This window comes from Xenopus tropicalis, chromosome 2, assembly GCF_000004195.4.
Source record: "Xenopus tropicalis strain Nigerian chromosome 2, UCB_Xtro_10.0, whole genome shotgun sequence".
Taxonomy (NCBI): Eukaryota; Metazoa; Chordata; class Amphibia; order Anura; family Pipidae; genus Xenopus; species Xenopus tropicalis.
The window spans coordinates 149,216,941-149,489,046 of NC_030678.2; the positions used below are offsets into that span (position 1 = coordinate 149,216,941).

Below are 272,106 nucleotides of genomic sequence, written 5' to 3' on the forward strand. Positions count from 1 at the left end.
GATGCCTGCATGCTTTCCTAATGAATAATAAAGCCAGTGCCTCGTGGTGCAAGCAGCAGAGCAGAATGCAATACATAAATTAGGGTGCTTTTCATCCATGCCATGCCGTTTTTAGATGATAAAAGAGGATGTGGTCTTCCAAAAAGATAAATGCTGCTTAGCAAGGCTAAATTGCAAGCTGGTCTAGGAATAGTGTTAAAGACGCTTGACAAAATACAACAAATACTAAATAAATACACAATCAGCTCAATACACGGAATAAATGACTAAATATTATGGTGTAGTGACCATAACTTCTCTTCTAAATTCCTTGGGTTAGAGTACATACAGTGGCTTGCAAAAGTATTTGTCCCCCTTGAACTTTTCCACATTTTGTCACATTACAGCCACAAACATGAATCAATTTTATTGGAATTCCACGTGAAAGACCAATACAAGGTGGTGTACATGTGAGAAGTGGAAGGAAAATCATACATGATTCCAAACATTTTTTACAAATAAATAACTGTAAAGTGGGGTGTGCGTAATTATTCAGCCCCCTTTGGTCTGAGTGCAGTCAGTTGCCCATAGACATTGCCTGATGAGTGCTAATGACTAAATAGAGTGCACCTGTGTGTAATCTAATGTCAGTACAAATACAGCTGCTCTGTGACGGCCTCAGAGGTTGTCTAAGAGAATATTGGGAGCAACAACACCATGAAGTCAAAAGAACACACCAGACAGGTCAGGGATAAAGTTATTGCGAAATTTAAAGCAGGCTTAGGCTACAAAAAGATTTCCAAAGCCTTGAACATCCCACGGAGCACTGTTCAAGCGATCATTCAGAAATTGAAGGAGTATGTCACAACTGTAAACCTACCAAGACAAGGCCGTCCACCTAAACTCACAGGCCGAACAAGGAGAGCGCTGATCAGAAATGCAGCCAAGAGGCCCATGGTGACTCTGGACGAGCTGCAGAGATCTACAGCTCAGGTGGGGGAATCTGTCCATAGGACAACTATTAGTCGTGCACTGCACAAAGTTGGCCTTTATGGAAGATTGGCAAGAAGAAATATGGCACACAGGCAGCATAGTCCAGGCAGTACATACAATGTCTGTGTGCCATACTCTGTCTGTCCTATGCTGCCTGTGTGTGCTATACTCTGCCTGCCCTACTCTGCCTGTGTGTGCCATATCCTCCCTGGCCTATGCTGCCGGTGTGTGCCATAACCTCCCTGCCCTATGCTGCCTGTGTGTGCCATACCCTCCCTGCCCTATGCTGCCTATGTGCCATACTCTGCCTACCCTATGCTGCCTACACACAGGCAGCATAGTCCAGGCAGTACATACAATGTCTGAGGTGTGAACAGGAAAACAATGTGGGTGATTACAGCCTGAGTCTGAGGTGTGAACAATGCAGTGGTGTAACAATACAGAGATTAAAAGGTATGAACAGTACAGGGGATTACATGTTTAAACAATACAGGGGGATTACAGCCTGAATCTCAGGTGAGAACCATGCAGGGGGCCAGTACTCAGTACTTTATACCATTTAAAGCTTACACAAAGTTAAGCAATCAAAGCAGCCAGACAGGTGGGGGGCCACACAGAGGGGGGTCGCGGGCCGCCAGTTGGACAGCACTGATCTAAAGCAAAGAGCCAGCAAATAGCATTTTATTGGTTGATGTGTGTTGTGGTACTTGCTCCTTATGTGCATGCAAGTGCCACAACATAGCTGCCCGAACTGGGAGCTTCCTCTTGTTATAGTCAGCATAAAACTGTAGGGGGCTATTTTTAAGACTATTGGTTGCCCCAACCAGAGTGCGGACTCTTAGTAGCCCACACTTCTGGTGGTTGAAGCCATTTTAAAGTAATAGGTACCCTTTGAGGACTAAAGGAAGGTCTCATGGTGGCTCTGCTGACCAGATAAAGATGGAACCATGTCAAAGTTTGCAAATTGCTATATGTGTGTGGTGCGTTAATATTTTGAATTTTATGGAGGTCCAAATTTTTAGGTGATGTAATATAATGAGATTTGTTATATGATGTGATTGTATGTTTTGTGTAACTGTCCATAGTAGGGCTGATGTTTGTAAGGGGGATATAGAGACATTCTCAAAATCAACCCAAGGTATAATGTTCACCATGGCTTTTTTTAAGGTAACCTTATGCCTTTTTAGATCCTTGCTGATATTATACAAGTGTCTCAGAGATAGGATAAAGAAAATTTCTGTCAGGTTCTGTACACCAGTTGAAAAACATGTTCCAAATTCATTAGTAAGTATGGGATGTAAATACTTTCCTAGAAGCTAACCAGATCTTGATAACACTATCTAAAATATCTTTCTCTTCCAAGATCTGTTTTTCAAGAAGAGGTCCCTGAGTAAGAAGGTGAGGAATAATAGGAAGCTTGAATGGGTGGCCTATGGCCATCAGGAGTTGCTGAGGAAACCAGTCTCCTTGGCCACCACGGTAACACAATAACAACATCTGCATTGTCCTATCAGATCTTCCTGAGCACCTTTTGAGTCCAATTTTTTGAAGGAACTCACCACAGTAAAGGGGGAGCTCAGGTGCACCACTCTAAGTCTTTAGCTAGGGGAGCAGAATCAACTTTATACATTTCTTCTTTGGTTTGTTACACACCTGTCTGAAGGATTGCTCATTAATTGGAACACTTCCTGATTCAATTCCCATTCTACCAGGTTCATCTGGCTTCAACTGCATCAACTTTAACCATCCCAGAATGTGCATTGCCTTCAGGTTGCTTACCGTAGATGTTAAAAAGTAGGAATGCAACTTTTTGTTCCCCCTTGTTTGTTGATGTGTTTGACCACTGTAGAATTGTCTTACACATTTTTGAGTGGTGTGTCCAAAATCTGACTTTGAAATGCCTAAAGCCCACCCATGCTACCATCAACTCATTCCTGATAGATGACCATTTTAATTTCAATGACAATTTTTGGTATAAACTCCATCAAGATGACCTTATGGACAATTTAGTATCTTATAAATGTTTGTATCTTTATAAATGACACCCAGTGTAGTCTGGTTTTAAAGTCTCACTGAGTGTGAGTCTCTCCCCCTTCTTTTTGTTGAACAATTTAGTATCTTGCCTGCTCCACATGAGGCTCTTCACCATAAACTGCATATGTATTTGCATATAAAAAACCTTCTGGTTTATTTGCCGCTGCTTCTATATGGCTAAATTATAGACTTCTACCAGCAGCAAACTGGTTTTAGCTTGGACCTTTATCGCTTTCTTATGCGTTATCTGCTGTTGCTGCAGATTATTGAATTGCTAACATTAGACTGAACAAGTTGTTTGGTTAGTTCCTCCATTTTTGTGTTTTATAACCATTAAAACAGGTGCATGTCTTTTCACAAAGGAAATCTCTGCTCATACTAAAGGTGGCCATACCCGGCCTATTGAAGCTGCCGATATCGGTCCCTTGGACTTATTCGACAGGTTATCGGCCCGTGTAGGGGAAACAATGACTGGCCTGCCCGACCGATATCTGGCCTGAAACTGGCCTGATATCGATGGGAGCAGGTTAAAAAATTAAGTCGGATCGGGGACCACATCAGCTCGTTGATGCGGTCCCTGAACTGACTGCACCTATTCCAGTCGTTATGATACGATCGTTTGGCCTCAGGGCCAAATGACCGAATTAGCCTAAATTCCCCCGATATCGCCCACCCGTAGGTGGGGATATCAGGAGAAGATCTGCTCGCTTGGCGCCCTCGCCATATTCTTTGTTTTTCAGGATGCCACAGCCATGTGACCTGTGATCTGATAAACTTCAGTCACACTTTACTGCTGTGCTGCAAGTTGGCGTGATATCATCCTCTCCCAGCAGCCGATCAGCAGAACAATGGGAAGGGAGCAAGATAGCAGCTCCCAGTAGGTATCAGAATAGCACTCAATAGTAGGAGATCCAAGTCCAGCTCGGGACTCCACCAGTTACATTTATGTGCACAAATGAAACATATTTTAACCCATTAGGCCTATCTTACAAATATAAATGTGATAAAATTATATGTATTAATACAGTATATATGAATAAATAATATTCCATGATATCTGTTGCCTATTATCAAATTAATTAACAGAAATGTAGATCTCTGACCACTAAGTTTCCTCAAGTCATTTGTTTTCATCTGTTAAAAAAAACAAAAAACTTTAGCCCCCTATTAGTAATTTTATGAAAGGTCTATAGGCAGGATGTTTAGGCAAGTAATGTGAGTCCCCTTATCTGGAGGCATGAATGTTGATCCTGAAGTAGAGGGAGGCCAAGCACTGCAAATGTTGATTGGCTGCCACATAATGTGGGAATATTACAGTGTAACCTTTAGGCAAAAGGAACTCACTGAGCTGCATGGAGGCAATTCTTGTTCAGAATTTCTTTAAATCATCCCATTGTGTCTGCCCAGGTACAGGCGGCGGATATCGGCTCTGTATTGCAAACTCTCACATTTTTTTCCAATATCAGCCATGTGTGCCTACGACTGACAGGCACAATGGTTCTGGGTACAGGCAAGATAGGAGGCTGATGTCAGTGGAGAAGTTGATTCTCAGCCTGTGTTTTTCAACCCTGTGTGGCATCAGTCTAGGGTTGTCCACATGTACTCAAAGAAGCTTTGCTAGCGCTACAGGCACAAGGGTACTACTTTCCAACTGCTCTCTAAGGCAAAGCACTACTATATATAGCACCTCCCACAGCTTGGCCCTGCAATAAGTATTGGAGGAAGGGTTTCTATGCTGAACTATGATGCACACATATACTTTCATAAAGCATTTTATGTGACCAGTAGTTAATACACAGGAACAATAATGCAAAACAAATGAGGACATTACCTCACTTGGTACATAGAATATTCATGGCAGAAAAATCACATTCCATCAGATTTCCACATGGTATTTTGACACCACACAATTTGATTTTCATCATTATCTTTGCATTTGTAAAAGCTGCAAAAAATCTTTTTGTTAAGTTCTGTAGATTTTAGGACATGCTAGTGGGAGTTAAGGGCACACAGCTGATATATAACAGGCAATGGCAAGGGGGTGCCGAAACACACACACTTAGGGTTGCCAAGTTGGTGGTTTCCCGCCAAATTGGGCTACTAATTTAAAGCCCTGGCGGGTTTCCAAAGTACAAACCCGCCAAGGTACAGTTTTGGGCTATTTTTTGGAGCCTTGGAAGGTTTGTAGTTTGGAAACTAGCCAAAGTTTTATTTCCCCTAGTGAGCCTGTTCCACTGCATGCTGGGTTATGCAGTTTGTTTCTAACAATTAGCCTACAGCTAGGACTAATATAAAACTACAATACCCAGCATGCAATTGTACAGTATAGACAGAGGCTCCATTTTGTATTTCTTTTTGCTCTTTCAGGCTCAACCTGTTTGCCCTACAACCTGCTCTCTGCTCTATAGGGTATGTGATTGTTACATTACTTTCTACTGTGATGTGGGGGCAGTTCTGCAGTTGATCCTTAAGCTATAACTCTCAGGATATCTTGGGGCTCTAAAAGTTATAGTTTAACGCACCCATATGTGTATCAAGTCTGGGGTAAATGCACCATTCAGAATCTATTTCTATAGTGACTTCCCAGCTGGACTGGGCACAGAGGGCAGGGAATTATCAGCCATCCCAGTAACTGGAGAGGGGGCACAGGGCATGGGTAGTGATTATACACTTTGAAAGACATGTTTTCCTATGTATACTAGTTTTGGCCTGGTTTTAGAACGGACTTTAGCTGGTTTGGAAAAATAAATCTGGCAACCCTGCACACACTGTGGCCAACGGCAGTGAAATGGACACGCCTGCTGCACTCGGGAAGTGAAAGTGAAAGTGTTAGGAGCTTTTTATTAAGTCTGAGGGCTACAAAACTGATTCAGTTTCCTACTCTGAGCTCGACTGCCGCAGTCTCTGTGCCATCATGTCAAATTCTACACCAAATCGGGAGGTGTGCGCCTTCTGTCAACAAGGGGAGCAGAATAAGAAGACTGGAGACTTGCTACAGACCAGTGATGGTGAAGTAACAGCCCATTATTACTGCATGGTGAGTTACTGGGTCTGGGCTTAGAGTCACTAGTAGCTTCATTAGCAGAGTTAGAGGCAGCAGAGCGTTATGCAGGGCCTTTTGCCCTTAGATAAAAGATTTAAGTCTATACATTTTCAGTAGAAATATCTGTTATGTATCCCATTTCCCTTGTTCAATATGTGACTTATTGATTGCATATTATAGTTTGCTTCCTAAACTTGTATTTGCCAGCACTGTATAACAACCCACTCATCTTGTAATGCCACTGGGGATATGTGAATGGAGATTTTCAGAGGCTGCCTTTCCTGTTAGTGTTATTTAAATGAATGTAGTGCTAAGACACCGGGATACTACTTTTCCACTGTTCTGTAAGGCATAGCGCTGCTACATATGACTCCTTTGCTCAGCCTGGCCCTATTGCAAGTACAGGTATAGGACCCATTATCCAGAATGCTCGGGACCAAGGGTATTCCGGATAAGGGGTCTTTCCATAATTTGGATCTCCATACCTTAAGTCTACTAAAAAATTAATAAAACATTAATTAAACCCAATATGATTGTTTTGCATCCAATAAGGATTATTTATATCTTAGTTGGGATCAATTACAAGGTTCTGTTTTATTTCTACAGAGAAAAAGGAAATCAGTTTTAAAATTCTGAATTATTTGCTTATAATGGAGTCTATGGGAGACGGGCTTTCCGTAATTCGGAGCTTTCTGGATAACGGGTTTCCGGATAAGGGGTCCGATACCTGTACCTATTTTTATGCTAGTTTATATTCTGAACTATGGATCTACCCCACACTACAATCTTTTCGTTGGAACACAGTATACATCACAGTATACTGTACATCACATATATTAACACTGGGCAAATTTGCCTGTGGGCATAACCCATAGCAACCAATCAATGATTGGCTTTTTTCAGCCAGCTGCATGTAGAGTAACGAATGTAACAATTTGATTGGTTGCCATAGTTTACTGCCCATGGGCAAATTGGCCCAGTGTTGATAAATGACCCCCAGGTTCACACCCCTGGAGTATTCTATCTAAAACTCTTATTAATGGGTTGTACCCCTGGGCTAAATGGGAACAGCTCCTTTCCACAGGGAACAAGTTACACTTCCTCAATGTGCAAATTCCGAATCCGAAAATACTCCAGCTAAAACCTTTCGCGGTCATGTAGACGTCAATGGTAGATGTCCCTTTTACAATTGGAAGATCTTTCTTTCTTTGCTTCATAGTTTTAGAGGTTTTTGTTTTTTTGTCGCTGGTTTTTGTGCGACAATAAAAAAGTTGCTGTTATCGTGCGACAAGTCGAAAAAGTCACTACTTTTCCGCAACTTCTTTTGTGCTTTTTCAGTTCAGAACTTTTGATAAATGACTATTTGTGGAAACGAGTTTATTTGTGGTTTCAAACAATAATAATAATGAGAAAACTTTTTAAGTTTTAGTAAATCTGCTTCCACATGTTCCACAGTCCTGAATAACTGATGCCCATATTCACAGGGAAACTTAATGCAATAATTATACCAAAAAATAAATTAAAAGAATTTGTGTCCCAGCCATTTTTATACCATGGCAATGGTCGTTTAGTTGATCAAACAGGTTAGAAAAATTCCGTCAGATAGTGATAATCTTTGTGTATGTATTGCCTATCTTATGATATCCATGGGTGACCTGCAATGTATTTCCAGAACATGGGTCTCGTACAGTTGTTGTCTGGCAATTATTATATGGGCATAACATCGTCAGATTTGTTGTTCCAATTTAAATGTTAGTTTTAGAACATTGCATTAAAACATATGATCAGTATCTGAACGTTCGTCGTAAGATGCTAAAATCTAACATGTATGGCCAGCTTGAGTATTGAGAACAGTGTGAAGGATCCTGAGAGCAGATATATAATTGTGGTAATTACCTGTAAAGGGAAACTGGTAACTTTTACCAGTTTATTTGCACCAAATGATTCACACAACATTTGTTGAAACTTCTAGAACAACGTAATGATGGACAAACCATATTAGGAGGGGATTTTAGCTAGTGATGCAAACTCTTTCCCTAAATCAAAATTATGGACTCTTAAGTCTTTGTTAGCTAACCTCCAGATCTTATCTACCCTGCACCAATGTATTAAAGAATATTTTCTGCTTATAGCCTCTTCTTCCTGTCCTGACTGCACCCTAATTGACCCTCCTGGCCCCCCACCCCAACTGGTGCCCACACCATCTGGGGAAGAATAAGGGAGCGCCGCAGTGCTCAAAGTCTACCGACTTGCAGCCTGTTTCCTTCCAAGATGGCGGCTTTTCTCCCACTGCAGGACAAATTAACACGGAGGAGGGACACGCAACTCTCAACACTACAAGGTGAGCTTCAGTGCAGCACAAACATAAGCAAATATGCTACACAACCTACATCTAGCACCTAGGCACAACTGATCCCTAAAGTATATACGTAAGTAGTTCGTAACCAATGACTCAAATAAAAATTCAGGAAGCTGCAACTATCATACTCAATGTCCTTTCCAGTACATCTCTGTGGGATAAAGGATAACAAGGACCATTTTTTCACTTTACCTAAAGAAATGCTCAAATGGCTGGAAACATGTTCTGCACCGCCTCACTTCCTGTAAGGACGCGCGGCATTTAGCGCATGCGTCTAAGAATGCGCCAGACAGACGTCCAGTTAGCACGCACAAAGACACGCGCACGTTGAAAAGGTGCGCGTGTAAAATCGCACGCACGGTGAAGGGGAGCGCGAGCAAAATCGTGCTTGGCGAAAGATCGCACGCGTCCGTACGTTGCAGCGTGCGTCTTGACGCCACATGCACTCGCGCTTATCGCCACCTTTAAATAATCGCCATTTTCCAGCCATCATTGCTTGGTTATCAAGTTTACTTGTGCCTGGCGTTTATTGTATCCTGATTCCTTATTGAGACTTCTGCTTGGATCTTCGCTTCTGAAACTCTTCTGCCTGCCCCGACTCGGACCCGTTTGACCTCTCCTCTGCTTGATCCTCGGTACCTCGTTATTGGCTCTCCGGCCTCTCTCCACTGCCGTGCTCCCTGTCCTCATCCTCAGGCAAGCCTCCGGTTAGTGGGAGATGTTTGTGGGCTTACTCGCTACAGATCGTCTGCCGGCTTGAATTACCTCCCACAGCCTGTTATCATTCCGCGGCCTGACAGAATAACCAAGCCATGGATAGAGAGGAAGAACTTTCTCCTCTCACTACCCTCACCCAGCAGATCACCTCTCTCACACAGGCTGTAAGGGAGCTCCAAGGAGGGTATAGTCAAGTGCAGGAACAGCTCCGTACTCTGCAACCTCCTGTACCTGCTCCGGCTGTCTCACCGCCTCTTCCTACGGTTGGAGCTTCCGCTTTACCTTCTCCTGAGCCTAACGTGGCTATGCCTGAGAAGTTTTCTGGCGATCGTAAGACTTTTAGAACTTTCAGTAATGCCTGTAAGCTTTTGTTTACCCTTAAACCAAGGATGTACTCCACTGAACAAATCAAGGTGGGAGTTATAATTTCACTGCTTCTTGGTGAACCCCAGTCTTGGGCTTTTCATCTCATGGAAACACGCAGTTCCTCTCTTTTATCTGTGGATTCCTTTTTTCAAGCCTTAGCAGTATTATATGACGATCCTCACCGCACGGCTGCAGCGGAGGCATCTTTAAGAAATCTGCGTCAGAGGTCCAGACCTGTCGAGGATTATACCGTTGAATTTCGCAAGTATGCCTCTGATGTGGATTGGAATCAAGCAGCTTTGAGACATCAGTACCGTTTGGGTCTTTCCGACAACCTTAAAGACGAACTTGCCCGAGTTGGAGTTCCGGCCTCCCTTGACGAACTCATTCATTTGTCTATTCAGATTGATAGACGCTCCGCAATTGCCCTACTCGCCCGTGTAAGAAATCTACCGATAAGACTAATACTCTCGTGTACAGGTTTGCTCCATTATTAACTTTGTCTATTTCCTTACAGTTGGGAAACAAGATCCTAAACCTCCCAGCAATCCTTGATTCTGGAGCCAGTGGTTGCTTTCTCGACTCTTCAGTTGCGGAGATCCATCAAATTCCTTTAAAGAAGAAACAGTTTCCAGTTTTCTTGCGAGTTGCTGATGGGTCACCCATAAACTCTGGTCCTTATTTTGTTCATCGTATTTACGACTGTCCCATTGATCTGTTACCTGGTTCGCAAGTGCCTTTTGGAAGAATCTATCCTTTGGCTGAACCCGAGCATAAGGTTTTGCGAGAGTACATTGAGGAGAACCTTGCAAAGAAATTTATTCGTCCATCTACTTCTCCTGCTGGAGCTGGAATATTTTTTGTGGAAAAAAAGATCATTCGTTAAGGCCCTGCATTGACTATCGAGAGCTCAATAAAATTACTATCAAAAATCGATATCCACTGCCTCTGATACCTGAACTGTTTCAGCGCTTTAGAACTGCTACTGTTTTCTCCAAACTAGACTTAAGAGGAGCCTATAATCTGGTGAGAATCCGCAAAGGGGACGAATGGAAAACAGCATTTCGTACCAGATATGGACATTTCGAATACCTGGTGATACCTTTCGGCTTATGTAACGCTCCAGCAACTTTCCAACACTTCCTCAATGACGTGTTTCGAGATTTTTTGGATATTTTTGTTATTATTTATCTCGATGACATCCTTATTTTTTCTAGCTCCCTTTCGGAACATCAAGTTCATATGAAAAAAGTTTTCTCCTGTCTTCGGTCCCACCAATTATATGTCAAGTTTGAAAAATGTGAGTTCCACAAATCTTCGATAGAATTCTTGGGATTCGTGATTTCTCCGGGTGGAATACAAATGGATCAGAAGAAAATTTCGGCTCTCTTAAATTGGCCTGTTCCTACGTCCAGAAAGGAAGTCCAACGTTTTGTCGGGTTCGCTAATTTCTACAGGAAGTTTATTAAGAACTTTTCACAAGTCATTCTGCCTATTACTAAACTTACTGCCTTGACCTCCAAGTTCCAGTGGACATTTCAAGCTCAAGAAGCATTCGATACTCTTAAATCTCATTTTACCTCTGCACCTGTTCTTTGTCACCCGAACCCATCTCTACCTTTTGTTCTGGAAGTAGATGCCTCAGAAAATGCTGTTGGAGCAATCCTGTCTCAAAGATTAAATCCCTCTGGTTCTCTACATCCCGTGGCATTCTTTTCCCGAAAATTAAGTAAATCTGAACAAAATTATGATGTCTCTGATCGGGAACTTTTATCAATTAAATTAGCCTTGGAGGAGTGGAGATATCTGCTGGAGGGTAGTCCTCATCCCATTTTAATCTTCACGGATCATAAAAATCTGGAATATCTTCGTACTGCCAGAAGATTGAGACCTAGACAAGCTCGTTGGGCTCTTTTTTTTATGAGGTTTAATTTCCACCTCACATACCGTCCCGGCTCCAAGAACACTAAAGCTGACGCCCTTTCTAGAATGTTTCCTTCTGAAATAGACTCTGGCAGTCCCTCTGAGACCATACTCCAACCTCATCATTTTTTATGTGTTCAGTTCTCTCTTATCGACCAGATTAAACAAGAATGTAACTTGAATGTTCCTTCTGAAGCGGATCTTGTGGCCAGAAATGGACTATTTTTCTTCAAAGATAAGATATTTGTGCCCAAGAAATTTCGCCTAGAGGTTCTTCGTACGGTCCATGACTCCAAATTGGCAGGACATCCTGGGATCAAAAAAACCATTGTTCTGGCAAAGAGGTTCTTCTGGTGGTCGAATTTATATTCTGATTGTGTGGCCTATGTAAAATCTTGTGACACCTGTTCGAGAACTAAGAGTACGCATTCCAAACCAATGGGATTGCTTGTGCCGTTACCAGTGCCTGCTAGGCCTTGGGGGTCAATTTCTATGGACTTTATTACGGACTTACCTCCGTCCAATGGCTACACTGCTATTTTTGTCATCATTGACAGACTAACCAAGATGGCTCATTTTGTTCCTCTGCATAAACTCCCGTCAGCCGCGCTCACTGCTGAGACCTTTATTAAGGAAATCATCAGACTTCATGGATTACCTGATGAAGTAGTATCTGATAGAGGAACACAATTTACTTCCCGATTTTGGAAAGTGCTAAGTGGAGCTCTGTAAATCAAGGTCTCATTTTCATCCGCTTTTCATCCACAATCTAATGGACAAACTGAAAGAACGAATCAAACTTTAGAACAATACCTAAGGTGCTTTACGTCATATCTCCAAGATGATTGGTTGACTTTACTTCTGTTAGCAGAATTTGCCTACAACAATGCACACCACTCTTCTATCCAGCAGTCTCCGTTTTTCGCTAATTATGGTCTTCACCCTGCAGTTTTTCCGTTGTCCACTCCAGAGGTTCTCCTTCCTGCTGTCCAGGATCGATTAACTTTTTTGAAGGATAACTACAAGACTTTGCAAGCTACTATGACCAAAGAGAAGTAAGGACCCAGAATTTAAAGTTGGGGACAAGGTTTGGCTGTCAGCTGTTAATCTTAAAGTCTCCTGTCCAAGTAAGAAACTTGGTCATCGTTTTCTGGGCCCTTTTGAGATTGTGCGTCAAGTTAATCCTGTAGCCTTCCAACTAAAGCTTCCGGAAGCCTGGCGGATCCATCCTGTCTTTCATTTGGCATTACTCAAGCCTGTGGTTCCCGATCCTTTTATTGGCCGAGTCGCAAAGCCCCTTCCTCCAGTGTCATGTAATGGGGAGGAGGAATTTGAGGTTGAAGATATTCTAGATCATAGAATCCGGTGCAGACAACATCAATATTTGGTGAAGTGGAAGGGTTATGGCACGGAAGAGAACTCTTGGGAACCGGCACAAAATATACATGCCTAGACTGTTACGGAATTTTCACCGGAAACACCCCAAGAAAAGGGTTATTCGCGCCCGGAGGTCGCTCCTCGGGGGGGGGGCAATGTAAGGACGCGCGCCATTTAGCGCATGCGTCTAAGAATGCGCCAGACAGGCGGCCAGTTAGCACGCGTAAAATCGCACGCACGGTGAAGGGGCGCGCGAGCAAAATTGCGCTCGGCGAAAGATCGCGCGCACGCGTCCGTACGTTGCAGCGTGCGTCTTGACGCCACATGCACTCGCGCTTATCGCCACCTTTAAATAATCGCCATTTTCCAGCCATCATTGCTTGGTTATCAAGTTTACTTGTGCCTGGCGTTTATTGTATCCTGATTCCTTATTGAGACTTCTGCTTGGATCTTCGCTTCTGAAACTCTTCTGCCTGCCCCGACTCGGACCCGTTTGACCTCTCCTCTGCTTGATCCTCGGTACCTCGTTATTGGCTCTCCGGCCTCTCTCCACTGCCGTGCTCCCTGTCCTCATCCTCAGGCAAGCCTCCGGTTAGTGGGAGATGTTTGTGGGCTTACTCGCTACAGATCGTCTGCCGGCTTGAAATACCTCCCACAGCCTGTTATCATTCCGCGGCCTGACACTTCCCTCGTTCACCAGGAGGTTTTAGACCCCCCAACCCTGCAAGACTACCTTCTGGGGCACGTACCCTCTCAAGTTCAACATCCTTTAAAGGATCAATACAAGGACTTTTCCAGAAAAGCTGATACTACTTTAAACACCCAGATTTAACAAACCTAACATGGTTTTGGAACCATGGGATTAATTTCTGCTTAACATATTACACAGTTTTGGGACTTGCTCACGTTTGGACAGTGCAGGTGGGGTTGACTGGGTTCATGTTCCACTACAAATACTTGTGCACTGTTGTGTACCCCTTTTCTCAGTTTTTCCTACTCCCAAGGTACATTATGCCACAAACTTTTGACGGCATAAGACTTTTCTCACATCTCTCCGATCTCACAGGCCCTATACAAGATTTTGTCTTGAAATGTTGGTTAGGTGCATATTATTACTCCACCTACACTACTTATGCCAGAGGAGTATCCATTCTTGTCTCCAGAATCTGTGCATTTATGCTAACTAAACTAATCACAGACCTTGAGGGTCATTATATTAAGCCTTATATAATATCGAAGCATTATTATGTCTGGTTATGGATAAAATCTTATCTGTCCCCTAGCCCCTCTTGTAATAATGGGGGACTTCAAGACTGTGATGTCCAAACAAAAGGACAGGCTCTGTCCTAGCGCTAAAATTTCAACAGACTTGCCTAACTGGGCATTCACCTTCTGCCTGATCTCTGGAGGGAAAAACATTCATAAGGAAAAATGATTTACATGTTTCTCCTCCTCCCAAAACACAATGCATTGTATAGATTTAACCTTAGGTTCCTTAGAGGTGCTAAAACAAACCACCCAGGTCAATATACTTCCTGGAGACATGTCCACTCTTCTCTGGAGCTAACTGTAAAACTTGCCCCTAGAGCCTCAGACAAGCGTAATAGCTTCTAGCTCCAGCAAGAACTGCTGTGGAAGAAGATGGTATGGCAGTGCCCATCTATTAAAAAATTCTGGACAAAAGTGAATAAGAAATGAGTAACCTATTAGCACTTATTGTTTCCCTGGACCCAACTTACTTAATCAAGTAGAAGATACAGCCCACACTACAGTGGAAAGGACATTACTATTCTTCCTCTTTATCCAAGCCAAGAGATTCATAGCAATTAAGTGGAAATCAGAGCAACCGCCCAAAAAGAGACAATGGATAGAACTGGTCAACAATTTTGTCCCTTTATATCAATTAAATTATATTAATGGACAAAGTTGTTGACCAGTTCTATCCATTAGAAGGCTGCCCCCAAAAAATTGAAAAAGTATGGTCCCCATAGATAACAGAACATCTTCCCTCACTGTTACCCCAAAATGTTTCAAATCTATAATCAACCCTGTCATGAAAATGACCTAACAAGTGTAGGCTAAAACACTGGAGAGAAACCGTGTAGCATTCCAGCACTTTATTTTTGTAAAGTCCAATGACATCACACAGCGACAAATCCTTCTAAGAAGTAAAATAGCAAAAAGGCAGTTCCAAAGTCCCACAGAAGTAACTCCACAGTCTGAAGAAAATAATGGCCGAAGAGTAACTGAAGCGGTTGATCCGAAGTGCAGTAATCCTTTCCTCTCTCTCTCTCTGGAGACTGACTTCCAAGCTCTCTTTGGGGCTCTTTTTATGTCCCTGTGGGCCCATTCTCCCAGCAAGCCCCTATTGTTTCTATGCAGGGGTGGGGAGACATATAGGTGCCAGGGTAACTGGATTATCTGCCTATTGTTTCCAATCAGGCCAGGGCAGATGTGTTGGAGCCTTTGGGTATCAGTCCCTAATCTCATCAGAGAGAAATTAAATCAATTCCGCCATTGTTTAAGATAAACCCGTCACAAACCCCTCTTGCCAGCCCCCCTTTCTTCTTTCCCTCTCTGGACAATCACAACAACACATAATACAAATTGGGTGATATGTTATTTATTGGTTGATTATGGTACTTAATTTTCATTTTACAGTAACCTGCCTCCTGTGCAATTGTATTTATTGCCTCTGGGGAACCCTAGAGTTACTGGCACCTCTAAGGTGGTGGCAGCGCCAGCAGGGTTCCCATAGCTGCCAGTGTCAAATGATGCAAGCGTGCGTCTAAAGTATTGGGTGCACATATCATTTTGATACTGAGCACCGGAAGTGACTACATTCTGTTTTGCCAAATTGTCAGCGCAATTGCAGTAAATTCCTGAATGAAGTCAGACACATCTCTTCCATGTGACTGGGGTACTTTTCAGTGAGCATCACAGAGCTTCTTTGCTTCTTCGTGAGGGTGCATATGCATGTGAAAAGCCAATTTAAAAAACAAACAAACAAACAAAAAAAACCCAGCTTTTTCACTCTACTGCCCATGCATTGGCTCTGGGGCACTGAACATAAAAGAACAGGAAGAAGATCACTCTGTGGTGCTCACACAGTGCAGTTTTCTGCTAACAAGAGCACCAGCCCTGGGTATCAGGTAAGTGATATAGCATTTTAACTTCACTGCTCCTTTCAATTATGTTTTACCAGACTAAAGGCATGGTGATCCAGAAAACTCCACGTTCTGAGCATTCTGAATAATAGATCCTATAAAAAAAAACTATGTGACAGGTTTTGATGTTTTCTCCTAGCTCTTTTCGCCCAACGTGATAACAACAAGTTCACCTGATGAGGAGTTTGGTGGCTTTGATAGAAGAACTGTAGAAAACGAAATTAAACGTGGAAGAAAAATGGTAAGATTATGGCAGTATGTTGGTAAAATGCTATTAAGGGTACTGTGTGTAACCACAAGATTGAACAATAGCTATTACCTACTAAAATCCTTGTTTATGCACCAGGAGATGTACAGACCCCTTATCCAGAAACCCATTATACAGAAAGTTCCAAGTTACAGAAAGGCTATCTCCCATAGAATCCATTTTAATCAAATAATTCACATTTTTAAAAATGATTTCCTTTTGATGTCTGGTCTATACCATTCCTAATATACATTAGAGGGGTCAGTTACAACTGCAAGCTTCAGGGTTGTGAGCAGAACAGGAGGAGAACAGGAGGTGGGACAGACAGAGCAATGCTGAGTGCAACTACAAGGAAGTGCAAGGGGTGACTGTCGATACATGTACATTTAATGCATTGTATATTTTCATGCAACAACTGTGGGGAAATTTGCACAACTGTAGCTTAGTTTTTCTATGTTATTGAGCCCCCAGGTATATGTGTAAACTGAAGAGTAACTGTGCTTTATTCAGTAATATAGTAATTTCTGCAGGGGCACTCCAGCCATGAGTTGAAAAGCTTGCCTCAGGTGGTAATGCCCTAGCTAAAAAGGTAAACAAGAGGGGTGAGGTGGGCAGCATAATTTTGGCTACATTGGGGTGGCAGAGGAAGCAAAAACACCCCCGAGCTGCTGAGTATGAGCAGACCCAGTGTATTACCACTTGCATAACATCATATTGAACTGCAAATTAATTGATTAATTTTTGATAGGTATTTAATATTTCTTGCACCTCTGTTACATGACTGCCTCCCCCAAAAGCAAAAATTCAACTTTGCCTGTTAAAGTATATGATGTTTATGTGTTTCAACTTTCAGAAATGCAGCAGCTGTAACAAAGTCGGAGGAACTATTGGCTGTAATAAAAAATCTTGCCGAAAAACCTATCATTATATGTGTGCTGAGACGAATGGTGCATTAATTATTGAAAATCAGGAAGAAGAAAACTATATGTGAGTATAGCACAATGGTAAAAGATCCCTATTATAAGTATTATAAGGCAAATGGCAACATGTTATAGCTCTCTGCTCCTATTTTTTCTTCTAATCTTTCCACTCCCCCCTGTGTGCCATACACACAGGCAGCAAAGGACAGGCAGTACACAATGCTAGTACTGCTCCTACAGTCTGAGGTGTGAACAGGTGAACAGTCTGAGCCTGAGGTGTAAACAATGCAGTGTTAAAAGGTGTGAACAGTACAGGGGATTACATGTTTAAACAATACAGAGGGTTTACAGCCTGAGGTGTGAACAATGCAGGGGGCCAGTTAATATAACTACTGATACCATTTAAAGCTTACACAAAGGAAAGCAGTCACAACAGCCCGACAGGTGGGTGGGGGGGGAACAAAGAGGGGGGTGCCATGGGCTGCCAGTTGGACAGCACTGCCCTAGATCTAAAGAAACAACAACAAAAAGGCACAGTGAAATCAAGCATTTTTTTGAGGTCCCTTCATATTGATTTATTATTGATCTGTTATGAGAAGTTCTATATTACACTGTAACTGTATAACAAGAAAAGAATGGTAGTTCAGGGATTACATTTATTACCGTCCAGCTTTTAATGCAAAACTGTACCCCCAGAATGAATACTTAACCAATACTTTATATCATATTAAATGGCCTCTTAAAGAATCTTACCAGACTAGAGTATATATTCTAGTTAATATTGCCCTCATACATATTTTACCTTGAGCCACCATTTTATCTGTGTCCTTCCTCTGAGATCATCTGACAGGAAATAATGCAGCTCTAACTGCAACAGGAAGTAGTGTGGGAGTAAAAGACAGAAGTTTGCCCATTCATTTGCTGATGTGGCCTAGCATGTATGTGTGCCTTGGCTTGTTTGTGTGTACCATGAATTTTATGATCTCAGGGGGCAGTTCTTAGTGCTAAAAATGGCAATATTCTATTTAGGATTACCCAATAGCACATACAGGTATCGGACCCCTTATCCGGAAACCCGTTATCCAGAAAGCTCCGAATTACGGAATGCCCGTCTCCCATAGACTCCATTTTAATCAAATAATTCAGAATTTTAAAACTGATTTTCTTTTTCTTTGTAGAAATAAAACAGTATCTTGTAATTGATTCCAACTAAGATATAATTAATCCTTACTGGATGCAAAACAATCCTATTGGGTTTAATTCATGTTTTATTGATTTTTTAGTAGACTTAAGGCACAGAGATCCAAATTACGGAAAGACCCCTTATCCGGAATACCCTTGATCCCGAGCATTTTGGATAATGGGTCCTATACCTGGTACTACCAAAAACTATATTTTTATGAAAATGGTTTATTTAGATGAAGCAGGGTTTTACATATGAACTTTTTTGTTATATATTTTCATAGAGACCTACATTGCTTGGGGGTATAGTTTTTTCTTTAAGCTGTGATCTGTTCTTGGTTTGCATAAATAATATTGGTCTGTACAACATGGCTTATCTTGTTTCTTATTATTGCCTGTTTTTCAGAATTTACTGTACAAAACACCGAAAAGGTAAGTAACACCAATTGTGCCACATTTCAACTTATTACTTTTTTATTAAATCATTCTGTGAAATGATTTTTCAGAGTCTGCTTACAATATCAAGGAAACATCTGTTTTTAGCACTAGTGAAATCAGGAGTCAGAATTACATTTTGAATATTTTAGCTTAGATTATTAAGTTTTACAGACAGAAACAAACCAACAACACCTATGCAGAACTGAAAAAACAATAAAATGTCTAAAAGTGCATAAAATCACAAAAAATGCACCGAAATTACCAAAAATGTAATATAATCACTGAACTATCATACAAAAGGGAATGGAATGGTAATGGAAATTAAACCATTTTTTAGGCAAAAAAAACCCAAGATGCAATAAAAAAAACAGCCACAAAATTGTATAAGTGTGTATTTGTTTGTGTACACTTAGCAAATTGTGTGTTGTGTGTGTACAAGTGTGTGAGTGCTGTGAATGTGTAAAAGCCCTCCCTGGTCCTCCCAAAATGTATGTGTGTGCATAAGTGTAAATGTGAGTGTGTATTAGTGTAATAAGTGTGTTTGTGTGTGTTAACCTGGGGTAGCAGCCAGGTAGTTCCATCTGAAGGAGGAGAAAGGTCCAGGGGGTGAAGAGGAAGGCGTCTGCAGCAGAGGATCCAGTGAATGGACAGCACTGGGGGGTCCCAGCAGGTATGTAGTTTGCAGGTGCCTGCTGCTGTTTTGGTGTCCCTTGGCAGTCGCACCCCAGGGGCCACTTACTTGTTGCCTAGGGGCTACTTACTTGTTGCCTAGGGGCTGTGGAATGAATAGGGAGTGAAGGAGACCTGGAAGTGCAGCACAATATTTTTTGTGGTGACCTTCGTGGTGTTTTGAGTGTACTTTTCCCTGTTCTGATGTTGATGGATTAAATATCCACTTGCCTGTCAAAATGACCAAATCTTTGGATTTCCAACTTAAGTCTTCTTGTGGGTGGTAGTCCCTAATACACTAGGAAATGCTATCTGCTATTAATTTGATAACCAAATATTGCAAAGCTGTTTATTATTTTGTTTCATTATTCTTTGTCATGGAAACTTGTGGTTACAGGAGACAAGCAGGATGATCAGTACAGCTCAGATAGCACTGATCCCAGCCCATCTTCAAGGCATTCTGATGCATCCAACATACAACAGGTACAAAAGGTGGTGAGACAAGAACCTGAATCAGTCACATTCATTGAATTATATTTTGTACTTTGCTTTGGTAGACAGTAGAGCTAAATACAGGCTATGAATGAAAAAGAACATATAGATATCTATATTAGTGTTACTCTAGTGATGAAGTACATGAGCGCACTTGTTGCACTCTGTCAACATAAAAACCTATACCAAAAATTAAAACCGAATTATCGGAATATAGCATGCAAGTCATATTCCCAATTCAGACTATAAATATTGAGTAATAATAAACATAGGTGCATGATTTTTTTAAGGAATTTAAGATATAGAAGTTATTACGTCTGAATTATTATTCTGTCTGAATCAGGGGCACTGCCACAAGGTGAGTTGAGAAACGTGCCTCAGGCATCAGCGCCCCATAAATTACCAGGTGTAGCAAAAAGTCACTCCTAGTAACTTTAAGTTTCGTTTTTCAAACTGAAAACTCAGCTCTTCTAGTGCAGGGAGCGCAACTGTGCTCTCTGCACTAGCAATGCGGCCCCCCTAGACCCCAAACATTAGGTAATGGTCGGAATTATATAATAATTATATGATTAGATCATGCTCCTTCCAGAAAAGTAGGCAATGAGAAAAAACAAGGAGCTGGGTTTTGGAACAAATTTATGTCTGTGTAGGTGTGCCCTGATCCTCAGATACTCAATAATTCATTTACACATGTATTTTTTACTAGAAGCGGAGGGACCCTGAGAATAAAACTCCAAGGTAAAGAAATATTTTCTATAAAAAGGCTTCTGCATCACTAAGCGAATCAGACATATTCCAATAAAATCCAAAGGAATGTGCCAGTATTTCTGGGGGGGTTTGGGGATCATTTTTTTTTCTATTTAAAAATGTATTGAAGGCACCCCCTGGCTTCCTTCCCCTGCTACCTGCTGTGCTGTGGTCATCTCTTCTTCTTCTTAAAGGGAAACTATTTTGAAAATTTTAATTCAATATAAATTTCATCCTATGGACTTAAGAAACCTACATATAATCAGTGACACATTCTGTACATTATGTTTCTGAAATAATAATGTTACTCTTAGCCTCTGTCTTTCTACATTCTCTCTTCATGCAGGAGTTAGTGTCATATTTTGATTGACTCTTCTTCTTTACTCAAGCCTCCTGTCTCACACTTTCCAGCAGCATCAACCACCATCACATAGTATAAAGTGGAAGAATATGGCTGCACCTCCCTTTTTATACCAAGGACTATTAATAACACACTAGGGGCAATGGGAACACATCCACATTACAATTTCCAGCGCTGAATTTTTTATCCGTCCACCCCGAGGCCAACCCCCTTCACCGTCCCCCCGCACGCATGCGAGTTCGCAACTCACCCCCCCTTACCCCCTGAGGGCACACATGCATACTCGCGCGGGCGCCAATTTAAACTCATACGGAGCAGTTGGGAGAGGTCCCCATTGCTCCGTATGGGAGTAAAACCTCGGGCGGCATGTCGCCCCTAAATTTTTGCCGCCCTAGGCCCGGGTTTGTGTCCTCACCACAATTCCAGGCCTGACAATTTCCACAGTAGGGGAATTCTTTTACATTCCCCAACATGCACAAACAGAAACATATATGTAAATATGAATGCATGTACACATTAGAGAACACTCTCACACACACTTAAACATAAATCTGTCTTCTCTGCATTCATCTATTTGCATGATGCTTCCACTTTCACAAAAGAAACGGCACCAGAATTAGCATTATTACAATATGCTCTGCATGAAATTGTATCTGTGTAGTAAGCTTACTACGCAGATACAATTACTTACCTTATATTAAATGTAAAGATATTAATTAATTAATCCATTTTACCAGGTGCAAAAGACGTCTAATCTCTTTAGAGTTGCCAATGTGTAACGACATGACTCCCTCTCCAGGCAGTAAGTATATCTGGATAAGATTAAATGTTTGATTGAAAAAGCAATCAAATGACACCAAATTAACTATTTCATTTTCTTGTAAAACACTTTTATTTAAAGAATGGGATCAGGAGCAAAGAAGGTCTGTGCTTTAATGTCATGACACTTATTGACATGTACAGTAAATACCAGCCCTCTGAGCAAGGTTGTGGAGACAAGGCAGCGCTTTATGGACATGACATGACATAACATAACATAGCTCAGAATTATGGAAAGGCTATCTCCAAGAGACTCCATTTCAATCTAACAATTCACTTTTTTAAAAATGATTTCTTTTTTCTCTGTAATAATAAAACAGTACCTTGTACTTGATCCCAACTAAGATATAATTACCCCTTATTGGGGGCAGAACAGCCCTATTGGGTTTATTTAATGGTTAAATGATTCCCTTTTCTCTGTAATAATAAAACAGTACCTGTACTTGATCCCAACTAAGATATAATTACCCCTTATTGGGGGCAGAACAGCCCTATTGGGTTTATTTAATGGTTAAATGATTCCCTTTTCTCTGTAATAATAAAACAGTACCTTATACTTGATCCCAACTAAGATATAATTACCCCTTATTGGGGGCAGAACAGCCCTATTGGGTTTATTTAATGGTTAAATGATTCCCTTTTCTCTGTAATAATAAAACAGTACCTTATACTTGATCCCAACTAAGATATGATTAATCCAAATACGAAGCAAAACAATTTGATTGGGTTTAACAGGTCCTATACCTGTATTAGTATTCCAATTTTAAAAAATTGTCAAAAGTTTTTACTGGTTGATGCCTAGGGAGGGCGATTGCATCCCAGAGGCCCCCCCTCATTCCCCGCCTCTACTCATTGCCTAGGGGGCTCCCAGACCCGGAAATGCAGAAGAACGTAGAGTCTACGATCTGTGGCACTTGAAGCGTCCAATAAATGAATATGTTTTTAACGAATTTTTTATGGTGACCTTCATGGTGTTTTGAGTGCCCCTTATTCCCTGTTTTGATGTCGATGGATTAAATATCCACTTGCCTGGCACAATGATCAGATCTTTGGATCTTACCAGCTTAAATCATCTTGTGGTTGTTGCTCAGCTCGCTAATACCCAGGAGGAAATGCTATTTGAAGCTTTATACTTTCAGCACACTGCAAAGAGAGCTCTCTAGGCATAATATCCTCTCATTCATTTTATTAATGATTCAGTTTTAAATAAGTACTTTGATTACCAAAAATTGCAAAGCTGTTTATTATTTTATTTCATTATTCTTTGTCATGGAAACTTGTGGTTACAGGAGACAAGCAGGGGGATGATCAGTACAGCTCAGATAGCACTGATCCCGGCCCACCTTCAAGGATTTCTGATGCATCCAACATACAACAGGTACAAAAGGTGGTGAGACAAGAACCTGAATCAGTCACATTCATTGAATTATATTTTGTACTTTGCTTTGGTAGACAGTAGAGCTAAAATATAAGCTATGGGGCTGATTTACTAAGACACGATTTCGAATCCAAATTGGAAAAATTCCGATTGGAAACGAACATTTTGCGACTTTTTCGTATTTTTTGCGATTTTTTCGGCGTCTTTACGTTTTTTGCGTAAAAACGCGAGTTTTTCGGCGTCTTTACGATTTTTGCGTAAAAACGCGAGTTTTTCGCCGTCTTTACGAAAGTTGCGCAAAGTCGCGATTTTTTCGTAGCGTTAACACTTGCGCGCAAAGTCGCGCCTTTTTCGTAGCGTTAAAACTTAAAAGGCGCAACGTTTCGCACAAGTTTTAACGCTACGAAAAAATCGCAACTTTGCACAACTTTCGTGAAGACGCCGAAAAACTCGCGTTTTTACGCAAAAATCGTAAAGACGCCGAAAAACTCGCGTTTTTACGCAAAAATCGTAAAGACGCCGAAAAAAATCGCAAAATTACCGGTCATTACGAAAAAAACGCAATCGGACACATTCGGCCCGTTCGTGGGTTAGTAAATGTGCCCCTATGTGTGCAAAAGAACATATAGGTATCCATATTAAGTGCATATTAAGTGCACCTGTGGCACTCTGTCAAACCCAGGGCAAAACGTAAAACAAGGCTTCAGTTATTTGTCAGTAATAAACATAGCTGCATGATTTCTTTAAGGAATTTAAGATATAGAAGTTATTACGTCTGAATTATTATTATTTTGTCTGAATCAGGGGCACTGCCACGAGGTGAGTTGAGTAAGCTACAAGAGTTACAAGAGGCAGCAAATAGTCATAACTTTAAGAGACGATTTTCCTATGTTTAAACCAGATACTTGGCTCTTCTAGTGCAGGGAGTGCAATTGTGCTCTCTGCACTTGCGATGTGGCCCCCGTTAAACCCCCTTTGGTGCTGTAAATATAAGCATGGGGGCCCGAGGGAGGCACAATCACAAAAGCCTCAGGCAGCATTAGGTATTGAAACGCTGCTGGTCTTAATTATATAATAATTATATGATTATATCATGTTCATTTCACAAAAGTAGGCAATGTAGGTGCGCCCTAATCCTCAGATACTAAATAATTCACTTAGATATTTTTTATTGTTTACTAGAAACAGAGGGACCCTGAGGATACCACTCCAAGGTAAAGAAATATGTATTCTATAAAAAGACTTTTATTCTGCATCACTAAAGCAAATCAGACATATTCTCATATAATCCATAGGAATGTGCCAGTATTGGGGGTATTTGGGTATCAACTTTTTTCTATTAAAAAATGTATCGATAGGGCCCCCTGACTTCCTTCCCCTGCTACCTGCTGTGCTGTGGTCATTTGTTCTTAATGGGAAAGTGCTGTGAATATTTAAATTTAATATAAATTTCATCCCATGGACAACATAGGCAAAGAAGGTACTTCACTTGTTAGACTGAATTATTTCATTATTTTAAAGTTTTCCATAGAAATATATTCACCCTCATCTGATGGACCTCACAGTGGGGGGATATGACTTGTGTTAATATCATCGCAGGTGTCAGCCCCAGTATACCAGATAAATTGAATGGTGCCTCTCCAATGGAATGCACTCTGAAGACTAAAATTCCTACTCTATTGTGTATCCCATGAGGAATTACCCCACACTGCCCCTCCTTGGTAGAGCATAGACCTCATACTAACTACCCTATCTCCCACATGGTAATATGGCAATCACTATCACCTCACTCCCTAAAAGGGCCTTACTCAGGAGATTCCCTTTTCCCAACTTACACTAAGGTGGTCATCATATCTTAGGGTCCTGGCTTCTCCTTTACTCAAGCCTCCTGTGTCAGCATCAACCCCTTCACAGAGCAATATCAACCCCCTTCACAGAGTCTAAAGTGAAAGAATATGGCTGCTCCTCCCTTTTTATACCAAGGACTATTAATAACACACTAGGGGCAATGGGAACCCAGCAGGGGTGTAACTTGGTCATGCTGGGCTCCCCTGCAGAAAAATCTTTTAAGAGAACCCAGCACAACCAGTCCCTCCTTCCTTGCCCTCCCCGCCTCCTAGCCCTGACTGCGCCACTATATTTAAAGTAGGAGAGGGGCTGGGGAGGGGGGAATAAGGTACAGCAGACCCCGTGGTTCAGCCCCCCGTGCTGCCTAGGCACGGGGTATGTTGTATATATAGTTACACCACTGTTCCTCAGTAGGGGAACTCTTTCACCTTCCCCAAAATGCACACACAGAAACATTTATGTAAATAATAATGCATGTACACATTAAAGAACACTCTCACATTGATCTATTTGCTTGATGCTTCCACTTTCACCAAACGGCACCAGAATTAACATTATTACAATATGCTATTAAATATGCTATTAAATTGTATCTGTGTAGTAAGCCTAGCAGATCATACCATTTACTTACAATATATTAAATGTAAAGATATTAATTGATGAATCCATTTTACCAGGTGCAAAAGACATCTAATCTCTTCAGAGTTGCCAAGGTGTGATGGCAGGACTCCCTCTCCAGGCAGTAAGTATATCTGGATAAGATCAAATGTTTGACTGAAAAAGTTTATAAGCTGGTATGTATGCAATGAATGTACAGTTATAAGTTGAGCACTCAAATACAACCGCCCTCCATTATAAGTAAAGACCTTAGTCCATGTGAATGTACAAACAAAGTAGAGGAAGTCTATCTGAGAGCCTTTCCTACTTATCTTCCTTTCTCATTCCTCATCAGGCCCGGATTTGTGGAGAGGCCACAAAGGCCCGGGCCTAGGGCGGCAGAAGTTTAGGGGCGGCACGCCCCGCCGCAAGAACATTTTTTAATTTTGCTCCCATACGGAGCAGTCGGGACCTCTCCCCACTGCTCCGTATGGGAGTTAAAAAGAGCGTTCGCGCATGCGCTGGCGCTTTGCGCAGTGGGGAGCTGGCGCTTTGCGCATGCGCACTGGGGGCGCGTTTGCGCATGCGCACCGGGGGCGCGTTTGCGCATGCGCACTGGGGTGCGCGTTCGCGCATGCGCATGGGGGACTCCCACAGGGGCGGCCTCGGGGCGCACCGAAGAGAAATCCGGCCCTGTTCCTCATACTGAATATTTTTTTTACCACATGTGGAAATCACTGCATTTGAGTGGCTGTAACTTCTTGCCAGGATTTATTTGTACACACTGTGCATGTAAGAACATAATCATTGCCTTAGCCTGGAGTCAGAGAATGATATCAAGTTCAGGCCTGAATTTGTGGCGGGGCCACAAGGCCCAGGCCTAGGGCGGCAGAAATTTAGGGCGGCGTAAGTGATAGGGATTATTTGTTACGGTAATGGTCCATGGTGAGATTAGTTACCCAGGGTTAATCTCGGCTAGGCATACGCATGCAGGGGTAAACTTTAGAAAACAAAGGAATGCATATGCCTTCACTTTATTGCCAGTGGGAAGGCATTTTGGGGAGATTTAATTTTGGTGACAGTTCCCCTTTAAGCCAAACTTACTATTTCATCCTCTTGTAACACACTTTTATTTAAAGCAGCGTTTCTTAACCTGTGGGTCGGGACCCCTTTGGGGGTCAAACGAGCCTTTCATGGGGGTCGCCTAAGACCATCGGAAAAAACACATATTTCCAATGGTCTTAGGAATAATTTTATGGTTGGGGGTCACCTCAACATGAGGAACTGTATTAAAGGGTCGCGGCATTAGGGAGGTTGAGAACCACTGATTTAAAGAGTGGGATCAGCAGCAGAGAAAGTATGTGCTTTAGTGTCATCACACTCACTGACATGTACAGTAAATACCAGCCCCCTGAGCAAGGTTGTGGGGACAAGGCAGCAAGTACCTTGCACTTGAACCCAGCTAAAATATAATTAATCCTTACTGGAGGCAAAACAATTTTAATTCGACTTTAGGTATGGAGATTCAAATTACAGAAAGGCCCCTTATCTGGTAAACCCCAGGTCCCCAGCATTTTGGATAACAGGTCCCATACCTGTATTAGTATTCCAATTTTAAAAAATTATCAAAATTTTTTTTTACTGTTTAGATGCAAAGTTTATCATATCCAGCTGTTTGGCATATTCTAGGGGTTAGCACCTCAGCCTAAGTTGCAGATAATGGGATAAGCCCCTCACCTGACATCAGTGGATAGATTTAAGGATAGATTTATGGACATCCAATATCCAAAGTGGGTGATCTTGATAAAACCACGGCCAGTGTGTCAGGCAGAATCTCACCCTGAGCTGAGCAGAAAAAAGAAACCCAGTATTTTCCACATGATAAACAATGTGAATGTTATGTTTCCATATTTAAGTTACACGTGTTCCTTTATTATTTTAAAAGAACGTCCTATTAATGAAGATCAGGATGCAGACAATGTCACATCAGAAATTCCACATTTTGAGCAGGTATATAGGGACACTCTCATATTTTCCTTTTTAAATAATGCATTATTTTTTCATTCACTAATTAGTACTTGACTGTTTTTTTGTACTTGAAGAATTAAACTATAAAAATATATATGATTAAAAATGCCAAATTGTTATATACTGTACTTACTGCACTTGCCTAAAGGTTCAGCGTCTCAATAGCAGCAATGATTCAGGTCTTTACAGCTGCCACAGGAGCTCCCCATCTTGGAGTGACACCCACATGCTGAGTATGCTCTGGGTGGCTAAGTGAGGGGTCGTCATAAAATATCCAGCAGAAACTGAGGTTGACCTGTAATATAAGCTGATGCTACAGGGCTGATTATTAAATTCTGATGCTATTTGCAAATTTCACTGGTTTCCGTATTAATTACCAATCAGCCTTATATTCTATATATACAGTATATTGTGACATTTATATTCTATATACAGTATACAGTATAGTGTGACATTTATATTCTATATACAGTATACAGTATAGTGTGACATTTATATTCTATATATACAGTATATTGTGACATTTATATTCTATATATACAGTATAGTGTGACATTTAAATTCTATATATACAGTATATTGTACCATTTATATTCTATATATACAGTATATTGTACCATTTATATTTTATATATACAGTATATTGTGCCATTTATATTCTATATATACAGTATAGTGTGACATTTATATTCTATATATACAGTATATTGTGCCATTTATATTCTATATATACAGTATATTGTACCATTTATATTCTATATATACAGTATATTGTGCCATTTATATTCTATATATACAGTATAGTGTGACATTTATATTCTATATATACAGTATATTGTGCCATTTATATTCTATATATACAGTATAGTGTGACATTTATATTCTATATATAAAGTATAGTGTAACATTTATATTCTATATATAAAGTATAGTGTGACATTTATATTCTATATATACAGTATATTGTACCATTTATATTCTATATATACAGTATAGTGTGCCATTTATATTCTATATATACAGTATATAGTGAGTCGGTCCCTAAGTGACAGCAGCACAGAGCATGGGCAGTGAATCAGCAGAAAAGAAGATGGGGGGCTACTGGGGCATCTTTGGGGGCACAGATCTTCCCTGCTAAAGGGCTGTGGGTGCCTTGGGTTGGTACAACATGTACAACAGTTCTAACCGACTTAAAGGAACAGTAACACCAAAAAATTTATTTATTTTAAAGAAATTAAACTATAATGTACTGTTGCCCTGCACTGGTAAAAGTTTTGTGTTTGCTTCAGAAACATTACTAGAGTTTATATAAACCCTGTTGTGTAGCCATGGGGGCAGCCATTCAAAAGAAGAAAAGGCACAGGTTATATAGCAGCTAACAGATAAACCCTGTAGAATACAATGGGGTCTTATCTGTTATCTGTTATGTATCCTGTGCCTTTTCTCCTTTTTTTCCAGCTTCAATGGCTGCCCCCAGGGCTACACAGCAGCTTATTATATAAATTATAGTAGTGTTCCTGAAGCAAACACCCGAGTTTTACCAGTGCAGGGCCACAGTACGTTATATTTCAATTACTTTAATTAATACTTTCATTTTTTGGAGTTACTGTTCCTTTAAGCTTTAATTCTCCTTTACTCTACTAATTTTTTTTAAATATTACAAAAGCCATAAAATGAATTCCTCTGCCTTCTTATCTCTGCCGATGAATCCTGATGAACATTCTGTGTGCCGATAGTCTGAGAGCCCAAAAGTTTAAATAGGATCTGGGACCCCAGTGGTCTGAATGCTCTGTTATTAAGACAACTTGAATCATGAGAGAATTCCTGTTTTGTGAGAGAAGCAAAGGGGAAATAATCATTTGAATCCATCCCAACTAAGATATAATTAATCCTCTTTGGAGGCAAAACAATCCTATTGGGTTTATTAAATGTTTAAATGATTTTAAGCAGACTTGTAGATTCTATTTCATGGGGGGGCTGTGCCAAAATGTTTTTTCCCCAGGCTGGTGCGAGGAGAGAACTGCACCAAGTGCCAAGTAATATGGAAGTAAGGGAAGGGGATGTGCAGTTTTTTCCACAGACTGATGCGGTTTTACTAGGGGGTGAACAAATGTTATGTATTGCTTTCAGGCACATAAACACACATTATTCTTAGATAGTATTTCTTCAAATCCTCCAGATTTATCATTGGATAAAGTGTCCCTATCACTTAACTAAGCTCTGTGGTTAGAAATGTTGCCCCCTTCCGACTTCCCTATAGACTCACATTAGCAGGGATTCCTTTGGCAGCTCTTCTACTGATGCCCAATGTCAGGTAGACACAAAAGAATTCTACTCCTATCAGATGATTCAGTGCTAAACGTTTGCCGGTGCTCGGGTGCCTTCAAAGATAAAATCAGTGAGTGTATGGCCACCTTAAAGGAACAGTAACATCAAAAAATTAAAGTGTTTTAAAGTAATTAAAATATAATGTGCTGTTGCTCTGCAAAAAACTGGTGTTTTTGCTACAGAAAAGCTACTATATAAATAAGCTGCTGTGTAGCCATGGGGGCAGCCATTCAAGCTGGAAAAAAGGAGAAAAGGCACAGGTTACATAGCAGATAACAAGTAGATAAGCCCCATATAATGGGGGTTTATCTGTTATCTGCTAAGTAACCTGTGCCTTTTCTCCTTTGAATGGCTGCCCCCATGGCTACACAGCAGCTTACTTATATAAACTATAGTCGTCTTTATGAGGCAAACACACCAGTTGTAGCAATGCAGGGCAACAGTACATTATATTGTTATTACTTTTATACACTTTAATTTTTTGGTGTTACTGTTCCTTTAAAGGAAGAGTTCAGGGTAAAAATGAAACTGGGTAAAATAGATAGAAATATTTTTATTTTGCACAGTCTAATATAGTTAGTAGGCAAACATGTAATCTTTTGAGGCTGGAGTGAGCAGATGTCTAACATAATGGCCGGAACTTTAATTCCTGCTTTCAGCTCTCTAACCTGATAGTTAGTCAGTGACTTTAGGGGGGCACATGGGACATAATTGGTGAGTTAGTTTATGAGCACGCAGGTCAGATTCAAATGCACAGTTATGTCCCATATGCCCCCCCCCCCTAAAGTCACTGACTAACTAAGATGTTAGAGAGCTGAAAGCAGGAAGTAGTGTTCTGACTATTATATTAGACATCTGCCCACTCCAGCCTTTATAGATTACATTTTTGCCTAACTAACTATATTAAAACCATGTTTTATTGTGCACAGTGTCTATTACATTTAACATTTATTTTACCCAGTTTCATTTTTACACTGAACTGTTCCTTTAAGGACAAATGTACTGTATATGGTGCCCCAAATAACCCATATTGCCTGGGAAAAGGGAAAAAAGTGTGTAGGAGTGGATGGCAGGACTTTAAATGTGTATTAAGCAGAAATAACAAATAATAATAACTGGAATTTAGGATTGGCTCGATCTATGGACTTACAGATCTTAACATATATTTTTTTTATTTACAGTCTGAAGGGCTGCATGTCGGAGACAGACCAGGTGAGCACAATGCTATTGCTGTCAGTACAGAAGGTAACTCAGCAGATGATTCCTATGCCAAAAGAGCCAAGCTAGCACGTAACTGCTTAGCTGAGGTTCCCAAATGCTCTGCTTATGCAAAAAACTGCTCTAATAGCAAATCTTTACTAAATTCATGCCGTGCAAGCTCCCCCATTGAACAAAGCACATCAGTAGTACAAAACAGAAATTCCACCAATGAAAATAACATTACAGTGGCACAACATAGAAACGCATCTAGTGGAGACCTACAATCAAAAACACAGTTTGTCACAAGCTCCCAAACTGGTGGTGCATCTCGGCCTGTGGTACCAAACTGTCTGAAAGATTTACCAGTATCAAAAACACCAAAAGTCAAAGTAGCGCAACAAACAATCATTCCAGATGCAGAAATCACCCCGGGGGAGCAAGTTATGGGTGAAATGACTGCAGTTCTACCATCGGCCCTTCCTGGTGTACAAACCCAATCAGCAGAGCCAAGTGAGAACATTCATGGAATGAACAGCAGACTGTGTGAGCAACCAGTGATTGTTCCTGGAGAAGGCAGCAAACCCACAAAACACATTAGAACAAATGACATAAACATGGAGCATTCTATGAGCATTTCTGACTGTACTGCCACCTTAGAAAGGAGCTCTGAAGGTTTCTCTGAAAGTAACAGTGCATCAGCAGAGGAGGACATGCACTATGTTGAAGTAATATGTATACCAATGTCACAAGAGAGCACCGCTGCAAAAGATTGCACAAATGTGAAAATATCATCAGAAGTGGAGGCTTCCTGCTCATTTAAAGGTAATACAGAACCCCAAGAAGTACACTGCACCTCATTGCAACAAAGTGCAGACTTTCTGCCATGATCGGCAGAAATATAGTTGTGGCACAGAGTACAGGATCTCCCAGGAGAAATGACACAACATGCAGCTGTTCCTCCCACATCCAGGGAAATTGAATGTCCAATCCGTTATCTGGAAACCTCTTATCCAGAAAACTTACGGGAAGGCTATCTCCCATAAACTCCATTTTAATTCCCTTTAATTCACATTTCTATGTAATAGTAAAACAGTACCTTGGAGTGAGACCAACTGACGTATAATTAATCCTTATTGGAGGCAAAACAATGTTTAAATGATTTTTAAGTAGATTTAAGATAAGACAATCCAAATTACAGAAAGACCCCTTCCCAGAAAACCCCAGGTCCAAAGCATTCTGGATAACAGGCCACGTATTTGTGGTTGGTGTGTACATTTTTGTATGGTCACGTTAGCAGATATATTGCATAGCTATATGGTTGTCATTAAGTTTCCTCACCTTATCTTAACTTCTTAATTTTTTTTTATCATTAAGTTACAGCAAGTTAGGTTATTATTGTTACATATTTGTAGTACTTCTTATTTACCATTATCTGTACCACTGCTATTTACCTATTCATTTAACCCTTTTCCTGCCAACAACGTAGGTACTACGTTGTTTTAAAAAAAGCTGTTAAGTGCCAACAACATAGTACCTACGTTATTGGTACCTAAGTGATTCTCTCTGCACCGGCGGCAAAAGCCCCCAACCCCCCAACCCCCTCCACAATGAGCCCAGGGGGTTGGGGGGTCGGTCCTGCAATGCACTGCTTCCCCCCCAGTGCCGCCTCCCACCTACTTCCTCCCGAGGACTGCAGCATGGCAAGCGATCCGTGCTTCAGGACAGGTAAGTACGATTTTATTTTCATGTATACACACTTTTACACACACTTACAGTATATACATTTACATACATTTAGACACACATACAGCACACAATTTAGCACAGGTTTTTTTTTCCAATTTGCACACTTACTGTATATACACTCATATACACTCATATACACACTTGCACACTGTCACACAACTTTTACATATGCACATGTATACACAAACTCACAAAAATGTTTTTGTTTTTTCATTTTACTTCTTTTTTTTTGTTTTTTTCCCCTAAAAAAACTGTTTATTTTGACAGCGTGACTATGGGATCAGATATTTTGACCACTATTCACACTGTCATGTGACTTATTTTGTTGTTTCATTGATTTGCACAATTTTTGTGGTTTTATTTCATTTTTATCCCTGTATTAGTGTTCCTGATCTGTTTTTAGCATAGCTTTGCCATGTGTAACTTTGGTGTAGAAAAATTACCCATTTTGAATTCATCAGAATGTGTACTTTCCAAAACTATATGCTTTTCTGGGGGTCTCTGTATAGTTAGGGGGTGTTATGGCACATAATACGCTGTCAGGGGGCAAAAGCTGAGTTGGCAGGCGAGAAATCCATGTGCGCTATTTTCATTTTGGGTTCAGTACATACCGCAGACTTTGGTATATCTATGCATATTGGGCATCAAATTGTTCAGTAGACCTTAGGTGTTCCTATTTGGGGTGACTTGCCTTTGTATGCAAGAAATTGTGTGAGATAAATGCAGCAAACTGCAACAATTTTAGGCCTTTTTCAGAAAAGTCATAAAAACCATTAACTTTAGGAAAGCTTTGCAGATTGGTACTTTGGTGTAGAAAGGACTCTTTACCCTTGTTGGATTTGTCAGAACGTGTACTTTTCAAAAATATATGGTTTTTAGGGGTCATGCTACATTTCTGCAGCTTCTACCCCTCATAAAACTGCCCTGTGTTTGTGAATTAGGTAAAGCTAAGCCATGAAATTAGTGTGCACAAGGTATATTTGGGGGTCTCTAAGTGCCATGTGCTTTGATAAACCTATGTACAGTGAGCATCAAACTGTTAAGTGGACCCCTGGGGTTCATATTTGTGTGTTTTATCTTGGTACCTAATAACCTGTAGAAAATAAGATGCTGCATAGTGGAAGTTTTGAGGTGATTTTTGGAAATCGTCAAACTTAGGAAAGCTTTGCGGCTTGGTACTTTGGAGTAAAAAGAAATGGGTACCCATTTTAGATTCAGGGGAATGTGTACTTTCCAAAAATATATATGGCTTCCTGTGGTGAGCTTACTATTTTGTAGCATTATCCCACATAAAGCAAATGTGTTGATTTTGCAGGAGCTGAAATGACAGTACATATGGGGGTATGTTCACATTGGGGCCCCTACATGCCACATACTTAGGTAAACCTATACATATTGGGTATCAAACTGTTCAGTGGACCCCTGGAGTTCAAATTTAGGGTGTTTTATCTTGGTGCCTAACACTATGTGGGAGATAAGATGCTGCAAAGTGGAAGCTTTGAGGAGATTTTTGGAAATGTCATCAAAATTGCCAACTTTAGGAAAGCTGTGCGGCTTGGTACTTTGGAGTAGAAAGACATGGGTACCCATTTTAGATTCGGGGGAATGTGTTCTTTCCAAAAATATATGACTTTCTGGGGTGAATGTACTTTTTACTAGCTTTATCCCACATATAATGATGTAAATGTGTTGACATTGTTCACATTGGGGCCCCTACATGCCACATACTTAGGTAAACCTATACATATTGGGCATCAAACTGTTATCAAAATTGCCAATTTTAGGAAAGCTTTTTGGTAAATACGTGTTTCATCCACCACCCTTTTGATGTTACCCCTAAATTAATCTGTTTTTGTGAAACAAAGGTAAAAACTAAGTAAGCTTTATCAGAAAGGTCTATGTAAATACAGCCATAAGCGCTCACAGAAACGCTGAACTGACTCCTCTGTCAAAAGATTTCTTGTGTCTGTAATTCATGTGCCAGAGACACGCAGCTCTCTGCTGTCTACTCTCTCCTGCTCCCCCCTCCCTCAAGAATGCTAAGAACCCACTCACTCCCCCCTTAGGAATGTGGATCTGAGCCAATCAGCAGGAAGCTGACTCATAGCTTTATTGACTGAGCATGTACACTTGGTCTGGGTGTCTGTGCAGGAGTGAGGCATTATGGGAATCTTCTTTACGCAGCTCAGCGTTTTTTCTTCCTGTTTGGCTTCTGATCATCTGAACAGGTGAAATATGGGGAGACTTAAGGGCACTATTAAGAGAACTGAAGGTATGCCTGCAGCTTGAGATTAACTCTTTATTAGCCTTTCCTTCTCCTTTAAGGAACTTTGCGTGAACATATTCAAATCATATTATTGTCTTCATTTTTTACGTGGAAGATAATCTCTAGTATATTTCTGTGGGGCTTGTGTTGAAATATATATTGTATCTACTTTTATCACTTTATATTTGGCATGGCATGTCACTAGTAAGCTGTATCCAGTTAGTGATGAATCCATATTGGTGACAAAACAGTCCTATTGGGTTTATTTTGTATTTAACGGGTTGCCTAAGGGCCTGGCCAGCTTGGCCTGGCACCACATAAACCTATCCCACTGTGCCCCTGTGTTCCCCTTAGTTCACTAAAGAAGCTGGCAAAAAACTTAATTACACATGGAAGACAATTCACCAATGAATATTCTAGTGACCAATAAAGTAGTAATAAATATGAGCATTCAGTAGCAAACATGCTGATTTTCATCACTATGTCATCCATCTGCCAGTTATCTTACATACAGAGATTTTTATGTTGGCTTTGTTATATAATACTGGAATCAAACATGAGGATAAAGGACACATTGTTCAGTTTTAGGAAATTGTGCTTAATGCTTCTAACGCCAATGCTAACACAAAAATCATGGAGCAAGATTTACACAGATCAGCTGGGATTCTCATTGGAGCATTATTTTGCATCTAGTATGCCTGCTGGTCCTGGAAGGCCATAGACTCTATTTTAAACAAATAATTCACATTTTCAAAAAATGTATTTCCTTTTTCTCTGTAATAATAAAACAGTACCTTGTACTTGATCCCAATTATGATTTAATTAACCCTTACTGGTGACAACACAAGCCTATTGAGCGTAAATACTGTTTAAATGAATTTTAGTAGGTGTGATGATACAAATTATGGAAAGACCCCTTATCTAAAAAAAAACAGGTCCTGAGCATTTTGGATAACAGGTCCCATACCTGAACGTTGAAATACAACAGTAAGGTCCCTAATGCATTTTTTATATAGGAAAGGGGGAGTCAAATGTAAATCTTACATGAGGGAATAACTATGCTATTAACAGTAATGCTAAAATGATATACTTAAACAGATTTAAAGGAGAAGGAAAGGCATTTTGGTATTTAACTGCGAATAGATTTGTCACTTTAGTGCCACAAATCTATATTTATTCTGCAGAAAGCTTTATCATACCTGAGTTAAGAACCCTAGAATCTTTCTCTGTTTGTTTAAGACAGCAGCTTCCATCTGCAGCTCTAGCCTTGGTAGCTCAGATTACACATTCCTAAGGGAGGGGGGAGTAAATTTATTGAATTCTTATGGGAGGGGAAAGCAGGAGAGGAGAGAGCTGCACAGACTCTGGCCCAAGGAATGAAGGATTTTTCTGAGAGAGGAAGCCAGATACCCTAAGAACATGTTTACAAAAAGCAGACAAGAAATCCTGTGTTTCTTTTGATAGAAGACTCCCTTTCCTTCTCCTTTAAAAAATTAAGCAGAAGTTAAGCTATCAATTCTATTCAAGGTAACATATACATATCTTTCTCTTTTGACAGCAAATAAAAAAAATGACACTTACCCAGCAAATTCTGTACTAACTGGGGTTCCTGGAGTCAGCACAGGTACTAAATATTTTATTTTAAGTAAATATCAGTGATTGGATATATTTTGGCTTATTGTACCCAAGTTTGGGTTCCACTGGTTTGAGATTCTTATAGACAGTGCGGCAGAAATAGAGCCAGACTGCACTCTCTATTATTATAGCAGATTCCCCAGTGATACTGAATGCTGAATAGCAACATGGTTATGGCTGAATCATTTCTGGGACCCCCTTCCCATAGAAATATTGATCCATTCAGTTAATGAATGTCATGTAATAAATTCTGTTTCCTATGTTGGAACTTAAATGACCTTATTGTACCAGGAACCCTTTGTATTATAAACACAAGAGCACAATTTGTGCAACTGACATTTTTAATCCTTAATGCTCAAATACTGGAACAAGACTTACTTTCTAGTAAAAATACTAATAAAATGATTTTCTTGTCCATTAGTACGTGATACAGAAAAACAAGAAGGGCCATTTGCAAACATTGATTATTCTTCAAAAGTAAGATTATTTTAATTAATCATTATTTGTGTTGGTTCAGGTCCTTCAAGAATCCATCCTTCACGCCTTGCTCTTCTCTTAAACCTGTAGTAATCACAGCATCTGACTGGGCTGACGGGGTTTTTCCCGGTGGGCCCCATCCTTAGTGGGCCCGTTGGGCCAGACTGCAACCCCCAGGGGCGCTCCCATAATCCTTCAGTCGGAGGGTGTTGGGGGCCCCTGCAGGGGGGGTGTGAAGGCAGCGGGGGCCATAGGGGGCTGCATGGGCCCCTGAGGCAGAAGCCCATTGAATACCATTTAGACTAGTGTCACATGTGGGGTGGATTTGATTATAAACCAACTGTTTCTTATCATTGAGAAAAAGGGAGTAATTCCTTTATTTTCCAGCTTAAAGTCTTCAGTGAATTTGTAAGGATTAAAGACCAGATAAATACAGGTAGGTTATTATTTTTAAAAAAAAAACATTTTTTTTTTACAGAAGTCTGAAAGCCAGGGGTAACCGTACAGTAGATCGTAATGGCCATAAGATTTTCATAATGGAATAGATAATTAAAACATAATATCGCTTATGCATCTCTGTTTTTTTATTTGCCTCAGCAACTCCAGCTTTCTCTCCAACCTTTTTCCAGTACTCTCCCTAGTCCTATGACAATTTTATGTTTCAGCAAGATATTTATGGCATTTAAAAATAATGTGTAACACCATAACCATAACCCTACGCTGCTTTAAATGAAAGTTCCATTTCTTTTATCTAAAGGGGTGGCCATCAGTGTGTTGATAATTTTTATGGTAAAAAAGAACATCCAGTATTTGCCTATAATCCCTTTTAATGTTCTTATACAGAGTAATCATGTCCCCTCGCAAGCACCTCTTTTCCAGAGAAAACAACCCCAACCGCGACAGTCTAACCTCATAGCTTAAATCTTCCATCCCCTTTACCAGTTTAGTTGCAGTCTCTGCACTCTCTCCAGCTCATTAATATCCTTCTTAAGGACTGGAGCCCAAAACTGCACTGCATACTCAAGGTGAGGCCTTACCAGGGACCTATAAAGGGGCAAAATTATGTTCTCATCCCTTGAGTCAATGCCCTTTTTATACAAGACAGCACTCTTCCAATTTAGCTTTGCACCATTTAGTATCGTCAGCAAAAATAGAAACAGTGCTTTGTATGCCCCCCTCTTTGGACCCCTTGATGGTGGAAATTTGTATCCATGTATTTCCATAATTCTGATGCAATAAAAGAATAAAAGATTAAGGAGGTTATGTAATAAAAGACACTAAATTTGCCCAGGTGCAGTAACCCATAGCAACCAATCAGCAGGTAAAATTTATACTGGTCCCCAGTTTAAAAGTAAATGTCTTATTAGTTGCTATGGGTTACTGCTATTGGCAAACTTAGTGCCTTTTAGGCAGTCCATTTAATAATGGGTCTGCCCTCAGTTCTTAGGATATACACATGTTGGATCATATACTACTCCTATGTAGTAGTGTACAGTAGTCCAAGATGAAAGCTGCTGGGCAAAATAAATTAATACATATAGGTTTCTGCCTGAACCCACTTTCACACTGAAGCAAAGAGAGCATTTCCATATGTGGCAAGAAATGAACCAGGTTATGGCATGCAATAGTTAAGAGAAAATAATGTATTTTAGCTGTAAAAAAATGTTTTTTAGGTGCTGCCAAACAATTCTGGACTATGTGCCAAGAAAACCAATGCTGCAAACCTTTGCTGGAAATGATTGAGAGCTCGGTAAGATCAGTCACTCAGAAAGTCCTTAACAGAGAGGCTGAAAATGAGGGTATGTATTTTTTATTTAGTATTTATTTGAGACAACGGCTGTACAAATCAGTGAATATCAGTGAATAAGCATTTATAAGGGTGGCTCACCTTTATGTTAACTCTCATTTTTTATAGCATGTCCTATTGTTAGCAACTTTTCAATTGATCTTAATTTTTTTATTGATAGTTATTAAATTATTTGCCTTCCACTTCTGCCCAGGTGACGACTGGGTTAACAACTGTGGCCCCAGAGGAAGGGCCCTACTGCCTTTGTTGTATGGGACCCTGTGAATTCTGATGCCAACCCTATATATATAGATATAGATATAGATTCTAGGTGGGGGGGCATTTACCAATGCTTGATTTTTTTGGTTTGAGGTTTTTGTCGCAAAAACAAGATTTATTATGTAACAGAACTGCAACAATTCCAAAGGTTTTATAGGTTTTCGGGGTTTTTTGACTTTTGTGTGACAAGTAAAAAGTTGTGGTTTTCAACTTTTTTTCATTCGTGCTTTTTCAATTCAGATTTTTTACTAAATGCCATTCTTGGAAATGATTATAAATAAAGATAAAACCATGAAAATTCTAAATCCCGAGTAATTTCATACATTGAGATACATATATTGTACTGAGTTGCAGCTTCCTGAAGTAAACAACAAATTCATGAAGTATAAGCAGTTGTAGAAAGAACATTTAGAGGAACATGCTTTAGGAAAGACCTATATGTATTAATGCTTTTGAACAAGCAATAATACATTCCAAATGAATATATAAAGTGCCTCTTTTTCTTTTAAAAAAAGAAATATCTATCATTTTTTGTTGTTGCTTCTTATTGAAGTACTGCAGAGAGTCTGGAAACAGCAATACTTTAGAACTCATTCAAGCAGAGATAAGTAGCGCAGACCATTTCCAGGAGCAGCATGTGGACCCGCTCAATGAGACGCCATCATGTTCAGGACCTGGGGTTTTCCGGATAAGAGGACTTTCCCTAATTTGGATCCCCATACTTTGTCTACTAAAAAAATTATTTAAACTAATAATCCCAATAGGCTTGTTTTGCCTCCAATAAGGATTAATTATATCTTAGTTGGGATAAAGTACCAGGTACTGTTTTATTATTACAGAGAAAAAGGAAATCATTTTTTTACATAATTTATTTGCTTATCATACAGTCTATGGAAGATGGACTTTCTTTAATTCTGAACTTTCTGGATAACAGGTTTCCAGATAACTGATCCCATACCTGTATATCTGTGTATATATATCATCTGTTTGTTCACGGGTCCCAGCTTCGCTAGCTATTGTTAATAAAACACACTATGTATATTTAGAATTAACAACTATTTTTCTTTTTCATAAATGTTAAACTAATATTTTTACAGATTATGAGACAGCATTTAGATACCTGTGCGCAAGCAGAAAAATGGAAAGTGTCTTTGTACAAGGTAAATATCCTTTCAAATTAGCCCAACATTATTTGTCCTAAAACTTGACTGCAGTGCAGTATTTAGTTCTAGCTCTAGGCACCAGATCTCAGGCAGTTTTCTCCTGTCAGTTGGAGTTGTGCACACAGTCATGCGCATGTAGGGATGCCACCTGTCAGGTTTTGACCCGGACGACCCTGTTTTCCAAGGGTGCATTGACTAATGTGTAGGTGCGTGTGGGCACTAAGCGTGGGCCGCTTACTGCCCAAATATAGGACTTTTCTTGCAAGTTCCTGGGTACTCTCTAAATTACTTTCTTAGATTGTTATTCTGTTTTTCTGTTTCTGTGATCCTTGTTTTTTGCTGCCTGAACTGACCAGTGCCTGGAAATCAACTAAGACTCTTGTTAACCCTTCTGATACTGGTCTTGGGCCGGTATTTGTTTGCCTGTACTCAGGCTTTCTCCTTGGTCTTTACCACAATCCTGACAGGAGCCCTTTTTTAATGCAGTAGGCTTAAAAAAATCAAGACACTTTACAAAGGCAACTTCTGAGCCATACCTGTGTGTGAAAGAGTTGTTCAGTTTCTGTTAAGAACATATTATTTAAAATAAATTACTGTATGTATATTAATATCTGTTCCCTTCTTGCTAGAAATTGAAGAAATAATCCAGGCTCTTAACAAAGCTAAAGAACTTCTGCAAGCAGTGACACCTTGCTGAATAAACAGGAAATCAATATGATGGGGAAATGAAACCATCACCAGGCACATAAAGTGGTTGCGACAGTTCCTTCCTAAATTCTATGAACTGCCCTTTTGTGTTTTTTGTGGTTGTACATTTGCACACGCACATTGCCCCATACCCCCCCAGATTTTTTATACTACTTAATTCCTTGATACTGATATTTTCGGAAGCATGGGTTTTTACAGAAATATTACAGTCATGAAGCAAAATATGTTATTTTCTTTGACAATTAAATTGTATTGGTTTGGTGCAATTTGTCTGAATAATGACATGTTGCAATGTTGATGGTTTGAGTTGCAAATTCTGTGAATGTGCTGGTACCATGAATCTGGCAGGCTCTGCATGTACAGAAGCAAAATCCTGCAGGTCTCTGGGTCACTGTGCTTCAGGACTCATACATACAGGTCACAATGATTTAATAGGCAACGATTGAATGCAAATCCTGGTAAAAACACAACTCACAAACTCATGAATAAAACAAGGACCTTGCAGTTAACACATGGTTAATCTGAAAAACACAATAAGAAAGGGAGAGGTGGGACCACAGTAACCAGAAACTTTCTTTTTCTAAATGTTTAAATATACATTATTTCTAGACAGCTAATGGCAGCAGCTTTATAAGCTCTTTTTGCTTCTCTTGCTTCTTATTTTATCAGACACCAAATGATAAAGTTGTTCATATGTTCTTTTATTTGCAACAGATTGTGAGAAAGTAGAAATAGGTGATGCTAAGGAAGAGTGTCAGTAGGGTTATTATCCAGTAAGCCAAAGAAAAGTTCTGATTTTTATCTGGTTTAGAGTAGAGGAAATGTGGTGGATATGTATCAAAATCTGGTTGGTCGTGATCTATTGTTGCTAAAAGAGAATTCTGTGGCATGTAGAGGACAAAGCAATTTAACTTATTTACAGAGATTTGTCATTAAGCAGTTACAGTATATAGTGAGGAATGTACCCCCTATTGTATAATATAAGGATATTATAAGTCACCAAGGAGTTCCATGACCTAGCATGAGGCTAAAGTCTGAGATCATGGAGCTTATGACTGGACAGGTGGCATTCCCCAGTGGCAGGATAATTATGCATGGGGTCCGGTAGACATAACCTTGCTGTACTCAAACATCCCACATAAAGAAGGTATATTAGCAGTAAAATATATTCTAAAAAGTAAAGTGACTACACTGTGGAGGTAAAGCATTTCATACTCAGAGCCATCTGGTATTTGTTAAGTAATAATTTTTAATGTCTGATAAGACATAATAAATCCACAAATGCAGAGCATATTTGAAAACCTCTTCAATATTTTAGCAATTGAAAGCTATTGCTATTAAAATAAACAATATTGGCAAAATTTAAAGTGTTTGTACAAGGTAAATAACCTTTCAAATTAGGCCAACATTATTGGTCCTAAATCTTGCCTGCAGTGCGGTATCTTATCTAATGTTGCTCTAGGCATCAAATCTCAGCCCATTCCCTCCTCTCGCCATTCTGCGGATGTGTCCTGCGCATGCACAAAATACGGAACAGAAGGGTGACCCCCCCCCCCCCCCGCTCCATCAACAGATTTAGCCACAACTATTTGTCTGATGGCGAGATTTTTTTTAAAGCTATATATATAAACTGAGGCCCGGGTATGGGCTCTTTGGTGGCTATGTAGAAATATGGCCCTGCCTGCTTGCCCAAACTAAAGGCATTCTTGTGGGTTCAAAAAATCAACAACAATCGACAATTTACAATGGCAATCTCTGAGCCATACCCAAAGAAGGCATACTGTGTGAATTCACTCAGTCATTCTGTGGCTACTAAAGCAAATAATATATATAATAATACAAGTGCTGTCTTGTATAAAAAAGGGCATTGACTCAAGGGATGAGAACATAATTTTGCCCCTTTATAGGTCCCTGGTAAGGCCTTACCTTGAGTATGCAGTGCAGTTTTGGGCTCCAGTCCTTAAGAAGGATATTAATGAGCTGGAGAGAGTGCAGAGACTGCAACTAAACTGGTAAAGGGGATGGAAGATTTAAACTATGAGGTTAGACTGTCAGGGTTGGGGTTGTTTTCTCTGGGAGTGAACAAGTACATTAGAGGGGATTATAGGCAGATAGGGGGTGTTTTTTTCCCATAAAAATGACCAGCGCACAAGAGGCCACCATTTAAAGGAACAGAACTTCCATTTGAAGCAGTGTAGGGGGTTTTTCACGGTGAGGGCAGTGAGGTTGGGGAATGCCCTTCCTAGTGATGTTGTGGTGGCAGATTATGTTAAATGGTAAAGGAAAGTCATGATATCTAGGGGTGGGGGGTAGCCAAAATACTAGGCACCCCAGTGATTGCAGTCACTTACCTGATTCCCCAGGCCAGTGCTCCTGTTACCAGAAAAAACGTACTGATTCGGGGTACCTGCGACCAAGAAATCCTCTTACTACTTCTGCCTTCCCATAGCCTGTTAGCTATTCCCTTCCTACCGTGCTTCTGGCAGGGACTGTTAGGACACATCCACCCCTCATTTAAAACAGGGACAGGGGCCATAGCAGATCTATAGGGAGATTCAAAGGGGCCATTTTTAAATGTAATGATAAATTTTAGCCCAAAAGAAAACTAGCACCATATATTATACATTATTGCCAACAAGACTGGACGGGTTTAGTTATGCTATGTCTCCTTTAAAGAGTTGTTCCGCTTCTGTTTACAGCATGGTGTTTCAAATAAATATCTGTATGCATTTAATTTCCATTATCTATTCTATTTTTACTAGTAATAAAAAACACAGTCCAAAGAACTTCTGCAAGAACTGCCCTTTTGTGTTTCTTGTTGTTGTACATCTGCACATGCCCCATACCCCCCCAGGTTTTTTATATTAATTCCTTGGTACTGGTGCATGGAGAGTGAAATAAATATTTTGGGAAGTATAAATATTATAGTCAAGAAGTAAAATATATATTTTTCTTTAACAATAAAATTGTATGGCCAATTTGTCTGAATAATGACATGTTGCAATGCTGATTGAGTTGCAGATTCTGTGAATGTGCTGGTACCATGCATCTGGCAGGCTCTGCATGTACAGAAGCACAATTCTGCTGGTCTCTGGGTCATTGTGTTTTTTTGTTTGTAATTGACCTTGTTTATTACATCTCATAGAAAAAAAAAAACATTGGCCACTGCTGCCCATATATTACACATGTCTTCAGTTATTACAAGTGTAAGAGGTTCTCTGATAAAAGCTGTAGTGCAGGGGATGAACATAAACATCCCAATGAATCAGGGTCCCACACATCTTATGATGTCAAGGCTTAGCATTTAAGTGGGGGGCACATGGGACATAACAGTTAGTTTGCTTTTGGAACCTGACCCCTTCTAGTCTCCGACTGACTAACAGGTTAGAGAGAGTCCAGGCTGCAGAGAATGACACACTTGGCCCAAGGGGTAGAGATTTAAGAGCTACATTTGTCCCTAATGAAGCTAGATGGATATTTAAGTCGTTAACAAGACAACCATTAAGAATTGTCTATAAAGAAGTGCACAAAAAACAATAGTACAGTATGTCTAAAAAGTATGTCTAAAAGCACTTCCTTAGAGGAATAAGAGTAATGAATCTCACTTTACCCTGCAATGGCTTAGACCCCCTCCAGGGAATTCTCTATCCTGATTCCACTGGGATGTTGAAGCTCAGAACTACTCTTAACACAACCCTAACTGCCTTACACTCCTAGGGGCATACTTATTATAGTGTGTAAGCCAACATTACCGCTGATGTTGCCCATAGCAGCCAATCAGATCTTTGCTTTTGTTTTATAACTTGTTGGTGTCTGTTCTAATCTAATTCCTGATTGGTTGCTATGGGCAACATTACCAGTGATGTTGGCTTACACACTTTAATAAATATGCCCCCAGAGTGTGCTGGTAAGTGAGCTACACCTGCCACAGTGCCACTATCTAATACCTCTGCCCTGTCCCTCCCTATATACTTTCCTGGGACCCTACCCTTCCTCCAGAACCTTCTAGGGGGTTTCTCTACCACCACCAGTAATAAGATTCTGCAACTTTTCCTGCGCTGACTTTTTCAATTCAGACTTTTTAGTGAATGTAAGACATTCATGGAAACAAGTTTAACGAATTTTAAAATGTAAAAAATGATAAATGTTAGAAATGTTAAACAACTAATGTTTTAGTAAATCTGCCCCTACGTGTTTTACTGGTTGCAGCTGAGATATTATGGGATTTTTTGCATTTTCCCCCTTCCCTTCTACCCTCCGGCCATGAATACAAATCACAGCAGTGAGATGGACACGCCTTCTGCTCTTGGGAATTGAAAGTGAAACTAGTTAGTGTTTTCCATGTTACGTTTGAGGACTACGAAACAACAACAACTTTGTTGTTTGGCTTCTTCCTTGGTGTTTACCACAATCCCAACAGGAGCCGAGCAGGCCCTGAAAAGTCACACGCCATGAACGTCATCATACATGTCCCCTTTGTCTGGGTTTATCACCTGACAAAGATGGCAACCCTATGTGCATGCCTGACTGGGGGTATTTCTTTCAAGTTCTTCTCTCTCTCTCTCTCTCTCTCTCTCTATATATATATATATATAGAGAGAGAGAGAGAGAGGCTGCTGCCCTAGGCACAGTCCCTCCGGTGCCTATATAGAAATATGGCCTTGCTTGCCTGCCCACACTAAAGGCATTCTAGCACTTTTTTTTAATGCAGTAGGCTTAAAAAGATCAAGACAATTTACAAAGGCAACCTCTGTGCCATACCTGTGTGTGAAAAAACAGTTTCTGTTTAGAACATATTATTTAAAATAAATTACTGTATGTATATTAACATCTGTTCCCTTCTTGCTAGAAATTGAAGAAATAATCCAGGCTCTTAACAAAGCTAAAGAACTTCTGCAAGCAGTGACACCTTGCTGAATAAACAGGAAATCAATATGATGGGGAAATGAAACCATCTCCAGGCACATAAAGTGGTTGCGACAGTTCCTTCCTAAATTCTGTAAACTGCCATTTTGTATTTTGTGTGGTTTGCATATTTGCACACGCACATTGCCCCATACCCCCCGGATTTTTTATAATCCTTAATCCCTTGATACTGATGCATGAACAAAATGAAATAAATATTTTAGAAAGCATGGGTTTTTACAGAAATATTACAGTCATGAAGCAAAATTAAATTAAATTGTATGGACTTGGTGCAATTTGTCTGAATAATGACATGTTGCAATGTTGATGGTTTGAGTTGCAGATTCTGTGAATGTGCTGGTACCATGAATCTGGCAGGCTCTGCATGTACAGAAGCAAAATCCTGCTGGTCTCTGGGTCACTTTTTTTTTTTTTTTTTTTTTTTAATTGACCTTATTACATCTCATAGAAAAAAAATCTCATTGGCCACTGCCGCCCATACATGTCTTCAGTTATTACAAGTGTAGGAGGTCCTCTGATAAAGCTGCAGTGCAGGGGATGACCCTATACACATCCCAAAGCGCCAGGGTCCCGCACATCTTATGAGTTATTATAGTATTCAGAGTTTTATGGAGCTACTTTGGAGCAGCTTCAAGCTTTAGTAATCAACTGACCCACAAGGCTTAGCATTTAAGTGAATCTTAAGGGCATCTAGAAGGGTTCTGATGGACAATGCAATTAACAACATTCTAAACATTACACTAGGCAAATACCCTCTTAACTAATAAATGTTTTTAATATATTTAGTAAGGCAAAAATGTAATGTAAGCTTTAGTGAGTGGATGTCTAACATAATAGCCAGAACTCATTGCCCTTCTTTGCAGCTCTCTAACCTGTCAGTTGGCGAATAAAAGGGGGGCCACATGGGACATAACAGTTAGTTTGCTTTTGAAACCTGACCCCTTCTAGTCACTGACTTACTAACAGGTTAGAGCAGGGGTGGGCAAACTACGGCCCGCGGGCCACATCCGGCCCCTTGGCCTTTTTAATCCGGCCCGCCGCCGACGCCAAGTCTCATCACGCGAGACTTGGTGTCATTGGCGGGCCGGAATTAAAGAGACGAAGGGGGCGTAACGCTGGCCTGGCCCTGCCCGCCCTGGCCCGGTCCGGCCCGGGGGTAAGTAAATGTGGCCCGTGAGCCAAAAAGTTTGCCCACCCCTGGGTTAGAGCATATATGTCAAACACAAGGCCCGGGGGCCAAATCCGGCCCACCTGGCTGTTTTATGTGGCCCTTGGTGAGTGTGCCTGACCATCCAGCCTGATCAATTTCCATTTTCCTCACATAGTAACTAAGACTAAGGGGTATATTTATCATGCTGTGTAAAAAGTGGAGTGAAGCATTACCAGTAATGTTGCCCAAGGCATCCAATCAGTAATCAGATTTCAATAGTAGCAAAGCATCTATTGGCTGCTATGAGCAACATCACCGGTAATGTCTTACTCCACTTTTTACACATTGTGATAAATATACCCATTAGTATCTTACTAAGTATATTAATAAAAAAATTTGGCCTGCGACTTAGCCTGTGTTTTAGATTTTGGCCCCCTTATGTGATTGAGTTTGACACCCCTGGGTTAGAGAGAGTCCAGGCTGCAGAGAATGACACACTTGGCCCAAGGGGTAGAAATTTAAGAGTTACATTTGTCCCTAATGATAGATGGATATTTAAGTTGTTAACAAGACAACCTTTAGGAATTGTCTATAAAGAAGTGCACAAAAATCAGTAGTACAGTAAGTCTAAAAAGCTGTAATACCTGTGTGTCTCTATGGTTGAGACACTTACTATGTGCAGTTACACCAGAGTAGTTCATCTGCTCACCAGAATGAGTGTGGGCTAAGGCCAAACGTCGGGTCTCAGTGCAGCAATGTACACTTCACAGCCAGTCAAAAGTCAACGCAAATCATGAAGGAGATTAAAAAAAAACAAAAAACCTTTATAGTGTAATAACATTATTTAAAGAGCTCAGGCTACTGAGCAATTCTAATCATTATTTTATTTTCATTTTAGTTCTAAATGTAAGACAGTAGGTGGTGGTGAAAAAATACACCATCTAAAAGCTGTCGGGGTCCCTTCCCTAGAAGAGCTTTCTTTGCTTCAAATTTTTTGTGGTTTTCAGATTTTTGACGCTGGAGTTTGTGCAACAACACGAAAAAGTCATAGTTATCTTGTGACCATTTGAAAAAGTTGCAGTTTTTACGATTTTTTCTTGACTTTTTCCCACACTAGGTTTTTAAGTTCGGATTATTTAATAAACGTCTGGCATATGTTGAAATGAGTTTATTTGAAGTTTCAAAAAAATAAATGTAGGGACCCTAAGATTTAAGTCCCTTTACTTAGGTTCCCCTTTAGGCAGGCATGCCAGTCACGTGACCTTTATTTAGATGTGGACACGTAAAGGTGGTCCTAATAATGTGCTTACTATAACTACCTTTCCAGGTAAAAAGAGAGTTTCCCCTGCAGTTCAGGAATGCCCACTAGGTGGAGGTGTTCCCCAGTATAAAAGGGGATGACTCACATGTCCATGAGGTCTTCTTCCTGGGACTTCACGAGGAGAATAGAGAGGTTATTACCTCACGGCATTACTTGCTGTAGTTTCAGGGAAAACCCAGTGTTTAGCTCAGGGCTTAAGTAATACCTGAAGACGGGGGGCGGATAATTTGATGAAAAAGAATTCCCTGGTTGGGATATCAGTAAAGGGAAACCTGTGCCTGCTTATAATACTACTGAATGCTGTTCTGGAATGAATAATGAAGATATGGTTGGTTTGCAAGCAATCCCCAGTGTCGTGGTCATTCAATTCACAGGAAGATCCTCAACTATCTGGTAAGCACACTCAAATGGGCGCCAAGGTCCCAGGAGTTGCACATGCCTGTAGCCTGTCCAGAGGCCTACATAAATCTATACAGCTCTAACAACACACATGCTTCCAGACAACACTCACGGGTGTGCTACATAAAGAAAAATTTAGTAAATCTGCCTCCACATAACGACATCATACAATGAAGGGGCACTGCTAGGGTTGCCACCTGTTCGTTTTTGACCTGGACTGCCCAATTTTTGGAAGGGATGCCCAGGTCAAAACCTCCTGCTCGGTTTCCCTAATTAGATCTCAGTAAAATTGACACTACACAATTGGCCGCCCCATGATGTCACGGCCCCACCTCCTCCCCGCCACAAAATACCTATTTTTCTTACTAGAAAAGTCAATATTTTGTACCATAAAAAACACTGTTAAGCATAGATATATTTGCATTCACCCTGCAGGCCCATCAGTTGGTAATCCCATGTATATCAACCTCCATCTATGGGGATGAGCTCACTCAGACTAAGCCTATGGAGTTACTTACCCTGTAAGTACTTACCCTGTAGTGACTTAGATCCCCTCCAGGGAATTCTCTATCCTGATTCCACTGGGATGTTGAAGCTCAGAACTACTCTTAACACAACCCTAACTGTCTTACACTCCTAGGGGCATATTTATTATAGTGTGTAAGCCAACATTACCGCTGATGTTGCCCATAGCAACCAGATCTTTGCTTTTGTTTTATAACTTGATGTCTGTTCTAATCTAATTCCTGATTGGTTGCTATGGGCAACATTACCAGTGATGTTGTCTTACACACTTTAATAAATATGCCCCCAGAGTGTGCTGGTAAGTGAGCTAGACCTGCCACAGTGCCACCTCTTTCATGGGGCCCTTTTTCCCAATCTCACCAAGGGCCTCCCTACCCTTGGGCCTCTTCTTTACTGGGCCCTAGCCCAGGCTCCCATCAACATCCACCCTGTTTTTCAGGTGGAAGCCAAAGAGGAAGCGCCATCCCTTTCTCAGCACTATATGAAGGTGTTTGCTCCCCACTGATCCCTCCCCACCCCTCCCCTGTTGCCATCTCCATGCCTGCTCACGCTGGGGTGGGGCGAGGTGGGATGGAGGGAGGTGGCTGGATGGGTTGCCTGGGGCTCCCAGTCAGCCTGGCCCGGCACTGTGTTTGCCATATATGTCCTATATGAGTCATTATGTCTCGGTTTTCTGCTGCTTGAGGCCAATAAAGTATCTATCTGCCCTGTCCCTCCCTATATACTTTCCTGGGACCCTACCCTTTCTCCAGAACCTTCTAGGGGGTTTTTCTACCACCACCAGTAATAATATTTTGCAACTTTTCCTGCTTTGACTTTTTCAATTCAGACTTTTTAGTAAATGTAAGACATTCATGGAAACAAGTTTAACTAATTTTAAAATGTAAAAAAATGAGAAATCGTAGAAATGTTAAACGGCTCATTTTTTAGTAAATCTGCCCCTACGTGTTTTACTGGTTGCAGCTGACATATTATGGGATTTTTTGCATTTTCCCCCTTCCTTTCTACCCTCCAGCCATGAATACAAATCACAGCAGTGAGATGGACACGCCTTCTGCTCTTGGGAATTGAAAGTGAAACTAGTTAGTGTTTTCTGTTTTAAGTTTGAGGACTACGAAACCGATTTAGGACAATTGTACTTACTGTGTGTTACTGAATCTCTGTGCCAGCATGGCAGGTTCTACACCTAATCGGGGAGTGTGCGCCTTCTGTGGCCTGAGGGAGCAGAATAAGGAAACCGGGCGCTTGCTAAAGACCAGTAATGATAAAATAACAGCCCATTTAAACTGCACGGTGAGTTTGCTTTCCCAACTTGTATTTACTAGCACTGTATAGCACCACACTCACATGTAACAGCATTACATTTACATTATATTGCCCTTCCATTACTGCTAGGCCACCCTGAAACTCTGTACCCCAGTTCTCCCTTGTAGGCAGATAAAAGAGCTGACATTTAAAAAAGACCATTTCAATTCAGCTTCCCACTAAGGAATCTATATTTTGCTGACTTTCATTTGTGTCCCCCTGACTTCTGATATAGGTTTAGTTAGCAGTACTGATTTGTTTACTAGTTGTCTTTAACCAGCTATAGGGAGGGGGGAAAGTAGGGGGCAATATCCAGTGGATGGGAATGTTTTTCTGTTGTAGAATAAGAGAGAGCCAAATCTGTCATTATGTGCTCATTCAGGACACCCTGGAGACCGATTAAAGGAATACTGTCATGAGAAAACTTTTAGTATAATGTTGCAATTGATATTCTGAGACAATTTGCTATTGGTCTTCATTTTTTATTATTTATAGTTTTTTAGTTATTTCATATTCAGTTCAGGCGCTCTCCACTGTGGGGTTTGAGCAGCTATTTGGTTGCTAGGGTCCAAGTTACTTTAGCAACCAGGAGTGGCTTGGATGAGAGATTGGTGTATGATTGGGAGAGGGCCTAAGTAGAGGAAAAAGTTACAAAATGTACCAATGACAATAAAACTGTAGCCTCACAGAGCAATAGTTTTCTGGCTGCCGGGGTCAGTGCCCCCCATTTAAAAACTACAAAAAGTTGGTAGAAAAAAGCAAATCATTTAAAAACTATAACAAATAACTAATGAAAACCAATTACAAAGTTGCTTTGAATTGGCCATTCTATAAAATCCTAAAAGTTAACTTAATAGAGCTTCTCCAGTAGAATCCTGCATTATTTCATTCTGAAATTTTACATGTGGCTAGCCATAGTCTTTATTTCCCAGGGTGCCACAGCCATGCGACCTGTGCGCTGATAAACTTCAGTCACACTTTACTGCTGAGCTGCAAGTTGGGGTGATATCATACCCCCCCCCCCAGCCGATCAGCAGAACAATGGGAAGGGAGCAAGATAGCAGCTACCAGTAGGTATCAGAATAGCACTCAATAGTAAGAAATCCAAGTCTGGCTTGGGACTCCTCCAGTTACATTGGAGTAGGAGAAACAATAGGTTACCTGAAAGCATATAATATACTGTTGTCCTGCACTGGTACAACTAGAGTATTTACTTTAGAAACATTACTATAGTTTATATAAACAAAGCTGTGGTGTAGCTATGGGGGCAGCCATTCAAATTAGAAAAGGCACAGGTTACGTGATAGATAACAGATAAAACAACATTGTATTGTTCAGAGTTTATCTGTTATCTGCTATGGAACCTGTGCCTTTTCTCCTTTTCCAGCTTGAATGGCTGCCCCCAGGGCTACACAGCAGCTTATTATATAAAGAAGTGTTTCTGTAGCAAACATGCTCATTTTACCAGTGCCAGGCAACAGCGCATTGTATTACAATTACTGTTCCCTTGAGCTGTACCTGGTCCTGTAAACAATTTTATAATGTTCTATGGACAATTTAATAGACAATGTATGCTGTATTGTACAGTTTACCCTGTTTTTTTAAGATTTAACCCATTTGAAGTCAGAGCCTCCAATTTGCAGATCCCCCAGGCCTCCCTATACAAAAGCTTGTTAACCCTGTATCTTCTCATGTTGGGAATTGCATGAGTAATTGGAAACTTTGGCTGATACAGGGGCAAAGGGGGACATTGATATCACAGTTTCCATCTCTGGATTAAAAGCTTAAAAAATGTGATATGTATAACAGGTTCTTGTTTGTTCTACTAGATCTTTTCACCTAAAGTGATAACAACAGTTTCATCCAATGAGAACTTCGGTGGATTTGATATTAATAGTGTGAAAAAAGAAATCAAACGTGGAAAAAAGGCGGTAAGATAATTGCAGCATGCAAGTGAAATGGTATTAGGGATAGAGAACACTTGTCAGTCTCTTGCACGTCTCTTCCATCCTGACCCACTAGCACGCTGACAGACTGACCCACTTGCACGCTGACAGACTGACCCACTAGCACGCTGACAGACTGACCCACTTGCATGCTGACAGACTGACTCACTTGCATGCTGACAGACTGACCCACTTGCATGCTGACAGACTGACGCTGACAGACTGACCCACTAGCACGCTGACAGACTGACCCACTAGCACACTGACAGACTGACCCACTAGCACGCTGACAGACTGACCCACTAGCACACTGACAGACTGACCCACTAGCACGCTGACAGACTGACCCACTAGCACACTGACAGACTGACCCACTAGCACGCTGACAGACTGACCCACTAGCACACTGACAGACTGACCCACTAGCACGCTGACAGACTGACCCACTTGCATGCTGACAGACTTGACCCACAGATTTATTGCTTACCTTTTGACCATTGTTTGGATATCCCTGTTTGGATTTCCCCCAATCTGATATCTATTTAGCCTTGCCAAAAATTCATTATTAAATGTTACTGCAAAATATTCCATAGACACACAGAACTGACAATATACAGTATATTGCCGACACACATACCACCTTCAATCTCACATCATCTCCTAACCCAGGGACCCCCAACCTTATAAACCCGTGAGCCACATTTAAATGGAAAAAGTGTTGGGGAGCAACACAAGCATGAAAAAGGTTCCTGGGAGTAGAAATAAGGGCTTTAATTGGCTATTTAATAGCCCCTTTGTAGACTGGCAGCCTACATGAGGCTCTGTTTGGCATTATACTTGGTTTTTATTAGGGATGCACCAAACCCCCAAACTCACCCTGATGGATTCTGCCGAATCCCAAACCGAATCCTAATTAGCATATGCTAAGTAGGACCGGGAAGGGTTAAAAATTGCAAAAAATTTTAAACTTTAGTGATTATGTGACCAAAAGTCACGTAATTTTAAGGATTCGGATTCAGTTCGGCCAAGGGCTTGGATTTGGTTGAATCCTGCTGAAAAAAGAAGAATCTTGGCCGAATACCAAACCGAATTCTATATTCGGAGCATTCCTATAGTTACTAGATCACTTGAAAATTCCAGGACATGTCTAGAAAATCCAGATAGAAGGGGCATTGATTGCAATCTATTTTCAATACAATCAGTGCAGCCCTGCAACATGCATTTATTAGTCTGATCATGAATTTTCAAGTGATCTGGTAACCCAAACCAAGGCCAGACTCTTCCTTTATTCCCAGCTGTCCTCTTTTCTCCCACCATGGTCCAAGTAATTGAGCTTCCTCCTGGCCAATCATATGGCTCCCCATTTATGATACTGTCTAATTACATTATTGGTAAGTGGGGCTAACGCTCTGGTGTTTGATAAATTAGGAAGAGTTACATAGTTACATAGTTACATAGGGTTGAAAAAAGACCAGTGTCCATCAAGTTCAACCCATCCAAGTAAACCCAGCACACCTAACCCACACCTACCAATCTATACACTCACATACATAAACTATATATACAACCACTAGTACTAACTGTAGATATTAGTATCACAATAGCCTTGGATATTCTGATTGATCAAGAACTCATCCAGGCCCCTCTTAAAGGCATTAACAGAATCTGCCATTACCACATTACTAGGAAGGGCATTCCATAACCTCACTGCCCTCACCGTGAAAAACCACCTACACTGCTTCAAATGGAAGCTCCGTTCCTCTAATCTAAAGGGGTGACCTCTGGTGCGCTGATTGTTTTTATGGGAAAAAAGAACATCCCCCAACTGCCTATAATCAGGGCTGTAGGGCCTCAGGAAATAGGGGTAAGGATCCTTCGACCCTCTACAACATTCATGTTGTAAAGCTTTGAATATTGTGGAGGTTTAGTTGCCACTTGATATTATACAGCCACATCCCCCCAACGCAATCATACTACAGTATTATCATTTAAAATATAAACATGTAATTGTGTTTTTTCAACTTTCAGAAATGCAAATTGAAATCCTGCAGAAAGCGTGGAGCAACTATTGGTTGTGATATTGAAGATTGCAAGAAAACCTATCACTATATGTGTGCAAAAAATGATGGTGCCAAAATTATAAACAATGAAGAAAAAGAAAAATATATGTAAGTTTATATTTAAGCTGTACTGCACAGTGGTAGAAATTTGCCAGTAATAACCTTGCAAGACCCTAGATCACTGCTGTCTAACCACAGCCCCCCTCTGCTTGGCCCCCCAGAGTATGGCACACACAGGCAGCATAGGGCAGGCAGAGTATGGCACACACAGGCAGCATAGGGCAGGCAGGGTATGGCACACACAGGCAGCATAGGGCAGGCAGAGTATGGCACACACAGGCAGCATAGGGCAGGCAGAGTATGGCACACACAGGCAGCATAGGGCAGGGGTTTGTTCTGGGAGTTTGTTAGCATTTGGAAATAGTCATTATGTTCCTATGGTGTGCAATTATATGCCGGGGGTTGCTGTGCTATCCACAGGGGAGGAAGAGGCATATGGATTTAAGGGTGTGTCTTAATATGACATAATATAATTCTTTCACATATGAATGAAGGGTATATATCCCTAAAGTGAGCACCAACCATTTGGGTTTTTGCTGCGCTACCACCAATAAAGGGTGTGGTTTTAAAAGCTCTTGTGATAACATGGGTGTGGTTTGAAGTGGAGGCAGTTTAAAAAAGGGGAGTGGTCAAAACTGGCTTCCATTTTTGGCACCATTATTAACACCTGCTTCAATGAGACTCATGGTACCACTGGATGCGGGTAAAAGACAAAATCAGCCAAACACTGGTGCCTATTGTCCCGTTAGACCCTGCACTAATATTGCTAAAGCAAGTGGAGGACACAGCCCCCACCATAGCTGTTATGTTTTCTGTGTATCCAAGTAAGAAGACTTATAGCCCCTAAATGAAAATCAGGCAAACCCCCCAAACTGGTCAACAGTTTACTCCCCCTATACCAGTTATATAACTCAGGAAATAAAAAAAATCAACAAGATTTGGTCCCCTGTATATCTGAACATCTCCCCTCCTTGCTGCCCTAAAACAGAGCAGAATAGCCACTCGTCTTCCCCTTGATCCCTCCCCCCCATTCAAGGAGAAAAATTTGTTTATCTGTTAGTTTAATACAGTTGACTTTATGTTGTACTTTATGTTGTTACGATAAAAGGGACTCCAAATGTATTGCCTTGAACTAGATGCTCTCTTCTCTCTGACTCACACATACATACATAATGGCAGCTGTTGTTGGCTGTTTGTGTTCAGTTTTGCTCTCTGCACTAGAAGAACCAAATTGGTGGTTTAATAATCAGACATTCTGCTCTTAAAGTGACCAGGATCAACTTTTTGCCATCCCTGATAACTACTGGGGCACTGCCACCTGAGGCGAGTCTCAAAGCAGCAGCTCCCCTGATTTAATTGACAGTTGTAAATAGCTGTTTTAGTTTTCAGTGTTGGACTGGCCGCTAGGATGCTAGGAAAAATCCCAGTGGGCCCAGATGCCAGTGGGCCCTCCTGCTTCTAACAATAAAGTCAGACTTACGGGCCACTTCCAGCCCCTATTCTTCTTCTCAGCCCTCACCCACCAATGGCAACTAACAGCAGATACAAAGCTCTGAAAAAGAAAAAAAAACAAGATTTTATTGTTAATTGTTTCCACTGCTAGGTTGTTCACTTATTTTCTTTTAAAGTCTTTTCAAAATGTCTAAATATTTTTCACATGATAAGAGCAGGAGGGTAGTGCAAGTGATATATTAGACAGGATACTCTCTAGTCTAGTTTAGGTAAATAAAGGTCCTGAATTACTCACTGTGCCTTCTCTCTCTCTTGTAAACATAGATGTGAAAAGGTTTGAGTGTTTAGGGGAGGCTTGCTGGCAGTTCACAATATTTATGCCATTACAGTATTACAGCAATTTGTAGTGTGAATAAATGACAATTTGGAATCTCCAGGCAATCTAACATAGCAAAGTTCTTCCCAAGAACACAATGTCAGTTGAATAACAGGCACTCCACAAGCCTTATGCAGAGTTTAGCTCAGCTGGAAGGTTAATTAAAGGAGAACTAATCCTTACCCCCTTCTCAGCCTCCACTTCACCCCCTCCACTGCTCCCCCCTCCAAGCTTCCTCCTCACAAGTCCCCTTGTATGACAACCTGCTATAAATCTTTAACGGTGCCATTTTCTGTCTGTCTTCTGATCCTCTTCTGTCAGTTGTTGATACAGATCTCGTGGGAGCACGCACAGTTGAAGCTGATTCAGGCCATGGATTCAACTGCACATGCTCCTCCAAGATCCCAGTCAGTTCTCTAACAGAAGAAGATTAGAACATGGCCCCTTTGAACTCTGCTGCTAAACTTTGCAAATTAATGGCAGGTCAGGACACAGGGAGACTTCTGAAAAGAATAGATGCTGTGGGGAGGGAGCTTGGAGGGGAGCAGTGGAGGTGGACTAGGTTTTGGTTCTCCTTTATTTTTTCTTTCTTAGCCAGGCGGTGGGCAGGGTGACAACACGGGGGGAGGTGGTGGGGGTGTGGAAGGAGGCGGGGCCGTGCCATCACTGGGTGGGGCTATGACGTGGCCCAATCACTGCATTAATGTTAATGTGAAGTCCTGCCCAGTTTTCCTAATTTGGGTAACCAGGTAGGTTTTGACCGGGGCAGCCATTCTGGAAACTGGGCTGTCTGGGTAAAAACCGGACAGATGGCAACCCAAATGGCTGATACACTGTGGAATGTTTTTATTGCATTTGTTAGAGTGCAAAGCCAAAATGTTCCTTGCCATGTTTCCTAGGTTTGCACAAATAAACTCAACCTGTATATCATGATGGCTTATCTTTATTTTTCTTATTATTCCCTGTTTTACAGAATTTTATGTAAACATCATAGAACTGGTAAGGTGATCTTAAAATATTGATTGATGTGCATGAAATGAATGCATAACACTAATGTATTTTGCATGTATTATTCTGCATTTTATTGATAAGTATCAATTTATTTGTGGGTTCAAGTAACACAGCTGACTGTACTTTACAGATGTAAAACTTCAATTATTTATAAAAATGTACCTAGAACACAAATGTTTTTGTGGTACAACTTTGACTAAAAACAACGTTGATTTTGCATAAATTTGCACTGAATCTCCCTTGCTAGTTCAGACCTTCTGAAATATTATCCGTTATGGGAAAGTTTGCTTAAATGCTATTGAAATAACTGAATGTCAGTATGACTTTGACAATATTGTTGTTACTACATAACTCTGACATCACTCAGATTTTGCTGGAAACTTTTGGAAGGTTTATAAATTGGCATTTCCAGCACTCATGGCCTGGGCAAGCAACCTACTCCTTTGTGCTTTGCTTTGGGGACTGAGGTTTTATCCTTCAATGTGAACAATGGCTTAATGGAATGCAAACATGTACAGTGTTTGTTCTGTACCTGTATTCGCTTAGGGCTCCTGGCAGATGGGACATTTTTTCTCCTGTGCTTCTCTAGCTCAGGCGCCAAAACATTCATAGTTACCTTTATACCAGCATTAATCTAAATCACCGGTGGTAAAACACAGGGTCAGACTGGGGGGTGCAGGGCCCACTGGGGCTGCTGCCCCAGGAGCCCCGCACCCCCCAAGGTGCCCCTGCTGGCTGCATCACCCGCACTCCTCACAGGGGCCCCCGCTGCACCCCCCTAACCCCCTGCAGGGGCTCCGCCACCCTCCCCTGAGAGCACGTAAGTGAAATGGGTCAGGGGTGGATATCGGCAGCCAGGGGAAGCACCAACAGGGATCGGGTCTGGGCTGCCGGGGCCCACTGGTTTTTTTTACCGGTGTCCTGGCGGCCCAGTTCGACCCTGGTAAAACATATTCATTGCGTAGCAGAAGAAGTTGCCTTGTGAGGCAACATTGGGTTTCTCGCAATGCATATGTTTTCCTATTTGTGATTTCCCCTCTTGCAAAGTTCTCATTGGAGTCGTGCAATGTTAGCATAGAATATAGTTTTAAGAGTAGCTAGAAACAAATTTCTTTTTAGTTTTATCTTGATTTTCATAATTTTTTTTAATGGAGAAATAGAGCCTAAAAAGATTATGCCATGAACGGCTGCAAAACTTCCTATACTAGCCCAGAGGTGTGCCTAACAGAGATCCCAGAGCAGCTCCCCATGTTTGATCATTTGCATGTTTTGGGCTATTGAGAAGCTCAGAGGTTATTGTGCTCAGGTTCTTTTGCCTCTTCTAATAACTTTATTAGAACTAAAGGGAGAACTAAACACACCCAATATAGAACCCCTGCACTGTTCTTCCCACCTTCCTGAACCACCTCAGTCTCCCTCCCCAAAATGTCCCTGTTTCCCTGTACCAGTCTTCCCAAGGCAGAATTCTGCAGCAGGGTGGGTGGCTGCCATGTTCGGCTGCATCACTTTCTCTCTTTTGCTCCCCAGTAATGAAAAGGAACATGAGCACTAGCAGCCAGTTTGGTCCTGCCCTCTATTGCCCATGCTTGTGGTAGTCACTAGTAGGAAGAAGAAGTGAAGCAGCCAAACGTGGTGGCCCACTACTGCACAACTCTGGCTTATGGAGACTGTTATAGGGGAACAGCGCCATTTTAGGGAATAAGGTTGAGGCAATTTGGGAAAGGAAAGGACGACCAATGTAGGGATTAAGTTTCCCTTTAGTTTAGAAAAGCAAGCTGTTTTCACTGTTTGAAATACTGCATTCTGTGTAGACAAACAGGATGAAGCTGGAGATAGTAGAAGATCAGAGACAAGCTCAGATTCCAGCACCAGTTCATCTACAGACGATTCTGACACTTTAGGCACACCAAGAGCAAGGAAAAAAAGGGTAAGAGAGATTTACACCTGACTTCAACAGTAATTATATTTTGCTTTATAATTATAATTTGCTGCTTTGTCAGACAGCAGTGCTGAAAGTCAAATGAGAAGGATAATTTACAGTTTGATACAATACTATATATGCACAATGCTAATAGGCTAAATTATTCTGGAAGTTTGGTCAATAAGAGCATGCTGAGAGTCATAAAATATTTAAAATGGCTGCAAATATGGCTCCAGGACTTTGCATTCATTCACACATCTTGCACATAGCAGCACACTGGTATTTGACAAAACTTTCTTAGCCAGTCATAACTAGGGGAAGGCAGGTAGCTAAGTTACGTTCCTAGCACACCACTTACATACATGTTCTCAAAGGGTGCTTAACTTCCACAGCCGCTCCCAAGCCTTTTTTCCATATATCAAAGGGGAAGAAGCACTCCAGCACCTGCTGTTTGTTCATCTCTGCAAATAAATGATTTAAAGGCATCACCTGAAAAGGAAAACACATCAAGGCACATTGGCAAGAACATGCATTAAAAACTCTCTCAAGTGGGTTCTACCACCAAGCTAAATCCCTTAGGGGTCCCCCTACATACTCATACAGCATGGGCCCCAAACCTTCACCTCAGGGCCTAGTCCCTACACATTACCAAACACTTTATTTAACTTTTTACTCAAAACTTAGTACATCTTTGCACATTTTAACCTATTTGGTTCAACTCTCTGGAGTCCACCCAAGTACAATTGCTCATCTAGAAAGGAACATTTAAACTTAAAGTTTTTATTTTCCAGTCTATCACTTAAAGTTCTAATCCTTAAGGAATTACACAATTGTAAAGGAAAGGGGTATGGGAAACCATCTACCCAGCTGGGTCAGGCCTAAAAAGTTAGTCATGCAATTGACTGGAATCTACTCCTTACATTAATTCCCTGTGAGAATCCAGTCATCCGGCATGTACTCCATTCTCTCATACACTCAGAGAGGGGTGTAAGGCATGCAGTTCCCCACACTTTAATTTTGATAACTCGTTTCATTTGGGAAACAGATGTAAAAACCTCTGGGTCTGCCCATGTGTGCGCCCTCTCTCCCGTGTGTCCCAATTGGTTGTTTTGTTTGTCACTCAGCACTTGGGCCTCACACCCTCAGAACACCTTTGCTGCCTTTGGCTGTTTCTGTTCTCTTTTGCTGAACTCTGCACACGGTGCCTTTTTCTGTTGTATCCTTCTCTGCAGGTTCTGTCCCATTTTTCTCTCATTTCGGTGAACAATTTAACCGTTTGTGCCCCACACTGGACACCAAAAGTAACTCCTGTTCACACTGCTTACACTCTAATACCTTCCTGTTGACTGTCTGAAATAAAGGCTGACAAAACCTTTACCCTCTAATTTATTTACAGAATTATATAATATACCAGTTTTTTTTGTTTTTTTTTTAAATTTAGAAAAAGAAAGGAAATGAAGGCAAAACACCAAGGTAAAGAAATTTTCTCTGTAAAAAAAAAAGTCTTATGCTGCATATAGTTAATGAACATGTATATTTCTGGCCTTTGCATAAGCAGCATGACTTTAAAAAAACAAAATTACCTCCAGTGCTTTTAATGACTTTGTTTTTAGCTCACAGCTTCGATTTGTTTTTTTTTTTTTTTTCCAATTTTTTTAAATTTTTTTTCTAACTAGAACACAACCCTGTGCAAAAGTCTAGTGTGGGTACTGTTCTAAATTGGTTACTGTTTGAATAAAATATCTACTAGAAATGACAGCTGCTGAAAAAGCAACTCTATAGTAGCTGTGGAGTAACACAGACACAGAAACAGAAAATTGTCAATTTTAAAATTATGATTTATAGACAGGTCAATTGGATTGATCTAAATTGTGCTCTTAGGTTAGATCTTGGCCAATTCCCAATACCCATCAGCTGGCAAATAACGAATGAAGAAATTACAGAAATTATTCTTTTTGTCTCAATAATTGCAATGAATTTTATCTTACAGAAAGAAAACAAAAGCAAAAGGGGCAGATCATAATGGTGAGAAATCACAACAGTTGACATGGCTGTAATGGGATGCCGGGGATGGCATATGTATTTTTGCACCGAAGCAGTCCCTTTAATACAAGCAGTTTTAGTAGCATTAAGGTGGCCATAAACAGGCTAAGCAAGAACATTCAATCTGTTCCACTGACCTGGCAGAACAAACTGAATGATTTGCTTGTAGATAGATAACTTGTACAGGGCCCCTAAGTTTCTGATGGTGACCCTGTATCCCACAATAACCTGATATTTTCCTGTACAATTGTGCTGACTACTGCTGCTTCTTCTGCTGGCACAGATGTAAGTGTCCCAAGGTTTTGTCTATGAGAGAACGTTACCCATCACCTTATGTGTTAAACTTGATATCTGACATGGCTACCAGCATATCATCCATTTTAGTAATATAAGCTAAAGTGCCTCTTTAATCAACAGATGCAAAGTTGTTTATAACTTCCTTGCACTTTTTTATAATGGAACCTTATGGTTACAGGAGACAAGCAGGGAGATGCTCATTACAGCTCAGATAGCACTGATCCCGGCCCATCTTCAAGGCATTCTGATGCATCAAACAAAGAAGAGAGACAGAAACAGGAGGTGAGTTTATTATATTCATTGGGATATATTTTGTACATCCAGCTTTGCCAGTTATGAAATTCAAGCTATATATGAAAGAACATATCTGTATCTATATTAGCATTACGCTACTGCATGTGCATGGATGCAAACTGTTCCCCAGAGCCAGCCCATCCAACACAGCTTGGGTGTCTACTTCAGATACCCAGTACCCTATGTATTTCAAGGCAAGTTCTGCCTTGAGAGACCAAGTGGCTTGAGAGAAATGAATTGAATGGCCTGTATGTGAGCATCAGCGAGTAGGTGAGGAGGCAAGATGGAGAGGAGAATGTGGAGGAGAGGGGAATGGAAAAGTACAGAAGTATTTGTTGTCTTAGGGCTGTTGTACCTCCTGGCATGACTAGCTGAACCCCAGGGCAGAAATTAAAACAAAGTTTTAGTTTTGTTTCAGTATTAAACATAGGTGAAAGATTTTTCAAGGAATATGAGACTTTAAGGTTTTAACAGTTTAACATGCATTTTGTATTATTACTGATGCATGCATAGCTAACATTAGGCAATGAGAAAAATAAGAAGCTGGGGGTGTGCTGTAATCCTTATCTGCTAAATAATTCATTCAGACATTTTGATTTTTTACCAGAAGCAGAGGGACCCTGAGGATACCACTCCAAGGTAAGGAAATATTCACTATTATAAAATGAGCACTGTTTAGAAATGAGCAGTCAGAATGATGTTCAAAGTAGGGGTAGGTAGGGAATGGAGGGAAGGGGGTCTGCGTTCCTCCCCTTTTGAATCTAGTGCAGCCTAACGCAGGTCTCTGCACTCGAAAACAGAGCTCAGGGGCCTGCGGCTATTTGCACAACAGTCCATGCAGTGGGCATAGTGCAAAAAAAGGCCACAATTGGCCAGTAGTGTTGGGCACTGAAAATCAGCCCTATTATATTTGAAAAAACTGGTGGTGAACATGTCTTAGTGGGTCCTGGGCAAATGATACAATAACATTTCTCTCTCCAAACTCACTGATATGACACTACATTTTCTGTTCCAGGGAGAAAACAAATGCAAGGAAGAGTCTTTTTGGTGAGACACCAATGAAGATTTAGATACTATAAATGAACTTACTAAACAAAAAAAGCATGCTTATTTATTTGTCATAGGGGTGTGTTTCTTAACACTGGAGACAAATATCACTGGTGATGTAGCCCATGTACAGTATGTATATTGTGTATACTGTATGTGTGCGCTTGTGCCTTCTTTGGTAGCACGCCTGGGCGTTTGTAGATAGGTGTTTATTAGACAGGACTGATAACTGTAATGAATGATCTGATAGTTACTTGGTAATAGTAACTTTACACCACAAACATGGGTAACGCCTGAGATAAATCAGCAGTGTTTTTATTTACAACTCACTACAGGGCTAATGATAAAGGGGGTGATCGGTGCTCCTTGTGTCAGTATTATGTTTACAGATAGAGGAGAGGTTAGAACTCACCAATGACAGTATGAAGCTTGTAGATAAGGGTGAAGTTATGTAATTACCATTGCCAGTATTATGCTTCCAGATGGGAGGCTAGGTACTAACCCATGTCAGTATGAAGCTACCAGATGATGGGAGGCTAGGTACTCACCCATGTCAGTATGAAGCTACCAGATGATGGGAGGCTAGGTACTCACCCATGTCAGTATGAAGCTACCAGATGATGGGAGGCTAGGTACTCACCCATGTCAGTATGAAGCTACCAGATGATGGGAGGCTAGGTACTCACCCATGTCAGTATGAAGCTACCAGATGATGGGAGGCTAGGTACTCACCCATGTCTGTATGAAACTACCAGATGACGGGAGGCTAGGTACTCACCCATGTCAGTATGAAGCTACCAGATGACGGGAGGCTAGGTACTCACCCATGTCAGTATGAAGCTACCAGATGATGGGAGGCTAGGTACTCACCCATGTCAGTATGAAGCTACCAGATGACGGGAGGCTAGGTACTCACCCATGTCAGTATGAAGCTACCAGATGACGGGAGGCTAGGTACTCACCCATGTCAGTATGAAGCTACCAGATGATGGGAGGCTAGGTACTCACCCATGTCAGTATGAAGCTACCAGATGACGGGAGGCTAGGTACTCACCCATGTCAGTATGAAGCTACCAGATGACGGGAGGCTAGGTACTCACCCATGTCAGTATGAAGCTACCAGATGACGGGAGGCTAGGTACTCACCCATGTCAGTATGAAGCTACCAGATGACGGGAGGCTAGGTACTCACCCATGTCAGTATGAAGCTACCAGATGACGGGAGGCTAGGTACTCACCCATGTCTGTATGAAGCTACCAGATGACGGGAGGCTAGGTACTCACCCATGTCAGTATGAAACTTCCAGATGACGGGAGGCTAGGTACTAACCCATGTCAGTATGAAACTTCCAGATGACGGGAGGCTAGGTACTCACCCATGTCAGTATGAAGCTACCAGATGACGGGAGGCTAGGTACTAACCCATGTCAGTATGAAGCTACCAGATGATGGGAGGCTAGGTACTCACCCATGTCAGTATGAAGCTACCAGATGATGGGAGGCTAGGTACTCACCCATGTCAGTATGAAGCTACCAGATGATGGGAGGCTAGGTACTCACCCATGTCAGTATGAAGCTACCAGATGATGGGAGGCTAGGTACTCACCCATGTCAGTATGAAGCTACCAGATGACGGGAGGCTAGGTACTCACCCATGTCTGTATGAAGCTACCAGATGACGGGAGGCTAGGTACTCACCCATGTCAGTATGAAGCTTCCAGATGACGGGAGGCTAGGTACTCACCCATGTCAGTATGAAGCTACCAGATGACGGGAGGCTAGGTACTCACCCATGTCTGTATGAAGCTTCCAGATGACGGGAGGCTAGGTACTCACCCATGTCAGTATGAAGCTACCAGATGACGGGAGGCTAGGTACTCACCCATGTCAGTATGAAACTACCAGATGACGGGAGGCTAGGTACTCACCCATGTCAGTATGAAGCTACCAGATGACGGGAGGCTAGGTACTCACCCATGTCAGTATGAAGCTACCAGATGGGAGGCTAGGTACTCACCCATGTCAGTATGAAGCTACCAGATGACGGGAGGCTAGGTACTCACCCATGTCAGTATGAAGCTACCAGATGACGGGAGGCTAGGTACTCACCCATGTCAGTATGAAGCTACCAGATGGGAGGCTAGGTACTCACCCATGTCAGTATGAAGCTACCAGATGACGGGAGGCTAGGTACTCACCCATGTCAGTATGAACCTACCAGATGGGAGGCTAGGTACTCACCCATGTCAGTATGAAGCTACCAGATGGGAGGCTAGGTACTCACCCATGTCAGTATGAAGCTACCAGATGACGGGAGGCTAGGTACTCACCCATGTCAGTATGAAGCTACCAGATGACGGGAGGCTAGGTACTCACCCATGTCAGTATGAACCTACCAGATGGGAGGCTAGGTACTCACCCATGTCAGTATGAAGCTACCAGATGGGAGGCTAGGTACTCACCCATGTCAGTATGAAGCTACCAGATGACGGGAGGCTAGGTACTCACCCATGTCAGTATGAACCTACCAGATGGGAGGCTAGGTACTCACCCATGTCAGTATGAAGCTACCAGATGACGGGAGGCTAGGTACTCACCCATGTCTGTATGAAGCTACCAGATGATGGGAGGCTAGGTACTCACCCATGTCTGTATGAAGCTACCAGATGACGGGAGGCTAGGTACAAACTGGCAATACCACATCTATGTTTATGAAGGAAAGTACGTTGTTCTGACCACTTAAATATAGTGTTTGCTGAGTTTTGCTAGCAAAACAAATCAGCCCAATATTTTATCATATTTATTAAAGATAAAAAGCTCCATATTACAGATGACGTTACAAATATGATTTTTGTAACTTAATGTGCATTCTAATAGTTTTATTAATGTGAAACACACAGATGGTATGTTTTATCTTGAAATGCAGTTTATTTTTTTCCTCTAACATTTTAGCCATGGTGACCGAAAATGAAAATCAGGATGCAGACGAAGTTCCGCTACCTGTGCAGGTATGAGGCGCACCCCCAAACCCCACTTTTTATATAGTACTTTTTCTAGTGCTGGCTACTACCCAGCTGGCATAAAACTGTAAAGTTGATTCCTTTGTCTAGCTAAGCTTATTTTATCTGTCATTCTTAATCCTACAGGGTAAACAATGATCTGTGATACTTTTATTTTACAGCTCGGAAGCACAAAGTTAGTTTTTTAATGTAAAATGTTTTTTGTTAGAAATGTTTTATTAAAAAAATATTAAAATGCTGTTTGCATAAGTGTTCAATCCCCACTCGCAATGCAGTAACTGTATAACAAAGAATATTAAATTGCAAAATGCTAATTTTATTATTTGTGTGAATATTTTCCCCTTTAATGACAAACTCTTTGGTTGTGCTCAAACCTAAGAATGAAGTGTTAAAAGTCAAGCCGCCTGCAGTAAATGTCTGAGCTGACAGCTGGGGGAAGTACGATGGCAGGCAGAAGGGAGCTTTGCTCAGTATCGCTGGATACTGTTTTGTAGAGTGTTAATGTTTGCACTTTACTAATTAGAAATGTAAAAGTGCTCATTTAAGTCCGCAAGCAACGTTGCAGTCCCCACAATTCCCCCCCAGTCAGTTGCTCTTAAAACCACTTTCATTAAAGGTTCTTGTATCTTCGCACTTTAGTATAGTTGCGCTAGGCTTGTCACTGAGTCCATCCTGCCTTAAGTTCTGGATCAGGTGCTGCTCCACCTATTGACGCAGGGGAACCCTGGAGCTACCGCCACCTTCTGACCAGACTGTAGCTCCTGGGTTCACTAAGTGCCCTGTGTCAATAGGCGCAGCACACTTGTGCCCAAAGTATAGGGTGCACACATCACTTGCAATTGAACTTTGCTAACTAGTAAATAAGGCCAAAGATATCAGAAGACACCTACACTCCTTCTTCTAGGCTGTGCCTGTTTCAGTAGACTATATGCATATATGAAAAATACTGGGAACTGGGATTTTAGCGCAGTGCCTCCACCTAGTGGACACAGAGGAGCACCCCTCAGGGGAATTCCAATAGGAAATAATCACACACAGTTTTGCAGCAAAGATAAAAGTTGAATAACTATAAAATACAAACAGTATGGACCCTGCTTTAGCAATCCCGTGTGGATTAGCCAACTCCGGGCTCAGTCCCTCCTAGGGCACAGTCCCAAACTCCACTACTGGTAGAAATACCCTCGCCCAGTTCAGTCTCTGGTAAAGTTCCTACCCCAAGAGTTCTTTAGTTCCCCCAGGTAGCGCTACCTGCCCCAAAGTACCTCTCCCTTTGGATAGGCAGTTGCTTTCACTTAGCAGGCACTGAAGAAACACCTGTCCTCAATTTCTTTTTTCTCTTTTTTTTAAACTAGGGAACTTCTCATGATACATCATGTGATCGGTGAGATACTTCATTTGTTTCTTCTTAACTTCTAAGACTTGAAAACTGATAATTCCATTTGAAAGACAAAAAGTTCAACCCAAGTGTGAGTAGGTTCCCAACACAATCGTGGGACAAAGATGGAGAAAGACAAAACCTGAAAGCAATGGCAGAAATTTTAACAGATATACAATACAAATTCTTTGGGAACTTATGTTTGGATTATAAATATCTAATAAATCATTTATAATTGAACAAGATCAATTAAATAACAGATAAGGTATAGATTTACAGAAAGGTATACATTTACAAAGCAAAGCAAATTTACAGCATCCCAAGATAATAAATCCCATACCTGTATGAGCTTCAACCAGGAAACACTTTATGTTGGATGTAGAGATATTGGTTATTATATAGAATACAGTGTAATCCTGGGGTGCCCAACTTTCCCCTCTCGCTCTGATGCTGAACAAGTAAGGACTAAACTACACGGGAGATATTCATCAGACTTTATCTGACTCACAAAATCTTGTTACACAACAGCATGAGGTTATGTAGGATGCTACAAAGTCTGATCCCTGCAGCTGTAATGCAAGTTGGATTAGATAAAGTTGGATGGTGGGTTTTGTTCCTGCATCTACATCCAGCATCAATGTATTTCAATAAGAGAAAAATGAGGCCCATCAGATTTTATTTTGTCGGATGCAGGCACAGCATGCCGTGTTTCCTTCTAAAAGGCGTGCCCCATTGGATGGAAAAGCTTCCATCTAATTTACACATCAGATTTTTTTTTTATCAGTCCCATTATTTTTTAAGCCATACAAATACATGTCGCTGGCAGGATAAGATCTGTCGATCTGACACCATCCTATAATATTTCCTGTGTAGTTTAGCTCTTACTTGTGCCATTTAGCCAGTGCCGGTCCAAGCCGGCCCTAGGCAACCTGGTCGGCTTGGCCCGCCCTAACCAGCATCCACCCACCCGTGTGAATGCGCGTCTGCGCAAGGGGGTTGCCAGGGCCACTGCAGTGGGGGAAAAGGGTACGGAACTAGAGGTAGGTCAAAGAAGAGGTACCTGCCTGGTGCCCCCCCACCGTTGCGCCCTAGGCAGGTGCTTGCAGGGGCTGATTTATTAAAGAGCTGCTAAATTTGGCCAGTCCACATGGAGCCAATCAGCAATTAGTTTAGCCAACTGAAAGCTGGAAAATTAAAGTAACATTTAAAGGCACAGTAACGCTAAAATATGAAAGTGTATAAACGTAATTACAATATAACGCACTATTGCCCTGCTCTAGTGCAACTGATGTGTTTGCCTCAGAAAGGCTGCTATAGTTCATATATACAATGCTGCTGTAGCCATTGGGGCAGAAAAGGCACAGGTTACTTAGCAGATAACAGATAAAGCCCCATGATATTCTATAGAGCTTATCTGTTATCTGCTATGTAACTTGTGCCATTTCTCCTTTTTTCCTGCTTGAATGGCTGCCCCCGTGGCTACACAGCAGGGTATTTATATAAACTAAAGTAACATTTCTGTAGCAAACACACCAGTTTTACCAGTGCAGGGCAACAGTACATTATATTTTAATTACTATAAAACACTTTCTATTTTTGGGTGTTACTGTTCCTTTAATCTGCTCTGGGCAACTGCAGTGGTTTTCATATTTTATACTGCCTATAATTTGAGCCAGGTGTCATTTATAACATTTACTTGCTTTTTCATTTTGTGTAGATCATCGAGTGAAGGCGAATTAAGCGAATCCTTATTGAGTTCACAACCTGTGTTACTTCATCCAGTGTCTTTACGTAAGTACTATGCTATGGAAACGAGATGCATTGTAATGTTTTGAGTATCCAACGGCATTTTCTTTTTTTCTTCATGTTTTAATTTTCCCCCTGACGCTGCCACCCTAGGCACGGCCCCTTGAGTGCCTATATGGCAAATATAGCTCAGGTTGTAACTAGTGAGGTACAGGCATAGTAAAAACTGGGAATTGGATAACGGGGAATGAGGCAGTTGAAACTGGAAAGTGCAATGGAGTAGCAACGATTAGAGAATAATGTGGAAATAGAACACAGTGGTCTGTAAAATAAGAGAGAGCAGTAAAAACAGAGGACAGTGGATGATGCTGGAAGGGGTAGGGGAAGGGAAGCTGATGAAGAACATTGTCAGAAGCCAGAGGAGGCTCCCAGCTAAGCCAGGAATATGAAGACACCAAATTAGACAAGTCAGGTCATGGTCTTATATCCAAAGAGAGCAAGTCAAGCTGCAAAATAGTGCAGATACCAGGGGTTCATTGATACACAATGGGCAGAACTGAGGAGCCAATGCACAGGTAACACAGAGCAGGGGCGGGCCAAGCCGACCGGGCGCCCTAGGCAACCCGGTCGGCCAACTCCGCCCACCTCCCCGCCCCCCGAACGGCGCATGCGCGTTAATGCACAGGAGGAGGTGCAGGGGGGCGGGGTGGTTAGTCGGTCATTGCTTCCGCCGCTAATGACAAGCGGCGGAGGCAATGACAAATTAGCACTAGGGGTAGGCAGGAGAGGCTCCTGTCTGGCGCCCCTAAATCGTTGCGCCCTAGGCAGCTGCCTCTTCTGCCTACCCCTAGTTCCGGCCCTGACACAGAGGGAAACGGGGAGGGTAATGATATGGATATGCTGCATCTGAACAGTAGGAAACCTCAGAGAAAGAACACTTTTAGACCTTCCAGTACTTTTGCTTGCCCACATGTTGTGTAAAGGTAGTAAAATAAGGAATTATCTCTGGACTGAATCTAACAGCATTACCAAAATCTACCAAATTTATATTGTTATTTCTCATAAAAATTGTTATTGTAATTGTTTCTCATCTAAAGGTGACTTGAAGAAAAAGCAAAGGAAGAAGAGAGCTTCGAACGTGGAAGCAAGTTCTCAGGTAATTACATGAAAGAACATCCAAATGTTGCTTTGTTGTGCAAGACACCTCCTTAATTGGTTGAAGATATAACATTTGTGGGCTCAGATTGCACATAATTGGTTTATGTCATTAGAACTGAACTGCAAGGATTGCTGTCAACCAGAGCTGTGGGGCATTTCTACTGCAATGATTATGAATCCAAAGATGGCCTGTCATGCAGCCTTTTCCCCTTTATAGATAAGGTTTCCTGTCTTGTTGTTATCTTTAAACTCATCCCTCCTTCTCAGTTCCTTCTTTTGCAGTATATGCAGTTCTGCTACTCCACCCCCCCATGCTCGTGTAGCTGTTATTAGAAGACCTTGCACCACATCCACTACTACATTTTCCCTTGGCTTCGAATCATGGCTGTCCTTTCTTCTCTGCACTGAAAACCCTCCAATTATTTTGTGATTTTAATGGCCACATTAATGACACCTTTCAGTCCTGGTCTTCCAACATTCTCCTGCTCCTTTCTCTAATTCTTTGATCTCCAGGAGCTGTAAGAAACAACCACCAATGAGAATGCCCACGTCCTTGAACCGGTCTTCTTTAGGAATGTTAAGATGGTCATACACATGCCAATAAAATTGTACAACATTATATGTTCCCCCTGGAAGTTCAGTGACCGCTGCCCATCCTACTCCCTGGTGCTCTGAGGGGCAGCAATTCCAGAACAAATATATAGATATGTGAGGATTAAACACCCTTGACCCCTGTCTAACAGTTAAGCATCAAAGTGGCTGCCAATTAATCACATGTGAGTAGGTTGGGCAGGGGCCCCTGAACTTCAAGGGGGATTGCGATCAAGGGAGAGAAAGGAAAGCAGAAATGATCACTTCTATCTCAGAACAGGTACAACATTTTTAACAGACTTTTATTACAAAGTTGTAGAATTTAGTGCTAAGAATCTATAAATGTATTTTAAAAAATGGTTTTACATCCCCTTTATGTACTATGGATATCCCTTGGTTCGTTGATTGGGCGGGTTTGAACATTTAATCTGCCAGTAGTCCAAGTCAGCTGGTACATTGGCAATATAGTAACATTCCCAGGGGATCCCTGAATAAGGCAAGTTAGATGGTGATGCGATGCCTACCATGTCTGTGAACCATATAATTAACTTTTCCTTGTCTTTTAAAATACCGAGGATATATGCCCTGCTCTACTATAGGCTAAATATGGCTTATAATGCTTAAGGCCATGCCACTTTTAAGGCTGGCTGATATTCAACTCATTATTCAGGTTTTAGCCCTTATCTTAAATGAACACATTCAATTATTTGTGTGTATTAGATGGCTCATGGTATCTGGATTGCAAGTTTGTGATTTTTTTTTAAATGCTTTTTGCCACCCCTAAATTTGTGCGTTCCTGCACCACCCACTCACATGGACTGCAGCTGCTGTGTCTGCTGGTGTCTCTCCTGCAGATCCTCAGCTTCTTCTGTCCAGGTAAGTGCCAAATACACACACAGACACACAATCACACACTTATTACACTAATACACACTTATACTTACACTTACACACACACACATACATTTTTGGGGGGGGGGTTGGGGGGTTTCACACATTCACAGCACTTACAGCACTCACACTTACTTGCACACACACACACATGCACACAAAACACATTTTACCTAGTACACACACACTTACACAATTTTGTAATTTTATTTTTTATCGCATCGTTTTTATTCTTGCCTGAAAAAAATATTTAATTGCCATTGCGGATAGTGTATTCACTAACTGCACTGCGCAATACCTTTTGTGTATTATTTTCTTGTTTCTACTACATTTTCTGTGATTTTGGTGCATTTTTAGGTATTTTATTGCATTTTTAGCCTTTTATTGCATTTTCAGTTATGCATAATTGTTGTTCGTTTGACTTTGTTTGTAAAACTTATTTGCCCAAGCCAAAAATACTCAAACTGTTATTCTGATCGCAGATATTATTAGGCAAAAAAAAATGATTTTAGTGATTTTTTTTTATTTTTATCAATTTTATTGCATTTCACATTGTTCTTTATTACTTGTCTTTGCACATGGACATTTTGTCTGCTGTATTTCAATTTGGCATCCTCTGTACCCCACATAGTTTGGTAAATCTATGCATATTGGGCATCAAACTGTTCAGTAGACCCCTGGCATTCATACTTACAGTGTTTTATGTTGGTATGTTACTAAATGTGGGGTACATAATGGGGCAACATGCAAGCTTTGTGACGATTATCAGAAATGTCATAAAAATCATTCTGTTTAGCCTAGCTTTGTAGTTTGCAGTAGAAAGATGTATTTACCCATTTTTGTTTTGTCAGAATGTGTACTTTCGGAAAATATATGGTTTTCTAGGGTCTTGGTACTGTTAGGGGGTCTTATGGCACATAATACACATACCGGGTGCAAAATTTGCACGAGCCGGAGCGTCTTATGTGAAAATTCATATGCACTATTTATATTTAGGTGCCCCTGTACCCCACATAGTTTGGTAAATCTATGCATATAGGGCATCAAACTGTTCAGTAAACCCCTGGCGTTCACATTTAGAATGTTTTATGTTGATACGTTACAAAATGTGGGGGTACATAATGGGGTAAACTGCAAGCTTTGTGACAATTTTCAGAAATGTCATAAAAACCGTTCTGTTTAGCATAGCTTTGTAGTTTGGTAGTTTGCAGTAGAAAGATGTATTTACCCATTTTTGTTTTGTCAGAATGTGTACTTTCGGAAAATGTATAGTTTTCTAGGGTCTCCGTACTGTTAGGGGGTCTTTCTGGCACATAATGCACATGCCGGTAGCTTATATTGCAACGTATACACTTTGTATGCACTAACTTCATTTTGGGGTCTCTAAATGCCAGATACATCAGTGATCCTATGCACATTGGGCATCAAACTATTCAGCAGACCCTTGGCTTTCATATTTAGGGTGTGTTTTCTTGGTACCTAATGTTATGTGGGAGATAAGGTGCTTGAAAGTGGAAGATTTGATGTGATTTTCAGGTATTTCATAAAAACTGGCAATTTTGGGAAAGCATTGCGACTCTGTAGTTTGGAGTAGAAAGACATGGGTACCAATTTTGAATTCGACCGAATGTGTTCTTTCCAAAAATATATGGTTTTGGGGGGTCAATGTATTTTTTTGTGTTTTTACCCCACAGAAAATGCAGTAAATGTGTTGAATTTTCAGTAGCTAAAGAGACCTCTGGGGCAATCTCTATGCACTAACTTCTTTATGGGGTCTCTAAATGCCAGATACATCAGTGATCCTATGCACAATGGGCATCAAACTGTTCAGTGGACCCTTGGCTTTCATATTTAGGGTGTGTTCTTTTGGTACCTAATGTTATGTGGGAGATAAGGTGCTTGAAAGTGGAAGATTTGATGTGATTTTTAGGTATTTCATCAAAACTGGCAATTTTGGGAAAGCATTGCTAATCTGTAGTTTGGAGTAGAAAGACATGGGTACCAATTTTGAATTCGCCCGAATGTGTACTTTACAAAAGGGTATGGTTTTGGGGGTACAATCTATTTTTTTGTGTTTTTGCCCCACAGAAAATGCATTAAACGTGTTGAATTTTCAGTAGCTAGAGAGACCTGGGGCAATTTCTATGCAAGAACTTCCTTATGGGGTCTCTAAATGCCAGATACATTAGTGATCCTATGCACAATGGGCATCAAACCATTCAGTGGACCCTTGGCTTTCATATTTAGGATATATTTTCTTGGTACCTAATATTATGTGGGAGATATGATGCTTGAAAGTGGAAGATTTGAGGCGATTTTTTAGAATTTTCTTAATTTTTTATAGAAAATGCTAAATTCAGTAAAGGATTGCCGTTTGGTACTTAGGAGTTGGAAGACATAGTTACCCATTTTGGATTCGTCAGTATGTGTACTTTTCAAAAATATATGGTTTCCTGGGGTAAACCTAATGTTCCAGGATTTTTGGCTTTGGAGTTTTTGATCTATAGAAGTCAGAAATCTCAATAAAACTATACATATCAGGTATTGGCACGTTCGGGAGACATGAGGCTTTCCAAATCAGTTGAATTTTTGTCCATAAAATAAAATATGTTTCTGGTATAAATCCCTATATCATGAAAAATAGCATATTTTTTTTTTTTTTGTATTTCAACCTCTAAATCTTGTTCCAGAAATGGAAATACACAAAAACTCAGGCAGATTTGGAAAGCTCAGGTTCTCCTGAAAAAAACAATATATAGTTTGCCTACCTAAACTTAACCCTGCCCCCAGTAAAAGCCCCTAAATTGAGAGAGCACAGAATGTTTACAAAACGTCTGGCACTGAGGGGAACCGAAATGTCAAATTCTGCTGGCACTTAAGGGGTTAAGCCAGGTCACCTCTAAAACAAGAGAAATATTTTGCAAACTATAACCAAATGGGTGGTATGCAGCACTATCCCAAACAGGGTTTTGGCAGAGCACCTGCTGTAACATTATGTATCCTGGACCCTGTAGCCCCTGCCTGTGATGATATGCCCTTCCTGTCATGTGTTTACTCTATGCTTCCTTATAACAAATAACCATTACTTTATTTCACCCAAATGCTATTCATTTACCTACACTGAGCAAATTTGCACATGGGCAGTAATATATTGAGCATTAAGAAGGCGACTTATAAAGTAGGTCACGGGTTGGTTGTGTTTTATTCATATAAAAGATGTATTTTACCCTCTTCTGGATATAGCAATATTAAAATATTTGTTGAATTGTCAGCAAATTCAATAAAGATAATTAAAAGAAAAAAAAAAAGAACTGATCAGTGATTAGCTTTGTTTAGCCACGTGGAGCACTATATTTACTGTTAATAAATGACAGTAAATATGAATTTCGGACTTTAGTGAATCGGGCCCTATGTGTTGACTGTTGCTCTATTGCAGTCCACAACTTGGTGTCTGCATGATGAGACCAGTCAATGATTCGCCCCAGTACAGAGGCTAAGTAGTATGTTCTACAGTCGGGTAGTGATACACCTCCTTGTGTTTTGTCTTTTGTTAGTGTTTTGTAGCGAAGTCTGGGTTTTTTGCCCTGCCATATAAATTTAGTGATAGTAGCTTGGATTGAATCTAATATGGATTCTGGGATGTGTAGGGGGAAGGTTTGGAATATGTATAGTATCCTAGGTATTATGTTCATTTTGATAACATTCATCCGTCCAAACCATGAAAGGGGTTTGTTTAGCCAACTGTTCTGTCTTTTGTACCCCTTTACTCTGTAAAGCACTGTGTGAATTGATTGCGCTATATAAATAATAACAAATAATAATTGTTAGGGGGTGTCAGTGTGAGTCAGTGCTTGGCACTGTAGTGATGGCAGGCTCATTGTAATTGTACACAACTAACTTTAGAGACAAAAGGCATAAATCCACTTGAAATACTCTTTTTGTATTGCAAGTGGATTTATGCCTTTTGTATGTATGTATATCTTTATTTATAAAGCGCTACTTAGGTACGCAGCACTGTCTCTATATATATCTTACTGGTTGGAAGGTACCAGAATTCTCCACTTGCACCCCACGTTACTATCTTATTGGTATGTACACAACTAACTGGCTTCACTCCACTTTGTTCTGTAAGGTTCTGGCAAAGATCCAGTGTTCCACTTCTCCTGCTTTATTTGGGGGGGGGTGGGGAAGCTTGTAGACAATTTTTTTCATATTAACAGATGCGAAAGAGTGGATTTAGGTATGTGCATAACCAAATCTGATTTATGATATTTGCTTTGCAAACAGGAAGATATTAGCTCACAAGACCAGAGGATGTTATTTCAGATGTGTAAGTATAAATTATTCTGCATATAAACTGTAACATAATTTACTTTGTGTGGCTTGAAAACGTGGCCTAGTTAATAAGCTCACATACACCTCAGAATCATGAATGCTTATTAATGTGTTGTGTATTTATAGTATAATAAAAGATAAATTCATATCAAACACTGGTGCTATATGCCGTACTATTGTCTATGAGGTTATAGTGATAAATGTCTATATTCTTATTCGTGTTCCGATTTACTGTACAATGCAACAACTCTCACTGAATACCCCTATTAAACATCATTTTCTAAGGTTTACATTTAATGTGTTTCAGGGTCACTTTCCAGTCTTTCTCAAGATTCCAGCTTAAACATTGCCAGTCAACATGTATGTAAATATTTACCATAAATTAAAGTGTGTAATTTATATTCATTTTAGCTGTGTGAATGATTTGAAGCCAAATCACAGCCTGATTATTAAAATGGACATTTCTTCCAAGCCTAGGCTGATATCAGATGAAAACAAATAAAATATATTGTTAGGTGTGCGGTTATCACTGTATGCTCAGGAACTGGCTAATAATATGATATCTGCATCTGGCTAAATACTGTAAAGTTTATTTATTATTATTATTAACATTTATTTATAATGCGCCAACATATTCCGCAGCGCTGTGTTTACAATGGGATAGCACTAAAATGAGGGTCGGGCAGGGGCGTGCTGCACTGCTATGTTTCTTACCTTTTCTATTTTAAATCTAAAAGGCTCAAGTTTAACTTATTAATACCTATTTTTATTTACAGAATGAGGGGTTGAATGATGGAGACACAGCAGCTGAGCAGAATGCTATTCCTGTCAGTACAGATGGTACCTCCACAGACGATTCTATTAAAAAGAAAAAGCCAGTGGATAACAATTTAGCTGAGGGCCCCGAATGCTCTGCTCGTGTAGAAAACATATCAACATCACAGAGTGAAAATTGCTATAATGAAACAAACCCATGCAGTACAATCTCACCCAATGCACAAGGCATATCAGTGGTACAAAGCAGAAATTCCCCTGATGTGAAGAGCATTAGAATGACACAACCTACAAGCTCATCTAAGGGAGACCTACAGTCCAACAAGCAGTGTGTTGGGGGCTCCCATCATGAAGGTGTAGCACGGCCTGTGGGACCACCTGCCGTGTCCCTGGAGCAATCTATGGGTACTGGAGTAGAAGATACGCAATCAGCAGAGTCAAGCTTGAACATTCTGGGAATGAATAGCAGTCCTTTAGTGGAGGACATATCAGCAGAGCAATCCCTGGACTTTTCTAGAGCAAATAACAGGTCAAAAGAACAACCTAAATGTTTCCCTGAAGGGAACTGCACATCGCCACAGAAGGCTCTGCTTAATCTTGATATAAAAAGCATAGAAGTACCACAGGTGATGCAGGCACCATGCACCTCGCAAAGTGCAGACTCTTTCCCACCAGCGGCACAGTGCAGTAATACAGCTGTGGCACAAAGTACAAGGTCTCCCAGGACTAAAGACACAACTGCGGCACAGAGCAGCTGCTTCTCCAATATAAGGAACACAACTGCGGCACAACATGCAAACTCATCCCAAGTCCATAGGCCGTTAGTGGGAGAGTGTCCAAGTTCTCCTAGTGGACCAAGGGCTCCTGCTACTTCTGATTTAGGTGTGTAATCTGTGCTTGTTTGGTTAGTTTAGCTTAACGGTTTCAGATCTATATGGATATGTTAAAGTTTTACACCTCAACTCCTATATGTTATTAACTTTACATTGCAGCCAGTCCTGTTTGGGACAAGGCAATCCTGCACGAGGAAATTATACATGAAGAAATCCTTAATATAGTTCCACATAAAGGGGTATATTTATCATGCTGTGTAAAAAGTGGAGTAGAACATTATTGGTGATGTTGCTCATAGCAGCCAATCAGATGCTTTGCTTTGGTTTTCTAACTGTTAAAAGCCAATTGCTGATTGGTTGCCCTAGGCAACACTCATGCTTCACTCCACTTTTTACACAGCATTATAAATATATCCCTTAGTGTTTTTGTATGATAATTATCTGACCCACTGTTTTTCACTTTTTAATTTAATGCTTTATCCAGTATTCTTTGCTTGTAGTGTCAGAAAAACCCCTTTTCTTGTATCTTTTAAAGGGGTGGTTCACCTTCAGGTTAACGTTTAGTGTGTTGTAGAATGGCCTGTTCTTAGCAGGTTTTCAATTGGTCTTCATTTTTTATAGTTTTTAAATTATTTGCATTCCTTTTCTGACTCTTTCCAGATTTCAAAGCTATTGCTCTGTAAGGATATCATTTTATTGTTGTTGCTACTTTTTATTACTTATATTTCTGTTTAGGCCCTCCTCTATTCATATTCGTGCCTCTCTTTCAAACCACTGCCTGGTTGCTATTAAATTGGACCCTAGTAACCAGATAGCTGCTGAAATCCCAAACTGGAGAGCTGCTGAATGAAAACCTAAATAATTAACAAACTGCAAGTAATAAAATATGAAGACCAATTGCAAATTGGCACTCACTACTTCATACTAAAAGTCAGTATTAAAGTTGAGCTACCTCTTTAAAAACTAAAGGCTTGTGGTATAATGAAACCAAAAGACAGTCGTTTATCCTACTTGCTGAAAGGATGGATGTGTTTCGCTCTGATTGTCTATGAAGATTTTCATTCATCCAGGTCATGGTATATCTAGTATAAATAAATTTAAAGCAACTGGACTTGTTTAGTAATCATTGAAGACGTTTCACTACTCATCCGAGCAGCTTCTTCAGTTCAACTGACTGGTATGCAACTCCAAAAAGTAACACCTGTTTGAAGAGTTGCATGATACTTTGGTAATCCTCTCAAAGTAACTCCACAGCATTCACACCTCTGTGAGTTTCAGATGTCGCCTCTGAAGAGTTACAAAGTGCCATTGTGATTGGATTAGTGGAAGAGTATATATGCTAGGACTTCCCATACCAGTCAGTTGAACTGAAGAAGCTGCTCGGATGAGTAGTGAAACGTCTTCAATGATTACTAAACAAGTCCAGTTGCTTTAGATTTATTTATACTAGATTTCGCTCTGATTGTAACCCTGTTATCACTGTTATATATTGTATAATACAGGTATGAAATCTCTTATCATTGATACCCACAAAGCTGTGAATTGCCTGAAGGCTATCTCCCATGCAGTCCCTTTTAAGCAAATAATTCAAGTTTTAGGAATTTATTTAATATTTTAAGTATACTTATCCTTAAGCATTCTTATATTTAAGTATGCTGATCCAAATTACAGAAAGCCTTTCTGTAAACATCACTTCTTTGCATTTACCTTCATAAGTACCCTTTTTTTGAGCAATGTCTCATACTGTTCATATGAGACACTGTATTTGACTTAAGAATCTGTAACTTTAAATAAAAAAATTGTTATTATTGCTCAAATGTTAATTCTTGTGAGCTGAAAACTGCCTTTGACAAGCAGTGCCGGGCCATTTCCATTCTCATGAATGCCAGTAGTGCCAGTAGCCAGAAGGAAGGAAAGTAGGTACATTGGTTATTGTATAATTACAGTTGTTGTAGGAACAGCTGTAAAATAAATAGATAATAAATATATGGATATATTTCTTTATTGATAGTAACACCAGAAAATGACTCTCATCCATCAAATTCTGTACCAAGCGGAGGTTCTGAAGTCAGTGCAGGTAATAAATATTTATTTCAATTCAAAATTCTCCGAAAGAGTATACATCTCACAGACTGGACACTATAACCTTGAATGTTTGGGTTTAACTAGTTTAAGATTCTTTCAGATAATTGTAGAGAGCAATTTAAAAAGTGCCCCGGCGCAGGAATGAGGCAGACTGTGCTGACACTATTATTATGCCACACGTGCCAATGACAAATCACAGAGCTTACACCTTGGGTACAGTTACATTTATCTCAAGCTGCCCATACATTGAAAGATCCGCTCCTTTAGTGAGGTTACCAAATGGATCTTTCCCTGATATGCCCACCTTGAGAATTACAACAGGTATACAGGCCATCCAAGGACTGCATCACAAACTGACATGGTCATCACTCTGACAAGATCTTTAAACCTGTTCAATCAATATCTGCCCAATGTTCAGCCACATATTGGCCGGGTAGGCTGATATCCAGACTAAAGGAGTGGAATTGCCAGCTAACAGCTGACAGCCAGTCCATGTATGGCCACCTTTAATGTGGCAACCAAACTAGTTATTCCTCTGTTTAATTCCACACATTAATTTAGATTACAAGCTTTAGGTTGTTTATTATGGGGTGAACTACTATGTAGATATCATACTATTATAGATTAGCTACAGCTTTCTCATAACCAGAGCACTATACACACATAGGTGATCACATTGCATGGCCTCTGTGGCTTTAGTTATTCAGGTCATTGGGCCAAACAACCCAATCAATAAGATCTCTGCACTCATATTCAGGGTAAGAAGGTCAGCTGGGGTGCAGTATGGCTTGGGTGCCCGGAAAGTCAGTACAGGTGTAGGAATTGCCCCTGAAATTTGAATTTTCTTTATAAAACTATTTATTAAAACTAAGGACAAAAAGATCAGTGTTTAAAGGTGAATTGAAACTTAACAAATAATTAGGGTAGAAGTGCCGCACATTATCTTGTGTGCTTCTGTACCAGCCCAAGGCAACCACAGCCCTTTAGCAGGGAATATCTGTGCCTAAGAAGATGCCTGTGTATACAGTACTGTGTATATAGAATATAAAAGTCACAGTACAAGGCTGATTTTGTTTAGATTCACATTACATGGCAGCTCAGAAGCTGGTGTATTCTGCTTCAGAATTTAATCATTAGCCCTGTAGCATCACATTATATGACATGAAAACCAAATTTTCTGTTTATTTGCAACAACCCCTAAGCTTAGCGTCTCAGCAGCTGCCCAGAGCACACTGAGCATGTTCAGTGCCATAAAATCCAAGATGAGGAGCTCCTGTGCACAACTTTGAAGGCCTGAATTATTACTGTTATAGGATCGCTGAATCTCTAGGCTGCTTCAGTAAATTTAGTATATAAAACAAAGCACTTTCAGCCACATTTTTTGGAAGCTTATTTCTCTTAGGGTACCCTTCCTTTCAACAGGATGAAGCTCAAATGCAAGTTCAAATTTTGTTTGGCAAAATGCAAAAAATATGAGATTATATCCAAGTCTTGCAAAAAGAGCAAAGATCCAGCCAAATCCCTGAATTCCACTGCATCTCTTGAACAGAGGTTTCCCCATACTTCTCTCTAGAAATATTGATTCATGTTGTTAAATACGTCATTTTATTTATTCCATTGTCTATTCTGAAGTCTAAATAACCATAGAAGGGCTCATTTATAAACACAAACACAAATTTGCTTCTGGGCATTTACCTATGGAAACCAGTCACATGTTTAATTTCATCATTCTACTTACAGCTGGCTCAAAAAAGCTAATCACTGATTGGTTGCTATGGGTTACTGCCCAGGTGCAAATTGACCCAGTGTTTTTAAATGAGCCCTAGAAAACGTTAAAGATAAGAATAATACAGCTTTACCTGTAGTTCCTTTATAATGTGGCACTTTGCATACACACAGTCTGTGCCAGTACCATTGTTTTGGGAATTCTAAATGAAATTGATAATAAGATAAGTGGCTTCTATACTGAGTTTAAATATCTCTAAATTGTCTTGTCCAGTTTTATGTGATACTGAGAACCGAAATGGGCCATTTGCAGGCACTGATACCTCTACAAAAGTAAGATTGTTTTTAAATCTTTTATCATTGTTTTGCCTTTCTTCTCTCCGATGAAGTTTGGGAATCCATAGTTTGCCCTTTACTTCTCTTGTTAATGACCCCCTGTCAGTACTGACCCACAAATGCCATTTGTTATTTAGTAGTTTATATTATAAAACAATGTTATTATTCAAACACATTTGCTACAAACTCTGTTTTTTTTTAACAATTCTTTTATTGAGTTTAAGTGTACAGTTTGCAGTATATTGTTACCAGTTTCATTTTGCTTATTGTACAAAAAGTAAATAAAATAAACATTGTAACAATATCTTCTTTATTGATACATATATTATTCGTCATTTAACCTTAACTTCACGTCTATTTTCATACCATCCAAGGAACAACTGAGATATTGTTATTATACTTTTTACTTTGTATTTAGGTGTAGAGGCTGTTCAGGGGGGGTTTGGAAGTGGGGCCTTCCCCAGCTTGCAAGTCTTAGGGGGGTTCTGCATCTATCCATGTTGCCCATATTTTATAAAATTTTTGAGGGCACCCCCTCCTTTATGTATGTAAGGCTGATGCCACATGTGGCGTTTTTACGCTGCGTTTTTTCTCAGCCTAAAAACGCCCCGGGCACCACACACCTGCCAAATTACATAGAATATACCCTAATAGCTCCCCACTGTGCTGGAGGTGTAACAAATCAGAAGGCACGCACACCCATATCTGGCTTACGTGCCCAGAAGTGAAAAACTATTGGAAAGGGATATTAGATATAATACACAAGGTAACACAGCAACTTATTACAATATAAAGTGCACCCACCATATTACTTTACGTTGTACCTGAAAAAGAAGACACATTATCAGATCCACTTACCTTACATCTCCTGCAAGCAGCAAAATCGCTGATTCCTCAGAAATGGAAGTCTTCCTCCTCCCCAACAGTCAAGGAATGGCTAATAAAAATAGAAGAAATTAGGAGAACCCCAGCCCACACAGCCCCTGACTATGGCGATTTTCAGCCTAGTACTGGTGACGTAGCAAATCCCGTTTCCATGGTGCTAATAGTGCAAAATAGTAAAAAACGCAGCGTATTTCAGCTTTGATAATCATAGATTCCCATGCTGCAAATTTGGGTGATTTCCAGCATAGAGCAATCGTTTTTTTTTGGCATACATGAATAGTATAAGGAGTAATGTTCTTTCAGCCCTTTTGGGCGATAAGTCTTCTACCTGATTTAGCAGTATTATTATTGGGTCTAACTGGAGTACTAGGTTTGTTCTGTCCCTTATAATGTTTGCTATTTTCCCCCAAAAGCGTTGTGCCCGTAAGCCACTCCACACCATATGCAGGAAGCCAGCCGGGGAGTGATGGCATCTGGGGCATTCTTGTCCTATGTCTGGGTTCATTTTGTGTAGTCTTTGGGGTGCAACATTGATACGGTGGGGGTATTTCAGTTGTGTTAGTCTGTCCCTGCTGCTGCTGATCCCTTCAAATGTCATCCCATTGGTCCTGGGCAAGCTGGGGGAAGGTCCCGTTGCCACTTGGCTCGTAGTTTGGTAAGGTTTGTATTGCTTGCCCTCATCAGCTGAGCATAAAAAACCTCTCTCAGTATTCTCAGTTCTCTTTGTGTTTTTGCATATGTAAATATATAAGGCCTAACGTACCCCAGTTACTTAATACAAGGATATTAGCTATTACAGTGATTGTTTCCGCAATGCTGTGTTGAGTGGATGGGAATGGTTCTTTTATTTTTCCAGGTTGCAATATTACAAGAATATAAACGTATGAGAGATCAGATGTTTAAAGGAGACCTAAAAGAAGGTAGGAGTTCATAATTTTGTTTATGGAAAATAAGCATTTAATTCAGTTGATGTGTTGTTTGTTTTTACAGCAATTTGAATTTGTTGCTGCAAAAAAAAACTTGATTGTGATTATTTTTGAACTTAAATGTTTGAGATTATATTTACCAAAGAGTGAAAAGAGCGGCGGGCCAAGCCAACTAGGCACCCTAGGCAAAGGTGCCTCTTCTGCCTCCCCCTAGTTCTGCCCCTGAGTGAAAAAAACACCACAGAGCACCAAGGAGAAATGTCACAGCTCCCGATTCGTTTGTTCAACAAAGGGTAAATTCTCACTTTGGCCCTTTGATAAATATGTTCCCAATGTGAATTTATGCTTCCCCAGTGTGACAATGTGCTCCCTGAAGCCATTTAGGTCTTCAGTTTCAGGTAATTATATCCCATTAAACAAAAGATTCATTCCAATTCAAAAAATTAGATATATTTAATCACATGTAAAAAAATGCCTTAAACGGTATGTTGGTCAAACAAGTCATCCTTTAAAGGAAAGAATACGAGAGGTAGGTAACAGGGGAGGGAACGAGTCGGGGTAGGTAACAGGGGAGGGAACGAGTCGGGGTAGGTAACGGGAGGGAACGAGTCGGGGTAGGTAACAGGGGAGGGAACGAGTCGGGGTAGGTAACAGGGGAGGGAACGAGTCGGGGTAAGTAACAGGGGAGGGAACGAGTCGGGGTAGGTAACAGGGGAGGGAACGAGTCGGGGTAGGTAACAGGGGAGGGAACGAGTCGGGGTAGGTAACAGGGGAGGGAACGAGTCGGGGTAAGTAACGAGTCAGGGTAGGTAACAGGGGAGGGAACGAGTCGGGGTAGGTAACAGGGGAGGGAACGAGTCGGGGTAGGTAACAGGGGAGGGAACGAGTCGGGGTAAGTAACGAGTCGGGGTAGGTAACAGGGGAGGGAACGAGTCGGGGTAGGTAACAGGGGAGGGAACGAGTCGGGGTAGGTAACAGGGGAGGGAACGAGTCGGGGTAGGTAACAGGGGAGGGAACGAGTCGGGGTAAGTAACGAGTCAGGGTAGGTAACAGGGGAGGGAATATATTTGAAAAATTACTTAAAAATTAGGCTTGTTGGATTTTTCGCCTAGATACAAGATTACCCCTGGGCGTGAACTTTGAATGTGTTAAATATATTTAACACATTCATTTAGTCCTCTTCTAATCTTCTCTTCTACATACTCAATACATCCATCTAGTCCTCTTTTAACCTCTTCTACATCCTGTTCTGATTGGTGGATAAATGTTTTGTTTAAATATACTCAAATACACTCAATACATTAATTTACTCTTCTACATATTCTTCATATACTTATATTTGCACCATTAGAGGGTGTATTTAATGTACAAAAATAAGGAGTAAGCCCTAGCTATGTGTCACTCTGTTACTTATTGTATTTACCTTAATAAATGGTTTAATTCTTGAACTAATTTCTCATACATTTATATGTGTAACATACCCATTCACCTTTTATGAAAAATGTTGTCTGATTGGTGGATAAATGGGGTTCTGTAATTGCATATTTAATTCTGTATTTTGATTGGTTGTTTTAGCTTTAAATACTTGCGTTTCAAGGAAACTTTCATTAGCCAATGGTTAAGTGCCCCTTTCTTGCACAAAACGCTGTCTATGTCTGAGATGTTTTTTCTTTAAATAAAACAAATCTGTTTTAACTGCACCGCTATACTTTTTGTTGGTCCAGTTTAGTGCCAGCCTTGTTCTCATTTTGGAAATAAGTAAAAAGTTCAGATGTGTATGTAGCATATTTGATTTTAGCAGTAAACACTTTTTTAGATGATGCCAAACGCTTCTGGAATAAAATCCACACACAGGACCACAGACTCTTGCTGGAGAACATTGAGAACTCTGTAAAATCTGTCAGCAATAAAATCCTTAGTGGAGAGGCTGAAAATCAAGGTATGTATTTTATATCATATATAAATAACTTTAGATTATTTTAGATAATTAGATTTTAGATATTTGCTGAATTTTGAACTGACCCCAATCAGCGAGAACAAGACACACATCCTCCCAAGAGTTGTACAGGTATAGGACCTGTTATCCAGAATGCTCAGGACCACAGGTATTCCGGATAAGGGGTCTTTCCGTTATTTGGATCTCCATTACTAAAAAAATCAATAAAACATTAATTAAACCCATTAGGATTGTTTGCATCCAATAAGGATTAATTATATCTTAGTTGGGATCAAGTACAAGGTTCTGTTTTATTATTACAGAGAAAAAGGAAATCAGTTTCAAAATTCTGAATAATTTGATTAAAATGGAGTCTATGGGAGACAGGCTTTCCGTAACTGAGCTTTCTGGATAATGGGTTTCTGGATAAGGGATCCCATACCTGTACTAGTTACCCACACTGTTTTATCTACTCTTTCTAGAGATGTCTGGCTTTAATAGGGTGAACCTGTGCCCCTACATTAAAATGTGTGTCTTATTGTAATTAAACATAAACCTCCTGTTCTGCATTGAGCTCAGTCCTTTGCTGCCCCCACCTGTTGTAAAAATTACCCCTATATGATTTTGTGGCTATTTATGTTCTTAAGGGCAAGAACCCATAGTGGTTCAGGCATCCACAATAGATTTCTGCTATCCCGGGTAACTAACCACTCTGAATAGGAGTCGCTGGTGGAAAGCCCTTCGTGGGTTCTTACCCTAAAGTTGAATGTTACATTTTTTATTTTTAGATTACGAGGAAGCATTTAGATATCTGTGGGGAAGCCGGTGCATTGAAAGTGCAGTTTTACAAGAAATGCAAGGTAAACATTGTTTTATTTCAAGTCCACATCACCCAGCCTAAATCTTTCCTGCTCACTTTTAGCTTGTACAACCCCAACCTCTCAGCCAACCCCAGTGTTTAAGGCACGTGTTCATAGCATGAAGTTTAAAAAAAACACCTTTATATAAACCTATATAAGGGGTGGCTGACCTTTAAGCTAACTTTTAGCATGTTATAGACTGGCCTTATTCTTGCAACTTATTTTTTTTTCTTAATAGTTGAATTATTTGCCGCCTTCCTCCTCCTCATATTCAAATGGAGGTCAGTGAGAGAGGCTACATATTGTCAATTATTACTAATTTTTCTATCCACGACCTCTGTCATTCATATTCCTCTCATTTATGCCACTACCTGCTTGTTAGGGTTAATAAGACATAGCAACCAGATAGCTGCTAAAATACCAAACTGGGAACTGCTGAACAAAAATCTAACTAAAAAAACATTAAAAAAAAATTGTACATTGTCTCAGAATACCAATGTCTACATCATACTAAAAGTAAATTGAATGGCAAACTACCCTTTAAGCTGCTGTTTAGTAGGGGGGCAGCTGTTCAAGCTGAACAGCGTATAAAGGCTTATGTTTATTCATAACTCTCTACAGAACTATAGAATGAAACAGTCTCCAATAAGGCAACTGCTGCCCTAAAATAGCGTGTGTATCAGATTAAAATTTTTAAAGTAAAATCTTTTCACTTTGTGCTTTCCTTATATTGTTTCCCTTTGCTAGCAATCGAAGGGGAAATCCAGGCTCTTGACGAAACTAAAGAAAGACTGCAAAAAAAGTACAAAGATTGGTCAGAATTATTGGGAACAGGAAACTGATACAGAAGAAACCTAACCCATCCATAGAGCATTGGTAGAGACACAGCTGAAGTCAATCACTAAGTTCTACTCTTCTTGTGAGGACACCAAACAAGCAGATTTTTTTTAGCTGATATTAGCCACCAACATTCTGGGCTACACAGTATTAGGTCCCAGGCCAACAACTGGATCGTATTGGGGGTCTAGGGAGATGTTTATATCAATGCAATACAGTCCTCTGAGGATTTTTTTAACTTGCCTTTTTTGACATATCCAGGGCCGGAGCCTAGGGCACAACACTGCTGGTCACTGTGCTCCCGCCGGAGATGGTGGGGTAGTCAGTCAAGCAGGCCGATAGGCAGATTTTACCAGCTTGTGTATGGACACCATTACCCCGGTACTAGTCAGTCTGCACAGAACAGCTCTCCTATACTCAGGCATGGACCAAAGTACTTAACATATTTGGAGTTGTTTTTACCTCCTACATTTTATACATCAGGCATTAAATAGCTCAAAATATATTTTAGAATTTAATCATTTTAACATTGCTAATGGCATGTTGCTATGGAAGGAGTTTCAATGGCAGTACCACAAGCCAGTAAGCCCAACATCTAATTAACTTCAGAAGAAGGCAGCATCCCCACGCTCTGATGTAAAAAGGAAAATCTGGTGCATATCCTCTATGGAAACTCAAAGTGATGTTACAATGTAAAATAGATAAATATGAAGCATCTTGGTCCCCGTGGACATCTTGGTGTGAAAATCAAGAAAACTTAACCCAATCAGGAACTAGCCGTCAGGGCACCTGACTATTAACCCAAATTGACTATACTGGATAACCAGTGGACAGCCACAATATACGCACATGCATTTTAAAATGTCTATGTAAGAACAAAACCATAGCGAGAGCCTCTTTAACTTAATCCCCCGCCCTGTCGTTCTTCTCTTCTACACAGTTTTGGTTATAAAATGGTTAAACTTTTAAATAACTGGGGTTGTGGCACTTTTTTTTCTTAAAAAGGTGAATTTTTATTTTGTTTAATATATATTAATCTAAAAAAAAAAAACAAACCATGCTATACAACTGGTTGCGGTGAATCAATAACAATGTTGCAATATGGTGACATTACCGGTACAATATTTGCTAGGGTGATCTATTATTGGTGGCAGGTACGCATGTCAGAGAGGTACAGTATTGTAGCTAGTATTAGCCTGCATTAGAGGTTACAAGCCCAAGGGGTCAGGGTTACACCAGTCTGCCCATACTCTCAATATTATGGTCACTTTATTGACGACATTATATGGTCAGGAACATCTCAATTTAATGAATTCCTCACCATTTTAAACACAAACACATATAACTTTAAATTTACCTTTGAGTTAAATCATAATCATCTTAACTATCTTGACATAACCATGTCTACTGAAAATGAACACATCACTACCATCTTCGGAAAAGAATGTTCAGCCAATACTATCCTAAATGCTAAATCTAGTCATCCTAAACATTTGATTCATAATATACCATTTAGTCAATTTCTACATTTACAACGAATTTGCTCAAAAGAAGAAGATTTTTAAATAGATCTTTAGCTTTTTCTATAAAGTCTTAGAGAGAGGGTGCTGAAAAAGTAAATACAAATGATACAAATGATACAACATCACAGTCAAAAGATATTTCTACCATCTTATCTTGTATTCTTACATATAGTCCTCAGTATGATGCGATTAAGAGAATTATAGATAAGAGCCTAGTTATCCTTAAGACTGATCCGACACTAGACAAAATTAACACATCAGTGACTAGGCATTTTCATGAATGCTCCAATAGATCATTGTCTAACCTTTCAGTTCTAGGCATTGATAGAATTATCCCAAGTCCTAGAGGAGGCAATATTACCAATTCCCTAATTGAAAAAAACTAAAATGGATTTCTTACCTAAACACACAAACAAACCTGAAGGTTTAAATTACAGCTACAATGTATCTTGCTATGTATAGTTAATGAAACTGATGTGTCTTGGAGAACTCATGTAGCATGACTATTATATTCTTTATGGATACTCCACATACACATCCTTTCAAATCTGGATTGATTGCTTTTTACATGATTTAAGAATATGTACTCAAATAATTATATAGCTTAAAATAAACCCTATTCATATGTTTCTTCTATATAGTGCTAGCTCTATAATGGATAATTACTACACAATGATTTAAGAAGTTAAATAATAAAACAAGGAATAAATAAGCCAAGAACAAAGCTCAAACTAAAGACATAAAACATTTTGTATATACTATTCTATGGAGATCCCTAAACTACATTGCTTTAACACCCGTGCTTTCTTTCTCACAACCACAACTGTCACTTAGTTAACTTTGATTAACAATACATTGTGATTGGTTGAATTTTTCCTTTAAAGCCATTGGCTCATTTTGCTTTAAATACCTATTGTTTGCAGATTGTAATGCAGCCTATGATTAAATACCATGTAGGTACAAAACATGTAAGGCTTTGTAGCACTGTTAGTTTAAATAAACTATTTTTACTTCATCCTCTGAGCTACTGCTGATTACTTAATTTTTCATCAATATCCGGAGTGCCTGCCTCATTTTTTTGATTTGTATGCCCATACTCTCAAACAAGTTCGTCCAGAAATTCAGGGAGGGCTGGTTGTTCCCCATACAGTGCATAATCACTTTTTTGCATAGAACATAAGAGTGCGGAGTCTAAATCTGGCTGCATTAGTGAATATTAAGTCATCAGTGACCCCTAGTAGGCAGACCACAGGGTCTACTATTTGGGGTGTGCCCAGTTTGTGGGCCAGGGTCCCCATTATATCCTTCCAGAATCTCTTTATCAGGGGACATGACCAGATCATATGTATAAAGTTAGAGAGTCTTGCCTTTTACCACTTAACAGCTTTAGATGGATAATATACACTTAGGGAAATTTACATTGTATAAGCCTGTCTTATTGGGATTAGGTAGTCATAGCCAGTGTCTACAGCTTCCTCCCATTGTTCTTCTTGTAGGTCTGGAATGGCCTGCATCCAGAGATGATATGCACAGGTAAAGGGTGCTGCGAGGCTCTCCATTATGTTGGCACTTTTATAAAAAAAAAACCTGCACATATTTGTGGCAGGCACTGGCTACATGATGACTCCTTATCTGGAAAATCCCAGGTCCAAAACAATGTAGATGCTAAAGTCTAATTATTTGATCCCTTATCCAGAAAACTCTGGCTTACAGGCCATCTCCTTGAGAGTCCATTTTAAGCAAGTTCTCTTTAAAACTAATTTCTTTTCTCTAATAAAACAGCAGCTTGTACTTCATGGCAATTAGTATCAAAACAATCCTATAAGGTTTATTTAACACTAAGTATTCCTTATCAGCTGTAAGGTATGATTGACTATCTAGAAAACCCCAAATCCCAAGCAGTCCAGATAACAGATCCTATACCTGTAATATACACTCACCTAAAGATTAGGAACACCTGTTCAATTTCTCATTAATGCAACTATCTAATCAACCAATCACATGGCAGTTGCTTCAATGCATTTAGGGGTGTGGTCCTGGTCAAGACAATCTCCTGAACTCCAAACTGAATGTCAGAATGGGAAAGAAAGGCGATTTAAGCAATTTTGAGCGTGGCATGGTTGTTGGTGCCAGACGGGCCGGTCTGAGTATTTCACAATCTGCTCAGTTACTGGGATTTTCACGCACAACCATTTCTAGGGTTTACAAAGAATGGTGTGAAAAGGGAAAAACATCCAGTATGCGGCAGTCCTGTGGGCGAAAATGCCTTGTTGATGCTAGAGGTCAGAGAAGGGTATTAGTATGGTGTTCCTAATAATCCTTTAGGTGAGTGTATGTACCCAATTAATTTAGACCAGGATTTGCAGAGATTTAGCCAGTTCAAGGATTTGTTGTACAAACTTCAGTAAAAATATTGTCAATATTTATTTTAGATATTAAAACATGTGCCATTAAATACAAAAAAATTCAAATAAAATCATAGCAATGAAGCAGTAAGTGCACTTTGAAGTTTGACAGCAGTTACAGAGACAGACTAGGTTCTCACAGCCAATAGCAATGGAGGAACTCATTTATAGCACAGGTAAAAAAGACTTACAGGCTGCTATTTCTAGGAACAGACTAAGAGTGGAGAAGTAGGAAAAACTGGGTGATCACAGACACCCATTCAAATGAATTGATGGTTGCAATGCTTTTATGGCACTTACAAGAAGCCGGAGAACCCAACATTTAGCTACAAATACAACAACAAACTGAACGGTAAAGGGCTTAAAATTATCTGCGGTTATGTAGAACACAACTGAGCAAATAGAGGCATGTGGGATAAGACATCGAGTCCTCTTTGCAGTAAGTAGTAAGCAGTTGATAGGCTTACTCCTGCAAGTGGGATGATGGCAGTCAGTTTAAAATTTAGAGGTGCATATATTTGTCTTATGCTGCACTAAACAGAAAAACTCAAATGTAATTCCAAGTGTAGTACAGTGGCCTACTGGGTCAGACCTACAGGCTTAGAGGCCTCACACAAACTTCCATTGGTTTTAATTTACACTTGATCCTTTGAAATGAAGCCCCCCACTGGCTCACTGTTGCAGAAAAAAAATGCTGACATAAAATGCTGTTTACAAAGCGGTGAGCTTCCCATTTAAAGTAACTTGTTAGTTCCTAAATCCTCCACTTCTGCCAGCCTTGACAATGAAGTCTTTAAGCAGCATGCCATCCATTTGCCAGAATGCATCAGTCTGTGTGACGTCTGTCAGATGATTGACACAAAACCGGAAACAAAAGTCTTCCAAATCCTTAAAAGGAAAGGGAAAGGTTAATAAAATTCTAAAGGCATTCTTTTTAAGTACTTATTGCATATCTAAATTCCCAGATCCCTGCTTGCTTCTCTGAGATATGGTGCTGGCAGCCTACAGCAGTGTGAAGCCTACAGTGACATCACTGAAATCTCTCCCCTTCCTGTAGGTGCCAGCGGCAGCCTTCCTATTCTCTGAGCATGTGTAACTTGATCCTGTCTGCTGTTCCGAGCTACACATGCCCACCAGCCAATCAGAAGCGGATCTGCCAGAGGGGAGGGGTGGAGGGAATGAAACATGTGCAGTATGAAGCAAGGAGGGAAAGGAAGGGATAATACCTTTTTAGAGATGGCTGCCTGTTCTAGAAAATGTGAAGTAAGTGTGACTGAGTAAATATTTGATTAGGTGAGCCAAAGTGTGGTGTTTATACTAAATAGGAGGACTATTGGGCAGTATGCTTTTTAAATTTTGCCTTGCATTCTCCTTTAAGGGGGGGGGGGGGGGGGGAGAAAAACATATTACAGATTGTGTAATATATTTACTCCAACTGTGCATTTACAAGAGCTGTGGGCATGGATATCACCCAGTAAGCATTGTTCCCCATTGGTCCCGGTTGGCTGTAAAACTTACTACAGATCATGGCACTTAGTAATGAAAGATCTGTAATGAGGTGCTCACTGCAATTTTACAATTCAGCCCCATTATTAGATTGCAGTGAATAACTGCAGGGAATTTAACTGTATATGTACCTCTGCCTCATATCGGACAGCAGCAGAAAGCAGCAGGAATGCATTATCCACAGTTATTCCTCTCTTTATAATGTGCTGACACAGCTTCTTCAATCTGTTTTCACAGTAGGATGTAGCCAGATCCAAGAGCCCTTGATGGAAACAAATCAAAGTAAAATATAGCCAAATTAAATTCAAGCAAGCAAATACATATAGATTATGGTAGCACAAACCTCACACCGCCACATGCACTCTACTTAAAGATGGAGACTCGTGTTCCCTGGCAAAATCACAACAATTTTACACAAGTCTGGGGAACTCATGGGCAGACTAAGGAGTTAAAAAAAAAAAAGAAAAAAAAAAGCACATCTGTCCTGGTCAGGGGCAGGCCAAGCCGACTGGGCGCCCTAGGCAACCCAGCCCTGGTCTTGGTGGCCCCTTCCCTGATGGGAACAAAACTGCTGGCTCAGGTATGGGGCCCCAGTAGGTGCCTTGGCCAGAAAGCAGATCACTAAGCAGATTGAAAATTGATCTAAAGTTAACAAATTAGTGTAAGGTTGTGCAAAGCAATACTCTGGTTATAGAAATGCATACTGCAAAGGTGCTCAAAGGCAAGGCTGTGAAGTCTGAAGCAGTTTCAGTACCTGGAGTTGGCAAAATGTACAGACTGACGCCTAATAAATTGAAAAAGCACATTGTAACATTGTATTCCCCCCCCCCCATTACAGATAGTCATAGTAAAAGTATTGCTCTGCTTTAAGAAAGCCCAGTGTCTAATTTCACTAGTGTTAAGTCCAGATGAGCTATTATAACCCTTGTTTTCATTTTTTTGTCTTCTTTAAGCTTAACGAATTGTAGGTTTTTTGTTTTTTTTAATTACATGCCAAAATGATAGGCTTAGTTATATAGAATTAGACCCAAACTTGACCAGTATCCTCATTCATGCTGGCAGTGACAGGCTTAGATGGCCCATAGGGTAGTGCATCAGCTTTATGGCCAGTAGTTCTTGGTCACTATTCTACAGAATGTATTGTATTGTTATGCTATGTAACATGTGCCTTTTTTCAGTTCTAATAGTTACCCCCATGTCTATACAAGTTTTTATATAAAACTGTAGTAAGGATTTAAAGCAAACAACTTTTACCAGTGCTGGGCAACAGAACATATTACCCGTACACTTTTTGGTGTTACTGTTACATTAAAAACAGTAGCAGGTGGCAGTAAAAAAAAAAGATGTACCGACTCCACAGCCATGCTCAAAGGTCAGCAACCCAGAGTCTACACACTCTGCGCTGTTAACTTAGGTTACTTGTGGAGATGAACCGAAGGTCTGCTAGCTGAAAAAGAAAAAACCCCAAAAAACAGACCGGTAAAGTATGTAAACTGAAGTGTGCGCTTGAGTAAGTTTACATCCTTTTTTCCGTTTTGAACCCCTTTAATAGTTTGGCCCTTTTAAAAAGGAAAATTAAAATATTAAGGGCCTCATTCATCATTGCTCTGGGTAACTGCTAACTTAAGCCCTAGAAAATGGTCTAGGAAGTGTAAAACTGAGCACAAACATACAGATTGCAGATATGTCTGGTTCAATGGAGCTTTGAACAGGGGTACTGTCTCATGCCCCTTATGCTGGATGCAGCTCTGCAGAACAGGCAGCCCTGCATTCAAGTGCGGTGCAACTGGAAGCTTCTTTAATGAGGCATTAATATTAAAGAAAGGCAAACTTACCTATAGCATCTTCTGGTGGCAGGTCCACATTGTCTGTATATAGATATTCTAGAAAGGCACGGTACACTGCATATGAAAACTGGTCAATTTCAATCATGTCCTTGCTATTCTCATTCCAGTGGGACTGAAACATTGTCCGAAAATGCTCACACCTGAAAACAGTTAACTTGTTATTTCCACTTTTTTACATTACAGAATGCAAGTGGATTATCAGAAATGTCAAACCTCCTAATAAAAATGTTTGAAAGATTAACAAAATATGCATTTGTGCATTTTTAATATTTTTGAAGCTAATATGCCATTTTCTGTGATCCTGGTAGCGATGTGCAGGTCAGGAAAAACTCAACCCACATCAGACCCCAACCCACAAAACTTTAACCTGCAAAACATTGACATTGTAGGGCGCACACCAAGCCCATATCTTCCTCTTTTGGCTCTGACAAGGAAGCTTCAGGAGCAAAGGAATGGTGTTACTCCCCCAGTCTAACTCACACCCAACCCAAACCTGCAATGGTTGCCCAAATTTCAACCCTAACCCACCTGACCTTTAAGGGTAAATCTGCAATTCCCATGGGCTGTGGGTCAACTGGCATAACACTAATTCCTGGCTGACTCCTCAAACAATGTAGCCAAAGACAGGGTTAACAGACCTGGTGAGAACTGAATTCTGCAACATTTAGAGAGCCAGACCTATAAAATTGCTAGGACCTTTTAGAAATGCAGCATACACACACACACTCACAAACTCATTTTTACCAACTCTAGGGCTAAAAACACAGGCATGTGAGGAATCTGTGCGGATAAGTGCAATATCCATGCCTGCATACCATAAACTACCAACAGATTTGTTTAACTAAAAGTCAAGCCAAAAAGTAAAATCCCACCAGGCTGAGAATAAGCACACCCACATTACCTTATTTTCAAGACAGCTTTATGTACATATATGTCTTTTCCATCAACCCTGAATTTCAAATCAGAGGTTTCTTCACTGTCAAATTCCTTCTTGAGAGACTCTGCAACTGTAAGAAAGTCTTCATGTTCTAGTCAAGGTGAGGGGGGCAGGGAAAAAAAAAAAAAAAGTTTGTAGCCATTACCACTTCTATTTTGGTTACCTTGTTAGTCACCATAAAGCTATCCATTACCTCTCATAATATGAAGGGCAGGAGGTACTTGCCAACACCACACTTCAGCATAAAAAAAGCTAAAGCTTGCGACCTTCTGTCCTGTTGGCTTTGTGTATTCTGCTTAGCAAATATTTTTGACCCAAAAAGATATTTAATGCATTGGCATTAGCAAGTGTAATTACACTTTTGTAATCTTATTGCATTTAGCGTAGGTTTAGTTTAGTGCAAAATTCAAACGCACTCCCATTTCAGGGTCTCTATAGCCACATGCTTGGTAATCCTACACATTAAGAGCATGTGTTCAGGAGAACCCCTTGACATTCAATTTATGTCTTATGATGATTCTGTACCCAAGATGGGGTGAGGAGTTTGGAAATTAAGTCTCAAGAGAACTTTAGTAAATATTTGCAGTTTAAAGTAGTTTACCCATTTACGTAGTCAGACTGTACAAAAAAATGTTACAGGTCTTATTCATTTCTGGTGCGGTTCTTTTGAAAAGTTTCTACTGTATCTATTCACGTTGTGATCTTAATCACACATTCGTTATTTGTTACTTGAAGCCAAATTATGAGAATGTACCAAGTATCTTTATTTCAGGCTTTTAAAGCATAACACAGCATGAAAGCAAACACAGGAATAGCATCACCCGACATGTTTTGATTTATTTGCTGCTGTTAATGCGACGTAGACATTGCCTTTAGGTTTAATGTGTTTAACAGACGCGTGTTAGGGCTCTGGCACACGGGGGAGATTAGTCGCCCGCGATTAACTCCCTGTTCGCGGGCTACTAATCTCCCGGAGTTGCCTACCCCTGCCATCCCACCGGCGAAAAAGACTCGCGAGTCTTTTTCGGCGATTTCCGGAAATCGCCCCGCCGCGTCTGCCATCCCGCCGGCGACTTACATGTTCGCCGGTGGGATGGCAGGGGTAGGCAACTCCGGGAGATTAGTCGCCCGCAAACAGGGAGTTTTATCGCGGGCGACTAATCTCCCCCGTGTGCCAGAGTCCTTACAGAAGAAATTCACATCCCACCTCTTGTACAGACCTTTTGGAAATCTAGTAGATTACTTCCCTACAATTAATAGAGAAGGTGATTTCACCAACTTGTCAAGGTGACATGGCAATTAAATTGTACTTTAGGGTAATTCATCTCCCACAGTACACTGGGCAAAGTAGACACCCTATCTTTTAGTTTGCAAACAGTATGTTCAACATATTGAGTGTGGCATTTTTCACTGTAGGTACTGGATCAGAAGTGAACATGTGGGCACTGACCTACAACAGAGGGGGTGCTGGAGCAGTTAGTGCTGTTCCTATAAATAAAAATGAATCCCTAAGAAAAATACATCAAGATCAGTTGACATTAAATGAAGCATTACATTTAGCCAGCAGGTTATAAGCAAGATATGGTTTTCTGCCAAACCCTTTGCAAACTTTAGCAGCCTAAACAAGCTGGCCATACACGCACTGATAATTGTGCAAAACCTAATTTTGTACTATTTTCGGAATGTGTGGACTCCAAATTATTCATGCGATGTTGATCCGTCAGTCTGACAGGTTAGATTAGTCAATCTGACAGTTCGAAGAATTTTGGTCGGATAACAATAAAATCTGCGCATGTATTGTGTATCCGACTATCTTTGAGGGACCTACAATGAATTTCTACAAAAACCACCTTTCTACAACTGGTATCTGCCAACTATTTCATGTTGAGAACATCCTCCAACTTCAGTCTGAATGGTAGTTTTAGATTGTTGCATTTAAACGTATTCTGAACATTTGACAGAAGACTAAAATCTGAACATGTATGGCCACCTTAAGTGTTCATGCAGAGAGAAGTCTTACCGACTGAGAGGAATCGCCACATTACAGGTGGATTAGAAAAACAGGCAAATACATCATCTGTGCAGCTGAAGTGCGTGAGATGTGGGGAAAGAAGAGATTGTCCTCGACACAGGCCCCACATATAAACTTGCCCACTCTGGGACTTAGCAGCAGATATATTGGTAGAATGGCAAGCTGTCACTTCCACCATCCTGGGAAAACAAACATTTAAATAGCCTAGATTTAATAGTTTAAGCATATCAGGATTAGATCTCTCTATACTCCGTTATAGGATAGAGCTTCAAAATAATAATTTAAGATTCTACAGATATTTCATCACATGGTTAGATTTTCTCAATAGTAACATACTAAACCCAACACTGCTGATAGCAAATGTAAAAGGTATGTTTAAGTGAGAAGCAACCTGTACAGGTGTAGGATAAGTTATCCAGAACGTTTCGAATTATGGGAAGGCCATATCAAATAGACTACATTTTATTAAATTTCTTACGAATGATTTCCTTTTTCTCTAACAAAACAATACCTTGTACTTGATCCCAACTTAGATATTAATCCTTATGGGAGGCAAAACAATCTTACTGGGTTTATTTAATGTTTAAATTCAGTAGACAAAGTATAGGGGTCCAAGTTATGGAAAGACCAGTTATCTGGAAAACCTTAGGTCCCGAGCATTCTGGATAACAGGTCCCATACTAGTACTGTGCAGAAGTCTTCTGCATCAAGGTCGGTGAAAGAGCAAGGAGATCAAAAATACAAAAATGTCTCTTAAGAAGCAGAGCATCCCTATGGATCACTTGGAGGTGGCGTTAATCTTGCCATGGTGTAAAATTTGAAGTATAATGTAGTGAGCATCCTGCATCAGCAAAGCCTCACTCAAGCAAAATCTGGATGAAAGAAACTAGTTTTAGCTACAAAAGCACAAGAAACGTCAAGGACACCTGCTGGACAACTCAGGCTTGCTTCCCTTCAAAATCAGATGTGTTGCACTTCTATCTGCACAGAATTAAGAATGACCAGATCCCTGGTACACAAATCTTCATGTTAGAATCTGGATATAATATAAATAAATTATATATATATATATATATATATATATGCAATGCCAAATCTGTGATCTTACCTCTCATTTGTACCAACTTTTACAGGTGCAGTCTGGTTGCTTTTATTTCCAATTCCCAACTGTCCATGACTGTTTGCCCCCCAAGCATAGAGTACACCTTGATCACTTAGTGCCAAAGTGTGGGCATAGCCAAGAACTACCTGCCAATAAAACAAAATTGAATAAGGTTGCTTTACAAGGCCAAAACATTTGGTTTAAATAATATATGCAGAAATACAAAAGCTAAACTTTTATTGAAAGTACTACATGCGCTTTTTCAGAACCACAGTAACTGTAAAATACAAGTCCATTCTTTATCTATGACTTGGGTAAAGGAAATATTCAAATATAGCTAAAGACTGATTTTCTTTTCCTGTGGTTTAAAAAGGAGAATGAAAGTTTTGGCATTTTACTGCCAATAGATTTGCCACATTAGTGCCACCTAGAACACAATATTTATTCTGCAGAAAGCTTGATCATACCCGAGTAAAGATCCCTAGAAGCTCTGTTTACGACTGTATCCAGCGTCAGACTTGTCGGCCCAGGTGTCAGTGGGCCTTCCTGTTCCTAACCATTTAATTGAATTCCCTACTTAATGGTCATTCCCTATTTCTGAATGGGAACAGAGGAAAAAATAGATGGAAAGCTAGATGCTTACATGTAACTTCAAACAGGAGAAGAGATGTTGAAGGAGGAAAATTTTGGAGAGTGGGCCCATAGTCTATGGTTTACTGGTGGGCCCCTGGGGTTCCCGCCAGACACAGATTGCAGCTGCCATTCTAGCTTGGTCTTCATAGCTTCCTTCTTACAGCTAATTTGTTATAGCTCAGATTACACATTCCTAAGGTTGGGGGGAGGGGGGAAACAGAACTGTGCAGATTCTGGCCCCTGGAATGAATGAAGCATTTTCCCCAAGGGGAAGTCTGACACCCTAAGAACATGTTTACAAAATAGGGAGACAAGAAATCCTGTGTTTCTTTTGATAGAGAACTTTATCAGAAAGGTCTACGTTTTTTCCTTCTCCTTTAAAGAGATTCAACTTGTGCTTCCCCAGTGGAACCAAGGCTGTTATAGGCAATACCAAAACCTACTAAGCTGTCTTATATTAACACGTATTAACACTTGGAGGGGACACGTACCCAAAATTTACACACCCGTGTCATAAGTTTTCCATTATACCACTTTAAAATTACAGTACCATAGCAATATTCAACAGGGTCAGAAAACGTTTGAGACCAGCATTGCAGAACTAAGTCACAGTACCTTCTCAATGCAAAAATTACAAGTCTATCATTCTGCAGTGTCTGTGGTATAGAAGACTACCTGCCTATACACTGGCAATTCTCAAAATGATGCCAAGTTTGTAGCCATTTTCCCTTAGCACAAATCACTTTATAGAGTTTAAGATACTCTACTCAAGGACATGGACAAAACAAGTCATTTTTATCATTTGGATAATAGATAAATCCCTTTTCAGATTATAGTAAAACTGCATAACTTAAACATAAATACAAAACCTTATACATATGCAGACTTAAAAGCTCACCTGTATAATACAAACTGGATGTGCAAAGACAAGTCTGCAAGGCATAAGCTGATTTCCAGTATTCCCTATGCCAAGCTGTCCAGTACCATTATACCCCCAACAATATACCTTAAGGAAAAAAAAAAAGTTACTTTAAGGTTGTGGTTTATAGCATAAGCTTAAATGCAGTCGTTAAAAAAGTTTGGAAAGAGCAGTGATATACAAAAAAAAAAGGGGGGGCTACAGTCTTGATCTTAAGTGCATAGTGTTCTATATAGAGGTTTCCATATTGCTAGCAATATGATGGCAGTAGAGATGTATTTGTTTTAGGAATGAATGACATACAAAACAATTTTTGATCTTAACTTATATGTATTTAATGAGCAGCCAAGACTGACGACCATCTGCCAAATTTTAATGTTTTGCTAGGGTCAGAATCCATAGCCAAAGTAAAGAACTTGGCAATAACAAAAGCAAAGAATTTTCTTTTGATTCTCTCAAAAAGAACAAAAAACAATGCGCTGGAAACAAACAAGTTTCTACTAAGCTTTCTACTAATACCTAAATACTTTGACAACATATTAATGCATGTCATGTGACCTCTACTTTAAATAAAATGGCAAGTTTGAGCTAAAAGAATGCTAGCCACCTTAAGCTGCACAAGATAAAACATTAGACGAAATGAATGAACATACATGCCCATTGTCGGTTACAGCCATGGAGCTACTCTGCCCAGCCGCAATTGATACGACTACTTTACTCTGAAGGGTAGCCGACACTCTGCGTGGAACAGACTGGTTTGCAGTGGTGCCAGAGCCAACTTGTCCACAGTTATTGTAGCCCCAACAAAAAACCTAAAACAAAACATTCAATTGCTAGTTACTACAAGTTTTTAGGTTAAACTAACTTGCAAAAAGCTCATGTGCGAGTATGAAAGTCTCAGCACTTCCAGAAACTGTGCCACAGTAAATAGAACGTGGATGTGAAGAGTCACACAATAGTGCAAACATATGTACATATTTTAGCATATTTGTGCAAGAGTACTTGTTAACCAAGTGCAGATTTGCTCCAGTGTGGCTACACAAAACCCAGTTATAAGCCAGCCAGGTAAAATTGGAGATTATGTTCCCTGGCAGGCAATCCTTAGCCTTGCATTAGCGTTATCTTAGCTACATAAGACTCAGTCTAAGGCAGAACTTAAATGTATTAACCGGACTTGCCACTACTAGGTGCCTTGTTAGGGGTAATAGACTTAATTTATAGACAATCTTAAAGAAGAGCATATGTATTCCCATATTAAGAAAAGAAATTAGAAATTTCAGATGTACACTGCACAGGAAATGGCTTCAATAGGAACAAACTAAGATACGGATACACACTTATTTCCATCATTTCCTGTGTTTGTATTGCTGTTTATGTTGGTCACACCAGTAGTAGTAATTTTGCTTAAATTGGCACTGGAATCTAATCCAAATGTTAGACCCAGCCAGTTTTATTGATATATTCAAAGGGAAATTAACCCCACTCCCCCCCCCAGACTGAAGAGAAAAAACCCATTATGGTCCAAGTGAGTCAGATAGGTAGCATCCATAATGGTTTCCTTAAAATCTTTGGAATCATGTATGTTTAGAGGAAAAAAATATAAAATTGCACATTTATTTTTGTCAGTTAAGATTTGTGCACCTTTACAGAAGCCCAATTGGAAGAGTTAATGCCTATAAAAAAAAGTAGTGTGGTGGTATTTAAGTACTTATTTTATAACAAGGGAAAGCAGTCTACTTACCTCTCCATCAGATGTCAGAGCCATTGAATGGTGAGAGCCACAGGCTACCTGTACGACTTTTTTTGCCAACAGTTCCATGCAGACCTGGACAGGAGCGACTCCTTGGATTGCATTACCATTGCCTAGTTGGCTATAGCCATTATGCCCCCAAGAATAAACCTCTCCATCTGGATAGAACACAAATACATCAGATAGGGTGTTAATATCCTTTGCCCATTTCTCAGCTATTTAAATATACACCATTGACAAACACGGTCACACTATTTTAAACCTAAAAGAATGCTTTTGCTGTTGGTGGGGAATCTATGAGATTGAAACACTTAAGCCCAGAAGGTTATTTTAAAAAACATATGGAGACCTTTACAGAAGTGACCACAAAACATATCCCCAACTCTAAATACCTTCATTGCACACCAGTATATGAGGGCCACTGCCATAACTTAGGTCAACAATTCTCTTGCCACAGAGTACATCAAGCCTTCTGGGGATTATGGTGCTTTGATTGTCTCCAGTTCCCAGGCAATTGCTGCTGTTCATTCCAAAAACAAATACCTGGGGGGAGAAAAAAATGTCTTGTCATCCACCACCATACAGTGTAGTAGTGTAACTAGTATACAGTCAAATATCCAGAGTTTAGGGAAAGGAATAACAGGGAAATACTGTATTAGAATATTGCCACCATTTACTCAGCATTGTACAGAGACTGTTCAGTTAAAACTGTATCAGCCACAAATTATTTTTTGCACCCAAGGTCTCTAACAATTTTTTTTGGAGTTGTGACAGGAATATAGAACAAGTAGTAACCAACTCATACACAAGAGCATAAACTCCTTGCACGCTACACCCAGGATGACAAATACCTCCTGTCAACAGGCTCCAGTCCAACTAGAAGCATCAGACTATATTCTTTGCGCATACATTATATTTCCAGAAGATGTCACTGGATACCATCAAAGTACTATCATGTCATTCATTTTATCAGTAACTCCTTTATAGCATGTAACTTGCCAAGGTTAAAAACCGCACTTCATGAAAATGTCTCTCCACTAGTTGCATATACCAAACATGATGATTTAATAGCAGCAGACATCTCACTTATGTAGGGTTAAGGTAGTCATACACTAAGATTGTTTCCACCTTAGGTGGGCAAATATCAGGATTCTTCAGCCCTGAGTCAACATGGTGGGCAAAAAATGCCACCACACCATGTTATTACCTTTTCCAGGCATCACTAGTGATAAGTTACACTTCCATCAGAAAACTTAATGGGCTGTGCAAGACCAAGCAAACAACCCCTAGAAAAGGTAAGTAAACGGATTACCAAAAAGGAGCACTGAACTGGGGAAGTGCCTTATTGAATGAACTCACTCAGGTTGCCTAACTTTTACTTTATATATAAGTTCAGCATTTAGTTTAAACATACACATTTAAATCATGTTTCCAGGTGTTAGATGCAAGAGTCCTACCTCATTATTCTGAGTGGTATATATGGCCTCGTTTGCAGCAGAGCCAAAAATGCATGCTTGCCGGATGCTGGCCAAGTCTTGAGGTGAAAGCAGGGCAAACAAAGGCCATTTTCCAAAATCTACCATGTCTGCGTTGGGTTTTGTGCAGGCTGTTACTGGTTTACATATCTTGAGACAAGATTAAACAAGAGTTGTTATACATTAAGATCAACAAGCATTTAGAAATATTCTACCAATCTTTCCAACTATGCTTAACACACTATTACTTTATATAAATACATGGCTGTGTAGCCATGGGGGCAGCAACTCAAGATAGAAAAGGAGAGAAGGCACAGGTTACTTAGCAGAAAAGCTCTGTATAATACACTGGGTTTATTTCTTACAAAGGACTTTAAATTCACAGTACTCTATAAAGCTTAAGCCACCCATAGACGCACCGTTAATATCTTATAAAACTTTGTTTCGTACAATATTCTGTGTGTGTATGGCAGCTCGACTGATATTGCAAAAGGCCATGGATATCGGTCGACTTGTTGATTGGCCAGGTTAAAAGATTTTGATTGGGCGCTCTTGAAGGAGCGCAAGCAATATCTACATTCAGGACTGAATCAGCACAAGGAGGTAGAATTTTTATTGTTTCTACCTCCATATCTGGCAATTCAGCCCTGAACGTCAGTGGAGGGTGGGAACGAACTACTGGTCGCACGAAACGCCAAAATTGTTACATGATCTGATCTGCTATTTAACCTGTGCCATTTAGCCCTAATTCAACTTGAATGGCTGCCCCAGCTTTAATTGGCTATTTGGTAGCCCCGATGTGGACTGGCAGCCTACAGAAGGCTCTGATTGGCTTTACACTGGGTTTTATGCAACCAAAACTTGCCCCCAAGCCAGAAATTAAAAAATAAACAGCTACTTTGAGGCCACTGGGAGCAACATCCAAGGGGTTGAGAGCAACATGTTGCTCACGAATCACTGGTTGGGGATCATTGCTTTAAGGTATAAAACATAAGGCACCTGCTTCCTATACCTGCTGTACCAGCCCAGAAATGACATTAGGGAGGAGTGGCCATAAGCACTGCACTCAGGCTGGGAAATGGCCTCACACTTTCACTTTCACTTGCCAAGATAAAAACATTCAGAAAAGGAGAACTTTGTTGCTTTAGAGGTTAATGGTGGCTGGCAGATTTCAGTTCTGGCCCCAAGCTATTTATGGTGGCATGCTTAGGCAGCACAGACAAGGGCACAGTGGGACAGGGGCCCCTGAGGTGGAGCTCACATGCTGCAAGGAGACTAGTGTGCAGCACCAAATGTACACATCAGCTCTAAAGCCTTATTTTAACCTTCAGTACCAAGAGGTTGCTGGACTACAACTCCCATCATTCTTCCACATATGGAAAATTAACCCATGCAGGGAATTGCAGGCCAACTAAGTCTTGGCTCAATAACACTAGTCTAAAGGTTTTGCTAATGGTGGTGGTGCTTACACTGGTGAGGGATGGTGGTGTGTAAAGTCTAACTCCCTGAGGATTATATTCACAAAAACAACTCAGGTTTGACGCTAACGTTGCGCATAACTGTACGCCAGAGCCTGGAGCGCACACTACGGGCAGCCACTAGCCTATAAACCCCCCCCCCCCAGACAACTGCACAGAAACCAGAGCCATGGCGAATATACACAAGTAATTAGCGCAATATACTGGCACCATTCCTCCCCAATAAAGACTAGTGCCCATTACCTGCTGGCGCAGCGGGCTGTCAATCGTTTCCTCCCACTCAGTTATCGATGCGGCACGAAAACAGCGAGATTCTCGGATACTGCGCCGGGGCACAGCTCTCTGGGTGCGCAGATAGCTCCCAGCCGGTCTCTGTCTGAGCGTATGAGCCGGGCGGGCAAAGGCCATATCACGTGATGAGTCGGGGCAGCGAGGGTTTGTTAGGAACGCCTCTTTTTCTCCAAAGCGGGAAATCGGGGGATGGAAGCCTATGCCTTAAGTATGAAAGGTGGGCGGTAACTAGTGAATGCGGAGAGCTGATTGGCGACGGTATTAATGACGCACTCGTATAACAACGGGAGTCTGGGCGGCCATGGTCTGGTAGTATGTCAAGTGGATAGGGATGTTTGGCTGTATAGGAGTGTAATTATTAACATAGGAAACAAACTTCTATAGTAATGTTGCCCATAGCAACCAATCACATGGTTGCTTTGGTTTTCTAACTTGTAGGTACCATTCAAATCGAATTGGTAATTGGTTGCTATGGGCAACTTTGCTGGTGATGTTTGTCACCAGTGTCAATACCCCCCCTTAGTGAATAGGAAGTGTATCTAGCTTCCACATAGGATAACCTGATGAATATGTATTTGTAAATTGTGTTTTATTTTGTATCCGTCTGACACACAGGAGTAGCTGTTATGCTGATACCCACATAATAGGGGCATGAGAGAGCGATATACAGGAAGGCTGGCGGTTTTCAAGTAGCAGTGACACCATTATGTAAAAGCTAAAAGGTTAGAGTATTCTTAACTTAATTGACTCATTCCCCATACTGTTTTGGTGCCAAGTTACCCCTGAATAAAATTATATGCATTGCATACATTAACATTACATTAACATTTATTTATAAAGCGCCAACATATCCCGCAGCGCTGTACAATAAGTGGGTTTCATACATTGGACATACAGAGTAACATATAAAGCAATCAATAACCGATACAAGAAGTGAAGAGGGCCCTGCCCAAAAGAGCTTACAATCTGCTTCTAAACCATTTTTTGACAAGCAAGGCCGATTCTCAAACTTAATCTTAGTTACCTCAGAGAAAAGCTAAGGAACATTGATGTGAAGTCTGAGAAAATAAATGGGGCTTTTTTTTTTAATGCCCACTGCTCAGCAATCAGTTGGTGTAAACCCTGTGATCTACTCTTGCCACCTGGCCTCCGTCATGAGATCTACCACAGTTAAAATAGTGCCATATCTATCACTTGGTGCAATAAACAAGAAAAAGTATCAATCGATGTTTAACAAATACACATAGCTTTATATAAATGCAGTGCCAAATTCACATTTAATAACATTATTCAAGTGCCAACTTCAAGTTTAATGTGAAAGGATTGTAAGAGTTTTTACTTTCCTTCTTCGTAGCCCACTTTGTAGTCAGCACACAGAAACCTAAATAAAGTGGGAAAAAATATATACAGTGGCCCGGTGGGGGACAATCTTCTATGCTGGGATGAAACTACAAAGACGGATGGGTTGAGTAGCCGCACTCAAAAGCTCCAGTATGCTGGGGGGAAAAATGAAGTGGCGGGATATCATCCCACTGCATTCCACCTCGAGGTCTACCATAAACTTTAAAGTGATCTACTGGTAGACCGCAATCTACCTTTTCGGGACCCCTGGGGTAAGGGCTATGGCACGGGGTGCTACTTGTAGCCAGCTACGTGTGGAGGATACAAACTGGCACAAAATACTCTGCCATAGATGATACTGAGAATTGTCTTTGCTAAAACACATTTAGACCCAATTATCCGTATTGTCTACTTTGTAGCTGATTCAAGTAGATCTGTGTGTTATTGCCCTAATTGTTTACTCATTTTCTGCTTAATGTTTCAAATATATCATATTGTTTCTGTGACAAATACACAGTAGGCTGCCTGGTTCAAGTGCTGTACTCATGAAAAGGGAAGGAAAAGTACGTCAGGGCTGGAGAGCAGGTCAAAAGTGCTGTTTTGACGAATTGTGACACTTTGCCTTCACAAGGCATATAAATAACCATAGTCACTGACCTTAGATTGTTTTCAAAATAAGAGTTTTACTATTTTGGTGACTATTGAATTTCTCTTTTTCTTTGCTTGGGAGGCCACCAGCCCTGCAGTTTGCAACTGCTGCTCTAAACAGTAAAGAAACATTTTACTGATCAGATGCAGATATTCCTCGTATGACAAATACTATAATAATTTGCTCATAGTTACACTTTGGGGAAGATTTATCAAAATGTAAGTTTAGGTCACAATACATAAAAACTCACCCACAATCTTTTCAATTTTAGAAGCGTATCAAATGGTTCTTATGGAGTTCTTATTTTCTCCCATTGATAAATATGCTTCTTAAAGGACAAGTTAAGTCAAAATCTATGAAGCACACTATTAAATAGTACTACTATTGCTGTGTAAAAACACTATAATTCTGGCTTGAAAGATTTTCTAATGAGAGATACACCTGCTACATTCTACATACTTGTTTCAGTGAATGGCGCCGCCATTTTGTCAGTACCCACCCTCCTCTCGATCTCTCTCTCTGGTCCGCTCCCGCACCCGCTTGCTTCGTTTTGTCAGCACCCTACCCCCCCGTCCAATGTCTCTCTCCGGTCCGCTCCCCCTTTGCCTCTTCCCCCGCCAGCACCTGCTTACCACTGCCACACACCACCCGCTCGCCGCTTGCCTCTCCCCCCCCTGCCTCTCCCCCCCGCCTCTCCCCCCCTGCCTCTCCCCCCCTTGCCTCTCCCCCCCTTGCCTCTCCCACCTTGCCTCTCCCCCCTTGCCTCTCCCCCCTTGCCTCTCCCCCCCTTGCCTCTCCCCCCCTTGCCTCTCCCCCCTTGCCTCTCCCCCCCTTGCCTCTCCCCACCTTGCCTCTCCCCACCTTGCCTCTCCCCACCTTGCCTCTCCCCACCTTGCCTCTCCCCACCTTGCCTCTCCCCCCACCAGCACCTGCTTGCCGGCTGTCTGTTCTTCTGTGCCGCTTCTGTTCTGTGCTGCTGCCGCTGCATACAAGCCATGGCAACCGGACGCTAGGTGGGGTGCGCATGCGCGGCCTACAGTCTCAAGTCGCCAAGTCTGGGAAGGAGTGTTGCATTATGGGAATCTTCTCTACCCTGCTCAGCGTTTTTTCTAACTGTTTGGCTTCAGATCTTCTGAATGGAGAAATATGGGGAGACTTAAGGGCACTATTGAGACAACTGAAGGTATGCCTGAATTTTGAGATTAACTCTTTACAAGCCTTTCCTTCTCCTTTAAATTCTTATGAATGAATAGAACGTGAGTGAGTTTTAGCGTATTAAGCTCTAAACTCACGTTTTGATAAATCTGCCCCTATAGTGTAGAAATTATTATGTGAAAATGCCAAGCCCCTACCTACAGTTTCTTTATTATGCCAAGAAAGCCATTCTAATGCAATGGAAGTCTCTAGATCCTCCTTCCCTACAATTTTGGCAAAAATTGGTGGACAATTTCCTTTCTAGCCAGAAAGTGACCTACCTAGCAAGAGGGTGCCCGGAGAAATTCAGTGCCATATGGGATAGGTGGTTGGACTTACAAAATCTTTGATTGTTTAATACTCTTCATCCCATACATTTATAATCAATACCTTAGTCTCACTCCTTTCTGTTCCTGCCTTTTGCTTTCTGTTGTTTATCTGTTTGTAATTCAAAATATGCAAAATAAAATCTTTTTAAAAAAATGTCAAGCCCCCAGCCTTTCACATGATTTTGATGGTTGGGGGGGGCTATAATTTCAATTAGATTCTGCAGAGGCTATTTGATATTTCCTCGATAGAGCAAGCAGTATGGTAATGCAAAGACTCAAATCATTTTACTGAAAAGCAGGCATGTAACTATAGAGGAAACATAACCTGCAATTGCTTAAGGGCCCAATGATCATACTGTGGGACTTGTGCTAATAATATCAGTCAATCCTTTGTTGGAGTCAGTTGAGTTTGCTCTATTAAACCCGCCCCTGTCAAGCTCTGCGTTGCCATTAATTTATAGGCAAGCCACGTACATTTTGATGCAAGTTATGTAAGTTACATAAATCATGTAAGTTTTAACGTAAGTATACATGTAAGTCACACACTTAGCCCTAGGAGGCTGTGTCCCCTGTTTGATCAAATTTGACCAGGCCAGGGACAACAGTTCCCCCTCCCTGCCATGCCCTTATGGCAGTCCTGTTTAAGCGTATATTGAGAAAAAAGCAGAGAAATGCAGGGTTTTTAAGGACAGGATGAGAAATTAGCACCTTATGGGCCATAAGATCAGACGCAAGAAAGCCACTTTCTTTTAATAGTATTTGCTGTTAAATGTTTCAGTTCACTGCATTGGAGGCTGCTGCTTTCTTTGGCTTTACTTCCTTACTCTCCTGTCCTACTTTTACCTTCTACGCCTGTACCTCTACCACCTACGTCATCAGCCTGTTGGAATTCTTCAGATTCACCTGAAGTGACATCACCCATCCAATAAGATTTTTAATGGTTATGTTACAGCTGCCGGTATGGTTTTGGAGATTTGAGGTTTAAAATGGTAAAATGGTACTTGATGAATTTTATAGTACTTAGTAGTTATGATACATACATCTAATAACTTGGCTTTCCTTGTCCTTTAATCAAACCACAACATCATCCAAAATCATATTTCTACTAATATCGTAAGCATTCTTTATCAGTTATGTGCGTTATGTTTGTGTTAATGGAAGGGTTTGACTTCATTATTTACTAAAAATAGAGAATTTATAGAAAGCTGAAATTGATTTCCTTATTCAGTTCCTTAAACTGAATGAGTAATAATAAGTTTCCCTTAATGTTCATTTTTATGTCAATTTTTCTTCTAAGTCAGCTGATTTCTCCTCATGTTCGTGTTCTCTGGTATACTATACAACCAAATTCCTTTTTCTATTCACATTTTGAGAACATTAAGTCATTTAATGTCAGCTCCTATATCCTATCTAGTATAAATAAATTTAAAGCAACTGGACTTGTTAAGTAATCATTGAAGACGTTTCACTACTCATCCGAGCAGCTTCTTCAGTTCAACTGACTGGTATGGGAAGTCCTCAGCATAAATACTCTTCCACTAATCCAATCACAATGGCACTTTGTAACTCTTCAGAAAGGTGACATCTGAAACTCACAGAGGTGTGAATGCTGTGGAGTTACTTTGAAAGGATTACCAAAGTATCATGCAACTCTTCAAAGCAGGTGTTACTTGTTAGAGTTGCATGAATGGATGTGTGAAGAGTTCTGAAACTGCCGGGGTACAGATGTTAGAACAGCATTGTATGTAGCAGACAGATGGTGTCGAAGTCCCCCGCCTCTGTTAAGGGATGGTTTCTCCACTTTGACATGAATGGCCTCTTTTACACCTCTTTCAAACCAGCGGTCTTCTTTGTCCAAAATTTGGACGTTGCTATTTTCAAAGGAGTGTCCCTTGTCTTTTAGGTGTAGAAATACAGCAGAGTCCTGGCCTGTAGTATTCGCCCTCCTATGCTGAGCCATTCTCTTGGAGAGCAGTTGCTTTGTCTCACCAATGTAAAGGTCTGTGCACTCCTCGCTACACTGGACTGCGTATACAACATTGCTTTGTTTTTCCTTTGGTGTTGGATCCTTTGGGTGTACAAGTTTTTGTCTCAGTGTGTTGCCAGGTTTGAAAAACACAGGGATGTGGTGTTTGTTGAAAATTCTCCTGAGTTTCTCCGACACTCCTGCTACATATGGGATGACTATATTGCGCCTTCTCTCTGCCTCAGGACGGTTATTCCTTTTGGTGTTCCTGTTGGGCTTAGTTGCTCTTGTTTTGACAAAGGCCCAGTCTGGGTAGCCACAAGCTTTCAGTGCTCCTCTGAGATGTTTACATTCCTTGTCCTTGGACTCTGTATCAGTTGTTACACTTTCCGCCCTGTGGTGTAGAGTTCTAATGACACCCAGTTTGTGTTCCAGCGGATGGTGGGAATCAAACAACAGATATTGATCCGTATGAGTGGGTTTCCTGTATACGTCTGTTTTCAAGATACCCCCCTCTTGAATGGATATCAAACAGTCCAAAAAAGCAAGTTTGTTCTCATGGACATCCTCCCTTGTGAACTTGATGTTGTTGTCCACTGAGTTAATGTGTTCTGAAAAGGCTGCCACTTCGTTGGATCTGATTTTAACCCACGTGTCATCTACATACCTGAACCAGTGACTTGGTGTAGTTCCATTGAATGTGAGTAGGGCCTTCCTTTCCACTTCCTCCATATACAAGTTTGCTACAATGGGAGAAACTGGTGAACCCATTGCACAGCCATGTCTTTGCCTGTAAAATTGGTCCTTGTATTTGAAGTATGTGGTGTTAAGGCACAAATCTAACAATAAACATACTTGATTTGGACTGAGTTTCGTTCTGCAGCTGAGGGTGTTATCTTTCTGCAGTCGATTTCTTACAGTCTCAGTAGCCTCTGCGGTAGGTATACATGTGAACAGTGAAGTGACATCATATGATACCATAGTTTCTTCTGCCTCTAGTTTGAATCTTGGTGACAAACTCTTTGGCATTTTGGATATGATGCACTGTTTTACCTACCAATGGGGCTAAGATGTTAGCCAAGTATTTTGCAATGCTGTAAGTCACTGAATTGATGCTGCTGACAATAGGCCTGAGTGGTGCTCCATCTTTATGTATCTTGGGGAGTCCATATAAGCATGGTGTAGCTTCTCTGTATATATATCCATTCAGCACTACCTCTTTAAAGAGCAAGGAAAGGCTACTACTGTAGCCCTTAATATAGTGTAGAGCTCCCTTGCCCAAAGTAAATCGCCAAATTTGTTTTTTTAAAATACTGGTCACATCTCCCAAAAATTTGCTTGTAACTTAAGTCTAGTATAAATAAATTTGAAGCAACTGGACTTGTTTAGTAATTGCTTCAAATTTATTTATACTAGATATACCATGACCTGGATGAATGAAAATCTTCATAGACATATTGTAACTTAAGTGTATTTGCAGCCTGTCACGGCCGCCATCTTGGATTCTGCCATCTTGGATTCCCCCCCGTGATCAACCCCCCGTGATCGAGCCTAGACTGACTGTATAGGAAGGAGTCAGGCTAGGCTTGATCAATCGATTGCCGCATAGTTGATGCATCTCCTGATACTTTCCCCGGCATCGCCGTATCGCCTTTGTTCAAATGACAGGAAGCCGAGCTTAACAGGTATTTTCTTCTAAAGCATTCAAAATAATAAATGGTTTTCAGGATAGGGCAATTATTGGGGGAGGGTAGAATAGATTTTTTTGTTAAAAATTTTTAGTGTTACTTTTCCTTTAAGCATTGATTTATAAATTGTTACGGAATAACTTGATATAACTATACACCTATCTGTGTTTACACCTTGTAAAGCACTGCGTACAATTGTGGTGCTATATAAATAAATACAAACATACAGACATGCATACTTCAGAGCTCCTAGAAGGCAATGCTGCATGTATCGGAGTACAGGTATAGGATCTATTATTCAGAATGCATTTGATACAGTTGACCACTCCCTCCTTGTGCAAGTTCTGCAAGAGCTTGGTATCCATAATCAGACCACATCCTGGCTCTCTTTTTACCTTTCCAACCCACCTTTCTCTGTAGGGCTCATTTATAAACACTGGGAAAATTTGCACCTGGGCAGAAACCCATGACAAGCAATCAGATGTTTGATTTCATTGTTCAACCTGCAGCTGGCTGCAAAAAGCCAGTGAATGGTTGCTATGGGTTGTGCCCATGCCCAGTGTGTATGAATGAGCGCCATTGAATTTGTCTCTTATTCTAACAAAAGTTCATCACCAGTTCCACTTAATGTAGAGGTGCAGCAAGGTTCAGTACTTGGTCTGTTGTTATTCTCCCTGTACACCCTGTCTCTATCTTATGCACTCATTTAGCATTAAAAATCACCTGTATGCTGTTTATATCCAAATTCAAGCTGTTGATATCCAAACGCCGAGCTGTGTAAAGAGGATTCCCATAATGCATTGCTCCTGCTCAACCCCTATGACCAGGACATTGTAGGTGGCGCATGCTCGTTTCCATTGACACGCTCCCCTCCCCTGGCCTCTGTGAGCATGCCTCTGTGAGGCAGAAGCACAGAAGGAGCAGGCAAGCGCTACGGGGAGCGAGCGGCGGCGGGGGACTGGGTCGGGGGGTTGTCTGATCGCCGCGGGGGGGGTTGCGAGCAGGGGAATCCAAGATTGTGGCCGTGATAGACTGCTAATACAGCTAAGTATTTTAGCTGTATTGGGAGAAGTGAGCATTATTTAAAAAAATAAACTTGGCGAGGGGGCTCTACACTATATTAAGGGCTATAGTAGTAGCCTTTCTTTGCTCTTTAAAGTAATTTAAATATAATGTACTATTGCCCAGCCCTGGAAAAACTAGTTTGTTTGTTTTAGAATTACTGCTATAGTTTATATAAATAAGATGTGGTGTAGCCATGGGGCCCACAGGGGCAGCCATTCAAGTTATGGAAAAAAAGGAGAAAAGGCACAAGTTACATAGCAGACAACAGACAGACTCTGTGGCATACAATGGTGTTTTATCTGTTATCTGCTATGTAACCTGGGACTTTTCTCCTTTTGATTGACTGCCCCCATGGCTACACAACAGCTTTGTTTTTATAAATTATAGTAGGGTTTCTAAAGCACACAACTTTTACCAGTGTAGAGCAACAGTACATTATAGTTTAATTACTTTGATACATTTTATTTTTTGGTGTTACTGTTCCTTACACTTAATCTGTAATGTAACTGTAATGTCTTGACACTGCTATGTTCTATATAGATAAAAATATACATACATAGGGGATCTTTCTGTAATTTGGACCACCATACCTTAAGTCTGCTAATAATTTTCTAAACATTAAAACAATACTGACACGAAAAAACTACTTTTTAAAATATGAATCTACATAAAAAGTTACCTATATGTCATGTTGATCATTTTTCACTGATATGGCTGCTTTTGTGAGTAATTGTTACTTAAAGTTCCTAAACCTGACTGTTTTGCCAACCTGACTGTCCCTTCTCAGCCTGTCAGTTATAGCTTCTAGTGCTAAAGGACCACTGCTGCACAAATATGGCAGTCCCCTCACAGAGGAACATGGGGGATCAGATAGGTAATGTAAAAGCCTCAGGAAATACGTTTATGGCAAAATGATAAAGCTCATGCAAAGACAATGTTATGAAAGATGTAAAAAAGGTTTGATTTCTGGTGTCATTATCGCTTTAAATCAGGGATCCCCAACCTTTCTTACTTGTGAGCCACATTCAAATGGAAAAAGTGTTGGGGAGCAACACAAGCATGGAAAAAATTCCTGGGGTGCAAAAAAAGAGCTATAATTGCCTATTTGGTAGCCCCTATGTGGACTGGCAGCCTATGGAAGGTTCTGTTTGGCTTTACACTGGGTTTTATGCAACCAAAAGTTGCCCCCAAGCCAGAAATTAAAAAATGGGCACCTACTTTGAGGCCACTGGGAGCAACATCCAAGGGGTTGGAGAGCAACATGTTGCTCACGAGCCACTGGTTGGGGATCACTGCTTTAAATGAACCTAATAGGTTGCCACCAATAAGGATTCAAGCAGCTTAGTTACCAGCAAGTACAAGGTTCTGTTTTTATTGTTACAGAGAAAAAATAAGAATTATTTGCTTAAAAAGGACTCTTTGGAAGATGGCCTTCCATAATTTCCAGATTTCTGGGCCTTTTAAATAGTGGGTTTCCGAATAAGGGATATCATACTTGTAAGACCAAACTGATGGCTTTGCTTTTGCTATGATGTCATATAATATACATCCAAAAACAAGAGAGACAAATAAAATAAAAACATAATAAATACAAAAATTTGTGCCTATACTACTAATAATAAAACACATATAGATGACTATACAGTATGCATCTATAAAATACAGTAATAAAGATATTTTAATTCCTAAAACCAACTCAAGTAATGCTTAATGCCAAATGACTTGTCTGCCAGTTTCTCATGTATAAAACCTGCATTTATAGAAACATTTATGCCGATACTGAGAAGCATGTGATGGAACATTTCAAAGAAATTTCACACTGTCAGATCTATACAATAAAAATACTTTTATGTTCCAGCCTTCATCCAGTAGATGTCACTAAAGGCCATAATGAAGTTTGGACACGTTCCATACTGTTTAATGTCAGTGTGTCTTATTATTATTATTTGTATAGTGCCTTCATGACCCTTAGTGCTTGACAGGGTAAGGGATACAAATATAAATCATAACAGTTACATATACAGACACACATTTCACCAGAATAGATGCACATAGTTACAACTGCATATTGTTAGAAGACAGGAAGGTAAAGACCCAAGAGCTTTTAATTTAAGAGGGGGAAGAAGTGCAGTATATGATGTGGGTGGCCAGTGTGGTTGTAGAATTATTTTTGTTTAGGATAGTAATGGCAAGTACATAATGATAAATGGAAAACCGGTAGTAAGTTTGTGAGCAAAGAGTAAGGGGTTTAGGAAGGTGGTCAAGTTGCTGAAAGGATAGTTTTTAGGCTTCAATAAAAAAACTGCCTGCCCGTTATATAGAAGTATAAAAAATGGACAGGACTGCCCCCTGATTGATGCGAAATCTGGCCAATCACAGTCTGGTGTATTACAGCCCACCCCTAAACATCACTGTTTGCAGACAGCCCCCAGAGCAGGGGGAACTGTCCTTACATCCATCTGCAATCAGCTTATTTATGTACCTGCATCAGCATGTCCTGCCCCCTCTAGTGATGTCTGAGATGGACAGGTGGGGTAATGATACACATAGGGGCACATTTATTAATACACGAATCCGAATGGGAAAAATTTGGATTGGAAACGAACATTTTGGCAACTTTTTCGTATTCTTTGCAATTTTTTCGTCGCCGTTACGACTTTTTCGTAAATTGACGCGACTTTTTCGTAGCCGTTACGATTTGCTCGTATATTGTCGCAACTTTTCATAGCCGTTACGATTTGCTCGTAAAGGGCGGGCAAACCTTTCAGACTTTGCATGATTTTGGAAGCCTCCCATAGGACTCAATGGCACTCTGCAGCTCCAACCTGGCCCAAGGAAAGTCACGATACTGAAGCTTGAATGAATCCGAAACTTTCGTACTCTGCGAGACGGCTATGAAAAAGTCGCGACAATTCGCGTAAGTCGTAACGCTACGAAAAAGTCGTAACGGCTACGAAAAAGTCGCAACAATTTACGAAAAAATCGCAAAATACCGATCATTACGAAAAAACGCATTTGGGCGCTTTTCGGACGCTTTTCGGACATTCGTGGATTAGTAAATGTGCCCCTAAATGTGCTGAGCAGGCCTGATCTCGCCAGACCCACAGGTTTCGGTCCAGCCTGCACATAACTAGTCTCCAACTATATAGCCCCATAAAAGTCACAACAAAACTAAAATGTTTTTGCTAGCAGTGAAGTTGTTTGCATTTATTTGTGACATTTTTACTATGACATCACCATCCAGACCCATTTTATTTCACATCAACATGTTTTATTATTAAAGTACAGGTACAGCTTCTGTTAGAAACAGAAATTATTCATACTTTGCTATTCTATAAATAACAATGGTCACCTAGATTCTTAGTCACATCAGGCTGATCCGATTGATGAGGATTACTAAAGGTGCCTATGCAGCCCAGTCTTGAAAGGACCATATTAACGTGCCGGTGTGGTCCTCACCCAACAGTATTTTCAAATCTGCAGACTTGATCTGCAGGTCTCGATCTGCAACTATCATTAAAAAGCAGCTTTAATCTGCCTGTGCAAGGCAGGCTTTATTTTGTTTACAAAACAAGTGCAGGATTTTATATTGTAATGGACAATACATTGATTATGAATTATGCAGTAGCAATTCTCTTTCAATAACAGCTTTGAAGAAACATCTGCAGCACATTAGGAACACTTATCCATCCTAGACATATGCTCATTCATCCATTTCATTATTTACCTGCACTGTCATCCTTTAAATGTACAGTATAAGGCAGATTTGCTGGCAAAAGCTTTGGAACAAGTGAACTTGTAAAGAGGTAAAATAAAGAATTCATTTTATAAAAAGTTAGGCAATAGTGGCTAGTAGTACAGCTAGTAGGTGGCGGAAAGCCCCCTTGTAGTAGCCTATATAAAGGAGTGCTTTACGTGGACACTCTCTTTTGGCCTAGAAACACCTTAAGGCAGGATCAAGACTAATGTGGCCAGACCTAATGGGGAGACTGATACCTTCAGGGCTTGCTAGTGGCTAGCAGTGGAGCAAAAGTTCACTATAGGAGTAAAAAGTAGTTAGGCTAGTGAGAAAGGACAGTCTGTTGTCCCAACAAGGAGTGAGTATTTCAGGGTAAAGCCCCAGAGGACTCTGCACCAAGTAGAGTAGTTGAGTGTGTAGGTTAGAGTAGAATCTATTGGGGAAGCTTGGACACTGTAAGGAGACGGGTCTTGGAGGTGAGAAATGCTATGTAAGTGTGAGAAGCAGAGAGAGAGAGAATCTGCAAAAGTATTGTACAACTATCATCCTGTAGTTGGCAACCGGTGCCCTGATCTGTAACCTGCTTCCTTGCAAGAAGCTGTTAATAAAGTGTGCCTCTGTTCATGGCAACTTTTGTCTGTAATAGGTATCCGCAGGCCACAGGTAGCCATGTTTCCATGACTTATTGTGTGAAAATCAAGAATGGTCCAAAATTGCACAAAATACCGGCACAACAGGATTTGTTTTAGCGGGATAAACCCTGCTGATTTTAATAGTAGCAAACCATGTAACGTTTCGGGGGCACGCCCCTTCGTCAGACATCATGTCTGACGAAGGGGCGTGCCCCGAAACGTTACATGGTTTGCTACTATTAAAATCAGCAGGGTTTATCCTCTAAATAAGGAATATGCTTAATAAAGTAGTGTTTTAGGGTGATTTGTTGAAAAATTTCCCTAAAGCCCTATTAGTCCCACCCACCTGTTCCACTCCCTGTTGCCTTCTTTCCCAGGCTGTGCAGTGGAGCCAGTGGCTCTCAGCGCCTGCACCGTAAGATAGGAACCAATCAGCAGCTAGGCTGACTTGATAGGGAACTGAAGCCTATCTTTGCTTTGTGTGACTATAGGGCTGTGATTGGCTATCCCCCTCCTACTGTGCTTCTGGCATGGACTGATAGGACATGCCCAACCCTCATTTAAGACACGGCCAGGGACCAGGAAGGATCTATAGGGAGCTCCAATAAAGTGGTCTTTTTTCAAAGATAATATTAATTTTTGGCACAAAGTAAAACCAGCACCTTATACTATTTCTTATTGTCTACAATCTTTTTTTAATCCTCTATGTCTCCTTTAATGTTTCAGGTTCATTTATGAGCAGTGCCACAGAAAGGATATTCCAGGTATGGGATTGTGTAAACTATAATTCACATCATGTTATTTATTTCAGTTTAGTAAAAGGGACCTGTCACCCAGACATAAAAAGTACATTAAAAGTCAATTTCAAATAAATTTTAAATAAACCATGAAAACAGAATAGTTATTTTTAATAAAATATCCATACCTAAGATGTCACTGCATTCCTCACATTCTCCCTACCTGCTCATGGTCTATAATTGTGTAGCCAGTGCATGGGCATCGGCTCCCCATCAGCACATACACAAGATTTTGAAGTAGTACAAAACTCATCTTAATAACAGTTTCCTCAAAATAGCGCCTGCCTGCTTGCTGTGATTGTAAATTCCAAGAATGAAGGAAACAAGATTTAAATAATTTATATAGTATAAGTAAAGTTTAGAGAGACAATGTAAATATTCATTGTTGATGGGACTTGTTCCTTAAAAATCTATATGATTTTTATACGCCATTATTGCCTTTGATAACGTACCATGGGGCTGATTTCCTAATCCATGAATTCGAATCCGAATGGGAAAAATTTGGATTGGAAACGAACATTTTGCGACTTTTTCGTATTTTTTGCGATTTTTTCGACGCCGTTACGACTTTATCGTAAATTGTCGTATTTCGTATTGAGTGCTCGTAAACGGCGGGCAAAACTTTCAGACTTTGCATGATTTTGGAAGCCTCCCATAGGACTCAATGGCACTCTGCAGCTCCAACCCGGCCCAAGGAAAGTCACCCATAGGGCTCAATGGCACTCTGCAGCTCCAACCTGGCACAAGGAAAGTCTCCCATAGGGCTCAATGGCACTCTGCAGCTCCAACCTGGCCCAAGGAAAGTCTCCCATAGGGCTCAATGGCACTCTGCAGCTCCAACCTGGCCCAAGGAAAGTCTCCCATAGGGCTCAATGGCACCCTGCAGCTCCAACCTGGCCCAATGAAAGTCTCCCATAGGGCTCAATGGCACTCTGCAGCTCCAACCTGGCCCAAGGAAAGTCTCCCATAGGGCTCAATGGCACTCTGCAGCTCCAACCCGGCCCAAGGCAAGTCTCCCATAGGGCTCAATGGCACTCTGCAGCTCCAACCCGGCCCAAGGCAAGTCTCCCATAGGGCTCAATGGCACTCTGCAGCTCCAACCTGGCCCAATGAAAGTCTCCCATAGGGCTCAATGGCACTCTGCAGCTCCAACCTGGCCCAAGAAAAGCCTCCCATAGGGCTCAATGGCACTCTGCAGCTCCAACCCGGCCCAAGGAAAGCCTCCCATAGGGCTCAATGGCACTCTGCAGCTCCAACCTGGCCCAAGAAAAGTCTCCCATAGGGCTCAATGGCACTCTGCAGCTCCAACCTGGCCCAAGGAAAGTCACCCATAGGGCTCAATGGCACTCTGCAGCTCCAACCTGGCCCAAGAAAAGTCACGATACTGAAGCTTGAATGAATCCAAAACTTTCGTACTCGGCGCGAAGGCTACGAAAAAGTTGCGACAATTCGCGCAAGTCGAAACGCTACGAAAAAGTCGCGACAATTTGCGAAACAGTCGTAACGGCTATGAAAAAGTCGCGACAATTTACGAAAAAATCGCAAAATACCGATCATTTTAAAAAAAACGCATTCGGACGCCTTCGGACCGTTCGTGGATTAGTAAATCAGCCCCTAAGCGTAGGAAACGTGTTTGCTTTTAACATATTGGTGCCATGAACTTCTTTTGATTGTTTAAAGCCCCCTACCACTGATATCCAGGGTATCATAGTAGCGCAGTTCCATCCATTGTGTAAAGATTTTAATTCCTGGGTACCCAATGGCACGTGCATGGGGGGAAAATTAATGGTGTTAATGTGCAGTCAATTCTGCATCCATTTTATCTCATTGCATTTGCGGTTAATTGTAAATGCACCCTAACCACTGGTTGACAGCAATTGACTACTCCCCAGGTGTAAATTTGTCCATTGTTGATAAATGATCCCCACTATTTTTTTTAATTTGTTCTATAACTTGCCAAAAATGTCTCTTGCTTTCACATAAATATTAATCTTCTTTCTGGACTACTAACCCCCAGGGGGCAAGTTGAGAACCATGCTAAAGGCTAAGCGTGTACTATGTGCAGAGCCACAGTTCCATCCTGTATATAAGAAAGCACCTGTATGTGGGTGAGCTGTTAAGCTAACAGGGGTGGGGTACACAGTGCTGATAAAAGTATCTGTGGCAGCAACACAACTCATGAATCGGCATGCAACTATGGAACTATCATATACTGTAGATATATTTGTTTGTATTTTTCAAAGCTAGGTTTGCCTTTTGATAATTACCCTTTAACTCACATATGCAATAGTATATCATATACTGTACTATAGAGATAAGTATTTTATGTCATTAAAAAATGCAGGGCAAACTAAAATTTTGAACAGAATGTTATTAACGTGTAATTGCAATACAGTACATTTTTAAACAGCCTTGATATTTTTTATGCTTTTAATACACAGCAGGACCTTAATTTTATTATAACAGGGGCCTGGCACCTGGGTTTTTCTCTATAATGTGAGACAGCATGTGTTAAGGCTACTTAAAAAAGTAAAATCTCAGTATATCAACAGTTAACATCATATACAAAGTACATAACTACAAAGAAAACGCAAACCAGACAAAAACAAAAAACTTTTCTTTTATATTAGACTCCATAGAGCTGACAGGATTGTCTTTTTTTACAGTGTTTTTTCACTGTTATGATTCTGTTAACCAAGTGCTTAACTGATTTGGAAAAAATGTTTATACTGTGGTGCAACAAATTGTTCCAGTGTGGGAAAGGGCTTTTCTAAACCAGTAGTCCACCCCATAAACTTACCAGTGCTTTGTAAAGTGGAAGAATGACCCTCTCCTCCAGAGATGCTATACTTCTTTTAATAATACTTATACAGCAATGCAGACCTTGTTTGCCCTGGCAGCTCCTGACTGGCATTGCCTGTTAAGTTTTATATCTACAGGGACCCCTAGGTCTTTCTCTATTATGGATTTGCCTTACTTGGTCCCATTAAAGAGGTATAGGTTACTGAATTTTTTAACATACCAAGTGTACAACCTTACATGTATCATCATTGAATCTCATCTGCCACTTAGCTGCCCCGATTGCCAGTTTGTCAACATCCTAATGCAAAGATGCCACATCCTGGATAGAATTAACTGGACTGCATAGTTTTGTGTCATCTGCAAACATTGGTACATTACTTGCAATACCCTCCCCTAAGTCATTAATGTACAAGGTTAATAAACGTGGACCCAATTCAGAACATCATGGGATCCTATCTAAGAGCCCTAAACCAAGTAGACAATGTACAGTACTATTGATAACCACCCTCAGTACAAGATCATTTAGCCAATGCCAAGTACAAATATCATTACTAAGACCAACAGACCTCTACTGAAACCCCACTGTAGCATTATCATCAAAGGCAATCAAATTTGTCTGACATGACCTATCCTTCATAAAGCCACCAACTAGCCTTCCTCCAATACTTAAGTACAAACCAAATAAAAGCAAGTCTGAGAAATTAGAAAAAGAAGCCTGACTAAAACTGAACTAATCTCTCTTAGTGCCCTGGGGGTATTCCATCTGGAGCAGGTGCCTTGTTCACATTCATTTTGAGTAACCCTTTATGTACCATCTCCTGTGTCAACCACTGGCTTGATTGAGATGAGATATCTGGCTTGATTGAGCTGAGCCATCTGCTATCTATGAGGTGGGTGTGTCTTAAAACTCTGACTATTTTATTGTATATAACAAGGAAAAGAAATGATTTGGCACATCCTTTTCTTTATCCTTTATAACCCAATTATTTTGATTATTTAATGGTCGTCTTAACCTGAACTTTTTTTTATATATAAGTATACTTTTTGGGGTTAGTCTTAGCCTGTGCTGCAATCCATTCCTCACTTTTTTATCTTTGCCTTGTGGATTGCTTTTTTACAACACTTTTTTTAGTATTTGCATTCTTTAAAAAAAAGCTTCTATCTTCGGTTCTTTCATATTAACTTTACTTTACTTCTGAGTTCAGCCACATATGGTGGTCCTTAGTGCTTGCATTAAGCTCTAACACCCCTTAGCACTAAATTGTGTTCAAATAATCAGTACAGTTTAATGTATTCTGGCAAATTGAGCTGCATTAATAATGTATTAATTTATTAAACACTTTGCTGACAGTCAGAAAACTATTGTGTGTATGCATTTTATTACACATGAATTACTTATTTTTTACTTTATTGCATTTTTGAGAATCTATGGTGTTGTTTAGAGCCACCAACAAGTGGAATAAAACAGTATAAAATACTGGGAGTTAGTATGTTGATAAATTCATTTATTAGCCCCCCTGAGTGTAGGTAGTAGATGTAAGGCTTATTTGAATAACCACCCATGCTAAGCAGTTTCATGATAGGATTGTCAGACCTTTTTACCATTTTAAAAGATGTGGACGTGACCATAGAAATACAGCATGAAACCTTAAAATAACTGCAACCTTAGCAGAGCAAATCTGTTACTAAAGCGCTTATTAACAAATGCCCTAAGTGTATAACAAGAGGCTTCTTTTGTGCAAATCTATAGAAGTGCTGCATTTAGGAAATAACAGCATCCTGAGCTGACAATAACAATTGCTTGGAACACAAGGTGTGTGTAACATGACCTTGCACAAAGCTTTTTCCTCTCCAAAGTAACAGAAAACAAACCATTCTAAACATAAAGAAGTATGACAGCATAAAGTCATTTGTTTTAAATCACTCAATGGAAATTACTAATCATGATAAATTTACTCATTTATTAAAGCTGATCAAAATGTCAGTTCACCCCAATGTCTGCCACTTCCGTGGGGCTCTGTGATTCTGTGTTTGTGGCCAATGGAATTTCACTTTACATATTGTGTTAAAATATGTTTATTTGCCAACTGTTCTTTCCTTCAGCATCAGCGGGAAGGGTTCCATGGTGAGCCCCAGAGTTCTGATCACATAAAAGGATCAAACTAGAACATTTGGGTTTATCTGATGCATCACTTCAACATAGAAATGGATGGAAACAGCACTGAGATATTCACCTGTTGTGAGTGCAATTTTGCAGAAATATTTATTTATTAATTAGCACTTTAAATTGACCTAAGGTGATCCCCCTCTATGTTTATGAGTCTGCAGGTGGGGGGTGTAGGATGTTTCTTCATTAGCTGCAATAAGCTGAACTTCCCTGAGTAACATAAGGCATAGGCTTAAGCACAGGGCCACAAGGCTCTAGTCTGCTTGTAAAATTTTATTGTGAGCTAGGCATTTTAACATTTTTATTAGCAAAAAAAAAAACCCATTAAAATAGGCTTTATAAAAAGTTTTGCATTTGTTTACAACACTCAAATGTCAGATATTCCAGCTCATCAAAAGACATAACTAGATAACTATTAGGTTGAAACACCAGAGATTCCTACTACACTGAATTTTAAACAGGCTTTGCTAAAGATCAGTACTAATACAATGTTAGGATAAGGTGTTTTTACAAACAGTGTTACATTTCAGGGTGGAGTGGTAACTACTATATTTCCAAACACACCCTCTGATACATTCAAATGGCAGATAATAATGGTAAAGCAAACTGCTTGCAAATGGCCCGGAGCACACAGCGGAACAGGAAGATCTGCGTTTCAAGGATGTGTGCACTATTTATTTGTGATTTTGCAGCTGGAAAAACTGTCTGGATCTGGACTTTATTATGTTTTATGTGTATATTGTAATGGTTCTTATGCATTATTATAATTATAATTTTTTTGCTAAGTCCAGTGTTGTGCCAAACTGTTTTCTCTGTATGTTTATATGTATATGTATATGTCTATACGACCCACAGATCCCAAGATTTTTGGGCTGACCCACACATCACTGATACACAGGGGCCGATTCACTAAAGTGCGTTAAAACTATTTATAGCATGCGGTAAAAATTTTATCGCTTCTAATTTTTTGCGACTTCCCACACGATTCACTAAAAGGAGAGGCGTCATTATTTAGACGCGATGTTCTTTGCGTTATTTAACTCGCGATGAGCGTTTTTCTTGCGTTACTTTCTGCTGCATGCGTTATTTCCCGCTGCGCGCGATATATTTCACTGCTTGCTATATTACCGCACAATTAAATGCATAACCATTACTTTCGGAAAACTACTTTTCTGAAAATGACCATTTCCCTAAAAACTGGAGGCTGCATCACTCTAGGGCCAACACATACTTGAAAAAATCCCACTGCAAAGTCCATGTTGTGTTGCCAAAAGCTCACAAACCACAATTTTTTTTAAGTACTGCCTGCCCCAAGTAGGTGTAAATTTTCGCACAGACTAATGCAATATTTAGCGCATTTAACATTTCATATGTGTTTGGGAATCATGCATTAGTATAATATCTATGCGAGGTAAATAACGCATTGTGAGTGCATTTTTTGCACGTGTTTTAACACATGTGAAATGACTTTGATGAATCGGTACTTATTTATTGCGTGCTTTTTAACGCAAAAAAAGCATGCAATAAGCGTTATCCCACTTTAGTGAATCGGCCCCACAGTGTCTTATGGGTTATCCATCCAATTTGAATGCTGAATGATTGGATATTGTACAACCTGCCCTCCTACATCAATAGCTAGATTTCACTTATCCACTGTTGTTGGATCACTAAGCAGAAATGTGAACCCTTGCTATTTTGGCTTGACTGATGACTCTATAAACAGGTCAGTAATAATAACAATGATAAAATATTTCCCTGTTGAACTAAAGTGCACAATACTTTACTGATTAGAGAGATGCTTGAATATGAATATGAATATGTCTTGAATCTGCTTTTAAAATATCCAAAGAAGATTTCTAATGTCCCACAGGGAGATTAGTCAGCCGCGTTAAATCTCTGCTACCATGGGCGAGGAAGAAATTGTTTGACTTTGAAAAAACAAGCGATGCGTAGGCCATTCCACCAGCGATTCTCTTTATTGTGTGTTGTCTAGGTTTGGTTTAAGCCAGTTCAATTTCATCCACGCTTGCAAATCAGCTAACCACCTATTGATTGTGGATACTGGATCCCTAGTCCAGTTTAAAGGACAGGTACAGTTGGGTATCATCTGCATAGAAATGGTAAGTATTGCCATGGTGTTTGATGATATTTCCAAGTGGCAGCATGTATATGGCAAATAGCATTGGTGCTAAGATTGAGCCCTGTGGAATCTAATAAGCCTTATGAGGTTTCACAGGGCTCAATCTTATCACCAGTGCTAATTGCCATATACATGCTGGGTAAGGTAATGATAAGCGTAATCCAGCTGTGAGCTTTTGTGACCTATCTGACAAAAAGGATTTCAGCACTGTACCTTTTAGGGCTGTGACAGACGGGGAGATTAGTCGCCGCGCCACAAATATCCCTAAAATGCCATCCCACCGGCAAGAATGCAAACCGATTTAGGCTAGCCGGTGGGACTGCATTTCGGGGAGATTAGTTGCCCACGATTTGTTGTGCGGCGACTAATCTCCCCATGTGTCACAGCCCTTACACAACAGAATGTTATTAAACGTTCTATTAAGGTATAATGGTCTATAGTAGTTTAGTCCAACTTATTACATGTTGTTGGCTGATTACTTCTTATATAACAAGTTTGAGAGATTAAATTAGCATGATGATGTAATAAAGTGAAGTCTATGGAACTTTTGACCAGACTGGGGGCTATAAAAATCCTTTGTAGGGTCACATCTGGCCCCACAAACCTCCAATTGGACAACACTGATCTACAGTGTCAAATGCAGCAGAAAAATCAAGAAGGATTAGGGAGAAGCACTCTCCCTTGTCTCTAGCCATCAGCAGGCCATTCAGTATGCGAACCAATGTGGTTTCTGTAACGTGTTGCCTTATGAACCCAGACTGGAAATGTCATAGGTCTTGTTGTTTAAGACTCTGGCTTCTAACCTTTTTCCACATTTTCTATTACCTTTCCAAGAAAAGAAGGTTTTGCCCATATTTGCTAGTAATTAAACTGTAGGGCCTGGGTCAAGGTCACAGGTTGTTGGGCAGAGAATTTTGAGGATTTCTGCTATTTCTTGCTCATCAGTATTACTGAATATTGTGCATGTTCTTCTGTGCATTCTGCATCTACCTTGCTGGTACTTTAGAGGGCTACAAAACTTTTATCCTTAATTCCAGCCTGGATGGAAGTCACCTTGCCAGTAAAATAAAGGGCAAAGGCATTGCACAGCTCCTGTGAAAACCTCATATGTGGCCCTAAAGGAGAACTAAAGCCTCACTAAACAAGTAAGGCAGAAATGTTGTACATTATGTTTTGGGGTCTTTCCTTTAGCAGGAAAGATCTGTGTCCCCAGTAGCTCCCCATCTACTTTTCTGCTGATTCCCTGCACATGCTCTGTGCTGCTGTCACTTACCTGAGCTTAGGGACCCACTCACACTGTACTGTATATATAGAATATAAATGGCACAATATACTGTATATATAGAATATAAATGTCACACTGTACTGTATATATAGAATATAAATGTCACAATGTAAGAATAATTAGTAAGTAATACAGGTTATTACTACATGGTGACAGATACTAGTGCAATTAACATCACTGTAGCATTACCCTCAATGACAGACAAACCTCATTTTCTGCTGGATAATTTGCGACAACCCCTAACTTAGCTTCTCAACAGCTGCCCAGAGCACACTGAGCATGTGCGTGTCGCAGACACTTTCCAAGGTGGGGAGCTCCTATGACAAGTTTAAAGTCCTGGATCATTGCTGCTTTTGAGATGCTCAGACTTTAAGCTGGTGCAGTAAGTACAGTATATAAAATATGGAATTTTTAGCCATATTCAGTTTTTACGGTTTAGTTGTCCTTTAAGCATGCTGAGTTGCATAGCTCCTCCACAGTGTAAAAGGGCAGGTCTGTGCTGCTGCATTCTCATGTGATTATGTAGCTTGAGTTCTTTTGCAATCAGTGACGTGTAAGCATATTTTTTATTTATTCCTGATTCACTGTACCACGCAGTTTAACTTTCCAAACCTGAATGATCATAAAGTACAGGCAGGAATGAGCTATATCATGCCATCTGCTTGTGTGTAGCCAGTTATAGGCTTCTTGCCCTTTGCAGTTTTGTAACTTGGCTTTTATTTGACTCTATAAACATTTAAAAGGTTTCCAGAGAAATCACGGGATAAAGGGGCAGGTCACCTTTAAGTTAACTTTGAGTTTGTTATAGACTATCCTATTCCTAGCAACTTTGCATTTGGTCTTCATTATTTATTTTCTTTTAATTAAATTATTTGTCTTCCTCTTCTGTGTCATTTTAGCTTTCAAATGGGGGTCACTGACCTCAGTGTAGTTCCTGTGAAGCTACAATTTTAATATTATTGCTCATTTTTATTACTTATCTATTTATAGTCCACTCTCTTATTCAAATCACTGTGCGGTTGCTAAGGTAAACAAGACCCTATCAACCAGGTAGCTGGCCTGAAAGCCAAATAGTTGGATCAGCGCGAAAATGGGCATATTGGGGAAAGATCTTCTCATTAAAGCAGCCAAACGAGCACATCCATGTAACAGCGCAGAGGTTATATCTCCATCACTTGCTGCAGAATACATGTGTATATTACCTGTTAACATCATTTTGAGTAATGTATACTTTCTATATCCACAACATATTTCAGTTGTATTTGTTTATTGTGACACCATTGCCATTACTTATGATTTAAAATAAACTGCAGTACAGTTGTTTTTACTCTTGAAATGATTTCTGTTTACCCATCACTGAAAGGCTGTTTAGGATACCGAGCTACAATAATGGAATAACATGTCTGAAATGAATGGAATGAAGTTTCATTGGTTACCCAGCTGTATCACAGCCCTATCTGCTTGGCTACAGTGACCAGCAAAACACACATCTCACCCAGGGCCCAGGTATTGTTTGACTTTCCTGCTCATTGTTCTTCTATCTGTAAAACCTGTTTGGAGAAGTCTGACACGAGTGTTCAGAAATCTATTGCATTGCTACACTATGCAAATACTGAATGCAAGGAATCCGCTCATTGGATGAGGAAGGACAAGCACTTTCGGAAGGAGGTTACGTCGCTGATCCTGCAGTTACTTCTGCTTTGTGCCAGAATGCAGTCTCACAGAGCTGTCTCACAGAGCTGTCTCACAGGCGGCATGAAAAGCACATGAAAAGTACAAATACTCCCGTCACATTCAGTTCTGCAGGTCTATATAGATAAAGGTAAGTGACATTTTAGTGCTAGATTAGAAACATATCTTGACCAGGCTTCTTCTATATATATTATGATGACAGGATTTTTCTGTATTACATACATTGATATCTTATAATCATTTTTATTATTTTAAAATACATTGATGTGAATCTTTATGGGCTGAAATGAATAGCACTTAAAGGAGAAGGAAAAGTACCATGACTGGGGGTTGCCAAAATGTTAGGCATCCCCAGTGATTGTAATCGCTTACCTGATACCCCAGGCCAGTCTCCTGTTAGAAAACTGCCCCAGCCCGGGGTACATGCGAGTGAGCAATCCTCTTTCTTCTTCTTTCTCTGCCCCCCTGTCCATGCGCAGTAGAGTCATTTTAACAAAATGGCAGAGCTTTTTATCCTACTGCTCAAGCGTCAGGCCTGGGATTGCGAAGAAAAAAAATGGAAGGGAGAGGATCGCTTGCTCACAGGCAGCGGCAGTTTTCTCCTAACAGGAGCACCGGCCCGGGGTATCAGGTAAGTGATTACAGTCACTTGGGGGTTACTAAGTATTGAGAACCCCAGTGATTGTACCTTTGCTTCTCCTTTAATCATTTCTTAATAACTTCTCCAAAAACCTTTGGTTAATCATGTTTTCACTGTTTCTTGAGTAACTCAGAGTTTGTGTAAGAAAATCTTAGGAGGATTACTCACTTCTACATATTCCTTTAGTTTGTACGTACAGATGCATAGATATATAACTAGCCAACCAAATAACCTGCCTTTTTTAAGGATGTCAATGTCGCACATTTTTATATAATAGTCATTTTACAGCTATACTAAAGCAACTGCCAAGCAAGGTTCCTTGTGATTCATGTGTGTAAAAATGTTTTTATGAGCATTCATTAAAAATCCTGTGCAGGAAGTGAGTCCCAGCAAATGCTGAATAATGTGTGTATATTAGACAAATTTCATCATGCTAAAGCTGGCCATACACGCACCGATACTATCGTACGAAACCTCGTTTTGTACAATATTCGTTGCTTGTATGGCATGTCGGCAAGTCGACCGATATCGCAGGAAGCTGCTGATATCGGTCGACTCGCTGATCGGCCAGGTTAGAAAATTTTGATCGGGCGCCATAGAAGGTGCCTGACCAAAATCTGCCGTCAGGGCTGAATTGGCAGAAGGAGGTAGAAATCCTATTGTTTCTACCTCCTTATCTGCTGTTTCAGCCCTGACTGTGTGTGGCGGATCTGACGATGTTTCGTGCGACCGATGGTCGCACGAAACATCGTCAGATCGCCACGTGTATGGCCAGCTTAAGTACCACAGTTGTGTGTATGTGCTAGTCTTATTCATTGAGGGGCACGTGTGTACAGTTTAGAGAGAGTATTCTAACAAGTACACGGTTTGTTGGTGGAAATTTCATGGCAAATTAGGGGCATCAAATGCTTTAGCACTGGCTGTGCCTTATAATAGCCCTGAGTGGGATGGGACACAGTTTTGGTTACAGGGCCCCCTTAAACAGTAGCAGTAACTGTGCCACTTGTATGGTAATACTCTGAGCTTTCCATGATACCTACAGCAACCCAGCCAAACAGGTACAAGTAAATGGTTCACTGGCTTATGAATACAACTGACAATTTACAGCATAATCTAGAAGCGTTTATCAGTTCAGCTCTAATAGTGACTGAAACTAACACCCACACCCACTTTCTTTATTATTTTTTATAAAAATAAATATACACCAGCGCAAGTGACTTGGAAATGCTGGATGTTGTCAGTTTATGACAGTCAAGGTGTGGGTGGCCATACCCAGCTTATAACAATTATCTTCGGAATGTGTCAGTACTATTCAGCATGTTTTTGGCTTTAGGGAAAGTATTTCTGTTTCTTATTTACCTTTATAGGCCATATAGAACACAGGCACCCGGGACTGTCCTTTAGCTGACATCTAAAGCTGGCCAAACATGATCTTCCGATCTTTCTTGCGACCATCGGTCGCCTCGCCGACTTGCCATACATGCACCAAATATTGTATGAAAGGAGGTTTCGTACAATATTATCGGTGCGTGTATGGCCACCTTAACCAGACTTTTCACACTTTACTGCTGTCCCTATGTAAAACATGGCAAGCTCCACTAAACCACTAGCAGTCAATGTGGAAAATGGTCAAAATATTTAATAACAGGTTATTCATGCATCTATGGAAATGTTGTGTTATTTTTAGGATGGCAAGACTGGGGCAATTCATTGAGTTCTCTTAAATATCTCTACTATAAATATGGAGCATTGTGGTATAATGCAGGGTTGTCACAATAGATATGGCCCTTCATAGCTACAGTAAATGATTCTACTAAACATCAGGTTATATTTAATTTCCCACAGTGTTTAATTGCCCAGGATATCATCAGCTCCCTCAGATTCATCTGCAGGAACATGTTAATGAAAATACCAATGAGTCAGTTTATACAGCACTCACATTGTTCCAGTAACATTGAGGTAGTGTTTTCTGGATTTTTTTCTGCTAAACTTGGATGAAGAATTATGTTCATGCAATGCAGCAAGCGATTCTCTTGCGCTAAATCTGATTTTGATTTGCTAAGCAGGTAAGGTTATAACTCTGAAATGGGCAGCCAAGTTGCCATGTGTGGAACTACACTAAGGGGCCTATTTATCATGCTGTGTAAAAAAGGCGACAGGTGCCCCTGCCGGCTGTGTCCCCTAATTCCCCCCTCCCTTGCAGGGGCCCCCCTGACCCCCCTTGCAGGGCCCCTCACCCGACGTCCTCCTCCGAACACGCATAATTTAATGCGTCGGGGCAGGAGCAGTCAGGCAGGGGGAGCGCAGGTAAGGGTCGGGTCTGGGCCACCGGGGCCCACTAGAGCCGGGGCCCACCGGGATTTTTCCCAGTGTCCCGGCGGCCCAGTCCGACCCTGATTAGGGGTATAAGCCTTGCTGGTGAACCCATATTTAAACACAGCGGGACACAATGTACCTTAAACAAAGGGCAAAATGTGCATTCTTTTAGGGTGTATATAGTGAATAAAGTATCCCCTATTATAAAATAGGGATATTATAAGTCACCAAGGAGTTCCATGACCATATAAAAACATGACGCAGAAGGCTTAGTGCTTTTATACAGGTCATGGAACTCCGAGGTGACTTCTAATATCCTTATATTTTACAACGGGGGGTAATTTATTCATTATAATATACAAGTTTTAGTGAGTCATGTGACAAAAATGACATCACCAAGCTCTGATGACTGATGACATCACTAAGCACCGTTTATAAGGATATAATTTACAGTTTGATCTCATAGGGAAATGATCAAACTGTATATTATATAAGTATAAATCCTGTTCAACCAAATAATGACTTATTACTGTTTGTTATGTCGTGTTTATTATATAGTGCAGGATTGCTTCTACACTGTTCTGAGGTTAAACATGTTCAGTAATTGGCTGGAAAAATTAATGTTCTCATGATTTGTATTTTTCTTTAAGGACTCCATCATGGGAGGCCAGAATTCTAAACCCTTGCACAAAAAGCAACCCAGAGTTGTAATGATGGGACTTGACTATTCTGGGAAATCAACTATCTTATATAAACTGAAAATCAACCAACTAGTAGAGACATTTCCCACTGTTGGCTTCAACGTGGAGCATATAGAAATGTCTAAAAATGTGTCTGTGACAGTGTGGGATGTTGGAGGCCAAGACAAGCTCAGACCCAACTGGAAGGAGTATTTAGAAGACACCGACGTTCTGATCTTTGTTGTAGACAGTTCGGATCCAGACAGACTCCCAGATGCCACCGCAGAACTACTGAGCATTCTGAACAATGAGAATATGGCAGGCGTTCCGTTCCTAATCCTAGCCAACAAGCAGGATATTACCGACGCTCTCCCTGCAAAGGAACTGAAGCATATTTTGAAGTTGGAAAATTATGATGATAGACCTTGGGAAATACAGAGCTGCAGCGCGTATACCGGAGAGGGCTTGGCTGAAGCAATGAATGCTGTTGCAAGCCTCCTGAAAAGAGTCCAGAACCCATAAATTACTATTTATTTAAGATAACTGGCCCCATAAATGTATGCAGAACATCTGCCAGTCATTTCCAGCATTGTTTACAGAATACTTTTAATGACACTTTATTTAAAATACATAATTTAAAACATTTCATTAGATAATAATATGGATACTTGAAACATGCAGCTGTGGTGCCATAGATACATTGCAGCACATAAGCACTCTATCATTTCTCCACGTGTAACTCCGAAATGACCGATTTGCCGTATTCAGGAGAGAGGGAATTATATAGGCACAAGTACAAACTGCATGTTTTATGTGATATATTTATTTTTTTACAAAATAAAAATTGTTCCTGTTATTGTGGACCATTCTTCTTTTATTGCCCTGGCAGTAGGAGTAAGGACTATTCCCAAGAATCTTAGCCTATTTATACAATTTGTAGCTAGAATGTTATAATTGGTGTGCTGGATTTTGTGCAGATTTAATAACTCACAGATGCATTTTATTGTTGTTTTAGTTCTATATATATAGTAAATAATTGAGATATAAGGATATAATAAGTCAGAGAGGAGTTCCACATATAAAGGGATGAGGGTGAAGGCTAAGTGCTTTTGTACAGGTCATGGAATGCTGAGGTTACTTTTAATATCAAAAAGAACATGCATTTGTAGCCTTACAGGGGCAAAGTTCTTTGGCTGCTGGGGTCAGCGACCCCCATTTGAAAGCTGGAAAAGGGCAGAAAAGGTAGGCAAATAATTAAAAACCATAAAAAATAAAAAATGAAGACCAATTAAAAAGTTGCTAAAAAGGGCCATTCTATAAGATGCTGGTAATGGCAGATTCTGTTAATGCCTATAAGAGGGGCCTGGATAAGTTCTTGATCAATCAGAATATCCAAGGCTATTGTGATACTAATATCTACAGTTAGTATTAGTGGTTGTATATATATAGTTTATGTATGTGAGTGTATAGATTGGTAAGTTTGGGTTAGGTGTGCTGGGTTTACTTGGATGGGTTGAACTTGATGGACACTGGTCTTTTTTCAACCCTATGTAACTATGTAACTATGTAAATGTTAACCTGAAAGAGAATCACCCCTTTAAACAGCAACAGTTCTGTTTCTTGCCAGTGCTCCAATCTTTCGGGGCTGAGGGACGGCAAGGTGTTAGTGTAATGGCACTCAAGGCCAATGGCACTGAATGCATTTTTGTAGCTCTCTGGGTGGGGACAAAATGGTTAAAAAGCCCCTAATTCACTTGCATGGGAATTACCTGCTTGTGTAACTGATAATGAGCTATAATGCACGAGAGCCACGGTGCTTAGTGATGTCATCAATTATAAGTAGTGTTTAGTGATGTAATTTCTGTCACATGACTTACTGAAAGGTGTGTATTATAATAAAAAATGTCCCCCTCTTTGTAAAATATGAGGATATTAGAAGTCACCTCGGAGTTCCATGACCTGTATTAAAGCTCTCTGCTTTCGGCCTTGTGGCTTTACTTGGTCATAGAACTACTTGGTGACTTAATATTTCCTTATATTTTACAACAGAGGGCACACTATTCACTATATAATACACAAGAGCCATGAATGTCCTGTAAATGATATCCTTATAAACGGTGCTTAGTGATATTATTTCTGTCACGTGACTCTCTGGAATTTGTGTATAATAATTAATAATGTTCCCCCTGCTGTAATATATGAGGATATAAGAAGTCACCTTAAAGATCCATTATCTGTATAAATACAATTGTGCTTCAGCCTCGTATATGGTCGTGGAACTCCTCTGTATCTTATAACATCCTTATATTATACAATAGAGGGTACGTTATTCACTATATAAACCCACCCACGGAGCTACAAAATTCTCTCAAACTACTGTCTAACCCATTATTACTTGGTGCTGCTACTTCTTGCCAGAACCCACATAAACCTGCCTGTAAGACCCCATAAACCCGTGCTATATGCCCTGTTATTAGCCGGCTTTCCTTCGACAGCATTGCTGGCAAGACTCATTTCCTTAAGCACAAGCCATGCTCTTTGTCTGTTAGCACAGGTGCTAAACCCAGTAAAACCTGTATCGCAAGGATAAAGATCTAAGTACATTCACTGAGCCGTACCTAAATATAATGTTTGTATAAACTGCATGGCCGACATGAGGCAAAAATCTTTATGCTGATAAAAATGCTGCCAAATTTTGCAACTGTTTTGCAAACAGAGAATTTCTAATATTGGCAAAACAATGACCTCAGAACGGGAGATGGTGTATTATTCCCAGTAACTGGTTTGCAGCTGGGTTTCCTATGGGGCTCGTGGTGCACTGGTGGCACAGGCATGCATCAAGGAGACAGTGCTTCATAATGGTCCGCTTGTCACTATGGAATGGGAGGGGGAGTAGAACTGAAAGTCATGGGGATGGTAGTGGCCATAGGCAGAGAATACTGAAGGTTTAAGGAGAAGCTTCCCCAAAAAGAGATTAACTGCTCTCTCACTCTCTCTCTATCTCTCTATATATATATAGTTATTCCTTTACCAATGTATTGGTACCCTTCCCAGACTATAATATCACCTTTTCTCCTGGTAGTGGCCGTTTCTCAACTGTAGAATTCTTTATGGAAAGTACATTCCTGTTTTCACTTTACCGCTTCCTCTTCTGCAGAGCAGCACAATAAGCTGGCATAGTATTATAACTGTGCGGTAAAACATATGCTCTGACACAAACAGCAGTGAGAGTACAATATGGTATGTATGTGAGCCACAGGGGGGGCAGCAAGAGAATCCCAGTTGGTGAAGCCTCTGGCCATAATCTGTGCTGAATCAAACATACAGCCTTCGTGCTGCTGCACACAACCATATGGCACAAGTATGGAAATTATTCATTGTGCTTGACCTAGGGGCTGATTTACTAACCCACGAATCCGACCCGAATTGGAAAAGTTCCGACTTGAAAACGAACATTTTGCGACTTTTTTCGTATGTTTTGCGATTTTTTCGGATTCTGTACGAATTTTTCGTTACCAATACGATTTTTGCGTAAAAACGCAAGTTTTTCGTATCCATTACGAAAGTTGCGTAAAAAGTTGCGCATTTTTCGTAGCGTTAAAACTTACGCGAAAAGTTGCGCATTTTTCGTAGCGTTAAAACTGCGCAACTTTTCGCGTAAGTTTTAACGCTACGCAAAATGCGCAACTTTTTACGCAACTTTCGTAATGGATAGGAAAACTCGCGTTTTTACGCAAAAATCGTATTGGATCCGAAAAATTCGTAAAGAATCCGAAAAAATCGCAAAGTACCGATCATTACGAAAAAAACGCAATCGGACTCCATTCGACCCGTTCGTGGGTAAGTAAATCAGCCCCTTACTGTTTATCTTGTACATTTATAAATCTTTACTTACTGGAATAGAAGTGCTGGTGTATAGAGTGGTGTTCTTTATCGGCTCTGCAGTGTTCTTTTATCTGTGCAGACTAATAGAACATCATTTTAAAGGCATTTTATATTGCTTAGACCAGTGATCCCCAACAAGTGGCTCCCCAACCCCTTGGATGTTGCTCCCAGTGGCCTCAAAGCAGGGGCTTATTTTTGAATTCCTGGCTTGAAGGCAAGTTTTGGTTGCATAAAACCAGGTGTACTGCCAAACAGAGCCTCCTGTAGGCTGCCAGTCCATATAGGGGCTACCAAATAGGCAATCACAGTTCTTATTTGGCACCCCATGAACCTTTTCACATGCTTGTGTTGCTCTCCAACTCTTTTCACATTTAAATGTGGCTCATGGGTAAAAAGGGTTGGGGACCCCTGGCTTAGACTATTGCAACCTCTTCTTTATGGGCCTGCCACTCACTCGCTCATCCTCTCACTCATTGTCCAACCACAAAACCACCTCTTGCGGCACCACTCCTGACCCCTGCGCTGTTACCAATACATTCTCACACTCCCCTACAAAGCTCTCGGTGACAGTGTTGCTCCTTTCAAACCTCATCTCCAGATTGAACCACTTCACTCCTCTAATGATCTAAAGTTTCTGCAGGTCCAATAACCTCTTCAGATGCATGCCGCCAAGTCTTCCCCAGAGCAGCTTCCTACCTAAGGAATTCAGACACTCCCCGTCAGAGCTTTACATGTTCTAATTAAATCTCACCTTTTGTGTGAAGCTTACAAACTTACCTAATTACCTAGTAACAGATATGGGAAGTCACCCATTTCTGCCAGTCACATTCTGCTGACCCATCATCTCCTCACTTAAGCTGGCCATACACGCACCGATACTATCGTACAAAACCTCGTTTCGTACGATATTCGGTGCGTGTATGGCATGTCGGCGAGTCGACTGATATCACAGGAAGCTGCTGATATCGGTCGACTCGCCGATCGGCCAGGTTAGAAAATTTTGATCGGGTGCCATAGAAGGCGCCTGAGCAAAATCTGCCGTCAGGGCTGAATCGGCAGAAGGAGGTAGAAATCCTATTGTTTCTACCTCCTTATCTGCTGTTTCAGCCCTGACTGTGTGTGGCGGATCTGACGATGTTTCGTGCAACCGATGGTCGCACGAAACATCGTCAAATCGCCACGTGTATGGCCAGCTTAAGGCTGATGTCCCATGGAGCGAGTTAGTTGCCCGAGATAGATCTCTGCTACTGCTTCAAAATGGCTTTCCACCAATAAATCAGACATGACAATGATGACAATATTTCTCTTACAGATACTCCCCCCACTGTTACATATTTTATACCTTGTGTATAAATGAAGCTGATCCTATAGATTGTATGTCCTTGAGGGCAGGAATCTCATTACTTAATATTTCAATTTGTGTGTAAATCATTATGTACACGGCACTGCAGAAAATATGGCTGCTTTATTGCTAAATAAATACATATATGAATATAAAAATAATATGTAACTTACTAACAATAGGGCATAATCATTTCCTGTATTAAATAAAAAAATAAATTAAAAAATTAATTATATAAAAATAATATGTAACTTACTATTAATAGGGCATAATCATTTCCTGTATTGTATGGGACTTTCCAAATATCCCAAGCAGCTGACTCAGGAGTCGTGCAAGTGTCACTACCAGTTGTCCATAGCGTAACACTTACTTAACTTTGGGTTAGTGTAATAAAAGATGTAAATTTAGCATCAGGTCTAGTATCTCACAGCAACCAATCAGATGCTTGCTTTCTAGCAGTTAACTAGTCAGTGTTACTGATTGGTGCTATAGTTTGCTGGTTGCTATAGATTACTCCACCCTGTACAAATTCAGCGATGCTTATTAAACTGATCTTTACGGGTTTGGATTTTGCTTGAAACAATGAATTTGGCCATTGGCCAATAATATATATGTATATATATGTATATGCAGTGTTCATACAATATGTACATTATTTTAGATTGTAAGCTCTATGTAACTGTACTTTTTATTTATTTTTATTAATTTTTGTACACTGTATTTATCAATTATTGTAATGACCCCCTATGGTTTATTTATTGTTCTGCAGTACTGTGCTGCATACATAAGTAGTGCTCAGGGGCGCTGCTGCCATGAGGGGGTTGAGAAACTCGCCTCAGCCGCCAGTGCCCCGTAAGTGACCAGGGGTGGCCAAAAGCCCGGGGGGCGCCATCATTAAAGCCACCAAGATTCTGCCTTTTTCAGCAGGATTCTGCTGAACCCATGGCTTTGGCCGAACCGAATCCGAATCCTTAAAATCATGTGACTTTTCATCACATAAACACAGAAGCTAAAAATTGTTTGCGGTGCACCAAGCGTGCAGCTCTTTTTCACCCTTCAGTGTTTTGCTTTGCATTCGGCTGGATCTTTCACAAAGGATTCGGAGCTCGGCCGAATCCCAGAATAGTGGATCCCTATTTTCTACCATAAAAGCAGATTGTTCTAAAGATAGCAGCGTTTAGCTGTTAGTCTCCAGTATGAATCATTGTAGAGACACGGAATGCACATTGTTCCTCCTTTTAAATGTTACCTTATTGGTGTGAAGGGCAGAAGTATGCGTGACACATGTAGCACGTGAGAAGGGTTAGTCATACAGGGCTGAGCGTTCCTCAAACAAATACACCTATGGGAAGCGCACTGCCAGGGACACAGGGCTCAGTCATGCCTAGAAAGGAATGCTGGGAAGCCCTAATCCACACACTGAAAATGGTTTATCTGTCAGTATATTTATATCCACAAATAAGGTAGAACCAAAACATTGACTTCATTGTGTGAGTTTTTTAAAGTCCCTTGAGTGCTCACGTTTAATGCTCTGGAGTGTACTGGAGTGGACTTGTGTTTTTACTGACAGATTCTTTGAGAAATGTGGTTTTTTAGCATTTCTACAGAGCATATTTACATTGGTTACATGTTCCTGAATGCTTTATTGACATGGGATGTGGATGTTTCCAGCTTCACCGAGCCACTGGGAGCAACAGCACCTTATACATACTTTTTTTTTTCTTTTTCTTCTTCTTGGGAGATGAAGGCAGCCAAGGCGTGTGTGTGTGCCCGGATATGTGCAGATCATGGAACGTGTGTTCTTTACATCGCGTGGGGTTTGTGACATCACTGGCGCATGTCTAACCCAACATGGCGTAGGGAGCACGCTTACCTGCATCTGCACACATCCGGGCACACTGGTCACATTGGGCCCCTAGGCTGTAGCCTAAGTATCCATTAATCTGCCCCTTTGTACAGTCAAGTGGCCTGTCTGTCTGGTATTTGTTAGTTGTTATACTTGTAAGATGGATGCAAGATGTCTTTGTCTAATAGGGAACCATTTTGGTGGTCTGCACAAACATGTGCAGGTGATGAAGATGTTCTTCAAGAAAACAGAATTCAGCTTTAAACTACATCTAAAGCATTCAGGAATGGAAGGGTGGATTAGGTGGATACAAAAAAACACAGGAAGAGAAATATAAGATCTAATGGAATAAACGAACCCAAAGCAGCTTACGAAAGCCTGTTAACTGTATTCAATGATCCTCACATTATTAAAGATATAGAACATCTTCGGTGATTTTAGAGGTGACACATGGGAAAGCTTCAGAAAATCACTAAAGTTGTTCTATATCTTTAATAAAAAACTTGTGGCTTTGTCAAACAGTACAAATGTCAATAGAAAACAGAAAAAGACACAAGAAGACTTGGATAGCCAAGCCAATATATGAGCTTATAATACCACATGTAAGACTTCATCCTAGTTAGTGTATATCTAGAATAATCTAGAATAATATCTAGAATAATATAATTCCATATTTGGCAGCACTAGTCAAGAATCTCAAGCTGCATTGCTTTCTAAAATGATGTTCTATGGAGCATAAAAATGAGTGACACTTTTTAACTTTGTTAAGCATCTATGTATATAGTTAGTAAAAGGTATCTATGCTCGTTGGATTGTATGTTTAGTGGACTGCACAGCATTCACACCTTGCAGCGGCAGGATGGTAAATGTTTTTATATTGTCCCACCACTTGCACCTCTTACAAACTTATGTGACTCACGCAGACGCAATGACAGCGCAGAGAAGCGTGACGGGGATAGGCAGGCGTGTGGGTCTGTAGGGGCAAATCCAACATTTCACCACCCAGGGGGCCACCAAGATCACAGACGTTTCAATTTAGAACAATCTTTATTGAAATTGAATTATTTTTGGGTTTGTGCAAAAAACGCGAGTATGTATGTAAATTACAGACAGTGGGTGATGGGCCTGTTACTGCAGGTGAGTGGGTGAGAGTCAAAATGTAATGTTTATGTATTTTTTCTAAGCACAACTGAATGAGCTCATGTCAAAAATGAGGGTATATTTTCCCATTAAAGAAAAGCTAAACCTTTTAAATCTTCGGTTCAAAGATTCCAAGCTATAAAAAATGTATATTACTAAAACAATGACTTGTGTAACAACTGCTCCACCTGCTGGTCAGATTTGAACATAGTTCAGTCCATGAACCAAATACAAGCGTTCAGATGTTGCTCTGCTCAGAGATTTGATTCAACACAATTCAATGTAAAGGTGGCCATACACGGGCAGATGAAAGCTGCCAACGGAATAAGTCAGAAGCTTCTTGGCCTGTGTATGGGGCCCTCAGATAGACCTACCAGACAACTGGCCAGATGTGAATGAGGCAGGTCTAAAAATCCCACCAGGACGAAGAGCACTTCGTTGATGTGGTCCTTGTGCTAAAGCCTGTATCCCTTTGGATGAATCTGATATTGCCCATCTCAGTGTGGGTATATAGGGGCAAGATCCACACATTTGGTGACCTTGCCTAATGAGCAGATGTTTCAGCTTAAAACTGGGTCGATCCACAATGATTTTTAAATAGCAAACAAAAACTTTGACTACCTAAAAACCTTTATTTAAGGAAAAAAAACTCAACCACACTGCGTGTCAGTGCATTAAAATTGCTCCTGCTGAAACAAACCAATCGAAATCTGTCGGCAACCCTTTTGCATCTTGGGGTTTGGTGTATCCTCTTAGGTCCATAACATTGACTGAAGACACTTTTTCCCTTATTTTGCTAATGATTTATAATTCAACAAGCCAGTGTCAGATTCCGGGCAGCACCTCCCCACTGCCCAAGTGTCAGGAACACAAATTCAGCCAACTGCACAGTCCAAATAATAGAGTTTATTACAAAAATATTATAAAGGGAATTTGTGGATACACAAATTATTTAAAAACAGTTGCCCAATTATTTCTTATACCTCAAGTTCAATTGTGTTATTATATGAAAATTTTGTCATACAAAAAAGTCTATGGTGCAGTCTGGGGGGGAAGGGGGGAATAAAAATCTGCTGGAGGGCCAGATAAAACCTCTAAGGGGCCTCCAGTGGGACAGCCCTGATTCAACATACGTATGACAATCTCATCACATTAGAAATGATGAAATAGTGTTTCAATGGGATATGCATTTGGTCCAATCAGGGATTGAATCCATAATAAAATAATTAAGTAAATTGTTCCCTTCATCGTAACTTCTTTCCTGCGCCTCGTTTATTTGAATGCATCCCTTTCAATTCCAGCCAAGACTGCCAGAGTAAGAGCCCGGGTATCAAAACCCAAATGCCATTAAAGAACACTAAGTAGAGCCAGAGGTAAAGCCAGTTGGAGGTGTTGAGGCTGGGGCTGCCGATTAGCCAGTCTGGACAAAAGGTCATCCATCCGCCATATAACTCACATACGCACAGAGTGATCTGTATGAAGTGCCTGCAACAGAAAGAGAAATATTATATATATATATATATATATATCATACACACAAGTCACGATTCATTTGTAAACTATATCATGGTATATGACAGTTAATGATGCCATGTTTTCCGGATAAGGGATCTTTCTGTAATTTGGATAACCATACTTTATGTCATTGCATGAACCCAATAGGATTATTTTGCATCCAATAAGGATTAATTATATCTTAGTTGGGATCAAGTACAGGTACTGTTTTATTATTACAGAGAAAAGGGAATCATTTAACCATTAAATAAACCCAATAGGGCTGTTCTGCCCCCAATAAGGGGTAATTATATCTTAGTTGGGATCAAGTACAGGTACTGTTTTATTATTACAGAGAAAAGGGAATCATTTAACCATTAAATAAACCCAATAGGGCTGTTCTGCCCCAATAAGGGGTAATTATATCTTAGTTGGGATCAAGTACAGGTACTGTTTTATTATTACAGAGAAAAGGGAATCATTTAACCATGAAATAAACCCAATAGGGCTGTTCTGCCCCCAATAAGGGATAATTATATCTTAGTTGGGATCAAGTACAGGTACTGTTTTATTATTACAGAGAAAAGGGAATCATTTAACCATTAAATAAACCCAATAGGGCTGTTCTGCCCCAATAAGGGGTAATTATATCTTAGTTGGGATCAAGTACAGGTACTGTTTTATTATTACAGAGAAAAGGGAATCATTTTTACTAATTAGAATAATATATATAAACGCAACACCTTTGTGATATATATATGTGTGTGTGTGTGTGTGTGTGAGTGTGTGTGAAATGTTCACTCATTGGGATTTACTGAATATATTTTAATAGTATCCACTTTTTATGAATATCAAAAGAATAAATTATATAAATACATGAACTCTTAGCTGGGGGTATAGTAACTGGTTACTGGTTTTTAGCTCTTACTGTTACCCCGAAAAGACAATAGTGGTGTGAGTTAAGGTCCCCATACACGAGATGATTCTAGCTGCCAATATCAGTCCCTTAGACCAATTCAGCAGCTTATCGGCCCATGTATGGGCACTACTGATGGGCCTGCCCGACCAACATCTGGCCTGAAATCGGGCAGGTTTGACGGGGACGGCATCGGCTCGTTGATGTGGTCCCTGAAGCGGCGGGCGCCTATACCCGTCTTTCTAATTTGATCATTTGGCCCCGGGTCAAACAACCGAATTAGCCCAATTTCACCCACCCATAAGTGGGTGATATCAGAAGATCTGCTTGCTTGATGACCTCGCCAAGCGAGCAGATCTTAGCGTATATGGCCACCTTAACACTATCTTGACTGAACAGTCTTATCAGCTTTAACTGATTTTATTTGGGTTTGTATATTTAACAATTTATCTGTGAGTTCCTCAAGCTAACCTTTAAGGCTCTGGCATTTCGGGGAGATTAGTCGCCCGCGAACAGGGAGATTTGTCACGGGCGACTAATCTCCCCATGTGCCACAGCCCTTAGGGTGAAGACTACTTTTTAATGGCAACTAAACGCCAGAAAATACCCTGCCATAGACAATACTGAGAACTGCCTCTGCTAAAAAACACGTAGAGAAAATTATCAGTAAATTAGCAGCCATGTCTCTTTTAGCAGCCATGACAAGTAGCTGCTACTAGTAGCTCAGTGTGTATTCACACTTACTACAGGCTGCGAGCAGTCATGCTGTGAGTCGCTAGATTTCCCCTGCTGTAACTGCCAATTCAGCAATCTGCAAAGTAACTGACACACAGCATGGAGTGTTTTCAGTAGAAAAAAAATGTTAGATTGAGGTTGCTAGTAGCAGCTACTTTTTCACAGCTACTAAATGCCAGAATATACCCTGCCATAGACAATACTAGGAAATGCCTCTGCTAAAATACCCGTAGAGACAATTATCAGTAATTGATCAGTATTGTCTGTTTTAGTAGCCTCGACAAGTAGCTGCTACTAGTACTAGTAGTAATAGTAATAGAAGCCCCAAAGTCTGCTCTACCTTCAGTAACCAAACAGCAGGTGGCATTTAGTAATCACCTGTTTTAAAAGAAACCATAGAAATGGTTGCAATGAGGTATCAGACATTGTAACAACTTACTACAATTTCCCTGGTTTGGGCTATTTAGTAACATGGACAATTAGGCACTGGCCCAGACAAACAGCAACCATTTGCACATTCATTCAGGGAAGCCCTGACTGGTTGCTATGGGATATCAGACCTAGGAAAATTATGCCCCTTATAATATAACAAGAAATGTTTTCTCACCTGTAGTATTTATCTTTGATAATGGCATAAATGAGAAGCAATGCTAACAGTCCATCTAAAACAACAGTAAGGATTTCGAGGGACACGATGGTTGGATCAGAATGGAGCCAGCGGGTATCGGCTTTGCCATATTCTTTCCCTGGAAATAGGAATATACAGACATAATGTTGTGCAGGAGGTGCATATGATGCGGGTAAACGTACGGCACTGAATTATAGTATCTGTCCCATTCCAATTTGACGAAAAATTCACAAAATTGCAAAAATTTGCAAAAGCATTATTATCATGGCAACTTTTTTTAAAGACATTCAGTGTTGTTTTGCACCAAAACCTGCAGAAAATATTTTTCAACACTATTCTGGCTTAAAAGGCATTTTCGGATGCTCAACTAATATCAGTAGGTTTGCATCTTCTCACTTGCTAAAAAGGAATCCAGCCCCTTATATACTGTGAGCTATGGGATGTATCTCTGGGAACCCACTGTACTTGGCAGGGCACAGGAAGCCAACGTAACCAATGAGCTAATAGCTGGGCCCTAACAGTACAGGGCCCCAGGATCACTGACAGAGCAGCTTTGGTTGCTGGGTCAGAACACCAATATGCAATGTGCAGAGAGACAAGACAAGTGCTTACATACATAGCGAGGCGAGGATATTGTCAGACGATGCCACAGTCCCTGTTAGGGAGAAGTAAACAAAGGGACCCTCCTGGAAAGAAAAACAGCATCTGAGACTCATATCCATTGGCAAAGCATAGGAATAATCAGTATGTGAACTACCCCTTCCAATCCTTTGGGATAGATTCGGCCAAACACCAAACTGAACCACAGAGGGGTAGGAGAGTGGGCAAGGTATGCCAGGTATGGGCGCTGGGTGCCTTATGGAACATGTAACATAAACTGCACATTGCCAGTCATTCTTGGATAGGGATAAAGTGGCACAAATACTCTAAGCTGCCCTTTGCGCATACAGTGGGGGGGGGCCTTTGCGCATACAGTAGGGGGGGGGCCTTTGCGCATACAGTAGGGGGGGGCCTTTGCGCATACAGTAGGGGGGGCCTTTGCGCATACAGTAGGGGGGGGCCTTTGCGCATACAGTAGGGGGGGCCTTTGCGCATGCAGTAGGGGGGGGCCCTTTGCGCATACAGTAGGGGGGGGGCCTTTGCGCATACAGTAGGGGGGCCTTTGCGCATACAGTAGGGGGGCCTTTTGCGCAAAGGGCCCTTTGCGCATACAGTAGGGGGGCCTTTGGCACATACAGTAGGGGGGCCTTTGCGCATACAGTAGGGGGGCCTTTGCGCATACAGTAGGGGGCCCTTTGCGCATACAGTAGGGGGCCCTTTGCGCATACAGTAGGGGGGCCCTTTGCGCATACAGTAGGGGGGCCTTTTGCGCATACAGTAGGGGGCCTTTGGCACATACAGTAGGGGGCCCTTTGCGCATACAGTAGGGGGCCTTTGCGCATACAGTAGGGGGCCTTTGCGCATACAGTAGGGGGCCCTTTGCGCATACAGTAGGGGGGCCCTTTGCGCATACAGTAGGGGGGCCTTTGGCCATACAGTAGGGGGCCCTTGCGCATACAGTAGGGGGGCCTTTGCGCATACAGTAGGGGGGCCCTTTGCGCATACAGTAGGGGGGCCTTTGGCACATACAGTAGGGGGCCCTTTGGCACATACAGTAGGGGGCCCTTTGCGCATACAGTAGGGGGGCCTTTGCGCATACAGTAGGGGGCCCTTTGGCACATACAGTAGGGGGCCCCTTTGCGCACATACAGTAGGGGGCCTTTGCGTAGGGGCCCTTTGCGCATACAGTAGGGGCCCTTTGCGCATACAGTAGGGGCCTTTTGCGCATACAGTAGGGGGCCTTTGCGCATACAGTAGGGGGCCTTTGCGCATACAGTAGGGGGCCTTTGCCGCATACAGTAGGGGCGCATACAGTAGGGGGCCTTTGCGCATACAGTAGGGGGCGCGCATACAGTAGGGGCCTTTGCGCATACAGTAGGGGGGCCCTTTGCGCATACAGTAGGGGCATACAGTAGGGGGGCCTTTGCGCATACAGTAGGGGGCCTTTGCGCATACAGTAGGGGGCCCTTTGGCACATACAGTAGGGGGCCTTTATACAGTAGGGGCCCTTTGCGCATACAGTAGGGGCCTTTGCGCATACAGTAGGGGGGCCCCCTTTGCGCATACAGTAGGGGGCAGTAGGGGGCCCTTTGCGCATACAGTAGGGGCCCTTTGCGCATACAGTAGGGGGGCCCTTGCGCATACAGTAGGGGGGCCCTTTGCGCATACAGTAGGGGGCCTTTTGCATACAGTAGGGGCCTTTGGCCATACAGTAGGGGGCCCTTTGCGCATACAGTAGGGGGGCCCTTTGCGCATACATAGGGGCAGTAGGGGGCCTTTGCGCATACAGTAGGGGGGCCTTTGCGCATACAGTAGGGGGCGCATACAGTAGGGGGGCCTTTGCGCATACAGTAGGGGGCCCTTTGGCACATACAGTAGTTTGCGCATACAGTAGGGGGGCCTTTGGTAGGCACATACAGTAGGGGCCCTTTGCGCATACAGTAGGGGGGCCTTTGCGCATACAGTAGGGGCCTTTGCGCATACAGTAGGGGGCGCATACAGTAGGGGGGCCTTTGCGCATACAGTAGGGGGGCAGTGCGCATACAGTAGGGGGCGCATACAGTAGGGGCATACAGTAGGGACATCAGTAGGGGCATACAGTAGGGGGCCCTTTGCGCATACAGTAGGGGGGCGCGCATACAGTAGGGGGGCCCTTTGCGCATACAGTAGGGGCCCTTTGCGCATACAGTAGGGGCGCATACAGTAGGGGGCCTTTGCGCATACAGTAGGGGGCCCTTTGCGCATACAGTAGGGGGCCCTTTGCGCATACAGTAGGGGCCCTTTTACAGTAGCCTTTGCGCATACAGTAGGGGGGGCCTTTTGCGCATACAGTAGGGGGCCCTTTGCGCATACAGTAGGGGGGCACTTTTGCGCATACAGTAGGGGGGCCTTTGGCACATACAGTAGGGGGCCCTTTGCGCATACAGTAGGGGGCCCTTTGCGCATACAGTAGGGGCCCTTTGCGCATACAGTAGGGGCCTTTGCACATACAGTAGGGGCCCTTTGCGCATACAGTAGGGGGCCACAATACAGTAGGGGGCCCTTTGCGCATACAGTAGGGGGCCCTTTGCGCATACAGTAGGGGGCGCATACAGTAGGGGGCATACAGTAGGGGGGCACATACAGTAGGGGCCCTTGCGCATACAGTAGGGGGGTAGGGGGCCCTTTGCACATACAGTAGGGGGGCCCTTTACAGTAGGGGGCCCTTTGCGCATACAGTAGGGGGCCCTTTGCGCATACAGTAGGGGGGCCCTTTGCGCATACAGTAGGGGGGCCCTTTGCACATACAGTAGGGGCCTTTGCACATACAGTATGGGGGGCCCTTTGCACATACAGTAGGGGGGCCCTTTGCGCATACAGTAGGGGCCCTTTTCGCATACAGTAGGGGGCCCTTTGGCACATACAGTAGGGGGGCCCTTTGCGCATACAGTAGGGGTTTTTTTCGCAAACAGTAGGGGGGCCCTTTGCGCATACAGTAGGGGGGCCCTTTGCGCATACAGTAGGGGGGGTTCGCATACAGTGGGTGGGTGGGTGCAGGGGGCTGTGCTGTTGCTGCTGGGAATTACAATGGGGCAAACTATAGCGCAATACACATGGCATATCGCTATTAAAGGGCTAAACGTGGGGAAAAGCTGCCAGGCAGTGCCCTCTCACCTGTGTCGCTGCGACTGATAGAGGGACACAAGCTTTATACTCACAAGGGTGAAATGCACAATGGCATCATAGAAGAGCCAGACAAGCACCCATCTGTCAGTGGCCGAACTCTTCCCGCCCAGGCGCCGAGCAAGGGCCCAGCCGAGCAGCAGCTGAGCGGCACAGGCAGCCAAGGAGCACACCGTCACGGAGCTGATTAAGGCTGGGGGCTGCGCTGACTCTGCCATGGCTCCGCTCTGAGGAATCGCACATCTAGTACTGGCTTCCAACCCGGGGAGAGTCAGGGCCGGGGTACAGACCGCAGAGCTGACTGGCTGATCGGAGGATCGGCTCATGTGGAACCCGCCCCCTCACCATGGCAACATCGGCTGCCAGCTTCTATCTCATTCCCGTGTTACAAAGTGCAAGTTTCTGTAGGTTACTGATAAATACTGATAGAAACTGATAGATACTGACACATACATATAGATACTGATAGAAACTGATAAATACTGATGCATACATATAGATACTGATAGAAACTGATAAATACTGATGCATACATATAGATACTGATAGAAACTGATAAATACTGATGCATACATATAGATACTGATAGAAACTGATGCATACATGTAGATACTGATAGAAACTGATGCATACATATAGATACTGATAGAAACTGATAAATACTGATGCATACATGTAGATACTGATACATACTCCCACAGCTGGCCCCTTCTGACTATAACCCCTGTAGCCTCATTGTCCCATTTACCTGCGTCTATTCACATCTCACTGTAACACAGTATTGCTCACACAACTGACACTTGTTGGAGAGATTATATAGTGTATAATGTACCCAATCTTGTAAACCATAAGCATATTATAAGTCACAGCGGGGTTTTGTAACCATATAAAGGTACCAAGACAAAGGCTGAGTGCTTTTATACAGGTCATGGAATTCTGAGGTGACATTTTATCTTCACAATTTTTAACATGGGTCATAATTTATTATGATACACAATTTACAGTGAGTCTGACAGACATGACTGAGTGCCAATGACATCACTAATTATTGTTTATAACAGTGATCTCCAAGGAGTGGCTCAGGGGCAACATGTCGCTCACCACTCCCAGTTGCCTCAAAGTAGGTGCCCATTTTGTTTTTTTTTAAATTTTTGGCTTGGAGACAAGTTTTGGAAGCATAAAAACACAGTTTTACTCCAAGCAGAGCCTTCTGTAGGCCAGCAGTCCATGTGGAGATGCCAAATAACCAATCACAACCCTTATTTGCCTGCTAGGTGCATCACTGGGCTCAATCACAGGACAAAGGCTGTAGTTAGCCATAGTGCCAAAAATATTGTCATTTGTTTCTTTAAAGGTAAATAAAAAAAATCAAATGATAGTTGGTTAGATATATGCACAATTTGGTCACCAACCTGGATGAACAAAGTCCACCAATCCATTACATCAGCCTGCAGTCAGGTGGGAGCCTGGGTTAAGTGCATACTGGTGTCTATAATGTATGAAAATCTGTGTGTGGCCATCTTAGTGACCCGGCACATCTCCATCTCAGGCTGTGGCATTGTTTGTGGCTTCCCAGTATCAGGCCTCAGGCAGGTAGCTGAAGTAAATGCTTTTATTTCTGTGCTTCCCACCGTCTTTTGTCTATTGAAAGTGAGCCTTAGATTGCTTGGTAGAACACGGATGTGAATAATTCAAATACTATATGGAGGCCTCCGGGAAGGCTTGAGATAGCAGTGCTAATCATGGTTGGCTTCAGAGCTTTAGCTCTCCATATAGCACTGCAATGCCATGCCTGCTGGAGGGCTCCATTTAGTATTTGTATGATTATTATATTAATATAATCTGATCTGATCTGTGTACAAGTGCTATGTTGTATAACTGGCCCACAATGAAGTAAAGGTTGAAGCCAAAGGCAGTATGATACTAATAGTGCACAAGTACCCAACATTCCCATTAGCAATGATGTGAGTCAGTGCCGTACACACACACAAATAAAAATATAGTATTTGATAGCAGCTTTTTATTGGTTACAAAACCTAAGCCCATATACAAAATTAGGAACACATTTTGATGCCTCTTCTGAAAGAACATTTTAGTCTATTTAAACAGTTATTATAAAAGAAAATGCATTTTCAAACACTGTTTTGAAAACTTAAAAGTGCAGCAATAATCTTTGTTTTTTCCATTTTTTCTATTTTTGTAACTTTTCAATGACGCAATCCCTGTCAAAACTTGATATGGTCACAGGCCCAGAAAAGCGAACCAAAACCCTTGGTTAGCGCTTTAAAGTAGTCATATACCCTTTAAAGGCTTTAGCACACACTCCAACCTGCCAATGAAGTTTCCTTGCCAAAGAATTCCTTCCGGGTACAACTGTTGCAGCATCATGGCGGAACTGCCATTTCCCAGGCTCCCTGCAAGCACCGACAACACTGAACAAGTTGACACTATTTGTAAAATTTAGAGGTTGAATGGTTAGAAAGAAAAAAAAAAAAAAAAATACTGCACGTGTAACAGTGTCACCGAGGCTTCGTTTTGCGATGTGACCATATCAAGTTCTGACTTTAAAGGTAACTTTTAAGTTAAACACCACACATTTAGACTCGAGGGTGCGAATGGGATGCACTTAAACGATATGAAGTTTCAACTCTAAACTCTGGGATAGGGGAAAGAAAAAAAGGCACAATGAACTTCAACTCAATTTTTATGTGCACAAGAGTTGAATCAGTTTTGAGCCACCTTAAAGAGAAATTGATTCTAAAATTTATAAAACCTATAAATAATCAGAGGCCAAACTGCTCTATTAAAACAGATTCTTTAGCAAGTAAAAATCTTGCAGTTTAAACATACGCTTGTATCATTGTGGCGATACAAGACCAACCCCCCCCTCTTTAAAGTGGCTCCACCTTGGCAGATATATATTGTAATGAAAGCACATCTGCTGTGTTGTTCTTCAGTAACAGGACTGACGGACAGGGAAGCTGACCCACAAAACTCAGATGGCGCCTGTTCTCCATAATACAGTAAACATTAACCAATTCAGATAAGTAGTTTGAATTCCTCTATCCCTTCACATCACTTCACTGGGAATTGTCAAACGCAAATACATTGCGTTTTTAGTGTCTGAGTCTCAATGACATGTTCCTAGTCACTCAGGCAACTGTAGCTTCGACCACAAAAAAAAAAAAAAAAACTCTAAAAGTCAAGAGTTTGTGAAAGTAAAAAGCAATTATAGTTGTAATATTTCACAATCTTAGCAGGTTCTAACTGTTATGGCGGCCAGGCCAGGATTAAGCAAGCAGATAATCCCGGCCTCTTTTCGCCTGCCATTTGTGGGCATTATTAAAGGGAACTTATTAAAGGGAACTATACAGCAGGAAAGTGAGACAATATTGCGCTACCGACCCACTTCTAGTTCTGTCCTCTTACACACATACATGAGCCGTACTGTTTTCACCAATCGGAGGCTAATTTCTGTGCTAAACATCCTGCATTATTCTGAACAAAGCTTTAAGAGGTCTCTAAATATTTCTATTGTTGCCAACCATGATTTGAAAAAGCTCTGGTTACGAAGTAGAAATTGTTTAAGACTACATTACAGTAAACATGAAAGCTCCACAGTTTGAACCCAAAAAAATGAACGCCTTTAGCCGCCTAAATGAAATAGAATACCAAGTCAACTAAAAGATGAAAGCAAGGTTCCATCCCCCCCACATTTTACATTTGTTCTAGTCAAAATCTCAGTATAGTTTTAGTTGTAAGGGACTCTTGCTTTCAGCTTCAGATACAGACATATTCTAGAAGCTCAGAGGCAACTCCATGCACAGTTTTGGTTACTTCAAAACAGCAGGATATGTATGTAGGAGTGGTCAAATACGGCATGATGTTCAAAAAGAATACAAAGCATTTTGCTTAGAAATAGTTCCGTTTTTTTTCCCAATCCTGACTTGTGAGGCAGTTTAGGAAACACCAATTAGAGACAGAACTACAGTTTTCTTTCTCTTAAACAATTTCTTTCACTGAATCACCCAAGTAAAACCTTTATTCGGTTTTGCGAATGAAATATTTTGGCTTGCATGTTTTTTTTTTTTTGTTTTCCATTAAATTTCTTAGTTCCACAAAATATGAAAATGTTCATGTAGGAAGATGGAGGCTCAGAGCAGACTACTCCTGCAATTCTTCCAAAACGTAGGCATCATACCAAAGTCTCGATGTACAGTGCACCAGATTCAAGAGAAGCTACTTTTCCCACAGTAAGCTGATATGCCACCACTATGGAATAATCGAACAGAAGAATGTTGTGGCGGTCAGCACATGGTGCTGAATGGAGAAGGCAGGAGATAGAGTTGGGACTGTCAGAATTTCAAAGGAAACCGAGATCATGCATATGCAATTACAGTCCGTGTGAATGTGACATTTGGCAACTGCAAGGTGACAGATAAACATGGTTTGCTTTAGAAGCATCAAAACGAAGAGGCGTGTGTATCTTTAAGCCTTTATGTTTCTTCAGCGGGTTGATGTCTGGTGGTGCCGTATGCTGAGGGACAGAAAAGCTGCACAGCAACATACTTAGAAGTTGAATTCCTTTGTTTGCAGACTGGTTGTTGGTTCAAAATGATATGTACCTCCTGGGGTAGCTTCGGGAACAAGGCTTTGATCTTCATCAATCTGCAGGCAAGAACATGAAAACAATCATTGTAATTTTGCACCTTGGCCACCGTTGGTTGGTTCTAAAAGACCGAGGGGAGAGGTTTTGCAGGTACTTAATGCTAAACCCCCATTTATAAATAAAAAGGCATTGCTATACCCAGAAAAGAGACAAGGCACTTACATCATCACCAGAGAAATACTGGTCTATGATCTCAAATGCTAGTTTGTAGATTTCTTCATTCTCATGTTGTTGCAGTGCTTCTATTTTCTCCAGTCCTACAGGAGAACACAGGAACAAGACATTTAGAAATACATCTTGATATCGGTTAGGTTTAGGTTAGGATTGCTACATGGTGTTTGCTGCTGCACCAATAGGTCTGTTACTTTTCAGAGGCAGTGATGCATTCTGCCATTTTTATCATAATTTATCCATGCAAGGCATTACTACACTCTAGGCATTACTACACTCTACGGACACATATTCCTCAAGGGGACCTGCTGCAGGGCATCCATAACCACAACATAAGGAAAAATGTCAGCTCATATTTAACTGAACATTAAAAGTGAAATGACATCCTCTCTTTAGCCCACAATACATCACAAACATGTTTTCTGCCTACAGACAACTCTTTTCATTTCTGAACTCCAGTGGGATCCCAGTCTGACAGCAACAGACACAAGAAGCCCATGGACCAGCAGCTGGCGAGTTAGAGTTGTTCGACATGTTATTCCCAAGAGGACCACAGTGCTTGTGCCAAAAGCCTTATAAATGTCACTTTTTCATGAAAATGGCAAAAGCTGCAGGAGGAAACTTGGTGCAATGTGTTTGCCTTCCTACTAGTGATTCACTTTAAAGCTGGTGGGAAGGCATTTCAGGAAAATTAGTCTCCCCTCGTCCAGAGATCTAACTGCAGGTGACTAATCTCCCCATGGGCCACCACCCTAACAGGAAAGCCTAAGCTCAGGGGGAAAACAATCAGAGCCAACTAATGGTTGTTCATTACATATGTATTTATACATAGCAGTACAACTCCTAAAGGCGTTTAGCTTTTAGTATGATGTGGACAGTGATATTCTGAGACAATCTGCAAATAATCTTGAAAATTTTCTGCATTTCCATTATTTCGTTTTTTCTTCAGCTCTTCAGTTTAAAATTAGGGCAGCTCGTTGCTAGGGTGCAATTTACCCTATGGTTTGGGGCCCCCTTCAAAGTTATGACCCAGGTAATAACCTTGCATTAAAATGAAGAACCCAACAAAGAATTCTTTTAGAAGCGTAAACAATTGAAACCTGCATTTTGGTATCAACTGTAGCCAGATCAACTGCCACTTCAACTCATCTTTATGGACAGTTAAATGAGTATATAAAGTTACATGATGCAACTTCCATCTAATTCAGCAACACTAGGGACTTGCACTTGGCCAGTGAGTTCTACTGTACTGATCCAGCTGATAGTAATCCAGTCCTTACCTCCACATTCCTCAATAATCTCAGCAATGGTACTGGCCTCATCCCCTGCCATTATAAGAATGTTTTTCAGACCGTCCAGAACAACCTGTACAACTTGGGAATCCTTCACAGACAGCAAACTGCAGAAGGGCGGGATAACATTTTGCTGCACAAGGTATTCCACCTGCATACGACAGAAAGATGTATTAGCCAATTTGTTCTACATACAGTATAGTGGCTTCACCTATTGCTCGATAAAATATAAAGTACCTATACATTTTGATATAAACATCTTTTATAACCTTTATACAAGAAGGACCACTTTACATTCTATGCTTTTTCGTTGACGTTTGTTAAAACAAGACAAGGATTCTACTGCTTTCCATCAGACAATCAGAGGCATTATTCTACCAGTGGGACAGTATGGGGCTGCCGCTAAAGGATAATTAAATGCCTTACACACCCAATACAGCACTAAGGGTGGGGGACTGGGCTTTTCAGAACCCCTTCAATACATAATCGAAAAGTAACAGTACGCATACATAAACCAATGTTTCCTAACAGAGATACCCCCATGCATCTTTCTGAGTTATAGGGTACACATATAGGCAAAGCATAGCAAGTTAAAGTCAAGTGTATTACACACACACGGTAGGAAATTTATGGGAGAAGAGAAATTACTTACACACCAAGCAATACAGGAGGAAACCAGTTTCTTAAATAAGAATAAGTAAACTAGGGATGTACCGAATCCACTTTTTCAGATTCGGCCGAACCCCCTGAATCCTTCGTACAGGATTCAGCCGAATATTGGACCGAATCAGAATCCTAATTAACATATGCTAATTAGATTTTGGAATGGTTAAATGTCGCCCACGCTAAGCACATGGTAAAAAATCTGTCACGTAAACACAGAAGTTTAAAGTTACGTGATTTTTAGGATTTGGATTCAGTTCAGCCAGGACTGTGGATTCGGACGAATCTTGGCCTAATCCCAAACCGAATTGTGGATTCAGTGCATCCCGTGGTGAAACATGCTGCAGAAACTTCCTTTTCTAACGTGAAGCTTCACCCATTAAGGGCTCTGGCACATGGGGAGATTAGTCGCCCGCGATCAGTGAAATCGTGCTGCCGCGTATGCCATCCCACCGGCGATTTACATTTTGCCGGTGGGATGGCATTTCGGGGAGATTAGTCGCCCGCGAACAGGGAGATTTGTCGCGGGCGACTAATCTCCCTGTGTGCCAGAGCTCTTAGTATAATGAGCCTCCCTTCTCCTTTGAATAAGAAGCCGGTTGAATAGGTGTCTACTGTGGTTATTTGCTGCCTCCAGCTCCAATGGAAATCAATCAAGCATGCATCGTAGACACCTCAGACTGGTTTCCTATTGAAGGAAGGAAGGCTCATTATACTTAATGGGCAAAGCTTGACTGTGGATAAGGAAGTGACTGGTTTCTGCAGCATGTTTCATTTTTTTATCTTTAGAGAAGACACCAATGCAGGGAGGTACATCATTTTGGAGATGTTTAGAGTCGTTTTAGGGAATTAAAAATAAAACCGCTTACTGGTAACATTAAGGAATCAAGATGGCACTCAAAATCAATATGTGAAAAAAAGTTGAATGTTTAATATCCTTCACATACACAGCAGGATTAAGGAGTGTTCATTGTTCTGCCCACCAGCAGATAGAATTCCAATACGGCTCTGAACAACCTGACATTTGCCCTGTACGTGCAATGACAGACGCATGCTATTTTAGTGAAGCACAGGTGGCTCATAGCAGTCCTAGCAGTTTCTCTGTGCGCAGTGTCACGCTAGCCTTAGTACTTAGCACTAAATATAAATAGTAGTATCTAGCAAGGGGATGCCCCGAAAAATTTAACGCCATATGGGATACGTGGCTAAACCTATAAAGTAGGTGAATATGAACAAATTTTAAATCTGTAGAGCCAGAACTGCTACCTTAGCCTCACCCCTTCCCCCCCCCTTTTTTCTTCTCTATCTCCCCCTTCTCTTTTTTCATCTTTAATATGTTTTCTACTGTTTAACTGTTTGTAATAAAAAACATGCAAAATAAAATCTTTTTAAAAAAAAATATAAATAGTAGTCAAATTCCATTCATGATTTGGTGGGTGGGTGCCATTAAAGCTGAAATTGGGCTGTAGGGTCCATGCTTGCACAGCAGATAATATAGATGTAATATATACATGAATGTTTGCCAAATGACATATAAATACCTCTGTCATATAAAATATGGACAGTTTTACAACGTTTACTTGAAGGTGCTAGATGAACGGATACTACTTTAAGCTAAGCTATTTTATTATGAAAAAATGTAAACTTACCTGATCTTTTCTTCCACTTATCGTTAAGTTACTGATGGCCCAGGCGGCTTCCTTTTGGGTTCCAAAATCCCCCTAGCAAATAAATTTCATAATATATTTTAACACACACACACACACACACACACTAAGTAATACAGAAAAATATCATTTTTCATTGGCTTTCAGTTTTGGACACAAACTATGCCACTTCCATCATCGTACTCAAGGTCTAAAGCCTCTCATCAGCACTTGGCCTGCTACTGGAACTGGTTATTCTGCACATATGGAACCTAGATCACGCTCTGTGCATTGGAAGACCAACCTAAAATAATAAGGCACCAACAGCTCCTTTAAATCACCTGTTAAGATTTATACAAAATAACATAATAGTTCTCTTCTCTACTATGTTTCATTTTATGTTTTTCAGTATATGGCACTGTAACCACTTTCTAATAAAGACACTAGTGCAGTGGAATAGCTTGACTGGGAAGCTTTTAGAGACCTTCTCCAAATAATGCTTTGGCACTTAAACCATCAACTTATATCTAAAAGGAAAATGCACTTATTCCATACATACTGTTTTGAATGTTAAAAACGAAAACAACATGAAACCATGCGTGACTCACCTTGGCCAGCTGATGTATAATCATAGGTATTAGGCCAGCATCAATGACAGCCTGAACTTGTTGCTGGTTTCCTGCTGTAATATTAGATAAGAACCACACTGCTTCCTATGGGAACAAGAGATTAATTGGTTAAAGACTTAACTAGTTTGCAAAAACAAATAAGCAAAATGTTTCCTTACAGTAAGTTCACTTTTGGGAAGTCAATGTTTTGGAAAGAGAAAAAAAATTCTGAATATACTCAGGCTCACTTTCCAGTAATGGGCAAATTTTCACCTGGCAAGTATCCAATAACAACTGATCAGTGACTTGCTTTGTTTAGCCTGTTTCAAGTACAACAATGTAAGCGAAAATCACATAGTCTGCCATGGTTTAGGGTGTAAATGTGTCCAACAGTCTTTTCATCCCATCATTTTATTTATTTATTTTTGAATCGCAAGACTGTGCCCGTTTATTTTGTGCCAAGATGTTTATGTTAAATAGGTCCTCCACTTTAAGGGGCAGATTCATTAAAACATGAGTTCGAATACCGAATGAGAAAAATTCGGATTGGATACGATAATTTCTGAAGATCGCAAATATCACGAAAATGCTTACGAAAAAATCGTATTAGTCACGATAATATTGTATTGGCGATCCGAAAGTCACTAAATTTTCGTATCCGAATGATTGTAAACAGCGAGAAAACCTTTCCGATTTTTTCGCGCAAGTGTACGAAAAAGTCGCCTGGCGTACGAAAAATTCGGCGAAAATTTGTTCGTGGATTAGTAAATATGCCCCTAAATGTCCAGTAGCTGTGCGCATAAATTCTGAATCCAGGATAAGTTCAGGATTAGTGTTCATCTAAACCAGATTCCACACCCTATAAATCATGTGAAGCGCCAGACAGCTAAAAGTAAAACACAGGCATATACGCTGCCGAATCAGTACGAAGGACCCTTATCAGCAGCCTAAATCTGTCCGTGTATGGCCACCTTAATACAGCCTATAGAGCGAGGAAAACATTAATGAATTTATGAGGTCCTTGTCTGCCAGGATTTTCTGAATCCTCGCTTTTTTCCTGCTAGATATAGGTTTACAGGAAGGCTATACACTGGGCAACAAGCCAGCCACATTATTGTCAATATTATATATATATTTTTTTTTCTCACATGTCCTGTAAGGTTTTTATCAAATTTAAGTTGTTTGCTATTTTAAATGGCAACCAAGAAGCAAACCATGCAGGAGAGAGACAGTTAAACACAGATAAGTAATAAGTACCTTGTTAATTTTCTCTTTAGGGTGGGTCAGAAGATTGTGAAAATGAGAAAGAACATCACAGTTTAAGACAACTTGAGTCTGTTCATCTGTTCCAGTAACAATGTTACCAACGGCCCTCAGAGCTGCAGTCTGTAGAGTAGAAAAAAAAAAAAAAAATATGAGTGTGTAGATAGATCCAAAAGGGGCTTGAAAGCAGGCTCTGAAAATCTCTGCTTTAAATGAACCCAAAATCAACCCCCCAAAAAAATAACATTTTGCCTAATAAAAGAAAACAATTCTAATTTCGCAATATACATTCATTACAAATTTGTAATGGGTATTTGTATATATAATTGCTATTAAAAGCAGGGCTTGTCTGTCACTTTGTATTTTTTTTGGAAACGCAGAACCATTTTGAAATAAATATTTAGGTTCACATTGTGAATATTCCCACTAAACTCCTCAGCTGTGAGCCAGTAGGGACATTCTATGGAAACACAGTAAGGACAGAAAATCCAGTTGACTGGCAGCTCAGGAAAGGGAGGAGCATAAATGACCACATAGGTAGAGGTAGCAAATTCAACAGGTAGCTGCATGGTAGTACAGCAGACTGTTGATCTTCATGTATCGGATCTCTTATTCATAAACCCGATAACCAAAAAGCTCTGAATTTCAGGAAAGCCATCTCCCAGAGAGTTTATTTTCAGCAAATTATTAAAGAAAGATTTCCTTTTTCTCGTTTTTCTCTATACTTTAGGTTATTACCTTAAACAATCCTGCTGGGTTTATTCAATGTTGAAATGTTTCTAAGAAGCCTTACTATAAGTAATAACACTACATGTAATAAGTTCAGCCCCACTGATCTATAACAGGGGCCATAGATGCTGTTTAACATTATATTTGGCTTTTACAGTCACTGACTAAAGCAAAGAGTAAACTGATGGATATTCAAAAATATTTAATTTCATTCAAACCACTACTTGACATGAATTTATTTTAAAAGTAGAGTTGAACCAAATTGTTAAAAATAAAATGCATAAAAATACAAAGAGACAACAAAATAAGTAACACTAATGTTAAATATAATTATAAGATGCAATAGTCCTTTATAGAAATAAAGGAAATATTTTTGTTCTGCAAAAACAGCCATGAGACTTACTTGTACTTTTACTTCCTGGTGGCTCAAGAGAGGTACTAAAAATGGAACAACTCCAGAATCTATCACCATCTGTATTTGTTCGTTTCCACCATCAGTTAGGTAAGACAAAGCCCACACTGTATCCACTAGAATCTAGAAAATAAAGTGGTTGATTGCATACAATAAACTTTGCACATCAGAGAAGGAGATACACCGCACAAATAAAGGTGTAGGCAAAAGATCATAAACATACAAAGATTAATAAAAACAAAGACAAACAATACAAAAAGGTTTCAACCTGTTCAAAATGCTTGGTATCATTAGCCCCACCCATGATTGTCTTCATCTGCTAAACTGCGGACAAATCTCCCTGTTCCCGGCCGACTAATCTCCCCGAAATGCCATCCCACCGGCGAAAATGTAAATCGCCGGTGGGATGGCATATGCGGCGCCGCAATTTCCCCGACATCGCAGAAGTTGCCTTGAGAGGAAACTTCCGCGATTTCAAGGAAATCGCAGCGCTGTGTTTGCCATCCCACCGGCGATTTACATTTTCGCTGGTGGGATGGCATTTTGGGGAGATTAGTCGCCTGCGAACAGGGAGATTAGTCTGTGCCAGAGACCTTACAGCTATATTTTATGGTAGAAAAATATATATTTGTGAAAGGTTGCATACTTACATTGATGTCTGTATGATATATGAGGACACACAAAGCAGGCAAAATCTGCAAAAATAAAACACTGAATCAGTGTATCGGTTATGATTTTTATCATTTCCTCTGTAGTCAATTGTTGGACACAGGAAGCAGGGGTTATTAACATTCTTCTTGAGAAAAACAGGCTGCCATCTCAATTATTTAAATTGTCAACATAGTTGTACAACTACAGGGAAAAAATGTCAGATATCATGAAGGTTGGAAAATCCCATATAAGAACTACATACCATGCCAAGGATGCAGTCTTTTCCTGACAGGTCCGCAATGACCCAAAATGACTGCATCATGGGTGGAGGGACAAAAACCAGGTCATGCAGGTTTGTCTCACCAACTGAGAAGTAACCCCCACAACAGTTCTGACTTGCTTTAGATTATGAACTTCCCTATTAGGAATTGTGGGAAACTGCAGCAAGTCTTTGCTTACAGAAATTCTTATTTACCTCCTGGACAGTCTCCATGGGCGGCGGAGGGTCCTTATTCCGGCAGAGATTTACAATGACCCAAGTGACGTTCCGAAGGAAGGTGATGGGGATTGACGGGTTTATGAAGGATAGGAGAGGTTTGACAACTCCAAGTGAGATGACATAATCTCTACACTGGGGGCCATCACCTAAAGGAATAAAAAATGTAAAGGTTGAAAGTCAAACAAACTTAATGTATTCCCTAATTATAAGTCACCATACAGGCATCTAGCATTTTATCATTTATTCTCAACTGTTTCTCCATGACTCTCCTGAGGAAATCACTATAGACAAACTATGACCTGCAAAGTTCTGGGGCATTTCTAATGTCTGCTTTTTTGCTTTATAAGTTAGGCAAACATGAAATTGTTTTATGCCAGGGATCCCCAACCCGTAGCTCGCGAGCAACATGTTGCTCGCAGCCACTCTTGATGTTGCTTGCGTAGGTCTCCCTGCAGGTGTCAGTTAACCTGTTGGACAGGAAAACTGCTCTGGCCATATAAAGTGGGGACAGCCAGGAAGAACTTCACCTCGTTATCGCAACTGTAAGTATGTCTGCGATCTCTTTTTCTCCCCCCAGTAATCTCTAGTTGAGTTCCCTCACTTGCGATCCTGCCTCCTGTCCTATCTCTCTCTTCGTTCCGAGTTCGGCCTGCTCCCTCACTTGCCATCAATCGTGCCTCCTGTCAAATCCAGCAGTCAGCAGGAGGGGCTGGAAAGAGTCACAGAGAGATCTTGCGGCTATAACTCACTGCTGGATTTGACAGGAGGCACGAACGATGGCAAGTGAGGGAGCAGGCCGAGCTGGGAACGAAGGGAGAGATAGGACAGGAGGCAGGATCGCTAGTGAGGGAGCAGGAAGAGCTCGGAACAGAGGGAGAGCTATGACAGGAGGCAGGGTCACAAGAGAGGGAGCTGGAGGAGTTAGGAAGGGGGGGAGAGAAAAGGTTGTGCTGCTATAACTGCAGCTGGATTTGACTGGAGGCACAATCGCAAATCAGGGAGCAGGGGGGCTAGGAAGGAGGGTGAGAAAAGATCCTGATCAGTCCTGTGAGCCTCCTGTCAAATCCAGCTGTTAATTATACCAGCACAATCTTTTGAGTTCCAGTTCCCCTCCACTGAATATTTTTTATCTGTTCCCAGCACAATACTTTTCTGGTAAGCCATCCTAGTGATCCCTTCTCCCCAGCCCATGCCACTGCTGTGCCAATTTTTTCATATTTCATATATTTCACATTCTCTGTTACCCATTACCTTTTTACCAAACTTGCTGTACCAGAAATATGTTTCCAAAAAGTTCCACATCTTACATTCTTTTATTCCTTGTTCCTCTGTGCCATTATCCTGTCCACAATCTCCTCTACCTGTTTGCTCCTGCCATTCTCTCCTCTATTTATCCTTGCTGCTTCTGTGTGCCATGCTGCCTCCCATTTGTACACTCAGAGCTCCAGTGTGCCATACTGCTTCCCATCTGTACCCTCAGAGCTCCAGTGTGCCATACTGCTTCCCATCTGTACCCTCAGAGCTCCAGTGTGCCATACTGCTTCCCATCTGTACCCTCAGTACTCTTGTGTGCCATACTGCTTCCCATCTGTACCCTCAGTACTCCAGTGTGCCATACTGCTTCCCATCTGTATCCTCAGAGCTCCAGTGTGCCATACTGCTTCCCATCTGTACCCTCAGAGCTCCAGTGTGCCATACTGCTTCCTATCTGTACCCTCAGAGCTCCAGTGTGCCATACTGCTTCCCATCTGTACCCTCAGTACTCCAGTGTGCCATACTGCTTCCCATCTGTATCCTCAGAGCTCCAGTGTGCCATACTGCTTCCCATCTGTACCCTCAGAGAACCAGTGTGCCATACTGGTTCCCTATCTGTACCCTCAGAGCTCCAGTGTGCCATACTGCTTCCCATCTGTACCCTCAGAGCTCCAGTGTGCCATACTGCTTCCCATCTGTACCCTCAGAGCTCCAGTGTGCCATACTGCTTCCCATCTGTACCCTCAGAGCTCCAGTGTGCCATACTGCTTCCCATCAGCTACACCTCAGATTTTCAAAAACTGGCAGAAAACATGCAGTGCCAGATTTCACACTGATATTTTGATATTATATAACATTTTAATATAGTGTATATTATTATTATTATTATTAAAAATTGTGTTTGTGCTACTGTTCACGTATTGTGTTGCTCACGAACAAGTTTTGCAGCTGAATGTTGCTCACGGGGTAAAAAAGGTTGGGGATCCCGGTTTTATGCCATTCACCCCCCTCCCCCTGCCCCCCACCCCACAAGGACTTAACAATAGAGTGAAAAAAATTATTACATTTTTTTCACTTTATTGTTAAGTCCTTGTGTGTGTGGCTCTCTGTCCTTATTTTGGCCAGCATCCAAGGCATTTAAACCTCTATAGGGTGTGCTGGTTACACTTTAATATGCAAAATACAGGTTCAGTTCCAGTTCAGTTTTTGGCCACAATCCTGTGTAGATAAGTACTCAGAAAGATGTATAAATGCAGGGGAAAATGAGTGTTCAAATTTTGTGCCTACAAAAATGCGTACCTATAATGTTTCCAAGTGCCCAAACTGCTTGTTCACAAACATTTTGATGCAGGGAATGGAGAAGTCTCAGGAACAGAGGCACAGCATCTGGGGAGGTAAAAAGAAGTTAGATTTTTGCAAGAAAATGGATATGCACGTAAATAAAAAAACCAACAAAAGCTTAGAACTAAATAAAATAAATATAAATAAAAGGATGGCTGCCTGTATGCATACATCTTTCTGCAACAGCTCTCAGATGTAAATAATTTTTTATGAAAAACAAAACACTGAGGGGGGAAAAAGCATAGCTGTGAGGTTTGTCAGCACATTGTTTAGTTGTTTGCAGACACAGATGTCCACAGCCAAGATTCACAGAAAATTACAGGTTATGTAGCTGCAAAGGGACATTTGTCTGGTGCCACTGTATCTGTATCTTATGTATGAAGTGTTTTCTACAGAAAGCCATTTATCATACTTACTGGACTGAACCACTGCCTGGGTTTGTGCCGAGGTTCCTGATGCTATGTTAGTTAATGCCCATGCTGCTTCAAACTGTAAAGAAGGGCTAAAAAAAAAAAAAAAAAAGAAAAAAATTTTTTTGAAATGATACATTAACAGAAAAAAAATCAGCAAGTACACAATGCATGTAAGTGCAGTGGTACACGGGGCGACTAATCTCCCCACAATGCCATCCCACTGGCTAGAATGTAAATCGCCGGTGGGATGACATACCTATCACTGCAATGTCCCGCAGTCGCCCGAAGTTTCCTCTCAAGACAACTTTGGGCGACTGCGGGACATCCCAGCGACACGTATGCCATCCCACCGGCGATTTACATTCTGGCCGATGGGATGGCATTGCGGGGAGATTAGTTGCAGATTCATAACAGGGCGACTAATCTCCCCGTGTACCTCTGCCCTAAATGAAACAATCTTATTGTACATTTCCTGAGATTTTTTTTTTGTCTGAGAAATCACATGGTCGGCTTCCCTGCTGACATTTTTGTCACTATAAATGTTTCTTATTCTATTTACGGCTCTTGCTTTGCCTACTGACACCGTTATACTTTTAATTTTATGGAACGTTAAAAAGCTTCCCTGTCTCATACAAATGCTGCAGGAGGTACAATTAAATAGTATTTGATTGCAACCAATCTAGGACATGGCTACATTTCAGGCTACTCGCTGGGATCAGCGCTAAAAAACAAATCTGTATGCAGTATGCAGCCAGCCTGACAGTTGTGAGGCACTGGCAGAAGTCACTGGGCGCATATGTTAAGAGGCATCACAATAAATGATAGCAGAGAGTATACAGTTTATCCAATATAACAACTAAGGTATTTCCATAAAGGGCAGCTATGACCAAAAGCTGGCCATACATGGATAGAGTCATTAATACAACAGTCAGGACGGCGCTTATCAAAGAACTATTTTAGTGCTTAAAATATTGTTGCAAAATGTTACACCATGGAGAATGAAAGTTTAAGAAAATGGAACAGTGAAGATAGGGTGTTTTATACACATGATTTCTAGCAGCCATTGACCACAAGGAAAATGAAAAGTGCCAGTGCTGGTGCTTATTAGGCAATTCTTAAATGGTATCTGCCACACTATAAAACAGATTTACCCAGAAAGTCAACCGTACAGAAGCATGTGCATGTAATATCTAACTTAAAAATACGGATGTGACAAAAGCACTTCTGATAATATACATTTACAAAATGAAGATTGTTCTTACTTATCGTCTGCCTCTAAGCATTTCACTAGGATCGGCAGAATTCCCGATTTGATTAGATCATCAATAGGCGGATTTCTGTCACTGGACAGTAATTTTCTGCAATGAAAACACAAAAAAACATTAGTCCTATAAGACCCTGCCTAGCCTTAGAATTAGTAGCTTAGTAATGATGTAGCTTTGACACAAGCATGACTTCTGCACAAGCACTGACCTCTCACACATTTTATGGTTGGACTCTATCTAGGTAAAATTACCTATTTTAAAACACTGTAATTGGCAATCTTTCATTTCAGAATATATAGGACCAACAACAAGATCAAGATATGCGTCTTCTCATAGAAATATTAGATCTTAGGCTCTTTACCTTGCTGCTTGCACTGCACTTAGTTGGATTGCTGGATTATCACTGGTGGCATTCTGCAAATGAAGAGGATAATTATAAGAACACTTGCAGTTAAGAGAGATGAAAGCAATTAAGTAATGCTGATCAAAACTATACATACCTGCAATATTGCTTCGAGTGTTACATTTTGCTATTTAAGAGAAGAGAAAACATCAGTTGCTAAGTTTACAGTAAATGCTACCAGTATTTGGAAAATGCATATAACAACCAGATATACAAGCACAGATCAAAAACAGACTTTGGGTTTCAGAACATACCGATTTAAAATCTCCATCGACATCTGAATCTTCTAAACTCTCTTCTTGTGGGACATTTCTTTTTTTCAACAGGTGCTCGTCTCGTTTGTTCTAAAATGAAAACAAATGTGGATGACTAAATAATCTATTAAAGAACTAGGATTTGTTGAACCCCATATTTCCGAACAGTTTAAGAGTTATTATGTATGGGCTTTTGGGAGACCGGTTTGAATGCACTTAAATGCATCAGCTAATTGATTCAATTATATCCTGCTAGTTGTACTCATGAGCATTCAGAGCTCAGTTTTATGGCATTCACAGCCCATTTTTGTTTTTTTATTTATTTTTATACACCAAATTCTACATTTTCTTGCGCTTGATGTGCACAAAATGCACTTAGGTGCCTTTAAATAAAACACATATAAATGCAATATATCCATTTTTATGTGCTGAGCATGTGTTCCTAAAGGGCTCCGAGTACATGTTTACACATAATGTACTGCTACTCTCCTCTTGAAAAGTGTGTATTTGTCTCAGAAGCTCTCATTCATATCACCAAGCTACTTTGCAGCTATAGAAACACCCATGCAAGGTCCTGTAGGGTTCCAGGGTAAAAGGAAAACATGAGGCAGCAGAGGAAACTGCTAGTCACCCCATATGCTGGACTACTGGGCAACACCCCAACTAGCATTATAAACATAATATCAGGGAGAAGATAAGTTAAAAGTTTGCATACTAGCCAGGGAGACAATGTACCAGTTACCCGTCACATGATAGATGTCTGGAAAAGCATATGGACACAAGTCAATCAAGAGCAGCGTTGGGCACTTCAGAGCCACATTTTTGGGCTACTTAAAAACATGGTGTCCAAAATAGTCCTGTGTGCATTTTCCCTTAAACATATCTAAAACTGCAAGCTAAGCTTGTATTTTCATAACATATATGAGGAAGCTCTACTACAATAGCGACAAATCTCCCTTGTCACAGGCGACTAATCTCCCCGAGTTGCCATCCCACCGGCGAAAGTGTATGTTGCCGGTGGGATGGCACACGCTGTGCAGGCGATTTTGGCAAATCGCCGGAAATACCTTGCAAGGCAACTTCGGCGATTTGCCAAAATCGCCTGCACAGCGTGTGCCATCCCACCGACGACTTACATTTTCGCCGCCGGGATGGCAATTCGGGGAGATTAGTCGCCCGTGAACAGGGAGATTTGTTGCGGGCGACTAATCTCCCCGTGTGCCAGAGCCCTAAGGGAAATTAGGTTTAGAGCTTGCAAGATAGATCATTAAGTTACCAGTATACAACCCCCTCCCTTTGTTGTAACTGTTTAGTCAGCAGGAGTCCATTGTGAAGGAGGACTATGTGTGCACTAGGAAGCTAATTATCCGCCTTGCATGAACCAAACATGGAGTAGTTATAGCCAAGAAAGATAAAGGTGCCATCACTTCTAAAATTATTCCAGCCACAACATGAAATGCTAAGCTGTGTGTCAGAATGTGCAGGTTGCAATGGGTTGGGGCTTAGTTTAAAAAGGGTGGGATTTAGACAGACCAGAAAAGTGTTCTGCCAAAATGGAGAGTTGCTATGACAGACTGGGGAAGTGGTAACAGCTATCAATGGCCCTGAGCACCAAAATTTTAGATGGGGAATCAAAAACCAACACAGATAAAGTAACATTACCTTCCGCAGCTCAACAGTCACTTCATTTCTGTGTCTTCTCATAGTCTAAGGAAATAAACATAAAAAGGTATGTAAGTTAACATGTTACATAATGGGTAGTCATATTTTGTCAGCGGTGAACACAAGTCATTATATAAAGACAACAATCAATGTTTTTTCATCATCGTGGGAGAGAAGTGTCAGTGTGACTAAATTCTCTTAAAAAACCCCATCCTACAACAATGATATAATTACATTTATATGAATGGACACTCCTTAAGACTGATTTGGCAGCTTATCTGCCTGTGTATGGGAATGAATAGCAGCATCCCTGAGCGATATCTGGCCTGAAACTGGGCAGATCTCGATCAGGCAGGTTTGATTTTTCCATCGGATCGGGGGCGGCATTGGCTCATTGATCTGGTCCCGAACCAACAGTGACTAATACCGCCATTTTAATTTGATCGCCTAGGGCCAATGACCAAATTAGCCCGATATCACCCACCCGTAGGTGGGCATATCAGAAGATGATCTGCTTGTTTGGTGACTTGGTGAAACTGGATTCACTGAGGTGCTGGTACCGCTAGCAAAAGTGCCTTTTCTTGCTTTGTATCTAGGGATGATATTGAGTATATGCTTATACTATCTTTTTAACTTACAAGCAAAATGTTGCTTACTAAAGACAAGTGCAAATCTAAATAATTGAAAACATTTTATATCCTGTTTCCCAGCAAGACACACAATATGTAAACTGCAACTCAGACAAGTCTGGTATCATGACTCCTATAGTAAATGGCAATGGGTTTCCGCTATGCACTCTGCCAACATTGAAGGACAGTCTAACAGAGTTGCCAGAAGGGTTTAACAGCTATATAAATGTTCTTTATACTGCTTAGACAATAATCATAATTAAGTAGTGAAAGCGTCAGAAAGCTTTTTCATTAACATGCATGGCGGTATGTATTTCCACAAATAGGCTTGCACACATCACTGTCTCCTCTAAAAATAGTGTTCAGATCAGTTTTCTTCTGTATATCAATATGTCAAAGTTAAGCAGTAATCTTAATGGTTTGAACAGACAGAGCCAATGTCAGCAATGGAAGAAACAGAGCAAACAAAGGATATCAAGATTGCAACAAGCAGAACCTGGCACTGCGGGCAAGTGCTATGCTTTATAATGGTGGTGGCATCTAGCAAACAAAGAAAGTGATGATAGGCACTGGCAGGTGGAAGAGTAAATATCAGGTTAAGTTGTGTGTCTTTAGCCTTAGCATCTGAGCAATGTTACATGGCATTTCACCAGTTCCTAAATCAATAAGATACCTAAAATATAAAATAAGATGTCTGTGTTTGCACTTGAAGCCTGGCAAACAACAGGCATGTAAGAACACAAAAATGATTTGCTTTATATTGGAAAGCTGTGGCTACTTCTATTAAGGAAAGATTTCCTGTTACTCATGAAGACCTGCCTTACCTTATGGCAGGGATCCCTGATATACTTAGGAGCAGAGTCCCTGTGCCAAAACAATTAACTTTTTCCCCCAAAATGCATCAGTTAATAGTGCTGCTCCAGCTGATTCCATTTTTTTTTCCAAAAAATGCAAACATATTTTTTTTTTTTATTCAATATTTAAATTTGAAATTTTACAGGGGGCTAGCCATATTCTTCATTTCCCAGGGTGGCACAGCCATGTGACCTGTGCTCTGATAAACTTCAGTCACACTTTACTGCTGAGCTGCAAGTTGTAATGATATCACCCCCTCCTTTTCCCTCCCAGCAGCCGATCAGCAGAACATGGGAAGGCAGCAAGATAGCAGCTACTTTACACCTGAACTGATAGTGCCTCCATAGGTTAATAGCACTGCTAGTACTGTCTGTACCAATAATTTAGAGAGGCTTTAGGCATTTCTCTGCCAGCCAAAATACACTGAAACATTTCCCTATATGTCATTAGCCTCAATCATCTTGTACAGTAAAGGATAGATACACATAGTATGCACTTTTAAATAATGGTACATTGACTCTGACTCAAGATCCTAAATACCTTATGTAGTGGGGGGTGGGGGGGAAGTAGTGGCATCCAAAATACATTAAATACAACGAGAAGCAGTGGGAACTTTAGCCCCAAATAAATTACCCCTTACCCTTCTGAAAAGCAGGTTTCCTGAAAGCTGAAGAGGATTTTAGCAAAAGCATTTGCATCACTATCCCCACCTAGTGGGAGACATGAGAATAGCACCTGAACAAGAGAAACCCTATTTGGGTTACCTGAAAGCAGTTCTAATGTGTAGTGCTGGCTCATTCTGAAAGCTCAGACTCAGGCACAATGCACTGAGATGGCGCCTACACACCAATATTACAATTAAAAATATGAATTTGCTGGTTGAAGAATATTAATTTTTAATAGTAGAATGAATAATTTGCTACGTAAATGTAGTTATTGTATAAAAAAACAATTAGAGGGCCCTTTGAGAGCATTTTGAGGGTCCAACAGCATCTCTAGGGACTCCACAGACTTCTTTATAAAAGTGATGTCTTACAAAGTCTGGTCCAAGAACATGCCATATGTTCATTTACCAAATATAAAAAGCTAGAAGAATTGGCTAAAATCTGCAATTTACTTATACCAATAAACCCTGGTTATTTGCACTGGTATTAGCGATAACAAAACCCAGACTGGCTTGCTCAGAAGTCCTGTAGATAAGGCTTGTTAGATATACATAATCCTTAGATGACTTTTTAGAGTAAAAAAAATGCCCATTTAGCAATCTGCTGAAAAACACAAACAAGAGCAAAGTTCACATAGAGCAGGCGCAGATGCGTGCAATCTATCTTGGCTTCGCTAAGTTTGTGCATTCAGTAAGTGGCTAAAGGAACACCAAAAAAAAGTGATTTAAAGTAATTAAAATATAAGCTGTTGCCTTGCTCTAGTAAAATCTGTGTGTAGCCACGGGGCAGGGTTTTAAACTAGAAAAAAAGCACAAGCACAGGGTTACATGGCAGATAACAAAAGCTCTGTGGAATACAATGGTTTTCTACAAAGTTTCTGTTATCTACTATGTAACCTACGCCATTTAGCCCTATTTCACTTTCAATGACTACTCCCATAGCTACACAGCAGCTTATTAATATAAACTATAATAGCATTTCTGAAGAAAACACACAACTTCTGCAAGTGCAGGGCAACAGCACAAAATATTTAAATTACTTTGTTACATTTTAATCTTTTTGGTGTCACTGTGCCTTTAAAACTGAAAAGCAGGAGCATAAAGCTGCAAAGCAGGCATGTGTTACATGGGGCTGTAATGAATCAAAATTAGCCAACTGCTCAAGCACACAGCATAAGGTGCCACAGACGTGAAATGCGGTAACTACCTAAACCGCTTAAACCAAACCAGTTTAGAAATAAATACAACTTGTAACTTTTCTCTGCAAGAACACAAATTGAAAACAGATATGACAATAGATGTTACAGGTTGCTTAAAAGGAACAGTAACACCAAAATTCAAACTGTATCAAAGTAATTAAAGTGTATCAAAGTATTACTGCCCTGCACTGGTAAAAGTTTTGTGTTTGCTTCAGAAACCCTACTTTATATAAACAAAGCTGCTGTGTAGCCACAGGAGCAGTCACCCAAGCTGGACAAAAAAAAGGAGAAAAGACACAGGTTACATAGCAGATAACAGATAAGCTCTGTAGAATACAATGGGAATCAGCTTATCCGCTATGTAACCTGTGCCTTTTCTCCTTTTTTCCCCAGTTTAAATGGCTGCCCCCATGGCTACACTGCAGGGTATTTAAATAAAATATAACACAGTTTCTGAAAAAAACACACAACTTTTACCAGTGCAGGGTAATAGTAAATAATATATTAATTACTTTGATACACTTTCATTTTTTTCCTTTAAATGACTTGCCAATAAAATGTGAATATGTGAATACAATTATGTGGCACTGATTTGCATATTAACCACAAATGCAAGGATGAGGGTAAACAGGGTGTTCTCTCTGATGTTTTTCAGACAGCAGAGAAGTTCCCATACGCAGATTATATTAAACCGATATTTGTCTATAGAGCTCCTGACCAGGCTGGGGCCATAAAATTCCTTTAAAGGACCACATCTAGACCAGCCCTGCTCTAGATAAACCATTAGATGGTTTGTAAAGGGGCTGGACCTAAAGGTTGGGCTGGGCCCCATCCGTGTCTCTGTGGGGCAGTTTTGGAACCTCTGCTTTAGGGCTGTGACACACTGGGCACTGTGCAGAATATGCCATCCCACCGGCGATTTACATTCTAGCCGATGGGATGGCATTTCGGGGAGATTAGTCGCCTGCGTCAAGGGAGATTTGTTGCGCAGAGACTAATCTCCCCGTGTGTCACAGCCCTTAGACAAAAAAAAAGCCTACTAGTTATTCTAAGGAAGGGATCCTCAACCTTTTTTAACAGTGAGCCACACAAGCATGAAAAAAGTTCTTTGGTGATACCAAATAAGGGCTATGATTGGCTACTTGGTTGCCCCATGCAGACTGCTAGTCTGCAGGAGGCTCTGCTTGGAGTACAACTGTGTCTCTGTGCTTCCAAAACTTGTCTCCAAGCCAGAAATTTAAAAGTGGGCACCTATTTTGAGGCCACTGGGAGCAACATCAAAGGGGATGGTAAGCAACATGTTGCTTCCTAGCCATTGGCTGGGGATCACTTTTCTTAAGCTGGCCATACACGTGGCGATCTAACGATGTTTCCATCGGTCGCACAAAACATCGTCAGATCCGCCACACACAGTCAGGGCTGAAACAGCAGATAAGGAGGTAGAAACAATAGGATTTCTACCTCCTTCTGCCGATTCAGCCCTGACGGCAGATTTTGGTCAGGCGCCTTCTATGGCGCCCGATCAAAATTTTCTAACCTGGCCGATCGGCGAGTCGTCCGATATCAGCAGCTTCCTGTGATATCGGTCGACTCGCCGACATGCCATACACGCACGATAGTATCGGTGCGTGTATGGCCAGCTTAAGGGGTTGAACCTAATACACATGTTGCCTTTTGCCCTCTTACACCACAACAATATTAAAGAAAAACGCATGCATTCATTTCACCCAGTCCCATTTAGTCCCTTAGCCTCTAATAAAGTACTTAGCAAGAGGCAAGCGATCTCTGGCAGACCTACCCTGCAGTTATGCCTGTGCGGCTGTGTCTTATTAAATGCAAGGAGTGGTGCCTTACAAAGAGGGAGATCATACTTTGCAATCAATGGCCTATCAGTTTGTTTGCAGTGCTCTGCCATGAAAAGTTACTGTTCTGTCTAAACCTTCCTTTTGAAATCTGCATCTGCCTTGTGCACAGACATTACCTTCTCCAAAAGCCTGTGTGCACAGAGGTGGTGGCAGGGAGTCACTGCAAACACGGAATTGTGTGTGTACATACTAAATGTTCCATGCCCTGCGTGATCTGTATATGCACAAGCACCCAGTTTAGAGGGAGAGTGGATCTTGTGCCACACTGGCTCCCAGGTGCTTTCACCCAGGCCTCCAATGCTTGTCAGCACCCAGGCCTCACCCATTTGAAACATGATTACCTAAACTAAAATTAGGGTAAGTTATCTGCCAACATTACTGTTATACACATGTCACTTGCCTCTACAGAAACATGTGCCATCATCGTTTCATTCTAACAATGAAAATCTTTTAGAATTTCTATTCTTCTAAATCTTTAAAGTGGTAGATCCCCATAAAATTACAATTTTACATTATGCAGTCATTAGTATTCTTGAAGAAATCGCAATTACCTTTTTTTCACTTTTATAATTATTTTTGCTCGTTTGGCAAATCTCGGAATTGTAATTTAAACTGCTATCTGCTGGAAAGATGCAAAGTCCAAATGGACATTGGAAAACATAATGTTCTGTCTGGTTTTAGTGAATACAAAAAGCAGTATTTTCACTTGGAGGCTGGAAAGAGGTGAAATAGGAAAGCTGATCACCGGAAGAAAAAAAATTACAAATGAGGACCTTGCCAAAGAAGACCAAAATATCATGCTAGAACCTTGGTAGGTAAGCATAGGTGTGCCAATGTTGACTACACGCCTTCCCTGCCCACTCTGGTGATATCAAAGATGGCAGGTCTGGCAGATGTATATAAATAATGATGGTGTAGCTGGTCATTTAGGGTTCAGACCTTGATAGCTTTCTGTGCTAGGAATAACCTGTAAGAAAACAAAAAACCTTAAAGGACATGGAAAGGCAAAGTCACTTGGGGGTGCCAAAATGTTAGGCACCCCCAAGTGACTTTAATCGCTTACCTTTTACCCCGGACTGGTGCCCCTGTTGGGATAGAACAGCACCAGCCCGGGGTAGCTGCCAGCACTTCCACCTTCCTGTCTCACCTCGCACGCATGCACAGTAGAGTGAATAGTGGAACTTTAACAGAGAAGTCGGCTTTTCACTTTACTGCGCATGCGCCTACCGCATAGTCACAGCTTAACGAAGCAGGAAGGAGGATGCGCATCGCCCCTGGTACCCCGGGCTGGTGCCGTTTTCTCCTAACAGGGGCACCAGCCCGGGGTACAAGGTAAGCGATTAAAGTCACTTGGGGGTACCTAACATTTTGGCACCCCCAAGTGACTTTGCCTTTCCTTGTCCTTTAAAGAAGGTTAGCGATTTCCTCTGTACTTAGTGACTTGTCCCATGACTCAGTGAATTTGTAAATTAAGAAATATCTTAGTATCAAAGTTGTTTCACACAGCACTGCCGTTAAGTGTTTTAGCCTTAGTATATTCTCTCAAGCCCATCCACTGGAGATTCCTGTACTACAGACTCATTGATTTTTTGTGCGTCAATAATCAGCCGTGGGTAACTGTAGTTACTAGTCTGTTATAGTAACCATCTTGGCAAAACATTGCAATTACATTATTGAGGCAGCACAGCTCACCACCTGATATGTTATTATTCTAAACAGAAATGACAAATGAATGCATAGCAGGACCCTTGACAAGGCACTACAGAAGCCTAGGCACAGGATTAAATGAGAACGTGATGAGCAAAGTGCCACAGTTCAGGTTCCCATTTGAGGTTCAGTGTCTCCTTTAGAACATAAGTTTCCAAACACATTGCTAAATGAACCATGCAATAATAGTTCCAAGAACCACTAGGACATCAAAGAACCGTTCATCCCAAATATTACTCCAAGTGACCTCCAAGATAAGTTTTTAAGAGACCAATAGGTATTCGCCCCAAATCAATCCCCATAGTGGTCTTTAGGCTGGGCCCCCTTCCATGGCTGTGTGGGGTCAATTTGGGAAGCTACCATAAGCCTACAAGTGACTGTTTAATTCCTGAGCCGTTACAATGTGTCATATTCTGCAAAGAGCTGTGCAGGTGTGAAATGAAGAAACATGGAGATAGGGTAACAATATGGAATGCATAAAATGGGAGGGGGTAATGAAAATATATCTGCACATGAAGTAATAGAGGAAAACAGGCATAACAGATGGGAAAAGCTGGTAAAGAAAGCAAATAAAACCTCAGGAAAAAAAGGTGCAGTTTGCTTAATTTCTGTTGCACGGAGCAGCAGTGGGTGCTCTGGTACCTGCATTTTCTCTTATTACAATAATGGCAGATAATGGACTGTGTAATAGCAATCTAATACTACAACATGCTTAAGCTTTGTTTGAACCCATGGAAATAAGCCATATAAATACAGTCTGATGGATAGTAAGCAAGCCAAGCACAGACTGGCAAATTGGCTGCAATAAGCTGCCATAGGTGAGAGATTTATATTGGGCCTGTGTATAGGATTTAGATCTCAGGCAGATATGATATTAAGTCATACAGTGAGATGGCCAACTGCAAATATTCCCAGCACTGCACCATGCACAGCGGCTCATAGCACCTTATACAAATGGGATACTCCCTGCGATCATGTGGCACCAAGATGTGGCACCAAGATGTAAGTGTAAGCCCTGTAACCTTCATAGCTGGGGAAGAGGCTGCCATGCCAGGTGGGTCACTACATCCCCCCCACCCATAGTGCTATCCATCTATGGAAAATGCCACTTCCGGGAAGAATGTGGATCCCCACTGGGGGCTACAGTGCAGGGCTATGGGAATGCCTGTAGAACACACTTCTAGTGCCTACATCTCCCACAATGCCCCACAAGCCGCTGACACAAGGCTGAGGCATGGCAGTGCCCGGGCAGGTGTCAGTGACGGCACATCCATGGGCAGGCCTCAATGCGAGAGCCTCTCAGCCCAAGCTCCCCGGCCCCTATGGTGCCCCGGATACTCCATCCCCGGCTGTGACAGAGCAGGCCCGGCCACTTTATGAAGACAGTGCCGGCTTTTTCAGGGAGAGGTCAGGGCCTGAGCCCTAGCAAGGCCTCCCATCGACTCACTGCGTTACTCACCTCCACATCTCGCCCCTTGTTCTTAAAGCTTTTGATACGGTGGTTCTCTAGGCCGGCGTTGTCCGCCATGGCGGCTGCTTCTTATGTGTCTTCCCCCTGCCCGTTTACCGGCTGCGACACCAACACTTCCAAGGCCGCGCCACAGCCGCACTCCTCCGCCCTGCGCGCACTCGCACTCACACAGAGGGACGGAGCTGGGGAAAGGCTGGGGGCGGGGCGTGCGCGCTCACACGGGATCGGGGCGGTCTGTGGGCGGGGCGTGCGCGCTCACACGGGATCGGGGCGGTCTGTGGGCGGGGCGTGCGCGCTCGCGTTGAGAGTACGGGGGCGTGAGCATGCCTGTGGAAGTATGCTTCTTACGTGTGCGCTATAAGTCTAATGACGCTTGAGCTGACGTTAGGGAGTCGTGCTGATGCTGCGGCTTTCCGTAACCGCAAGGAATGTCTGACAGCCAAAAGCCTATCGGGATACGCTAATCGTTCACGCCAATGCTTCTGCGAATAAGTGAAAGCTATCCAGAGAATGGGCTGTGAGAGTTGCAGTACGACAACATCAGGAGAAGCGGCATTTTTGCCTCTCGCTTAGTGCGCAATAAAGTCAGGAAAGCTAAAAAGCGGCCACTTGTTCTTTTTTTTCTCTCCCCTGACGTAGGATGTCACATGGCCGCAAAGGAACGCTCTAGTGTTGAGTCAGTGGCTCATTGCTCCTCCCTTTCTATCTAATGCGGGGGTTATAGGCTCCGCCCTTTCGGGCAACCCCTGGGAGCACCATAGGTGGGTGGTGTTATGTGCGAGCTAGGGATCCGCCTCAAGTCTTTCTTAAAGGGACACTGTCATGATTTGTATGGTGTACTTTTTATTTCTCTCTGCCATTTAAAATATTATTCTTGAACCAACAAATGTATTTTTAGCTGTAGTATTGGTGTGTAGGCGCCATCTCAGTGCGTTGTGCCTGAGTCTGAGCTTTCAGAAGGAGCCAGCGCTACACATTAGAACTGCTTTCAGCTAACCTATTGTTTCTCCTACTCCCATGTAACTGGGAGTCCCAAGCCGGACTTTTCCGGACTATTCTAATACCTACTGGGAGCTGCTATCTTGCTCCCTTCCCATTGTTCTGCTGATCGGCTGCTGGGAGGGGGGTGATATCACTCCAACTTGCAGCTCAGCAGTAAAGTGTGACTGATGTTTATCAGAGCGCAGGTCACATGGCTGTGGCACCCTGGGAAATGAAGAATATGGCTAGCCCATGAGAAATTTCAAAATGAAATATTAAAAATCAGTTTGCTTTTTTGAAAAACAGATTACAATGCAGGATTCTGCTGGAGAAGCTCTATTAACTGATGTGTTTTGAAATAAACATGTTTTACCATGACAGTATTCCTTTAAAGAGTTAATCCCAAGCTGCAGGCATACCTTCAGTTGTCTCAATAGTGCCCTTAAGTCTCCCCATATTTCTCCTGTTCAGATCAGAAGCCAAACAGGAAGAAAAAACGCTGAGCTGTGTAAAGAAAGTTCCCATAATGCCTCACTCCTGCACAGACACCCAGACCAAGTGTACATGCTCAGTTAATAAGACTATGAGTCAGCTTCTTGCTGATTGGCTCAGATCCACATTCCTAAGGGGGGGAGTGAGTTCTTAGCATTCTTGAGGGAGGGGGGAGCAGGAGAGAGGAGAGAACAGAAAGCTGCGTGTCTGTGGCACAGGAATTACAGACACAACAAATCCTTTGACAGAGAGGTCAGTGCAGTGTTTCCGTGAGTGCTTATGGCTGTATTTACATAGACCTTTCTGATAAAGCTTACTTAGTTTTTACCTTTCTTTCTCCTTTAAAGGAGAATGCAAGTCAAAATGTAAAAAGCATACTGGCCAATAGTCCTCCTATTGTTTAGTAAAAACACCACACTTTTGGCTCACCTAATCAAATATTTACTCAGTCACACTTACTTCACATTTTCTAGAACAGGCAGCCATCTCTAAAAAGGTATTCTCCCTTCCTTTCCCTCCTTGCTTCATACTGCACATGTTCCCTCCCCCCCCTCCCCTCTGCCAGATCTGCTTCTGATTGGCTGGTGGGCATGTGTAGCTCAGAACAGCAGACGGGATCAAGTTACACACATGCTCAGAGAATAGGAAGGCTGCCACTGGCACCTACAGGAAGGGGAGAGAGATTTCAGTGATGTCACTGTAGTCTTCACACTGCTGTAGGCTGCCAGCACCATATCTCAGAGAAGCAAGCAGGGATCTGGGAATTTAGATATGCAGTAAGTACTTAAAAAGAATGCCTTTACACTTACTTTTAATTTATATTAACCTTTCATTGTCCTTTAAAAACATATTACACTTAGCCTTTCTATTGAATGGGTTCAGGAAAGAGTGTAGAAAATTGCTTTCATAATCATCTAGACCAGGGGTCCCCAACCTTTCTTACCTGTGAGCCGCAGTCAAATGTAAAAAACTCGGAGAGCAACACAAGCACCATAAAAGTTCATGGAGGAGCCAAATAAGGGCTGTACTGGCACCTACAGGAGACGCTGGCAGTACATCGAGCAACATTCGAGGGGTTGGGGATGTGAAGCACTCTGCCAGTGCGGTCTCCTGCCTTGGGCCGTGCCGGCCGGCAGACACGCGTTACTCACCCCCTTCGCTTCCGGCCTGTTGTGCACCCTAGTAGATGCGGTGATCTGGACATGTGCAGTTGCGCATAATGAAGCCTTTGACGCCATCTTGGTAAAGGTTTTTTAAAGGTTCCTGTTTCCTCACTTCCTTGTTGTTTTTGGCACCAAAAACTACCTATTTAAACTGTTTTCTCAGTCTCTCCTTGCCTAAGCTGGCTTCTGGTTGTTATCAGTACCTGCTCAAGCTTCTTTAATTGTGAATTTCTGGTTATGACTTCTGCCTGGTTCCTGACTACGTTTCTAGCTGCCCGCCTCGACTTTTGCCTGTACCCCGACTACGATTTTGCCTAAACCTTGCCAGTACCTCGTATTTTCATCTGTACTCTGAAAGTTTGCAGGGCCCCAGCTTGGACCGCAGCAGAAAGTTCTGGGGCCCCAAAAGGGCGTCGGTGAAGACCGGGAAGGGCTGGGAGTTCCTGCTGTACCGTAAGAATCAGATTTTACATCCAGCGGTCTCACACTGGTTCCTGCCTAACTAGTACGTTACAGGGGAGCAATATGTTGCCCCTGAGTCACTGGTTGGGGATCACTGTATTAGAGGGACATGGAATAGGTTCCTCAGACATTAGTGCTTTTGCCTTCCAATCTAAGTGGGCGCCTATCAATTTTGTCTTGTATAATTACTATATGATTTTAGAAGGCTCAGCTTCTGGGAAAAGTTTTTGTTGCCTCAATTACTCTATGTTTGGTGAGTTGTTTTAGCAAGACCTTAGATCAGTGATCCCCAACCAGTGGCTCCCCAACCCCTTGGATGTTGCTCTCAGTGCTCCCAAACCATGTACCGTATATACTCGAGTATAAGCCGATCCGAGTATAAGCCGAGGTACCCAATTTTACCTAAGAAAACTGAAAAAACTTACTGACTCGAGTATAAGCCTAGGGTGGAAAATGCAGCAGCTACTGCTAAGTTTGAATAATCAAAATAAATACCAATAAAATTACATTAATTGCGGAATCAGTGGGGTATATGTTTATTTCAAAGAAAAGCAGTAAACTAGCTCTGTAGGTGGAGAAGAGGGTTTACAAAAATAATATGGTATCAACAAAGATACCTTAAGAGTACTACCCCCTTAGCTCAATCAGCAACCAAGCTAAAACACAAAGAGTTAAAATCCTTCAAAACTATATATAGTTTATATAGAATACAAAGTGCAATGTCTAGTGCAGAATGGGGCAGGTGAGGATGGTAGATGAAGATGAATTTGGGAGCGGGCCAGGGCACTGCACACAAAGGACAGAGGGTGCTAGTCTGGAGGGACCCATGGCACCCGACTCGAGTATAAGCCGAGGGTGACTTTTTTAGCACATTTTGGGTGCTGAAAAACTAGGCGTATTCTTGAGTATATACAGTAGTTATTTTTGAATTTCTGACTACCAAATAAAGCCCCTGTAAGCTGATAGTGTGCATAGAGGCTGCCTAATAGCCAATCACAGCCCTTATTTGGCACCTCCAGGAACTTTTATGATGCTTGTATTGCTCTCTAAGTCTTTTTACATTTGACTGTGGCTCACGAGTAAGAAAGGTTGGGGATCCCTGCCATAGATAGATATTGGTGGTACTAATTCTTCAGCCCTCCAGCCCTCAAATATTTTTGGGGTTCTGCAGAAGATTAGAAGATAGCTCTCAGTACAAGTGAGGGAATACAGGGGTAGGGGAGATAGCTCTCAGTACAAGTGAGGGAATACAGGGGTATGGGAGATAGCTCTCAGTACAAGTGAGGGAATACAGGGGTAGGGGAGATAGCTCTTAGTACAAGTGAGGGAATACAGGGGTAGGGGGGATAGCTCTCAGTACAAGTGAGGGAATACAGGGTTATGGGAGATAGCTCTCAGTACAAGTGAGGGAATACAGGGGTAGGGGAGATAGCTCTCAGTACAAGTGAGGGAATACAGGGGTAGGGGAGATAGCTCTCAGTACAAGTGAGGGAATACAGGGGTAGGGGAGATAGCTCTCAGTACAAGTGAGGGAATACAGGGGTAGGGGAGATAGCTCTCAGTACAAGTGAGGGAATACAGGGGTAGGGGAGATAGCTCTCAGTACAAGTGAGGGAATACAGGGGTATGGGAGATAGCTCTCAGTACAAGTGAGGGAATACAGGGGTATGGGAGATAGCTCTCAGTACAAGTGAGGGAATACAGGGGTAGGGGAGATAGCTCTCAGTACAAGTGAGGGAATACAGGGTTATGGGAGATAGCTCTCAGTACAAGTGAGGGAATACAGGGGTATGGGAGATAGCTCTTAGTACAAGTTGATCCAGGGACTGGTCCAATTGCCATTTTGGAGTCAGGAAGGAATTGTTTCCCACTCTTTGGCAAATGTTTTTTTTTTTTTTGCTTTCCTCTGAATCAACTAGCAATTGGGCAGGTTTAATAGACATAAAAGGTTGAACTCTATCGACATGTTTCTTTTTTCAACCTATTTTACTATGTTATGTTTTAAAAGCCATCAATTGGTAGCGACCCATAACACAAATTTTAACAACGTTATTTAGCAGAAGGTAACTTGTCGTACATTCTTTCAACAAGGTCCTTAAAAAGCAGGGCACTCAGTTGAATGCATCTTACAAGGAACGCACCTAACCCCTGTAATGCCACGCTCCTCTAGTGTACACTGCAGCTGAACTGTGGATGCCGACTGTGCATGCAAGACTGCTAATGAAAGCAATCTGCACACACACCATTAACATCAAAAGTGGGAGAACTAAATACAATGTATAACTAGCCAGCCAGCACACTGCACATTCATTCTGTGCCCCTGCTTAAGCCATCTGTGCAATCTGGGCACGTGCTGCACAGGCCATTAGTTGGAAGGCCAGGGCAAATAAGAAAATGCAACAGGACACTGGGTTCATTTAGCTGACCATATATTCAGGGTCATAATGCCACTACAAATGCACAGAGGTAAGGCAGCTCTGTGACCGAACTACCTTACATTGTATGTTCACTATGGAATTTGGGTGCCCATTAAACCTCCTTAGGTAAAAATCTAGACACAGTACCCTAATGGCACAGAATTCAAGTCCAGCAGCTTTTTTGTATTTTCTAACAGTGCAATTTATCTCAGAATTAATAGAGAAAACAAATGGAAATTAAGGTTTCCAACTGATGCAGAAGAAAGTACTCTCTTTTCATCTGAGCATTAAATAGGACAAGAGAATGGCTACATTGTGTAACCAAATTAACATTGCTAAATTCATCAAATGATTTCTTAAATGATAAAGTATACTTGTACTTTAACCCACATTTTAGCCAATGCTGCAGTACCTTAAGCTTTTTTACAGCTGCACATTATCTTAAACAATGCTGTTTGTGTTATGCTCCAAGTAAAATAGCACTTTTATGTGAAGTATGCTCTATCCAGTCTAAGTACTCATCTTGCATTCCATCTGTCAGGCAGCACTCACGTGCCATTCAGTGGGAAATAACAGGGACGATGAAGGAAAACCACACACAGACACGAGGAGAACTATTTATAGCCTATAAAGTCATTTATTTCAATTGGTAAGTCATGAAATAAAGGGCAAATGTGACCAGAATAAGAAAATGTATTTATCTGTATATAACTTGCAGCGAAAACGAGAGATCAAACATTCACTGACTGGTTGCTATAGATTACTGCCCAGGAGCAAATTTCCCAGTGTCTATAAATAAGCCCCATATCACGTGTTATAGACTTCCATCAACCTGTGTATGGCCATGTAGTTTACACATCAGATTTTTGTATCAGTCCCATTATATTCTGACTCATGGGATTACATCTGACTTGTTGGTTGTAATGTTGTTGCTTTGTTGATCCAAAACCATCTGATAAAAGCACTTGTGGAGTTTAGCCCTTCTTGTAGCTCAATCAACATGACAGCTCCAACTGAGACATTTAGGTAAAAACAGAAAAGAGATGTTTCATGCATACAATATGCTATGGGTACATACTTGAGTATTTTTCTTATTTTGTGTATCAGAATTGCTCAACACTAAAGGGCCATACACAATAGACTAGTCATGCTCCCAAGCTGAACTGACCAATATTCATAATTCATGAATTTGTCAGGACTGGCAGGCTTCCATACATGAATCGCACCTGCGTTCAGTGCATCTCCATAGTACAGGTATTGTTTCCCTTATACGGAAACCCGTTATCCAGAAAGCTCCGAATTACAGAAAGCCCGTCTCTCATAGACTCCATTTTAATCAAATAATTCAGAAATTTAAAACTGATTTCCTGTTTCTCAGTAATAATAAAACAGTACCTGTACTTGATCCCAACTAATATATAAATAATCCTTATTGGATGCAAAACAGTCCTATTGGGTTTAATTAATGTTTTATTGATTTTTTAGTAGACTTAAGGTATGAAGATCCAAATTACGGAAAGACCCCTTATCCGGAATACCCTTGGTCCCGAGCATTCTGGATAACAGGTCCTATACCTGTACTTATAAAATATGTCATTATCTTTTGGATTACAGTTTCTTGGATCAATCCTACAATAAGAATCAAGGAATTAAAACTCATCTATAGGCTGTGTTCTTGTGAGTTAGTCCAAACAAAATAACAAATTAATAGAAATCTGAAACAAAAGAAAGTATAAACAATCAAGGCTGGTCTATATGAACAGAACCACTGTTGGTATTGGGCAAATAAAATATTTTAAATAAAATCATACCAAGTAGAGTGGAGAACCCGGGTGTCTATACCCAAGCCTGTCGCTAATTAGCAAAGCTCAGCAGTCCCAACACAGTCAAAACTTGTTTGTGCCAATAATAACTCACCATGTCTTGAATGTGGTCCGGGTCCTTAAAGCCCCGAACCCGTAAATGATTAAGTGCGCTTGCACACGAAACGCGTCAGGTGTGCTGCTTTTAATGGTATCAATAAAGCTGAAATTTTAAGTAGATATCCTGTTGTCCAGCATGCTTAGATTTGTCTCTTCTGCTGTGAGTTAGTCCAACCTATTTTGTTTTTTTGACTTACTGGAGGCAGAATAGTGTGCGTGTTGGAAAGAGAAAGTGCGTGTGCGTTGAGAAGAGAAAACTGCCCAGCACTAATTAGTAACTGAGAATATTTTAAAGAGCAGAAATATTCTGATAGAATCCTTTTAGGTTGTGTTTATTTCTGAAAATCAAGATACAACTTTGTGCATGATACAAAATACTTTCATATGGAGGAAGCTTACATATTGGTAATAATATCAGTTTAGTTTTAACGAATAAAAATGTTCTATTAAATAATGTGAAAAAAATTAACATTTACTGTGCCAATTAGCTTTTCTTGGTGTCCAAGATTCAGAGAGTTCAGGTGGGAAGGGTTTATCATAAACGGGCTTTACTGAAATACAAAGCTGTACTCTACCAGTGGGATGAAGACACATGAGAAATGCTGCCAACGACAACACTGCATCTAAAGAGTACACAATATCATTTAGCAGAGCAATAAAAGGTTCATTATCGGTATGTAGCTCCTAAGAATCCAAACAGGCACACCATAGTTTTAATATGGAGAAAACTACTGATCAGTATCTATGTGTATCAGAATGAACATGCAGTTTTCTAAACAGTGAATGTACCATAAGGCACTCTGGGAATTAAGTATCACAGACAAATGATGCACAGCTTCAAGAAAAAAAAAATACAGGGGAGAGTATTTAGGTATATAATTCATTGCACACCCTCTTGGCACTAAAAGGTTTAAACAGTAGTAGTAGTGTCAGTGCACAGAGTTCCTGTACAGCAATTCTGTAGAAAGCTAAGCATTATAATCACTCATTCATTTCACGATGAGGGCCCTGAGCTTGGCAAAAAAAAATAAAGAGAATATTGTAAAATAAATAAAATAACAATTAATACTGCACATGGAAAGAAAATGCACTTAGTACTTTATATTTACATTGATATACAACACCTGCCCAGAAACCGTTAAGTAGCAGGGACAATAGAAGGTAAGAGTATGAGCGGCGTTTAGAGAAGGGCCATCAAAAGGACGGTGACACCTTAAATACTCACACAAATAAGATCTGAAAGGCGTGAGCCATAGGGCAAACAAAAAATACATTTCAGTATGCGTCTTGCAGTTTTAGGTAGTGAGGACAAAGCTTTGGGACTGCAGTAGGTGTGTCCAGTCTTTAGAAAATCTGCTGCTCAAAGAGAATCTTCTCAAACCCTGCTGGAGGCGTGTGATAGAACTCACTGAACTGGCAGTCCAAAATTGCGCTGTCGTCAACTGCGGGAAAAGCAACAAAAATAGTAATCGATTATGGGGTTTTAGGAGAGGGTTGTTTCATGCCACTGTGCCTGTGTAGTTAGGGGAACTCCACCCAAACACAACTTAAGCTTTTTGAAAACTAAACATAATTTCAAGCAACTTTGCAATATATATCAATTAAAAAAAATATGCAGCCTTTTCATGATTTTTAATATAATAATATGGTTTGGAACAGTTCCCTAAGCCTGACCCGTTCCCCTGCTGATCTGGCTGACTACTTGGAGACTCAAAAAAATGTAACAGTAGTCGACTGTCCTCAGCCTGCCTTCAGCCTGCATCCTCCAAATGCCACAATTCCCTGCACACGTGATGTCAATAAAAAAAGGAACATCCCAGTGCAATGCATTGTGGATTATGTAGTTCCTGCATGTTAAGCTGCACAGAAGTTGTAACATCAGTGTTTTAATACCTCCTCCCTTGCCAGGATTTAAAATGATGCAGAAATAGAAGAACTGTTTTGCAGCTGGATTTCAGCATATAAAAATTATATTTATTCATACTTTTTATTTAACAGATTACAGTGATAGGTATATTAGGGGTTTTTGCATTGTGTGCAAAGATTTTGGTTCGGAAGTCGAAATTCCACTTTAAATTGAGTCTGTGTAGTTAAAATGTCACATAAAACCCAGACTAAATAACTTAATCTATAGGTAATGTGTGTGTCAACAAAGCAACACTATTCTGTGCAAAACAGAATACAAGCTGCATTTTCATCTGTTGTCTATTGTTAAAGGCGAATCTCACGCCAGGGATACAACAACAGAGATCCAGCAGCTGGTGTGGAGCCCAGAACAGTGCAGCTATTGACTGCAGTCTCTATATATTGTGCAATATAAATCTTGCAGGGTTTGAGCACAGAGACTGGCCACCGCAAGATATTTCCATATGAGGATATCAGGTCAGCTTTAAAGAGAACCAGAAGACATATCTGGAGTGTATAATAATGGTCATTTTTTGCATGTTTGTACAAACGTACCCACACAGACCTTATTTTTGCTATAGCCTCTCTTGAACTTAGAGGCCTTCTGCTGATTAAATACTGATTTGGCAAAGATCTGTGTTTCAGAACTGGCTACTCTGGCTTCTGGAATGCGCTTTCAATTCAGGCAGCAATGTCATTCTGACACAGTCTGCATTGGAGATGTATTGTTATTATGGTGACACTGAGTCTCCTGCTCAATGGCCAGTAAGCTAACAGCAAAATCTCTAGATGGGAGCAGAAAATGCAAATGTATTTGCATTAAATGGTTTCAGTACAGTTCATCCATGCGATGCCTGTAACTTACCATAAACAACAGGATAGACAGTCCCTCTGATCCCAGATGCTGGACAATGCATATTTTTTCCATTTAAATATATGTTTAATTCTACATGATCGTATGTAATGCCCTAAAGAAAGAAGAAATGACATATTACATATGGGTATGCATTTGACGGATTGCACATTTCACTATAGAATGACTGTGATTTAATACCACTCTGGTACTGACTAGCTACAAGAGCTTTATGCACTGATGTGAATATTAAAGCAATCAATTAGTGCAGACACAGTGGGGCTCATTTATTAACACTGGGCAAATTTGCCCATGGGCAGTAACCCATAGCAACCAGTGATTTCCTTTTTTCAGCCAGCTGCATGTTTAACAATGAATGCAACAATTTGATTGGTTGCTATAGGTTACTGTCCATGGGCAAATTTGCCCAGTGTTAATAAATGACCCCCAGTGTCTGAGAGTCTGGAGAATGTAGAACTGATACCACACATCAGTTCCACACTGCTTTGAACTTTGGCCAAAATCTTTCTATTGGTCTCACCTAACCGCAAAACCTTTTCCCATATTGCAAATGGGTTAATGTCATGGTTTTTAGAAAACTCCAGACATGCTTTCACATAGTTCTTTTTGAGTAATGGCTTCTTTTGTGCAGCCGACCCCAGAGACCAGAAATATGCTTTGCTCTTGATAAGTAAATTCTGTAGCCCCTTCAAGGTGAATATTGGCATTTCTGATTCAGCAAAGACCTTTTCTAGGTAGCAGTTGGGTGGCTTGATGTACATTTTGATGCCCTATTGGGCATAAAAACACAGTGATATGCAACCATAGTTCTTTGGCGCCTTTTTTTGCTGCAAGATTCACGCAGTATAAGGTGGCTGGCAAGCAAATGCCCTTCATATTACTCTTGGCGTAAATATTGGTGACAGTCAATCACATGGTGTATCAGGACGATGTGACTGACATCCTTAAGTCAACAGCCAAATCGTGGAACTTTCAAATCTGGAAATAACAGTGTGACTTACAGTAAGATGCTAGTTTACTCAGTGCCAGAGTGGGTGTTTGGAGATTTAGCAGGAGGCCATAATTTTCAGGCAATGGATTAATCAAGGGAACCCAAAATATAGTTTAAAAAAAAAACCCACAAGTGATTATTAAGAACATTAGTTTAAATCTGGCCATATGCTGTCCAACATTGCTGCTGACTCTCCAACTCTTCACCAAATTGGCAGTATTTGTCTCATGTTATGGCCAAAACAATGGCACCAATATCTGGCTAAGTCAGTAAATTGCAGAGCTGTGCCCAGGTGAAAGTAAAGCAGATACAGGATCGGTTATCCAGAATGCTTGGTTTTCCAGATAAGGGGTCTTTCCAAGCAGGGTCACCATATTTTAAGTCGGCTAAAATATAATTTAAACATTAAATCAACCCACTAAGATTGTTCCACCACCAATAAGATTAATTATATCTTAGTATCATGTACAAGGTACTGTTTTATTAAAGATAAAAAGAAAATCACTTTAAAAAGTTGTCATTATTTTATAAAAATAGAGTCTAAGGGAGATGACCTTCTTGTAGTTTGGAGCATTCTGGATAACAGGTTTGTGTGTAGTGGATCTCATACCTTTACTATTAAGCATTACAGTACTAAACTGCCAACACCAAACAGTTGTCTAATTTATATAAATGTGTGTACTCACCACAACATCACCCTCTTGGGGTAAGCTGTTTGCTGGCAGTCTGTTCTTTTCCTCATTGTTATAGTAAATGGCCCCATCATTTCTCATGACTAGGCTGTGGACATCGCGTCCTAGAGGGATTTGGTTCAAATTTGCTTTTTGTGTTGCAACTCCAATGCCCCATATACCTGAAACATTATGCCAGAATTACTAGGACCTTTTTGCCTCCCCAGTTCAATTATGTAAAACTCTTTGACAAACAATCATTTATGCTATTTTTGTCACATTTCACACAGAGTACTTTTCTTTTACAGCCTAATTATAAAACAAGACTGCTCATGGTATGAGTCAGAATAAGGAACATTATTATTTAGCACACTGTACTCTAACAAGAATGTTAATAATTATTCATATCAGTATCTCCCCTAAGGGAGTTTAGTCTAATTCCTGTATCACATCATGTTACGTGAAACCTAAAAATCAGTCATATTATGTTGCAAGATACCCATCAATAAATAATGTGCAACCCACCCATGCATAGCTTGGTGAGCCTTAATGCCTCTAAAGTATACATAGAGAACATTTCATTTACAAAGTATCAGAAGTCAGCTGCCCAAATGTTGTCCCTCTTTAGTGGGAAACAGATAGAGACGTGAAACATTTTCAAGTAAATGGATATGATTCTTTCTTATTTATGTTTGCTAGTTCCAATGGTTTTAACACCTCCCTCAGGAAATTACTTCGGCTGTTGGCTACTGGGCATGCTCAGTTCTCAGTTCAGGGGAGCAACATGTTGCTCACGAACCAATGGTTAGGGATATACATGGTCCAAAAATGTAGGCTTTACATATCTTTTAAGGTGGTATAGCTGAAAGGAAGGTCTCCCTAGGATTCAGGTCTTCATTTTTTTTTATAGTTTTTCAGTTATTTAGCTTTTTGTCCAAGGCTCTCCATTTTGGAATTTTAGTAGCTATCTGGTTGCTAGGATGCAATTTACCCTAGAAAATAATCTACAACTCACATATACGAGCAACACAGCTATTACAAACCTGTAGACTGTACTTTAAACTCAAAATAGCTTTTGTTCTGATGAAGAGGTGCATTGGCAAGACAGGCACCCGTACCACAGATTCGCCTCCCATTTTTGACGATTACAACATCTGTTCCTGCAAGCGGAAGCACAACATTATACAGATGCAAAGATGCGCTCAGTAACAGAGTAAGACTAGAAATGACCCAGACGTTTGTGACATAGTTAAAAGTCACACCGGCACACAGAAAAACAGCTACAGGTCAATTATGCTTATAACTTGGGGAATTTTAAAAAAAAGTTACATTTTTTCCTAGAGACTTAAACCTCTTCATTGGTACTGTTTTGAACAAAGCTCTTAAGTCTATTCACTGGCCAATCTCATACATTATCCAACCTGACCCTGCGTTGCGGCTGCTCTACGCTTCTTTATCCACAAAAGCCCCACACACAGCCTGACCTAATGCATCAGCACAGCTACCTGTCAAACGAACCAATGGGAAAAATCATACCTGCCCCATCAAAATCTGGGCAATTTTAGGCCAGATCAGTGGGTTAGGCCTGTCGCAGGTGCCCATACACTGGCAGATAAGCTGCCAAATCAGTCTGAAGGACCCCAATGGGCATCTGAAGTCAGTCAGTGTATGGCCACCTTTAGACCAAAAAATCTGTCAGATTCTTTAAATTGTAAGTTTTTGTAAACAGGGACCTTTTATAACTAGAATGTTTCAGAATACTGGTTATTCTAAGTCTTAATGAATGTACAGCGCTGGGTAAACTGCAGGTACTATATAACTAGAGGGTCTGTGCGCAGCGATACATAAACAAACCGACGCATAGGGGTGCATTGGGGTGGGCGGGCCATGAGCAGCTGGACGGTCTGTACATAATGGGAGGAGGTGGGGGCGTAAGAGTAAGAGCGGCTAGTCACTGGCAGGAAATAGGTTAATTATTAACCCATCGAACACCGTCTACAAAGCAAACCGTTACTGCCAAAGCGACGGCTTTAGAAACCAGAATTTGAGCTTACCCATGTGCTGAGTGTCCAGCTGTACAGCCGGCATCTCCTTGAGCGGGATGTGCCCAGTGCCATCATCCATACAGCACCTGAAGCAGCACAGCGGGTTCGCCATGCTTAGCCAGGAAGCGAGTGCAAATTCCCAGCTGAACAGACGCACGGCCGCTGCTACTGCCAAGCCTTTGCCAGAGAACAGCGACCCCTGGCGGCGGGATGATCTATAGGCTCTGTAACCGCTCCAGCGGCTCCAGGGAAACAGCGGACAATGAATAGAAGTCAGAGCTGGAGGAGCCGTTGGCTCAGTCGCTTCCTCTCGTTGCAGCGGTATTTATGCGCGGGAAACTGGGCCGTTGTTGTTTTTAAGTAACGGCAGAACTCGCTGTCAGTTGCGGCCCTGGCTTAGTGCCCTTTCACCGGGAAATGTCAGTGAGCCCCAGGCTCTCGCCGCCCCTCCTATTGGCGCAACAAGTTCTACCTGCCCGGTGGGCTGTGTGGGTTGCACTGACTGGCCTTGTACTTCCTGCTTAGCTCTGGGGCGGGACTACACGTTATACGGTACCTGCGGCTTCTCGCCATTTGGCTAAGCCATTCCCTACCGCACAGAAGGTTTCGGATTAAATGACGGAATATTGTCGTGGAACCTAATATTTCTTTGGACTTGAGTGAGAGTTCCTAAAGGGAAGAATATAAAGAATGTTGCAAAAAGGGGCATAATCTGGTTGGGATGAGCCAACACTGTCACTCTGTATATTCCTGCGAATATATATATATATATTATGCCTATACATAATCAATAAAGTATAAAAAAAATAACCCACCGCAGCTGCTGCCAGACCTACAAGGGGCCATCTGTAAGCAGAGCTGGTGGGGGAGGAGTCTGGTGCAATTTCCCCTGTGATGTCACCAGAACTGACCACATGCCCCTTGTCTGTGAAGTCACTTCCGCCATCTGTGGGGCATACTTATATCCAGTGCATAGGGTAAATACTTCCCTGCCTATTACATAGTTAAGTTGGGTTGAAAAAAGACCAGAGTCCATCAAGTTCAACCCTTCCAAGTGAACCCAGCACCCATAAACCTATACTGACTTATCTATACACTCACACATATATACCAACATCAATACTAACAGTAGATATTAGTATCACAATAGCCTTGGATACTATGCTTGTTCAAGAACTCATCCAGGCCCCTCTTATAGGCATTAACAGAATCTGCCATTACCCCATCTCTAGGAAGGGCATTCCCCAACCTCACTGCCCTCACCATAAAAACCCAACTACGCTGCTTCAAATGGAAGCTCCGTTCGTCTAATCTAAAGGGGCGCTATTTTTTTCTCATACAGCATGTTCAAGGGCCAGATCAAATTAAACTGTTGATGTCATTATGTGATGTCCATGGAGCATTTGAGCAGACGGGGCCATAAAAATCCTTTAGAGGGCAACATCCACCCAACGGGCCTCCAGTTGGACAGCTCCACCATAGATAGTCACTATTTATTGGGTCTGTTGAGGGAAATATATATGTATGTATAACTTTATTTATAAAGCGCCACAAGGGTACACAGCGCTGTACAATCTTACAATATACAGAATTACACACAGAGAGGACAAACCAGAATTTATATTTTATGAAGGTGGCAACCTTATCTGTCTTTTATCCAGTGATTCCTTGTTCATAAATGACCTGGATGTGGGTATTGTATGTTCTGTTTCTATTGTTCATTTTACTAAATTGTGCAACACTATAGGGCAGATTTACTAAAACTAGAATTCTTACCAGTTGTTTCAGTAATGGAAAACATGGGTTTTCATATTTCTTGAGCTACACGGGGCAAATAGGGAAACTGGAGCAACTCCATATTTGGGCCAGTGAGTAAGTTAATTAGATTCCCAATGCACGGATAATCCCCATGCATAATAAACTTGTACTTATTTGTAACCTGAAACAGTCTCAACAGAGAGTAAAGGAAAAGGGGTTGTATCTATAGCTAAACAAGCTCAGCTAATTAATACTAAAAGAGTACACGTGGCCTACACATTTATTTTATAATTATGATCTTTCCTGGGACCATTGTTCACTCAGTTTCTATACTAACGGTAAGAGCTGAATCCTATGCAGGTAGGAACAAAAGAATTCCACCTCTATCTGACGATTCAGCATTAACTTCTTGCAGAATTTTCCATCCTGTCCGACCAGTAAGACGATACCCAAGGCTTTTGCCGATATCGTTTGCCTCATCTCCCACTGTACACTCACCTAATATAGTACGAAACCTTAAGTATGAAAGCAAACTATTACTGTGTTACTGCTGCACTGCTGAAAAACAAAGAATGTTGGGGGATTGATCTTTGCAAGTGAAGCTGACAATTCCTTGCCTTTTGACTGCTGCTTTACAATATTATAGTAATATATAATATTTATAGTTTTAATTCTCTTTCTGTACCCCTTGTTAAATATGTAGATAATGTAGTAATGCCTTCATCTTACTTCTTCCTATTTCCCTTTGTACTTTTGGTGAAAGCCATGATACTTTTTGAAATATGTATTTATAGAATTTTTCTAAAGGACAACCAAACTGGCAATTTTATGCTGTGGTGCTCTATGTATATCTCTCACATAGGCCACATACACAGTATTATTTGCCTGCCTGATGGCTATTTTTGGTTTAAAGGTTTAACTTGGTTTTTTTTTTTTAGTTAGCTCTCACTCTTCACCAACTCCATCTCAGTGATCTCAGTGTCTCTCTTCATGCAGCTTTCTGTTGGGGTCAGTTCTTTGGAAGGACCGCTAGCTCTGCTAAATTGTCTAGGCAAGGAAGCGCCTGCCAGCCGTCAGCCAATACACAGCACTTTTCTTGCTTTGGTGCCCGCTCCTGCCTGCTCCTCATCCTGCTTACAGTTAAAGGCAGCAATATAGCCAGGCCACTATGTACTTCTCTTTCCCATCTAATAGGAGCACCACCAGCAGGAGCTACAGAACCGTACTGAGCCGCCATCCCCAGACTTAAGCTGACCATACACGCACCGATAATATAGTACAAACCCTTGTTTCATACAATATTTGGTGCTTGTATGGCGGATCGACGTGACGACCGATATCGCAAAGGCTGCAGATATCGTCATCTCGTCGATCAAGTTAAAAGATTTTCACCGGCGCCCAAACAAAATCTGCGTTCAAGGCTGAAACGGCACGTGAAATTTTTATTGTTTCTATCGCTTTATCTGACGATTCAGCCCTGAACGTCAGTGGGGAAAAACGAACCGCTGGTCGCAGGAAAAATCAGATTTGCTATGAGTATGGCCACCTTTAGTGTCCAACAGCTGGGCCAGTCTCCGTGTCCAGCAGCCTGTGAGTGGGGGTGGGGTGGGGGGGGGGGGCGGCAGGTTGCTGTCTCTCAGCTGCTCCCTCTAGTGGCTGTATCACCTCTTAACCTCCACCCACTGATGTCTCCTCATATGAGAGTGCACATGTGCAGTAACCCAGAGCATTCCAGAGACAATGACAAGTCACTTTTCATAGTACAGCTCATAATAATCCATAAAAGGTTTGTGGTATGTTTGTACCCTTAACTTTAAGATATATATATATATATATATACACAAAGGATGGCACACCGCTACATAACATACCTCGGGTGCTCGGTAAAGGGTTCCAATAGTATAAAAAAGACCAGCAACTCCGGGATTTCTTGTGAAAAATCAAAACATGTATTCAAAGTAGCATAAACAGCCGACGTAACGTTTCGGTCCCCATTGGGACCTTTCTCAGGGCCTGAGAAAGGTCCCAATGGGGACTGAAACGTTACGTCGGCTGTTTATGCTACTTTGAATACATGTTTTGATTTTTCACAAGAAATCCCGGAGTTGCTGGTCTTTTTTATACTATATATATATATATATATATAGAAAGAGAGAAAGCTAAAAAATGAATGGATTGCTATTGAAATGAGGCCATGTGCTCACCAATGTGCCTGTGATGGTCATGGACCAACCTGGTTTTCTGTTTTCAAAGGCCAACTCTAGTGCTTGTGCACCAGTGTTTCTTGTGTTTTGTAATGATAAGATGATTTATTTTAATGTATTTTAAACTTATTCTTGGCATACTCTAGAGGGCAGCAGTAGCAAAGCAAAAACAATAGACTTTTTGTTTATTAACATGAGTCTACTTGAAGAAAAGGAAACGCTCACATAAAGGGGGAGTTTTATCAAGTTTCGAGTCTTGTTTTTTGTTCACAATTCAAATTATTTTGCACTAAAAAACTCGAATTCCAGTTATGGTTCAAAAACTCAAATGTCTGGTATTTATTAAGTGCAAAAAACTTGAATGTAAAAATTCACCATCTAAAAGCCTGTGAGTTTCTGTAGAAGTTAATGGGAGTTTTCTTAGGCAAAGTCAAGCCATATTTTCAAACTCAAGTTTTTAAAAATTTTAGTTTTTTATTCAAATGGGTTTTCCTTATTAGTAAATAAGCAAGCATTCGATATGCAAGTTTATTTGATTCAGAAAATCTAACTCGAATTCACAAACCTGAAAACTGATTAAAAGCCCATCATTGTTTTGCTGCACTACAACACAAGTATGGCGTCACGCTCCTGGAAAAGCTCCCTGTAGGGCAGCACATTCAGTGCATCTTGGCTGATAAGGCTAATGCCACACGAATTGAATGGCGCATATTTTCCAGCAAGGTGCTAAACGCTTGCTGATAATACGCTCCTACCTGTGCCTGCACCAAAATGAATTGAATGCACTCGGGTGCAGGCACATGTAGCCGATATCATGCAACTCATAAACCCACTAACAGTGTGATGCTGCGTGTGTAATTCTATAACATGTCCATGCGATTTTGTGATATTTTCCTCTGAAAGTGGAATCCCTATCTTGTTAGATCACTGCGGCGCTCTCTACTGTATCCCAGCCATGGCTAGAAATGATTCAGAACTACTCGCCTGTTTGTCTTGTATGCGGAATCATTGCTTGGGCATAGTGTTTTTGTCCACAGTTTGCAGACTTTTATGCCAGCAAACCCATACCTTAGTGAAACATCAGCAAACAAGTCTGCATCACTGTATCTCAAGGTAACGGAAGAAAGTGCTTTCAGTATACTTTTCTATTGGTTCTATTTTACTAATAAGGATCTGAGATATATAATAATAATATATATAATCTCCCTCCTGCAACTTTATTTAAAGCAGCTTAGTTTCACGCCAGAGGTTAAGGCTCTCTGAGGCAATTAGAAAGATCTATTATTGCTTTCATGTTATAAAATTGATTCATCTTAATAAAATACTTATTGGTATGTATGAGAAAGGAAAATCTTGTTTATGAGTAAGTTTTATAATTAATAAATGTATAAATAAGCCTTGATTCTGAGTGCAAGCACAAGTAGAGAGTGCACACCTGCATCTGTTTAAATGCACAAAGCTACTTGCTTGTATATGCCATGCTGAGAGTTGTAGTACAACAGCAACAACTAAAGAGCCATAGGTTGGATGCATATACTTATATTATTAATATATTATTATTATTATTATAACAGAGCTCAGTAAAGTCAGTTCTGTCCCAGGCTGATGTGAAAAGTTTCCACATCTAGTCACGAGATTGTGTTAAACAGAGAGATTGTGTATTCTCGGCCCCTCCAAGCTTCACCTGTCTTTTTCCAGTTGCTGTTCGCTGGTAATGCTAGAGTTAAATTGCTTTATACGACATCCAGATTTCCTCAATAAGTTATAAAATAACTATTTTTGAATAAAACTTGGCAGGTTTGCTGCCTTCTTTATCCAATTTTCCATTAGGCCCAGCATGATCCAAAAACATGAATAAGCAATATTTAGGCAAAAGGACTTTTTTGTCGGGGTGGGGGTAGGATCAACAACCAAGGAAGGATTGTGGCAAAGGCCCAATGCTACCCAAATCGGAATATCTGGACTTCTCCCCACAAACCTTTATCTAACTCTCTTCTCCTTAATGTCATTCATTTCCATGTAGAAGGGGGGCGGCCAAGCTCCGCACAAGGCAGCACTCTCAAGGTTATGGCGTGTCACCAAAGTGCCTGGTGTATGGGAGCCAAATATAACATATACTGTAATGGAAGAATCCTGACTCCAGTGTCTCGCGGTATGTAAGGGCCCCAAGGTGTCTTGAGCTCACCGGACTGAATTTTATTCTCATTCCTTATCTACCTTCATCTCACCAAAAGCATGGTGATGTGAAAGTGTGATACTTATACACTCCCGTGTGATACTTCTTATTTCTTTGAAGTAGAATTCTAATATAATACACATCCATAAACTGCCCCTACAGGCCACAGCAGAAAATTCAAATGAAAAATAAACAAACATTTTTGTACATTTTATTGCAATTTTTTTCTGCAATTATGTCCCTCCCCCAAGCTCAAAAACTGATAAATCTGCCCCAAAGTGAACAGGATGCATTTTGGGAATTTTCAGTTGTTGATGTTCCTGGCCCTTTGATGTATTTGTGCAAGGCAGCAGTGACTTTGGGAGATGTCTGACACAAAAAATGATGCATGACACTATCTGATAATCCCATACCAGTATTGTAACTGAAAGGGTCAGCATTGGACTGGCCCACCTGGACACTAGATATGTGTGCCATGGGCAATGGTGGTGGGGTAGGAGGAATCTGCAGATCCTCTGGTGGGTCCTTGGTTCTTCAGTCCAACACTTGCAAGGATTGCAGGGGTTCTGAAGACAACAGTGGGTTCTGTATCTGTACAAAGAATGCAACAGAGCCAACACACAATATAAAATAGAGGCCAAGAGCAATAATGATGCATAGAGGGGCTAGCATGAAAAACTAGTAGGGGGTCACCTATGTTTAAAGGTAGAACAGAAGGCAAACATTTTGCACCAGGGCCCTCTGGTTTCTAGTTATGCAGTGGGTACTGTCATGAACAACAGTATAGACTCACTAGACACTATAGTCCAAAATAATGATTCTGGTAGCATGACCAAAAGTACTACAGCCCCCAGCAAAATCATATTTGCAAATGAACACATGGTATGTTGGATAAGTTGAACATCTCTGACGTAGGTTCACAAGTGTGTATGAACAGCCTACTGAGAGGAGGTGCCATCTCACTACACAAGACAGGTCTATAAAAACCCGATATAAAGTGCTTCTATTGGATCCAAAGTAATCCCTATGTAAATGACAAGTGATTTACAGAGCAGTTGTACTACTGAGCTCAGATATGACTCACGGCTCCCTACACACCCATCGAATGAAAACCATTATGATAATAAATATGCCTGCTCCAAAGAGATTTACAAATGCCAGAAAGAAATAAATCGAGTTTGTCAGGCCTGCCCTGCTTGCTTCTTCTTTCAAGCAATTATATATATCCCTGCAGCAGTGAAGGGCTTCCTTTTCTGCAGTGACTTTAGACACCCCCTGCTGAACAGGACTGCTGGGTTTGTCCAGTGATGTTATTTCTCCCCCCACTGCCCCCTGGCCAAACTCCATGATTTCACATGGCTCCCAGGTCACTCGCAAGACCCCCCCCCCCCCACCAGGTTGCAATTTCTATCTAGCGTTTTGGCTGCGTTTTTTTTTTCCAACAATGCAGCTTTTTTTCCCAAAAAATTCTGGTCATCTTTCAACTGTTATGGTTGCAAAGGGACGATGCACGTACTGCAATTGTGCCCAATTAGACAAAATTATTGCAACTGTGCAATGTCAGAAATTGGACACATTGTGCAAAAGTCCAACTGGTGTAATTTCCAGTGTTTGTTGTGCGTCGTTATGACAAATTATTTTGTGAAACTTCTGCAAAATTTCAGTGCAAAAAAAATTATGGTTGCACAAAAAAAGGCACTCTTCAAAAAAGGGTGCAACCACATCAGAAAAGGCGCGGTAGCGCAAAAAAGGACAAGGTCACACCCAAAAAAAATGCTTAGTAACCGCATTTTGCATATTTTTCAGTTTCGTAATTTTTTTCCCAGTTTTGCAAATTTTTAAGCAAAATGAGACCGATTTGCTCATCACTATTCGGAACAAATGGGATCACAATTATATACAAGGAGTGCACTTTACCTGCAAATGACTGTGGGGCAATAGCAGGGATGAGCCCAAGTGTGTGTGTGTGACTAGAGGTGAGTTAGAAATGTAAGGCTGATGCCAGACGTGGTGCAGGGCTGATATTTTCGGCAAGCGGAAAAACGCTTGGCAAAAATTCAGCCCTACGCCTCCTACTTGTGCCTGCACCCGAATGAATGAGATACGCTCGGGTGCAGGCACATGTAGCCGATATACGCATAAGAATGGGAGACTTTGCTTTATCTTGCATTTTCATGCGTATATCGGCTACATGTGCCTGCACCCAAGCGTATCTCATTCATTCGGGTGCAGGCACAAGTAGCAGGAGTAGGGCTGTATTTTCGCCAAGCGTTTTTCCGCTTGCCGAAAATATCAGCCCTACACCACATCTGGCATCAGCCTAAAGGCACCCAGCACTGCAATTCAAACATCCTGGGCTGTTACAGATTTTTTCTATCAGAAACACCATCCCTGGGAACAAACCTGACTATTCTTCTAAATAGGGACTTCCTAACATTTGTGGCGAGACCACAAAGGCCCAGGCCTAGGGCGGCAGAAATTTAGGGGCGCCCTGCCACACATGAAAATTGTGCCTGTATTCCAAGCAATGGGGAGAGGACGTGCAGAAACTTTAGCTCCATCCAATGTTTAATGACGCGCATGCGCGGTGAGGGGGGGGTTTGGGGGTGCGCGCATGCATGGTCGAGGTGGGCGGGCGGCCAAAGGGGGTTGCCTCGGGGCGCCCCAATCAGAAATCCAGCCCTGCTTCCTAATATTTTGCCACCCTCAGGGAATAGGGCTTACTTTGTCCTTTAAATTAACATTCACCTGCCAATGCTGGATTTAGTCCCTCCTGCTTCTGCAGTTCTTACACCAAGGGGGTGATTTATTAACGGTTGAATTTGATTTTTTGCTCTAAAACTCTGAATATTCGAATTAGGGTTCAAAAACTCAAATGTTTGATATTATTAAGTGCAAAAAATCCGAAAACACAAATGTAAAACTTCGGCATCTAAAAGCTTGCAAGTTTATGTAGAAGTCAATGGGAGTTTTCCTAGGCAAAATCAAGCCATTCCTTCAATTTGAGAGTTTGTGTTTTTTGAGTTAATTCACAAATTTGAGGTATTCGGGTGTTTTTATTTTCTAGAGTTTTTCATATTTGGATTTTTATAAATAAATAAGTAAACCTTAAAGTTTTTTTAAAACGCAAGTTTATTTGATGTGGAAAAAACTCTTGAAAATCACAAACTTGAAAATCGATAAATACACCCACAAGTGCACAACCTCTACACTAGGGGGCACATTTACTAATCCACAAATCCGAATCACGAATGGGAAAAAATCGGATTGGAAACGAAAATTTTGAAGATCGCAAATATCACGAAAATGCTTACGAAAAAATCGTATTAGTCACAATAATATCGTATTGGCGATCCGAAAGTCACAAAATTTTCGTACCGAACAATTGTAAACAGCGGTAAAACCTTTCCGATTTCTTCGTGCAAACGTCCGAAAAAGTCGTGCGGCGTATGAAAAAGTCGCGCGCCGTACGAAAAAGTTGTGTGGACGCCCGAAAAAAATGGCGAAAATACGCTCGGAGCGTTCGTGCTTTTGTAAATGTGCCCCTAGGTCTTGCCACTTTGGGGCAAAAAAGTTAAATTCTTTCAAGGGATATAGATGCAAATGGTGGGTGGGATTAAGAATCTCCAGGTACATTAGTGTTTGGGGTTAATAAAGAGAGGTCCCAGACCAATTATGCACCATGGCCCATTGAACTCTATCTAAACCCCCGGCAGATGGCTGCACATCCTAGGTTCAGCTGGACATCCTCACTTCAACCAGTCTTTTTCCAGTCCTACTTTGGGAGCACAAGCGTTAAAAGCTGTTTTATATGGCATCCAGATTTCCACAATAAGTTATAAGAGAACTGCTTTTGAATAAAACTTGGCAGGTTTGCTGCCTTTCTTTGTCCAATTTTCCATTCAGCGCAATGTGATCCAAAAACATGAATAAGCAATATTTAGACAAAAGGATTCTTGTGTCAGGGTGGGGGTGCATACTGATGGTGCAAGAGACCCAGTGAGATAAAATCCAAATACTACCAACCTGCTGTCTGCGTTTACTTAGTGTCACTCATAGCCGTGAAGCAGAAGGCCAGCCAAGTTCCTCATACTTACACAAGGCAGCACCAAACCGTATGGCGTGTCACCAAAATGCCTGGTGTACGGGAGCCAAACATAACATATACTCTAATGGAAGAATCCTGACTTCAGTGCCTTGTGGTGTGTAAGGGGCCAGAAAAGTTCTTCAGTTAAGACATTTATCTTGCTTTCTCTGTAGAAAAAGAGCGGTTGCTAATCATATGCCAAGTGTGAGAAAAAGGAAGCAAATTAAACAAACCATCAACAGATGTTGCATGGACATCAGGTACTCTGCACCCAGGGGTGGCAGCCTGCATGTGTGGCACCCAAGGACAAGGAGGCCTGTGATGGTGGGCTAAACAAATGGATCTTAGCCTAATTTGGCAACCAAAATACTGGGCAAAATAAAACTGATTCATTTGTCTGGCCATTGGGATAATGATTGGTTCACATGGGGAGAACACAGCCACAGAAATAAATAGTCATAGCAACTGTAGTGCCTGTTGGGCAATCAAATTGATGGCAGTGGCAGCTTTTGCTTTTCTCATTGAGTTTTGTCATTGAAGCTGAGCCCCCAGCATTTAAAGTCAGGCATCGCATGGCCCCCAAAATTTCATGACAGGCACAGCGTGGCCCTGGGATTTCACATCAGGCATAATGTGGCCCCTAGCATTTTATGTCAGGCATTTCATGAAAGACACAGTGTGGCCCCCAGCAATAATCTGACCACTATATGTAATAAGTTGGACAGCACAGTTCTAGAATAAGCAAAGGTGTGTTTGTAGGGGAAAGGGTTAACAAAAGATCACGATTTGGATTGGGCAGAATACTTCCTTGTTCAACATGATGCAATGCAATGAATCGGACTTGTGCTGATCCTATTTTTTGTCTATTGTTTTAATCATGAATCTACAGTTTTGTTATTTCTTGAACTAAACAGGGCAAACAGGGAATCTGAAAAAAAGATTCCCTGTATTCCACCTCTTCCCCCTTTGTTGTGACTGTTTAGTTAGCAGAGTGCATTACTGGGAATGTAATTATCTACCTCACAAGGACCAAACATGGAGTAGCTGTAGTTTCCCTGTTTAGATTAAGAAATAACAACCATAGATTTTTTTTCATGATTAAAACAACAGGGCAAAAAGTATGTTCAGTATAAGCCCTGTTCATTGGGCCCAAGGGAGAAGTGGGGTACACTGTCCCTACAAAGGGAGGAGTTGGGAAACACAATGGGCCATAGCTTAGCGTTTATTATGCAAAGCAGTTGTATTTATTTATGCAAATAGCATTACAAGCTCCCACATACAGTATTTTGTGCTGATTTACAGTGCAGGGATAGACAGATGAATTGTAACCAGAGCAGTTAAATATAAGGCAAACTCTGTTAGTGATGGGACATGAGATCTCACAGTCATTATGGTGACAAATGGCAAATAAGAAATCTCTGGTGTCACTAAATAATAGTGTTACATAGTCACATAGGGTTGAAAAAAGACCATCAAGTTCAACCCAGCACACACAACCTATACTTACCTAGGAAAGGCTAGTAAAGAGTTAATCTCAAGCTGCAAGCATACCTTCAGTTGTCTCAATAGTGCCCTTAAGTCTCCCCATATTTCTCCTGTTCAGATGATCAGAAGCCAAACAGGAAGAAAAAAACGCTGAGCTGTGTAAAGAAAGTTCCCATAATGCCTCGCTCCTGCACAGACACCCAGACCCGTGTACATGCTCAGTTAGTAAGGCTATGAGTCAGCTTCCTGCTGATTGGCTCAGATCCACATTCCTAAGGGGGGGTGAGTTCTTAGCATTCTTGAGGGAGGGGGAGCAGGAGAGGGGAGAGAGCAGAAAGCTGTGTGTCTGTGGCACAGGAATTATAGACACAAGAAATCTTTTTTCAGAGAAGTCAGTGCAGCGTTACTGTGAGTGCTTATGGCTGTATTTACATAGACCTTTCTGATAAAGCTTACTTAGTTTTTACCTTTCTTTCTCCTTTAAGGACTGGAGCCCAAAACTGCACCGCATACTCACGGTGAGGCCTTACCAGGGACCTATAAAGCGGCAAAATTATGTTCTCATCCCTTGAGTCAACGCCCTTTTTTATACAAGACAGCACTTTATTTGCTTTAGTAGCCACAGAATGACACTGCCTGGAATTAGACAACTTGTTATCTACAAAAACCCCTAGATCCTTCTCCATTAAGGAAACCCCCCAACACACTACCATTCAGTAGATAGTTCGCGTTAATATTATTTCTACCAAAGTGCATAACTTTGCACTTATCAACATTGAACCTCATTTTCCAGTTTGCTGCCCAGTTTTACAATTTTGTCAAATCGCTCTGCAAAGCGGCAGCATCCTGCATGGAACTTATAGTTTTGCACAATTTAGTGTCATCAGCAAAAATAGAAACAGTACTTTATATGTGACACGTTTGGAAACCTTACCAATTGGCATATACATACCCAGGGTGTCAACCCTCCCAAAAATGTTGCGATTTCCCTCCCAACCCCCCGGTCTCCCGATGTGTTTAAACCACCCCTGGTTGTGCACTGCACATGCATAGTTGACTTTATCAATGTCATTTGGTGCATTACACATAGGGGCACATTTACTAAGACACGAATTCGAATCCGAATTGGGAAAATTCCGATTGGAAAACGAACATTTTGCAACTTTTTCGTATTTTTTGCGAATTTTCGGCGCCTTTACGACTTTGCGGAAATTGTCACGACTTTTTCGTTACCAATACGATGCGCTTGTATCTTGTCGCAACTTTTTCGTATTGAGCGCTCGTAAGCGGCGGGTGAAACTTTCAGACTTAGCATGATTTTGGAAGTCTCCCATAGGGCTCAATGGCACTCTGCAGCTCCAACCTGGCCCAAGGAAAGTCTCCCATAGGGCTCAATGGCACTCTGCAGCTCCAACCCGGCCCAAGGAAAGCCTCCCATAGGGCTCAATGGCACTCTGCAGCTCCAACCTGGCCCAAGGAATGTCTCCCATAGGGCTCAATGGCACTCTGCAGCTCCAACCTGGCCCAAGGCAAGTCTCCCATAGGGCTCAATGGCACTCTGCAGCTCCAACCCGGCCCAAGGAAAGTCTCCCATAGGGCTCAATGGCACTCTGCAGCTCCAACCCGGCCCAAGGAAGCCTCCCATAGGACTCAATGGCACTCTGCAGCTCCAACCCGGCCCAAGGAAAGTCTCCCATAGGGCTCAATGGCACTCTGCAGCTCCAACCCGGCCCAAGGAAGTCTCCCATAGGGCTCAATGGCACTCTGCAGCTCCAACCCGGCCCAAGGAAAGTCTCCCATAGGGCTCAATGGCACTCTGCAGCTCCAACCCGGCCCAAGAAAGTCTCCCATAGGGCTCAATGGCACTCTGCAGCTCCAACCCGGCCCAAGGAAAGTCTCCCATAGGGCTCAATGGCACTCTGCAGCTCCAACCCGGCCCAAGGAAAGTCTCCCATAGGGCTCAATGGCACTCTGCAGCTCCAACCCGGCCCAAGGGAAGTCTCCCATAGGACTCAATGGCACTCTGCAGCTCCAACCCGGCCCAAGGAAAGTCTCCCATAGGGCTCAATGGCACTCTGCAGCTCCAACCTGGCCCAAGAAAAGTCACCATACTGAAGCTTGAATGAATCCGAATCTTTCGTACTCGGCGCGAAAGCTGCGAAAAAGTCGCGACTTTTCGCGCAAGTATTAAGGCTACGAAAAAATCACCAGATTTTGCGCAACATTCGGAATGGCAACGAAAAAGTCGCGACAATTATCCGAAAAATCGCAAAATACCGATCATTATGAAAAAAACGCAATCGGACGCATTCGGCCCGTTCGTGAGTAAGTAAATGGGCCCCATAGTTACTTCCTCTGGCCACCATTTTGTGGTGTTCTCTGTGCCTCTCACCAATCACCTGACAGAAAATAATCCACATTCCAATGTGTGTTGGGGGCCCCTGCATGGGGTTAGGGGGGCATAGCGGGGGACGAGCCCCTTGGGGGGTGCAGGACCCCTTGGGCCACAGCTCTGGTGGGCCCTGCACCCCCCAGTCCGACCCTGCCTGCTAGCATACATGCGTGCCCTTGGTTTGTGTGAGCACAGGTCTTATATGAGCCACAGACATTAGTAAATTAAAATGGCAGTATTTCAGTATGGGAATATCTAATGACACATATAATCAGAAAAATAGAATTTTTAAAAAAAAGGCTTTATTTATGTAAAATATACTTATGGGCTTTTTATATGATGCATTTTTATAGAGACCTGCAATGTTTGTATAGTTTCCCTTTATATGCCTGTGTTGTGACTCCATGTGGTAAATCTAGCCTTCCCATTTATAGGACAAAAAAAATGTAAAATCATTTACCAGTTCCATTGAATTTGCTGCCTTCAATTGTTTGGCCCTTCAGTGTGTGAATGTGATGGGGACCTACAATTGTAAGCTCCACTGGGGCAGGGGCTGATAGGGGCAATAGGGCGAATGTGACAGAGCTATATACATATATTTTGGATAATAACTAAAAGGTTAAGGCATATGGCAGGGTTTCTGTCAGGCAGAGGGTTAAAAGGTAAGTCTGGAGTCAGTGGTCTGTCAGAGAAAGGGTTAAATAGTAATCCACATACAGGCATCCCACAAAGACGCAGCTGTGGAGCGACATGTAAGTGCCCTGCCATAATGATTGTGAGGGGTCAGCGTGTGCTGTACGAGCCAAGGCAAGTCCGGGAGCGCCATGACAGCAGGCGGAGCTGCAGGAAGAGAGAGCGATGGGCTGGCACTGTGGGGCGGGCATGGGCTGGCACTGTGGGCGGGCATGGGTTGCACTGTGGGGGGCGGGCATGGGCTGGCACTGTGGGGGGCGGGCATGGGCTGGCACTGTGGGAGGGGCGGGCATGGGCTGGCACTGTGGGGGCGGGCATGGGCTGGCACTGTGGGAGGGGCGGGCATGGGTTGGCACTGTGGGAGGGGCGGGCATGGGCTGGCACTGTGGGAGGGGCGGGCATGGGCTGGCACTGTGGGAGGGGCGGGCATGGGCTGGCACTGTGGGAGGGGCACAGGGAGGAGATCAGGCAGGAGTTGCTCGCACAGGATACACACAGACATTGGATGCTCCCGGCTCCGGCATGTTGAGTGTGGGCCAAGTTGGAGGCGAGAGCAGCTGGGCAGTGGCACACATCGCGCCCTCAGAGCCGAGTGACATTGGCACAGTACGGAGGGTGGCAGCTGCATGGTAAGGCGCGTCAGGCCCGGCATTGCTCTCACACAAATCACAGGCGTGCCATCCACTCGGGCGCCTTTACCCTGCGGGATCTCACTTGTGCCCATCCTCCTCCCTGTGCCCAGCGCTAATTAGGCACATACGGAGCCGTAGCGGTCATGCCCAGCGAGGCAAGTGGAACTTTGCTTTATAATGAAGTTTTAATGACATTTTTGCTACTGCTGTTTCCGCTGTGATATTGGGGGCATTTATCAACATGGGCCTAGCTGCATTGCCGCGGTAACCCATAGCAACCAGTAAAGTTGTCTCTCTTACACTAGGAAATGTGATTGGTTGCACAAGTGACTAGGGCGGTTGGTCCTTCTCTATCCTTGTAGTGCCCAGCCAGGGCAGAGCAACATGCAGCCTCCCAGAGTGTCAGTAACACTGTAGTTCAGCTGCATCTCTGGAGAAGCAGCTTGTCCCTACCCCGCCCAGATTCCCAGCACTTCTCAGTCATGGGTTTGTGGCTGGGACTAAGTCATGTTTTGTTCCTTATTGCAGACACACGCCTGGTACACACATGTGACTCATGGCTGGCACAGGAGGGGGCGGTTGGCACAAACAGTTCTGGGATGTTACAGAAAAGCAGCTTCACTCTTTAGGCTGCCAGTCATAGCCAAGTGCCTGGCCTTAGGCAGATGAGGAGAATGTATGTTGCATTAGTGTGGCCCCTTCTGTGCTGCTTAATAATCCATGCTATGTTTGTGTCATTCAGTGGCCACTAATTATATGTGTTCATTTATTACTCACTCTAATAGTGCTGTCCAGCAATTTCCATGTGATCCAGTTATTTCCTGTACCACACGGCCACTGGGCAAGTTAAATGATGCCACACAAGGCAGGCAATGGAAGGCTAGGTAGGTTCACCTTGTGGCCCTGGGGCCCTATGGACAGCACACACCACAGTAATAAAGCCGGTGTATTTATGTTGCACCTGGCAGGATATAATATGCCGGTGATATGATATCTAAATAATTACATGTTGCTGGTTAGCACTGATAGCATTAATAATGAACTGCAACCAGTGCAGCCCTGCTTAGCTAGAATTTTTTTTTTAGACATGTCCCTGAATTTTCAAGTGATCTGGTCATCCTATAAATATGACAGGATTGTTTATACAGATATGAAACAGTTTGTGGCACTGGAGCACATTTGGGCACATTAGGTCAGTTGCATTAGGTTGGGAGTGTATTTATGGGTGAAACAGATTTGGTATTGTGCTGTAAACTATTGTTTCCTCCTATCCACAGTGTGGGGAAACCATTTTAGGGCGACAGGTGCCCTTTAACTTTGGGTACACCTGGCATTTTATTGTTCATAATGTCTGTTGGATTATAAATACACCACATTCAGCCATGATTATTTCAGATTGCCGTGCGTAAAGTGTTTTACGTTCGGCAATACCTATTCGTCTGCTTTACGCTGTATTTATGGACACTACCTCCCCACGGGCGAGAAATAGCTACGCCGGTCATTGCTGTAATAGTACGAGTAGCGCAAGCTGCAGAAATATAAAGGTTACACGGATACTGTCCATGGATAAACTGATAAACTAAACGGATTGATGCTAGTGTGCACCCTTTCACTCCCAGTACTGAAAAATTGTAAACCAAAATATGTTTTGCCTAACAAAAGCAAGTGTAATTCTAACCAGCTTTCTAATTTATATTAATTACACATTTTCAGCTATTTGTAAATGTAATTGCTACCAAAAGCAATATCTGTGGGTCCTGCTATAAGCTGCACTGCTGGTCCAGAGTGCACATACCACTAAAACAACATAGCAGCAGCCAAGCCTTCTGTTCCCTCAGTGCTGGAAATAATGTCATGACAGCCCCTGCCAATACTATGTTTGAACTTCAGTCAGAATCTGAAGGGAACAGAAAAGGCCATACATCAACTAAAAATGACATTTAAAAATAACAAAACTGCAATTCTAAGCATAGTGCATGGATTTTCCATTTTGCTGTTTTTTAAGCTGGGCAGTCTTTTGTACATTGTACATGTAGTATTTGTAATTGTATACAATGCCATATGAACACAACTATTTAGCTCCCCACAATACAAATTATTCTGCACCCTGTGTATTCCGTTTATAGACTTGTGGTGTAATGACCACTTATTGCCAATAGGTGTTGCTGTCACTTGCCAGTCATTTTTTTCAAAGATGTGAAATATATGAATGGACATTCATACCCCACTGAATTTATTTCCCAGCACCCATTAAGTCTGGCTAATGCAAAATGTAATTCTCAAACACAACATTTATAAACCAGCCCTGACAGATATCTGGCCTGTCAATGTGCCTGCATAGGTCTGTTCTGATCCTGTAGTTGGCCTGGGGAGGCAAAAAAATGTAGCCAAATCAGGTAAAGATCCGCTTCTTTTGTGACCACGTCAAAGGAGTGGATTATGTGTATAGCCAGCTTTACGCAAAAATATAAACAAGGGGTTGAATGCTAACTACAGAACTATGGAATTAACTTATCCTAAAAAAATAGGACATTTATTTCCAAGAAATAATTTCTTTGTAGGTTTTGCATAAATATATTAATTGCATTAATGGTCCTTAGGTAAAGAAAAACGATTTTCCTTTATTGAAATGCAATGAGCAGTCATAGTACTGTATGTACATAATGGCCTGCACACTGATCAAATCAATTTGTAATGGGGCTCATACATGGGTGGGATTTACTAACTGTTAATACACACACATGGAATAGGCAGACTTGCCCTTGTACATGACTTTCAATTCTCTAATAGCTGGAGTCACTCTCAGTGCTGTCTCATAAAACCACAACTTCTTCATTTCTTTCAGGATGTGATGGAGGTGCTGGAGGAAGATCTAACGTGCCCAATCTGCTGTAGCCTTTTTGATGACCCAAGAGTCTTACCTTGTTCACACAACTTCTGCAAGAAATGTTTGGATGGTGTTCTGGAAGAGAACTCTCGGACTATGCAGTGGAGGCCTTCCTCTTTCAAATGCCCCACATGCCGTAAAGAGACCCCAACAATGGGCGTTAATGGCCTTCAGGTAAACTATTTGCTTAAAGGCATTGTAGAAAAATACAACAAAATTAAGGTTTCACCAAAGATGCCTGTCTGTAAGGAGCACAGTGATCAGCCTCTCAATATTTTTTGCTCTACTGACTTAAAGCTGATTTGTGGGAGCTGTGCCACCACTGGAGAACACAAGAAGCATGTATTTTCCTCCATTGGGGATGCTTACATTCAAGAGAAAAGCTCTTTGGAGACCTTATTTCAGGGTGTTGAAGAGTGGAATAGCAAAGAGGTTCACTCCCACCTGGACACCTTAGAATCTAACAAAAGAAAGGCTCTTCATTCACTTGCCAAGGAGTCGGACAAAGTCAAGGCCTATTTTGAAAAACTCCAGTATCTGCTGGAACAGAAGAAAAATGAAATCCTCTCCGATTTCGAGACCTTGAAGCTTGCTGTGATGCAGGCCTACGACACTGAGATAAACAAGCTCCATACAGTTCTCAGTGAACAGCGAAAGGCTTGTAATATTGTTGAAGACCTTAAGAATATATCTGATCCTTTTATGTTCCTACAGCAGATGCAGGAATTTAGGGATAAGATGTCATTTATCAAGGAAGCCCCTTTGACTACTGGGCAAGATGTCAATGTCAATCCAGCCATGAAGGAGTTTGATACAAGCATGTGGGACAGCATTAAACTGGGGGAAGTGGATAAACTATCCCTACCACAAGACATAACCAGCAAAAAAGAGCCTGGAGATGCCAAGACCTTGCATAGTTTGAAGCCAATTTTGGTGGTTGCCTGTCTAATTCTTTTGCTAGTGACATTCCTTTGTGCATATCCTTTTATTGACAGCCTTCCAACCTTCACTATTGACCTGCAGGTGATATCTTCATACTTCTTTACCACAACAGCAAAAGCAGCCAACCTAACCATCCTGTTCTGGGAGCAGCTTTCTGAAGAATTACTTATCTTAAAACAAAGGTGCCAGACATATGTCTCTGTGTTTCTGGAGAACGTAGCGGAATTTGTTTGTAAATATAAGTTATAAAATATGGATAATTTGTCAGTGCAGCCGATGCACCTGTTTCATGTGCTAAAACCTTCACTGTGTGGGAACTTGTATTCTTTCATGTATTTAAATATTAGAACATTTATACATGGTGTCCTGGGATAGTGATACCTGTATGCTTCCAAACACTGGAACCAATGATACATGTATGCTTCCAAGCAGGGTGTCCTGGGATAGTGATACCTGTATGCTTCCAAACACTGGAACCAATGATACATGTATGCTTCCAAGCAGGGTGTCCTGGGATAGTGATACCTGTATGCTTCCAAACACTGGAACCAATGATACATGTATGCTTCCAAGCAGGGTGTCCTGGGATAGTGATACCTGTATGCTTCCAAACACTGGAACCAATGATACATGTATGCTTCCAAGCAGGGTGTCCTGGGATAGTGATACCTGTATGCTTCCAAACACTGGAACCAATGATACATGTATGCTTCCAAGCAGGGTGTCCTGGGATAGTGATACCTGTATGCTTCCAAACACTGGAACCAATGATACATTTATGCTTCCAAGCGCTGAAATTAGGGATGTATCATATCCACATTTTTCAGATCTTGCAAATTAGTGACGTAATCTCAACAAAACAAAGTGCTTGAAAATTGTAAGGGTTCGGATTCAATTTGGCCAGACACTCAGATTCAACTCAATCCTGCTGAAAAGCCAAATCCCAAAGCAAATCCTTTATTCGATGCACCCCTAACTGATATAGTATTATGCCTATGCACAGTCTGCTAGAACAGTGGGACATATTTGCTTCTACACACTGGAACAGTCTTATTGAATTTTACATGGAGACTATTCATCAAATAGTGTAGCAGTTAAACATGGCACAATCTCTTTCATTTTATGTACTGTCCAATTCAGCACAAGTTTGTACATTTCTAAAATATTAGCTACGATGTTCATTAGACATTTGTTGTACAACATCTAAGGGAAACCAATTTTTTATGATTGTTTTGTCAGTTAGTGGGAATTATACTCAAAAAGAAAATGGTTAAAATATAAACCATATGTTTACAGGATTTGTTGTTAGACTTCGGTTCATTCTACTGGATTCAGTCCTAAACCTGTCTTTTTCTTCGCCAAATTAGCCCACCATCACTCTTTCTGAGGCTTCTTGGCCAGCGATTCTGAGTTGCCTTGGCTGAAACTCTTGGCAACCGATGGCCCACGTAGCTGTGCAATGGGAACAGTAGTAGCCGAACTCTCAGAATGTTGTTGAAATCCACTGATTTGCTCAGTTGTCCAAGCAGTTCCAACCTTTATTCAGAAGTCCCTTGGTAACTGGTCCATTTGTCACCACCCTTACTTCCTTCTAATGCCAATTGTGAGTTTGGGGTAGTGGATCTATGAGATCTGATGCCAAACCCTACAGTTAGAAAATATTAAAACAAAACATTCACATCTTTTCTGTTTCTCTAAATTGTAAAGAAGCTATACTGCCAGATGCACAATTGCTGCAACGTGGACACTCCATGCTTTTAGCCTACTTGTGCTCCAAGAAGGGTATAAAAGGGTGTGATTTTGCACCCTTTAGCGTTACAGCATTTGAGTCTACACCTCTGCTTTAATCTTCAAAATTAAAAATATCTTTTAAATGGCTTAATCATCCTATATAACAAGGTAATAGATGGCTCATTTACTTAGGCTCCAGGCACAAAGCAAGAGCAGGATAGGATGCAAAATGGTGCCTTTTTACACAGTACTTTCATGGGCATTGCTGCACGCTGCACAACATCTGGCACAATGGGTGCAAGACAGCACTTTCTTAATACCTCCAATAGTCAAACAATAAGCACAGGGCTCTGATGAACTTTTTCTGTGCCAGCCCAACCTAATGTGCATGTCTACATTACATGCACAATATGGGGTTGGATTAGGGGATGCCCAGATGCTGCTCCCAGCCCTCCACTCATACAGCGCTGCCAAACACAGGCAGCAATGCATTCATCAGAGAAGCAAAGGTCTCTGAGCCCCATTTTGGAAGTATAGGGCAGGATGCAAAGTGCAACATTTAGTAAATTATTCAATAGCACCAAGACAAAGGCAAATCCTTAAGGAGTTTCTGAGGGTATTATAAATAGGCATGTAAAAATGAAACCATTAAAGGAGACATAATGGATAAATGGGGAAAAACGCTAATTTTGTAGGCAATTATGAATAATATCCGGTGCTGGTTTCCCTTTGGGCTAAACATTAATCCTATCTGTAACAATGGCCCCTTTATTGGAGCTCCCTATAGATCCTATCACTTCTCCGTCCAGTGTGAAATGAAGAGTGGGCGTGTCCTAACGGTCCCTGCCAGAAGCACAGTAGGAGGGGGAGAGCCAATCACAGCCCTGCACTCAAACAAGCAAAGACAGACTTCAGTTCCCTATCAGGTCAGCCTAGCTGCTGATTGGTTCCTATCCTACAGTGCAGGGTACGGAGGGCCGCCAGCTCCCCAGCTCATCCTGAGAATTCAGCCAGCAGGAAGTGGAACAGGTGGACGGGACTAGAGGGGTTTTTGTGGAATTTCTCAATAAATCAGTCAGAAATACAACTTTTTTAAGCACAATCCTTCTATATCTAGAGGAGTATTATTCACTGGTACATTCTTAATTTTTATAGGATATGTCTCCTTTAAAGAAATGGAGTACAGGCATGGTATCCAGAATGCTTAGGAAATGGGGGTTTCCGCATAAAGCGTATTTCCATAATTTGGACCTTAAGTCTACTAAAAACAATCCCAATAGGATTGTTTAATAAGGATTAGTTACATCTTAGTTGGGATCATATACAAGGTACTGATTTATTGTTACAGAGAAAAAGGAAATTATTTTTTAAAATATGAATTATTTGATTAAAATGGATTCCATGGGAGATGGCCTTTCCATAATTCATAGCTTTCTGGAAAACAGGTTTCCAGATAACAGATCCCATACCTGTACTACCCATAATGAGGTTACTTGTGGTAAAGAAATGTAAAAAGACACTTTATTTCATAGAAAGTATACACGCCAGTTAGGACACGTAAGTAATATAATTATTATTTGGGCACTACAATCAGGAGCAAAGCGATTACCAATAGATGCTCAGTTAAGATCCCAAGGCACAATACAACCCCAGACTACTCACCTCCTAATCCTAATTCCCGTGGCCACACAAACCCGATGCTTATTTTCGCCTTTTGGCTTCTTCATTAAGAATAACCCAACCAACCCCCCCCAGACAGCCTTCATAGGCACCTATGATGTTCCTAGTGATGGATCAGTCCAATATTGCCCAGCACAAGGTTGCTATGATCAAAGATCTGCTCACTGAGAAACCATATAACGGAGATGGGGAGTCACTGCCGATTTTCTTCTGCTGCCACTTGCTCTGGGTGGGGTGGGGGGTGTGAAGTTTGATAAAAAGCAACGATTAGCATATGTTTGCCATTCTCTTGGTTAGTGTGATATTCTGTGTTACTTTGTGTGTATATTTTATGTACTTCCTATTCAGTAACAATAAAGAACTGTGACTCCTCCCTTTAGTGCAATAAAGCTGAGATATACTCATATTTGTAAGTTACTATGTAGGGATGGTGTTTCCTGCCCTATGCCTGGGCATGTATATCAGCTCAGGTGTCTCTCATTTCATCTCCAGATGCCAGTGTTGGGGCTATGGTTCATCTGCGTATAAAGTAGGGAATAGGAGTAGCAGTACCCCTCACCTACAGAGGAATAGCTGTGCTGGCACATATTATATGTTTCTATACAGTCTGAGAACTCTGGGGGAGAGTTGTAGCTGCTGTCAAGTGCTACCAAGTCAAGTCTTGCATCTAATATCCTTATATTTTACATTAGGGGGCACAATATTTATTATAATTCACACATTTTAGTGAGTCATGTGACAGAAATTACATCACTAAACACCATTTATAAGGATATAATTTACAGGATATTCATGGCATGTGTGTATAATAAGATACCTGTGGTTGGTGAAAGGGAAGCTTGTGACCAGCCTGAGATAAAGTAAGTGGGTTATTATGAAACCCATATCTGCAGGTTTGGCAAGCGAGTGATAATTTGGCCATCCAAGTGGAGGCACTAATATGGATGGAGGGGGGGGGGGGGGGGGGGGGAGAGAAAGACATGGACATGGGAGCTACAAAACCTTAATTCTTTGAAATAATTATATGTTTAATTGCTCTTCTGGGCATTTGTGCAATTTAAATTATTCATTTGTTGCAGTTGTCTACATATTAGTAGTTTTTATACTGCTCAGTGTTGTCTCCACCCAGGCTGATGCATTGCCTCTCAGTGAAGAAACAGGAACCAGTGAATTGGCTGATTCTTGGCCTGTGTTTATATACAGCCTGCGAACAGCCCTATGTGGTAGTAGCCTAAGGATAATGCCACATGTGGCATTTTTAAAAATACCCTCACTGACATAACTATGTACTCACATGAAAATGAATTGCATCACACAAATGGCAAACATGTATTTCTGATGGGTTGAAAAAACACCAACCACAGGGCACTTTGTAGTGTCAGCCAAAAATGCCGTTCCCTTTCTATGGGTATTGACTGCAATGCAGACACAATGATAACCACCACACGTGGCTGAAACACGCTACGCTTTAAAGGCGGCAACAGATTCTCATGAGGATGTGTCACTGCATCACTATGCGGAGTAATGGCGCCAGTATAATGAACGCATTACAGAGCATGGGAAACTAGAATAAAATTACACAATCAGCTTAAATAATTGCGCTACTAATTTTTTTTAAATGCACCTTAAAGGGGTGTGTTTTTTGCAAAGTCCTACTAGAGTGTTAGCATTTTGCAAAATAAATACTTTCCCCATTTAAATTAAAATGAACTGCTTACACAATGCTGGGGTCAGAGTAGTTGCAGGGATTGCCAGTTAGGGCAGAGTTGGGCTACGTGCTTCTGAGCATGCCTAAACGGCCACATTTATTTGCATACTACTAATCTGATTGGCTGAAATGTATGCAAATAAGCAAGGAAGTGACCAGGCATGTGCAGGTGTTAACCCCGCATTGTCCATACCGATTTCTCTCTAGCTGCTGCTGATCTCTGCATGTAAAATGGAAGCAGGGGTCAGCGACCCCCCTCCTTGAGAAACCGGAAGATCAGGTAGGTGCATATATTAATTCTTTAATTAACACTTGTTACATGATATTGGCAAAGGTGCTTCTTTTGCAAGAGGTGTAGAACCCCTTTGATATAGCCATGTGTGGCATTACCCCTATGATATGGTGCCTCAAATTAAAAAAGACCCTTTATCTGAACACCCCAGGATTCAAGCAGATAATATATCCTATATGTTATGAGGTGTGGTGCCTGATGGCAGGCAAACAGAAGTACATTTGTGCTGGGATGTGGCTTTGTTGTGTGTTGTTATTGGTGAAACAGCTCATTAGCCACTGTAAATGGGAGCTGTCCCAAGCAACTGCAAATCACAGCACAGACCCATTTGTGTTGGGGTGCCGTTGCCAGGCAAACTCTCTACAATGCCTGGGCACTTCTCTACTCTCATGCATGTTTGAGCCAGTGTGAACTCTCACACTGAAACTTTAGGCAGTAGAAATGAGTAACCAAGAGCTGGTCACCCTGAATGTAGGAGGTATGAAATTCAGCACTTTGTCAGCAACCCTGCGCAGGTTTCCTGACTCCAGACTGGCACGAATGTTGGATAATGCCGACCGGGAAATTAGGATTATAAATGGGCACTATTTCATAGACAGAGATGGCAGTTTGTTCAGTTATATACTGGACTACGTGAGGACATCGCAGCTGTCCCTGCCATCCGGGTTCTCTGAATTCGAGAGGCTACAGCGGGAGGCAGAGTTCTACCAGCTCTTGAGCCTGGCCGATCTCCTGAGCCAGGACACTTTGTATCGGCCGAGGGTGGAGATCCTCGAGGTGCGCTTCCTCCTACAAGAAACACATGCCTTCTTCCGCTTGTTCTGCTCCAGCAGCACCACCATTGAAATGATGGCTGACCGCATATTAATGTTTGCTGAACAACCAATGGGAAGCCAGGGATGGAGCTTTCCATTCTCTGCACAGAAACCACTGGCTCCTGTTCCGCTGCAAAGACCCTCACACCATGATGTGGTGTTTCAGTGTGGGACAGACTACACCAATGGGGAACATGTAGGAGCCAGGTAAATCTGCTCTATTCGCTCACTTTGCAGTGCCCCATTATTTGCATACATTTGGATTGTCAGCTGACTTGTTGATCATCATCTTAAAAGATGATAAGACCAGTGGGTTATTATATTATGCCCCATAGTGTTAGTCACCAAGTCTCCCCTACTATACCTACTTCTCACTCAGTCTCTCCATAGCCTGCTACAAGCATCAATGCTCTTTACTAAACCTCTTCCAGAGGCTATTATCCCCACTGCTACTATACCTGCTATTCCACAGCCACAGTCCCTTCCCAGAGGCTATTATCCCCCCACTGCTACTATAGGCACCATCTCTCCCTACTATACCTGCTATCCCACAGCCCCAGTCCCTTCCCAGAGGCTATTATCCCCCCACTGCTACTATAGGCACCATCTTTCCCTACTATACCAGCTATCCCACAGCCACAGTCCCTTCCCAGAGGCTATTATCCCCACTGCTACTATAGGCACCATCTCTCCCTACTATACCTGCTATCCCACAGCCACAGTCCCTTCCCAGAGGCTATTATCCTCACTGCTACTATAGGCACCATCTCTCCCTACTATACCTGCTATCCCACAACCCCAGTCCCTTCCCAGAGGCTATTATCCCCACTGCTACTATAGGCACCATCTCTCCCTACTATCCCACAGCCACAGTCCCTTCCCAGAGGCTATTATCCCACTGCTACTATAGGCACCATCTCTCCCTACTATCCCACAGCCACAGTCCCTTCCCAGAGGCTATTATCCCACTGCTACTATAGGCACCATCTCTCCCTACTATACCTGCTATCCCACAGCCACAGTCCCTTCCCAGAGGCTATTAGCCCCCCCACTGCTACTATAGGCACCATCTCTCCCTACTATACCTGCTATCCCACAGCCACGGTCCCTTCCCAGAGGCTATTATCCCCCCTCTGCTACTATAGGCACCATCTCTCCCTACTATACCTGCTATCCCACAGCCACAGTCCCTTCCCAGAGGCTATTATCCCACTGCTACTATAGGCACTGTCTCTCCCTACTATACCTGCTATCCCACAGCCCCTTCCCAGAGGCTATTATCCCACTGCTACTATAGGCACCATCTCTCCCTACTATCCCACAGCCACAGTCCCTTCCCAGAGGCTATTATCCCACTGCTACTATAGGCACACTCTCTCCCTACTATCGCACAGTTCCTTCCATTTTAGAGTTACACTTTATCTCCAATTGGTCTACTACTCTGACCTGGCTCTAAAATATCAGTTTTTGTTTCATTTTTCTATTAAACACAGGAATATATTTGATAAAATCTTTTTTTGTTCTAGGTATGTGTCCATAAAGCCTGATCAAAGGAAACTGATTAATGGAACCAATGTGCTGGGACTCCTACTTGATATTTTGCTAAAAGAGGGCTTCTGTTTGATAAGCACCAGGTCTGTCTCGGCTGAAGAAAAGGTAGAATGCTACACGTTTGAGCGGAAAAAGAGGCCAGAGGTCCTCACTATTCATGAGAATTCCAGACAAGAAAATTATGAAACTGAAACTGTTCAAGTGAAACAAGCCAAACCAAATAAAAAGAGATAAATGCATACTGCCTATGAAACAAAAGCAAATTATATTTCATATATGGGGAAATATTTACCAAAGGATGAAAAGAGCTCATCGCAGGGAAATATGAGAACTCATCTTATTATGCCAGCTAAATTCTTAACAATAAAAGCAAAAATTTGATTGGCTGCCCTGGGTTACTGCCCAGGTAAAAGTAAGTTGGGTTGAAAAAAGACATACGTCCATCACGTTCAGCCATAATGCCTATATATAACCTGCCTTACTGTTAGTTGATCCAGAGGAAGACAAAAAACCCCACCTGAAGCCTCTCTAATTTGCCGCAGAGGGGAAAAAATTCCTTCCCGACTCCAAGATGGCAATCAGACCAGTCCCTGGATCAACTTGTACTAAGAGCTATCTCCATCCAACCCCTTCTTAAAGTTATAGGTGCAAGTTTGCTTGCTGTATATAAATGAGGCCCACTTTGCTTGACTCCATAAGCACCAGCAAAACAAACTTTCTATTCTCTACAAAACAGCTTTCTATTTAGTTGAATGGGAAGGGTTGCAGGTCCCGTAGCACCCACCAGTGTTTGTAAATGCGGAAGCAAGATACGTTGTCAATTACTTAAAAATTACAGGAAAATGTTGTAAATGGTGTAAATATATCTTTTGCAACTGTAGTAGTTTAACCCCTCCAATCTGCAAGCTGTTTTGAAAATCCTGGTACAGTTAGAATAATCAAAGCAAATATATAAAAGGAGAAGAAAAGTAATTTTGGCATTTTACTGCCAATAGATTCGCCACATTAGTGCCCCTTAGAAAACTATATTTATTCTGCTGAATACTATACTGAGTAACAGCCCGAGAAGCTCCCTCTGATAGCAGCTGCCAATGTAGCTTGGTCTTGGTAGCTTCCTGCTGCAGTTATAACTGTTGAAAGCTCAGATCACACATTCCTAAGGGAAGGAGGGAGTGAGTCCTTATGCATTCTTATGGGAGGGGGGGGAGCAGGAGAAGGGAGAGAGCTGCACAGACTCTGGCCCCAGGAATGAAGGATTATTCTGGGACAGGATCAGATACCCTAAGAAAAGGAGACAAGAAATCCGGTTTCTTTTGACTCAGTGCACTATTTGTGAGTGCTTATGGCTGTAGTTAAATAGACCTTTCTGATAAAGCTTACTTAGTTTTTACCTTTTCTTCTTCTTTAAATATTTGCTATGTATCCGTGATCAAACCGCCTGAATCATTGGGTAAGGATTTGGCAAAAAAAAAAAAAAATTAAAAAAGAGCCAAATCAGAACCATTGCACCAGGCAGAAATTGTAGACAAGAGTAGAAAAAGCCGGTGCACGTAATTTTTTTCCATCAAAAAGGGTTTGGATTCAGTTCGGCCAGGCTCCTTGATTTGGCCAAATCCTGCTAAAACTTTAGTAGGGGAGGGCCTGTAAATAAAACCGTGTTTTAAAGACACAACAACATTTGTAAATCAACAATCTTGAAAAAAAAATAAATAAATAAATTAGGGATTCAGCTTTTTCCAGCAAGGTTCAGCTGAATCGATGCCTCTGGCCCAAATCCAAATCCTTAAACATGGAAGTTGAACATTTTTCAAGTGATTTTATCACCTTAGGATTTGGCTGAATCTTTCGCAATTCAGGGTTTGGCCAGATTCTAAAATACTGGATTCAGTGCATCCCTAATAATAATAATAAAAAAAAAAGCTCCAAGTGAAATAATCGTTATATTTTATTTTTTTCCTATTTCCATCTAGTTACAAAAATGGAATTACACAAAAATTCTGGCATATTTTGAAAGCTTAAGGAAGAATAAAAAAAAAAAAAAAAAATACAATATGATATTGTTGTTTCCTGGGTAAACAAAAAAAGTCCCCACAAGGAAAGGCCCATAAAGTGAAAAAGCGCAAAATGTTCAAAAAGTGTCTGGCAATAAAGGTACCCGCATGTGACCAAATCAGCGGGCAGTGACAGGGTTAAATTCAAGTATTTCTTACATCGTCTAAAAGGTGCCAATAATTTTCCTCAGTCCATTTTACATTCTCATTAGTCAATCTCAGATTTAATAGAAGCCAATTAACCTGCAGGTTTCTGGAGTGGGATTAAACTCAAACAAGCATTGGGAAAATATACAGACTACACTCAAATAAGCGTAGTATTGTCATTTATCTGCAATATTTACTTCCCTATTCTGGAAACTACCACCTCATCTGAAACAAAGCTCCCTGTGCTACATGTGTGCTACTCCTGTGTAACATACAGGTCAGCTGTCTCTGTAAACCCTGCTTCATACAAATTAACCATTTTAAAAAAAATATACTTTCAGTAGTATGTGCCATTGGGTAAGCCTAACTAGAAAATTGCCATTTTAAGTACTAAGGGCCGCCCCCTGGGATCATAAGATTCCATTTAGCAGGCAGAAATCTTGAATGGTTCAGTATTGTTAAAATATGCAGTAACTGACAAAAAACAGTTAAAATGCTCCTGCTACCTTTTTTGTAAGCACCGACAAATTGTAAGTTAATACTACTTGGATTATATGTACGTTTTCACACTGTAATTGTAATATTTTTAAATAAACAGATGATTGTTTGGGTAAATGCTTTCCTTCAAAACATCAAAAGCATGTACATGTAAACAGTGCAATTCAGAACACAAACCACAGTGACCTCAGCGCATGGATCCAATACCATTTGACTCCATTCAGTATGTTTCATGTATCACTATTAGTGAGAAAAGCAGATGCGGGTTGATGATTCAGCAGCACAGCCTACACATCTATAAACACCAGATGATTCATTTTGCCACCTGTAAATGTAAGTTTTGCTTAAACACACTCCGGGATACAAACAGGTCACAATTTTATTTTCACTTTTAAAGCTCCTGGGTTATTCTAAGGAGTTAAAAATAAAACTTTGCCTCTTCCCCAGCCCTGGGTGGGTCAGACACCAGCCATGGTTGCTACAGCGTGACAACAGGCTTTGGGTGGACTATTAAAGGAAACCTATACCCAAAAACAACAAAGGTCTCTATAAAATATACTGCATTAAACAGCCCCAATGTGAAACCCTGCTTTATCTAAATAAGTCAATTGGAAAATTGGCAGGGGGTCATACGATTCATGGTACACACTAACATGATAGGTCACATTAGCCATATAGGTTCTGTTTTTTTACCCCCACACTACTTCCTGTTACAGTCAGAGCTGCTTTATTTCCTGTCAGCTGATCTCAGAGGGAGCACACAGCCCATCACTAAATGGTGGCTTAAGGGAAAACATGTAAAAAGGCAAAAAATTTGCTTTACATATACATATATACATATATATATATATATATATATATACATATATATATACATATATATATACATATATATATACATATATATATATATATACATATATATATACATATATATATACATATATATATACGTATATATATATATGTATATATATATGTATATATATATATATATATATATATATATGTATATATGTATATGTAAAGCAAATTTTTTGCCTTTTTATATATACACACATATACACACACACACACACACATATACATATATATATATATATATACACACACACACACACAGTATTATGTTTGGTAAAATTGTTTAACAGGCCACTTAATACGATAAAAACTTATCTGTTGATAAAAGTATTTATTTTGGGGGTACAGTACCCAATCCAGCATCACAGATAGTTATGGCTGAAAAAAAAAAAAATGATTGTTGTGCCGCTGAGGTAACAGGGCATGAAGAGGTTAGTTAGTTATCATTGCTGCTGCCCCTCAGAGGCCAGTCGGCCACCTTCTTTTCTTCTAATTCAGAAGTGGGGAAAACCTTTCTATCTATACGCGGATTACAGTTTCTTTATGCCAGACATCCTGTTTTGCAAGAAAAAAAATGTTTTCCCTTGGAGATGGGAAGTTACAGCCAAATCAGTATCTGAAACTCAATATGTTGTGCCATACTTAAAATGAAAATACACTGAATAAAACACAGATATGAGTACCCAAAATTAACTGTAAACATCACATTTATTTTTGGCACATTAAATAAGCAGAGAGTTAGTACAGGCATACAAGTATCATGTAAATGTACAAGAAAAAGCATTGAAATGACAAAAAATCATAACGCTGGGTTCATATTTTAAGGGGTAGTTCATTTAAAAGATTGTATACCAACTTGTTCAACAAAAGTTCAATGAATAGGGCTTGTGCAGAACATATTTTTGCCTACAAAAACCAGATTTTTTGCTCTTTAAACTAAACAGGCTAAAAAGGAAAATTGAAACAACTCCATATTTGTGAGGTAGACAATGGAGGTGGGAGGGGGTTTTTATCCAATTATTTATTTTCCAAGAACCAAACATGGAGTAGCCTGTTAAGCGCAAGGAAAAAAAAAAACTTTTGCAATTAGAATAAAGCAAAATGTTCAGCATAAGCGCTATTCATTGCACTCATGTTAAACAAGGGGGTATATATATTGGCCCTTTAAGGTAGCAGTTTATGAGACTGGAATAGTTAGCAACTTTTCATTTGGTCTTCATTTTTTCCCCCAAATATAGTTTTTGAATTATTTGCCTTCTGCTACTGACCCAAACAATGTACGAAAAAAAAATAAAAAAAAAAAATATACTGCTCTGTAGATCTTTATATTCAGGCCCTCTACTATTTATCTTTCAAACCATTGCATGGTTGCTAGGGTGAATCAAACTCTAGCAACCAGATGCTTTTAGCTCCTGACACAACCTGCAGAGCTGTTAAAGGAAAAGTAACACTAAAAATTTTTAAGTAAAAAATCTATTCTAACCAAGTATATAATGTAAATGATATATAAGTGATAAAGATGATGTAAGTGCCAATTATTTTACTTTATCTTTTTTATTTTGGTTTGTTTAAAAATGCAAAATAAAAACCTTTAAAAAAAAAAATCTATTCTACCCTGCTCCAATAATTGCCCTATCCTGTAAACCACTTAGTATTTTGAATGCTTTATTAGAAAATACCTGCTAAAACTTGGCTTCCGGTCATTTGAAATAAGGTGATACGGCGAATGAAGGAGCAGCATCCACTATGCGAAGATCGATTGATCTACCCTAGCCTTCCTTCTGTATAGGAAGCAATCAGGCTAGGCTAGATCAATCGATCGTCGCATAGTGGATGCTGCTCCTTCGCAGTATTGCCTTATTTTAAACAAAAAGCTAAATACGTCAAAAGCCACTAAAATAAAACACAAATAAATAAAGACCAACTGCAAATTCAGAATATCAGTCTATAATATTAAAAATGGATGTTTCTATGTTAAATCACCATCTTCATAAAGCAGCAGTTTCATGAACTGTAGATTGTTAAGCATAAAATACAGCTACTTTGTATAAAACAGCAAATCAGGGGACAGAGCAGCAGCTTGGGATTCCTGAGACAGGCCAACCTTACTCTAGCAGCACAGTTAATATTGGGACCATTTTAACACCAATATTTACGTGCTGCTAAAGGACTGCTGGCAACAGCACACAGATCATACAGCTAGAAATGCCAACCACTTGAGAGGAGGAAAGCCTTGTGTTTTGGCGGCAGCACAGTATGGCCTGCACCTCTGTGTAACCCACAAACCATTATGTGCTGCTACTTTACGTCAAGGTCATTTTAACCACCTTTTCATCAGTGACCTAAAGATTTAAAAAAAAAAAAAAAAAAGTTAATCCACAGCACACAAAAAGAGAACACATGCATGTGCACAAATACATGAAAACATTCCCTTGTCTGGCTCTTATTAAATACAACATATTCAACTGGATGAAAGTGCTTATAGTATTTCTTTAGGCTTCACTTATTTACATCATGAAGTGCATTAGATAGGCAGACAGACAAGACTGTTTGTTTGTTTTTTTAATTTGTTTTTATGCAGTCTTAACATTTCATTAATCGGTTGATATTTGGTAAAACATCTTGGCATATAGCCACACATTCTATTTAGAAAACCTCATTTGCACACATATATTATATATCTTTAGTCATGAGTGGATCCTACTGTAATAGCTGCACAGATCAAAACTCAGTAACAGCTAAAAAAGCAGTGCCCTCTAGTGTCCACATTTTCATTAAAATGCAAAACTAAGCTATACAGGCCAGAAATCCTATTTGCAATGATTCTAAAATCCCAGGATTGATTTTAAAACAACGGACAGCTTCATGCTTAATCAAACACTAACCCCTTATGTAATAAAAGGTGCAGTAACCAACAGCAATGAATAAGTTTACTTTTTAACCAGGTGATCAGTCAGAGCTGCCAACCGATTGGTTGCTGTGGTGACCTGTAGTGCACACACCCCCTTAGGATTCAGCAAAATGCTGCAAAAAGGGTTGGGGTGTAACCAGATTTGGAACGGAATTCAATTTTTAAGACTGACTTTGAGATGCAAATTATGTAATCCAGGAAAATAAAATCAATTTATCAAAGAGACCAGTGGTGATCTTTTATTTTTTTCTATTTCCTGGATATTACATAATACATAAAAAAATAATTTAACCGTAGCCAAGCCATGGCTCTTGTTTAACCATTTCTGTACCAGCTGTGTTTTATAATACATTTACACTAAATGCCAGTCAATTATTTAGCATTTTGTGCTCTTTTGTCGTATTTCCCGCTTTAAAATCCAGTTTCTACAAAGCAGTGAACTCAGCAGTTCTATCCAGACTGAAAGGCAAAAGCTTAATTTACCAATCTAGGAATTCAAAATAGGCAAATATCTTTATAGCAAAGTTAGCATTTATGGAAACTTCTGAAAATCTCATCAAACTTGCAATTGTCAGTATCAAATCTCCTACATGTCATAAGGTACTAATATTAAGCACAGGAATAGGATTGCCAGCCGCCTTCTGTACAGCGTGCATAGATTTCTGAAGCCTCAAATGTAGAGAAGTAAAAATGAAAATAATACACATGCATTTCCTTGGCCAACACTTCAGAGCTTCCTACAATAAAATGGCCACTGTATGAGCCCCTAACAGTAAGATTACACCAGAAAGGGAAAGGTAAATATGCCTATTAGCTTTACAAAAAATTTAATAATTCCTACAAAGCTTATCAGCAAGCCTTTTATACTTACAACTGCCCCAATTACAGCATTATCACCATAGGTATACAAATGGTTTATCCCCATACAATATAACAATGCAGACATTAAATTTTGTTTCTTATATACTTTCTGCCAACATAAAAATTAAACAACCGACCAAATTGATAAAAACACCCCGACCAAATTGATAACAAACACCCAAAACCATTAAAATAAGTCTTATCACATGACACTGCTTGCCAGTATGAGCATTACCATGTCACACAACACAAATTACAGTTTTACAGGTAATGATCAACAGTGCAGGGTTATAAAATGTAATAAAGCAACACAATAAATATAATTAAAAATACATTTCAGAAAACAAACATTTTTAGAGCAACAATATAAAAAACAGAAAGAATTAAAGATATAATGTACTGTTGCCATACACTGGTAAACTGGTATGTTTGCATCAGAAACCCTACTAGCCTTTTTATAAACAAAGCAGCTGGGTACCCATGGGGGTAGATTAAAACTGAAATAAGGCTAAATGGCACAGGATAGGTAACAGATAACAGATGAGCTCTGTAGAATACAATGGTGAAAACATAAGCAGAGGAGAAGAACAACATCTGCTAATCTAAATAAAATATTAAATATTTTTGTGTAACATTGCTTTTATAACAAATGGCACAGATTTAGCTCAGGCATCTTACACATGGACCATGTTGTCAAACCATGCTAGTGTTGGCATAAAATGAGCTTGTGCAAATATATAAAACCAAACTACTATAGCACTCTAGTAGTGTACCGTCTATATGTTCAAGACAAATCAGCATTGTTTGCTTACCAGTACAGTGGTCATGCATGGGTGTATTTATAGCTTGTGGGGGGGGGGGGGTGTTCATGTGGTTTCTGTATTGAAGAGTTTGATAGCACAGTTACATAAGAGTTGCATGCATTCTTTGGAAGTCTCTGTTCTTGTATATATTCACTCTGTTTCTCCTCCGACACGGGACAGAATAGGATGGTGGGAGGTGTTCTGAGCAAAATACCAGTGACAGAACTTATGTAAGAGAATGACAAATTTTTATCAAACAGATGATTCCAGCATTAGGCACATCTACATCCAGCAACAAACTGTAAGGGATAACAGGAATTCTAAAAATGCAACATTTTCATATTATCCACTGTAAAGTAGCAGTCATAACATGTGCTTAGCAGATTTCATACATAACATCGGTACGTTTTGGGGACATTTACCATCCAAATAACTATGTAAACTTCCTTAGTGTGCTCTGAGTAGATATTTAAAATATATTACTTTTTTTTTTTAACCAATATAGGACTATCACATATTTTATATATATATATATATATATATATATATATATATATATATATATATATATATATATATATATATATATACATATATATACACACACACATATACACACACACACACATCAAATTGAAAAAGAGCATTTATGAATCTTGTCTTGTGTGAGAATACTGCAGATCCTCCTCAATTAAGTTTTGCAACAGGGAGTGTGTGTATAAAAAAAAGATCCAGTTCTTTTACACACAGTTATTTGCTGTCAAATATTTAGTAAAACATTAACAATCAAATTACTTAGCAAGATTTAAAATAAGAAGGATGGGGGGGGGGAGAGAATCATTTGTCCGATTCCCATTTTCAAGTATTAAGCAGCTGTGTGTCTCGAGCTGGGAGGAAAACATGTTTCACGTAACCGCCAAAATAACAATTTTGCAAGAAAGCAATAAAAATTGGATTTTATATTACTACTCAATGCACATTAAAAAAAAAAAAAAAAAAATTATATATGTTAGAAAAAGGCTAGTGTAATAGCCGAAAAGTCAGTCTTTTACAATAAACACCATTTCTTCTTCATAAGTCCTGTGAGTGTGGATCCTTTAGGTGTATGTGTATTATATTATATATCTCAAAGGTAGAAATATAAATAAAATATAAAACATGAAAAAATAGGAGCAACAACTGCACCTAATAGTTTTTTTTTTAATAGATAATGGCTTTGGCCCCACAATTCTGTGCTGTAAAATGGCCCAGTTTAATGACAGACATTAAAACATGTGCATGATTTATTAATTCAGATGCAATTTTGTTGCATTTTACTTGCTTACAGCAACAATGCTCAGGCAAGGAAACTGCTTTAGCATGTAATTCATTACAAGTCAGTGACACCCAGCTAAAAGGACACAAACAGCAATTTTGTGCAAGGCCCAAGCATAAAGGAATGCGCATAGCAATTGGAAAGATGTATCTTTACACTGCACCTTGCATTAAGCTGGCCACACACGTGGCAATTTTTGATCTTTCATGCGACCATCGGTTGCACAAAAGATTGTTCCAACCCTCCACTGACATTCAGGGCTGAATCGTCAGATATGGAGGTAGAAACAATAGGATTTCTACCTCCTTCTGTCGATTCAGCCCCGAAGGCAGATTTTGCTCAGACGCCTTCAATGGCGCCCAATCAAAATCTTTGGCGAGTCGACCGATATCAGCAGTCTTCTGCGATATTGGTCACCTCGCCGAGTTGCCATACACGCACCGAATATCGTACGAAAAGAGGTTTCGTACGATATTAACGGTGCGTGTACCCCCAGCATTAGGATAATGCCACACAGGGCTGTTTCTTGGCCTATGAAAAAACGCAGGCAGAGAATCAGCCCCTGTACTCGCATCAGCCTTCCTTTTTGCCTGCACTCAAAACGATTTAATCTGTATGGGTGCAGGAACATATGGTGTATATCAACAAGAATCTCAAGTCTGCCATGTATGCCTGCACCCGGGCCGACATAATGGTTCTGGGTGCAGGAAAAGGAGGCGGTTGATGCCAGCACAGGGACTAGAGAATCAGCTCCTTGTAGCATCTGCCTTACTAAACTGTATTATATACAAAGTATTAGCAATTAGAGGTTAGTAACAAACCAGTTATGGCTTATTTTAAAAAGGTAAAGTTTAATCCTTTATTTATCTTGCACCAACTGTTTATGCATTTACAGAGACTGTAAATCATTTACATTTGTCTTTGCCCCTGTAGAGCTTCAACCTATGGTTTCTACCAAATATATACATAAGAAAGAGTCTCTGAGTACCTATTTGAATACACTCACAGTTTTTATTGGTCCTTTTGGGCCTCAGTGTACTTGAAATGCCTGTGTATATGTGGAATCAGTTAATGCATGTGCTCTAGATCAGTTTGACCTGCCTGTATGTTTTGCAGGAGTGCCAACGATAGTCTGCATAAATGTTATGTACAAAACCCTGGCAACTGAACAAACCTCAGGCCATTTTTAATAACATTGCATATTTGATGGGTGATAACTTTCTACATGCTATCTAAATGAGTTCAGAAGTCTCAGACATTAGGACAACCACCACCACAGCGAAGGATTTTTAGGGCAATTATTACCATTCCCTAGAACAATTTATATACAATGGTTTTTTTGCCCTGTACCGTCTATAAATTATAGAAAACAAAATTCCCTTTAAAAATACACCTAGTTTCTTTATTTTTATACAAGACACAACTGAACACAATCTGGCTAGAGCATTGATAAGATAAAAAATATAGGTAAACACAGGAGACCTGATAATCTACACCCAGCAAGTTATTAAAAATATTTATACAAAACATCTTTACAAGATAAAAATAACTGAAAAGGCAACTCAACATTATATTTTGTTGTTAATAGTCCTTTAAGAATATTCCTATTAGGCATACTCCAAATCCAGGATTCAGCCAAATCTATGCCTCTGACTGAACAAAATCCCTAAAATCACGTGACACTTAGTGACGTGAGCAAGGAAGTAAAATAATGTAAGTGTGTGCTTCTACTTCTAAACACATCAGTTAATAGCACTTCTCCAGCAGAATCCTGCACTGAAATCGGTTTTTCAAAAAACAGAACTTTTTTTAATATTTAATTTTGAAATTTCACATGGTGCTAGCCATATTCTTCATTTCCCAGGGTGCCACAGCCATGTGACCTGTGCTCTGATAAACTTCAGTCACACTTTACTGCTGCGCTGCAAGTTGGAGTGATATCCCACCCCCCCGCAGCTGATAAGCAGAACAATGGGAAGGGAGCAAGAAGGCAGTTCCCAGTAGGTATCAGAATAGCACTCAGTAGTAAGAAATCCAAGTCCAGCTTGGGAATCCTCCAGTTACATGGAAAAAGGAGAAACAGGTTACCTAAAAGTAGTTCTAATGTGTAGCGCTGGCTCCTTCTGAAAGCTCAGGCACAATGCACCGAGATGGCGCCTACACACCAATATTACAACTAAAAAGAAAAAAAAAACATTTGTTGGTTCAAAATAAAGTTTTAAATGGTAATGGTGGAGTGAATTATTTGCTATGTAAACAGTATATTTTAGAAATAAAATGTACACCATAAAAATCATAATATTCCTTTAATCCTTCCAAGATTTGGTCAAATATTGAACCAAACCCTAATTCGCATTTTCATGCAAATCTTATGAAGGATTTGGGGTACGGCCTAACCCAAAAATAGGGATTAGGGATGCACCGAATCCACCATCTTCTTGCCTATTGGAACTATAAAAGTATGGCATATTGACAGCAGTCATTATACAATGGAGCATTAAATACTTCATGTCCAATACAAACAGAACTGCACAAATGGTGTTTTTTTTTTTTTTTTTTAAATGGTAAAGTGCGGTATATAATATATTTCAGGAGAGAAGGGGTTAATGAAAAAGGAATAATCAACTGCAGAAAAAAAAAAAATGTTTTATGTGTATATAACACACTATAAAACCAGCCAATTTGATTAGGCTTGAGAGTTCGGACCTATTTTTGGCTCTGCCTTAAACCTGGTTAAAATTGTGAAAGAGCTTATGCTAGAGCATGAAGGTGTTACATGCCTATCTCCTCACTTTACAGCAAACCCAATACTGTGTTGCAAGGTATGATACAAGCTTTTGAAGTAGTGACATAATTTACTCAACCTTTAAACAAAGGATGCTTTGTTTTTTTTTTATATTTAAAGAGCTAAAAAGAGATATGTAAATGGTGGGCTAGAAATGCAGTTTTCTTTCCTGCTCCAATATAAATTGGCAGGCAAGTCTGGGAAACGGAGCATTCTAATGCTGCAATAGTTAACAAAATCTCACAGACCTGTTTTTGCCCTGTAATATATTAAATAGAGTTCTACTTAAAAAAATTTAGGAAGAAAATTTCCTAAAATGGATATTAGCATACGATGCATTTCCTGTGTGCAAAGGGAGGGAAGAAAAGGGAGAAATAAACAAAAATGTGTGCGTTGGAATACAGTGCTCACAAACTGCTGAAAGGAGCCAGGGATTTTATACTCACAACACAACCATTTGGGTTTATTTCTCTCATTCTCACCTTGCAACATGTTAAAGCAAGAATTCTACCTTTTTTCAAGTTTTTATTTGCCATTATTTTGCTGGAATAGTATTTAAAACAAAAATAATTGGAACATATCCATCAAGACTTATTGGTGCAGAAGCAAATAAATTACAATGTAAAAACACATTTGTATATAAACTTCAAGAAGGGCAATGACTTTCTTAAAAAAAAAAAAAAAAAAAAATTTAATTAGACTTTTAGCAGCCTTTTCGTTTATGACACTCACATCCAGTTTATAGATAAAAAGCATTATAGGTTTAGGTAATATTTGTATGTACACTGCTCCCTCAATCCCCACCTTGTCTGAAACACAGAAGACATTATAAAGGAGGAGACTGAAACCAGGACGGTGTATTGACAGATTATACATATAAAATGCAGGTTTGTATTAAGGTATAGGTGGCAGGGGCACCTTTAATAAGGAAGAAGCAATGTCTACAATTAACATGTTAGATGTTTCTTTAAGTGGCATAGGCCACGCATTTTTAATATAAGAGTCTTGGGGTGACACTTTCCCTTAAAACGTGGCACTGCTTGCCTCCCAATGTAGAAGGTGGGTTAATGCCACACACCCTTAAACAGCAACCTTAAAGGAACAGTAACACCAAAAAATCAAAGTGTATAAAAGGAACTACAGTATAATGTACTGTTGCCCTGCACTGGTGCAACTGGTGTATTTGCTTTAGAAACATTACTATAGTTTAGTAAATGAAGCTGCTGTGTAGCCATGGGGGCAGCCATTTAAAAGAGAAAAGGCACAGGTTACATAGAAGATAACAGATAAGTTCTGTACAATACAATGGTGTTTTATCTGTTATCTGCTATGTGCCTGTGCCTTTTCTCCTTTTTCCAGCTTGAATGGCTGTCCCCATGGCTCCACAGCAGCTTTTTATATAAACTATAGAAGTGTTTCTAAAGCAAATGTGCAAATTTTACCAGTGCAGGGCAACAGTGCATTGTATTATGATTACTTAAAAACATTTTTATTTTTTGGTGTTACTGTTCCTTTAACTTCTGCAGGAGTTAGATACTAACACCTGAAAATTAATGAAATTTTTTTTTTGTTTTTGCACAAGCTTTAATTTTGCCATAAAAATACTTCCTGATGCTTTACATTACCTCTAAAGATGCTGTAAGTTCCTCTATGAGAGGGCAGAAAATTTAGTAGGGAAGCAAATAATGTTTTTATTTAATGTGTTCTACAATGCAGGAAACTGCTCCTGGCCTTTCCATGCAATGCTATTGCTGCTACTACTACTGAGAAATAAAAGGACATTTATTTATTGTCAAGACAGTCTAAAAGCAATTTAATAGTAAGAATAGGTCAGGATTCCCAGCACCCAAACCTTTTCCCTCCTTGGTATGCTCTGGAGGGAATATTTAATAGCATTCTCTAAACAGGGCTATCTTAGGGCATGCAGACAGTATTTAACCCTGTGTTCAACCTGGGTGTGGTTTAATGAGTGTTCACTAGAGACTAATGCAGGTCCTTGTTCTAATGTTAATTCAATAAAAAGCTTATAGCTGTAATAGTTAAGACTAAAGGCTGACTAACATAAATCTTGCTTAATATAAGGAAAGCTGCCTAGACCTATACTAGTTATCACCATTACACTTTAATAAAAGGACTGAGAGATTTCCAAGAACCCCAATTATAGGGACATCCTAGAATTATGGACAAACTTGCTTTTTTAATATGTAACCTACCTTTTACGTTTAACCCTTCCATTGTCCTATAACTGAAAGGATAGCATGCAAAATAGCAGTCAATTCTTTCACCAGCAACGGAGTAGTTAAATTTTATACTTCCTAGGAAGTTTGGCGCTTGGTGATAAATGTATCTGCTTAAAGGAACAGTAACACCAAAAATTAAAGTGTATAAAAGTAACTAAAATATAATGCGCTGCTCCCCTGCACTGGTAAAAGTTGTGTGTTTACTTCAGAAAGTCTGCTATAATTTATATATTAAGCTGCTGTGTAGCCATGGGGGCAGCCATTCAAAGGAGAAAAGGCACAGGCACATAGCAGATAACAGATAAAACACTATTGTATTCTACAGAACTTATCTGTTATCTGCTATGTAACCTGTGCCTTTTCTCCTTTTTTCCAGCATGAATGGCTGCCCCCGTGGCTACACAGCAGCTTATTATATAAATTATAGTAGTGTTACTGTAGCAAACACACCAGTTTTACCAGTGCAGGGCAACAGTGCATTATATTTTTATTACTTTAAAGCTCTTTCATTTTTTGGTGTTACTGTTCCTTTAACATGAGCAGTGCCATTCCTACTCTATTCCTAATAGATAAACCATATCCTACCTGCACATAAATATACTGTAACAATGAGCCCTGCAATAAATCCTCAGTTGACACAATGGCCGGTCAGAGTTATTGTAACCCTGGCTTGATATAACTTAAGATACCATATGCATATTTGTAATGTTCACTTACAAATGTATGATATGTAACAGTGGCAAGATTTTTTTTTAAAATAGAATTTATGGGGGGTTAATTCCCTGTAGATGTAGAAAAGAAAAAAAAAAACAAAAATAATAATTCTGACTTTACCGAGTGTCTTTATATTTTTGTTAGACTTTACCTGGTTTTGTGCATGCAACTTTATTCTTTCACCGATGATATGTATGAATCTGGAGGGATGCACATTTAAATACAATACAAGTATCTGAAAATGCAAAAACGAATAAAGCACTGACATACTTGGGAAATAAACTGAGTTTGAAAATTAAAAAAAAATGAATACATTACTTAACATAAAAATGTAGGAATAAAAAAATGTATATTTATCTAAATATGTAATAGTCAAATTTAGTAAAACTAAAAAAAAACCTCACCTTACAGTGGAACAGGCTATAAATAAATCTACTGAAAATGTACTTTTTTTTTATCCAGGAATAAATAAATAATTTTACAAAATAGTTTTTTTTTTTTTGTAATTCAACACTGAGCATGTGCTATTCTACACATCCCAATTATAAAAGAGCTCTCTAAAACAGTATAAATATTTTTTTATACAGTTTATTTTGTGGCAAGCGTGTGTCTTGAAATTATAGTAATGTGCAGTAAGAATAAGCAGCACACTTGCATAAAATCCATCCATTGCAGAGGAATAAAAGAGCAACTTATGATACAATTTCTGATTATAAGAAAAAAAAAAACATACATACATATATCCCCCTTCTCCTGTGGGTAGTAAGCCACCCTGCATGTGTCCAATTGTCTCTACGAGGCAAGGCACATCAGTAATAAATAACTGCTTGGAATGTAATGGGCAGTAATTCCCCCGCAAGAATCCTCAGCCATGAAAAGCACAGGCTGCTATGAAATGCAGACTCTGCGCAACAAATACTGCTTGGCATGCCTAGGATATAGTGATCCTTTACCTGTAGTGGTACAGGATCTATTATCCAAAATGCTTGGGACCAGGGGTTTTCCAGATAAGGGATCTTTCTGTAAATTTTATCATCATACTGTAAGTCTAAAAATCAGTTAAACAATAAATAAACCCAGTAGGATTATTTAGCCACCACTGTGGACTCATGCAACTTAATTAGGATCAAGTGCATGGTATTGTTTTATTATGGAGAAGAGGGATTTAAAAATTGGAATTTTTTGCTCAAGATGGACTTCCCATAATTGGGAGCTTTCTGGATAATGGGTTTTTGGATAACACAGCACCACCACCCTCAGGGTGCATATGGGGTATCACTTGAAAAGGATGACAGTTGCCATCACCCTTAAAAAGCTAGTTTCCTTTTCAAATAAGTACACAATGGTACACATTAAGCAAATACATAGCAAAAGCCAAACAAACCGGTCTATGATTGTACTACAAATTAAAAAAAAAAAAAAAAACAACAACAGCAAATCATTTTAACAGAAATATATATATATATATATATATATATATATATATATATATATATATATATATAATAAATAATGAATGAATATATATATATATATATATATAAAACTGAACCCTAACCATACTGCAATTTTTTTTTTTATTACATAACATAAAAGGTAAATACACCAACTTGAAAGGCTGAATTATGTTAATGTAATGTAATAGTTATCTTATTTAATGATTTTTTTTTATAAAACAGTCAAACACTGCCTAAAGTTATGCCCATTAGGAGATAAAAAAAAATAAGTCTTACTAATTTTATACTTACAGATCTGTAGTAAGCCAAAATCATCTTTTAGGACACAGACAAAAACTTGACTCAGGTATTTAAGGCTAAATGCAGCCATAGGCAGGCCAGAGGGATAGAATAGCTACACGTGTCTAAACACAGTTTGGCACCCTTTCTAATTTCTCATTTGTGCAAATAGCGAATTTATCAGAACAGCATGATGTGCAATGGAATTGAAGCACTTCTGCTTCAATTCCCCATCTGCTGATGTTCCATGCTACGGCTAAAATAGTGTACTGGACTATGGAAACTTCAGTTCTGCCCAATCACATAACTAACCGCCATCACACATCTAGCTGGATACCAGAGCTTGAATCATAGTACAATTGGTCAAAATGATGTAAATGTTGTTACACACAAAGCTAAATTGAATTAATCTGACCTGTAGAAGTGCAGCCCCACTGTGCACCATAAATGTTAGTCACATGGGGGTTGGAAGAGTTACAGAGCTGAAAATGTCAAACCAACTGAATTTGTTTCCCAGAACATTTTCTGATTTTCGGCTTAATGCCCCCTTTTTGAATTCAACATTTGTTTAGACCATACTTAACACTAACAAGGTTACCAAGAGTAAGAGTTTATTCTGTACACTAATATTCAAAATGGGTATCACCATAAATTGCTTTTGATGTGTTAAGCTCTAAACATTTGTTAAATCTGGCCAGATCTTGATATATATACTTCTAAAAATTGGTATGAATAGAAAGTGGGTGAATTTTTCTGTTGTGAGCTCTCTGATTTTTTAAACCTGCTCCCAAGGGTCTGCATTTCTTCTGAAAGAATCCAAACCCTGCAAAAAGTTCTGGTACCAAATTCAAAACCAACACCTGGATTCAACTGCTTCATACATAGCATTCTTGAACTACCAACTACTGTATTTCACAAGGCTGCATGATTCTCACATAATATGATGGGCAGCAATATTCACCAACTGCATTTCTTTCAGGGTCACAGAATGCAATACCTATTCTGGCATGGTTTTAATGTATCCCTCAGTATCAGCTATTAGAAAACATAGGGAGCTGTACTTGCACTGCAGTACAACAATTTTGGCCACTCCCATCAGACCATCTCCCCGGGTCACAGCAAATTATAGACTGCCCTGTTAATCATTCTATTAGACAAATAGAAAATAAAATCTGAAGGGTATAACAGTCCTTTATATGACAGATTAAGCCCATAATAAATATAACCTTGTTAAGTCAGACTTGAAGCTGCTGCACTGCTTCCTATAACCAGCAGCACTATATACATAATAATTGGTTCCTATGTTCTGCAGGGTTCTAACTGTGCCAGTATGTAAAACTGCATCCTGGCACAACACAAAACGCATGCCCTACAAAGAAGGTGACATATGAACTGGTGGACAGAGGATGTTGAACTACACTAAGGTTTAATGGTACAAATAGCAATAGTTGATCTCTTATCACTTATTGGAGGGTCATGAAGGGCAAAATGCCCTATATATGAATCTACAAATATACAAGAAAACAAACTTTTCTAACAAAAAGGGGAAAAAAAATGCTATTTAGCTTTAAACAGCTGTCAACTTTTTCAAAGGCTATTTTTACTAGTACTTTAATAAAATGATGAGATCATAAAGAAAAATCTACAGAACCCTTGGGCAATCCTGGGGGGCATGAAAAAATAGCCACATCTGGCCAGCACGCTTCCAGTCACACAACTCTACCCTTGAACAGAGGTCCTCTAACATTAGCCATCACCATGGGTGCACTTTGTATAAATTGGCAAGTGGGCGAGTAATTTAAATACACCCACTTGTGCTTCTCTGAGGTTATTCACAAAACATTGTCAGTTAATTTTAAGGACAAAAGAAAAAAAAAAAAAAAATGAAATATGAAAAATAGAAAAAGACACGTACACACTATCACTAAAACAGGAAATTAAAGACTACTTATAAAGTTAGTAAAACAAAAGGTACTCATAGCTACTAGTTAGGGAGCTCAAACTCGTATGCAAGATTAAATTAAACTCGGACACTGTTAAAACAAAAAAAATAAACAAAAACAAAATAAACAAAAAAAAGTATTCTCTCTGGTGTGTGTGTGTATATATATATAAATACATACAAATCATGCCCTATACACAAGGCAAAGGAGGGTCTGCCTTTTAGAGCTTACAATTTAAAAGATTCTAAATCCACACAAACAAATGTATGACTACAGCAAATTTAAAAAAACAAAAAAAGAACAAAGCCATCTACAATACCAAAAATTCTGAAGCAAAAAAAGTTAAAAATTGGAATTTACAATTTTAAAATCAGACTACTTTGAGAAGTCTGTTGTGCAGCTTATAATGGAGTTTCAACTTGCACACCATGTAACAGGAAATGGGATAGGTGATGTTTAGAAAGAAAGTAAAAGACAAGTTTATGCTAGATGCAATTGCCATTGTAGGGAAAGGGGATAAAAGCAGGGGAGAAAAAAAAAGTCACCATCCAAGGTACAGGTATTATTCCAAGCATTCTAACCAGAACATACAGAATGTTCCCACAGGTGGTTTACATATGTATTTATTCCAATATTTCACTCAACAGATTCAATAAAAGAGCTCAGATCCTATGAACTGCCATATGAGTTATCAGATATAAAGAGAGCATGATAAAAGCAGTAAAGACTAAAACAATTTATGTTTAGCACACCAAAAGATTTGCTTTTACTCTTTACACTTGTTAATCTAATTAGGATAACCCTTTGACTGCCAGGTGCTGCTTGTTGCCAGTCAAAAGAGTCTTGTTTGTTGTAAGAAAAATGCACAAAACACAGTATCCATCACTGAATCTTTTTGCCAGTCACAGATTCTACATCATTGGTAATTAAATGGTTAAGGCACTGATGTATCAAGTGTATACAGTATATAAATTGCATAAGTTGAATTACTCATTTATTGATATTTAAATGTAATTTAGATGGACTAAAAACACACACACACACAATATTACAAATTGTTAAATGACATTGGAACTTACAGGTTAAGTCAGCTTGGCATGAATTGTTTTCTAAAGCCTCGAGACAATGTCCTTCAACAGTTTCAGTTTTTGTTGACGCCCAATATATCTGTAATCGAGGGGAAACAAGTAAACAACTAAAACAATAATTTGAACATAAATTTTTACAAGACAGATAAGCATAACTGATACACACCCATGCTCTATGTGTTAGCTTGAGCTTTATGAAGTGCACAGCTTAAGCCCTTTAACCACAACAGTAAGCTTCGACCCCACCCCCCCCCATCACCAAAACCTGCTTTATATATTTAAAGGTCAAAGCCTGCAATAAAAGTGCCATGTATTATAGCATGATGACACTCAGCAGATTTCCGAGACCTGGATTCGGGGTTGATCCAGAAACATGGGTGTAGGTCATCATGCTGACCCCTCATTTTGTCAGTAAATGATGGGGGGGAACACTGGACTTTCAAACAGTAACATTTTTTTCCCCTACACTAATGTGTTTGATTGGAAACACCTGGGATGTCAGCTTAAAAGTACCCCCCCATTATATTAATCTGATTACCCAATTTCTTTGTCAAAAACTGAAATATACAATATCATTTTTAAAAAGGTGCAAATTTTATGACAAACTCAGGAATACTCAGTGATAAAGATATATTTATAAAGCTATTGTCTTGTGTATAGAAAAAAAACCTTGTACCCCTTGCCCAAGAATCAAAGATTTTTTTTTTTTTAATTAGAAGCAGAAAGCTTTAAATTTTACACATAACCAGTATTATGGACATATGTTAATTCACATTTTTTCCTAATCATTTACAATAAGCATCTCTACAGAAAAGGAGCTTATAGCAAAATGGGCAGATGGAAAAATCCAGCCATGGACATTCAATTTAAGCTAAACTAGCCAGCCAGTTAAATAAATATTAACCACAATGACCTCTGGTATACTGTTAAAAGAAGAAGAAAAAAAAAAAAAAAAAACCCAAGATGCATAAATACATAGTATTTCATACAGACCCAGATTATTCTAATGGCTGCACCTTTACACAAGGTCAGTTGTACAAACCAGAAAGGCTCTACAGAATCTCATGGCAATGCATTTTAGGCCTCTCTGGCATCAAATGGGTTAATCACAAAAATGATAGCACTGAAGAAGCTGTTACGCCTTTACACACCTGACTAGTCCCAAAGTCAGAGAAAAAAGTACCTGGGCATATTGATGAAAACATGGTATCTATTCACCAAAATTACCAGTTGACTTACAGCAGCAGCTGCATCTCAGCACCAATTAAAACCAACGCCATTAGGAAACAGAAATTATGCTTCAAGGTCTTAAGTGCATGGATTTAATATAAAATAAAAAAATTGCTGCAAAAATAACATTTTCTGCATGGCAAAATGTCATGCCAAACCAAATGTGCTAGCAAATTCATAGCACTCTGACCTAACGGGATATGTTAGCAGGTTTTAAAATTTCGAGGTAAACTACTACAAAATACACTGTTATTTAATGTAATATTAAATATTCTCATGCACATACAAAACAATTATGCTATTTACGTTTTACTAATAGAGAACACTGATGATTAATTTGTAAAACCATAAACAGTTTCATTTTGTATAAAGCATATATCTTGTGCAAACACTAGGTATTCTACCAATTGCAGGCTGCTCCATCCAATTCCTCCAGCTCACTTTTCAGGACACAAAATCACAACCTTGAACTTGGCTGCGAGCAACAGATCATAGTAAAGTGAAAATGATCAGTATAGAAAGTCTTATTCTTTATTTTAGGATCTGCAGGGAGTACATACAGGTTTTTATAAATGTTAAGTTGCCCCCTGCCTCTTTCATTCTATAATAAATAAGTATTTAGTGTGGCACTGTGCTTTTTCTTCATTGAAGGGTGCACAGATAAGGTATTTTAATCAATATTTCTGCTAAAGAAAAAAGTTTTACACAGTGGCAAGTTGCACCGCCGAGCCGATCAGAAGATCTAAGCTTAACCACACCCATCAAAACACACAACAGGCTCGCAGCAGTCAGGGCAGACAGCACCGTGCCACATAGAACAAGTTTAGTGAGGTTCAAAAGTTCTATCTAGCGTGCATCCTAGAATAAGCTAACACTGTTCGGATACAGGAATACAGATGCAGGTGTGGCACGACTGAAAGGTACATTTACACAGTCCATGCACCTGCACCAATACCGAGCTATGAACAATTAACTGCCAGCCTACTAACAGTACTGCACTATAAAACAGTCACAAATTAAAGTAATTATACAGATAATATCTTTTATCATTTCTTATATTAAGATAGAATAAAACAATTAAGCATATGAATTTGCATTCCTGATTAACACTGAAATAAAATAAAAACTGTACAAAAACTACACAGGGTCCCAACTAAATAAGCCACTTGTGTGCATGCGCCATACACGAGATGATTGTAGCACATTACAGGAGCCAAAAGGCACAAAATGACTCCACGTACATCATGCAGTTAGAAAACAAACTGTCTACGTTCTGAACCAGTAGTGACTAAGCACAGTCTAAGTAAAAAAAAAAAAAAAAAACAACAAAAGTCTCTTTAAGAGTGAACAGTCATTTAACACCTCTAAAATGTAATTGTTAAAAGCTGACAATTCTACACCCAAAAGGGGGGGAAAAAAAGCAGGGGGAGAGGAGGGGGAAGTGTTTCCTACAATATTAAATTCAATGTTTTAAAAAGTCCTTAGCTCTCAGGTAGTGGAACAGTTAGTGCTTTAACACACCCATTGCCAACAGTTTATGAGGAAGGATACACTATCTTACGTGTCTGAGAACACTTGGTGCGCAAAACAAATGTATCATAATGATCCGCATACACGAAGACACAAGCAAATGTACAAACCTGTGCCCCACAAGAATAAAAAAAATAAACTGTTTATTTTAAAACTGAAAAGAAACTGTACCGCAACTAAATGACATAAAAACAACTAATCTGTCCAACTGATGCCATGTACTTCACAGTTACTATTTAGTTATGCCATTATGTGCTACAACAGTCCCATTACCCCAAAATAAAAGTGGTGGGGCAAAATGTCGTACCACAGAAAATAGTGTAAAAAGCCATGCTAATGTTTTACAGATGAAAGTCACATTTTTATTCGAGGGGAATAGAGAAACTTAATCAATATATTGCAGCAGATGACAAAGCAAATCTGTCCTTTTCTATCAAAGAATAAAGAAAAAAATTGCTTACGTATTAAACAAGAAGGCACAATCTGCATTAGTGTGCTGGGAAGCTGGCCCATCTGTAAGATTGTCACTATATTCCATATATATCTATATATACATTACACACATACCTGAGACTCAGGGGACTGTAGCTTGGGGAACAGACACGTGTATGACTATATTGATATGAATACATATATATATATATATATGTGTGTGTGTGTGCGTACCCAGATTTACGCACGCTGAAATGTATTAACCCATTCTAAGTTTGAGGGTGATGTAGTACATCGGCCCAATAGAATTAGCCGGCCAGGGTTAGAGGTTTCAAAGTGGTCCTTCCCCCGAGAGATGGGGGTGAGGCACCCAGGCAAGCAGAGGGGTGTGTGGCTACAGGGAAAGGGGACCTTACATATGAATAGGCTTCGGAGCTGCAGGGGGCCTTCCTTCCTTCCTTGTGGCGCAGGTGACAGACTTCAAGGCGCAATTGAAGCGGGACAACACCGAAAGATAACGCAGAACCAAAATCCAGACCTGGATGTTCCATTATGTTGTACAGAGAGGGGGACCCCCTCCTCTCCGCGCCCTCCCGTTGGTTCCTGAAGGTGACAGTAGCCCCCTTCTCCCCTCCTCTCTTGGATGCTAATGACAGATCCCACCCACCCACCATCCAACTCCCACATACCCCGGTCCCGCTCAAACTGACAAATTCAAAAAATTGGAGCCCGTAGACCCCGCCAACACCTCAATAACTATTCGGGGGGCTTCCCCCGATTTTTAAATATTTTTTCCCGATTTTTCCTGTACTGCTCGGCAGGTGTGGGATGCCCAACACGTCACTCCCACTCCCTCAAGTGCACGGAGTAGATGCAAAGCCTCCCCCCACCGCCCCTTACAGAGACAGAAGCTGTTAGACTAGCCCGCAGAACTCGGCACGGTTACTTCCCTTCCTTACCTGCTTCTGCTGCTTCGCTGACACCGCTCACTGTGCGTTGCTTTTTGAAGTTCTCACCTCCCACTCCCCGCTCATCTCCACTCCCCTCGTCCTCCAGTCCCTCACCCTCTCGGGAGACAAGCACATCCCAGCCGCACCGTCTATAGTCCCACGCACAGCCGCGCAGCTCCCTGCCAAATTGTACGGTGGAGTCATGACTCGAAAATGGCGCCGAAAGCGCAGAGCTCCTCATTCAAATTCGTTAGAACCAGCCCCGCCAGCCCCAGGGCATGCCGGGAAGAACTCCGGCTGTCAAGGAAACCACGCCTATAACCGCCCACCGAGCCACACCTCCTTACACTCAGTAGAAGAGTACGTTTCTGGCCCAGTACCCCAGCTTCGCCGTACAATAGCAACTGTACCCCGGAGTTATATGCCCTTCTGCACAGAGAACTGTGAATTTCTCTAAGAAGGACGATTCATATAAGCGCCGCGCATCTCCTAAAGTAACAGGACGCACGGTAGAAGCCAGGCGGCCTCAAACAGATGTGCGACATAAAAGCAGATAAATACGAGAGGCTATACACAACTATAAAACTCCTCATGTTGTCCTGCGTATAAAGCAGCTTTCTGCTCACATCAGATAGCTAGTAATACATTCTCAATATTACTTCAGTGCATGCCACAGCCAATTTCCTAATAAACGCAGAGGCAGGTTTGTTATTGATCAAGACACAAGAACCTATAGTAGCTCCTTCATTTATAACATCCTAGAGAAGTTAGCCCGCAAAATACAGCAGCAAGTCCCTGTATAACAGGCTACATTTACCCTGGGCACCCCTACTGATTTAGCCTTTCCTTAGCCTTAGCAAAACAACTAGCAAAACTTCCCATAGCTTTCTATTGAAGCGGTGAAAGCAGAGGGCTGTTTTAGCACTTTTGTTTCCCATCTGATGGCAGCGGTAGGCAATACACCCTATGTGCCATCGGTCAGACACTGCAGAGCAGGCATCAGACAAATCGCAACAATATTACTGCTTCCAAGAGAATTACTGCATGTACAGGACAATTTATAAAGCAATACTTAGTGATTTCCTGTGTCATTTCTTTACACTACCAGTTGCCATGTCAGCAGTGTAAAAAAAACCAAAAAAAAAAAACTTAAGAAGCATTTGTAAAGCCTCACCAAGTTTACTGAAGTAATACATTTTTGTATGTGGGGTGCTTCTTAAAATGCTGGGCCACAAATTCCCAAATCAGTTTTTCATTCATTGCACCTACTACTACAGCAGCATGGGTGGAAGAACCATGTGGCCCCAAGTTTATGTTGAAAGGACCCTTTTATTGCCTGTTTTTAAAATATATTCAATATGCATCTGTATGTGCTTGAGCCTGTCATTTCAATTTCAACATATTCCACAGCACTGTACAATAGGAGTTAAACATACAGATTCCATACAAAATGTAATAGATACATGAAGTGGACCCCGCTCAGTAGAGCTTGTAATGTAAAGCAGGATGGAGTACAAAACACAAGGTTGGGCAAAGCAGAGAGTCAGTAGAGTGAAAGAGGTGGCATTCATCATTGCATTTACCAGGTGGTAGCAGTGTATAGCATATACTGTAAGAATGCTAGGACGGAAGCTTCTCTAAAGAAATATAATTTACTATATCAATCTAAAGTATTGCTTTATAAATGTAAGAACGTTAGAATTTCAGAGAAGGGGTGCAGCTCTATGTTAATGTGAGTATATGAAGAGGTAATGAGCCTTGTGTTAAGTAACAGATCAAAATAAAGTTATTAGAGTATTGCAATTTAACCAAATACTTTTTTTTTTCAAAAATCATTCTTTAATGCCTCTTTTGAAAAAAATGTTTTTGCAAAATACATGCAAATGGCATATAGTATTCTGTTTAAAAACGTCTCTACCCTGTTTGATTTCAGGGGAGCCCAGCATTGCCATCCCTTTCCTATAGACACTTATTTTCATCTGGGACCAATCTCACATTTGGCCAAGCCTCACCCTTCCTTTAAACATATGTATTGCACTACTGCCTACTCATATCCTGTGCTTCACTCTTTGTGCTTGGTTCTCACCATCATTTAGATGAGATTTTATTTTTAGTTGTTTGTCAGATTAATTTCCCCAAATTAACACTGGTAACATATGGTTGCTGCTTAGTTTTTCTAGTACATATTATTCCTATACATAGAAAGAATATTACATTATACACTAGGGTTATAGGCCTCTTATATAAGAACAAAAAAAATTTAAGACATTTATATGCATAACTTTGTTTAGGAGGATGTGCCATTTAAAGCCAGGTTGGGGTAAACTCTGGGAATAGCAGAAGCATAGGGTTTGGGTAGGATCCAGAGCAATGGTACATATTACTTCATGGTATAGCATCCTCTACATAGGGTGAGAGCAATTAAAAACAGCATCTGTAGTTTACTATTAATTGAAAGGTGTTGGATAAAGGTATCACAAGCACAACATAGTGAGGCAACAGATTCTGACACCCCATTTACATTATATACAGAGTGATGAAGTGGGTGTGCAACTTCCTACCTACTTAATCTTTTGCTATTCTATGTTCTCTTTTGCATTTTTGTCTTTCCCTAACTCTTCCCATGCATTTTTCTTCGTCTTTTCCCTGCTGCACTTTGCCCAATTTGACATTGGCCTTGTCTTCTCCATTCTGCTTTCGGCTTCTATCACAGTCTGCTCTATGCTTCTAAATTTTACTCTTATTAAAAAAAATAATCTTTTCTCTAATTCTACTCTCACGGTTGCTCTCCTCTTCCATTTGACCCTCATTTTGTCAAATGCAGTCTTCAGTCCTTATAATAGACTCAGGCCTCATCGCATTAAACAGACAAGTGCACAGTCCAAAGTTACTGCTATTGCTCTCTATTACGCACCCCAGTTTAGCAGGCTGGGCAGGTGGATCACATGATTTATAGCATTACTGAAGCAGAGAGCATCACTGTAATGCTAAATCCAATCCACCTAGTCCAAACCAAAAAGCTTTGCACACTGTCAAGGAGCAGTTTTTGGCCAGTTCTCCCAGTCAGCTCCAGCCTGATTAGGTTAATTAGATGGTTCAAAGATCAGATTGCCCTGACAAATGAACGAAGAATCTCCAGATGGACCCAAGCACTAGTGGGCCCCGTAGTAAGAAAATTTTCACTGGTCCTTTCTTATTTTTACTACATACCTTCACATCAATATACTGTAAAAACAAAATGTATAAGCACTGATGAGTAGCACTGATGAGAGTAGGCCCCACATACTAATATCTATTTTGAACCCCATTGAGGCCTAGTACAACACTTGATGACACCTGTGTACAGACAAACTATTGAGACAAGGCCACCAACTCATCTGGTTTGGCATCAGAGCCTTGAATAATTACTACTTATAGTGTAGACCCCCCCCCCCATTAAAACAAACTACACTTCTATAATGTTAATGCTTTATGCTGACCAATGAGTTCATGATCTTTGTTTGGCTTATAACACTGCCATACATTGTATTCTGCTTAGTCTCTGTACTACTGTAAATTCTGCATAGGAGGAAAACTTGCCAAATTATTATAACAATATAGGCCTGTAAACAACTGAAAAATCTAATTCTGAAGGATAAGAGCTTTAGCCACAGAACACTGTTTTTTTTATTCTTTTTCACTTTCAGATTCCTATTTTCCTTCTGCAGTGGAAGTCAATTAAAGCAAGTACTTGTATTCCTTTGAAAATAGAGGTTGACATATTCCAGATTTTCACATTTCATCTACTATGCATTAATCAGTTTTTGCTGGGTTAAAGTTATATGTACATGCAACTGAAAGCAGTATCTGTGTGGCTGTTTATATTCTCAGCTCTATCTGTTCCGATTCTTAAATCCATACAGCAGAAGCCAGCTGATTAACAGGCCTGAAGGAAAACTGGTTTCTGCTACACTCAAGAGTCAGAACAAAAGATCGCAAAACAGAGATAAACAAACAAATCTAAAATGTGACACAATTAAAGTTGGAGAGAGAAAAAAGCTCAAATATATTTCAGTTAATATAAGAATGAATAATTAATTTCATTGTTGCTGTGAATTTTGTTCAGTTTTACTTGAGCGTTTCTCTCCACAGAAATATTGCAACTCAGCTCAAGTAGCATTTTTATGACATTTCCCCAACTACAGACCAAAATTCAATTAGCATACATTGCAGTATGGCTTGGGTTTATGCTTAGCCAGTGTAATTTGGTACTTTTAGTTAAGTTTCCAGTGGTAAAAGTCAGAAGATATTTTGACGAGGAGAATTAAGCTAAAATGTTACCAAAGATCCTTGTGTAAAGGTAACATTGAGGTAATCTCTCTTGGGGGTCAAAGTGCTGAGTGTTCAGACGAGGCTCAATACATAATGCAACAATACTGCAGAAGTTTTAATAGACATGATTATAAACTAACTGTAATACACACCATTAAGGAGAGGCAGCAAAAAGGTACAGGAGACATGACCCTGGAAAGTATGTCATATGCATTATACTATTTTGTGAGCTGTGCCCCCAGGTTCAGTTTAATAGCCTTTCCAGTAGCCGTTGCAAAATATAATATGAACAGTGAGGCCAAGTAAAGTGTGGTGATTGTACTTTTTACCGTCATTCTATCAAAATAGGAATCCAGTTGATTGATAACACGTACCACTAGATGAAGGGGTCATCAGGCACACAGGTGCAAATGGCAACATTGCATGCATTCCAATCTGTTTAAAAGTGTGATCCCTTGCTTAACATGGATGGTTAAAGGGGTGGTCAATCTTTACATTAACTTTTAGCATGTTACAGAATGTCCTATTCCTAGCAACTTGGTTGCTAAGGTAAACAAAACCCTAGCAACCAAAAACTGCCAACATTCCACACTGGAGAACTGCTGAACAAAAAGCTAAATAACTGAAAAAACAACAAAAAATAATACACGAAGACCAACTGCAGTTTGTCTCAGAATATCATTTTCTACATCATAGTAAAAGGTAACTTAAAGGAACAGTAACATCAAAAATTGTAAAAATTAAAGTAATGATGAAAGTAAAAATGAAAGTAATTAAAATATAATGTGCTGTTGCTCTGCAAAAAAACTGGTGTTTTTGCTACAGAAAAGCTACTATATAAATAAGCTGCTGTGTAGCCATGGGGGCAGCCATTCAAGCTGGAAAAAAGGAGAAAAGGCACAGGTTACATAGCAGATAACTAGCAGATAAGCCCCATATAATGGGGGTTTATCTGTTATCTGCTAAGTAACCTGTGCCTTTTCTCCTTTGAATGGCTGCCCCCATGGCTACACAGCAGCTAACTTATATAAACTATAGTAGTCTTCTGAGGCAAACACACCAGTTGTAGCAATGCAGGGCAACAGACCATTATATTGTTATTACTTTTATACACTTTCATTTTTTGGTGTTATTGTTCCTTTAAAGGTAAACAGCCCCTTTAATTTACTGTAGAAAATAAGGTAGAACGTACCAATTAATCAGACACACCAGATGCCTCTTAGCCATGTCTGTTTCACCCTGGCCATACTCATTTTGCCTAGCCCAGCTCCACCCTGGCCATGCCTATTCTGCCTAGCCCAGCTAGGCCCAGGCCACACCCAATTTACAGCCCTCCCGCACTGCCTATTTTCAAGGACTTTGGTTTGCATTTTAATGTTTTATTTTTTCTTTTGTAGTGGGATATGCAAATATTATGGACATATTATGGACAGTGGGCAACAGGGCTGAGGGTGGCAGGGGTGAGGGTGAAGGGACAGGGTGAGGGTGGCAAATCAGAGTGATGTCCAAAAACAAATCTGTATGACCAGACATGTCAGATTTATACTAAAAAAAATCTTTAAAAAGTAAATAAAATCACGTTCCAAATCTACAAAAAATTAAATGCTTTCTTTACTTCAAAATACTGCCATTTACATTCAAATCAGTAGTAACCCATTAACCATCTCAGGTATTCTCCCTTTCAGCTGTTCAGAGCATTGATGGTTACAATCACCACCATGGTGCAACACTGCAGACTAGGGTTAATCTCCATGCCGAAAACCAAATGCCTATGTCCTTCCCCTGGTCCTGATGCATGTTTACATTAATGCAAAATTAGTCAAGTTACGATTTCAGTCATGTTACAATTTCAGTTCCTGCATTCATTCCACTTGTGAATTAGTCACTCTTAACCAACAAGAAGGATGCCAAAAAGAGACTTAGATATTGCAGCAGCCAAGACACCTTACATTAGAATTTGCCTAAAACATTGCCTAAAACACACAATATAAGGCACATTTTATTTAATTAAAAATCTTAAATTATAATAGATTTTCCCTTTTTTACACCCTCCTAATTGGTGTTGGTCAGTTTTCTGTTACTAAATATATCCATAAAATTGCTTTATTGTTTTAAAGCCATAACAAATTTATTTCCTGATCTTGTAAGGTTGTCTTACCTCAATCTGGTAATTAGAACAGCAGTCTATAACTCCGATTTTTGTGCGAGTCCTTGCTCCTCAGTAAGGTGGCCGTTGCTACACGTGCCACAGATAAAACTATAGATTACTCTGAAAATTCTGTGAAATGATGCTGCATTGTGGCTAAAATAAACAGTGAATCTTGTGTGAATGTTGTACTTTGTACTTGCAAAAAAATTGAGCCCTGTTGTAACACCAATGTGGTATTCACTTGTGCACTTTTCTGCCTTCCCATGTTTGTGGCATGCAGCAAAAGAAGCCAAATTCCTGCTTTCTGTCTATTTAGATTCGTTTTTATTTCAATATGTTAAGCATTTAAATTGGTATGATAAACAACTTGCAGTACAAAGTAAAAAATAGTGTGACAATGAAGTATATATGAGAGAACATGTTTAAAATAAACAAGGTTCTCAATAACTAACGGATTATAGAAGGGCTTTAACAGGTGTGGTGGCTCTAAAATAGATGCAAATGTTGCTAGTATTGACACCATTCATTACTAGAACCCAAACAAGCTCCATGCACTTCTGTATAGTTGTCAGTGTGCTAGGGTGAATGGTGCACTACTGAATCTGTGAAACCCTGGAGCTACCGCAACCCTGATTGTAGCATTAGTTCCAGGGTTTACACAGTAGGATGAGTAAATAGGTGCATCATACATGGCAAAAAATGAACCAATGCAATTTTAACACTGCATACCGGAAATTACATTATCCCCATTTTGAAATTGAATCACTACTTGAAAACACACGGTCTACTGCTTTCATTGTAACTAATTGGGTACAAGTGAGGAGGATGCAACTTCCCATGTGACTGCAATTACGTTGGAATTCACTGGACATGTTGATTTACACTGGGGAAATCGCACACTGCATCTGGTAAGTAAATCCCCCAAGTCTAGACCTATGTCCATGGTTCTGAACAGAAGATCTTATCAACCATAACCCTCCCAAAAAAGCAATTACGCAGGACAAAGAATATCCATGTTCACTAACTTGCATAAAAGGAAGTGTTCAACACAGGACATAGGGAGTCCTAAACTAAACATAATACCTAAACAAATGCAAAGATAAATTTCCACATTTGTGAGACTCAGCTGGAGTTACCTTGCAATGTTTAGAGGATTGCCCCTCCTATCAGTTATGATGGCAAAACAGCTTGCCAAAGTGGTCTATTGACAGCAAAAAAAAAAGTAAAAGTAGCATGTTGTATTAGGCTACTGGCACATGTGGCAGATCCTTGGCCTGCAAAGTTTTGTGCCAAAATCTGCTCAGTGTGCCTGCACCCAGGCCAACACATTGGCGTCAGGTGCAGGCACAATAAGAAGCATTTAGAGAAAGGGCCTGTGATGCCCGAAACATGTTGTGTGGGTTGCAATAAAGTTGCACTATAAGCAGTGCTGAGAGACACAATGGCCAGATGCAGATTTACTAACTAGTACCAATTGGAGTATGTGGTGCAAAGGACGGAGCACCAGTGAGACAACTTACAAGACAGTAAGATGTTTTCAGTGTATTACCTTGGTCTAAAGCTTTTAGGAGTGTAGGGGCATATCCTTAGCCTGTGTTTATACGCTTCAGGTGAACCTCAAACATAGTCTAACTGCTTAGTATGTATGCACACTTCCAGACTGCTCTTGAATCCCCGAATGACATGAATAGGGTGATTTAATACACTGCTCTGATCATGTATAAAGGGTTGGGCATGCAACATTATAAGACTCAATTGTACTGTTCACAAACGCCTATTTTTTAATATATGAAGTTAAAAGAATGACAGTTATACTAACTGAAGTTATATTATCTGGCCAAAGTAAATTTAGACTTTGTATTATTGGCACTTCTAAGTGCCTTTATTTTCAAATAATAATACGGTTGTAAAGTGACTATGAGTATGGATATTTCATGTTATTGCCTTTATACAGCAAATTCTACTGCATGCAAAGAAAAAAGTAATTGCACCAAAGTATGTTCATTACTTATATTGTTTTCTTCTATTGATGTTATTCACCGGCCGTTACTTTAATGTTTAACCCAGCCTCCATCTGTTTTTAGGAGATAGGGTGCTATATGTACTATAATAAATGAAATATACTGTATATTAGGTTTCGATTTACTGATCGGGGCATGAGGTGATTAGCTTACTTTTATCTATAACCTTAATGTTCTTTATGTGGACAGGCACCAATACAAATGGCTTGTACTGACACACTGCCAGTAGGCCCCAAGGCCAGTTTCTCTTTTGTTCCTGGAAGTTTGTACTGTTCCAGGTATTTAAAATTGCACAAAAGTATTTCAGTGTTGCACTGGCAAGAAAGCAATGCCCAGTCATTTATCTCACTCAGTAAGCTATGGATTAGATATTGGGGCCGATTCATCAAAGTAAGAGTTCGAATCACGAAATGGGTAAAATTCAGACTAGATACGATAATTTCTCATAATCGCAAATATCACAAAAATGCTTATGAAAAAAAGTATTAGTCACGATAATATTGTATTGGCGATCCAATAGTCATGAAATTTTCCTATCCGAACGATCATAAACAGCAGGAAAACCTTTTTCTGACTTTGATCCTTCAGTGCATGATTTTGGAAGCCTCTCATAGGACTCAATGTCACTCTGCAGCTCCAACCTAGCCAATGGAAAGTCACGATACCGATACTTGAATGAATCCGAAACTTTCGTACTCTGCGCGACAATACGATTTTGTCACGTAATTTTTGACGCACAGTACGAAAAAGTCACGCAAATTAGCGAAAAAACCTGCGAAAAAACGCAAGGTACAAAAACTTAGAAAAAATATATTTTTCTTGTATTCAGAGGCAATCGTATTTTCATAAATGTGCCCATAGTGTTTAAAACAAAAATTGTAATATCTTTACTAGGAATGTGGATTTCTGAGTCTCACTGTTGGCTCACGCTTCCACATATAGTAACTTTTACTACTACACACTACTACACAATGCCCCCACCTGCCCATATTCTCTTTCTTATCTAAGGTTATGTGACCAAGTGAAGAAGACATGGAGCAAGCAGTTGAGGAGACCAAAGCAAAAAAGTTTTAATTGCTTGCGTGGAAATTTCTTCTCCCCCCAACACATTTTGGTCAGACTTACCACCAACATAACATTGGATCAATTTTCACATGCGTTCATGTACTGTATGTCTTTCCATACTATACCAATGCCTATCCTCAAAATCTCAGCCCCCTCCAAAATTCACTGAATATCCTTTTCCCAGGTAACTTTTACATTCTGCATGGAAAAGCAGCAAAGGTTAATCTAACCACAGCCTGGATATTCCTGTTGCCCAGCTAAACAGGGCAATTTGGTAATGGTAAAACATTCGTATTGCATAAAAGCCAGAAAATACAGAAGTCATTTTCCGGCACTTGCAGGATCCAAAAAGGCTTGTTTTCGTCTGCAAGTGCAGTGAGCAGAGTGACATTTGCATCATATTCTTTCATTTTAAAAGATGGAAATTTGACTCTATTCCTCGAATGAATTACGGTCAAGTACTCTGACATAATCGTTATATTACCCACTAGTATAATTATAATTAGTAGTATGGCCAATTCAGCTCCGCTTCAAGGGTCCTGTGGGCGGGGGGGAGTTTATCACTTTAAAAATCAGAATTTTGTCTCTTTAAAAGGAAAACTATACCCCCAGAATAAATATTTAACCAACAGATAATTTATATTATGTTAAGTGACATATTAAAGAATCTTGCCAAACTGGAATATATATCAGTAAATATTGCCCCTTTACATCCTTTCCCTTGATCCACCATTTGGTGATGGGCTGTGTGCTCCCTCAGAGATCAGCTGACAGGAAGTGATGCAGCTCTAACTGTAGTGTGGGAGTAAAAGGCAGAACTCCGACCATTAATTGGCTGATTTGGCCTAGCATGTATGTGTGCCTTGGCTTGGGGGCGGCCATTTATTCTTAAAATGGCAGTTTTCTATTTAGGAGTACCCAATAGCACATACTACGAAAAAAGTATATTTTTATGAAAATGGTTTATTAAGATGAAGCAGGGTTTTACATATGAGCTGGTTTATACAATATATCTTTATAGCAGCGGTTCTCAACCCATGGGTCGCGACCCCTTTGGGGGTTGAACAACCCTTTCACAGGGGTCGCCTAAGACCATCGGAAAACACATATTTCCGATGGTCTTAGGAATAATTTTAAGGTTGGGGGTCACCACAACATGAGGAACTGTATTAAAGGGTCGCGGCATTAGGGAGGTTGAGAACCACTGCTTTATAGAGACCTACATTGTTTGGGGGTATACTTTTCCTTTAAGTTACTGGGCTTTTTGCCACCCCCGGTAATTTGCTGAGCGCTGCTGCCTGAGGTGAGTTTCTCAACTCGCCTCATGGCAGCAACGCCCCTGGGCCAATTATTTGTCACTGGTAACAAGTTTACTCATTCCATCAAAAGGAAACAGGACAGTAACTGAAATAACAAACTCATTTAATGACCATTTTAAGTCAGATTGTTGAGGAGAAATCATGCTATACTGGCTCTATTGATCTCTAATAAGCCAGAAAGTATGTGTGCAAGTACTAGAACACCTCGGTAATAGTAACCATAATGTTATCTCAATGTTTGTTGCAAAAAGTAAATATACACTGGGTCAACAAAGACTATTTCAGGAAAGGGAATTTCTGAACAGATGGGACATTTTATTTTCTGCTAAAAACACAAAACAGAAATTATTGGTCATTTAAAATGGTATTAAATAATTACCATTCTCAATTTATTTCCTTAACAAGAAATGTAAGAGCGTTAAGGACTACCTTATATGGCTTAACTTAGAAGTATGTGGCATAACTCAGAAATAAGGAAGCTAATAGGAATGAAGAAGAAAGCATTTATAAACTGTGTCTGTGTCTAAAGGTGGCCATACACGCACCGATAATATCGTACGAAACCTCATTTCGTACGATATTCGGTGCGTGTATGGTATGTCGGCAAGTCGACCGATATCGCAGGAAGCTGCTGTTTGAAAATTTTGATCAGGCGCCATAGAAGGCGCCTGACCAAAATCTCCCTTCAGCGCTGAATCGTCAGAAGGAGGTAGAAATCCTATTGTTTCTACCTCCTTACCTGACGATTCAGCCCTGAATGGTGTGTGGCGGATCTGACGATGTTTCGTGCGACCGATGTGTATGGCCAGCTTAAGTCTGTGTATGGGGTACATGGATGGCAGTGCAAACTACCTAAAAAACACCTCTATCATTGTAATTATCAACAGGTCTAGGATCCTTATTCTTGCACTGAATCTTCTCTCAATTTCTGCTCTTCCTACTGCTATTCCTTACGCTGTTTAAAATGCAAAAGTAAAATAAAAACATGTAAAACAAATAGAAGTAAGACACTTCCAGGTCTGTACTGATACTGTAGATTCTGACAAATGCCAAAAAGGCTGCTGTAAATAACCAAAGGCAGTCACTATTTATTTGGTCTGTGGTGTACTGTTTGGGCCTCTATGTACTTGAACTGCCAGGGCCTATTTTGAATCTTTGTCTGAACCGGGACACTTCTTTTAAAATATATTAATACCACAACAAGCATTGTAAAACAGCAAAAAGGCAAAGAAATTGAGGAACTACTTGCTTCTATCAGGTACAGACTCCCAAACCCAGAACAAGCGCCAAGATTCCAGTCTAAGCTCACACTTCTGCCTATAACCACCTTTTGCTTTGGCATGTCCCAGTGTCATTGTGCTGTGCCAGACCCAGAAAAAGCTAAAACCAAACAGACATGTGCCAGAACCTCACAGCCCATATTATCCCATATTTATGAAATGCCAACATATGGATTCCAGGAAAGCTGATATAATGTCAATATTTAAAAAGGGTTTTACGTCACTAATTCAGCCTGGTAATTATAGGCTGGTAAGTTTGACATCTGTTGTAAGCAAGTTATTTGAAAGTTTGTTAAGGGATAACATTGAAGATTATATTGGAGAATTAAATATGTAGTTATTAGAACGGCTTTATGAAGGACAGATTGTGTCAAACAAATGCAATTTCTTTTTATGACAAACTAAGCAAGAACTTGCACAGTAGGGCTGCAGTAGACGTGAGCTATTTAGATTTTGCTAAAGCATTGGATAGTGCTGCATAAACAACTGAACAAGCTCTTAAAATAAGGTCTGTTGGTCTTGGCAATATTGTTTGTACATGGATAGGAAACTGACTTAAGGATCATATACAGAGGGTGGGTTGTCAAAGGTACATTTGCCACTAAGTGTAGATTTCTTAGTGGGGTGCCGCAGGGTTCTGTATTGGGTCCACTTTAATTGTTTTTTTTTTTTTATTAAAGACTTTGGAGACGGTATTGTAAGTAATCAGTGTTGACAGATGACATGAAACTACGCAGCCTAATTAATTCCATCCAGCATGTGGATGGAATCTGGGCAGCTAGATGGTAAATGGGATTAAATGTTCATTAATGTAAGGTCATGCCACTTTGCCCTTAATAGGACTATGTTAGACAAATTCTTGATGGAGAAGGACTTAGAGGCACTTGTGGATAATAAACTTGGCTGAAGCAAGCAATGCCTGTCAGCAGCTGATAAAACAAACATTCTGTATTAAATTGGTATAGATCTGCTAGAGAAGAGGTGATTTATAATTGCTTACCCAATACCTGGGGCATTGTTCCTGTTCGCTAAAGACAGCACCGACCCAAGCTCATCTTCAGCTTCTTCTGTCTTCTTCATTTTGGTCTGGGCAGAGGCATGCACAGTAGTGTAAAAAGCCAATCTCAGATGCAAAAAGTAAGCTTTCACTCTACTGTGCATTCTTCTGCACAGGCCTGAAGTAAAGAGCAAAGAGGCAGAAGATTACGGTGAATGAGTTCCTTAAAATACCCCGCCCAGTGCAATTTTAAATGATGGGAGCACCAGCCCAGGGTATCAGCCAAGGTTTTGCACTTGATGGATGTGTATCTTTTTTATGCTAAATTACATGGAAACTATGCTACTGTTGTAATGTTTATATCATGCATCTCTAAGCAGGAATGAAAAGAGTGCTGACCCACCAGGCCCCATGGGGATATTCTTCAGTACCCTGCAAGGCCATTCCAGGGTTGCCTATTCTATTTAGAAGTTCACTGTTTATAAGAAGCCAAAAATGTAAAACATCTGAAACACACTATGAACAGCAAGCATTCTATATCATAATGTGATGACTAATTCCATTTTGCCCTACAACTGTTTTAGAAAGACCAATAAAACCCACTTTATTATAATACAGTACATACAATGTCAAATGTATTTAAGAAGAACAGAAGAGAGATTTGTATTTGAGGAGGCTAATAGGCACATCATACTTTTTAATTAACAATAGATAGCAAGAGGTCTATTTCAGCAAGGCAGCGTACCTCAGGCCTTCATTATATTCTTCCTATGCATGAAACTTCACTTTGAAGTCTCCTGAGGGCTAGGGCAAAAACCTGAGATTCTGTAGGGCTGGCATAGTAGAAAGGGGGAAAAAGGAGAGAAATGAGAAATCCCTTCAGTAACATTCAAGTTTACGTGCTAAGTATTAAAGAGACAAGAGGAGGGTCAGTGCCCCGTAGAGCTTACAATCTAAAAAACATTTGGTTATACAAAGAAACCGTGTGCCTTTGGGCAATCTCGCCATATGTTTTACACTGATCCCTTTGCTACACAACTGTCTCACAGAGGTGAGAAGGCTGGATCTTAATTAGCAATTTACAATTTTATTCAGAGTTCTCTGCTCACAACATTGCAAGATTCCATCCCAAAAGAGTCCCAAGCTGTACCTTGAGCTTCAAACCTATACCATGAGCTTCAAGGGCAGCCTAGGTTATCTCAACCTTATTTCCATTTTAAAAGATCATCAAGTTGCTTTACAGCAATAAAAATGGCTGTGATGCTGCCAGTTCAAGAAATCTGGAAGGCAAAGGAATTCTGTTGTTTACAATTCTAAAACAAGATAAATCCCAAAGTAAGTAACTACCAGACTAGAAAAGAAAGGAAAAGTACACAGTAACAAAGTAAGCAAGACTGCATTGCTCAAACAGAATCTTATATACTCTGGCTTAGCTATGAAATCTAAAAGTAAACACTATTTAAAACACTAAAAACAAAAATATGAAAAAATTGGGCCACAGTATCGGTTACTATATGCATTAATAGTATTGACTGTGCTATTTCTCCCTTATAAGTTCAATACTGACCCACTTTATATATAAGAATAGCTCTGCTATACAATCCATTCACATGAACCATGTAACTGTGACCTTAGGTGCTGTTGTGAATGTCTTTGGAGAGTTTCCAGGCTTGTATGATGGAACCACAATTGAGTGCCACTTTCTCTGGAAAAAAAAATTGCCCTGCTATATTTTTTATATTTCTTCCCTATTAATAACTGTAGGGACCCATAGGGTTAAGCTCCTATGGCTTTACAACTCTACCTCTTCACCTCTTTACTGTTATTGGGCAAAGCCCTCTGTACTCAGGCTGCCTGTGCTTCTCAGGTAACAGCACCACTGAGCCTGGGAGCAGAACTTAGGCCCCAGAAACCATTTGTACCCCAGAGACCACCATACTCTCTGGAGAAGTCGGGGACAGGGCCCCGTGAACGATGTTTAGCAAGCACAGCAGATTTGTCACAGCACTTTCTAGGAAAGTGAAGTAGTCAGCTCTAGTAAGCAAGGGCAGTTTAATAGCCCCATCAAAGGAGAGATTAGATCTAACAGTATTTCCCCTATTCGGCAATGTTGCCTCAGTGTAGGGCCATGGAGTAGAGAGTGACAGGCCAGAATTAACCCTGATCCCTACTCACCCGGAGGACTCATATACTAGGGGTTATCAACCCGAAGGAGCAGATATCTACCCAGACTACCTCCACAGGGGTATTGGCTGAAAGGTGTATTTACCCTGCCCAGACTTTTATGTACCATCTTCATCTGCTTGTGTGTGAGTACTTGATACCCTGTTTGCCATCTTGTTTTGGACAATAATCTTGTATCATAGTTGAACAGCAAGAACCTTTCTGGCGTCCATATTTCTACACCTGCACTACACAACTACAGTGAGTTGTAGTTCAACTACATCCTCAGCTCCTGTCTAGGTTTCTTCCATCTAAGCGAAGGCCCATCCTAAGAAAGAGAGTCGCATGTAACACATGCTCTCATATCACTACTAGTCTGGTTTAACCATTTTATTGCCAAACAAGTGTTACATAACATTGAAAGCAAGCATACTTTTTACCAGCTTGGCTGATAAAATACTGGCCAGGTGGCAACCCTAGTTATGAGCAAATATACAGGTATACCCACATTAATATACTTAATATTTAAGTAATAAGGAAAATATTATAAAATAATATATAAAATAAGGAAAACCAGTACTTAGAAATAATGTATAATTCCCATAAAGGATAAGTAAGCCTTTTATTTTAAAATAAAAATTATTCCAAACAGCCCCCAGAATAGCATACCTTTCTGCATGCAGATTTATTTTGTTTCTTTATTCCAGCAGCTGAACTGCAGCTCTTTTACTGACTTCCTTGACTAGCGTGAAGCTCCCTTCAGGAGCCCCGGGCCTGGGGGTTCAGGTAAGCAACTACAATCACTGGGGGGGGGGGTGCCTAATATTTTGGCACACCCCAGTGATTGTAACTTTCCTTCTCCTTTAAAAAAGATCTATATTTAGTATAAGAGCAGCAGTGAAACCACCCATTGTAAAAACTTCCTCTTGCAGGACTAAGCACAGAAATACAATGCATTTAAATGCAAATAGATCTTTCAGTACACCCTGTGGCCTCTATTTATACGTGGCGAGTTACCATTTTTCCATGAATGTAGAAAAAAACAACTCCATTATCACCGCATATTACTCATATAGAGAACAAGAAGGGTTAAGTGGACATCTGTTGTCTGTCTTTATTTTTAGATTAGTGAAGAATGGTTTCACTGCAGTATAGTGAAAACATATGTTTAATCCAGGCAGTCCCTGTGACTATGTACAGAAAGCATTAGATCTCTAAGAGGTGACATGGATCCTGCAGTTTGTGAAGCAGGCATGGATTATTGGTGCATAAGGTATCTCTGGATAGAAGGCACTACGATCTATACTACATTTGCTGCATGAATCTGTTGATGTTGCTCATATTACATATTTTAAAGGATGTGCCAACGGCCACATGATTTTTTATGCACATTCCCCTACAACTTACTACAGAAGGGGCTGCCGAACAAAGCTATTGGGTAGGCTGATCCAGAAAAGGGCAGGTGAGTGTAAGTGGTTATGTCAATGTCAAAGAAATGAAAGGGCCATCGAAAGAATTTCCAAATGATAATGGTTTTCCATATGGGAATAACAGATAATGTACTGAAAATGGAATGACTGGTTCCAACATTTTGCAGTTAGGCTCATCAAACACAGCACTGACAGGCAGAATAGTAACAGACATTAAATGGTTTACTTAAAAACGGTGTTAAAAAATGCCTAAAAAGACAAATAGATTGTGTAGCCCTTTTATCCTTGTAATTTCCTGATATGCATGGTACTATGTGGTTCCTTTCAGCCATACTAGCTTGGTCTTATCCAAGAGTTAGTGGTCTGAAATCCATTTGTTCCCAACCTGTACATCATAAAAGGGTCAATTTGTAGCAAATTTAAAATGGTCTTGATTTTTTAATTTGTTATAGATTTGAATTATTTGAATTGTTATTGTTATTCCAGTGTCTTGTTCAAACCACTGCCTAGTTATGACTTCAAGTTTTCTGGGCTTTTCTTGTCCTTTAAAGGCAAAGAGAGAGAGGGCACTTTGTTGCCTGTGGGAGATGAGATTTTACAAAGTGACCAAGAATACTTTACCCAATAATTTGCTGCTACAGAGAGTTAGGCTACTAAATGGAAGGAAGCAAAATGCAATATTATAAATATTGGCGAAAGGGTTGCCACCTTTTGCCGTGGCTAACTCTGGGCAGTGGGGCGGGATGTGATGTCAGTGAACAGGGTAGTTATGTCATGTAGGTAGGGCTATGACACTGCAGGGGAGGGAATAGTCAGAGTCCTGTGCAGTTTTCTAAATTGGGGAAACTGGGCAGGCAGTTTTGACCTGGACAGCCCTTCCGAAAACCGGGCTATCAGGGTCAAAACAGCCAGGTGGCAACTCTAGTTGGCGTATTCATCAGCATATACAAAGAGGGTGCTACTGATTCAAATTACTCATTGGTTTTCTGGCTCCTGTGGGGAACCATCTGTATGGAGTTTGTATGTTCTTTTGCGATTGACTCGTACAATCTTTAGTACTATACTTTGTAAAACAAGTTGATTGTGGCACTGTATAAACCACCTTATTATTATACAATTAGAAAAAATAACCATAAAATAGAAGTATATTACAGCACAGTAAACTAGCACTTTAGATAAGGTCCTTTGCAGGAATTTAAAGTGCAAGAAACCCACTTGATCCTCATGAGAAGTGCTAGTGAGGCCAGCCTTACTCTTTGGGCTTAATACTGATCTACAATAAGACATGAAACACATTGACAACCATGAAAAAACAGCAAAAAAAAAAGTTCACCTAAATAGTTCCACTAATAGAGCAAGATGAGAAAATATAAATGTGGTTAGTTGTCTGTAGCCAATAAGTCACAATTTCAGTAGCCACAACGTAGTTCTGTGCACCCCTTTATTCTACAGAATACAAATTTAGTTGGCCTTTAGCTATCTGAAGCCATGGAAACTCACACCCAGCCATTTGTGCGGTCATTTATACTTTCACTGCTGAGATGTACGTAATATCAGCCTGTGTGAAAATCCTTTTTGGCAGCTTTAAAGTGAATATTAAATATTGCAGACCTAAATGTTTGCCAGAGGCCCCTAAACAACAATTTTGGAAGTCAGAAAGTTGCACCTGCAGATGTCAGAGTCAGCAGTGACAAGACACATGGCATGCACCATTTGGAATTAAAGGGGGAGAGTGCCAGAGTGAATTCTACAACTATTCCACCAGTGTGCGGATACACAGGTTGTAAAACTAACTGCATCTAATGCAAAGTACATCAGACAAATGCACATTTTAGAAATAAACAGCCTGAAGTACAGCTTTTATATAATTCCAGGTAGTCATATTTACCATATAAAAACTTGTTCACATAGAAGGTAGCTTTTCCTGCCCCTATGAAATCTATAAAGAACCTCAATAGTAAATTCAGTATATGCATAATCCTACATAGCACCAATAATATAACTTCAAAAACATATTCTCAAAAAAAAATGTCATTGTTGGTTTACTATGCGTTTGTACAGTGAACCTTAAACAAAATGGTATTTTCCCAAAATTTGCTGTACAGTTTTTTTTAGTTCACTATTTGAAATCATTATTCTTCCTTCCTACTTACCCCTGAGAAAGTCCCCAAATTGCACGCTTTCAGATGATTCTAACAGCAAATTCAAATAAACTGGCTTGATTTTTTTCATGGGTCAAAATTGAATCTGCAAACACTTTACAGCCCATTCTAACTTACACCAATCTCCACAGCAGTCCATTTACACAAGCAGATACAGGCCGACAACACTTGCAAATGGAAAATGGACAGACTTCAGGCCATGCCCCAGTTTGCACCATCATGAAAAATTATTGGCAGTCTCACGCCTAGCCCGATCCACTTTCTGGTAATACAAAGCAACCTTTATACAGAACAAAAAACAATTGCCTTGATCGTTTTACCAAGTAAATAATCCAGAGCAGGCTGCTCTGGACCCCCTTGTGTAAGTCAATCATTGCAGATCAACTAAATCTGGTCCAAGAAGTGGGTGGCAGACACATTTGCTCAATTGGCAACCCTATACATATATGGCCTTACTCTACATTTTCACTTTCCCTGTTGTTCCTGCCGCCAACCTTTACATGGCTAAAGCCAAGAAAGCAACCAGTACCATGACTAACATCGAATCTATTAAAACGTGTAAAAGAAAACCAAAATAAATAAATATAGTGCAGAAGAAATACAAGTAAAGCACCACCTGCAGACAAGTGGACAGCTCAACTGAGGACCTTGAGCCACATCTAAAAATTAAAATAGCAACAGCAGTACATGCATTTAAAAGTTATCATAAATATCATAGGACCCAGCACAAATCCTCAGTAGTTGGAACAACGTATAAATATTACTACAGTGTTCTGTGTGTCTCAGCAATAACACAATATCACTGTGGAGCATTCAGAGCAGTTATTATAACTCAGAAAAAATACTAACATTTGTATCGTAGTTCTGTATGAGAGAACTTGTACGGAAATCAGGTGGGGTCTGTCTCTCTTCAGACTATGCCTGGAGGAGTGCCCGTAGGCCAGCAGCCGTGCATGCTCATGGAAAATATAGTAAATTGCCCAACACGGTCTGCTAGGTGTCTAATTTCTTGAGATCGTGCCACAAGCAAAGCCTTCCAGCTGGCATTACTGGAGGCCATGGGGAATTCTTTCAGAACAAACAGAATACTAAAGGGGTTCACTCTTCTCAGCCTTCTGGGGGCCTCCACCTAAAGCAGGACCTAAGGACCAACATAAATTGGCTGCAAACCATGCCAGTTGGATATTTGCCTTAGTGTATTAATTAAAGGAGATACTGTCACCAGAATAAGATGTGTTTACTTTTACTGGAGAATTATGTGCAATATTGTATAAAGTAGCACAGTCTTGTTTTAATTTACACACAGGAACACATAAGCTGGCTTCAGAATCCGAATTCTGCTGAAAAAGGCCAAATCTTGGCTGAATCCTGAACCGAATTCTGGATTTGGTGCATCCCTAAAAACAACCCAATTTTTCATTATTACTTTAGAATAAAAAATATAGGGAAAATAGGGAGAGGTGGTAGCAGTGGGGATAATAATAATAATAATAATAGCCTCTGGGAAGGGACTGTGGCTGAGGGATAGCAGGTATAGTAGTGAGAGATGGTGCCTATAGTAGCAGTGGGATAATAGCCTCTGGGAAGGGACTGTGGCTGTGGGATAGCAGGTATAGTAGGGAGAGATGGTGCCTATAGTAGCAGTGGGATAATAGCCTCTGGGAAGGGACTGTGGCTGTGGGATAGCAGGTATAGTAGGGAGAGATGGTGCCTATAGTGGCAGTGGGATAATAGCCTCTGGGAAGGGACTGTGGCTGAGGGATAGCAGGTATAGTAGGGAGAGATGGTGCCTATAGTAGCAGTGGGGGGATAATAGCCTCTGGGAAGGGACTGTGGCTGTGGGATAGCAGGTATAGTAGGGAGAGATGGTGCCTATAGTAGCAGTGGGATAATAGCCTCTGGGAAGGGACTGGGGCTGTGGGATAGCAGGTATAGTAGGGAGAGATGGTGCCTATAGTAGCATTGGGATAATAGCCTCTGGGAAGGGACTGTGGCTGTGGGATAGCAGGTATATTAGGGAGAGATGGTGCCTATAGTAGCAGTGGGATAATAGCCTCTGGGAAGGGATTGTGGCTGTGGGATTGCAGGTATAGTATGGAGAGATGGTAACAGCAAGATTTTGTATTAAAACGCCCACTCTGCAGCCTCTCAGATATATACAGAAATACAGCTCTGATGAGAGCTAAACACTATTAGGACTTGCTGGAGGTTGTAGTTCAAAAATATTTGAAGGCCCAGAGGTTGAAGAGTCCTAGTTTGTATAAATAACTGGGACCCACACTAATTGCACCCCTGATTATTTACACTTTCACAGCATCATAAGTAGCAAGTACGCACTCTGTGTATATTTTCCTTACAAAAACAATCACCAAAGCACTGAGTGGAACATTTCTGCTGCTGCTTCACAGAAACTCATCAGACATTGCATTTATAATTTGTGGCTTTCATACGTATTGAATCTAATTAGGCACAGATGTACTCATGGTATGAATCAGCAGCTCTAAATATATACTACGGATTTTAATGTATTGCTGAATTTCCCTGTCACTCTCGGTGATAAACTGTACTGCAGTTAATTAGTGGCCAATTTCGATGATCAAATAAATGACTTAAAAACCTTGTATATGAAAATTCTATGGGTAGTTAAATGCTTAAACTTTTTTCCACATACTTTGAAACCCCATGGCCAATGTCACTATTCAGCATGTGCAGAGCATGTATATATATTGGAAAATGTTTTGTTTAAACTTGGGGCTTATTGGTTTGAATTTAAACCGGACAGTCCTGACTCACAGACCACAAAAGCATGGGGCGTACCTTAAAATTGGATCAGTTTGGAACAGATTGGAACAAGACTAGGCATAAGTAGGAGTAGTCTGGGTGGCCTTAAAGAAAAACTAATAACCAATAACCCCTGCTAGGGTTGCCACCCTGCCAATGTTTTACCGGGTTAGCCAGTAAAAAAAAACGGCCTGCCAAGGCCGGGCCTGTATTGTAAATTTACAGGAAATGTACAGTAATTGATGGATGTTCTCCATAATCCACCCTCTGTGTAGCATTACCCCGCCCCTTTTGTCAATGCCCCGCCCCCTATTGTAACTAGCCCACAGCCAACCAGTCAGTAAGACCTGTTTAGAAAGATTGCAACCATAGCCCCTGCCCAGTAACATCATGTTCTGTGTCTGGCAACTAGGACGATGACATCTATTATTGCTCTACAAGGTGGATTTTAGGGATCGGAATGCAAAAGGTAAAATTTTAGCAGGCATTGGGGCAGATCAGAGGTGGGAAGAGGGTATTACAAATTCACAATATTAACAAGTACATAGCCAGTAAATTTGTCATACCAGCCCTGGCCTTGCATGCTATTTTACTGGCTAAGCGGGTAAAATACTATCCAGGTGGCATCCCTACTGGCAATTATCAAGAAGGAACATGCACAGAGCTTAGGGCAATGGCACAGAACACAAATAACCATTTGATAGCTCTGTGGGTGGGTCACAAATTACTTGGAATTGTTTGCTATTGATTTTAAAAGCAATTGCTTGAACCCATGGGTGCACATCAGGCACATAAGTGCCACTTCAACTGTCTGACCTGCAAGTTCACCTGCAGATCCAAGTCATTGCCACTGAAAATAATAAGACAGTAATTCTAGGCCGATCTGCAGAGCTATTAAACACTTGACAATAAAAAATCTGAAATCAAACCAAGTGCGACTCAAGGAAACCTTGAGGAAGACATCAAACCTAGAGAATTGCTTCTCAAACTGTGGCCAGGCATTCAATTCTGGCAAGGCCTGCGTAGTCTCCCTGCACCCCACACAATACTGGTTGCCACTTCTCTAGTCTAAACATTACATTCCAGTTGCACTGGTTTCATGTGGAAATATAAAATATAAATCTGAATGACAGAAAGCAGCATGTAGTTGTTTATGTTATCGTATTGTTTGGAGCAGTCAGAACTCTTGTGCTGCCAGAGCGTCTTCCTATCCAAGGAAAAGGGAAGCACTTACATATACACAGGGACCCCACTGCCCAAACGCAACATTCTGGTTTAAACCAAACCCCTAGCATGAGACTAAAATACCTATAGCACAGTTTCCCTGTATGCTTACTTATTGATTTCAACGTGTAATATCTTCTGCAGGAAAAAACACACACATCGTCTAGTTCCAAAACTTCTCTTGGTTTGTTTACAGAGTAAATACAACTCATTGAACACAAAATAAGGCCGTAGATTATATAAGCAGTGACACATAAGAGTGCACAAATCTGTCTCACTGCTCTGATCTTTTGTCTTATTCCCTGACGAAAGAAAAAACAGTAAAGTATTTTAAGTTTGCCAAAAAGGATGCTGGGAGATCAGCAAAGACGTGTCAAAAATCGCCCATTAATAATTTAGGTAAGCAAGATCATTAAAGGAGAATAAAAGTTAAACTGGAAGGAGGGTGCCAAAGTCACAGTGTAATAATTTTAGAGCTGCACAGCATTGGGCAGGACAATGACACAGTGGACTGGTAAAGGCCGGATTATGCAACGATCAGGGGGGAAAAAGGTAAGAATAGAGGGCGCTGAAATGCCTAAAGAAAGCGCAGAGGGACTGGGGAGCCAATCAGTCTTGATTCCCTCCGGCAAGCAAGGAGTTAATGAGTTTAGCCTTTGGGCGGGAAGAAAAGCAGCAGTACTCACCCCCTCCCCTTTTTGCCTGTCAGCTCTTCTCTGCAGCGTCGCAGTCTGCAGGCACGGAGCAGCATCTCCCTCCCCCCCCTCCCTATTTAAGAGCAAGTAGCTGGTAACCATAGGTCGGTAAGTCGGTATTTTCTTTGCAGGCTCTCTTTATGCAAAAAAAAAGTTTTAAAAAGACATATATATATATATATATATATATATATATATGTTACATTTCGGTTTGTCACAGCAAATGGAGGGAGATAGTCCTTGGCCATTTAATCTGGTGGTGTTTGATGGTTTTCACATGCCCACTGCGTTTGCAGTGGCCGGCATTCGTTATAAACAATGTTGTTGCGATGTTTGGTAAAGTTTGTAATACATGGCAAGGACTATTTTCTCTGATGTTGGATTTCTGTAATAAAGCTGTGGCCGAATTCCACCCACAAAAGCTATGGTGTCATTGTGTGTTTCTTGGCCAGGCGTTACATTGAGGGGACAAATTTGGTGGGGAGGGAATAAGTCTCCACAGTCTGTGGTGGATGATAGCAGGCCAGGGGCTCAAACTAAAGGTGGCCATACGGAGGTCAGATCTTGACCAAACAATGGAATTAGCCAAATATCACCCGCCCATAGGTGGGAATATCTGGAGAAGATTGACTTGCTTGGCGACCTTGCCAAAACGAGTGGATCTTCATTTTAAGGGCAGAGGCACTGCTGCCAAAGTTACCAGGGGTCGCATAAAACAGCTCCTGGTAACTTTAAAAGTCGAATTTCCAGTTTTTAAAATGTAAATGCTAGGGCGCAGCGGGAAACGGCATCGCAGGAGCTACCTCAGGCAGCTCAGGGGCCAGAAACCACCCTGCTTAAGGGTGTTAAAAATTAACTGGCAACTACATTGCCAGTTAATTTGTAATATTAGCCCAAGTCCTGGCAGGTATTTTACATACCAGCTAGGCCGGTAAAATACCACAGGGTGGCAAACTTACATGTGCACAGGGCCAGAACTACAGGTCTGTTTCCAGTTGTCCTATTCCACTGCTTCAAGCAGCATTGGTAAAAATAAATGCTACCAAATGCTACCAAAGTGCCCTTCATATCTAGGAGAAGTGATTCATGTCATGTTGAGGCATTAGAACATCGCTGCTCAAAATGCTCCATGTGCATATGCCCGAATCAGGAAGACTGGGGCAGAGAATTCATTTTAATTAAGTACTAGGCTGTCCTAGGCAGCAGGCACTTTACATCTAGATCATTCTTTGTGCCAACAGCAGACAAATAATCCAGAAAATTGACACACACACAAGTGATTAAATAACCAGGCCAAGGGGGACGAAAGATCTTTTGCACTTACAGTTTCACATGTGGTTATAATATGAGAGTATGAGGTCTGATGAAGTGAGCACTTGAAAGTCATTGTAGTAAATGGAAACATTTACTGATCTCAGTGTGAACGGCTGAATCATTTCAGTTTTTTCATATGGCAGTGGACAAAACACCACATTGTTTTACCATATCAGCCAACAAAATGTCAAAGTAAAGAACAATAATGCTGCCCAGTGAGAGAAAGGCTGAGAGCACAGAGCATTCTGATCACCACTACCTGCCCTACGTCACTTCCCATTCAACTGAATGACAAGCTATTGTTGGAGTTAAGTAGCCTGACAAGAAGCAGCAATACAAAAGTTTTGTATAGAACCTGCTTTACTTAGCATAAACTCTTAAACAAGTACTGTATCACATGGGAATACTATTGCACTTTAGCAAGAAATGCTATGCACTTATGCATAATGGTGTAATAATGCAGCAATCTTCCTTCTGCCTCTTCTGTATGCAGGATACACATAACTGTGTGCACAATAACATAACTACTCCATAGTTACCAAATATCCCACATATCTCAGGCAAGTCCTGCAAAGTGCCCTATGTATATTCATAAAGCTCTTACCCCCTGTGGGTAGACTGCACATGTAATCTAGTCAAGGGGTTGACACAGTACTGCCCAGCTATCTATTTGAAGAACTAAAGCCTAAAAATATGGCTAGAGATGTAGTATTTTAAATACTGAATTTACTGTATTAGCCCACAGGTTGCGCAATCCTGTAATACAATTATCCAGGCCTTCAAACTTGTGCACAGAATCTGCCATCTTCTGACCCTGTTAGGCCTTCTTTGAGTGTCAGTGACACTGCCCATGCTCAGTGTGATCTGAGCTGTTGTTGAGAAGCTAAGCTTACAGGTCAAAGGAAATTAACAACACATTGCAGGAAAGTGAAGTTATAAAGCTGATGCAATGGAGATGATTATATATCAATTCTGGAGCACAGTTCTAAAGCCACTGCCATCACCATTCTGGACAGCCAGTACCTTTAAGACTGAAAGTCTTTAGGTTCTTGGCTTTATCAACTACTATAGCAAATTTAAAAAACTACTTAGTTTTATCTCATCATTTAGATCAGTTGTTTTCAACCTTCCTAATGCCACGACCCTTTAGGCTAATGCCACACGAGGCGTAGGGCTGAAATTTTCGGCAAGCGGATAAACGCTTGCCGAAAATTCAGCCCTATGCCTGCTACTTGTGCCTGCACCCGAATGAATGGGATACGCTCGGGTGTAGGCACATGTAGCCGATATACGCAAGAAAACGCGAGACTTTGCATTCTCACGCGTTTTCGTGCGTATATCGGCTACATGTGCCTGCACCCGAGCGTATCCCATTCATTCGGGTGCAGGCACAAGTAGCAGGCGTAGGGCTGATTTTTCGGCAAGCGTTTTCCCGCTTGCCGAAAAAATCAGCCCTACGCCGCGTGTGGCATCAGCCTTAATACAGTTTCACATGTTGTGGTGACCCCAACCATAAAATTATTCCGAAAACCCATCGGAAATATGTGTTTTCCGATAGTCTTAGGCGACCCCTGTGAAAGGGTCAAAGGGGTCCCGAACCACAGGTTGAGAACCGCTGATTTAGATCCTGCTAAACTTCTATTGAAGCAAAGCCGCCATCAGTAATTATGGGGCCCCAAACTGCTAAGTTATCAGGGCCCTCCCCCAATTATTAGACACCAATCATCTGGGCCCTCTGGGTGGAGGGCAGTGCCAACAAGTAAAGGGAACCTAAACAGAAAGACAATACACCACACAAATGCACCTCGCTTGCATACCCTTTCAAAAGGTCTGGTAACTTTGAGTGTACTGACTGATATACAATTTTCAGTCTTTTTGAGATTGACCTCAGATGTCTGGCCCTGCAAAGATTTTACTATACAGTCCAGTGATTTTCAAGGCTTTTTTTCTGCTATAGGAGAACAAAAAACAACCAAAATATCAAAACCCTCTTTTCCTGCCCTTTTTATACCAATGAAATTTGCACTGCTGAAATCATCCATTATACTGCTCAGCTATTCATTCTCCTTCTGGCTGGGTTCATCAGTATCAAAGCTGGTGTCCTAACTTTTATGAACCATTCATCTCGAAATTAGCAAATGTTAATTAATTTCCACTTATCCATACTAAAATATTTTTTTTAGATCTTTATACAAAGCCTACCACAACCCAGTTGCCTCTCTCTTCTCTCACTTGCTAAGCCCAAGCAAAAAAGTGTTGCAGAAAAATGTACTAGAGGTACCATAAGACATCTCATAAAGTTCCTGACTGGACTCACAGGGAGGGTCAAAATACATTTGTTTTGTAATGCAACAGGGAAGATCTGTTCTTGGAACCAACAGTTTGGTTGTACAAAACCAGACGTAATTACAGAAGGTTGTTTCCTTATCAAACAGGTTTAATCCACTTCTAGTGAAATAAGCCAATACAAATTAGGAAATAGCAACTATTGTAAAATACGGTATATTGCAACATAGCTTACTCCTTTTGGCACAGTAATTCCCAGACGCTGGTACCAAAACCAGTGCTGAATCTTCACTGCTAAACTGTGATGCTTTGCTTAGGCCAGTATACACATGTTGATGGATAGTGCTGACATCAGTCATCAGCTTGGCCCCTAGGAATGCACTGCAACTGAAGGGCCCCAAGCACTGAATTCTAACATGCTACCTTGTTAGTGGCCTCCAGGTGGTTTATTATTATTACACAACCTCAGACCGAGTAGGTTCCAGTTACTTTAACATTCCCCCCCACTCCTCCCCAAAGCATGAGGTGTGGTTTAGATGCTATTTTGAATACAGAACTATGACAGTGCTCACAATATTTGCTTTGCATGTTGACTTATTTTCAGAAGCAGTTGAGTGCCTTTTTCTGGCCAATATTGACTCAGCAAGTACTTGTGAAGATGACTAAACCAGATCTTTTTATACAAAAGCAACTTTGGTGCATGGGAGTGCCCATGCTAATTCAATATATGTGTATTAAGCAAGATTCCCATGCGTTAACACCGCATTTTAACCAAAAAAACTTACAAAGACAAAAGAACAATTAACACAAAATAAGGTTCATTTACCAAAGATTTTTTTTTTTTTTGCAACTCTTCATGCTGCTAGAACGAAGTGCAAACAGTTGCAGTGTATTCTGTAGGCAGCCCTGCATGCAAAAGAGGTGGAAGGTGGATGCCATATTGGCATTCCCTGGAACTCCCATTACATGCACATCAGGTGTACATTGCCAATTACACCTGCCAATGGCAAAACAGAAAAGAATGCAGGATTTCTTAGGTTGACGCCACATGGGCGTATTCTTGGCAAGCCGAAAAACACTTGCTGAGAATACACCACGTACTATACATTTACCCTACCTTGTGCCTACACCCTAATGAATAAAATACGCTTGGGTGCAGGCACATGTATCCGATATCTGCCAAAAAACGTGAGACTTTGTATCTTTGGAGGATATCGGCCTGCGCCCAAGCGTATTTCATTCATTCGGGTGCAGGCACAGGTAGGATCCTATGGCGGTATTTTTGGCAAGCGATTTTCGGCTTGCCGAAAATATACGCCATATGCTCAGTGTGGCATCAGCCTTAGACGGGCCCTCTTTACCTCTTGTATTGGACACTGGTTGTTTTTGTATGTAATATATATGTTCAGTGTATATATCCATTTGTTGTATAATTTTGCAGAATATGTTGGCGCTTCATACATAAGTGTTAATACAGATTTTATCACAATGCCAGCTGTAATTTTATGGTAAAAGCCATTAGCTACTAAACGGCCCTCCTTTTATTGTACAGCGCTACAAAATTATTCACAAACACAAAAAAAAAACCATATATACATCATATTAGAGAGTGCAACACAGAGTACACATTTTACAAAGCAGTGTAACAATTACTGCATATTTTATTTATGGTTTATATTAAATAGGATTAGAAGGTTTCTCAGCCACATTGGGATACAGGTTTATTTAAAAAAGGGGGGTATTTAGAGGAGTATAAAATGTTACTGTATTTTTGGTCACACCCCTTTTTATTATGCAGGGCTTTGACGCATATGTTCCCAGCTGCTGGCTCTTACACCAAAAATAAAGGACTTCAAAATTATATACATATATTACATATTTCTATAGTGTAAGGTTAACTTTGACATATAGAAAATATTTTTTAGAGGTTTTTTCAAGCTGGTGAATGAATGTCTCTGAGCCTCCTTCCTCTGACATAAAGAGAAAGGACCTGCACATCTGAGTTTTCAGAAGAAACATTTCCATTCGTGTTCGATTTCCATTTGTGTGCGATTAGACTGAAAATTGTGTAAGTACCTAAGAAGCTCTAATACATGACATTTTGAAAGCACATACAGTGGCAGAACTACCAGGAAAGCAGTGGGTACAAATGCACCAAGGGCAAACCCCATGTGGCCCACCAGGAGGACTGCAGCGCTGTGATGAGAAGCCATGGGAGGCACTTTGTAAGCAGAAGGATGACAGGCGATGTCAATTATTGCACTGGGTATGCAAGTAACACATAAGATGTTTATAAAACAATAGTGTTGGTAATTAATTGGATAAAACTGTGATCAGACATTGTTCTTGGCAACCTACATGCATCCTGCTTGAAAACCTTACTGATATCAAAACAATACAGTTTGTAACAATACATATTTAATTTGAAGTTGCTGGAGAGACAGATACGATCTATAAATACATATATATAAAAAAATAACCATCAGTATGTTCACTATGAACGAATTAAAAAAACAAAACAAACTAACAAAAAGCATTGTTTTGTGGTACATGGACATCTGGTTAAACCAATGTTAGTATCAACTAGTATCAGACTTAACTCTTGGCGTTCAATTTTCACGTATGCGCTCCACTTAAACCCAGTGCCCCTCTCCCTGAAACAGACCATGGCCTGAGCAACACAAAAATGCACACTAGGGACAGGCACCAGCCCAAACAAAAAACATATTTGGGGGGCCATGCACAAAAGTGGGTCCAAATAAAAGCAACCTGAAGCTGGATGACTATGGGCTGCGCATTCAGAGAAGGATATCAGTATCAAAACAGGAGTCCCCCTAAAACAAGGGTTATATGGACTGGCAACTTTACTTCTGGGCTTTTATAGCCCTGTAATGTTCAGACCTCCTAACTCTTTTATTACAGTGCACATGGATACTGCTCTAAGATGTCTGCTGGAGTAAAGTTCAGCACAGCTAGTGACCCACTGATATGCATTTTGGAAATGCTTTATAAAATTCAGCACTGCTCAAACCAATTTGACCCTTTCAGTCTTACTAATGAGCGCCATTATTTGTCACACAATGTGATGTACATGACAGAGCACAAAAAAAAGAAAGTAAATAGAGCAAAAAGCTAGCAGCGCAGGCACGCCAAACAAAGAGGAGCCTACGGACTCATTCCAGGCTGCTGACTAAGCAACTTCACTCCATTTTCTTTTAACCTAGGAAACAGTGGGGATCTTAGATGTCCATCCCCCCAGCATCCCTGCTCACTAGTGTGAAAGCCTATAGCAAAAATCCATAAAGAGGGTAAAAGGAATCTGAAGGAGAAAGATTGTCTTTAGGGAAAGAATGGAGACCCAGAAAGATGTTTAAATTCTTTCATAAAGTGAAATCTATTTTAAATGTGAACCATGAAGTAAACTGAACATTTGGTTTTAGCAACAGGCTACAGGGGTGAAAACAGTAAGGCAAGGGTGGTAATCTGGAAAAAGATACAGAAATGCAACTTGTCTCCCTGTAGTCTCCTCTGCTCCCCAGAACCCAAAACACAGAGTGGGCACATGTTGTAGGCCAGAACTGTATTGGTTATCAGTCCAGACTGCCCAGTTTGACTGGATAAGGAGACGGGTTGCTGACAGGCAGAGGCCTGGAAACTTCCAACTCTACTTTCACAGTGCAGGTATAAAATGGTAATACTTGACAGATCATACAAAGAAGGCTAAATAGTGAGCCAGTGGTCATAAAAATGCTCTGAAGTGCCACATCTGGCCAGTTGGCCCCCAGCT

The 272,106-nt window shown here is 40.6% G+C and overlaps 10 protein-coding genes, 2 long non-coding RNA genes and 2 other non-coding genes across 22 annotated transcripts; 7 read left to right on the forward strand and 7 right to left on the reverse strand.

The window, feature by feature from the left end:
* The first annotated feature begins 5,832 nt into the window (after positions 1–5,832).
* LOC100492657 (protein AF-10) lies at positions 5,833–41,570 on the forward strand. 6 transcript variants are annotated; one of them, XM_031897221.1, is made up of 18 exons: positions 5,833–6,043; positions 16,098–16,199; positions 17,059–17,192; positions 18,714–18,739; positions 19,812–19,897; positions 20,613–20,644; positions 21,752–21,816; positions 23,123–23,211; positions 24,394–24,425; positions 25,737–25,801; positions 27,602–27,666; positions 31,194–32,034; positions 36,783–36,848; positions 37,281–37,336; positions 37,724–37,772; positions 39,010–39,135; positions 40,499–40,561; positions 41,194–41,570. In XM_031897221.1, exons 1-18 carry the CDS (start codon positions 5,921–5,923, stop codon positions 41,259–41,261), a joined length of 2,088 nt encoding a protein of 695 aa, XP_031753081.1. In that variant the 5' UTR covers positions 5,833–5,920; the 3' UTR covers positions 41,262–41,570. The 6 variants fall into 6 exon arrangements, with proteins under 6 accessions (XP_031753081.1, XP_031753086.1, XP_031753082.1 ...); XM_031897226.1 differs by having other exon boundaries at positions 31,194–31,224; XM_031897222.1 differs by having other exon boundaries at positions 20,616–20,644.
* A 9,082-nt stretch (positions 41,571–50,652) lies between these two features.
* Positions 50,653–61,253, forward strand: phf11 (PHD finger protein 11). Its single transcript, XM_031897227.1, has 6 exons — positions 50,653–50,886; positions 52,728–52,829; positions 54,873–55,012; positions 57,766–57,791; positions 59,615–59,730; positions 61,166–61,253. The coding sequence occupies exons 1-6, from the start codon at positions 50,764–50,766 to the stop codon at positions 61,199–61,201; spliced, it is 543 nt and encodes a 180-aa protein (XP_031753087.1). The 5' UTR covers positions 50,653–50,763; the 3' UTR covers positions 61,202–61,253.
* A 465-nt stretch (positions 61,254–61,718) lies between these two features.
* LOC733724 lies at positions 61,719–90,256 on the forward strand. The gene is made up of 17 exons (XM_031897228.1): positions 61,719–61,749; positions 62,243–62,346; positions 62,966–62,997; positions 63,374–63,405; positions 66,358–66,413; positions 67,778–67,806; positions 69,518–69,591; positions 70,644–70,702; positions 76,474–76,516; positions 76,829–76,881; positions 77,298–78,177; positions 80,140–80,205; positions 82,213–82,271; positions 84,016–84,079; positions 85,902–86,024; positions 86,810–86,881; positions 87,629–90,256. The coding sequence occupies exons 5-17, from the start codon at positions 66,360–66,362 to the stop codon at positions 87,721–87,723; spliced, it is 1,671 nt and encodes a 556-aa protein (XP_031753088.1). The 5' UTR covers positions 61,719–61,749; positions 62,243–62,346; positions 62,966–62,997; positions 63,374–63,405; positions 66,358–66,359; the 3' UTR covers positions 87,724–90,256.
* A 1,386-nt stretch (positions 90,257–91,642) lies between these two features.
* Positions 91,643–105,775, reverse strand: rcbtb1 (regulator of chromosome condensation (RCC1) and BTB (POZ) domain containing protein 1). The gene is given in 12 exon segments (NM_001017352.3): positions 91,643–92,534; positions 93,284–93,414; positions 94,988–95,139; positions 95,901–96,027; positions 97,957–98,147; positions 99,077–99,216; positions 100,602–100,709; positions 101,276–101,434; positions 102,364–102,530; positions 102,765–102,915; positions 103,830–103,997; positions 105,569–105,775. Coding segments are annotated over 12 exon segments (1,800 nt in total). The 5' UTR covers positions 105,734–105,775; the 3' UTR covers positions 91,643–92,393.
* Positions 105,776–106,032: 257 nt separating this feature from the next.
* LOC116408891 lies at positions 106,033–124,878 on the forward strand. The gene is made up of 3 exons (XR_004221380.1): positions 106,033–106,338; positions 118,946–118,983; positions 123,922–124,878. It is a non-coding gene; the product is annotated as an uncharacterized LOC116408891 (long non-coding RNA).
* Positions 124,879–128,428: 3,550 nt separating this feature from the next.
* arl11 (ADP ribosylation factor like GTPase 11) lies at positions 128,429–133,599 on the forward strand. 2 transcript variants are annotated; one of them, XM_031897229.1, is made up of 2 exons: positions 128,429–128,916; positions 132,709–133,599. In XM_031897229.1, exon 2 carries the CDS (start codon positions 132,718–132,720, stop codon positions 133,258–133,260), a length of 543 nt encoding a protein of 180 aa, XP_031753089.1. In that variant the 5' UTR covers positions 128,429–128,916; positions 132,709–132,717; the 3' UTR covers positions 133,261–133,599. The 2 variants fall into 2 exon arrangements, with proteins under 2 accessions (XP_031753089.1, XP_002935781.1); XM_002935735.5 differs by lacking the exon at positions 128,429–128,916 and adding an exon at positions 128,939–129,232.
* An 8,238-nt stretch (positions 133,600–141,837) lies between these two features.
* ebpl (EBP like) lies at positions 141,838–148,859 on the reverse strand. Its single transcript, XM_002935736.5, has 4 exons — positions 148,522–148,859; positions 145,341–145,410; positions 144,704–144,842; positions 141,838–142,436 (listed from the first exon to the last, which is right to left on the reverse strand). The coding sequence occupies exons 1-4, from the start codon at positions 148,810–148,812 to the stop codon at positions 142,196–142,198; spliced, it is 741 nt and encodes a 246-aa protein (XP_002935782.2). The 5' UTR covers positions 148,813–148,859; the 3' UTR covers positions 141,838–142,195.
* A 3,706-nt stretch (positions 148,860–152,565) lies between these two features.
* Positions 152,566–176,207, reverse strand: kpna3 (karyopherin alpha 3 (importin alpha 4)). Its single transcript, NM_001016060.2, is given in 17 exon segments — positions 152,566–153,154; positions 153,318–153,412; positions 154,607–154,769; positions 156,931–157,002; positions 157,536–157,640; positions 158,793–158,921; positions 159,931–160,062; positions 160,590–160,634; positions 161,066–161,235; positions 163,643–163,729; positions 164,101–164,186; positions 165,360–165,455; positions 165,724–165,776; positions 165,863–165,892; positions 166,020–166,109; positions 167,682–167,726; positions 176,060–176,207. Coding segments are annotated over 17 exon segments (1,566 nt in total). The 5' UTR covers positions 176,129–176,207; the 3' UTR covers positions 152,566–153,055.
* A 7,616-nt stretch (positions 176,208–183,823) lies between these two features.
* On the reverse strand, positions 183,824–190,888 carry spryd7 (SPRY domain containing 7). 3 transcript variants are annotated; one of them, XM_012957010.3, is made up of 6 exons: positions 190,810–190,826; positions 190,004–190,663; positions 188,993–189,109; positions 187,965–188,131; positions 186,279–186,381; positions 183,824–184,950 (listed from the first exon to the last, which is right to left on the reverse strand). In XM_012957010.3, the coding sequence occupies exons 2-6, from the start codon at positions 190,104–190,106 to the stop codon at positions 184,853–184,855; spliced, it is 588 nt and encodes a 195-aa protein (XP_012812464.1). In that variant the 5' UTR covers positions 190,107–190,663; positions 190,810–190,826; the 3' UTR covers positions 183,824–184,852. The 3 variants fall into 3 exon arrangements, with proteins under 3 accessions (XP_012812464.1, XP_012812465.1, NP_001016934.1); XM_012957011.3 differs by lacking the exon at positions 190,004–190,663 and having other exon boundaries at positions 190,810–190,888; NM_001016934.2 differs by lacking the exon at positions 190,810–190,826 and having other exon boundaries at positions 183,825–184,950; positions 190,004–190,107.
* A 14,363-nt stretch (positions 190,889–205,251) lies between these two features.
* On the forward strand, positions 205,252–210,548 carry trim13 (tripartite motif containing 13). The gene is made up of 2 exons (XM_004911967.4): positions 205,252–205,418; positions 208,267–210,548. The coding sequence occupies exons 1-2, from the start codon at positions 205,416–205,418 to the stop codon at positions 209,497–209,499; spliced, it is 1,236 nt and encodes a 411-aa protein (XP_004912024.2). The 5' UTR covers positions 205,252–205,415; the 3' UTR covers positions 209,500–210,548.
* A 4,526-nt stretch (positions 210,549–215,074) lies between these two features.
* On the forward strand, positions 215,075–217,371 carry kcnrg (potassium channel regulator). The gene is given in 2 exon segments (NM_203532.1): positions 215,075–215,683; positions 217,003–217,371. Coding segments are annotated over 2 exon segments (840 nt in total). The 5' UTR covers positions 215,075–215,102; the 3' UTR covers positions 217,262–217,371.
* A 5,309-nt stretch (positions 217,372–222,680) lies between these two features.
* On the reverse strand, positions 222,681–222,762 carry mir16a (microRNA mir-16a). Its single transcript, NR_049546.1, has one exon. It is a non-coding gene; the product is annotated as a microRNA mir-16a (primary transcript).
* Positions 222,763–222,815: 53 nt separating this feature from the next.
* On the reverse strand, positions 222,816–222,898 carry mir15a (microRNA mir-15a). Its single transcript, NR_049543.1, has one exon. It is a non-coding gene; the product is annotated as a microRNA mir-15a (primary transcript).
* Positions 222,899–232,309: 9,411 nt separating this feature from the next.
* Positions 232,310–241,417, reverse strand: LOC108645818. Its single transcript, XR_001924112.2, has 3 exons — positions 241,132–241,417; positions 236,972–237,059; positions 232,310–232,448 (listed from the first exon to the last, which is right to left on the reverse strand). It is a non-coding gene; the product is annotated as an uncharacterized LOC108645818 (long non-coding RNA).
* Between the last annotated feature and the right edge of the window lie 30,689 nt (positions 241,418–272,106).

Excerpts from the sequence above, each read along its gene's own strand:
- arl11 (XM_031897229.1), top strand. The coding sequence starts at position 132,718 with ATGGGAGGCCAGAATTCTAAACCCTTGCACAAAAAGCAACCCAGAGTT.
- phf11 (XM_031897227.1), top strand. The coding sequence starts at position 50,764 with ATGGCAGGTTCTACACCTAATCGGGGAGTGTGCGCCTTCTGTGGCCTG. Across the intron at positions 52,830-54,872 it reads TCAAACGTGGAAAAAAGGCG|AAATGCAAATTGAAATCCTG; the intron begins GTAAGATAATTG and ends TTCAACTTTCAG. Across the intron at positions 55,013-57,765 it reads GAAGAAAAAGAAAAATATAT|AATTTTATGTAAACATCATA; the intron begins GTAAGTTTATAT and ends CCTGTTTTACAG.
- LOC733724 (XM_031897228.1), top strand. The coding sequence starts at position 66,360 with ATGGTGACCGAAAATGAAAATCAGGATGCAGACGAAGTTCCGCTACCT. Across the intron at positions 76,517-76,828 it reads GAGGATGTTATTTCAGATGT|GGTCACTTTCCAGTCTTTCT; the intron begins GTAAGTATAAAT and ends AATGTGTTTCAG. Across the intron at positions 82,272-84,015 it reads GCACTGATACCTCTACAAAA|GTTGCAATATTACAAGAATA; the intron begins GTAAGATTGTTT and ends TTATTTTTCCAG.
- spryd7 (XM_012957010.3), bottom strand. The coding sequence starts at position 190,106 with ATGGCGAACCCGCTGTGCTGCTTCAGGTGCTGTATGGATGATGGCACT. Across the intron at positions 189,110-190,003 it reads GCTGGACACTCAGCACATGG|GAACAGATGTTGTAATCGTC; the intron begins GTAAGCTCAAAT and ends TTCCGCTTGCAG. Across the intron at positions 186,382-187,964 it reads CCCAAGAGGGTGATGTTGTG|GGCATTACATACGATCATGT; the intron begins GTGAGTACACAC and ends TTCTTTCTTTAG.
- LOC100492657 (XM_031897221.1), top strand. The coding sequence starts at position 5,921 with ATGTCAAATTCTACACCAAATCGGGAGGTGTGCGCCTTCTGTCAACAA. Across the intron at positions 20,645-21,751 it reads CCTGAGAATAAAACTCCAAG|GTGCAAAAGACGTCTAATCT; the intron begins GTAAAGAAATAT and ends CCATTTTACCAG. Across the intron at positions 37,773-39,009 it reads TAAAGACCAGATAAATACAG|GTGCTGCCAAACAATTCTGG; the intron begins GTAGGTTATTAT and ends AATGTTTTTTAG.
- ebpl (XM_002935736.5), bottom strand. The coding sequence starts at position 148,812 with ATGAGCCGATCCTCCGATCAGCCAGTCAGCTCTGCGGTCTGTACCCCG. Across the intron at positions 145,411-148,521 it reads CCATTGTGCATTTCACCCTT|GAGGGTCCCTTTGTTTACTT; the intron begins GTGAGTATAAAG and ends TTTTCTTTCCAG. Across the intron at positions 144,843-145,340 it reads CAATATCCTCGCCTCGCTAT|GGAAAGAATATGGCAAAGCC; the intron begins GTATGTAAGCAC and ends TCCTATTTCCAG.